Source organism: Centropristis striata, chromosome 17 (assembly GCF_030273125.1).
Source record: "Centropristis striata isolate RG_2023a ecotype Rhode Island chromosome 17, C.striata_1.0, whole genome shotgun sequence".
Taxonomy (NCBI): domain Eukaryota; kingdom Metazoa; phylum Chordata; class Actinopteri; order Perciformes; family Serranidae; genus Centropristis; species Centropristis striata.
In genome coordinates, this window is record NC_081533.1 from 19,066,806 (window position 1) to 19,313,241 (window position 246,436).

General features: G+C 38.5%; 3 protein-coding genes and 1 non-coding gene across 4 annotated transcripts in view; 3 read left to right on the plus strand and 1 right to left on the minus strand.

Moving 5' to 3' along the window:
- Positions 1-723, minus strand: part of LOC131990217 (fatty acid-binding protein, intestinal-like) — a 4,786-nt gene extending 4,063 nt beyond the window's left edge. The window contains exons 1-2 of the mRNA XM_059355624.1: positions 552-723; positions 6-178 (exon numbers count right to left, since the gene is read on the minus strand). Of these exons, the coding sequence (XP_059211607.1) occupies positions 6-178; positions 552-618 (240 nt within the window). The 5' untranslated portion in view covers positions 619-723. The remainder of the gene's footprint in view (positions 1-5; positions 179-551) is intronic.
- Positions 724-39,319: 38,596 nt separating this feature from the next.
- Positions 39,320-41,033, plus strand: LOC131989679 (doublesex- and mab-3-related transcription factor A1-like). The gene is made up of 2 exons (XM_059354982.1): positions 39,320-39,871; positions 40,084-41,033. The coding sequence occupies exons 1-2, from the start codon at positions 39,394-39,396 to the stop codon at positions 40,857-40,859; spliced, it is 1,254 nt and encodes a 417-aa protein (XP_059210965.1). The 5' UTR covers positions 39,320-39,393; the 3' UTR covers positions 40,860-41,033.
- A 2,518-nt stretch (positions 41,034-43,551) lies between these two features.
- LOC131989755 (glucosidase 2 subunit beta-like) lies at positions 43,552-220,105 on the plus strand. Its single transcript, XM_059355074.1, has 15 exons — positions 43,552-43,738; positions 44,145-44,261; positions 49,300-49,395; positions 53,506-53,563; positions 54,538-54,655; positions 64,314-64,443; positions 75,907-75,973; positions 82,808-82,886; positions 105,681-105,764; positions 122,446-122,515; positions 166,671-166,740; positions 169,944-170,033; positions 193,428-193,499; positions 213,662-213,761; positions 218,369-220,105. The coding sequence occupies exons 1-15, from the start codon at positions 43,657-43,659 to the stop codon at positions 218,504-218,506; spliced, it is 1,371 nt and encodes a 456-aa protein (XP_059211057.1). The 5' UTR covers positions 43,552-43,656; the 3' UTR covers positions 218,507-220,105.
- On the plus strand, positions 131,314-131,432 carry LOC131990225 (5S ribosomal RNA). Its single transcript, XR_009396032.1, has one exon. It is a non-coding gene; the product is annotated as a 5S ribosomal RNA (ribosomal RNA).
- Positions 220,106-246,436: the final 26,331 nt, after the last annotated feature.

Here is a 246,436-nt window from a genome sequence, read left to right on the forward strand (position 1 = left end):
CTCACTGTAACTTCGGTGCCGTCGGCCAGGCTGTAGTCGAACGGGACGCCCAGCGTGAAGTCGATGTCTTTCGTGCGGAAGGTGCTGGACTCTTTGATGTGAAACTTGTCTCCGCTCTGCTCGATGGTAACCTGCAGGTTGTCGTGCTCTGCCAGCTTTCTCTTCACGATATTAACACCTTAAACCAAAAAAAAAAAAAAAGGTTTGTTTCCATTATGGCATGAAAGGAGATTATTTATTGAAAGTCAGTTTCTGAGTGACAACTTGTACTTGCACTCAGACTTTGCCTCTCTTACACTGTGTCCCATCTTTATTTAGCTCCTGCTATTATTATTATGAGCAGCTCCATAAACACCTGCAGCTTATCAACACCTCACTGCACTGAACTCACACAGCAATGTCTCACTATATGGAAACACATGACACTGTTGCATACATTCCTCTCATAAACGACCATCAGAAGGCCAGACACAGCAGAAAAATGACTTCAGTAAGCCATTCAGTGTGACCTACACACACACACACACACACACACACACACACACACTCACCCATTTCCGTCATGAACTTGTCATAGTTATCGTTGCGGTCGACCTTCCAGGTTCCGTTGAACGTCATGGCTGCAGGCTCGCTGTGGGTTGAAGGCAGCTGGTGATGAAGCACTTAGAGACCGTGGGATTGTGAATGCCCACTGGCCTTCATTTATATACCCGCCCTCCCTCGTCCCTATCAGCCCCATCCCCTCCCTGAGCTGGCATGGAAGACGCTCTTCTTTATCTCACTGATTATCTGTCTGCTGATGTGGCCATTTAAAGACTGTGTCAAATGTAGGGTGATTGCTGCACGACCTCGAGGACACGCTAATAAATAACTGGAGGGCAGCTTCTCTCACTGAGTCTGGCACAGTTAAACACTGTCGCTCTGTTCTGCAGGACAGGAAAAAAAAAAAAAAGTGGGCTGTTTGTATGGCTGCCCATGGCAGTCACTCAACTGAGCCCCTTTCTGTTCCTCAGTCTTTTCTCTCTCGCCCTGTTTGTGCCTGGCATGAAAATGAGGCGTAAAGGACTTTCTATTTGACAGTGACAACTTGAGTTGCCATGGTTACTAAGAGTAGCAGCCCAGCAGAAAGAAATACCAAGACTGGAAACTTTATATTTGTCCAGAATAGAAAGTTGGACCATACCATAACAACACTTTAACCCATAAGAACCCAGACCTATTTATCCTTGAAGGAAATTATGGGGGATATACTGTATCACAGACCTAGTGGACCACATAGAACACATTTATGATGTTTTAAAAAAATACTACCTCTAAATGTCAAAGATCTGTGATGTGACATATACGTTACAATGGGCTTTTATGGTATTTGTTTATAATATTTCTTATTTTAAAATAAAAAATCTAAACACAGTTTCTGCTTACAGAAACAGAAATTTACATTTTTCTTTGCATCTCATTTATCATTTATTAAACATTTATCGAAATTGTGACATTAATAGTGCTATTTAACAACAAATAATTTTCAGATTTGTTTTAAAGTAACAAAATAAGAATAAATCAATAATAAATAAAAACAAATCACCATTTGTCTTTTTGTTTGCATCTCCATAACATATATCAAAATTGTGACTTTCATTCGTCCAAGTTAAATGCAAATTCAGGAGAAACTATTAACGGATTAGAATTGTTAAATGGGTTCAAACTTAGCCTCGTAACAAAAAACATACTTTTTCACATTTCTCACATCCATATTTTGGAGAAGGCACTTCTTGTCACAGTCACATGACCACCACACCAGGATGTTGAGTATACGTCGCTTAGGGATTTAATGAGTTAACGTGAAGCATAAAGCTGAATATGGGAGATTATAGAAGATTTAAAGTGTTTGTTACACGGGTGTCACCATGGGTTCTTATGGGTTAACGGGGACATCTAATGCTTAACTTATGCTTCATACTTAAACATGTGTAATATATGTAACATTTGTATATTTTTTAGAAGTGTTATGTTCCAAAAACACTCTATATTTACATTCTGTCTTTCTGAATACCTGTATTCACCCTCTGTCTGAAATGCTCTGTTTTAGTGCCTGTCTCTTTAAGCCCCCCTCAAAAATCCCAGTCTGCTCTGATTGGTCAGTGTTTCCTGATTGGTCAGATTGGTCTCAATGGAGTGAAACAGCGCTTTCAACCAATATATATTGTGCATTTGTGACATCACAAACTTACAGAAGTCCTGCCAGTTAATTAGTCACAGTTTCAGTGTTTTGACACTTGCACTAGTGCTGTACAAGTATCAAGTGTTCTGGGTTGTATAATTACAGCTTTTGAAAATGATTGGGTCTGTATGGTTATGAAAATCAATGATCAGACTTTTATCCCTTTACATCCTCAATCTTGCATTGTTTTTTGTTAATGTTAACTTATTGTTGCATGGTAATCTAGTAAAAGCACAAGTAGATTGTAAAAGACGGCCTTATTTTGAAGAAAACCATCCCCAAGTAAGGTCAGCAACTGAATAAGTGGATTTCCCAAAATGTAAAATGGTCCTTCACATGTCTGAATTTGTCTATTGACAATTTAGATTTGAAATCTGGATCAAGTAAATAAAAAAGTGCAGACACTGGCTCCAGTTTGGCTATTCAAAAATGTTTGTGTGCAGGATTGTTCATGTTGCTCAAGAGATGATTCTAGTGACAAAAACCTCGACCAATCAGTTTTCTTAAGTTTTTAAACTCCGTCTTCCAGTATCAGCTCAGCTCGTTTGGAACCTTGGCCGTAGTTGTACCAGAAAGGTATGAGGTACTAAACCAAGCTAAACCAGAACTGTTTCAAGTGAGGTGAGTCGAGCCGTGTTGTACTATACAATGGAAAAAGAATGGAAGAAAGGGTAAAACGGCTCGTCTCTTTACAAGAATGTCAATAACTCCCTTTAAGCATAATACTACTAATACCAAGTTCAAGCCGAACCTTTACTGTACAACGTAAATGGAATAAAACAGATGATTGGATACAGTAACGTTGGTTGCAATTTGTAATTAACCATTTATCAGGCAAAGAACTATATTTGGTAACTTCAGGTAATATTTCAAGAAAAAAGTTGCAAATTTACTAGATTAAAGTGGCAAACCTACGTGAAAAAAAGTTGCAGATTTAAGAGATTTAAAGTGGAAAATCTGTGCGATAAAAAAGCGCAGATTTAAGAGATTTAAAGTGGTGAATCTGCGCGAAAAAAAGTTGCAGATTTACAAGAAAAAAGTGGGGGAAAAGCAACCTTTTTTTCTCCCAGATTCAGCACTTTAAATCTCATGAATCTGCGCATTTTTTTCTCGTAGATTTGCCACTTTAATCTCGTCAATTTTCTTCTCAAAATATTATTTTTTTTACACATTTTGGCTGTATGTAATATCCTCCAATATTCTCTAGGGTTGAAATTTGGAATTTGCAAGTATTTCAATGAGTGCCCTATTAAGGGTTAAAGTGGTGAATCTGGGAGAAAAAGTTGCTTTTTTTCCCACTTTTTTCTCATAAATATGCGACTTTTTTCGTGCAGATTTGCCACTTTAATCTAGTAAATTTGCAACTTTTTTCTCAAAATATTACCTGAAGTTACCAAATATAGTTCTTTGCCTGATAAAGGGTTAAATGATAAATAAAAAACAACAACACTGGCATTGTTTAAAGTAGTTGTCATTCAGCTTGTGTCTGTGGACAATGGAGCACTATAGCTGCATTCTTGAGAGAAAGCTGGACTGTTGGATTGTAGGACACTGAGACAATACTGAATACGTTGTTATCATCTCAAGAAGTCCTCAGTCACCACAAGACTGTTTAATGTAACAACTTCAGCGGAGGAATGAGGCTTTTGGCTAATATTCTATCAAAATTTCACATTAACTACTAATATAAATGAGCATGTTATGTTTCCAATTAATTAAGTGGTGTGAAACTAGAGTCTAACTTCTTATCTTTCAAACCGTGTTTAGTTTTAACCATGTATGTTAGCTTTGTGTTTACCGGAGTCTGAAAAAGGATGCTAATGCTAGTAAATTAGCTGTGTGCATGGATCAGTCACTTCCATCTCCTCGCTGTGAAACACTAGCCGCTGCATTTTTGGGGGGGAAATTGGATGTTTCTGGGTAAGCTTTTATGTTGTTTAGACACGGCTGAATTCACTTAAAGTATCCAAAGCGCACAATTCTCCATTGTACTCCATTCAGTTGTTAAAACACTGAGTGCCCCCAACATGGCTGCGCATCCGGGTTACCGTCCAGAACGCCACGTTGGTGAAATAGTTATTAACACACCCGGACCGTACTTCCGTTAGACTTTCTTATTGCAATTAGAGATGTAAATATAGAGTTGTTGTTACTTATATCTTTAAGTTGGGGTTCACAACAAGGGATAATAGTTCTGCTAACTCTTATTTCATTGTTGTGAAATTCGGTGATTAGTGAAAGGTAGCGGCTAATTAATGCTAGCGGCTAACTGATGCTAGCGGCTAACTGATGCTAGCGGCACTGCTTGTTACAGCTACAAGAGTAGCCATTAGCGTATCAATGCTAACTCAAAATTGTGGTCGCAACATTAGCTGACATTTCATAGCGGTGTTACAATCGTGCCAATTCAGCACATTGCAGAAGTTAGCAGAAGTAAGGATTAAAATTAAAATTAAAATTAAAATTACAATGTTAAATTATAAGTTAGTACTTAGTTATAAGTTTGACAAAAATCTGAATTCAGAGTTGAGCGAACTCAAAAACAAAACTTAAAATATTTAGTTTAATTGTCCAACTTAAAATTTTATCGAAGTTTGTTGCATTGAAATTTTGAGTTCACCCAACTTTTCTTTTTTTGCAGTGCACATGCTGCATTGTTAAGAAAATATTTAGCACTAAAGCTATGATTCAATGAAAGAGAGTAGTTTGTCTCATATAGCATGATGGATGATGTTTATAATAGGTGGTTGGAGGATAAATCAACTAAATTCCATTTATCTCAGTAATGAGCTTTCAGTGTAGGCTGAAAAAAAAATTGCTGTGAAATGTTGGATGTTGCTACATTATGAATTTGTAAGCATTGAAATAGTCGAGTTCGGTTGTCCTAAAGAGACTTGCAATTTGGCAACATGACAACAATTACGTAATATGAATGGGATGTGATGCAATATATCTCAAAGTGTTTAAGTCATTAAAATATATTTATAGTCTGATTATAGCTCTGTCTCCAAACCTAATCCATTTTACTGCTGTCAATAAAGACAGCCTGTACTTTAACTCTTGATTGAGCTCACCTGATCCACTCACCTGATACAATCTGAACTATAGCTGTGATGCTGAGATTGCTCCAATTGGATCTCCAACCTAAACAACAAAATAGACGTCAACACCACCATGATGACACATATGAGCATTTCATGGCTCGCAGAGTGTTATAAAAATAGCATATTGAATATACATAAATATAATATAAAATATAAGATTGCAGTTGTAAAAAGGCTGCAGTTTCGGTGAATTTAGGCTACAAAACCACTGACCTAGGTTTAGGGCAAAAAAACTCCTGGATAGGTGTTATAATAGACCATTGAAGTGAAGTGGAGTAGTTACGTGAGGTGTAAGGGTATGTAAGGTGACGTAAGCCACGGAAGTTACGTAAAAAAAATGTTACTTATGTTAAAAAGTAACTATTATTTCGCACCGGACACAAACCCTGTTCTCCTGGGTAGAAGTCCACTGTTTGTAGGACACCATAATGAGATTAAGACAGATGTAATTATATCTCTGCCTTTAACAGAGAAACCACACCCTGCCTGCCCATTACCCACCACCTCCTTTATGTTGTTTATGATGCTGCAGCCTGCAGAGATTTCTCTCTCTCTGGACTGATGTTACACTTTTATGTCACACACTGATGAGACTGATGAAATCTCATTAATACTGTTAGATATATAATAACTGCAATGATCCTTTTCCCATATTGCTGTGCCCTAGTGGTCTCCATTACTCTTATTAACCCTTTATCAGGCAAAGAACTATATTTGGTAACTTCAGGTAATATTTTAAGAAAAAAGTTGCAAATTTACTAGATTAAAGTGGCAAATCTACAAGAAAAAATGTTGCAGATTTTAGAGATTTAAAGTAGCAAATCTATGTGAAAAAAGTCGCAGATTTACGAGAAAAAACTGTGAAAGAAGCAATTTTTTTTCTCCCAGATTCACCTCTTTAAATCTCATAAATCTGCAAATTTTTTTCTTGTAGATTTGCCACTTTTATCTCGTAAACTTTTTTCTCAAAATATTATTTTCATATGTTTTTTTTTCACATTATGGCAGTACGTAATACCCTCCAATATTCTCTAGGGTTAAAAATTTGGAATTTGCAAGAATTTCAATGAGTGCCCTATTAAGGGTTTAAGTGGTGAATCTGGGAGAAAAAAGTTGCCTTTTCTCCACTTTTTTCTCGTAAATCTGTGACTTTTTTCGCACAGATTTGCCACTTTAAATCTCTTAAATCTGCAATTTTTTTCTGGTAGATTTGCCACTTTAATCTAGTAAATTTGCAACTTTTTTCTCAAAATATTACCTGAAGTTACCAAATATAGTTCTTTGCCTGATAAAAGGGTTAATGTTATCACCGTGCTGGCACGCCTCGAGTCCAGTGTATGTTAGGGTACACTGGATACACATATATAGCACATGACAACAGTCTAATTACATTTATAATTATCATACTTCTTTGCAGATCCTTCTTGATGCATGCAGCACTGTTTAGGTGGACAAACAAATAAACTGTATTAAATGCAGGTGATAAAAGTGAATGTTGATATTTCATAACAATAAAAGCTCAGAGCTGCAGACAGTGGTGGAATCAGATTATTTACTTAAGTATAAGTGTAGAAATACTGAAGAAATATTACAAAAGTGTCAATGTCAAAATATACTGAATTGTGCCCATTTATTTATACTTTTTTAATTGTATTAATAATGTAACAAAAATGAAAGTACTCAATATGCATAATGCCCCATTTCAGAATAATGTACATTATATTTATGGATAATAATCATTGAAGGATTAATGTAAATTGCAGCTTGTAAAGGTGCATGGGGCAACTATGAATTATTTTATATGGTGAGGATTAGCTGTGTCAATATTAATATCTCATATTTTATTTGTTAGTATTTTTGTGTTACTGATCTGACTTCTTCATGGATACATTTTACAAATAAATGTAGTTAAGAGTAAATAAAATGCCTCAAATTTGTACTTAAAGACAGCTGGAACAATGAATCCAAATAATTACTTTTTATTTTAAAGTCTGAAAACTTGAATTCATGCCTCTATAAGATTGAATATTCATACTGAATAAGTTATTCTTCAGTGAGTAATCTTTTCAGAGCCTTTAAGTCATTTTTCAAGCAACAACCCAAAACATTTGATGATTTGAGCTTCAATGTACAAAACAAAAGACAAAACATTTTTTTGAATTATTTTGAATTACAATGAAACTATAATATTGTCAATTATAAGTAATTTGCAGATTAATCAATAATGAAACAATAATGAACAATGGTTAGCTGCAGTGTGAACTGATGTTTCCAAAACACCAATGTGTTACTGCAGGTTAAATATAACATATTAATTCCCATGATTTTCACAATAGAATCATAAAAATATGTGTATATAAATGCTAAATTATGCACAAAAAAATCTCACTGAATTAAAGTAAAAATAAAAAAAAGTAAAAGAGATAAGAGAAAAGGGATATGAACAAAATGATTGTAATTCATCCACCCATACATTACTTTATTGGAGTTCTTGTAAATATTATTACATATTATTGCTGTGGCTGTGTTCCAGAAAAGGAAGCAATCTGAGTTTGTTTGTCTTGCATAATCAAACCTTTAGTGATGTGCTGTCAACAGAAACACTCTTTAGTGATGTAGTACTCCATCTAGTGGACAAATGATGCAGCTGCTGTATCTACTTCACTTTGTTTGCAAACTGACTGGGACGTTAATGTTCATACTCATGGATGGATTACTGAATACGCCCACCAGGCACGGGCCCAGGGGCCCAAAGTGTCTATAAAACATCACTTAAAGAGACAAATACCAACCAGGAAGAGACCAAAATAACCAAATATATATATAAAACAACTACAGAGAGACAATACAAGACTACAAAGAGACCGAAACAACTACAAAGAGATGTGAAACAACCACAGACAAAAATAACCACATAACAGTCACAAAGGGACACAAAATAACCACATAACAGTCACAAAGGGACACAAAATAACCACATAACAGTCACAAAGGGACACAAAATAACCACATAACAGTTACAAAGGGACACAAAATAACCACATAACAGTCACAAAGGGACACAAAATAACCACATAGCAGTCACAAAGGGACACAAAATAACCACATAACAGTCACAAAGGGACACAAAATAACCACATAACAGTCACAAAGGGACACAAAATAACCACATAACAGTTACAAAGGGACACAAAATAACCACATAACAGTTACAAAGGGACACAAAATAACCACATAACAGTCACAAAGGGACACAAAATAACCACATAGCAGTCACAAAGGGACACAAAATAACCACATAACAGTCACAAAGGGACACAAAATAACCACATAACAGTCACAAAGGGACACAAAATAACCACATAAAAGTTACAAAGGGACACAAAATAACCACATAACAGTCACAAAGGGACACAAAATAACCACATGACAGTCACAAAGGGACACAAAATAACAACAAAGTCTCAAAAAAGACTACAAAAAAGTATAAATGATCACAATGAGACACAAAACAACTACAAAGTCAACAATGAAATAAAAACTACAACAAAAGACAAAACAATCACAAAGTGACACAAAACAACAACGAAAAGAGACTAAATAACCATAAAGTCTGTGTGTTTAGTCTCTGTGTAAGAGAGGCTGTCTATGCCCTTTATCTTATAATTTACTGGTATAATTTAATTTTGTTGAGTCATTATGTTGAGCAAAGTTTGTCCTGATCTATTCAGGCGTTTTTTCTTAAGTATAACATGATTGCAAATTAAAAAGTGGTCTCAGTAACACAAAGATATTTTTTTATTTACAATAACTTAACATTTTCTATCAGATTTGGCTTGATTTTGATTGTGATTTCCAAATCTCAGCATTGCCTCCAGCATCTGATTGCAGTCTTGAAAATCCCCAGATGCATACATACTGTAAGAAAAAACACAATCCTGTCCTAAATATATCCCTAGTGCCTCTGGAGAGCCAGTGAAAGTCAATATTATTGAGGCTCAGCGATGAGGCAATATTTGAATTTCAAATGAGCCTCAGACAGCAGAGAAAGCCAACATTCAGTCACCCTGACACGAGTGTACACGAATAGTGAAGAGGGCGAGCGCATGACACGGCGTTGACAAATAGCCGGTGCATTATGCTGAATGAGAAACACTGTTTCACAGAGGGGAAATGGGATAATTGATCCAAATTAGGAAAGAGTGACCTAAAGCACTGTGTGAGTGCCAGTGTAAGGCAGAATGTGAGTGGTGTTAATACATCTTCTCATTTGGAGAAGGAACTTAATTTCCTGAGTGTATAAATGTTATGATTTATGTAGCCAAATGAAGGATTCTAGTGTAGTTCCATTAATAGAAAGAGTGAATTTAAATTCAGCAGGAGACACTTTTTTGAAAGGCCTTGTAGTTCGTCTGCTCTACATACACTGTAAAAAAAGATAAACAATAGCTACTCAATAAAATTGAGGCAACAGATTGCACGCAATATTATTAATTAAATCTAACTATGTTGCAAGTTGAGTTAATAACAACTTAACAGGAAGTGTCAATTAAAAACGGACTAATTCTATTGTGTTGGATTCATTCAAAATTCTCTTGATTTAGAATTACATACACATAAAGATTATATTTAATGTGGTCAGAATAAATAGGTTCTATCTCAAACATTTCTATATTAATGTTACTTAAACAACTGCCTCAAAATCGAGGATGCATTTATATTTAATACATTTTATCAAATATATTAAGTAAAATGAAATGACTACAGAATAATTTATTACAGTGTAGTTTGATGGTTTGAATGTTTTACAGCATTCCATAATAAAACATTTCTATTTTTTGAATCCCTGAAATATAAAAACAAATCTCAATTGTTGGCTCTCTTCTTGGTAATAGCTACTCCCCTATCTCCCTCATTCACCCTTCCATATTTATTTTCCTGCATCGTCGATGCGTTCCAGCTCCGAGAGAGGGATTACGCATCTTTCTTGGTCTACATCCTACAGCCTGTGCTGGGACTGGTGCTGCCACCCACCACAGGACCTCAGCTGCTCCAGGCCTACCAGCATGGCTCGGATGTGGGTTTATAAATGATCCGGGACCAGGCGCCATGCGGTGCCACCCCCTGAGCCACAATCGCTCGCCCCTGTCTGAAATACTCCTGAAGCATCAGCTAATTATTACAGTATAGGTTCACTGAGGAGCACAGTTTCAGAGCAACAAAATGAGAGATAAGATTGCTATTTTCCAGCATCAGCAGATAAATACAGCAAATACCAGTGGTTATTAGGTCTCACAGTTGGAGGAGACCAACTGACCTTATCATAGAAGATGCAGTGGTTAGTTTTGTAATTATCTCCAGTAATGAAGCTGAGAGAATCAATGGGTCTAAGTATGGAAGCACCAGTGTGTCTATTAATGAAGACCATGCAGAACTGAAAGGAAAACTACTGCAACAGTCTGCAGCTGTTTCTGTACAAGATGCCCAGGCTTTGTTGCAGGTAAACAGCAAGTGCTGTCAATAAGATATATAAATTAATAAATGTGTTCATTTGTGATTGTAATATAAATTGTACTTGGAATATAATCTTGAAACACAGCGATAACATTGCAAACATGGGACACACGTGTCATACTGTTTGGTAAAAACCCAAAGATGTCTCCTTTTCTGTTTCCGAATCTGCAGATGAATCCAGATCTGCACGCAAACTGAAGATCCCATATTGTAAAAAGTGAGATTTCATGTCTTTTTTTAATGATAAAGCCATTTTGGGTGCTGTATAAATACTGTGAGAGTATCAAAACACTCTATCCAAGAAGAGACCGTATTCAGAAACTGTCTTTGAACAAGCTGTCAGGACTTCACAATTGTACTATATATATGAAGAAAGTGTTCGAAACTTAGAAAGTTACGTATAGTGTGTGACACGGTAATGTGTATAAGTTAAAGTAACTCACACTGCAAAAAAAGAAAAGTTGGGTGAACTCAAAATTTCACGGCAACAAATTTCGATAAAATTTGAAGTTGGACAATTAAACTAAATATTTTAAGTTTTGTTTTTGAGTTTGCTCAACTCTGAATTCAGATTTTTATCAACTCAACTGTGAATTGTACTAACTTATAATTTAACATTGTAATAACTTTTAATCCTTACTTCTGCTAACTTCTGCAATGTGCTGAATTGGCACGATTGTAACGCTGCTATGAAATGTCAGCTAATGTTGCGACCACAATTTTGAGTTAGCATTGATGCGCTAATGGCTACTTTTGTAGCTGTAACAAGCAGCGCCGCTAGCATCAGTTAGCCGCTAGCATCAGTTAGCCGCTAGCATCAGTTAGCCGCTAGCTTTCGCTAATGACCGAATTTCACAACAAAGAAATAAGAGTTAGCAGAACTATTGTCCCTTGTTGTAAACCCCAACTTAAAGATATAAGTAACAACAACTCACAAACTTGTTTTTGAGCAGACAACTGGCTTCCTTTGTTGTGCTAACTTACATTATTGCCCTAAATGTCAATAATTTATATTTCCAAGTTTTACCAACTTAAATCACTGTTTTAGGCCAAAAAATACAAGTTGGCTTTTTTGCAGTGCAGTGTTGACTTTTGGTTTCACATGGTACATGAACAGCAGTCTCCTGGGTCTACTAAGTTCTGTGTCCGACCCATCTATCCACTTTGAACTCCTCCCTACGTGGACTTTGTTGCTCTTTATACTATGTCACCTGACTTCCTCCTATGCTCCCGTAAAAAATTTCTACAGCCACTTGCAGTCGCTAATGACAAAAGTAATTACAGCTTGTAATAAGCTGCTTACACAGACAAGCTAAATTAGTATGTTTTGATTGAAGATGGCCTAGTATTAATATGAATGAAAGATAATCTTGTTTGCCCTGACAAACTCATTCTAATTTAAAAAGTCTGCACAAAGCTGCTGAGCTTTTTCCAAAGGGCCATACAAGTGTCTGTATCTTTGTATTTAAATGTCCCTTTAAGATGACAGAAGTCATATTGTACCACCTAAGAAGGTCCCTGGAGTTCAGCAATAAATGTAAAACATGAATCTATAATTCCAACACTCCAGCTTGATTGAAGAGATGTTAATTACAATCATCTCATCTCCCTTGGCTGATTCTAATTTGCACTCAGTGCATTTGACCCAATTTTGTTTTAATGAAGTTGGCATTTTCAGCAAAGTTCAGGTGACTGAAATGTTTCTGCAGAGGCAACTTTCTGTTTTACACTGTGAGGCTGCTTCTGTATCAGCCATTTGAATGTATATTAAATGGATTCTTTCAGTGCAGCTGACAGGCGTCATTGTTTTCTGCTTCTCATGACAACTTAACACCTTCTTTTCCTCAGCAGATGTCCACGTATTAATGACTCAACCCAACATATGGGCAAACAAACAGAGGCTTGTTCATAATGTGTGTGACCACGCCACAAACTCCAACCCAGGTCGTTAAAGTGCTTAATTGTCATCAATAGCCACTAGTTATCAAATCCTCCACAATTACTTTTCCAAAGGGTGTAAGGTGACTGTCCTCCAGCATCCTGTAAGTAATATTCTGTGACTTCATTCTCACATCTTTTTTTTAATACCCTCGTAGCACTTCCCACCTAATCTTGACGTTTCCTCTTCTTCACTTGGTCGCGGAGGGTTTTGTGCTGAGAGGACGAACTCTAAGCTCTTAATTGCAGGTGGTGTGTGTGTACGCTTTTCCCAATCCTAACCCCTTTTGTTCGCGGCGCTGTGAGAGAAACAAAGGTTCCTTTTTCTTGACTCTCAGAAGCAGTGTGGGGACGAATAAAGGATTAAGTCAACATTTCTCATGACCTCTGAGGCCTGGGGTTGGAGGGAAGCTTGCATGGTGCTCACAATAGAGCAACCTGGCAGAGGTGTGTGTGTTTGTGTGAGTGTGATCACGTACCCTAAATGGGGGACAATCTGCATCACAATGACAAAATACATATCTGAAAATACTTTGCATTCCGTCTCCTTTTCTCATTCTCAGTTTATGAGTGTGCCAAATATTCAGACATTCCCACAAAACCGTAATCAAGTGCTAATATAATTCTGAACGGTGCTGCTCCAAAAATCTGTCCCGCTGAGACTGAATGAGTCATAAAGCATGGAGCGGGCTGCTACAGTTAGCTGTTGTTGTTCATTTGTTTCCCATTACAGAAGCTCCATTTTGGCTAATTAGTCTTGACAGTAACTTCTCCCTGCGGTGTTGATTAGATCTAATTAATGACTGCAGGCAAGATGGAGGACTGGTGCCCTGAAGGAGCCATTTTCATACATCCCTGGGTAATTGAAGCTGTCCTTTTTTCTTTGCCACAAATACAAAACTATTCTACTGTATTTGTGGGTTTTGCTCTTACTGTTTTTTAATCAATACTCTAGCAATTACCTACAAGTGCTGGCATCATTTTAAGCATTTTAGAGATTCTTCTTTCCCCAAAAACGACAATATAGCTTGTTTGTACAAGAAGTTTACTCTAACCCACAGTGTAATGCCAAGCCAGGTAATGCCATGGTGATTATGACGAGAGCAAAGTCTTTAAGGGGTGGAGGTTGTGGTGGATGGAGAGGTCAAACAAACACAGGACTTTGACCCCGTAGACTTCATAGACTTTGGAGACATCGTATTCTATGTCTCCTCCCTGTACATTTTGAAGAAACTCCTCAAGCACCATCAATTCACGAAGGCTTTTGGACTCGGTTGACCCCCTCAACCCGTCATCAGTGCCCAATTTTTAAGTCATGTCTATCGTATTGTATTGTATTGTAAAGGGTCCTTGGGTTTCTTTAAAGGGCCCTACCTAAATTCAAGTTATTATTATTGTTTAATTATATAGTTATATACGACAGTGAAATATGCATAATTGCCGAACTCATTTGTAATCTACTGTTACAATATCAATACAAAATACCAATGTGCTTGCTAAAATGTTTTTTTTCTTGTTTTCACAAAACGTTGAAATATGACTATAGGAATATGATAGGAAACTATACTATTAGGCTAACGATGTAACAAATGTGCTAACCCAAATCAGGGGCGTAAATTTAGACAGTGTGGTTGCATTGGGCCCCATAAGGAGAACTGGCCCTCCAACAATATGTTGGGCAGAAAAACTGACCCATGCAAGTTCTTGTACAGTTCTGCCTAACAGCCACTCCCTTCACATTTTTATCATCATTTTGAATTTTGTTCCTTTGTGCTATTGCGCTGTAAAACAGTATTGTTTTTTTTCCTGTATCTCACAATGACTTGAATGAATGGCCCATCAACACAGAAGGAGTCACTTGACAAAAATGATGCCAGTTGATCTATGCCCTCGATAAGGCATAATAATTTTGTATTTACTTTTTGTCAATGTATTTTTGTCATATACAGATACGCAGTGATGATTGCTGATAATAGGTATGCTGATGTTGTCCAGTGTCAGATCTCTATTAAAAAATGACAAGATGATAAGATATACAGTAGCTAGTTTAGGTGCAAAATCTGTAGGAACTAGCAGATCCTAACTGCCTTAGAAACCACCACAACCATGATCTTTTCCTAAACCTAACCACGTAGTTTTGGTGCTTAAACTCAACCAAACTACAATAGTTTCACAATATTAACTAAGAGTTTAAGACTGTGACCATTATGTTAAGGTATAAGGATGTGTTGATCTCCTCCTGGTATAGGGGCATTAATTTAGAAATGTTCCTGTGGGTCGTATTCAAGAGTAGGAACAAATGAACTGTGTGATTATATGATTTGAAGGACATATTGGCATTTTACGAACAGAGCTCCATTGATTTAACTCGATGTGATGTTATGAAATGTCCTTGTAGTTGAGTTTTGTCTTAAAGAAGATAACTGATTACCTAACTTCACTTAAATGCATGAATATGAAGCAGGCTGCACTGGGGAGAAACAGCAAACACAAGCAAACATTCTCAGGGTTAATCAAGTTTAAATGGAAATCGGAACTACAAGGTTATACTGTTGTGATATGACTTTGTAAAAACAATGGGGAAGTTTTTCTGGACGTTTTGCCAGTAAGCTCCCTTGGCCTTTCTCCAACATTGCATCATACAATCATAATCTTTCCGTAGAAACTCCTCCACAGCTGCCTGCCACCTCCCATCAGTCCTGTGGAGTGGAGAGCTTAACGGGATTAGATCTGAGGTGGATGTCTCATAAGAAAACACCATGCCGAACTATGCATGTTGCAGGGGAGCAGATCGTCAGGACAATCTGATTAACAGTGTGAAAAAGTTCCTTATCTGTGATGACTTGAAACCTCCATACAAAGGCAGCAACAGCCACAGAGAGAGAGAGAGGAGATGGGATGATTAAGGTGGAGATGGATTTGCCACGTACGTACAACATCTGCCAACATCTGCCAACAAGTCAAAGCAACACTTCTTCAGAGATTGTGGCCAAACTCATCACAAACTGATTTTGGAAAATTTTGATATTAACATTGGATTAAATAATTTGTGAGAGGGTCAATTATAGTGACAAACTCACAAAGAACTCCTTGGTTCTGCTCTGCAAAAAAAGAAAAGTTGGGTGAACTCAAAATTTCAAGGCAACAAACTTCGATAAAATTTTAAGTTGGACAATTAAACTAAATATTTTAAGTTTTGTTTTTGTAATAACAAATTATAATTTTACATTGTAATAACTTTTAATCCTGCTAACTTCTGCAATGTGCTGAATTGGCACGATTGTAACGCCGCTATGAAATGTCAGCTAATGTTGCGACCACAATTTTGAGTTAGCATTGATACGCTAATGGCTACTCTTGTAGCTGTAACAAGCAGCGCCACTAGCATCAGCTAGCTTTCGCTGATGACCGAATTTCCCCGTTTTCCCACATTTCATAACAAAGAAATAAGAGTTAGCAGAACTATTGTCCCTTGTTGTGAACCCCAACTTAAAGATATAAGTAACAACAACTCACAAACTTGTTTTTGAGCAGACAACTGGCTTCCTTTGTTGTGCTAACTTACATTATTGCCCTAAATGTCAGTAGTTTATATTTCCAAGTTTTACCAACTTAAATCACTGTTTTAGGCCAAAAAATACAAGTTGGCTTTTTTGCAGTGCTCTGAGCTCTGTGGAGCATTTTACCAGCATTAACCAAATAGTTTTTGTTTTCTAGTAATGTGAAGTACCGACAACTGAGCTTGACCCAAACCCGACAAGTGTTTTGTGTTTTTAATGTCCAAACCGACCTGAACCCAATGCAAACCATTCATTGATTTCCCTGCATGGTTTTCAGTAATTTTAAACTTTCTCTCTTACAAATTGTGTCTGAAGAGAGCTCTGTGGAGCAGTTTTGCTTAGTTCATCAGATAGTTTTCGTTTCCGATTAACATGGAACATAACAAAGATTTATTTGTCCTAAGGTTAAAAAAAATCCACCTACCAGTATCTACAACCCTCACTAACTAGCAAGTTGTCTCAGCAAATTAAACTTAAAGTGTAAATGCAAACAGAACAGAGTGTGGCTCAGATTTCTGTTCAAACCCAGCCCTAATTTCAGTGTATTAACCAAGCTTGATCCGAGGTTTTCTGTTTTTTTTAAATCTCCAAAGTAGTAAAATAGTCCACTGCAGTTAATGTAAACTGAAGCACTAAGCACCCTTGATTACCCTACATGGTTTTAAATAGTTTTAAATGTTACATTCAGCTCTTACAATGTACAAAAAACAACAACTGTGGCCCCACTTGAGTCTAAGTTAAAGAAGCTACCCGACTACATCTGGACAAGCATCAAAAATAAATATATACTAATAGCCAATGTTGCCCGTGATGGTCTTGTCTGGATATGTAGGTCATATAGAGACATTTATATGAATATAAGTGTTCAATAACCAGTGTAAACTTTCTTGTAGTTCCTTAAAATACATCTGTGTCTTTCAGTTCTGAACCCAATTCTTCTGAAATGAGTCTGCCTATAAAAGCTTTACTTTTCCTTCCATCAATTCTGTTGGTCCCATTCGACAGCAACCAATTTATTCCTATGCTGGTACAAACCATAACCCAGAGCAGAGTACAGTATTTTCCCCAGCCCCTTGGCCTATATAGCTATCCACGACATGCAAAGTGTAATGACATGGTTGGGGGGAGATATGGGGGCTCCCGGTGAGTGTAGCAGGGGCTGGTGTCGGTGTGTCTCACAGCCACTGATGTTTATCTGGAGATATTCTGCAGTCTCATCACGGACTCTCCTGCTTCCATCACCACCTGCTCGCAGAAATCCAAATAATTACATGCGTGATAATGTGGGTGGTGGTCCTTATCTGCAGCCAATCGCAATGAAGCATGAAGGAAGCGCTGCCATTGCTCATGGCGTTGCTCATTTCCTCCAAGACGAAAAGGGGATGGGAGCTCATTAAGGAGACAGATTCATTTGGATGGGCTGCTCTAACTAACTGAAGCTGTCTTGAATATTCTTTATTTGTAGTAGATCATACTTCAGGGTGCTGAGTGGTAGGCAGCCTGTTGCAGCAGCTCTCTTACTTGTTGCTTCCATTGTTGTTATTCAACTTTACACTTTTGTGAGACAGTACTTCACTAAACGTTAGCCAAAAAAAAAGTGCTCATGGGTGATGTATATAAACTGCTTCCCCTGTGAATGGCTTATCTTATCCCAATTTCATGATAAATTCTGCACGGATGAATGTGAAATCATCATTTTACTACTTTCTATTGCATTGAATGCCAACAAGAAAGAGAGATGGTGCAGACTTCACATGTTGACCAGTCACTGATCTCAAAGATTAACTAAGATACTCATTGCCTGAGACAAATCTGATGGTTTTATTTGGAAGTGTAGCATTCATCCGTCACTATAGGCTTGTTGTAGTGATGAGTAATGGTCTATAAATGTCTGTCTGATTCACTTTGACTGGCAAGTGCTGATTTGAAGAGATCGTTTGTGTTGGGTGTTCATGTATTGTGTTTGACAGCATGGCTTATGGGTGGCAGTGGTGGAAAGTAACTAAGTACATTTACTCAAGAAATGTGCTTAAGTACAATTTTGAGGTACTATTACTTTACTTGAGTATTTCCATTTTATGTAACTTTATACTTCTACTCCAGTGATTCCCAACAGGGGGGGCCCGACCCCCCCAGGGGGGCGCCAAAGATCCACGGGGGGTCGCGAAGCCCTCTTGATTTTAAGGGGTGTAATACATCTAATGTGTTAAATATAGATGAGTCGGCATTTAATTAATTAGTGGGACAAAAACAACTAAATAAGGGCTACATTAAACATTTTTTCATTTATTTAAATAGAAAAATCACTATAGAAAAGTTTAAAAATAAAGGCTATATTGCGATAATAAGGACATGTGTAACATCCCTCCTGCAGAATACACAGGTAACCTCACCTCGCGGTAACCTCACCTACCAACAGTAACGCAGAGCTAATGGAAAAATGTTGAAGCGTCAGGGAGACGAAAATGCTGAATATCTCAAAAAGAAAAAGAGAGGGTACCATGAAAGTCACACTGAGTTCGGCTTCATAGAAGCAATGGACAATAGGGGGGGATTTGGAGCTCAATCAATCACCAACACTACTTAATATCTGTGAATCTTAAAAATATACATTTTGTGGACAAAATATGCACGTGGATTGCCCCCTACAGGTTGAAACTGAGCTTTACCGTTACATTCCTAATCTTAGTGTAATTCTCTATATTTGGTATCTGACGAAATGACTTATGATGCAGCATAGCTTCTTTTAAATGCATGAAAATGTGTTACACTTTACTTAACGCCAACAATGAAACATCATGATTAGCTATACTGCACTATAGTTGCGTCTATATGAACCTCACTTTACTTAAAGCATACATTGATCATTTATTTATACTAATGGCATCCTATGAGTCCTTATAACAATTGATTGTTGAGGTGTGTGTATAGAGGGGTATGAGTAGTTGTAATGTATTATAAGCCTCATCAGTCAGCCTGTAGTTTATAACCAGTCAAGAGCACTCATAAGACACTTGGATTTATAAGTCATTATAAGCTATATTTATAACTGTTGATATAGTGCATCATGAAGCTTTATATGTGTTTATGAGTGCAGTCATAATGCATTATGATTGATTATAATGAGCATTATAATTCACTATGAATGCGCTCATAATGCACTATAGATGTAGTCTTCATAGAAAGTGTTACAGAATTTTTTTTAAATTAATCTTACTTAACAGTATATTAAGTAATTAAATGAGCCCTGTCTTTTAAAAATTAAAACTCTGCTTACATCAAAGCATCAACACAAATAATGTAATAATATATTTAGAATTTATAAAACAATCTGAGTTGGTCCATTCTGCATAACAAGAACTTTAACTTTTGATACTTTAAGAACATTTTGATGCTGATACTTTTGTACTTTTACTTCAGTAAGTTTTGGATGCAGGACTTTGACTTGTAGTGGAGTAATTATACAGTGTGGTATTAATACTTTTACTTAAGTAAGGGATCTGAATACTTCTTCCACCCCTGATGGGTGCTAATGTTGGTTTGACAGTTCTGCTTTCTGCTGGTCCACCACTTTGGTCCATCAATATATCTGATGGATAACCATGTAATGTAGTGCAGACATTCAAGGTTCCCAGTGTATGGATCCCACTAACTTTGGTGACCCTTTGACCTTTCTTCTACTACCACCATGATGTTGAAATATGTGGTTTTTACTGTTGGATAGACATTTGGTACAGACATCCAAGTGCCCCTGAAGGCCGAATTGTAATGACTTTGGTAATCCCTTAATTGTTTCCCAAGTGCCACCATGAGGTCAATATTTTAAAAGGTCGAAGACTTTGGTTTATGACTAAATGAAGAGTTTCTTTGCCAAAACAGATAAAAGCCATTCTTAAAATAAAATGAAATGGCACCATTTCGACTTATTTTCCTTGATTGCACAATAGAAATACATGATTTAGGAAAGTTAAAAAGTTTATCTTATGGAAACAACCCAACAGCAGTGTGTGCCGTGGAGTTTGCCAAAAAACATAATGATGCAAACAGAAGTATCTATATTGAGACCAGTGGTGGTTCTAGACCAGTTCTACTGTGGGGGCCAAGCAGGGGCCAGTGTTTAATCAGAGGGGCACATAAAAAAACAGCAAAGATGATAATTAGGCATTCAAAACCTTTATTTTAGCTCATTTAAAAATCTCATTTAAGTATATTTGGAAGATACAAATATACTGATTGAAACAATGAGACTTACCAACAATAATTATTTTTGCACAACAGTGACATTTCTCATTTTTGTGCACAATTACTTTTTCTTTATTTTGAAAGTGTAGTATAGTGAGAATGATCTTTTTTTATATACACAAGCTTTTATTGCACAATTAAACTATTGTACAATGGACACATTCTGGGTTCCTTTTGTGCACAATGAGATATTGTTTGAACAAAAAATAGGTAAGAATTGTTCCATCGTCCATCGTTATAAATTGATGAATTAAATATTTATTTGACACAGGGGCCACAGCAGGGGCCAAGGGCTTCTTCATAGGGGCGGTGGCCCCTGTAGGCCCCTGTGTAGAACCGCCACTGTTTGAGACTCAGTTTAAATGTAAACTACCTCAAAGATTCCTTTAATTATGATATAATTAATGGGTATTTTGATTGTGTGAGCAAACGTGTGAAAGCTCAGAAGGAACTATGTGCTCTTGGTTTGAAAGGCTGACATGAGAGGAGTGACAGGCCGGCTTAGCTTTGGCGGATCTGGTCCATCCTGCTCCTGAGGTATCTCTCCACCTGTTGAAATCCTGCCCCTCCCTCCACTCTTAACACCCAGCATGACACACATACAACACGACAGGACTCCTGGGGTTTCAACAATGGAGACCCTCCCTCAAACACAGAGGAAACATTTGGGGATTACGACGCAAGTTTTTCAGAGTCAATCACCTAGAAAATAGAGCCCCTGAATGGATGCCACGACCAATATATGGTCATTTAGGCACAGAGGGCTGAGCAAAGAGCACAGTCAGGTGGAAGCAATACAGGCATGCTGGGAGTTGAGAGTGTGAATTAAAACTCGCCCACGGATATGAAAAAAAACAACAACATGGAACAAACTTTCTCACGTTTCCAGATCTGCTCACAATTGCTGTCAAACTGGCATGAGTCAATTTATTGCTCGGATATACAGGAGGGAAAAAAAGTGGGAGTGAGTGATTTGCTTGTTATTATTCTCATTGTGCAGCAGCATCATTTTGCCACATTTGGATGCAAAAAAAGGATGAAATTTACTCTACACACACACACACACACACACACACTCCTAATGCTGATGAGCCTTCTTGCGCAATTACTCACACAAAGTTTTATCTGCCATCATTATTCTCACAGCTGTGAATTATTCATGAGATTGGAATCTCTTGAGCATGTGTCGCCTGCAAACTCAAAATCGCATTTTCACATTTGTAAACTTACTGCCAAGTCATGACATCGCACATATTGAGATGGATGGCAATTACTGTTCATCAGTGTTGAGCAGAATTTATTCAGAGGATGATGGAGGGCACTGAGGACATGCATCCTTCAATATTATATTGGACTACATAGAATATTTAATATGGGGCAGCAGTTTGAGCAGTAATCATGACTGTAATGTTTGAGTGCATGTGGATTTCTGTGAGATTAGCATTGTTTTATTGTTGTTATCACTCCACTGACACTCCTATACACTACTTAAACTGGGGAATGTGCTGCATTCTGACTCGCACACCTCACTGCAGCCCATTTAATAAACATTCATGTGCATGGCAAAATCTGATTACACGAGGCAGTTTACTCCTAAACCCTTTGGAATTTCACAATGAGATCATGAACACGGCTTGTTTGAGTTCTTCTCTTTGTATAACAACACATTTATAAGATAAAAACCACACATATCTGTGCTAAGAATGCATTTGGAATGATACCTCAAAAAACTTTTCATTTATATTTTCCAACTGTCTGTCTTTCTGTCCAAACTGAGAGTGAATAACATCTTGTTTTGGGATTAAAGTAATAATGGATTTAATACAATAAATTGCAAAATGACTCTGTATGTTGTTGTATGCTGGAAACTCCTATTTACCTTCTATATACAGTATGTTCTGGAATATCTCATATGATAAAAAACGAGTGCATTTCTTTGTTGAAATGTCTAAGTTGCTCACCTGAAACATAGCAACATGTCATGGTAAACACAGCTGAACGTAGGAATAGTTTGCACTTGTACAACAATATGTTTTATTATACTGAAATGCAATTGCAACCTTTTTCATCATGTTAATGTTCAGACATCCTCCTGAAATGATTTGCATTACTAAACAACTAAGCAATTTTAATAAGATATATACAGTAGAGATTTTTTACATTATCTTTATTGGTTTTTAACACTAAAGGGCATACAGTCATGACCTCCCTCTTCTCACCCCAAACACCAAATAGTCAGGAGGAAAAAAGTAATTATAATAAAATAAAATAAAATAAAATAAAATAAAATAAAATAAAATAAAAAATAAAGTAAAATAAAAAGCATAATTTTAAAATAATAATAATAAAAACATTTTTTATTGGTGTCTATTAATTTATTTGCCAATTTCACACATTAATTTCAGCCTGATTGCTTTTCAGGAATTGCACAAAAGCATCCCATATTTCCCAGAATTCATGTGATTTCTCGCTAGCCACATAGCCAAATTTCTCAGAAACAAAGCAGAGCACCATTTCCCATAACCACATCGCAGGTGTAGGATATACTTTACACACCTACGCAATCCCTCTTCTCCCCTGAAGCAGTAATATATTAATCAACGGCTCTTCCTTGCAGCTATAGGATATATAATATATGTATATATATTTATGCACTTATTGTTATTTGATTGATCTTGGATTTTTGGAATTGCTGTGTACTCAAAGTACCACAAAAGGTCGTTGTTTAAAGTATTTCACACCTTATTAACCTCGGCTTGTTCCTTGTAGTTTTGCTGGATCAAAGCGATCATATTGCACACTCAGCTAAATCCACCTGTGGACGGAGAACAAAAACCTCATGCTTCGCAACACATTTGAGGCTTTTACACATTAGCTTGTTTTTCAGATGTCAAAATGAAGCAGAACCTCATCAGTTAAACACTGCATGTAAATGTATGGTGCAAAATAAAGTGCATCATACAAAACAGTTTACTCTGTACACTGTAATAAATGATTCTGTAGTCATTTCATTTTACTTAATATATTTGATAAATTTGATTTGAGGCAGTTGTTTAGGTAACTTTAATATAAAAATGTTTGAGATAGAATCTACTTATTTCACTTTATTCACCACTTTAAATCTCATAAATCTGCACTTTTTTTTTCTTCTCGTAGATTTACCACTTTAATCTTGTCAACTTTTTTACCACTTATTTGAGATTTTTTGGTCACAAATTTGAGATTTTTTTCTCACAAATTTGTAACTTTTTATACCGTTAATTTGAGATTTTTTTTCTCATAAATTTAAAAATATTAAATATTCACTGTAATAAATTATTCTGTAGTCATTTCATTTTACTTAATATATTTGATAAACTGTATTAAATATAAAGTACATTTTAAGTAACTTTAATATAAAAATGAGATTTGAGTTAGAATCTACTTATTTTGACCACATTAAATATAATCTTTTAATTGACAGGCACTTCCTGTTAAGTTGTTATTAACTCAACTTGTAACGTAGTTAGATTTAATTAATAATATTGCGTTCAATCTGTTGCCTCAATTTTATTGAGTAGCTATAGTTTATCTTTTTTTACAGTGTAATCTTGTTTTTTTGGTTCCATTCAGTGACATTTCAATCCTTCAATATAAATACTAATGTATGTATTTATTTTTAAATGTATAGTGTGTAAATATAGGCTATATATACTCTAGGCTATATACTATAAGTATATACTTTATTTCATCTAATGAACCAATTCCAGAATTTTCTTTTGGACATTTAAATTTCATTAAAAGAAAAATTATATTTAAGTTAACCAGAATTTTGAGATCTAATCTAAAAGTGAAAACAGGTATAAATGTTCAAAAACAGTGTAAGAGGTGAAAGTTTGTTTTACACAGTAATGAAAGGTATCACAGTATGGAAAAGTGAGAAACACAAACAAAGTGTAGCGCTTAACAGCAATATGCTATTACCTGAAAATTCACCTGCGTTTTTCTCAGTGGGCCCCCTCTAACAAATAGGTTTTTTCCCCTGACAAAATCACACTTTGATGTTTTTCCCTGTTGTGTTTTGGCTTTTGTTGCGGGTGGACAACCCATCTTTATTCCGTGCTAGCAGGGTAGCGAGGCTTCAGAAGCTTTTTTCGAACCACTATTTTCATGGTTTAAAGCTTTCATCTCATTTGCTGGTCGAGGAAGTGTCATGCTGTTGTGGAGTGGTGTGTTGTTTTGTTGTAAGGGCCAGCCTCAGCTTGCCTTCCTCACCGGGGGGTTCAAGCACCCTGCTTGGTATAGGAAACCAAGTCCGGCCTTAATAAGACAAAGTCCAGGCATTGATTTGACAAAATAGTATTTGGAATTAGATGTTGCAGCACAAGCAAATCACAGCTGGGGTAAAAACAATTCTCCCATCAGGGGGCGGTCATCCCTTAGGGGACTCCTGAACCCCCCGCCGACCTGAAAGGATCAAAGCCATGTCTTAAAGGAAAGGGAGACAGATTGTCAAATTTCAGGACTAAAGACTAAAAGCTCTTATCCAGCAGGAAAAGAGGAAACATTCATTAGATTATTAGCTTAACAGGTTAAAGACAGATTTATCTAATAACCAATCATTTGAGATAAATTGGTATTTTGTCATTTAAAGTTAAATTGTGTATAATGAGAGTGCTATGTAAAATGACAAAAAAAAAAAAAAAAAAAAATCAAGGTACCCTTACTGCTTTTTTTGTTTAGCAGAACTTTCAGCCATATCTGACAATCTTCATCACCAGATGCTCTCCAAGTTGTTGTTTTTTAAAGATCCTAACTGATAAATGTCCATCTACTGATAAAGGCTTTAAGAGCTGAAAAGACGGGAATAAAAGCTAGTAAGTGGACCTTGAGTTTAGATTTTTTTTTCTTTGTCAAACTATTATTTCAAAGTATGAACCAACTAGAATGATGCAATCAATTTTTCCTTGAAATCATTTTCATCTAAGCTCACCCTCTCGAAAAATCTACTTAAAAGGTAAAGAACTCAGGCAGGCCTGCCATTAAAACAAACACTTGTAAAGAAACAAAAAAATAAAAGCCACTATGAAGTTAATCACTTGTCAAAGGGCTCATTATTATAGGAGAGGGACAGGCCTGACGACAATCAGACAAAAGCAACACAGCGGAGGCACTTTAGTTTCAATGAGCCACTCTGCTGGTGCTGGGGTGACATCAGAGGTCCTCTAAGCTGTCCTTTGTATCCTTTACTTGTACGCCTCGTCTCTGGAGCCGTCCCCCTTGTTCTCACCAGCAGGTTGTTTTCTCGTCCTCTCATTAAGCCCTGATCCCAAAATTAGAAGTCCTCCATAAAAACCACCACATCTGACCGTGCTGTGACCCTGGGTGACATGTTGAGGATAAGACATGGCTATGTTTTGGTGGCAGGTACACAACCTTTGTCTCCTAAAAAATGTTTTAAATAGAAATGGATTGTCAAATTTTGGAGGAAATGTTATGCTGTATGATATGTTCATTGGGGGAGTTAGGAATAGGTTGGACTTTTCATTTAATCCTTTATCAGGCAAAGAACTATATTTGGTAACTTCAGGTAATATTTCGAGAAAAAACTTGCAAATTTACTAGATTAAAGTGGCAAATCTACAAGAAAAAAAAGTCGCAGATTTAAGAGATTTAAAGTCGCAAATCTGTGCGAAAAAAGTTACAGATTTATGAGAAAAAAGTGTGAAAAAAGCAACTTTTTTCTCACAGATTCACCACTTAAAATCTCATAAATCTGCACATTTTTTTCTCGTAAATTTGCCACTTTGATCTCGTAAACTTTTTTCCCAAAATATTATTTTAAATATTAAATATGGTTTTTTTTTTTTTTACACATTCTGGCAGTATGTAATATCCTCCAATATTCTCTAGGGTTGAAATTTGGAAATGCAAGTATTTCAATGAGTGCCCTATTAAAGGTTAATAATGAAAAAATAAACTACATTTTTTATATTGAACCCACTGGTGGTGGCATTTTATGTAACTGAATAATTGAATTTCATTTTCATAAGTGACACTGAATAAAATAGGAAAAAAGATTCTCTATTGGCATTGGCATCACTTTTTAGGGTACTGGTACTGGTATTGTAATGTTTTTAAGGAAACCCAGCCCTACTGCAGCCTTACATTTCTCTGAATACCTATCATTATTTAGTAGAATATAAATAAAAGTTACAGGACTGAACTAACTATAGTCAAATAAATCCCCCTAATTAGATAAGTAACAACAAATATATGGTTTACGGTCCAAATGTTCCACTGTTTGCAGATGACGCTTCTTTGTAGGTTACTGTTAATACAAGAAAATTAATTAAATTGAATTGCACATACCCACCTCTTACCATTCATAAATTAATTCCCGCCACTCACATGATCCTGAATTGTCAAGTCAACAACAAACTGCCTAAAGGGGAATCAATTGTCAGCCTAAATAATGATGTAACCTCTTTTTTGTTGGAACAAAAAGCCATGATAAAAAACACTTTTAAAAGGAAACACTTGGGACTGTTAAATACCTAATGGCTTAATCCTTCCTTTAGACACTGAAGATTCTCGCCAACTTTGTGCCAAGAGTACTCAGTAATCAGGTTTCCAACCAAATGTAACCAATTTTTTTTTTTAAATTAGCAAAATAAATTTTTTGGGTTGGTAAATCGAGATGAACAGCAATTCTCAAGTCAGAAATCCATTATACCCTTGCAGATTAAAAGAGTGCCAGTCCAACCTCCAACTGTGAAAAACAATGTAGAAACTCAATGGAAACCTGACAATTCGAGATTGTTCTTTGCAGAGCCAAAGCTTCAGTAGACATTGATGTCATAGACTTCATTAGCTAAATCTGTTTCATTTGATCTTGATTTAATCAATATATAGATATTGTTGTTATAGGTAACAACTTTTCCCCCTCTTGTTTGTGGTATTTTACAAACTATTTATTCACTGAGCAGTTTGCATGAAAATGAAAACAGGTGGATGGAAATTCACCTAGTGATTGCTCATTTGTGTTACTGCTGTTTATGATTGAATTTTGTCAACACTAATACCTTACACCTTGATTGATTAACACAGATTAATACAGATAATACAATGTACTAAGTGCTGAGTTTGGCCATAGCAATCCAGAATCAACTTCAGAGAAATTATGATCTAATAAAAGTGCCTTTTATCAAAGTTTTTAAAGTTTGTAAACAGTTATTTAACTTCAAATAATGTGAAGTACTTTCTCACACTCTCAGGATCTTAACCAAAATGTGAACGATGGCAACGATAAGCTGTGTTTGCAATTCAGGGCGTCATGATCAGATAAATTCTTTAGAGCTTGTGAACTTAAGGTTGCAGTTGTTAGAATCTAAAGCCCGCATTGATGTTGGGACTTCAGTTGTACAATTATAAACTGATAAAAGATCCCATTTATCTTGGGTTTTTGTAGATGCGAAGGAGTAAGATCTTCAAAAAGTTCCCCGAAGATCCACAAAGTCCCCCATTTGTAAATGTTTTTGAAAATGGTGCTTTGTTCACACCTGTGGTCAGCACTTTATTTTGTATTTCTTTTCTTTATCTGAGTTTGATCTGCATGCAGCCAGCATTTTGCAGTCTATAGTTGTGAATAGACTGTAGTGTGTATTGTTATCTGTTCCTCTGTCTCTGTACCTGACTGGCTGTGGTTCCGCAGTGACTTTGAACCATGTCCAGGTGTCAGTCCATGTAGATGCATGTTGCTATGGTTGGTGCCAACAGTACTACATGTGAAGGAAATCCAGATCTTCCCTTTACTTGATGCCATGCCTTATACACAAATGCAAAATTCAGTTTGAATTGTGACAAGTAATGATGCATTGTTATCAATTGTTTAAAGCTTTTAAGTATGAATTAGTTGTCAGTTTTGCATAATTATTAACATTTTTATATAGTAAAATACCAAAAGTATTCATTTTCCATTGATCCTCTGCTTGACCCTAAACACCAACTTATCAGAATGCATTAAAAAAAATGCTGCCACTTTCTTTGAACAATTCCAATAAAGAAATGTGATTCAAGCATGAAAGTCTAAATGCTGCTTGAAAGTTTTCCCTAATACCCCGTTCAACCAACGCGCAGCAAGTATAGTAACAAAAACGGCAGAGCATCGTTACTTCACAAATGTTTCACGTGGCTTTGAGAGCCTACATCAGCAACCAAACATGACTGGTACTTCACATTTGTTCTGCTCGTCTTGAAGGCTGGGATTATGTTGTTATTAACACTGAACGTAAGATGTTAACCCTGTGGAGTCTCCAAAAGCGCCAAAGCACGACTTCTTCATCACATCCAGACTAGAAAACAAAGCAGCGTGGAGCCCTACTGTAAATTTACCTCTAAAGTTCTGGCTGTAAACTCCATGAGGCCAGTTTCAGTTTGATGATGATATACCAAGTAAAACTGGAGACAAGCTCAAATAGATTTTGTATAAAATTATAGAACTGGATGTAACTCTCTTATATGTTATTTTTGCAACCTGTGCAACATTTAAATTCTAAAGGACTAAAAAAGACAAAAAATGGCAAAAAAAAGACACAAAATGACTAAAAAAAGACACAAAAAGACACCAAATGACTAAAAAAAGACACAAAATGACTTACAAAGACACAAATGACTAAAAGAATTGTTACGCTAAACACACAAGACAATAAAATAGAGTCCCACTAGAATAAAAACCAGAGTTGATGACAGGATCACACACAGTCACAAGATCACATTTATTTTGGTTTTTCTTTGTTTCTTTTTGGTTCAAAATGTTGATCCAGTAAGTTAGAATAAAAAATCAATTATTATCAGGTCATATAGGTGAGGTTGTGCTGAAAAAACCCCCACCAACATGGCATTTAAACATTTTTAAGTGGTGTATACAGACAGGATGAAAAGGATTCAAAAAAGGACAAAATAGCCCAAGACTCCATAGAGTTAATGTTAAATTTTAACATTAGCCCACTAGCACTAGCCCACTAATGCTAACCTGTATCAATCACATTGCAGTTAAACAAATAAAATAAAATAAAATAAAATAAAATGAATGATACATGTTTTAGTTGGCCCTGACATAAGTGGTTCATGGTTCAAGACCAGGCGACAATCTCCATGTCTGAGCATGGAGGCCAACCAGGAAGTGCCTTAAGCCTGCAATCCACCGAAAATTCCAGCAGGGGGTGCTAAGTTTGGCTGCAAAAAAAATCTTCCCATTCATTTCAGTGCAAAATTTGAAAACTTCTGACTTGGCAACGTGTCAATAAAGTTATATAAAACGTTATATAGATATAAAAGAGGACGTTTACCGATTTGGTCTCATAACTTTGACCCTTTCACTGTATTTTCACTTAATGACAGTTTATTTGAACGTTTTGTTCAGTAAAAATGTCTTGTTCAGCGTTTGGTTGGACTAACAGACACTCCAAGGAGTCGCTGCTCTGTTTTCTGAGGTAAGAAAGATACATTTTGTTTTTGCTAGCCAAAACTAACATCCCAGTTAATGCTCCAGTTAATGCTAACATGAATTAGCAGCAGCTTCTCTCATGTTCAAGACCAGCAAAGAGTTGGTGCCGCTCTGGAACCAAAGAACTGGTTCAAGGTTAGGCACCGGCTCCGAACCAGCCCTGGAACTGCCTTAGTCGTAAAGGGGTATAATTGCCAGAAATAGCCCATCATTTTTATTTTTTTATTTTTTAGCTCGAGAATTTTACCAGTTGAAACTCTGAGAAGTAAAATGTTGTAAATAAGGTGAGTATGAACAACGTCTTGGCTCTTTTGAAACCTTAAACACTAGTTACACTCCCTTCCAAAAGCTAAGGTACACGGTAATTCTTGCAGTTGAAACCCTTCAGATCCTCACAAACTGGGGCGCATGACGAAAAAACAACGTGAAAATTTGAAATACCTGAAAATATTTTGCAGCAAAACTATTCATAGTAATGTAAAGCAATGTAAACTGTTGCACCACTACTTCCACATGAGTTTCCTTTGATTGATCTTTTGAATCCCTGCATACGTGCTTCTCTGCACCTACGTACATTTGACTGAATACTAAGTAAGGTCATATGCTGTGGCAACAACAAGGAACAACAAATAAAGAGATAAAAACAATGAAAGTATTGTGGTCATTCTGTTCAACTGTAACAGATTTATCTTGTCTCAGTGATTTCCTTTGTGAGAAACCAACTGTGTTGATGTGAAGCTTGAAGTTACAGGTATGCTAGGGGCAAAGGCAGCAGGGCAGGCTAGGTCAGTATTTCAAGTGTAGTAGGTATGCTACAAAACTTTTTTTAAAAGTCTGGTTCTGCAGCCGCTTGGAAATTATATCCCAAATGGTTGATTTTGTGTACAATATTCCAATCAGAATGTCACATTTACTGTTTGATTTAAACCAATAAAACTCATAATGATTAAACATATCTACCGGGACAAAAAAAAAAAAACATGCACACAAACTGTAAATGCTTCCCTGATGGTTTCATGTTTCCTCTAATCTCTGTAGCAACTCACATCTGATCTGTTTGCAGATGCCAGTTGCTATCAGAGACAATGTTTAACAATTTCTAAGCTGTTATTGTCTGTAACTGAAAGCCTAGAATATTTTCCCATAACACCCCGGCAGAGATGTACAGCACTGATGTCTCTCCCTGAGCCCTGCGTTCATCTGATAGCACACTTACCTCGTTCTTTATGCTTCACCTCCTCCTTTCCTTGTTTATCATTTTGTTCTCAACGGTCTCCTGCATTCATAATACGCTTATTGCAATCTGGACATGTTTAAGATTGTGTCACTGTGACCTTGTATTGCAACAGTTAAACAGTAAACTATTAAAGATATGTGTGGAGGACTTCAACAACAACACTTTTGTACATTTTAAGGTTGTATATAAAATATATCTCCTTAAGGCTTCTCTAATAGCCTTTTTTCTATGAACAATTAATACAATTACTACCTAAAATGTGAAAATGTTGCTCACGGGCAATTATAACCCAATTCCACATCTCTTCCAGCTCATTGTTTGGGTTTTGCAGGCTGTAACGTAACTATTATGTTTCAAGAAAGTATTACAATGAACTTTCATGAAGTGAAAAGACACTATAGTCCTAAAACAATAAAAAACACATCCTCTATTTTACTCAAAATGGATACATAAATTACAAAGAAAAAAATCAAGCTTCATTACTCTATATATACATGGTTGCCCATAAAGTTGGTATAATTTTGTTTTCAGATCCTTTTCAATTCTCTGTTGATTGAGGTGATATGTTTGAAAGAGATTTATTCATAAAGTTTTGAGAAGATATACACATAAATCGTATTGTCACAATCATTTCATGGAAAGAGGTAAAAAAAAATATTGTTATCCAACTTTATGGGCAACTGTGTATGTTAGTGAAGACTTGAAACTAGAGACTGAGCCCATAAACACATTAAGAAAATTGTTTTCTGAGATAGTAAATGAAATGAAAAGTAGCCTAATTTTCTCATAGATTTCTATACAATCAGACTTCTTTTTGCAACCAGTGGAGTTGCCCCCTGCTGGCCATCGAGCAGAATGCAGGTTTGAGGCACAAATTGGTTTTCAGGCCGAGAGCGGCTTGGTAGAGACCAAAACAAAGCTACAAGAAAAGTTAATAAGTGTCTTAAAATTAATTCTAATGGTAGTCTGAATCAGCTGGATGTGTAATGAGCTAATACACTTACTCTATGGTATTGATATATCAGTTGTGCTTCTGTTGCCGTCCAAGTGGGGACATGAAGAAATAAATATTGTTGAACCTCTTACTCGCTGCTATTCTCTAATTCTCTAAAAATCTAACATGAGATTTAATGGACTGAGAAGCCTCTTCTTCTAAACCTTAAGATCATCACAGCTGGGGGAAATCTTTTCAGCAAACAGAAATTAACCAGAGTCCTTTGCCATTAGGATGCTGACAGATCCTTTCACTTGAGGCCCTGTAAACAACGCTTTGGAGGTCTGATTGTTTGCTTGTTTGTTTATGAGAATGAGAAAACAGAGAATCTCCCTTTCATTAGTGTTTAGCTCAGTGACAAGCCATAGTATTGCACTTGATCTGAAATAACCTCTTTTTCCTTCTTTTTAAACCTATCTAGATGTAAAAATGAACTATACAAAAACTCATATTTGTCCAAATATTTCATCCCTCAATCACCTGTGACACAAGCCCCAGTGTAAAGTGCACATTCATATTTGCGAAGTACCAACAGGGAGTACTTTCCCACGCTGTGTCTATCATTAACACATCCATTTCCTTGTCAAAGTCTGTCAAGTGGCACCTTTTTATAAAAAAAAACACACACACTTAGAAACTTGATTCTTCAAATCCTTCACAGAGGGTTGTGCTCATCTGCCACTGAGTTATGCATTGTTGAGTTGCAAAAATCTCCTCTCCGCAAGTGTATCGTTAAATAAAGAAGCGTCTTTGACAGGAAACAAATAGAGAGTGTAGCTAGAGTGAGTGCAGAACGAGGAACTGTCGGGGTTAAATCTCAGCCTGTTTAGACAGTGAAGGTTGCATTCATTGGCACCTGACCAGAACCTTTCACCATACTAATGTTCCCTTCCTACACGCACACGAAATTAGCTCTTAAAGCACTTAAATGTCTGCACACACACACACACACACACACACACACACACACACACACACACACATAGAGTGAGCCAGTATGTAAAAGTGAACCTGCATCTCCTTATAGATGCACCATGTTGATGCAGATGTAGTATGCATGAATAAAACAGGTACACATGGGTGCACACACAACCCACCCACCTATATTAACCCCACGCCCACACACACATCCATACCCAGTGCTCATGAGCAAACTTGGCTGTTTTTGGCCCACCATTGTTCACTGGCACTGAGGCATTGCTGGGCTAAGTGAGGGGCCCTGATGGATACCTACCAGACTCAGACCACCAGTAAAGAGGAGGAGAAAGAAGGTAAATGCAGGAATATTGAATAGGGGAGAAGAAGATGGCAGAAGATAGCAGAATATAGATAGGCACGGAATAGGAGTAAAAATCTATTGTCCCATGTATTCAAATGCACAGGTGTGTGTATGAGCGTAATAAAGATGCTTCCCTTCTTTCTGCATGGGTTGAAATAATAATATGTTTGTTATCTTTATGGAATTATTCCCATCTACCATTATTTCAAAAAGAACAGGACAGCATTGCGAAATTTAGAAATATCACAATGTGAAAATACTCCATTACAAGTAAAAGCATTAAAAATTTTACTTTACAAGTTATGTAATTTTTCAGCATCAAATATGTACAAACGACAAGACCATTACTACTACTAGATGTTATATATTTGTGTGTAATTATCCTCAAATAATTTTCCAACCCTGAGAAATTCTGAATTTAATCAAGGTAACATTTTGTCTCCTGTCCACAGTCGTGGAAGAAGATCTCTTACTTAAGTAAAAGTACTAATACCACACTGTAAAGTCAAATATATTATGGGATGATTATTATTGATGCACTTATGTAAGAAGCTAACTGCTTAATATACTGTTATGAGGTTTAATTTAAAAAAAAAAAAAGTCTAATCACTTTAAATTGATGTTTTATACGTTAAATCTCGACCTGTTAGCTAAATGTTGTTGAGTAAAAAGTCCAACATTTGCCTCAAAATATAGTGGAGTAGAAAGTTAAATAAAATGGAAATACTCAAGTAATGTAGAAGTACCTCAAAATTGAACTTAAGTACAGTACTTAGTGTACTTAATGTACTTAGTTACATCCCACCACTGCCTGTCAATGGTGTCATAGCCCATTCATAAAATGACTTTCTATCGTGTTTTAAGAAACTTTTTTGATACATTTTTATCTAGATATTTTAATAGGAGAGTGCCCTCGTGGCAGAAAATGACATACTGTGCTCTTAAATGTGCTCTTATGACTATGTATAATGTGAAAGGGGTCACTAGCAATGTGAAACCCAGTGAACAATATCTCCAGAGCATATTTCCACTCAGCTCTTCAAGACATTTTAACATCTCTAAGCTCATTACTTTGGTTTTATAGCCAACAACTTTTCATGCAGTGCCATGTTATGGTTTCTATATATTTATATGATTTGCATCTAAAAATACAACCAGTGACATGACTAGAAACTATAGCTGCCAAATTAATAATAAAATGAGAAGTCCAAAATCGAGTGGTGTAGAAGAATTACCTTGCACAAAATAGAAATACTCATGTAAAGTACAAATACCTCCAAATAAATCTTTGTTAACATGATTATCTATATAATCACCTTCACCTCCTGACTAACATTATTTTTCCTACTTTGGTATTATCAATGATGTTTAAAGACTGTCACTTTTCTGTCAAATGTCAAAGCCTTTATTTTTGGAACAAAACTCTACACCCATATATGTCAATGTGAATTTCGACACCTCAAAGCGAGCTATTGGTTTGAACAGAGAAAGATGTGTGAGAATATTTCCGTTGGAAGCAGGCGCAGGCGTAACTTCTGCTCCAGGCGCCATAAACGGTGACAACAAGTCCGACAGCACGGCAGTGATCTTGAAGGCTAAACTAAAAGCGAAGTTGCTTGTTGAACTCCGCTGAGGCCGAACATGTCACATGGAGCACAAATCAGCTTACTCTGTGTGTGTGTTTTCTGTGTTTTTTCTCCACAAAGCTTTAATACAACAAAGTGTCAATGACAGACTTACATCCATATAAAGGGAAATCAAAATGACTGAATCTGCACTGCAAAAAAAGAAAAGATGGGTGAACTCAAAATTTCAAGGCAACAAATTTTGATACAATTTTAAGTTGGACAATTAAACTAAATATTTCAAGTTTTGTTTTTGAGTTTGCTCAACTCTGAATTCAGATTTTTATCAACTCAACTGTAAGTTGTACTAACTTATAATTTTACATTCTAATAACTTTTAATCCTTACTTCTGCTAACTTCTGCAATGTGCTGAATTGGCACGATTGTAATGTCGCTATGAAATGTCAATTTTGAGTTAGCATTGATGCGCTAATGGCTACTCATGAAGCTGTAACAAGCAGCGCCGCTAGCATCAGTTAGCCACTAGCATCAGTTAGCCGCTTTCGCTAATGAATTTCACTGCTTTCCCACATTTCACAACAAAGAAATAAGAGTTAGCAGAACTATTGTCCCTTGTTGTGAACCCCAACTTAAAGATATAAGTAACAACTACTCACAAACTTGTTTTTGAGCAGACAACTGGCTTCCTTTGTTGTGCTAACTTACATTATTGCCCTAAATGTCAGTAATTTATATTTCCAAGTTTTACCAACTTAAATCACTGTTTTAGGCCAAAAAATGCAAGTTGGCTTTTTTGCAGTGTGTAGATCACAGCAGCAACCCTGACGACCTGATGGCCAGCATTGGTGTCCGTTCACCCGGCGTCAGCAGTGAAGTGGAGGCTACTGTGTGGCACTTAAATGACAAGGGTGTGAAGTGACAGATGAGAAAGCAAACACACAGAGGTCAAGACCTTTTGCACACTGAAAGAGAGGGGAATTTGTTGTAACTTGAGCGCCGTATTTTCAGAAACAATGATGACACTTAAGGCGCTAGAAATGTTTCCATGTGAAAGTCGTGTCACATGATGATTTCTTTGGCGTCTGTGATTCAGAGTTGGCAACAATAACATGATCTGATCTTTGTGAAGACTTGTAGCTGCAGGTAAATAATCTAGGCTATCGACCTATTTAGATCAACAGCGTGGCAGTATTAAATGAAGTCTGAATGCACATCACTTTATAGGACACTAGAAAAGATATAAGCACTGATTTACTGTTCAATGATGGGCTTCTCTTCCTCCACCCTACCTCCTTACTCCCCCTTTCTCTCCATCTCTGTGACAGTGGGGGACATAATCAGGTTTTGTGAGATTTGTGAGTAGATTAGCAGCCACCTTGCTTCAGATAAGAAGCTGCACTGATAAAGCCCTGTCCTGTGAGGCACATTGCTGTGATGAAACACCATATCTGACATGAGCAGATCTGTTAAGAACACAATTAAGACACTGTCTGCCCATATCTACTCTAACTGCACCTAGTCCTGCTAATCCCTTCGTTCTGTGCTTGGGGTGCGAGGTTGAAAAATTGGAGGTAAAAACGTGTTTGTGGAGCTGGAGGTAAGGTTGTTTTTATAAGAGTATACTAGCTCTGATTATTAGATTATCATCAAATGGTAGAATGATACAAGCTAGTTGAAAAATGACCTTCTCTCAAACTAATTGGATTTGAAGGCACTTTAAACAACCATCCTGGCTTGGCACTGAAGTAATCCTATGATCCAGACACAAACAGAAGAGGCAGTAAATGAGTAAATATAACACTACAGCTTTTATCCATAATCCAATTTATAGAGGCTTTTCCAAAAAAGCTGTTTTTGTCACATTCTCCTCCTCAGGGTAATTAGAAATAAAACAGAAACAGAACCTTTCCAAGAATTCAATATAAAGTGACACACGCATTTACACGGGCTTTTCAACACCATGCTGCTTCCAGCTACCCTTTCTGCAAGAAAAAGCTGTAACTGGTCCATATAAACCGCCTAAGTGGTGTGTATAAAACGCCAGGTGAGAGCAGCTTAATGTGCCTGGGTAAACTTGCCAGCCACAAATCCAAACCTCAAATTCCACTTCACAGTGGATGAAATGATAAAAGCTGCATGTGCGTCCACAGAGCATCTGCATCACTGGCATTTATTTATGTTTTTAGCATTCCGTGTTGATGGATGCTTTTCAGATTATCTTCATGTCCTGCACAGCTGAAGTGAGTCCGTACCAAACCTTATCCCTCGAGGCCCATAACATGTGGAGCATCGTTCTGCAAATAGCAGACTCGCTCTTTAAAACCGCTTTATTATCGGGACGCTTTTGTTACGACAAACACCTGTAGACTTGAGACTGTCCTCCTCCCAAAAAGGACACCATATGTTGTTTGTACAAGCTTAATATGACCCATATTTACATTTACCATTGGTAGCGACCTGTAGGGGCTGTAGTAATTAGGACAGGAACAAAGGAGTAGGTCAGCTGATGTAGTATAAAGATTGACAAAGTCTGCGTGGACAGATTAAACAAAAACAGGACTTTGACCCAGAAGACTGCTGTTCTTGTCCTAGGTAAAGCTTAAAGTCAACATTGAGTTATTTTAACTCAATTAGAGTAACTTTGTAACAAAAAATGACAAAAAAAAACACAAAATGACCAAAAAAAGACACAAAATGACCCAAAAAAAAAAGACATTAAATGACCAAAAAGACTAAAACACTTTAATACAGTGGAGACAGAGCTGACTTCCAAAATGATTTGCCGTCCCCAGAAATCATCTCGCGACCCCAATTGGGGTCGGGACCCCAAGGTTGAGAATAGCTGGGTTAGAGGACTTATTGGTAAACCCACAGGAAAGATTTTGTGCTTTTTGTTTGCTCTTTGTATCACAGTAAATGGCTGATAGAGTTGCCATCCATGTGAAAAAGAGGTAATAAGAAGTACCATCTGTCACTCAAAAGTTTTGGTCTTAAAAACAGTAATCTTCTATCAAACTGAAGCACCTACCGGTCTGTGCGTGCAGTAAGTAGTAATATTAATCACTAATATTAGCTATGTCTGCATCAAATCATTGTGTATTATACCGTAAGCAATTTTCCTGGCCTCTGCTGTAGCAGACCTTCCTCAGAGATGCCCTTCAGGGAATCATTATCTCGGTAAAACGCCACAAGGGGGTTGAGTGCTTCCATCCACTGCCTCTTTAACCTGCATCCATTATTCAGAGACAGTCTAGTGGAGTCAGAACTACAGGGAGACCAAAAGAAGCCACTGATGTCTCACTCTTGCATATACAGATGATTAGGAGCTGCGTAATAGCTGAAGATACAACCATTATTAATATTTTACTGTGTTTGCACACGCACACAATTGCAGTGAATATAAAAAAAGTTGAGTATGCATGTGTGCAACTGCATGGCGAACAGTGTTATGCGTTCCCTTGGTGACTGCAGCGTGTTTGTCACATTATGCTCAAGTTGTTTTCCATGTTATAACGGTAAGGCAATCTGCCACATGTAACTGGATCCCATTTGAATGGAGAGAAATGAATGAAACATGTGACAAGGTGTGATTAGTGATCCACCAATCTTACTGGGTGTTTGTTGACAGATGGGTCTTTTGTCAAGGTAATTTGTTGAACAGAATAACCAGGTAGATAATTACCTGTTGCTTTTGTGGCGATTAGAGCCATTGTTGTGTTTAAAACATCCTAATAAAGAATATTCATTGCTCAGTAGGGCAACCAAGGGGGCTCATTGTATCTAGCTGACCTGAGGCAACATGTTTTTTTTTTTTAGTTTAAAAAAAATAGTTAATTCCTTATTCAACACTTTGAATGGTGGTGCATGTTAAATATAGCAACTCTTAAAACAACCAAATACAAATTTGGATGTAATTCCCTGCAGTTTCACCTAAATGTGCAAATACAAATCTGGCCTCATTTTTGTTAAATTACAGCTGCATATAGGCTCAGTTGCATCAGATTAGACCACTAGTCATCCGGGATGCAAATAAACATGATAGGGTATTAAGGGGCTGGAGCGGAAAGGGGAGTGACGAGGGTGTTGTATTTCATGTCAAACCACCTGGAGAGGAGACACTTAAGGCGCGCTGGTTCAGGGTGCCAGCAGCAGAAGAAGAGAGTCACTCAGAGAAGGCCACGCCACTTGACTGACTTGATTAACTTTATTGGACTTAAAGACTTTGAAGCAATGGACAGCAGGATCAGACCGCTTGGCCTGGCCGGGCACACCGCCAACCCTCTCGGTGGCTTGCAGGTGCCCCATTCCCTCCTGCGCCCTCCGCCTCTCTTCCTCCGGGCTTGTAACCCCGCGCTGGAGAGGGGTTACCCCCGCACCCCGAAGTGCGCCAGATGCAGAAACCACGGTGTGGTGTCCGCGCTGAAAGGCCACAAACGCTTCTGCCGCTGGAGAGACTGCGTGTGCGCAAAGTGCACTCTGATCGCGGAGAGGCAGCGGGTGATGGCCGCGCAGGTGGCACTGAGGAGGCAGCAGGCTCAGGAGGAGAGCGAGGCCCGGGATCTCCGGCTCATGTACACCAGCTCAGGGATCGGTGGGGAAACAGGGATCCCCCAGGCGTCACCCGTGGGCCCCGGGGTGCCAGCAGCTACCAGCAACACTGCAACAGCTCCAACTTTTGATGTTTTCGGAGCAGAGAATCAAAAAGATGGTAAATTAGAAATAACAAGTTTTACTTTGGAGATAATTTCATTTGTTATTATTGCTTATTAATAGCAAGTATAGTCTGATTACATTATATTAGGTTTATTTGCAGTTTGTGTTACATTCTAGTAATCCCAAAATATGTAATTTACTTTCACGCACACAGAACTTTACGCACGTGATTTTAAACCACTTGTTTTTCTTTTGTCCATATTTCAGATGACAAACTGAGCAAGTACAACTTTTATAACGGATTCATGGGTCGACCCCTCTTTGCACCCCACACCGCACGGCTGCCCTCTCCGGTGGACAAAAATGATCTGTCCCCAAACAAGGACAACGCCACTTCCTTCAACGATGGCAGCGCGAGTCCATCCCCGGTGTTCGACCAGCGCTCAGACCACTTAGAGAGTCCGCAGAGGTCTCTTTCCTCCTCGGATCCGGAGTCCGGCAGCGAGTCGGAGAAACCGAATAACTACCGGAGTCTGGACCGAGACCCCACTGATATCATGGCCAAGATTTTCCCCCATCAGAAGCGGGACACCCTGGAGACTATGGTGAGAACGTGCAAAGGCGACATAGTCAGATCCATTGAACTGGTGTTGAGCTCCAAAGAGAACAAAATCGACTCTGATAGCTTGTCACTGTCTAGTCACACACACGCTCCCAGGCCTTCTGTTGGACTGCCTGGAGCGCTCGGTGCTCTGGGGAACAAGTCTGCCTTCTCCCCGCTCCACATGCCACCGACGGCCGCAGGGGGAGACGGTCTGTACGGGCTCAGCCCCCGCCTCGGGGTCAGCCCCTTACGGCTGGCCTATTCCTCTGCAAACGGTGGCATGGCAGGTTTTATGTCACCATACGTGACGTCCGGACTGATGCCAGTGTTTCCACTGCGTCCACCCTTGGACTCATACTCCTTCCCCGGCATGATCCGAGACCTCTCTTACCTTCAGAGCAAAGAGTCACTTTACACAAGACTTAACAGTGAAAAATGACAAATGAAAATCTGAAAAATTATATTCTTTAGTTATTGTACATTGGTTTTCAGGTTTACGTTTAAGCCACTATTAGATAAGGGCCTCAAAGCCAGTTAAAGTGCTGATGTTGTTTTTGTATATGTTGTAAAGATTGTTTATTATTAATAAAACTATCAGAAGGTGCCCTTGGTTTATGTTTTCATTTATTTTAAAAGGCCTACAGCCATGGAAAAATTATTAGACCACTCTATTTCTTCAATTTCTTGTTACTTTTAATGCCTGGCCAATCTAGCCATTTCCCATGGTTTTCTTGATAATGATTTTGGTTATTTTCAAGAAAACCATGGAAAATGGCTAGACATCAGCTCTTAAATTAAACTCTTATGAGCTATATTTGTTGTTATCATTATATTTGTCCAAACAAATGTACCTTTAGTTGTACGAGGCATTAAAATGAACAATAAACTGAAGAAAAATATCTATCTATCTATCTATCTATCTATCTATCTATCTATCTATCTATCTATCTATCTATCTATCTATCTATCTATTTTTTCATTAAATGTGATAAATAAATCAACCAAATTCATATGTTCATCATATGAAAGTAAACAGGCTGAAGGTAATTATACCATTCTACACGAGTGCATTGACTATTTAGTCAGTTTGTTTGCCATGGTAATGACTGCAACCACTTGCTTTTTGACAAGATGTCACAGTAGGAAAAGCGCAGGTGTAAATAATAAAGTGAACGATGGCTGAATTCCACTTGGCTGCTATGATTTGAGGGCCCTTTTACTGTGCATTTTGGCTCGATGGATGTATGGCTCTCTGTCATCTTCACTGGCACACTTTAATTAGTGTTATTAGTAACACCTGCTCTTCTGGAACTATGACATGTCAAAATATTTACTGTGGAAATGGTATAATGGGAGTATTTGATAGAATATCCTGACTACCTGTTGTTTAAATGCTGGTTATGGGTGGTCACAATATGCATCACCTTACCTGACATGCACTCAGAAACTAGAAAATTTGAAAGGTGTTTATTTGGAAATAAAGAGAAATTCAATTCACCAAAAAAAAAAAACCTCACAAACCGCCTTACATTTTGAAAAATATCAATACAATCTAAAATATGTGTGTATATTTTGACAAAAGGATAATATACAAGCATTCAGGTAAAGAATAACAGCACATGCAGAAACACACACTAGTGATAAAATAATTTAAAAAGAAATAAAAACAAAATCTAAAAGATAATAACAAAATAAATGAGCAAACAACAACTGTGGTAAACAGGTGTACTATATTAAGTACACAGATTGAGTCAGTAATAACTTTTTCAAATGTGAAATGTGTATGACTTTTTTGTTGTTTAATAAACGTATGAATTTAAGTAGATATCTCGCTGAAAGAAATAAAGTCTCAAATACATTTTTCTCAGTCGCTTTGGTGCATTACTCACATCACTATTAACACTTGCACAACAGTTAGTCCAACCTCCACAACAATTAGTCATTTGTGCACATTATAGTAGCAGTTTCTCATTCATTCCAACAAATTACAAATGCTTTTGGACATGCATCAATTTCTTTCATACAACTCTCTGCTGTTTTATAACATTATCATTTGCTTATGTCATGTCAGTCAAAATTAACTATACTTATGAATGCTGGATAGCCATTCCATATAAAACTTACAGTCCTCATTTCATTGCTTGAGTCATTACATACAAAATGTTGAACTACTTGTCAAAATGTATCAAGCTAATTTTATACATTTTTTTCCTAAATCTTTCTTTTTCCCTGAAAATGTCTCATGAATTGAGCAATTTCTCTCAGGTGAACCTCAGCTTTCACTGCAGAGGGTGGAGATACTTTCCTCGCTGCATTGCCAGAGATAATATTGGCTGTGATGTAGATGGAACTATGTGGCCAGACAGAGAGGAACGCCTGGATGTGCATGAATGATTTACAGTACTATGTATGTTCAGTTCTGTTATATACTGCAATATTGTTTACTGTTTTGCACAGCTCTACCCAAAGGGAGTTTATGTTTGTTGTAAATGGGTAAAGGTTTATTTTTTCTCTTGCACAATGCTGTGAACATATTAGAATTGAAAATAGCATATGCAATAAAAATGTGAAACATACATATTTAGCTCACTATATACAGTAATGTGTAACTTTACTGTAGTTTTCAAATGGCTGTGCAAATAGTAAATGGTGCTGTCTGGAGCATGTTCAGGAAGCATCACCAAGATCTGACTTTTTTGCACTGGAAAACATTTACAGAGTAAACTGTCATAATGAAAACATTACAAAGCATTTTGACTATCTTGTTCATAAACAATGATGTCAGGACTTTTCATCTTGATGACACTGACACTTTCATTGACACGAATACTTGCTTTTGAGGAATGAGCTATCCATTTAGAGCAAGTGACACATTTTTGCAGGTTATCAACTATTTTTTGCAGTTTGTACTAATTGTTTTGAGAAATTAATTAACTGTTGTGCAAATGTGAATAGTGACGTGAGAAATGCACCAAAGCAACTGAGAAAAACTGTAAGAATTTGAACAATTGCATTTCGGAGGCAAAAGCCATTCTCACTCCTGATTGGTCAACGGAATCACATGCGGCTCAATAGAAACCCAATAGAAAGTCTCAGAAGCGTCACATGACCGCGTGTTTCAGGAAGTCAGAACATGGCCAGTTTAAATGTTTGAAGCAGATATCATGAGTTTGAAACCGCTTTGAGCGGGTTTTTGCGAGGCAGGAGCGAGACAGTCTACAGTTGTGCCATCTGACATGCGTTTCCACATTATTGTCGCCGCTGTCTTTTGGTGTGGTTTCGTAGACTCGCGGAAAATAAGAGGAATATCTTCGTCCTGTAAGTTCACTGTCCCCTTCGAGCTAGCATGAGGCTAAGTAGCTGTCATCATATCTGCAAATAACACTGCATGGTGCAATGTGCTGAGACTGAAATAGCTCTTTAGCTTCAACACAGACAACATGTTGCAAGTTCCTATGAAGTTGTCATCCTTCCAGATAGATTGTAACAACTCTACACAGTGGTTAAATCGTCCTCAGGCTGGTAGCAATGACACCAGACAAATGCATACACATTTTTAATAGTTCCAACAGCATGTCTTTACATACTCTGGGCTTCAGCATCAAGCTTTTATCCTGAAATAAATGCTATCGAAACCAGAGTCCACTTATTTAGTTTGGTTACATTTCAAGCTGCATTTCAAGGTCAAAATGCATCAGTCTGTACTGTTTTTATTCTGTAACAGACAAGCGGTTCTACAGGGAGAGAAAGTCATTTCTGTGCATTGATGGATCGAAGATGATCCCCTTTGAACAGGTCAATGATGACTACTGCGACTGTGAAGATGGCTCTGATGAACCAGGTAATGTTGAGCTCCGTGGGAGAGTGGGTGTCTGTTTACCAGTGTTAACAAACTGTGATTCACCACTGTGACCTGTGCACTGTTATCAATTACTGCACACTGAATGTCTGTTTGTGGAAAATAACATTTGACTTCACATTTTGGAGAGGTTTTTTTTCCAAATGGAATTTAAGTCATCGATATTTTTGAGAATTTCAGTCGCAGCAGACATATTAGTTCCCCAATCTCACTTGTTCACCAATCTGGAGATAATAATGGGTTGCACTTTCTATCAAATAAAGTCATATTTGCACACAAACGAGCCTTATGCTATACAGACTATATTAAAGCCAGACAGACAAAAATAGGATATATTTTCCAATGTTTAACGAACAACCTTAACACATTGCTGGTACACAATAAGCTACTGAACATATACACCCTCAGACCGTTTATAACAAAAAAAAAACCCATTATAGATCTGTTTTTTCAATAGTTTCAGTAGTTTTGATGCTATTAAACTGAAATTGTATCATTTTAAATATATGGTATCCATAAACTATCAATACTTTGATGAGCTTAAGCCAGCCATTTTCTGCTCACATGACACCTGTCCATTAATTAATATTTTCCATTTATTTATTTTAAGTATCATGTCACATCTTCGTACCCTCTCCCTCACAGGATTGTAAAATTTATAAAGCCTTTTACAAAACATCATCATCATAAATCATTAACGTCATCCTATTCATCACCAAGTCATTAATCATTCAAGGATCTCTTTATAAATATCACCATGTAAATATGTTCCTAGGGGAACCAGCATGGAGTATGACATAAGCATAATAGGCTTTCCTACAGACTATTTAGTTATTGAATTGCAAGAAAACCTGAAATGTTGTCATATATATTGATCTTGAGATATATATCATGACAAGATTTTGGCCATATCGCCCAGACTTAATCTGCCCCTTTCTGCTGTTAAACTGTCCCATACTACTGGCTTCAGTCCAACCCCTGATATTATCAGCAACAAAAGTATAAGCAGCCAAACAAACTGCTTTACTCATTACAGACTAATTGGGCAGAAAAAAAACATTGCCTGCTAAATATGTAACTTCCTGCAACCAGGAGGTAACCAGTAGGAGGTACAGTTGAAACCAGAAGTTTACATACACTATATAAAAAGACACACATGCTTTTTTTCCTCTTTTTTTGTTCTTGAGTTGATATGCACATTTTGGACCAAAGCACGGTATGATGGCTGGACATTCCCATGTTGTTTATACTTTGGTATAATTATTTGAACAGATGAATGTGGCACCTTCAGGCATCTGGAAATTGCACCCAAGGATGAACCAGACTAGTGCAAGTCCACAATTCTCTTTCTGATGTCTTGGTTGATTTCTTTTGACTTTCCCATGATGTTACACAAAGAAGCAGTGTGTTTCAGGTGTGCCTTCAAATACATCCACAGGTGTGTCTCCAATTAACTCTAATGTTGTCAATCAACCTATCAGAAGCTTCCAAAGACATGACAGCATCATCTGGGCTTTCCCAAATTGTTTCAAGGCATAATAATGTTAGCGTATGTGAGTTTCTGACTTTGAAGAAAGTAATAAAAAATTGTCTAAAAAAACCCTTCCCTCATTATTCTGGCATTTAGCAAATAGAAATCATTTTGGTAATCCTAACGGACCTAAAACAGGAAAAGTGATGATTTCATGTCAGACAGTGAGTAAAAAAGCACATGTCTTTTTATATAGTGTATGTAAACTTCTGGTTTCAACTGTAATGGTTCCATATTCTAATTACCACCACTATGTTTTTACTCGTATTACTTGTATTTATATTATATACTTTAATTTACATATCTTATTATTTATTTTATTTCTTTATTTAATGTTTTTATTCCCTTTACTTTTGTGTAAATGTCCCCCTCATTGTATTTCATTATTGTAACTAGTGCAGTGCCCGTAGGAAGTATGTATTCGTATAGTTGGAGATTAAGTAGATTTTTCAGTTATGGCCAAATGAGGTTGTGTATGAAAGTGGGATGTACAATGAGGTGTAATACTCTTGTGTAGTGTTAATAAACAAAGTGTATATTGGGTAATACATGGATGTACATTGAGATATAAAGAGACACAGAAATAGTTATTTTAAGAAAAATAAACTTAATCACTCAACATGGATAGACATATATACAGACACAGATATAGGAGGGAATAAGTTTACATGCAGCACAAACAGATGGATGTGAATAATGTGACTAAGGGTTATTAGGTGTGTTGTGGAATGTGTAGATTGATTTAACTATTGTGTTTCATATATTATGGCTATGCAGACCACTCCAATGTCTGCAACTCCATAAAACACTTATTTTTCATAAGGTACCACACCATCCAGCACATACACATTGAACATTGATATTTGCTGGAAACTACTCGAATATTATTGGAAAAATCGAACATTGTAGAGCACTTTAAAACTCCTAAAGATAGGTAGGCTAAATAGACTTACAGATGAGATGAGTCAGGGTGGAAATGCAGAGCGTATTGTGTTACTGACCAGGTGTAGGCCTATCACACAATGGGGCGGAGCTCCCCTTAACCCTTAATAGGGACTCATTGAAATACTTGCAAATTCCAAATTTCAACCCTAGAGAATATTGGAGGATGTTACATATTGCCTGAATATTTTGAGAAAAAAGTTTACAAGATTAAGGTGTCAAATCTATGAGAAAAATGTGCAGATTTATGAGATTTAAAGTGGTGAATCTGTGCGAAAAAAGTAGTTTTTATCCCCACTTTTGTCTCATAAATCTGCAACTTTTTTCGAGCAGATTTGCCACTTTAAATCTCTTAAATCTGCACATATTTTTCTTGTAGATTTGGCACTTTAATCTAGTAAATTTGCAACCCCCTCCCCCCGGTTTGTATTTTTATTCATACTTGGCCTTAATATGCCGTCATAGTCAAGTTCTCCTCGTACAAGTCCATATGGTTCTATGACCAAACAGAGAGACATGGGGAACCCATTTTGATATCCACTGAAATTACCAAATATAGTTCTTCGCCCAATAAAGGGTTAAAGCCGTCCGATCGGAAACAGTGCAATGCCGCAACACGTCGTTGTAAATAATGATATTTTGAAAAATGAATTAAAAAATCTTCAAAATCGAGGATGCACACCTTCATGCCATGCGCAAACCACGTACGAAATATGAGGTCAGACACACACACACACACACACACACACACACACATACGCACATACGCTTCTTGCATTCATAGATAGATTGTTGTACAGAGGAAAACAATCCCATACATCAAGTTATGGATCCAATTTCAAAGTATGTACAAGTGGAACATTGACACTACAACAAAATGCAAAGTAGTAAACCCAGGTATTGCAAAACAGCGGCCCTTTTAAACTCTTCTTCTTTACATATCCAAAATATGATTAAAATGTTGTCATAGTTTGCAGTTAAGCCAAACTGTAGATCACTTCCACAACAAGATGCTTGTTGTCTCCTAGTGCAAACAACTTTATAAAGCACACTGCTGTCACTTCTAATCATGCGTTTGAGGCACTCTTCATTTCACTTTTAAAGGAATACGTCACCTGCAAAATGATCATGTGTTTATCAATTACTCACCTGTTATGTTGAATTGTTGAAGAGAAGAAAACTTTTCTTCTACATGCCTCCATGAAGAATCCAAAAAACAGAGTAAATCCTTGACAAATTTAAGTAAATAGGGGCCTTGTTTACCTACAGCAAAACTATATAAAAACATCCATTCACAAGCTCTTCCACAACCCACGCAGTATAATCAAAGTCTCACTTATTCAGTCAGAGGCTCACTATTTCCCAAACATTTAGTTAAGGGCCGAAATACATTTCTGATCTTCTGCTTAGCTACAAACCATCCAGAACTCTCAGATCATCAGGGACTGGTCTGCTCTGTTCCCAGAGTCAGAACTAAACATGGAGAGGCAGCGTTCAGTTTTTATTCACCACATATTCACATATCTGGAACAAACTCCTAGAAAACTGCAGGTCTGCTGCAATTCTCGGCTCTTTTAAATCAAGACTGAAGACTTTTCTGTTTGTCACTGCCTTTACGGCAACTTTTACTCCTTTGATATTTGATATATATATATATATATATATATATATATATATATATATAATCAGCTCACTACAGCTACTTTTTTTTTTTTCCTAAATATTTTATCTGCTCATTTTCCATCTTAAATTTTTGTATTTCAATGTCATTTTACATATGTCTCTTTTAAACGATTTTAATGTTTTGTGTAAAGCACTTTGGGTTGCCCTGTTGTTGAGAGGTACTAGACAAATAAACTTGCCTTTCCTTGCGTTGCCTTTTGCTCAAACCTTAATATTTAAAACCCTTACACTGTGTCTTGGTTGAGCAGAAATAAAGCTTGTGCACGATTCATCCATGCACATCCAGATGAGTAGTGTTTTAGGAAGCATTTTAAATCTGTTTTTTTTTTGGGGGGGGGGGGGGGGGGGGGGGGGGGGGGATTCATCTTTTTGGGGATTTAGTGTGCATACAAGTGGATAAATGATACTTGGATTATACTGCACTGGATGTGTGAGGCTTTGTAAACAGATGTTGTTATATAGCGTTAAACACAGCCTCTATTTACTTAAATTTATCAAGACATTTCTCAGTTTTTGTATTCTCAGTTTATAGTGGAGTAATGTGAGGAAAACAACATTTTCTTCAAGAAATGAAAAGGTAACACATGTGGGTAATTGATACGGTAATAGGTAATTTTGCAGGTGAAGTATTCCTTTAAACAGGTGGAAACACAGGCTTTAAAAAAAAAGAATCATTAAAAAACTAAAATTAAACACCAGCATCATCTGGGCTTAAAGTGCCTGTTTACTACATTAAAAGCTGACTACTATATATAACTGTTATCAGCCACTGTGCATGTATTATAAATAGTTTTTATTAGAGTCATTTCTTTGTGGAAGTAAGTTTATCATGCAGTGCTAACCTCTGCTCCTGCCCCCATGTAGGCACCTCCGCCTGTCCCCGTGGCCGATTCTACTGCACCAATCTGGGTTTCCGCCCACACTACATCCCATCATCGCGTGTCAATGATGGCATCTGTGGTAAGGCATTTTATATATATCGCATTATATTGGATGAAATAACGCTCCCCCGAGAGGTGACTTTCATAAACTTTACAGAAGCTCGAGTGAGGCAACGGATTAACAATGTTTTCTGCTTCAGCGTTTTTCAAGGACAACAAGGGCAGCTCTCCGAGCGCTGGAGTGATGAACACATTTACTCTTGCAGAAAATGAATCGCTGTCTGATTTGTTCAAAATAGCTGCTGGATTGGTTTGATGCCAAATGTGCCGTGCATGTCTTGCAACTTTTGTCATTTGAGAGGTTTTAATCAAAGTAAGTTCACATCCATTTTTGTTAGCTAGGAAGTTGTTGTGTTTGCTTTTTATATGGACAAATATGGACAGGAATTCATATTTTACATGATGTCAAGAAGCTGACATGTTGGTGTACAAACTGTCACTCCTTCTGTAGTACAAACAAACAGATGAAGTAGACACAGCAAACAAAACATGGCTCTCTAACACGCGCATAGCAACGTGCGCACGCTCACTCTCCTCACAGTTTTCCTTGAAAAACATCCTGTCCTTTTCCTCAAAGCTTGTCTCCATTCTTTCCTGTAAAATCTGCCACGCTCTATGCCTAATCAGATAGTTTTCAGCCACCCCTTCTCACTTTTGTTCTCCAGTAGCGCCCCATTTTGGATAAAATCAATACATTTCGTCGCCGACATCTCCTCTCTGTCACCAGCGCTTTCAGCAGCGTTCGACAGCCAACGTGGGTAAAAGATTGAAGCCATGAAAGAGCATGAGTAGAATAATTCTCAAAGCCCCCTTCTCCTTTTCCTCCCTCCTTTTATTCTCCTCACACCTGTCTTCTCATACCTTCCCTGCCTTGAGCGCAGCCGTTTAATAGCTAACACGTTGTCGCTTTTCCTCATCCACTGGTTGTTGAGAGATTTTCATGGGCTTCCCTTTTCTGAGCTGTTAAGCTCTCGTTCCACCGGTCACCAATGTTGTCTGGATAATTGGGAAATATCACACTGTGCCCACTCTCTGGGGTGAAACATCTGAGGAGAAAGCCAGATCTGAGCACTTACAAAACACCATGCAGCTGATCTTTATGAGTGGCTCATCTCAAGAGACACGCTCTGATCTAGAGAGAGAGAGAGATTTAGTGCAGATGCAAAGATCTGTGCTGCGTGCCAAATCGCATCATTTTTTCTTTTTGCTTTTAGTACGTACCACAGCTGCCCTTACTTAGTATATTGGGACTTTGTCGCAGCATTGCAGCTTGAACTATGACCCTCTTGCTTATATATGCTGTGCAGGGATTGAGGGTCAGATAGCCAGAAAAGTATGCAGGCTTGCAAGCTGCAAAATGCAAAGAGATGCAGTAGGACATCCTGGTACTTTTGGCATACTGCATTTGACTTCTATGTCCACTTTGATCATACTTGACTAGATCTTTGGCAGGAACTTAACAGCGTTTTATGATTATATACCAGTAGAGAGTTGACATTATGAGCAACAAGTGACACAAGCAGCAAGGACACACACAGCATTTGCAGTGACGGATGACAAGCCACTCACACCGGTGCCATACGTCAAAACGAACATGGATCACTAAATCGTATGGTAGTATGAGTATTGGAATGCACCAAAATCTTCACTGAGGTTAAAGATAAGCTCTGTGAGATATAAGGCTACAGCACAAATACTGAAAAAAGGGGAAAGCCATGGATGGATAAAGAGAACTCGATACAATGTTGGAGGCGGGGCCCTGTTCATTCCTATGAAAGCTGCTCAGTGGTGAATGAAGCCAAAAAAAGTTTGACCTTCTCTGGGAGGTCTCAGCCCCATTTACATGAATAAACGAAAATCTGGTTTTGGCTAACTTTTAGGGTATAATTATTTAAATAAGGGCTATTCAAGCGTCCACACTGGGGAGTTGATGCACCTAAAATAATAATAATAATAATGTGCTGATTTACGGACATCTTTTACAGTTTCTATGCAAAAAAGTATTTTTGGGCTCCAATGCATAAGGTGACAGACATGGAAGATTTAATCACATGGTCTAGTCACAATGGAAGGGAAGAAAGATGTTTCCCAAATTGTCTAATTGTTTCTTGAACCTATGATAATTTGTCTATGAACAGACGGAAAACATAGAAAAATATCCATTATAATTATCTAATAATATCAGTTAACTACCATGTTTGATTAAAAAAAAAAAATGCACATTTGAACAACTGAAACCGAGTATTTGGCATTTTCTCTTGAACTTACTGAAAAGATGAATCAGTTGTCTGGTTGGGCTGGCGTAAACATTTTTTTAAACCGGTTTGACATTAAGCCAAACACTGGGCTGCATGTGTGTCCCAAAATTTACCACTAGGTGTTGCACTCGACTCTTAAAATCAAAAGTCTAATCGAATCAAGCATTTGGAGAATTGCGACACACCTGATAACCCAACTGGACAAAAAAAACTGGTGATCCATCCAACTATAAAAGTTGCTGATCAATTTTCTGTTGATTTGATGAATCAATTTATTTACTAGTTGTTCCCACCCTAATCTAATTACACCATGTCTGTTTTTTTAAAGAATTAATTATGTGTAGGGTCGCAAAGGGGTGGAAAATGTCTGGTAAATTTCCTGAAACTTTCAAAGTCAAGCTGGGAAATTTTGGAATATTCAAAATAAAAAAAACATGACATTTCAACATAATATAGAATTTCATCGAGTTTTAATTATTTGATTGAACAATCAGTTATTTCATTGAACAACGAACACATGAATGTTGAGTTTTACTCATCCCCCCGACCCCACCCATTCAAATATTAAGTAAATGACCCCCCCCCCCCCCCCCCCCCAAACATCCCAAAAAAGTCACATTCAAAATGTTAAATGAAAAGAGCACCTCTCCCTTCTAAAAGGCCCCATTCAACATGTAAATGAATTGAACATGTGATGGAGGAATGCACAGTGCATGTAGGGGGTGTGGCCTATGTAGGGATGTGGCCTATATAGGGGCGTGGCCTCTGTAGGGGGCGTGGCCTCAGTATCCCTGAAGTGAGCAGTGTGCATGTGACTGAGAAATAGCAAAGATGTTCAAGTGTACTTGCATGAAATTTGGTTGTTTTAGTCAAGATTATGCTAAAATGTATTTCCCCACTACATTTAGGTTTCCTGTTAAGGGCCAACCTTCAATTCAGTAAATTCCTGGTTTATTCCAGTTAATTCCCATACCTTCCAGTTAATTCCCATGGAAAGTTTCCAACTTTGAAAGTACCCAGTATTTTGCAACCCTATTACTGGTATCCGTGGCGTCCATTGGATCGATCCCAATGTCTTTAGCTGATGCCCTCACTTTTCATAAAGTACCAAATGCTGGTCAAAGTTTTCATGAATCCAGTGAAATATCTCAATATGTAATATGTAAATTGCCACAACATTTTGTTCAGACATTTGTGGTTCCTGGGGAATACGTGTAATAAATCTAATCATAATGACTTCTACTCCTTAATACATACTCCTTCTTTAGACGCTTTATTTTTTATTGTATTTTTATTGTATTTTTATATTTTATTGCTTGAAGTATGCCTAGGTTGTTCTTTTTATTTAATTGTGTTATTGTCTCTGTGTGTAATGCTGCTGCTACTCTGTAATTTCCCAGCTTGGGATAAATAAAGTCTATCCATCTATCCATCCATCCATCCATCCATCCATCCATCCATCCATCCATCCATCCATCCATCCATCCATCCATCCTGTTTATTCCCGAAAATTCTCATGGAAAGTTTCCAACTTTGAAAATTTACAGAATTTTGCAACCATAATTCTGCGTATGTCAATTGGTAATGACAATCATGTGCTGTACGTTAAAAAGCTAAAGGTTGGAGTGGCCAAATGTTCCCTTTGTGGGTGCAAAAAGTGAGTGAAACTAATACCGGAAAAGGATTATTTCATAGTTATAATAATGTATTTTAGTTGAGTTTTAACTTTATCCTTTGTTCCTTTCTATTGTCAATTGATGAATCATGTAGCGTAAAGACATGTTTTCTCTTCTCTCCTTGCTAATATCCAATGCTCTTCTCCTGTTCTCTTCTATGTGCATTGGACTGGTTTCTCCGGTGTCTGGTGCCAGATTGCTGCGATGCTTCAGATGAATACAACAGCCACGCTCGCTGCCAGAACACTTGCTGGTCAGTTGAATCAAAACTGAGATTCAATATTTGTAAAATAACACATGCAGATTTTGACTCAAAATATGGCATTGGAGGCCCACGCGTTGCTGAAGAAATAAATATTCAACCAGTCTTTTCTATTTGGGAAATGTATCAAACAGTGCATTTTGGGCAAAACAAAAAATCAGATTTTCTTAAATCCCAGTTGTCTTTAACATCAGGGTGTTTCTCAGTGTGATAGACTTGCTGCTCTTGTGTGATAGTGACTCATTCACTGTGCCACCAGGGGGCATGGTGTCACTGTGATTGAAAAACTTGTTGTACTTCAGACCTGCTTTTGTAATGTATATGCATCACAATTTTTTTTGAAGAGTTCATCCATGATCAAGACAGATCTGACTCCCCAGCTCATTACACTTTTTCTTTTCACACTCTAAATTGTACTCTCTATAAATAACACCATGCAGAGGTGTTTCTCATGCAGATAATTTAGTTTCTATTGGACATAAATAACACACTGCATCGATGGTAGCTCTGCAAATACATATATATTTTCAGCAGTGCCGGCCCCTGCCAGCTCATATTTATCTTCTTCTCTGAGCTGCAGAGATTGACCATACTATGATGCTGAAATCTAGCCCGCTGTGTAAATGTAACTTCTAATATCGTAACCCACTTCTTTTGTTGACAGTCCTCTGTTTTTTTTCATTCACTGCCATTCGCCTAAAAGCCACATACAAGCAGAGTATATCTCATTATGTTTTCACAAGGTCCACACTCATATTGTGTTTGCCAGACTTCAAAAACAATTTAGTTCAGCCACAGAGCATCAGCCCCCGTCTTATTTACTCTTCTATTTTCCCATTTGGATTCCTGCTGCATTGTGGGGCCCTTAAAAATTGGATTGCGCCATCTCAATGGCCATAGCAGGGGTGGCTGATGTTTTCTCAGTAATGACGGGACTGTGCATCCTCCCTCTCGCTCTCTTCCAGGAATCTGGGACAGAGAGAGAGAGCATATGTGGAGGGCCAGATGAGGACCTTGGACGAGGGTTTGCAACTCAAGCAGCAACTGATTGAGGAGGGAGTGCTGCTCTGGAGGGAGAAACAGGTACACTGAATTCTGCTGAAGTAACTACTACGGCATGATGTGTCGTAGTAACAGGATATAGTCATCAGGGTTTTCTCTAAAAAGCTTTATCTTGTTTCTGTTGTGACAAAACCAGTGACTTTCACTTGTGTTTCTCGCTGCTTTTCACTTGACCTGCACAGAATATACACAAGGTTCATTAAGTGCTCTATATATAGTGTATGGTGGCCTATATATTTTAACTTAATCCCTAGATCAGTAGAAAGCAGGTGACCTTACGTTGTTGAGAAACAGAAACGCCCTGAACAGACTTCAAGTAAAAAAAAAAAACCCAAACTGCAGCAAAAAACACATGTTTTATTTGATCATAATTCTAAAAGGTTCTTTAGTTTCTGTTTTCTTCCACAGTCGTGAAATGATATGGAGCTGATTATCAAACAAGCCAAAATATTCATATGTCGACTGTATCTGTTGGGAAATATTGTGGTGTAGCTCAACTTATTGATTAAATAACAAATCGACTGTGAGATAATTAATATATACCCAATCCTCATATTGAGTCAGCGGTAACTGGAACACAATTTGTTCCAATTGAGAGAATTGTTGGCAAGTGATCAGGTCTAAACAAATACCTACACTGCATTCTGTAGTCATTTCATTTTACTTAATATATTTGATGAAATGTATTAAATATAAATGTGTCCTTTATTTTGAGGCAGTTGTTTAAATAACTTTAAGATAAAAATGTTTGAGATGGAATCTACTTATTTTGATCACATTAAATTTAAACTTTATGTGTATGTAATTCTAAATCAAGAGAATTTTGAATGAATCCAACACAATAGATTTAGTCCGTTTTTAATTGAGAGGCACTTCCCGCTGCAATAGTTTGAATAGGTTGGAATAGCTAAATGTCTAGCTTCTGTAAATGCAAACTGGACCAAACCCAAACATTAACAGTTTATTTGTATGAAAAAATCACAATCACAGTCTGTTGCCAGAGACCATTGCCATCAACATGCGACATTTGCTACAGATTCATATATTTTTTAAACGAATTTCTGGCTGCTCCTCCTTCAGTGAATTCAGTTCAGTGATGCACAATTAGGGTGCAAAATTCCAGAATTTTCAACATTTTAAACTTTACGTGGGAATTTGCTAGGAATTCATGGGAATAAACCATGGATTTACAAAATTGAAGTTTGGCCCTTAACGGGGAACTTAAATATAGAAAATATATTTTAGCACAATCTTGACTACAACAACCAGATTTCATGCAAGTACACTTTTTTCATTTTTTTCATTTAACATATTGAATGGGATTTTTGGGGAATTTTTGGAGGGAGTCATTTTACTTAATTTCTGGAATGGGTCTGGTCATTCATGTTTTTGTTGTCCAATGAAAGAATTGATTGTTCAATAAAATAATTAAAGCTTGATAAAGTTCTACTTAAATATACATCTGTTGAAATGTCATGTTTTTATTGCATGTATGCCTGCTTATGACAAAACAAAATGTTTATATTTATGTTTCCAGTTCCCATAAATTTCCATAATTCCCATGGAAAGTTTCCAATTTGGAATATTTTCCAAATTTCCTCAGTCAGACAATTTACCGGGAATCTTTCACCCCTTTTGATTTCTTTCAGACAGTAAAATAATCCATAATTCTTTGCTTTTTATAGCAAATTCTGATAAAATAATCTGGTAATTGTACATTGTATTTAAAATAGAAGTTTTAAAGATACATTGCTTAATACCTTAACACATTTAACCAACTCCTTGCAGATTCAGTATTGTATTTTATCGAAAAGTGTTGTCTTTTAATATTGAAAAAAGACCTCAACGGCGACATTTATGGCTCTCTAGTCAGCGTGCTGTGCTCGGTTTTCTTTTCTTATTCTGTGTTTATAGGTGAATTGCAAACCAACCAATTTTAAAGGTGCTAATTTGGCTTTGTATTATCAGCTCTATTTATATGCGATAATTTAATACTTGAAATCTTACACAATAATATAAATGTCCCATTATCAGCCAATATTGATCTAATCTGTCATATTTGGTTGCAATTTTTCATCCAAAAAAAAACAAGTTTTGCCTATCTATGCTTCTACAAAAGTATGACAGAATACACCTACAATGATCCTAAAATCTACCAGTGAGTTCAACTACAATGTACGGATTTAGTTTCTGTTATTCTCAATAGATTTAATAAGTTTTCATCTTGGGTACTCGCACCGCCACTCAGTAGCTGCAGTGTTTATACCTGGCGTGCTCGCTAATACGCTTGATTGATGGGGACACTGAGGTTAATTTGCTTTTATAGTATATGTTGCGCTCTGAGTATTCCTGCTTTAAATGAGCAGCTTGTGCCTTATGATATTGTTTTGACCATACATGCTAATGACATCTGCTGCTACAGGCGTCTGCTGTGCAGTTTCCAACACCAACCTTGGCCTGCTGTGAAGTTAGTTTTCATCATGTGTCTGTTCTCCAGCTCAGAACAAACAAAGCATTTCTACAGCCGCTAATTCACTTGCATCATTGTGTTTTAGTTCATGAATTTATGCCTTTTCTTAGTGAGTGTCCTCCAATTTTAGTATAACAAGCATGTCAGTAGGGCTAGACCAGCGATCATCAACTGGCACACAGTTATTTCAGGCCCGGCAGGATTTCACAAACACATATTTTTCCGCTGAAACTTGAACACACCATGTAAAATCAACCGATGAAGAGCTTCATTTATGCTCCATGCCTAGATAAACCTGAAATTAAATTGACTGATATCACCGCCAGCTAGCCAAACACTGTAATAAACTGCAAAACAAACCCCAATCAAATTCATGAACAACTAAACCAAGTTCTCATGTGTTTCATTTATTTGCAAATATACTTGTCTACAAATCCACTGTGGAATTTTAGATAATTTAACTGTACAATTCTTGGGGGCCCGAATAATAGCCTAATAAATTCAGAAAATGCAGGGAGGAAAAAAAATGTGGTATTCATCATATTTACAATGACGTTTCACAGTTTTTAACCATCACTCCTCAGTGAACTGCCTCCTTGGTCGAAGTTTGAGGCATTTTCTAGTGAAATATCTAGTTATTATTCTGGATTTTTCATGTTTGTTAGGAGTCTGTTGACACTGATAGGTACATAAAAATAGTATGAATTTAGTACGAAAGTGAAAATATTGAACAATGATAGGCTAACTTACGAAGACTGTATTAGGGCCAAGTATGAAAAATAAATAAATACGGATCCAGTGACGAAGACAAAACACTATTTTTCCAACATTTTTTCTCATAAATCTGCAACTTTTTCCTCATAGATTTGCCACTTTACTCTCGTAAATTTGCAAGTTTTTTCCTCAAAATATTAACTCCCTCCCCCGGATCCGTATTTTTTATTTTCATACTTGGCCATAATACACTGTTGTACTGACTAGGCATAAGTACACTATATTTTTTTTTATTTGAATGTTCGGCCCCCACTGTGTCTGGCCCCTAGCCCAGACTTCAGGCTCATTCCATACTAACTCATGTAAACCTCACAGTTCATGGCATGGATTTTGTGGAAAAAAACAGTGTGACACTTTTGTTAAATTTTTGGGACTGTGCAAAATCCTACACCTCTGCTCAAAATACCTTTTCAGTTATGAATTGTTGAAGTTTGGCTCTCAGTTATCATTTATTAAATGATTTGTATTAGGGCTGGGCGATATGGCCCTAAAAGAATATCACGATATTTCAGGCTATTTTTGCGATAACGATTATTCTTCACGATATTACAAAATACTTAAAAAGATATAGAAAATATGTTTTTATTAGTCTGTATAAATAAATAAAAATCTAAAATGTAGTGTGAAGTGCAAATCTCAACAGTTGCCAAATACAAAAATGTTTTCTCAAGACTCTTGAGTATGAACAAATAATAAAAAATAACCATTTAGGGGTTCCGGGGGCATATTTTAATGACATTTTGTAAAGGAGAATAAAGGTTCTTCTATGTTTTATTTAAGGCATCTTATTTTGACAGTCTTCTTGTAAGTTCTGTGGTGGATTCTATTAACACACCTAGCTCTTATTTTGAAAGCTGCATGTGTTTAGCGACAGAGAGTAAGTCGCTTTTTGTGATTAAAACAACTTTAATTGTTAGCCTTACGCCACTACATCAAGAAGTAGGAATGTTGCCAATATCATGATATGCATTTTTTTAACCGTAAAAAAATATACCGATATTATCGTGAACGATACGATATGGCACACCCCTAATTTGTATGTGTACTCTAAGCCTTGTGAATTGCTTATTTTTTGCGGAATAATGTAACATCTTTACACTTCGAGTTAAGTGATAAGGGTGAGTTTGAGTATGGAATAATCCAAACTATTCTAATTTCTAGTCATCTGTAACCCATAAACATCATTATATTCTTCTGCTGGAAACTTTGCATTTACTGTATCTTTAAAGGATTTCAGCTGTAACTCTGCTTCACTTACAATCACTCTTAAACAGTAAGGAGTCAGTGGTTGGATCTGCTCAAGTAAACAAGTACCTGAGTATATCAAGCCCATTTTGAATCAACATGCTCCTTTTAGAGAGCTTCAAGAAACTACTTCAGTTTCCTCTGCTCTCCATTTGCACATTCAACAAGCACTAGGCCAAATTAGAAACCTGGAGCCCTGGAGTTCGGTGCAAATTAAATCGGTAAATTTGGCAGCTGAGGATCTCTTTAGATGTTTGTTAGTTATATTTACTGGTTCAGTGGTCTCATTACTTAATGCATTATATTAATTTAGGAAATACAAGCTGCCCCCCTGCACTGTTTAATGAGAACCTACTGCACTTCTAAAACATAATTTTCCTTTTTTTAGTGCATTAGGATAATAACCATGATAATTAGAAGACCCCAGCATTGCTCCATAGATGTTACGGTCATTTTAAAATTAAAATAAATATATATTTAGGATTCTAAAGGACTGGTAGCTGAAGTGTTGCCGAAGCACATTCACTTTTCTGTCCTTGATCCTTGAGTTATTTTGTGTTTTGATTCTGTGAGAAATTGCTTTATTTCAAGATATCTTGAAGCACTTTACAGCACCATTTGTATTAAAAAAAATGCATTTCAAGAATGTCAGGTTTGCTTAAAACATGTATTGCTTGTAAAGGAAGATACAGTTAAAAAAATACCATTTGTTTGGCTACAGAATTTTTTGACTGAAGGCCACTTTTTATCACACACACACACATGTCTGATTTTTTCAGCTGATGGTCTCTGAGTGCACACCCTGCACTCTCCTCTGTTCCAGGCTTTTTTTGTTCCATGTTCTTTCTGTGGCGGCTGATTGGCAGATCGAGGCTGAAGTGTCACCCAGCCCTCGGAGCCCAGCTGCACGTTGTGATCCTCTCCTCTCAGCGTGTCTTTGTTGATACAGCAGGGTTACCTCAGGGGCCTTATCTCAGAGGCCTTACACAATACCTCAGAAATGAACTCTTCCTGTGGTTCAAGGGTTAAAGCTGAATCTACTGCTCAAGGAACAGGATGTTGGAAAACTTTTTAATCAAATTAGAAGCATTTACACAGTGAAGGTTGAATGTAGCATGTCAGCAGTACATGCCCGTGAACAAGCAGAAATACTAATTCTACTGTTAATTAAATACAAATAGGAATTCAATAAAATCCTCTTTCAGCAGGGTTGTGATTATCTTTCTGGTGACTGGGCCTCTCGAAGGGTACACTTTAAAGCAGGGAATTATATGCAGCTTTTTTCATACGGAAGAGGATTGGGGCCAGGTAGGAGAAAAAAATAGGAAGTTTTATTTTCTATAATGTAGTTTGAGAATAAAGTTAACTTTTTGTGTCTGGCAAAGTTGGACAATTTTTATTTTATTTATTTATTTATTTTTTTTTACAGATTTGTAGTTTCTGTGTCAATAAGTCATCAGAGGAACATTGTTTTCTATCCGAACAGTTAGGTAGACTGCTAGCTACAACCTGATTTTCTTCAGTGTCATAAAATTAGCAATAACCACCGTACAGTGCAAAAAAGCCAACTTGTATTTTTTGGCCTAAAACAGTGATTTAAGTTGGTAAAACTTGGAAATATAAATTATTGACACTTACGGCCATAATGTAAGTTAGCACAACAAAGGAAGCCAGTTGTCTGCTCAAAAACAAGTTTGTGAGTTGTTGTTACTTATATCTTTAAGTTGGAGTTCAAAACAAGGGACAATAGTTCTGCTAACTCTCATTTCTTTGTTGTGAAATGCTGGAAAGCGGTGATATTCGGTCATTAGCGAAAGCTAGTGGCTAACTGATGCTAGCGGCTAACTGATGTTAGCGGCTCACTGACTCTAGCGGCGCTGCTTGTTACAGCTACAAGAGTAGCCATTAGTGTATCAATGCTAACTCAAAATTGTGGTCGCAACATTAGCTGAAATTTCATAGCGGCGTTACAATCGTGTTGAGTTGACAAAAATCTGAATTCAGAGTTGAGCAAACTCAAAAACAAAACGTTAAATATTTAGTTTAATTGTCCAACTTGAAATTTTATTGACGTTTGTTGCCTTGAAATTTTGACTTCACCCAACTTTTTTGCAGTGTATTAAAGGGTGTAGTAGAACTGAAATCCCCCTACACATAAATGAGATATTCTTGGTAGTAGCCTACTATGACTATTGTTTTGGGAAAATCTGCTTTTATGTAATTTATGTGAATTTATAGACACTAGTGCAGTGCCTGTAGGAAGTATGCATTCGTATAGTGGGAGATTAAGTAGATTTTTCAATTATGGCCAAATGAGGTTGTGTGTGTAAGTGGGATGTGTACACACACACACACACACACACACACACACAGACACTTCTTGCTTTTATAGATAGATATTTTAGCCGTATTGAGGAAAATCAGGTTGTATCTTGCCGTCTACCAAACTCAAGAAGTTGATTTTATTCTCGTCATTTTGACACTCAAAGCGCATAATTAATTTTTCCTCATTATTTGTATTCTCCTACCTGGCCCTAATCTACTCTGTATTTTGTAGTCCTCAATCCTTAAAAAAAAAAAAAAAAAGATTAAATTCTCTTCTTAATATAGCCTCTGTCTGAGTTTTGCCAGGATTTGAGAGGAACGTACGGTGCTTTTTCTGTCCAAACTGTACTGCAGCTCTCCAAGAGTTAACACAGCAGGGAAAAAGTCTCAAACACTGTGTTCTGAATCAACACTCCTTAATCTTTAAAAACATAAAACTCAATCATTTTTACTAATTCCAACAGGAATATTTCTTATTTTTCATATTAATCCTAAAAAGATCTGTCTCTGCTTTTTCAATGCAGTTTATTTAAAAACTTGAGTTTACGAAAACACCATGTAGTTGTTTGTTACAAGACTGTGGAGTAACCTTTTACATGTTACGGGTATTATTCACAAGTAAATATGTTTTTGTACACTGGAAATGGAGCCCATAAATCACTACAGCAAACTTAAGGTAGCGACGCAAGCAGCATGGCCTAGAAAGGTAGTCATCCCTATCGGAACCAAGCAGAATCCATCACTGCATTATGAGAGTCTCTGAGGAGAGATCGGAAGGTGCTATTGACACACACACACACACACACACACACACACACACACACACACACACACACACACACACACACACATTCTTGTACTTCTATCTTTGTGAGGACCCTCATTGGAACAGTGAATTCCCTATCAAGATTATAATAGTTTTGGATTTTTCATTAATTTTATTTTTACTTTCGTTGTCATTATTTTGTTTTTAATTTCAGTTAGTTTTAATGAGTTTTTAGAGTGAGTTTGCTCGTTTTATTTTTTTTATTTTTTATTTTTGGAAAATGCTTAGTTTTAGTTTAGTTTTTATTAGATGTAGTTTTTTGTAATGGGGTATTTGTTGGGTGGGAGATTAAAAGAGGTCACAGTAAATTTTGCCTTTATTTTCTTTGTCTGATCCATCTTCATTATGTATGAAAAAAGTTGACAAAGACGAAAACGAAGGACATTTCACTCTAATTTTAGTTAGTTTTGTAACCACAAAATACAGTTTCAGTTAGTTATTGTTTTTTTAAAAAACGTAAAAACATTTTTATTTTTATTTCAGTTTCCGTTATTTTGTTACGTTTTCATTAACTATAATAACCTTGTTCCCTAACCCTAATACATGGTTACCTTTACATAAACCTATTGTAACCTGAACCTTAAAACAAAGTCGGAACTCTCAAAAAAAAGCCGAAATGTCCTCACTTCTCAAAAATGTCCTCACTATGTTGGTTTAAAATGTGTTCCGGTCCTCACAATGTAGGAGGTACAAGAACACACACACACACACACACACACACACACACACACATACACGTAAACAAGGAGCTGCTGCTCTTTCATATTAATTGGTCCATTACAGAGAGTGATGATAGGTTATGCTTGGTTGTCAGAAGCTGTCATATTTGGTGTGACAGCAACACCTCCTGACTGAGTGATTTAAATAGTCCATTGTGCAGGCCCGACTGCTGTCGCACAAGCTTTTGTAAATGCATGAGCTGGTTGTGAACTGGAGGTAAAGATCCTGATACACAAGTAAAGATAAGGTTAGAGGAGGAGTTAAGAACAGATCAGGCACCACTTTTTATTAATATTTGTGAGGCTATAAGTCAATTACCCTGTAAACACTTTAATATTATTATTTTAACACCTATTCCCTGAGTAATTTAATCAAGACTATGAGTGACGAAAAGGTTTTCCATGAACTGAAAACACAGATTTAAAAAGTGAAAAAAAGCAACTTTTTTCTCGCAGATTCACCACTTTAACCCTTAATAGGGCACTCATTGAAATACTTGCAAATTCCAAATTTCAGCCCTAGAGAATATTGGAGGGTATTACATACTGCCAGAATGTGTAAAAAAAAAACATACGAAAATAATAGTTTGAGAAAAATATTTACGAGATTAAAGTGGCAAATCTACAAGAAAAAAATGCGCAGATTTATGAGATTTAAAGTGGTGAATCTGTGAGAAAAAAGTTTCTTTTTTTCCCATTTTTTTTCTCGTAAATCTGCAACTTTTTTTCGCGCAGATTTGCCACTTTAAATCTCTTAAATCTGTGACTTTTTTTCTTGTAGATTTGCCACTTTAATCTAGTAAATTTGCAACTTTTTTCTCGAAATATTACCTGAAGTTACCAAATATTGCTAACAATGCTAACTCAATTTTGAGTTAGCATTGATACGCTAATGGTTACTCTTGTAGCTGTAACAAACAGCGCCGCTAGCATCAGTTAGCCGCTAGCGTCAGTTAGCTGCTAGCATCAGTTAGCATCAGTTAGCCGCTAGCTTTCGCTAATGACCAAATTTCACAACAAAGAAATAAGAGTTAGCAGAACTATTGTCCCTTGTTGTGAACCCCAACTTAAAGATATAAGTAACAACAACTCACAAACTTGTTTTTGAGCAGACAACTGGCTTCCTTTGTTGTGCTAACTTACATTATTGCCCTAAATGTCAGTAATTTATATTTCCAAGTTTTACCAAATTAAATCACTGTTTTAGGCCAAAAAATACAAGTTGGCTTTTTTGCAGTGTACTAGAAGTGTAAATCAATGGTTTAGAAAGTGTCCATCATGATGCTGATCGTTCTGTTTGTTTCTATCGTCTCTCTTCAGGCTCAGCTCAGAGAGCTTCAGCAGGTCGCCGAGGACCTACAGATCAAATTAGAAGAACACAGAAGGAAGAAACACGAGGCCGACCGACTCAAAGAGCAAACACTGAAGGCACTGGAAGCAGGGGACAGCAGTAAGTGTCCTGCCACCTTTAACCTGCCATGATTTAGTTTGAGACGATTCAAAGCAATTTGCTCAATCCACAGAATTGCTTCAGTTTGTAGATATAGTTAGGACATTGTTGCAGCTACCACAGGGCAGCTTCCGTTTTATTTCACCTCGGCCTTACACTGAACAAAAGTAAATTGACCCCAGCCCCTCAGGCCACATAGTCAGGATGACAAATGGTAGAACATCAGGAACAGCTGGAAGGGTTAAATACTGATGCCTGTGCCATTGAAATAAATGGACTCTTAGAGGAGTGCTGAGCAGCAGCATATTGCAGTCCCACAGCTCTCCTTTCACGTTGCTCAAACCTTCAGAGAGAGAAGTTGCTTATGACTCACAGGAAAATTCCCTTATCGCTCCGAGCACCGGCTGGCTCGGCATTTTAGTGACGTTCAGACTTGCATACGTGAATGTACAGAAAGTTGTGTGGCTGGTTAGGAAATGGGGCTCAGTCATTTTTTTTGCACTGAAGTCCATAAGGATTTAGAGTTATTATATGTGTGTGTGTGTGTGTGTGTGTGTGTGTGTTGGGAAGGCAGGGGATAGAGGTTAGTGGAGGTAAATTAGCTCAAAGTGTTCGATTTAGAGCCACAAAAACACACCTCCCCCCAATCTGTGTCATTTTTTATCTAAAAGGGTAATATTATTTGTCTTTTTTAATGTCAATATACCAAATAGGGCTGGTATTCAGCCTAAATATATTGGGAAATGACTTTTGGTCCATATCGCTATGGACCAAAAGTCATTTCCCAATATATTTAGGCTGAATATCGATTTATACAATATATAGTCGTGGAAAATAATATTAGACCACCCTTGTTTTCTACTTGCTTTATTGTTCATTTTGATGCCTGGTACAACTAAAGGTACATATGTTTGGACAAATATAGTGATAACAACAAAAATAGCTCATAAGAGTTTAATTTAAGAGCTGATATCTAGACATTTAACATGGTTTTCTTGATAAGGATTTTGGTTAATATCAAGAAAACCATGGAGAATGTCTAGATATCAACTCATAAACAATGGTCTGGCATTTTTTTCACGACTGTATATCCCGATATTTGTATCGCAAAGTGAGAGCAAATGTTCAGTCAAAGTCAAAGCCAAATATGACATGTCACAAGTAGTTTTATTGAAACCGTTTGTTTAAGTGAGCAACATTTATATATAAAATATATATTTTTTTAACTATATTGATATATGCGATATGGTCTAATTCCATATCACATTTAAAAATATATCAATATATTTTTTATATCCATATATACATTGTAAACAATTGTCTTGTAAATTAACAGTAAAATACTGGCAGCAGGGTTTCCAGCATTCTACTGTTAATTTTACAGTTCCTCTACTGTTATCTACTTTACAGTATATAAAACCACATAGTGAATTACAGTAAAATCCTGCATTTCATTGATGTTTACAGTAGACTAAAACACAGTATAGTACTGAAGCTAGTTGCAATATTGTTGCTGTATACAATGCAGTCATTTTTTGTAAATAGAGCATATTACTGTCTGAAAGCCAATTACTACGAATTAAGCGCTGTCTTCACTGTAACCTCAGTCATTTTAATAAACCATATACTGAATGAGTTATTTAAGTAAAATACAGCCATTAAAAATGTGTACAAGAAGAGACTTAGCAAATATCATAGATATATATATCATATATTTTATGGGAAACGGCAAGCTACCTACAAATATTGCCCAGAATGCATTGTTTTCTACAGTATAATAACTTTTTAATGGAAAAAAGTATGTTACTGTCACAATTTGTTTTCTCACAGCAATCTGTTACAGTGTATATTGCCCGGCCCTAACACCAAAAAAACAACACATTCAGAATACTGTCATTTGTCTACTTTTTTTAGTATTTGCTGTCATGTTTTTCCACATTCTTCTCTGATGCCGTGAATTCTGGTAATTTATTGACTGTCTAGTGTCAAACTGGCCCTCAAGTAAAAGTTTTGATTGCAATAAAGGTCATTTGACTTTGCTGGTTCCTTTGAGTATGCATCCATCATGCTTCCCGCTGTGCGTTCTGACCTTTGCTGGACGTAACTGGCACCCCATGTTCCTGAGCCTGTCATCCCTCGCTTCCATTAGTGCTCATCTTCAGGGCGTAATACCCATCAATTTTCATTTCCGTGGTCGTGGTGGCATGTCTCGCCTGTGTTGGCTATCCATCTATGCTTTTATTATGCTGCTCTAATGACGCTTTGTGTGGTGTGTGTGTGTGTGTGTGTGTGTGTGTGTGTGTGTTGGGGGGGGGGGCGTCTGTGTGCTGAAGTTGAAGGGAAGTTCCAGTGACCTTAAGGCAACTTATCTAGCATTTTTCCTGCCTGCAACCTATGACATTCGTGCTGATTTAATACTTGAATTTTAGTGAATAAGCACCATTAATCTGCCAGCGATATAACTCAGCAAATACTTTATGGCTCCCCGCCTGGCCTTAATGTTATTATTTTGGGGTGGCGAGTTAATACTGCTTTCATGCACATTTTGAGTTCATTTGTGAAGTTAAAAATGCTTACACTAAAGCTGAAGTTGTAGTGGAGTTTAGTTATTGTCAAGGCAGTATTGTTTTTAGTGTTGTGTTAATATTCATAATTATTATTGCAACTTTCAGTTTGCAAACTGTAGCTTTATCCAACTTAATTCTCAGCTCATTGGCTTATTCACATACGGCTGCAGAACTGAACGCTCGGCCGTGTTTCAGTTCAGTGAGTAGTGATATGCAGTCATAGATTAAATTAAAATAAAAAAATACACAGATTGATTAAAAATTCCACGTGATCGACTTAATCGTTAACGACCATTAATCAATCATCCATTCATTATCCCCATCCCTACTCCAAGAGGAACAGGATCAGGTTTCGACTAGGGGTGTGCCTTATCGTATCGTTCACGATAATATCGGTATTTTTTTTACGCTTAAAAAAAAATGCATATCATGATATTGGCAACGTTCCTACTTCTTGATGTAGTGGCGTAAGGCTAACAATTAAAGTTGTTTTAATCACAAAAAGCTACTTACTCTCTGTCGCTAAACACATGCAGCTTTCAAAATAAGAGCATGGTGTGTTATCAGAATCCACCACAGAACTTACAAGAAGACTGTCAAAATAAGATGCCTTAAATAAAACATACAAGAACCTTTATTCTCTTATTCTCCTTATTCTATTTACAAAATTCATTAAAATATGCCCCCAGAACCCCTAAATGGTTATTTTTATTATTTGCACATACTCAAGAATCAAGTGTAATTTTTTTTTATTTGGCAACTGTTGAGATTTGCACTTCAAACTACATGTAAGATTTTTATTTATTTATACAGACTAAAAAAAATCATATTTTCTATATCTTTTTAAGTATTTCCTTATATCGTCAAGAATATCGTCATCGCAAAAATAGCCTGAAATATCGTGATATTCTTTCAGGGCCATATCGCCCAGCCCTAGTTTCAACCTGTCTTTTCAAAAGTTCTCCTTTTTCTGTCTTGCTGTGATAGTAACTTCACCTTTGAAGGCTTCTTTATCAGAAGGAGCTCCATTTCTTGCACTTCAATTAACACGATCAAACAAAAAACCCTGCAGTATTCAAATACTAATTTGAACGTCTATTACCATGGCAGGGTCAAAGCTTCAAAGCAGCCCTACATTTACATTCTGTGCAGTCAGACCACACCAGTCAATGTCAAGATGTCAATCTATTGACCCACTACTACACAGTCATATTGTTTGAATGAGTGCTTCCATGTAATTTATCGAACATAAAAAAAAAATTAAAAATCCTTAAACTACAGTGCACCCATGAGGACAAATATTGAGTTATCTCAATTAAATATAGGAGCATCACAACAAAGAAATCCAGTTATTTTCATGAGCGTCTTGTCTCTCCCTTTATGACCTGTCAATAGCCTGTGTCAAAATAGGAATGAAAAGCCAGAAGAACAAGCAGCTGAGCCTGCAAAGTAGAACTTAACAGTCTTTCCCTTTACTGCTGCTGTCGCTCAAACAAGTCTCCAGGGCTTGGTGCACAGTTATTGAGAAGTTTTAAAGGACCTGGGTTATTTGTACCCTCAAAGGAAATTGCAGTTTCTCATGGCGCAGTGCTTTTGGTACAATGAAACAATAATTGCAGGAGCATCGGAGATATTGAATATTGTTATTACAGGACAAGTTGCCCCATTTTATTCAACAAAGGAAAGTTTATTTTGTGCACATGGTTTTACTGGACTGTGAGCAGGTGCCATATTTGGAATAAATCCAACAAATAAGGCAAAATGTGATTATGAAGTTCTCCTTCTACAAGATTATCACAGATTAATAGGACCACGTTATTGAGCTGTATCCTGTCATTCCATTAATCACCTCAGTGTTTACGATTTGTTGCAAAGCATGCTGGGAAATCTGGTTAAATCCTCATTGAATAACAAAGACTTTGCGGTGCCTGGCTTGTCAGAAAGGGCACTGAACATGTTTGCTTGTTTTCTTTTTGGAGAAAAAAAATCCTTTTAAATGCCAACCTGGGTAAGCTTTGGGTTCACGTAGAGGTCTCTTTCTTCTCTGATGATGTTTATTTGATATGATCCCCTCATATAGAAGCACATTGTATTTTACGTCCGTTACTCTCTTTAATGGTACGTCCCAATATGCAAAGCTACACTGTCTCGGAGTTCACACACAGTTTGAAGGGATTTCCTCAGGTTCATCTGTAATCCATTGGTTGACCTGATTTCTCGAGCAAACCGTCTTCAAACCACCGCCCTGCTACTCATCTTTCCAAAGGTACACGAGTGCTGTTAGACACAATATAGCATAACTATTATTTGTATACATGCATATTTTATTTTGTGCGGGCAGTACATTCTACATTTTATTTTATTTATTTTTATCCCATTTTTAATTTATTTTATCTTATTGCATCTTACTGTTCTATTGTTTACTACATCTCATTGTATTGTGTTATCTATTTATTGTTTGTGCAGCACTTTGGAAACCTTGTGTTTGCTAAAATTGTGCTATATAAATAAAGTGGATTGGATTGGATTGGAACTAACTGAACTGAGATGGCAAACCATCCATTTTTTTCCTGAAGACCTTTTCAATTGAAATTGTTTTTGTTTCTTAGTTTTTGAAGACATGCCTTTATAATTTGCACAAACTAGGGATCAGTGTTCGATTAATGGTCGTTAAGAATTTGGACAACCACGTGGAATTTTTAATCAATCTTTGTATTTTTTTATTTTAATTTTATCTATGACTGCGTATCAGTACTCACTGAAGTGAACTAACTGCAATATCAATTCTAAAACACACAGAAATACAAGAGTAGTAATTTGCATAGTGGAGTATGTATAAAACAAAGTGATTAATCAATTGATTGATCGTTAACGTTATAGATACTCAAGTTGGCATGTTTCTTTCAAATGCTCATCCCTAGCACAAACAAAATCAAATCAGTCATTTCACAGTTGTGTCAAAAATGGACATAATTTATGGTCCTTCAAATTACATCCATATTTAGTTGTTTTTTTCCAACCATACAGTCATGCATAATGATTAGACTGAGTCATATTTATTCAGACATTTCCCCAGCAGTGGTAGACCCGTAGCAGAGTGTAAATGTTAGTTATTACCTAGTCCGATATGCCATTTTTATTCATGCAGGTGATCATAAAATTTTCATACGTGTATAAGTAAACCACATGGGCATTTGGTATAAGATGGTTCGACACAGAAAATCCTCACAGGATAACAACAGCTTCTCTATTCCCCACCGTACCTTAGCCTGTGGGAGATCATTACTGTTTGTAAGGGAAGATGATTATTGATTTTGCCATATACATAGTCATTTTACTAATTATTACAGGATGCCCAGAGGCAAAGAGGTATTTCACAGAAACGTGCGATCTGTACCTGGATCCTGAAAATCTGAATTTAAAGCTGCTTTTTGTTGCCTCGATTCTTCCGTCATTGTGATCAAATCTCAATATGCAGATGAGGCGGTTGGCGCTGATGGATGTTTTTGAATGTGGTTATCCTCCGCCTTATTGTAAGACACCTTCAGATGTTTTACTTTATTCTGGCGCCGGAGAGAGCTCATTTCACACCTGTTTGCCAGCTGTTTGCTGATGTCTTTATAAATTGGGTAAATTTGTAGCCTGTTTCTCAGTTTTGCTTTTGTCCTTCTGCAGTGCTATTAAACAACACATTTCCTCCAGATGTGTTCCCACTGATCCAGTAGCAATTCAGGTTCAGGTGGTACACTGCAAAAAAAGAAAAGTTGGGTGAACTCAAAATTTCAAGGCAACAAACTTCGATAAAATTTTAAGTTGGACAATTAAACTAAATATTTTACGTTTTGTTTTTGCGTTTGCTTAAGTCTCAATTCAGATTTTTGTCAACTCAACTGTAAGTTGTACTAACTTATAATTTTACATTATAAGTTATAATAACTTTTAATCCTTACTTCTGCTAACTTCTGCAATGTGCTGAGTTGGCACGATTGTAACGCCGCTATGAAATGTCAGCTAATGTTGTGGCCACAATTTTGAGTTAGCTTTGATACGCTAATGGCTACTCTTGTAGCTGTAACAAGCAGCGCCGCTAGCATCAGTTAGCCACTAGCATCAGTTAGCCGCTAGCTTTCGCTAATGACCGAATTTCACCGCTTTCCCGCATTTCACAACAAAGAAATAAGAGTTAGCAGAACTATTGTCCCTTGTTGTGAACCCCAACTTAAAGATATAAGTAACAACAACTCACAAACTTGTTTTTGAGCAGACAACTGGCTTCCTTTGTTGTGCTAACTTACATTATTGCTCTAAATGTCAATAATTTATATTTCCAAGTTTTACCAACTTAAATCACTGTTTTAGGCCTAAAAATACAAGTTGGCTTTTTTGCAGTGTACATTAGAACCACTGGTTTAATCTTTAGTCAAATGACAGTCTTCCCTCCGCCCATCAAGTCACGCTAACTTCTTAACCTCTGAGTTTCATGGGTGACTCATACTTTTTTGTCAGATAGCTTTGCACTATGACTACTTCTTCTCTTAAAATACAGACCTTTGCTGCTTTTACTTTTGCTTCTCCTGACACCTTTAAGAAATAATACATTCAGCTTGCACCTAGGCAGTCACTAGCAGGCTTAAACATTAGACTTACTCATATTTCTTCTTAAAAAGCCCCTGTCTAGTGTCTACAGATACTCTCAACATCTTTATATGTGTCTTTTTTGGCGTGTAACCCTATATATGTGGGATTTATTTTACAGAAGGCTGTATGGATATTAAGAAACATGCAATGAAAGACAGTATATTTGTCTTCCAGAATTCGGGATTTCAATAGAACTTTGCCTGAGGTAACCCAGATGCAGTAGATCCAGTGCCAAACATTTCATGTTCCCACTGCTTTGATACACTCCTATTTCTTCCTACAGTGAGAAATAGAATGGGGAACCCTCAACTGCTCATAAATGTACAGATGGATGACAAATTAAAGGAAAATCTAACATGACATGAGTAGTATAGAGCCAGGCCACCATAGACCTCCAGACCTGCTTTAGTGCTCCTTTGAGGGATGAACACAATTCCCCCACAAGATATTTCCTCATTCATTTATATTTATATATATATATATATATATATATATATATATACATACATACACAATCTTTATTTAATCAGGGAATCTCACTGAGTACAGCACATACAAAGGAAAAGCAAACAAAAACCAGAAATATAAAAATGGCATCAAAGACAATTACAGACTTACAGACTTTAACAATCTAAATATCTAAACAATGTCAGATTTTCAGTACATTTTTGAATAAAAAAAAGACCATATCTATGTGGATGGTGCACCAATATGAATATGCAAAGGAAATCATCTTTCTTTAAGATTATATACATATTTACATGTTATCATGAGTATTAGAAATAATAACTGAGACAAAAATATAATACTTAATTAAATAAACACCAGTACCATATTGAGTATGAGTCTGTTGCTGACTATTTGAATAAAGACAAAAGAAAAAAAAAGAAAATAGCTAACGCCATATCTAAATTTGCCCCGAGCATTGCTTTCTTCATTTTATATTGTGTAAAAATCGTTTCATATCAGCTCAAATTGTGCAACATGTACGCTGATTTTGATAGATAGTAGATCAGCTGGGTTGAGATTTGGTGACTGTAAAGGCTGTGTCATTTATTTCATTTTCATACTCAACAAACCATTCCCTGTGTGGGAACACCTGCATTTGATTTGTTGCTCCACTCTTTATTCCCATATTTGCTCTAATTTGGCCCTTGCCTATCTTTCTTTAATCATTTTTCTATAAACAGCCTTTTTTTGGTTTTTGGTGGGCACACATTTTTGGTTCATATTAATACTTCTCTTATATTGCTTAGAAACAGAAAAACGTTGTGTATATATAACGCTGTGCATAATCTCTGTGTATATTGCCTATCCTTTTACCTTTTTAAATATGTTTTTTATTAATATTTCTGGTGTTGTAAGTTCATATTGAAAAGCAGAGTTTGACACATGACTCAACACAGTCGTGTCATGACGTGTGTTTTGTCCAGAATAGTAGCAGAAGGCAGAAAGATGGAATAAGCAAAGGCAAATATGTGAACTGTATGATGTAAATTTGGCACATTAATTTGTCTCATCAGAATCAGAAATACTTTATTGATCCCCTGGGAGGAAATTTGCTTTGTTACAGTTGCTGCTGTATGAGAATAAAATAGAAAGTAAATCTGTAAATAATATAAAGATAAAAAGGTAAAAAAGCACACTACACCAAATATACAACAATATAAATACAAATGGAAGTCTTAGGTTAATAAAGATATGAATAGAAGAATAGAAGTATGAAATATCAAATAAATATGAAGTAAATAGAGATGTGTAATAAAATAAAATGGAAATATAGAAATAAAAATATAGATATGGACAAATTGAACTACTGCCCATGGTTACTAGAGAAATTCCGTATTGCACAGATAAATATTACAAATAAAGTTATTAATATAATATATTTTATGGTAACGCTTTATAATAAGGTCCTTAATAACCATTAATTAACAAGTAATAAGGCATTGTTCTCGCTTTAGATCCGGTAGTTGCAAAAAGCATAGTTAACTTGTAGTTAACTTATAATAGATGAGCAATAAAGTATATTTTAATATCAATAAGCAAACAAAATAAGATTAATAAAGGCATGGCAAAGACATAATGGGTGGGTCATGGGTGTTTGTAATGCCATTATTAACACTTGTATAAGCTTATAAACACACAATAATGTTAATAAGCATCTTGTAAGGACTTACAAGGGCCTTATTACTTGTTAATTAATGGTTATTACAAGGACCTTAATATAAAGCGTTACCTATTTTATTACTAATAGTTATTTGTGATACTTGTCTAGGCTGTTAAAAATGTCCAGTATTAACATGGTACACCTTTAGAGAGAATAAGGCAATGAGCTTATCACTAACCTGATGAATTTATGAACAAATTTAAATAAGCAAGCCATTGATTTTTATTTTACACTCCAATATTCTTCTCATGCTGCTGAATGTGACGCAGTATCTGAATCACTGATGCTGTAAGCCGCCACCATCTGATGCACCATTAAGGTTAAAGCACTTAAGTGCAGATTCTATGTTTATCCTTATAGTATGTGCTCTTCTAAAGGTTCACTGCAACATCTGTAGCCTTTTGATCCATTTCCATCTCAAAGGAAAGGTGTAATTTCCTGCCTGAAAATATTGCTTATAGTGTATAAAAGAAAGCAAAATGTGTGTTTTGTTAGCCTTGGAGTGCAGAGCTTACAATAACAAAGAAAGCTCTGCGTGGATACCACGGTCTGAAGCCGAGGCATAGATCTGCAGTCTCCTGCTGATATGTTCCATTTTCTCTCTTCTCTTTGTGCCTCTCTTATTTTACGAGTGTGCTGCGCTATCGCCAGGGCAACATGGGTGGATGAGTGATGGTGTCCATTAGTAAACATAGCCCCCTATATGTGCCATCGGCCTAAAGAGCCAATGTCTTGAACCTCCTTTCTTTCTTTTTTCTGCCCTCCTACTCTCTCTTCACTTATTTTCCACATTCTTCCCCACTCTTCCTCTTACCTTTTACCACATCGCCCCCCCCGCCCCCACTCCATCTTTTTCTTCCTCTCCTCCCTTCTCCATCTATCCTCCTTATGGTTGTTTTTCACAGCCACAGCTCTGCAGTAGAGGGAGGGATGAGACCATTTCTCTTCCTCCTTTGTGCACTCATTTTTTGCGAGACAGAGCGACTAGAGGATGGGTTGAGAATGTCGAGCATTAGGTTGGGAATAGAGCGCTGTTCAAACAAAAAGAATAGACCGCTAATATGACAGATGCTGTGTGTATTGCAGAAGAATATTAGCAAATCTAAGTTTTCCCCTTGGCTGAGTAGAGTCAACAACGAGGGTGAGGAATCTGGCTCCTCCAAAGACTGCTGCTGCTGCTTCCAGTCATGACGTGGGTGATGAGATGTTGTGTACAATCTTGCATCTCTTTAAACTTAAATCCCCCCCAAAAAACGGCGCGGCTTTATAAATATGGATTCAAGGTTCATTTTGGCAAGGCTGCATTTATGAACTGGGGGTTTAGTTTTTAGTTGCACCCCTACAGCACACACTCAACACAGGCGCTCTACTGTACGCTGGGAAAAAAAATGCTAATTTCACAATTAGCTTTTCTGTAATTAGTACGGAAAGGTAATTGCGGCGGATGTGCAATTAGCATTATGTAAAGTGCTTTTCCCCAGACTTAGGGGCCAATCAGTTTGCCCCTTTACATTCTCTGTTCTGCTGATGATGTGGGAGATGCTTAGTGCCGAACATAAGAGAACTTCCTCTCCCTCCCACTTCCAATGAATGCGATTCACAAAATGAATCAGTTGGGGTCACATGCTCGCTAGAAAGGGGGTTGGGGGAAGTTTTTGCGTCTCCTTTTCATCTGCCTGTGACTGTGAATGGGGAAGAGGGAAATCACTGTCATACCAGCCGTTACAGCACAAAGCCTCCTGATTGCATTCTGGACTCTGACATGGTTTTTTTTCCTACAGGGAAACCAAATGTTCTTGCACAGCGTGAACGACTCATTGCCTGATTGCCCAACAACCTCCATCCTCTCCCCCCTCCGCTCCCCACGTTTTTAAATCCAACTCCAGCTCAGTCCTTTTCTCCATCCCTGCCTCTCAGTTTGCATTCAGATGGATTAGTGTTTGTAGCAGCGATTGGCGATTAAAGAGCAAATCCAACATAGCTTTGTCATGACTCATTGTGCATATAACACGGTCAGCTAGAATGTTGTGTTTTAATCAGGTGATTTCACTTTAACCCAGATATAATTTTCCTTTTTTGTTTCTCCAGGTTTCAGACGTCACAACAGCACAGTAACCAGCACTTTCAACTTACTGGACAGCAATAAAGATGGCAGGTAACCAACATACTAGACAGCTGAAAAGCTTGTGGCTGCTGTTTTAATGCTAACCCGTTTTAATGATTCTGGAAACTGACACCCCTCCAAAGCCCACACATGTGTGATGTGTCAGCCTTCAAATGGTAATAAAAACAAAAACATTTGGTATTATAAATAGTGTTGGCAAGTTTCTTTGTAAAATCTACAGGATCCACGGATTTGTTTTTGTTTTTGATTTTCTTTGTAAGATCTACAGGATCCACGGATTTGTTTTTGTTTTTGAAGGCCACCACTGATATTTTTATGCTGAAACAGTTCTCCCTTAGGATTTTCCTCTTGCCAGGGTGAAAAGGCTTCCGTCACAGTATTTAGATTGCTATGAAATCCAATACTAAAGAAATTCTCAAAGCATATTTGCTTTCAGTTTGGGTTTTTCTCCTCCTACTGTGCCGTTTTAAAAAATGTACCAGAAAGAGCTTGAAGGCTGGGGAGTGTGAAAAAAAGGGGAACAAGGCTGAAGATTTCAAATCTTGCTTTATATTTCTACCAAATGATCTACTGTCCTTGAACATTGTGCTTCTCCAACAGAGCTGCACATTTTAACCACTGGATACTAAAATGAGCAAGGTTTAGTGAAAGAATATATCTGTGACACATTTCTGACATTTTTCATCTTTTTATGACACTTTAGTGTTAATACAACTCTGATTCCAAAAAAGCTGGGTTCCTGTGAAAAATGTAATAAAAACCGAAAGCAATGATTTACAAGCGACCTGCTTTCAATTGAATACAGCATAATGACAAGATATCTAATGCTCAAACAGTGAAACTTATGTAAATATATAAACTCATTCTGTATTTGGTGCATTAAATACAGCGACTGTTTTTTTTAATTCATGTTTTACACAGTGTCCCAACTTTTTTGCAATCAGGGTTATAAGTTTTGTTTGTGCACACAACCTAAAGTGATGTTTATGTTAACTTATGAAAAACAGAAAAAGAGCAGCATAGGTCCATTTTCAATGGGGCGTATACAAATCCAGTATTTTGAATGTATATATTAGTTCGTCCATAACATTTTAAGCTCATAGGTGATGTTTCCATATAGTGGCGGCATAGCTAACCTATTGCTCATTTTGTGATAAAAGCACCAAATTTGGTACATGTATAGCTTAATATATTTAGAAGAAGACTGGATATTGGGCCCTTGCATATTGGCTTTCTGATGACCATGCTTTTACTGGTAGAGAGCACCTGGGCCCCCTCTAAGCTGCTGTTCACATGTTTTCAACACCACAAATATTAATTACATAAAAGTTCAAGTGAAAATGTGATTGATTACAGTGTGTATTTACAACAATAACAAATCAAAGAAAATGCAACAAAATGGTAGATTGCCTCTACATGTTCTCGTATTTAATGGAACCCCTTGGTCCAATGTTCCGTCCGCGGTACATATAGTGCAATAGTATAAATATGTCTTTTTCTATCCATTGTTCTGATAGTACAACATAGTAATCCCAATTTCTTTGGAATCGGGATTATATATTTATATTTGTATATAGAAAATTATTCTGTCCAGAGAATCGGGTCATAGAGGATTCTTTAATCCCAGATCGGTGAGGTTTCAAAAGTGAATGTGTGGTTCTGAAATTTCAAGAAACGAAAAGCTTTCAAATCTATACATTTATATAAACTTAAACAACCTGGTGATACAGGTTTCCATTGATAAGAATACCGAATGTTACAAACACAAACTCGAAACTACAGAAAGATATGGCAATGGAAACAAACTCTAGAACTGGAGAAAGTAGAAAAGAAAAAGGCATTAACTGTCTACTTACCATAACAGGACCGTCATCTAGAGGCACATAAAGGACAGAACCACTGGTTTAAATCTATCACCAAAGCTCAACAGTCTCACTTATCTTTCTAATTTGTACTGTTAAATTACATCAAACCAAATATTCAGTGTGTAACCACTTGAATATTGTAAAGCCTTTGTCGTTTAAAACTTGTTCTAAGACCCGACTTTGAAATATAATTCTTAATATTAATGGTAAGTGTAGTTCTTTCAAAAGCACATTTTTGTGATTAATTTAACAGCCACCAACTAATTAACTAATTGAATTAAAAGCCAACTAATTGTGTAAATTGTGCAACAAACAAAAACTCCTTTTGGGAAGGTGTTTAGTTTCATTCATAGGCTGTGTGTTGAAACAAAGGGAGCTTTATGTACAGAGTAAAACATGTAATTTCTGTCAGTGTGGATGAGGGGAAATATTACCATGTCGCACGGGGCAACAAATTCACAGAGCTCATGTTCAATCTCTTGTAGTTGTTGTCCTCAAGAGAAATCTTGCTAATGCAGTAAAGTGAAACACAAACATCATAAAAGATGAGTAAGAAGAAGCAGATCCATAACACCTCTGGATTAAAATAAGGGCTCATATTTCTGCTCTCATGTTTATCGTATATTTTATTGCTCATGCTATAAGATAAATGAGTGTTCCTTGAGTACCTAATTCACATCAATATGTATATATACTACACTCATTAGTTCCACCTTACCTTCTGATGCAGTGAAGTCTCATCAGTCTGAGCTGAGTGCACACATCTCATTCCCTGAAACTCCTACACCTATTTGTTCTTCAGCAAACTTCAAAAAAGTAATTCATTGCCTTATTTGCATTGTTTAATTTTAAAGTCCCAATAGACCCACTTGTCGCCCCCTTACCCGATCTCCCAGCTCCCCCCTCAGCCACCCGAGCTGACTCACATGCTGTCGTGAGCAGTGTTTAACCTCTGCCAGCTCTAAAGAGAATGACATCCATTTTGCTTTCAAGCGAGATACTTAAATTTGCTGGTGGCTTGCAGAAAAACAGAGCGCGTCATATCCAATGAGCCTGTCCCCTTTGTGCTCTTTCTCTGCTGCTATCCCCACCCTCACGATCCCCACCTACCCACACCACGCCTGGAAAAAAAAAAATCAATACTGCTTAAGCTAACTGGGCATATTCTCCCGGAAAGGAAGCAGGGCTGGGCATAGTAAACTGAAAGCGCTATAAAACATATGGCTGCATCGAGGATGAAGTGCTTGTGCAGCGATTTTCCAGGGAGCGCTATGTGCCCACTTATGCATTCCTGCGCCTGGATGTGTACCATTATTCAGCCCTTCTGCCCCCCCAATCCCTCCCCAGCTCTGCCTCCATCCATCCACCGTGTCTCTCCGCAGGCTGCGCTTAAACAAACACATTACTAAGCTGAAATATCTGCAAGTGCCGCTCATTTCTATACAGCCATTGTTTCAGTCCGTCAGTCAATGGGATTCGGTGAGCTGGCCATCTTGAGGCAGGACATGTATTGATGCCCATTTGAATAAAGCAGGAGCTGGAGGATTTGTATATGTATGCAACATCACCATTTTTTCTTGTAAGGCTCTGCAGCTCACACGCCAAAGTGTCAAGCTTGATTTAGTTTCCGTTTAGATAAATGCAAAGTCCAAAGTCACTGGTATACCTGATGCTTGCAGATTGCCTGGCAATTTGCTGACTTTGAACCGGATTAGCATGCACATTGCAGACTCTTTATCTTGTACAAAAAAGCTCTTGGCTTTGTCCCTAATGACACTTAGCAAAACACTACCCCGTTCTTAATCCACTCGATTGGAATTGCTAATTATCTTTAATGCAGATTCACAGATAATTGTTCTCTCATTTATACTGTGAACTAATCTCATTTTTGTGTCTATTTAGCCACCAATAATTGCTTCACAACAAAAATGGCAACTCGTTTTTTTTCAGGAAGTTTTGAATCCACTCTGATTTGCATAAAGAAATATGTCGGAAGCCAACGTGCTGCTTACTAACGTCGTAATTGTCTTTTAAAACAATTCTGAATAAGGGTTTCCATGAGCCTGGAAAACCTGGAACCTGAACAACTGCTGACAGATTTTCCTCTGAAATGCCTGGAAAATTACTTGACTCCTGTTACCTGAAAACAGGCACATTTGTGCGTGGATTGTGAAAGTATTATTAAATCAGTGGCAATAAATGGTCTTATATTATTATTAATTGCAATTACTTTTCGGAAAAAATATATCATCCAATAAAATATAGTAATTGTTACAGGCCTAGTCGATCCACAAATACAGATTTAACACTTTAAATGCAAAACTGCAGGTTTTTCAAATGACAGTCCATGAAAAATGCACAAACAAAGTTTTTTTTTTTTTACAAATAGACATCTATTTTTACAAATATTGCACATTTATTTAAATGCCAACTTCCAAGTCAAAAGGAATTTTGTGTTTGTGGATAGCAAAACACATTTGTAAAGCATGGAATATGTGCATATACCAATCATTTCTAGACCTTTTTCTGTGCTTAATATTCTATAACGAACCTATGCATGGTAAATGATCAATTTGACTGGCTCAGTTCAGTGAAGCTACTGCCGTATTACCTGGATTAGTTTTGTCGTTGAAGGTTAATACCTATTATCATTAATTTATCAGAAATTGCTAACTGATCTGGATAGAACCATCTGCCATCAGGTGATGCCTGAACCGGATCATTGCTGGAAAGTAATCTCTAAGAAAAAAATAGGAGCACTAGAAGTGTTCCTGTGATTTGTAGGTTAGCGTGTTCAGACATCAGGTCACATCGAGAACATGTAGTTGGTTCAGTCTGAAAGTTTCTTCCCATTAGTTTGTACTTTGGGATACAAAATCTCCCCACACATTGGTCATTAAGGTAGCTTGTGGACTTCCTCACCATTATTTCATCCCAAACCTTCCCAAGCATTACACACAAGTGCAACCCACTGTGCCAGCTGGCAGGCAGTTGGCAGCCCAGTGCAGGATTAACTGGTACCAGTATGCTGGCCTATAAATAGAGTCGACCAACTGCTTCAGGAAATGAACCATGATGGAGCCTCCCAAAGGCCCACAAACAGGTTGTGCTTTTTATCCCCTCCTCTCTGTCAGGATTATAACTATGCGTGTGTGAGAGTGAGTTCCCTAATGTTTATTACTGTCTCTTTCAGTCAAGCCCACTGTAGGTCTGCATTGCAAAGCACCTGCTTTTATGATGCCATATATATATATATATATATGTGTATAAATACCCTTTGTGATTGGGGCCAAAGCCAGTTTTCTTCATGCAAGATTTTCAGAGCGGCCACTCTGCAGCCTCTGTGCCGCCTCACAATGGAGAGAGCTATTGTTTTTCTCCAGCACTTACCCCAAGCATTGATCCTCTGTAGTGGAACAAGCTATTCGCTTTGTATGTTTGCCTGCACTTCCGCTTTTGATGGACTCCCAGGATTGATCCTGGCTATGCAGTCATTATCTCAGCTCAGTAATGTTAGTTTAGGTGGAACCTCAGGAAGAAAGACACCAGCAGGGAAGAGTGGCTTAAGAAAAGATCTAAGTGTTCCCGGATAAGAGGTGGTGTGTGTGATTTTTGATTGTGCCACTCAGAGCGAGATAAATGGAACGAGAATCCGAGTCGATGCAGTGTTGACTAAGCCCAAACTGACCTTAAGAATGAGCTCACCCAAAAAGGACAATGTTCACCTTATCCCCATATCAGTTGAAACACCAGTAACATTTGTTTTCAATTCAATATACAGCGAGTTAGCTGCTGCTGCTTTATCCGGTCATCTGGAGAGGAAAACAGAAGTACAGACTGCTTCATTGATAACTGCAAACAACTTGTGCACTGTAATCCATGTTCTGTGAAGCCAAAAGATCGAGCTTGGAGAGGGTTTTTTTCCAGTTTTGCTAGAAAACTTAACTTTTGTTGGTGCCAGTTGCAGTGAAGGCTTCAAGATGTTCATAGAAAAAAATATTTTTCCTAAAGTATGCTTAGATAAAATAAAAAATTACTACAATTACTATCTGTCACAGAATGCGGCTGTTTGAGTCTATGACCCATGAAATAAACCGTTCATTTGCTTTATAATGAACTGGGTCTATGGTGACACTCTTTGGGTAAAAATCTTACGCAGCGCACAGTTGGTGACCATTTTCCATCACACAGCAGTGATCGGTCTTTTAGAGAGGGTCGTCAGAGCTAACACTCGCTCTTCAACTCATTTTTGCAAGCGTTTCCAGTCAACGGTCGCTAAAGCGGAACAAATGAGGAAAAGAAAAAATTCAAAGACAAGTGAAAGTGAGATCCAAAACACATTCAATTACCACTTGTCGCCATAGGTCCTGCCAAAGAAAATGAAACAATAATCTTTGTAATTGTAATTAAATTGAAACTATGAGGCATGCTAATATAGTGTTGTAATAATAGTGTGATTTTGATATGAGGCACATTTTGAAATAAACTTAATTTCATTTAGCTCATCTCAAGACTGAGAAGAATGTATATGTTATTAGATATGTTTCATATTTTTAAGTTGACTTGAATTAATGAATGTAGTATTTTGGCTCTTTTATTAATTTGTAGGACGCTGTGTAATTGTGTAGAACAGGGGTAGGCAACCTGCAGCTCCAGAGTCACTTGTGGTGTCTAGTTAGGCCAGCTTTCAACTTTCCAAACTCCTGAGATACTCCTCTCACCTGCACTAGGGTCCTAAAATCATATTAATATATGCTCTCTAAGTCCTATTAGCAATGTTGGAAGGCTAACTAAGACTCAGTAGGCTGTTTATCTTCATTGTAAGGCTCAAAATTCTGTTTTCAGCTCCATTTTTCTCTTTTTTCGGGCCAACAATGGCTCTTTTGTTGGTAAAGGTTGCCGACCCCTGGTCATTTCCAGTTGTTGTACCAAAATACTCCAAAAGAACTAAGACTAATACACTGCTGTTACCTGTGTCTGTTTTTTCCAAACTCAACAGTATAACCGTGGATGAAGTCCAGGCTAAAGTGGCACTGGTCCACGATGAAGAGAGAGTTCTTTCTGAAGATGAAGCAGTAGTGAGTAGTCTTTTATTCTTACTGTTAATACAACAATGCTGCTAGCTATAGTGAGATGTGTTGGCCACAACAATTGCAATGGCCTAATGCCTGCAACAAGGTTGTATTAGATGTGGATGAATATGCTATCTGACCTTGAAGCACTTGGTTTCTCTGAAAAACAACAAAAGAGCGTGTAGCAACGTATATCTCATATACTGTAAGTCAGGGATTCCCAAAGTGTGGTGCGTGGACCCCCAGGAGTGCACGGGCTGCTGCTAGGGGGTGCGCGAGATGGAAAATGTAATGGCGGTCTGATAATTACACAATTGCATTTTTTCCCCCCACACGAAGACAAAGACGTGTAAATAAACATTTCCTTTGTAAAATGTAAAATCAAAAACAGTAATATTAATTAATTAATAAATGCAGGCTATTCAAAATGCACTTCATCTTAAAATGAAGCATAGAAGAAGTTATCTTCCATTTTTCCAACCTGTGTTATGATGACTGGGTTGTGTTTTAGCTCCACGCTCATTTAAACTTGCTGCAATTTTTGTTCAACGCGGCTCAAAATATTATAACATTTTCCCCAGTTTATCTGCTTTCTGCCTCTGATCCTGAGCCTGTCATCATCCTCTTTGCTCTTAAAAGTGGAAGCTTGAGCATAACTTTGTTGCATTATATTGAAACTGTGTTACAGATGAATTCAAATGCGAGAGCGCATTGTTGTGATGGTGATTATTTTACTATATGTGTGTTCTGGTCATTTGAGCATGATTAAACATGCCGCCTTTAATATGGCTATAAAAAAGCTTATTGCATTTTGTTTTTTTTTGAAGGTGTGGGGGATTGGGGGTGCGTCAACCCGGTTGGGACATAGAAGGGGGTGTGCGGCTAAAAACATTTGGGAACCGCTGCTGTAAATAATCTAAATACATACTTTTTTTCTGAGGCAAGACATTACATGCAAAAACATTTTGCTTCTATTACATGTCTACAATCAGACAAGTGGAAAGAAAACATCCCAAATACACATTTAGGTTTTTATTTTACTATCTTTGAATCCGTAGATTTCTTGTAAATTCACCAAAGTTAGCATTTGACAATGCCTCATTTGCATATATAAACATACAATTTTAGACCACCTTGTTTTCTCTAATATCTTGTTCATTTTAAAAGTAATCTATCTATCTATCTATCTATCTATCTATCTATCTATCTATCTATCTATCTATCTATCTATCTATCTATCTATCTATCTATCTATCTATCTATCTATCTATCTATCTATCTATCTATCTATCTATCTATCTATCTATCTATCTATCTATCTATCTAAATGCCTGGTACATCTGTTTGGACAAATATAATGACAACAAAAACAGCGTTTAATTTAAGAGCTGATATCGAGCCATTTTCCATGGTTTTCTTGATAATGATTTTGGTTATTATCAACAAATATTGATATTGGTTAAACATTTTACCCCATTCACCTGTAGTGAATCTTGCAATACATTTCTCACAATTAGTTTTGTTTCTTAAACTTAGACTTTGAACTTTGAAGTAATTTCCTCCAACAACTGGTTCACTGTAGATCTTAGCAAACAGGAGTAAATTTGTTGGGAGCTATTTGTTGATTAATTTAAAGTATTTACAGCATTGGTGGTTGTGAAATTGAATCAAAGTACAAGCTCACTATTGCACGCCATCATCCATACACACTGCAAAAAAAGAAAAGTTGGGTGAACTCAAAATTTCAAGGCAACAAACTTCAATAAAATTTTAAGTTGGACAATTAAACTTAATATTTTAAGTTTTGTTTTTGAGTTTGCTCAACTCTGAATTCAGATTTTTGTCAACTCAACTGTAAGTTGTACTAACTTATAATTTTACATTGTAATAACTATTAATCTTTACTTCTGCTAACTTCTGCAATGGCTACTCTTGGTGCTGTAACAAGCAGCGCCGCTAGCATCCGTTAGCCGCTAGCGTCCGTTAGCCGCTAGCTTTCGCTAATGAATTTCACCGCTTTCCCGCTTTTCACAACAAAGAAATAAGAGTTAGCAGAACTATTGTCCCTTGTTGTGAACCCCAACTTAAAGATATAAGTAACAACAACTCACAAACTTGTTTTTGAGCAGACAACTGGCTTCCTTTGTTGTGCTAACTTACATCATTGCCCTAAATGTCAATAATTTATATTTCCAAGTTTTACCAACTTAAATCACTGTTTTAGGCCAAAAAATACAAGTTGGCTTTTTTGCAGTGCATGCACCGTATCCGATTATATCCAGTTCACATCCACTATTAGTCATAGAGTCAGGTCCTGTTGTTGATCATTTTTCAACCATCTGATCTTCATCTTCATCCACCTTGCCCTCCCTGTGCTTTTTCTATCCTGCTCGGGTTGACTGACTGTCTGCCGAGGTTCACTGTTTTCTCCACTCGTACAACAGGGTCCCTTCCAAATTCATTTGAATTCTGAACAGGATGAGCACAGTTTCCCAACAGTGATTCTTCCCTCGAGCTGCAATGTGTGAGAATGCGGCTGTCGGTTTCACTTTAAACTTGTTGAGCCTCCCTCTTACCAGGCAGCACATATCAAAATCTCTGGCTGTAAACAAAATGGCTAGAGCTCAATTTTTCCTCTACTTCTCCCTCTTCCTTTTTCTACTTTAAATGGCAATTGGTATGCACAATCATACACTCCAGCACTGTAAAAAAAAAAAGAAAAAAAAAAAGCGTCTGCTGGGTTCTCCTACTGCAGGGCAGGAAAAGTTCAGCTTGTGAGTAGGTTGTCACATTGCTGAAAATGTGTTTACAGAGATGCTCAAATTTTTCACAAATTAAGTTTGCGGTGTTTATGGTTAGAGGTAGAAATGTCCTCTACACTGTTTTGGGGTGACAATGTGTATCTCGCACTGGCTTGCTAATTTTAGCTGCTGTAAAATGTCTAACTAGAGGAATTGTTCGGATGTTGTGGTGTTAGTCTATAACAGGGATAAAAAAAGCAAAAAGCGAAGCAGCACCAAAGCCTTCACCAACATGAAAGAGTGCCGGATGGGAAAAATCAGTGCTCATTTGTTATTTCTGCTGGCTAACGGGGAGGCTTTCCTAATGAATTCAACTGCATCTGAAGAGGATGAATCAGTATGAATATGCATGAATATGAAAATGTGTGCTTAACTGCAACCAAAACAAGCGGTGATCAAGCCGGGCAAATTAAACGGGGCGCCATTGACAGTAGTTAACAGGCAATTTACATTAGAAGTGACAAGCGGCCCCGTGTTAGCACCTGAGGTCCAAGGGCAGCAACAGTTGTACCATACAAGAAGTTAATTCTGTGCACTGGGAGGGATTTAGAGAAGCCATTTTACTCCATAACCAACTATTAATTCTTTGCTTATTGCCTAGTTGGCATTTCTATCACAGAAATACATTTTCTGGCGACTTTAACACTGCAATTATGTCGCCGTACAGCCAGTGCATACCCCGAATATGTGTAAATCCTTTCAGCTTGATGAAAAAATAACACAGTTGTTGAGAGAACATAATAACACTGAGTTTTCATGCTGTTTTCTTCTATACAGTATGTGAACAGGAAAGGGGGAAAAAAAAGTTATTTCCTCATTGGTGCTCAGTCGTAATGTTTGCAGACCTTGATTACTTTCCTCCTGTCACACTCCGAGATAGGGCCATATATTGTTTTTGCACGCTTATTCAATTTGTGTCATTTTCACACCTTTTTATTAGTTTCCCCCCCTTCTTTTCCCCTTTCTCTTAAGAAGCTTTGGTCTCCAAAGAAAATTTAGTTTCCACTTCAGCGGCCCAGATAATTCAAGAACAGAGAGGATTTTCAGGAGAACAATTTGATGATCAAAGGAGGCACTACTCGGGAGGGAAGAGGGATATTCTGGCGTGGCGCTTCCTCAGTATTCTATCATTATGTTATTGCCCTCTATTCCTGTCGAAACTACTGCGAATGTAGATTCAAGTTCACTCGCTTTTAGAAGGTAATCATAGGTATCCAGGAAGAATGCCTTGTCATTGTCATTGCCATTCTCGTCAAGTTGCCTCCTTTAAACGCGGCACAGAGACCTGAGCAGATTTCATTTCAATACTCAAACTGAAACATTTGCACTAAATCAGCTCTTAGTAAAATCTTGCAGAGAGAGAGAAGACTGTCCTCTCTTCTGGCTATAACCATAGGACAATACATTCTCAGAGGCACTGATGTGTGACCAAGCTCGGACTGTATGTGCTGGGGAACAGAGCTGGAGGAAATTGCCTTCTCTCAAAGAAATGGGCATTTGTGCAGAGGTGAAATTCACTTATCCATCTACCCACCCACCTCCCTTCAAAGCCCCTTACCCAGTCTACCAGAAACTCAAGAGACCCAATATAGGATATGTTTTGCTTTCTCTTTTGAACAGGAGAACGAAATAAATCACCAGATTAAAAGAAAAAAAGTCACCACTTGGTGATGAGAAGAGAGCAAAGATGCAAGAATTTCACTTCTTTTGCAAGTGAAACATTGCTGTAGGTGCAATAAAGGTTGGGAATTCCCCATAACAGCGGGCTACTGGGTGTAGAATTGGCGCTTGCTTCACAGTTTAATAATATAAGCTATACTCCAGGGGTTCCTATATACAGAAGAAGGGCTGTCGTTAGTTGGTAACAAGGCAGGAATGAAGACAGTATAGTTAGGAGGTAGTGGTGCATGGACAGAGGGAAAAACAGAAACTTAAAGATCTCATTATAATGAACTCTGTGGCATCTATAACTAGCTTTAAGAAAGATCTGGTATGGTATAGCACCAGTAGACTAAATGTTTCCTTTTTCTTTTGTTCTTCATCGAACAGGAAGCTGCTTTCAAGTTGTATTCTATTCTCATTCAACGTCTACATACTAGAACTCTTCTAGTAAGTTAAGGTTGTCAATAGTATCCATACTTTTACTATACTATACAAAATGATTCATCTAGTTAACTATACATTTGATAAAATTGAAAGTACAAATCCTGAGCACTTAAAGAAGATATAAATTGATCAAGAATCAAATTGGACACCCAGTATTATTGTACTTTGAACAAAAATGCTCTCAAAATTGTGTCAGAAATACTGATACAACACAGTCATTAGTTGTGATTGTTTGTTGTCAGAAATGTATAATATTTGATGCTAATCAATTCACTTATGAGTATTTTTTTTCTTGGATTATATAAAATAAGCAAAAATAAGCCATGTGCTTCAGCCTATTCCTATTTTTCAGTTTTAATTATGATAATAAATTGTGTGAAATTTGTTTTTTACAGTATATAACCAAAAATAAAGATAATTCATTAATTTAAAACAAAAAGCAGAAATGCTAAATATTTTATGGTTTTCACTTCCTTGATCACAGATTTGTCACTTTTATTAATTTTGATTGTTTATAGCGCAATAACATATGATTAAAGCGATGGAGATGTGAATTAACCCTTTATCAGGCAAAGAACTATATTTGGTAACTTCAGGTAATATTTTGGGAAAAAAGTTGCAAATTGACTAGATTAAAGTGGCAAATCTACAAGGAAAAAGCTCGCAGATTTTAGAGATTTAAAGTGGCAAATCTGTGTGAAAAAAGTTGCAGATTTACGAGAAACAAGTGGGAAAAAAACAACTTTTTTCTCCCAGATTCACCACTTTAAATCTCATAAATCTGTAAATTTTTTTCTTGTAGATTTGCCACTTTAATCTCGTCAACTGTTTTCTCAAAATATTATTTTCATATGTTTTTTTTTTACACATTCTGGCTGTATGTAATACCCTCCAATATTCTCTAGGGTTAAAATTTGGAATTTGCAAGTATTTCAATGAGTGCCTTATTAAGGGTTAATCAGTATACTGGATATGCTGTACGTACTGTATATAAATATGTAATTTCTACAGCAGAAACCTTCCCTATACCTTTTTACCCATCTGACATTTTTCAGTCATGGTGACAGACTGACAGCATCCCACAGAGGCAGAAAGCACCTGCAAAGCAAGCCGGCCTGACGTGACTTCACCTTTCTATCTTGGCAACAACACTGAGCTCTCTTGATGTTCACAACATCCACTGATACACAGAAAACAAACACCCGGCGCCTCGCGCTGCCCTCCCACCCCACCGTCGCAAGCAACCAAGGTCAGCCGCTCGCCCGGCTCTTCACACCATCTGTTTGGGCTGGTTGACATTTGGCCTCAGCCAACAGTGAAATCTCACTTCAGAGGGGGCCCGGCATTAGCATTCTGTTTTTGTATTGTAAATCAAGAGGCCAGATTCAGCTATTTTTTTATCTTAAAGGCACCAATTAAGATCCTGACTGAATGTGCGAGATATTAGTAAATAGAAATACTTAGTGATGCATATTGAATCAGCGTGTAGGCTTTTAAAATGTTGCACTGAATACAGTAGAATGGCTTTTGACTTCTCATACAATGCCGCACATAAACTGCTCATTATATCTCGAGTCAAGCTGTAACCCTGACTGTAATTGTTGCACATTTAATCAACCCAAAAGACTGTGAGGTTAGAGCCACGTGAATGGGAAGGCAGGCTTTACAGTACATCTCTGCTTGATGGTGTCTCTCCAGCCTCCAGAAGGGGGCAGCAGGCCTCTAAGCTGAGTGCGAGCTAATGGAAAAAATGGAAAGTCACATTCACAGGTCATTTAATCTCTTTGTTTTGTCATGGGCTGGGCCCCTGGTGCTGTTTTCTCTGCCTCGCTCTCTCAAAGAAAGAGAGAGATCCCTCCTGTCCGGAAATGAACAATTCTCATCTGCCTCCAAGAATTTCCTTTTTCATGCATTTGTGGGGAGGTTTCGTAAGCTCGCAGTGATTCAAGGGGTTTAATGTGTGTGTTCTGAGGAGAGTTTTGGGTCTGGATGCAACTACAAGAGCAGTTTTTTTTCTTACCGTCTGTATTTAACTTTCTGAAATGCCTTTATTTGGAGCAATGTAGGCTCTTACGTCACTGAGAGTAACCTAGAAGTTTAATATCTGCAGACCTAAGCTGTACTTAGGATTCCAGTCTTACTGAACCGACTGTATGGATGTAGGCCATGCTGTTGCTTTACAGTGTATGCACAGGCTTGCTGTGCCATGCTGTGATTGCTTGTGGATTACACGGCAGTAGAGGTAAAGCATACACAGATTAGACCGTGTGATCTGGGTAATGTAGACGGTAGAATGTAGGTGGTTGTAAACAGAGGCAGCCATATATGAGCTTTGCATATCTGTTTTTTTTCTATTCCAACAAGTCTTCTTGTTAAAAGCCTTCTGGGTATATGAGGCTGGCTGGGCTGAGGGTGGGGGGGGAGGAGGGGGTTATCTACGCCTCTCCCCCCTCAGTACCATTCATCACCTCCCATCACACGAGTCATGTTTTTGCTCCCCAGCTGGAGTGCTTTCAAGCTATATAATGCGAAATGACAGGCTGAAACCAGAGGTGGAGTGATATGCGGTTTGTAGAGCCGAGGTACAGAAAACTGACCTGCTAAAAAACGCTGTAATGTGTCATGTTCTTTTGAGATAGGAGGACAGTGAGGGGAGGCGGAGGAGGGGGTTACCACGAATGATTTCGGTGGTAACTGTGAAAGACTTTTTTTTTTATTTGTTTCATGCTGCACACCTGACACTCCTCAATCTCTCGCCCTGCCCTCCGTCTCCTCTGCACCTCTAATCTTCCCCGCGCTCGTTTTTTGTTATGTAACGGCCGTGATTGGATGCGCTCGAGGTCGCGCAGGTGGAACAGGTAATGGAACCGGTGGGAGGTCAAAGGCAAGAGCGGGAAGGAGCAAAGTGAAGAGGTATCGCTTTATGCTGCTCCAACAAGTCATGAAAGAGGTCTTGTATCAAGAGGTGTCATAGGTAGCTTTCTATATGTCTAAATATCTCTTTACTATCTGTGCATCTGCCACTTTTTTCTGCATTTGCGTTAGATTTAAAGACGCAGTGTTGTTGTTTTTACAGAATTATGAGAAATAATCGGAGAAAAAGTGATTTGTATACCAAAATACAACCCTGTCAGACTTAAGAAAGTTGAATCACACAGCCGTGTTTGTACCGCTTTGACTCCATCGCTGAAAATTCTGTCTTACAAGCTGTACTGACAAACCAGCCTTAAAGCAAGCTCAAGGCAATCGTTTGTATTCTTATCAGCTTTAACCACTTGACAAATACTATTGATGTTGCACCCGTGTAACTGCAGCTCTCAAGAACAGGGTACACACTGTGCAATGAGCAACGTCCAGGGAGAATAGACATCGGTTTCCTCTGGGACAATCTATGCTGGTGCTTCCCCAGGTGAACGCATTGATCGGTGATCTTGTACTGTATCACAAGAACAGAAAGGATGTTTGAGCAGTGGAAGCAGTCTCTAAATATTCCCCCGAACATCTCTGGAACATTTTAGAGGGATTATTTTTAAGTTATGCTAATGGCAGGAAGTGGATAATCGGCTTATTTTATATACATGCGTTCCATTTTTTACAGTATAGTTGGGGTGGGTTGGTTAGAGTCAGTATCACAGTGCTAAAGTTGCAACCCTGATGATTTCAGGCCTCGTTAATTTGGCGACACCTATGGTTCTGTTGTGGTAACAACACAGCTACTTTTACAGAAATTAAACTGAAATAGTAGAAATATATTTTGTGCATTTGCAGTAAAGAAGGCCCCATATTTTAAAAGGGATTTCCATGTTGTTGTTTTTTATTAAATATGAAGCCGGTCGAGGATCTCTATAAATACTGTGAAAGTATCTAAATCCTCAATCCAAGCAGGAATGCACACAGCTCATATTAAGAAACTGTCCCTTTAAATGAGCCATGAGAACTTCTGTAAGGCTGAAATGTCACAACTATGCTGTTGGTGACTGTTGGTATAATGTGATGCAATAGGGCGCCACAGAAATGAGTTCTTAAACCAGGAAAATAGTTCGCATTTTAGCGCCATGGGGTCTAACCTCTCACCAGCTAAAAGAGCTGTTCGTGTTTTGCTGTACGACATAAAATACGTTAGCAAATACCCCCACTTGGGAATTTGGGAGTTTTTACGTGTTCTTTAAATAGGTGGTTGCTAACAAGTAGCTAAATGAGACTACAGTAGTTCTCTTGGATATTACACGTCATCACACTGGACATGGATGGGAACTCGCTCACTGGTCCGCCCTACAGCCTCTATTCTTGTTTCTCAGTGCTCTTGCAAACCCTTGTAGTTTGTAAATTATGTAAATAAACAATTCATTAGCCTACCGTTTCGCTAGCTTGTCAGCTTCTTACATCTGTCGGCTGCATTAACGCTTTAAACATAATAAAACTGGTGTTCATTTGTGAAGATTATCCTACCGAACAAAACATGTAAGCATCAGAAATGTGTGTTTGCCACAGTGCTTATTTTCTGCAATGAATCCAAAATCCAATGCAAAAATCCCATCGGCAAATTCTCAACAGATCCCATGGTGATGCTACTTCCGGGTCGACCTACAAAAATACGTCATTGTGTTTGCTCTCTATAGTGACATTACAGTCATTCCCCGGCTGCAATGATGGGGCTGAGAGCATGGATGCGGAAGACAATGAAATGTTGAACAATCAGAGCATACTGGGCTTTTTCAGGAGGGTCGTTTAAAGAGACGGAGGGTAAATACAAGTATATTCAGACAGACAGTATGAAAATCATAATGTGTGTTTTTTTTAAATAGCTTTGATACAGCTGTAGAACATAAACACTAAGGATGACTTAAAGTTACAACACGCTGCATAGTTTCCTGTGAATCCCTCATGTGTGTAAAGGCAATTTCAATCCAGTACAGGAATGTTAATTAATTAAGAACATCATTTTTTTAAAGAGGATATAACAGAATGTAAACACATTGAATGTCTATTGCTGAAAAATGTTGTCCATGAATGCTATCAAAAAAGGGACATTTCTTTTTAGATATATAACTTTAAAGGAAAATGTTGGTATTTTTCAACCAAGGTTTTATCCTCTTCAATGTGGCTGTTCTGTTTACAGGTCATACTAACTTTGCACTCATCAGTTGTACAGATTGGAACCAATGTATTATGATGGAGGTAGCCAGAGATATCCAAATGTACCTACATTTTGCCTTAATAATTTGAAATACTTAGCTTCGAGTCTAAACAAAAGGGAAAACTAAAGCAGTGGAAGTACATTTACTCAAGTACTATACTTAAGTACAATTTTGCGGAAAATGTACTTTTTACTCCACTACATTTAGGCAACAGCTGTAGTTACTTTTAGGGTCAAGATTTAACATAGAAAATATGATAAATTCAAGTGATGCAACATTTTCTAAAATTAAACTTCATAACAGTATATTAAAGTAGTTAAACTGAGAAAATGAGAAAATTAAAATGCTGCTTCCTAATTTATTTAGAATCTATATCAAAATATAACTATATAACAATCTGCGTGGGTCCATTCTGCATAACAAGCACTTTTACTTTTGATACTTTAAGATCACTTTTACAGTTTGATGCTGATACTTTTGTACTTTTACTTCAGTACGTTTTGAATGCAGGACCTTTACTGTAGTGGAGTAATTTCACAGTGTGGTATTAGTACTTTTATTTAAGAAAAGTTATCTGAATACTTTTTCCACCACTGCACAAAAGATATTTCCCTTGATTAGCTATTGTGGCTAACTGTACATAGATATACGAATAACACAATGTCAGATCAGCCATGATTATGATAAAAGACCCAGTTTTGAAAATACCAGAATAATTTATTTAACAAAAGAACTTATTAACATAACATATTATTAATAATCACAGTAACATGCTAAGAAATTATATAAAAAATAATCACCTGCTTATTATTCTTCAGTCTGAAGCATCACACATCCAGCTGAACTGCATTTATTTGGAGATGAATTGCAGAAATCTGCATTTTTTTCTTAACATCAGGTCACATCTAATGTCCTTCTGACCCCAGACGGACCACTGGCTTTTGGAAGAACATCTTGTTGAGGAACCTCGTATCCGTCTGTGGTGAAACGGTTGAAGTGTTTTGTGTTTCCATGGTGACCCTGACACGCAGCACATAAGACAATCATGAAAGCTCTCAAAGGCCGCAGGGGCACCAGAATAGTGCACCTCCTCGACGTTTCAGCTATTGTGGCACTTGGAGGAGTTACACAACCTGACGTTCACCCTGAGAATGTTTCCTTCCCCCATCATCTCAGGGCTTTTGAGACCGGCAAAGATTGGGCTTGCTAGCAAAGGGATGACACACGGAATGACAAAACTCCTGTGTCTGTCTGTCAGGCTTGGTCTTTATCCGACTGACATTTGCTGGCTCAGGCTCATCCAGGCTCTGGAGAAGCCAGGGATAAGAGTCAGACACAGATGGCTTTTTCCCTTGCAATTCTGTCTCGCGCAAGATTCAGAGGGGAAAAAATGTTTCCAAATCTTCATCCTGTTTTTACAGACTCTCTGAAATATAATTGCCTCTACAAAAGTATAAGAACACAGTGAGTCTTCACATACTGCAACACTGTGCTTTTTTGTACAATGTATTCTTTCAGTGCTTTATTCTTGTTGTCTGTGCTGACCCAACCTATTGGTGAGTAAGGCTTGATAGGGCTGTTACTTCAGCAGAGACATTTCTTGTCCTCTGAGTAAGTCAAAAGAACAATGCAAGAAAGCCTTGTGCCATTTAAAACTGATGAGCCAAAGCCAGCATGAAGGAGGAGAGGGGAGGTGTAGGTGTTAAATTGATTGGCGAGAGAAAAAAGCATCTGCTTTGCAATAGCTTAACAGAGTTGCCTCAGAAGCACGCCTGCTATTGTTTCCAAATAAGGATACCCACTTCTGTGTGCCTAGCAGTGTCGCCTTCAGAAGACATGTGTAAGAGGGATAGAAATTGTTGCATAAGAAACATTTAGAGACATCTTTTTTTGCAGCTTTCCAGGACCTTGATCTATTTTCTTTTTTCATAGCTGCCTCAACTACTTTTCTGTTCTCCAGGCAGCTCAGAGTTAATACGTGGGCAGAGAACAAAAGACAGGGGATATAGGGCTGGAGTCAGCAGCTGATCCAATGACAGAAATGGCACTGAGGCGAGAGGGTCCCAGGTGTAGTCATGACTCAAGTAGCACTCCAAGATAGGGGGTTGTGATTGAGGGGGGCAAGGAGCGAGAAAGTAGCATGGGGGCATCATGGAAACTTGCTTCCTGTGTGACAAGCTGCCTGTTGTGTGCATACTCCTTGACAGCAGGAAAAGCAAAGAGACAGGACACCTGACCTCTCTGACCTCCACCAAAGTAAGACGGGACTCAGACTTCTGTTACTGAACAGCAGTGGCATGAGTGTGCACCGCTCTTGTCTCTGCATTTGTGGGAGTAAACTAGAGTCCAGTAGTTTGACGTCACTGGTTCAGATGCAAGAAATGTTTAAGAAGATATTTTTCGTATGCAAATTTGTTTCTTGCGACATCCAAGGAGCATGTTGTGTTTTGTTAGATGAGGTGCGTCACAACTAGGGTTGGGTACCGAACTCTGTACATTTAATTGTACAGACCAAATAACGTTGGTACCACCAAGTACCAAGTTACGTTAAATCAATCGGTACCTGATTTCGGTACCTGCGAGGGCATCTGATTGAGAGAGTACTTACAGCATGTTAGCCAATTGACTGGAAACAAAAACTATGAGGAAAGTGCTCTACCATGTTTAAGATTTAAGTTTCATTTGAGATTTCAGTCTGTATATTACGGTGGCCCTGAAGTGCAAATCACAACGACAAATCAAAAAACACAACGACAAATCAGAAACGACAACAACATTAACCAAACCGCAAAAGGTAGGTACCCTCGGGCGATATGAGTCGTCACTGATTGGACTGGTGACTACGGACCACCGTCCAATCAGTCACGATTTGTCGTTTTGTTTTCTGATTTGCCGTTGTGATTTGCACTTCAGGGCCACCGTAGTATATAACCCATCCTTTACACACCAGTGAACACACCATGCGAGGAGCAGTATGCAGCAGATTTCTGCACCCGGTGAGCAGTGGGTGTGGTTGGGTGCCTTGCTCAAGGGCACTTCAGTTCTTGACCTGTCAGTCCTGGGATTTGAACTGGCGACCCTCTGCTTACAAGCCCTATTCCTAACCTCAGGTTTATTATCATTTATGGTCGTGCTTGCGTCTCTTTCCTGGCGAGCTGAAAGTGGTTGGTTGAGGTTGAAATTATGTTTTTGTTCTTACAGAGAGAGTAGAGTACGAAAAAAAGAACCCAAAGGTACCGGTGCCAAATTCCAGGTCCTGGTATCAGAATGGGTTCAAATGTGAACGGTACCCAACCCTACTCACAACTGTCAAAAAGTTAATCAATCAGAAACCTGAAACCTCCTGCACACTGGGGATGTTTCAGTAAAAAGAAAGAAAATACACGGTAACAATATAACTGATATTATTGTATTGTATTACCCCATTGTCTGCAGACTGCAAGCTGTTCTGCGGCTGGCTTGCACTGCTCTTTCATCGGTCAACCTAGCACGCAAACTACAGCGTTGGTGGGCACGGCGTGAGGCCAGATCAAGAGTTTCTCAGTAAGGGGAAAAGTAGATATGCTTCCACCTCTTTCTCAAAGTATTTTTTTTGTTGGCAAACCATGTTAATAAAAAATAATTATAGCAGAGTATGTTTAAGATGTGTCTGGAGGGAGAAGACAGGACATGGCCATGGCTGAGATCTGCACTTTCTGAGTGCCCTTCTAGTTTAAATACAGTCTTTTGTTGATCTGCATTGGCCTCTTACACACATAAAAACATGTTTATCAGTTCCTTCTGCAGTGATGACACACAATATATTGTTTGGGACTGTAGATCGGTCACATTGATTGCTGGCTATCAGCCATGCTAGTGCTAGTCACTGGACAGGTATGGGTATGAGCAGAGCATTGCATTCATTATCTTCATTCAACAACAAAAGGCTTTATTTGCCTTGAAGAAAGACTATATAGGTATATAGGGAAGGTCAGTATGTGTTGTACATTTGGGGAAAATCCTCTATGTGCCAGGGCAAATGACCACGATCTTGTATCAGTAGTTGTTTACCAAACCCAATTGGTTTTGATGCCTGGCTGAAACGAGCTATGCACACAGATATCGTTTGCCTTTGTCACTTGGAATTGCTTTTTATGTGGAAAAATCCAGCCAAATGACAAACCACACGTGTAATATTCCACGTACGGCTGACCGCTATTCTTTCACCATTCTTTAAAGTCGAACCAGCTAATTAATGAAGCTGTCAATCACACATGTTTGAAAGGCGACACAGAGCGAAGAACAGAATTCCATAATTGAAAACTTTCCTCTATTTTCTCCCAAGAATGACTCTCCAATGAAACTATTTCAACCCTGACAGCTAGAAATTATGTTGATATAATACTAATTTGTTTTTCCAATTATGTTGTGGTGAGAATTTTTTCTGCTGCCAAATATATCTTTCTTTGGAACACGTTGTCTCCCATAGGAAGTGCTAAGGTTTAGAGTTAGGAATACGAATACAAATACTTTATTTTTGGATAGGGACAGTACACATTAATGAACATCGATAAACATCTTTGTAAATATGCCGGATTATTGCAAGGCTGCTAGTTTGCATCCGTAGTCCCTAAAAAAAATAAAAATAAATACAAATATAAAAGACAGCAATTACATAGGTAAGATACAAATAGAGGAGACAACACACACACAACACAACACACACACACAGACCCAGACAGGATATAACAGCAATAAAAAGTAATGTTCAAGTTGTCTCAAATCCAGTTAGTGGTCACACTTTTGATGTGATTTCAGATTTCCTTTAAAAGAAGAGAAAGTGGGACATACGATAAGTAGGCAACATAACATTTTGGTAGAATAAGGGAAAGATGGTGGTTTTGTTTAAATGTTAATACAGTAAACATGGTTTGACCCAAGTCATCGTGTACAAATGCCTCCAAAAAGCTAAAAATAAGATACATTTCTCTCCTCAGTGTTCAAACTCCAAAGTATACCGACTCCAAAACACACTGGATGGTCACTGACCTCCAGCTTAATGTTGGTGTTCATGTCAACCAGCAACAGTGAATACAACAGCAGTGCACAAAGACTTTCCAAAATTTCTGGTGGCTCTGTATTCTCCAAGCGCCATGCACAGTTGATCATTCACAGGTAAAACACAATCTTCACTGATGAACATGTGTAATATGAACCAGTGTGTTACTGCTGCTCTTGATGAACACGTCTGGTTGGGTGTTTCCAGTGAAACAGGTTGGGTGATTTGAGTTTCACTTGTCTATTTAAAGCTGGGTCTGTAATTGATTTGCCACTAAACTGTGTCACTGTGAACCAACCATGCTGATTCTGTTGGTGGTCAAAGCGCACATGTGCTCGCAGGTGGTACATCTGTGCACCGAAGTGTACACAGTCATTATTCTGTGTTTATGTGTTCTGTGTTTTATTGAACATCCAACATGAAGCTACTTAAATATTTTTTACTCCCCTCAAAAACAACCCCATAGGTCGTTTGTACAGGTAGCAAAATATGACCCATATTTACGTTTTTGACCCATATTTACGTTTTTGCCTGCCCTCTTCTGTCCTTTGGTGGCCGCAATAATAAATGATGGCGATGAAGAGTTTCATTTGGGCTTGTGGAGGGTGGGAAGGGGTGCGGATGGGTCGACCAAACGACTTGTGTACCATGTAAAAACAAAAATAAATGATGAGATTTAAACAACAGAACTTCCGTGCCTTGTTTTGTGCATCACATTTTCCTTGTAACTACTTCACTTCCGGCATTTCCATGCATTTATATATATTGTTAATCTTTTATAATGCCTTACCAGGAATGCCTTTTTTTTGCCCCTAAACCTAGCTCTGTGGTTTTGTAGCCATATTCACAGAAACGGCAGCCTTTTTTTATTAACAACCTCGGTGCTATTTTTAGAATGCTCCGCTGTACCATGAACCGCAAATCGATCATACAGTCATGGAAAAAATTATTAGACCATTGTTTTCTTCAATTTCTTGTTAATTTTAATGCCTGGTACAACTAAATGTATTGATAATAACCAAAATTATTATCAAGAAAACCATGAAAGATGGCTAGATATCAGCTCTTAAATTAAACTCTTATGAGCTTATTTTTGTTGTTATCATTATATTTGTCCAAATAAATGTGTCCTTTAGTTGTACCAGGCATTAAAATTAATAATAAATTGAAGAAATCCAGGGTGGTCTAATAATTTTTTCCATGACTGTATAGGTCTTTATGGGATCTTTATGACAAACAACCTATTCTGTCGTTTAGGTTGGAGATCTTGTTGGACTATTCGTGTTTTATGTTAATGTGCTGATGGCTGTTCTGTACCTTAAATAGAAAGGATAAAATAAAACCCTTTTTTAGGGTTCCAAAGATTTAACACACTTTTGCTATATACTAAATGAGCAAATTATTTCCTGATGTGAAACTATGATTATTTCAACATATAATCATATTCGTTCCTATATCTCTATATTGGTTTAAATGAGGGTTGAACTAAGAAGCTTTTTATAGTCATGCTCTCTTGCTTGTATAATCTCTGTCTAGAGTGCATTTCTACGTGTACCGTTTGTGTGTCTGTGCACTTAAGTCTGGATCAGTATTGTTGTCACTCTGGCTCCCTCCCTTCCTGCTTCTCTCTCTCTTTTCTCACACACTCCCCTCACTCCCTCTACAGAGTGACATTTATTAATTAAATATGTGTACTGCCGCAGGATGTGCTTCCCTTTCCACTATCTCCAGACACTAATAATTACATTGGCATTTAGCTCCGTGATAAGCCGACCCTATGGCCTTTATGAAATGTTCCCTGGGCCCGGATACTGAGCAAAATATAGACTGATGCGATGCTATATATCGATCCATCTGCCTGTTTTCTTGCTTTTATCTTAAGAAGAGAGGCCCTGTTCATTAGCATGGTTAAAGAATCTGACAACAACACCTGAGTTTTACATCATTAAAGGCTGAAATTGAACTTTGCTGGAAAGATGCAATAGGCGGGGGCTTTAATTGAAGGTAGAGCTGATGATGACAAGTTATTACAGGTAAATAAATGTCAAAGGGACCACTGTCATTTATGAAACATACTCTTCTGTGGCCTTTAAGTTTAAAGGTTTCCAGTGTAGACTGCAGGGCTCCATTAAACATGTCCTGATTAATATGGTCCAAACCAAATCTCTTTGAAGTCTAAAAATACCTATTTTTATTGTGACTCTGACTAACATTAAGAAATGTAAAAGCAAGGAATGATGGATAAGCTAAAGCTCAACTGCATCAATGTTTCCCGTTAAGATTATGCCTCTGCAGATCTAAGTGAAGTTAGCCAAAAAGCTTTAGAGTATTAAGTTTGATTCTCCTTTACCTAATTGCTTTGCCTCAGGTGGCCTAATCATGCTTGTGCATAGCAAGATTATTATGTGGCTTATCAGCTTCAGGGATGTTTCAATTGATGCTTAAGTCACAATTACTGTAATCATGCATTCAGTTTATATAAAGCTCACTTGTACCAGTTACATTTTAATAAACTGTCAGCAAATAGCCTGTCTTCTCTTCCCTAAACTGTCACTGGCAGCTTACATTTATCTTTCACATGACTAAGGTTATACCTGATGGGTTTCAAATATTAGGGTTGGGGCTACAGTTAGTACTCACAGCAACAGGATCCCTGTTTGACTCCTCTTCTGTGGAGTTTACATGTTCTCCCAAATTCGGATAATCGTTTAAGGATAATAGATGGGATGGATGACTAAGGTTATACCTAATAGGTTTCAAATATTAGTCAGTTAAATAATAGTATCTATGAAGTCTGTCCCCATAATGTATTTTAAACAAACTTATAATGCAATGTAATCAACATATAGTACGGTGTAATTATAGTTACAAGCACTTATAATGTAATACTATAATACATTATAACAATAATTAAAGCATTTTATAATGACTTATAAGGTCAACTATTATTCTTTATAATTGTTGGTCATGTTTTTGCCATGATGTGTCTATAATGCATTAAAAACAAGCCTATGAAGCCGTATAAGTTTAGCATCCATCCATCCATCCATCCACCCATCCACCCATCCATCCACACATCCATCCATTTCAGTGAGAACCATCTGGGCTTCAAATTGGACCTCTGGACTCGGAGAGATTGTATGTAACATTCGGTATCAGCTGAGATGACCAGTGTTCTTCCTACCTTGGGAAATCTGCCTCTGACTTCTATTATTTTGGTCGATGTGTCCAACAGTCTTCTCTTCCCTAAACTGTCACTGGCAGCTTACATTTATCTTTCACATGACTAAGGTTATACCTGATGGGTTTCAAATATTAGGGTTGGGGCTACAGTTAGTACTCACAGCAACAGGATCCCTGTGTGACTCCTCTTCTGTGGAGTTTACATGTTCTCCCAAATCCGGATAATCGTTTAAGGATAATAGATGGGATGGATGACTAAGGTTATACCTAATAGGTTTCAAATATTAGTCAAATAATAGCATCTATGAAGTCTGTCCCCAAAATGTATTACAAGCAAACTTATAATGCAATATAATCAACATATAGTACGGTGTAATTATAGTTATAAGGACTTATAATGTAATATAATACATTATAACAATAATTACAGCATTTTATAATGACTTATAAGGTCAACTATTATTCTTTATAATTGTTGGTCACGTTTTTGCCATGGTGTGTCTATAATGCATTAAAAACAAGCTTATGAAGCCATATAAGTTTAGGATCCATCCATCCATCCATCCATCCATCCATCCATCCATCCATCCATCCATCCATCCATCCATCCATCCATCCATCCATCCATCCATCCATCCATCCATCCATCCATCCATCCATCCATCCATCCATCCATCCATCCATCCATCCATCCATCCATCCATCCATCCATCCATCCATCCATCCATCCATCCATCCATCCATCCATCCATCCATCCATCCATCCATCCATCCATCCATCCATCCATCCATCCATCCATCCATCCATCCATCCATCCATCCATCCATCCATCCATCCATCCATCCATCCATCCATCCATCCATCCATCCATCCATCCATCCATCCATCCATCCATCCATCCATCCATCCATCCATCCATCCATCCATCCATCCATCCATCCATCCATCCATCCATCCATCCATCCATCCATCCATCCATCCATCCATCCATCCATCCATCCATCCATCCATCCATCCATCCATCCATCCATCCATCCATCCATCCATCCATCCATCCATCCATCCATCCATCCATCCATCCATCCATCCATCCATCCATCCATCCATCCATCCATCCATCCATCCATCCATCCATCCATCCATCCATCCATCCATCCATCCATCCATCCAAATCATAATGCACTGACAGTGATTTTAATCAATCATTTCAGTTACAATCAATGAGAAATATAATACATTAGAAATACAAAATAAAAGTAATTAATCTTAATAATTATACATTATGATCCTTGCAAAAACAAAACAAAGTGATCAGCAATTATTAAAGTAATTCAAACATGATTGATAATGTTTTACGGTTTATGTGAAGCGTTATGGATATTTATGAATAGTTACGATACAGTCTACATTTCTAAGTATTTTTATCATGCATTATAGACATGGGAGTCATAGAAAGTGTTACCTGGTTTTCCCCTGCTGGGGTTGTAGAATACATTAGTTCCACAGAGCAGCATGGAGCAATCACTCCAGGTTTGCTTGAATAATCTCTAATCACCAAATTAAACTGGAGATTTGAGCCACTTGTTCCAAAAAAGGTCCAAGCTGAAATTACCAGGGAAGGTTTCAGTGAGAACCATCTGGGCTTCAAATTGGACCTCTGGACTCGGAGGGATTGTATGTAACATTCGGTATCAGCTGAGATGACCAGTGTTCTTGCTACCTTGGGAAATCTGCCTCTGACTTCTATTATTTTGGTCGATGTGTCCAACAGTCTGTCAAAGGGGACGAAAGCGAATCACTAGCGGTGACTATTCGCTGCTGCTGTATTTGTCAGAGTACTCGACTGAGGATAAAAGCCCAGAATTGAGATGCTAAGATGAGACAATCTGACAGAAGTAGCTGGCAGCTTTATTACATATGTGACTTTCCGCTCATATATGTGTACATTCACTATGCACACACTAGCTATATGCTTTAATACTGTGTGGGAGTGGTAATATTTTCAGTTGTGTGGGCTCATGGTAATAGATGTCTCATCTTTTTGTTTGTGCTGTTTCCACATATTTGCAAGGTGATGCATTTCATAACTAGAAACCCAATATTCTCTTGCCAGGTGGATATAAGTGGTATTTGTAGAACTGTGCTTCTGGGACTAGCTGAATCTATCAAATAACATAACACAGTATGTAGCAATGTTATTTGATCTTTCCTCTCTCCTCCCTCTCTCTCTATAAGGCAATATCTCTGCATACTGTTATATCAGCCCTCGTGTTAGTTTGACTAAATCAACTGTAGAGCTTATTTGTCGGAATGGTTGGTGAATTTTCACATAACAGGATTCAAATCTACCAGAAATTGCAGTTTAGATACAGTTTACAGACTAACTGTGCTGCTACATAAAAGTGATGGATGCTTAATGTGCAATTTTCCCCACAAGACAACATTCATATAACATTTCTTAAAGTTACAGTTTTGTTGAAGATTTGACAATTTAGAAGGGCTTTTTTTTTATTACTTTCTTTTCTTCACCCACAGTTGTAGCATTTCGGTCTGCAAACAACACCTTGCTCCCTTGTTGTTAGCTGGAGTTTGTTTTGTTTTTATATTTCAATAAATTAACTTGGGCAAGGTTGAAGCTCATTACAGCTGTACACCGTGGGAGTGGAGAAGGTTCACATTAGTTCCCCAATCGTTCTCATGTTTTTGAACTGTTGGCCATACAAGCAGATATGTTTATTTTGATAAGTGTAAAACAGTTGGGAGAAAAATGAGGATTGCTGCTACTGAGAGTCTAACAAACAGCAGTACAATCATTTTCAAGCCCATGCTGTGTCTCAATTTCCACACTTTTGTACTTACACTTTTTATAGCAAGTATTTATGTTATATTATAATTATAAAATGCATTTTAAGTGGGACTATAATATAATAAATGAACATCATGCTGAATTGAAGAAGAATTTAAAGTTGAGATTGAGACCATAAACTTTTTTTTAGCAACCAGTGGAGTCGCCCCCTAGTGGCCATTAGAAGGCATGCAGGTGTAAGGCTCTTTCTTTTTTCTTTCTTTCTTTTCTTTTCACATTGACTCCCTGTTTTCTTCGGCCAAGTGTACAAAAAAGGCCAATAATAAGGACTTTTTTCATAGGTCATTGATTTGACTATTGCTCCAGTTAAATCTCATCACAAGCTCTGAAAAAACACTGAACACAAACCAACAGTCCAAAACTCAACTATTAACAATTTGAAATAATCTAACATTGAGAAAAACTGCAAATCCTTACCAATCAGAAGCTGGAGCCAGCAAATATTTGACATTTTTCCTTGTTAATTCACTTAAATTGATGAATCCACCGATTGTTTCACTTCTGCTACAGCTTACTATCCAGCCAAACCTTTGCTTATAGTCTAACAAAGGTCAATCTCAAGATGCAAAGAGTGTGTCACCAATAACAAAGGATAAAGACTGCATACTGCAAAACAAACCGTGAACTTCAGCTGCATTCAGCTCATTTCCTCTCAGTGCACACAGCGTATTTTGTATGCGCTTCAAACAAACACATTTCAATTTGGCTCCGCAAAGAATACCTAAGCACAAAAGAACTTTTCTCCTCTCACGTCCAAGGTGATTCACAGCACCTGCCTTCTAGTCCAAATGTCCAGATCCACAGTCGTGTTTATTAGCTTAGCTTAATTGTGCATAGTATCTAAAGGTCACTGCCTGCTGTGATACATTGCTGCCAAAATGGCTTCCAGGGGACACTGTTTCAGATGAATAAACACTGAAAGCTGCACCACCTTCCACCCCTCCGTCCCCATCCTTTACCTCCCAATGTGCAGCAGCATCACATTCAGCTTTTTCAGGCCTTGCACAAGGTCCTGTGACTGATGGGCATCCACTGGTACGCACCGCCTCACTGACTTCCATTTCAGCTGGCAAAAGGCAGCAGATTAATTCGCTTGTCAATCCCCCCCAGCCCCTTTTTTTTCCTGCAGGAGTTTATTCAGATAGGAGGTACGATGTGTTTGTCCTCTAGTGAATTAAAACATGCAGTATATCTGTATAACTACAGCCTACCCGGTGATTTATGGTATTTGACTTCTATAAGCAGTAAACTTCTTCCGTTTGGCTGTAAAAGCTGATTTAATGAGAGAGTGACTTGAATAGATAAGCAGATATAGCAGCGGGGATTATTGGGAGGTGGGCTGAATGGGAGATGGATGATATGCAGTTTATTATCAGTTATGTAATGCACTTTTTATAAGCCCATACCTGTGGGGCCAGCAGGCACTCTGCAATAGATGCGAGATTGCGAGCTTAGCTTGTGCGCATCTCAAGATGTGTGTCAGAAAGTATATGTGCTTTTGAGAAGATGTGTACACATGTATAAGGTTCTATTAAGAATTTACAAGAGAAAGAGAAAGCCATACATGTTGAGTGCCTGTAAAGATACGGAGGCTCCATGTTTGATTAATATACTGTGCTGCTGTCTGGCTTCGTTAAAAATAATACTTTTACCTCTTACATCCCCAGGCTTTATTGGGAGGCCATCAGATGGATCTCACCAAGTTCCAACACACACTCTGGGACATCCTGACAAAAGAGGACAGTGTCAAGGTGAGCTTCATCATATTTCTAACACCCACTAAAGATAACTGCATTATTAATTTACTCCCTGATTCCTTTATTCCATCGATTAGTTCCCAGTTGCACCAGAAAATTCATTGACGTATGTTTTTTCGTACCACTCTGACATCCCAGCGGGGTATACGCTATATAAGGTATATTTGTTTTAGTTGACTTTATAAATGCTATGTAACCAAACCATTATCTACCATTGATCCCTTTCCTTCCGCCACCTATTGTAGATTTAAACTATATCTCTCTTAAAACCTTCCTTACAATGGCTGGGTAGGTGTACATAGGAAAATAAAACACTGGTATCTTCACTCAGAATCACACAGAAACAATGTAGAGACAAGAGAAAAGCTGAGGCGATAAGCACAAAATGAGGAAAATTTGTTTTCCCTTAACCGAAATGTGCAAAAGCTTGATTACTCCTTGAGGTATAAATGTAGCCGCTGGTGATTTGACAAAGTGATGTTCTTCTAGTTACCACAGCGTGATTAGATTTATCTCACGCTTCTATCCTACCTTGACAGCCACAACACAAATAACCTCATAATACCTTCCGTTCTCCAGTCTGTGTTAATTTAGAGTCTCTAAACTGCCGACATATTTCATTCCGAGCACAGGTTTATAAACCACGTTTTCGTCTGACAGCCAAGGCCTAAAAGAAAATGTCCGTGCCGCTCTCCATCTCCTGAACTGAGGACGTGGAGAGTACGAGATACCATCCTTTCATTTCCGCTCCTCCAGATAAAAAGATGAGAGAGGGAGAGGACGAAAGTGAGGCCTATCGCTGGGCAGCAGTGATTGAGTCCCGTCGCTAAGCCACAGCGAGGATCTGCTCAAATAACCCTCTCTGCCGATAAGAAGCTAGTCATTTCCATAGACAAAAAACATTGGGGTTCAGATTAGATTTCACCATCCGCCTGACTTATCTCAGTGTTGCTCCATCATAGAATGTGAATTATAAGGCAAACTCCTGTCGCCCATCTTTTTATGAAAACACTACTGAAATACATATATATATATATTTGAAATGGAATGATTTTATTTGCACTCTTATTGTTACCAGTGGCAGCACTGCTCTCAATTCAGTGCCCACATTAGAAATATAACCAAAACTGACATTGTTAAGAAATCTTATTTCTTGAGTAATTCAATTTACCGGTAGATGCTTCCATTAACAGAATGCAATGATTTCCTTTGCTACCTATATTTAATTAATACAGCACAAATGTGGGATATCTAATGCTAAAACTGCTGGAAACTTTAGTTTTTTTGCAAATATATACACACAATTTTTTTATGTTTGACACAGCATCCCATTTTTTTTGTACTCATGGTTTCAGCAAGATCTATTACTGTAACGCTCCTGTTCTGATCTCGCCAAGAAAGTCTTTAAAACAAAATGGCAAATCATGAAAAATGATGATTTATAACGCTTCGAAAAGTCTTGTTTCAGTTAAATAACAATAAAAACTAGATTTTTACTTGGAGAGTGCAGACTCGCCAATACAAGGCCAATGGTGCATTTACACGCTCCTTTCCTGATTTGGAAATTCCTCGTTCTAACTTTGGTGTGTTTATGGGGTTTAAGGTGTACACTATGCAGAAGATGTCTTGTGTTTTATTCCTTAGTTTAAACTTTTTTTAAACAACACATCTATAGCTGTTTTGAGTATTTGTGTGACAATGAAGAGCAAATGATGTGACAATATTTTAGTCGACTTTCCACCTCGTAGTTCCGACTTAAAGGGGCGTTCAAGTGAATATCCTTTCAGATCCTTTCATATCAGTTCAAATGGAACCAATGAACCGATGGGTTCTTCCTTGCCCCATACTACACCCTTCCACCAAGTTTCGTAAAAATTGTGCCAGATGTTTTTCTTTAATCCTACTGATTGATATTCTGTATTGCCTTGGTTCTTGCTCAACCAACATGTTCAGCATGTTAGCTTAATTATTGTTAGTTATGCTGACATTTCAGGGATATAACTGTGGTATGGCTGGTGAGTGGTTGGGGATTTCAGCTATTATTGTTGACCATACAAGTTGATAACGCAGACCACATACATCACAATCTATATGACATGTTTATCGTGTATGGACAATGTTTGACTGTTTACATGTTCCAAGAATAACTGGCACCATGCCACATGAGTATTTAAGAACTCTTGCTCCTGTACTTGTATTCATTTCTGAATGCATGTCAGAACTGAATCCCTTTGCCGTTGTGTGCATTAAATACGTGTATTGATCTCCACTCTGACTCCTCATCGATTCTTCAATCTCCCACAAAAAATGAAAAAAACAAAATGAGCCAGAAAACTAACCTTCCAGGTGTAAGCAAAAAACAACAATTTCAAACCATGTTGTATTATTAAACAAGAAAAGTCAAAACAAGTCAAACAAATATAACAAAAAAAAAAGTGAAATAACTCTACACTCAGGCTACTGTTACGCCGATGATACCCAGCTATTTTTGTCTGGACTCAAACTGAACCCATGGCACTTACTCATGTGTCGTCTTTTGACTTCATCTTTGCTTTTGTTGTATTAACTCTCAAATGTACTTCGCTTTGGATAAAAGCATTGTAGAACTGTAGGTTTCTTTTTCCTCTAATACACCTTGACTTATCTTTTCATTCAAACCAATCTTGGCCTTTAACTTTATAATCCAGCCACGTTTCAAGCTATGATTATTGAAAGTCCAAGTTGACAGAGGTGTCCTAGCATGACCCTCGAGGCAGATGTTCTTTTCAAAGATGACACGTGTTGGACTGAACAGAAAGGGGCTGTAAAGACGCTCAGTTTTAGTATTTTATGTATTTATGGTCATCTAGCAAGTCGGCACTGAAAGGTGAGGAAAAAATTGGTTGTTGAAATAAACTGTACTGTACCTTTAAATATAATCTTCTGTGGAAGTTCCTTATGTTTAAGATGGGGACAGGATGGTTGTTGATCAATGCTACTTAAATTTTCCTCTGTTGCCATTTTATCCTCTGGTTCGTTGGAGTTGATATATTCATCATTGTATGCAAAACAACTACAAACCAGCTTGTGAAAAGTGTTGATAAGCACTTTGCCTCCATTCTCAAGGAGACGTCTAAGCTGCTGTATGGCACTTAAACATCAGTATGACACTTAATTCTCGAGGGGTGGTGAACCACTCGTAAGCATTCCATACACCTTGGTTTCTCGCTCTTCACTGCCTGATCAAACAGCCCTGTCACATCCATTATGTTTCCGCCATATGTTCGGTTCACTTATATGTGACATCATTGTTTGATTTTCTTGAAATCTAAATTAAATAAATGCATCAGGAAAGGAGTGTATAATAGAATGTGCGGCATTAAGACTGGTGACCTTTTTGCACACCTACAAAGGACCGGGTCTAATTGCGTCGTGTTACAAAGTAGCTGCGGCGACTAATGGCGTTTTTTCATTCCGCACTTTCATACCACATTTCATCCCGGCAACAGAGGCTGTCGCCAATGCAATAGCCATGAGAGAACTTTCTATTTCGAAAGCAAACATTGCTAATGAATCACAGCAACTCTCATGCAGCCCAATTAGAAGCTAATTATTCAGGTCTTTTTAAAAATTTTCTGATTTTAACCAACCTTCCATTGTCTTGTCAAAGGGTTGCCAGATAACAAATGGCCTTAGTTACAGTAAATAATGTGAGGGATTTGTGCAGCCCACCCACAACCTGTAACTCATAGCCTTTGTGGGTTTTGAATTATGCAAGAATTTTCCCAATTTCCTATCAGAACAAAACAATTGCAGATTGTTACACTCACGCCTTGTTCAAAGTTAGCATAGGGTGGTATTTGCAAATAGATATTGTTGGTTAGAATGGCAATACATATACAGTAGTTCAGATTCAAATGTCAAAGCACATCCTGGTTGAAAACAATAGTTTCACTGTAATTTATCCACAATAACAGCACCACAGTTGCTGCAGGGGTGGTGGTAACATGCTACATTCACCTCAAGCATCAATAATATAAATGAAGAATTGCCTTTTTGCAATAACTCAGCTAGTTGATTACATGTTGTTACCCTCTAAGGCTGTCCTTTGGGGGGGAAAAAAAATCTTAGTCCACTAACACAATTTTGTCAACTAATCAACGGCTGTGGCTCAGTTGGTAGAGCGATCGCCCACTGATCTGAAGGTTGGTGGTTCAACCCCTGACCGTGGCAGCCTACATGTCGAAGTATCCTTGGGCAAGATACTGACCCCCAAATGGCTCCCGATGCTGCGTTCAGAGCTGTATGAATGAATCCAATGGTGGCATGTGCTACCAGTGTGCCCTGGTAGCCTCAGCCACCAACATGAATGTGTGTGTGAACGGCTGAATGAGTGCAGTCTGTAGTGTAAAGCGATTTGGATAAAAGCGATATATAAGTTGTCGTGGCAATTTTGACAACTGCACTAAGTTAATGGGTGAGCTGGCCAAACACAAAGGACTCAATACTCTGTTCAACAAGTTTTATTAGCACATTCGTATTCCATACACCGCACGATTCCGAATGGCTCTTTTACAGTACAACAAAGCCCCGCACACCGTTCGACTTGTGACTGTTGCACTTTTCAGCATTGGCTCTTCAGCAAGACTCAATGCGGCCCTATCTTCCTCCCCTAAACAACACATCAGGACAGAGCCCCCTGATCTACATGTTCCCCTCAATCATGGTGCTATCAGAGTTCAGGCCCTAGTGAGTTCCCATAAGGCCTTGTGTCTTGACTATCAAGTAGGTCGCCGCCCACTTCTTGTACCACCAAGACAGGAAGTACCAAATTTCCTTCACAAAGTGTAGGCCATTTACCATTTAATTGATTAGTTAATGTCATTGACAGATCTGTAAGATTGAGTTTCTTCACAAAAACCCAAAGACCACTGGTACAACACATTTGTGCTGCTTGTCTTGAATGCTTGGGCGGCAATTACGTTCCTATTAACACTGAACGTAAGATGTTAATGTAACCCTGTGTTGTAGGCTAACACTAGTCCACTAACACTAGCCTGTATCTATCACATTGCAGATAAACAACTCAAATAAAGTGAATGATACATGTTTTAGTTGGTCTTGTTGATCATGATAATCCTGCCCCCAGCCCCTGATGTAAGTGGTTCAAGACCAGCAAAGAGTTGGTGCCGCTCTGGAAGCAACTTCCTCGGCCGATAGCTGGTTCTTTGGCTGTCAAAACACAAGGAACTGGTTTCAAAATTAGGCACTGGGCCTAGAACTGCCTTGTTTAAAAAAGGGGTAAAAGAGTCATGGAGAAGCACCACTTTAAATCTTGTGTTTACCAAAGGTGTGCACATAGGTTTCTTGTAAATGTCATTCACCATGAAAAAGGATTAAAAGCCACCAACTAATTGACTAAAGAAATCTTTGCTACCTAAAACCAAAACCACCAATTAGTCAACCAAGAGGCTGGACTACCCTCAGTTTTGGCACCATAAATACTAGTCTGTAAAACTTAATTGTTCTTATTTTATTACTTTACACCTTTATATTACTTATTGACACAATTAGCACTGAAATGTCTTCTGAGTGAAATGTTGCTTAACAAGAAAAAGTAACTGTCAGCAAATTATGTTATTAATCAGGCATGTTTCCAATTAATGCAATTTTACTTTTGTTAAATGAGTTGTTGGTGTGTTTTTCAAAATAAAATGCTGTGTTCATAATGCACTGCCATACATTTCATCCACTATATTTTAGGTTGTTTAACCTTATAGATTACATTGTGCTAAATCTTTAGAGTTTTTTTACTCTTGGACTAGTCGACCAGTCTCTAGTTTAAATGTCCTTTAACCCTTTATCGGGGGAAGAACTATATTTGGTAACTTCACGTAATACTTCGAGAAAAAAGTTGCAAATTTACTAGATTAAAGTGGCAAATCTACAAGAAAAAAAGTCGCAGATTTAAGAGATTTAAAGTGGCAAATCTGCGTAAAAACAGTCGCAGATTTACAAGAAAAAAGTGGAATAAAGCAACTTTTTTCTCCCAGATTCACCACTTTAAATCTCATAAATCTGCACATTTTTTCTTGTAGATTTGCCACTTTAATCTTGTTTTTTTTTTTCTCAAAATATTATTTTTGTATGTTTTTTTTACACATTCTGGCAGTATGTAATATCCTCCAATATTCTCTAAGGCTGAAATTTGGAATTTGCAAGTATTTCAATGAGTGCCCTATTCAGGGTTAAACCAATCTAACTTTCCACTTAAAAATCTTTTGGCAAAGAAAGCATCAGCTGTGTCAGCAGTTAAGAGCATGCTTTAGAGTGTTAGAGTACAGTAGAATTAGCAGAGTATTTTGGGGATTGGGGGCTGTTGCTGTGAAGGCTGATGCGCTCTTAGGGGTACATTTGTGTGAACATTTAATGGACCCCCTGCTGGTCTCCCCGTTGTAAAGAGACCTAAGCAAACCTGACATCAAGAGCATTTGGGGGACTCTCCGTCTATCTGTCCAGCCCAGTGCATTTTTTTTCGGTCACCCCTCGCTCTCCCCTCCTTTTTAAGCAAAGACAACTTTGGTGAATATTTCATGGGGTACATTGCCTCAGTTTCACTGTGTCGAGCAGGGAGAGTGGCACGCGATGACGACTGACAGGCCCACACACCGCCGTCCGCTAGGAGACAGCCTTTCTTTTTGGTCTGTCCCTGACACTCCTACTCCTTTTTCCCTCCTGTTTTCCTTCTGTCACAGACAACAGCTCTTTCTGGCGAGAGTCTGGCCGCTGATCATTTAGCTGTTTCTTTAAATTTTAGTATGACTACAGAACTTCTGCCGATCCATCTGATACTGTTGCAAAATGCCAACATATGGGTCCAAATCTGTTTAAGCACAGACTGCAACAATTATAGCACTTAATGATTCGATTACATGCTTTTAAGATCATATAGAAACTTAATTGTGCTTCTTTTGCCAACTTTGATGTTTACACTGAGACTGAAAGAATTGCGACTAAAGAACTGTCATTTTTTTCAAGTGCCTTTTGAAAAGCACTCCCTTTTTCATGATATAGAATATTCCCATCTGCCTTTAGCTTTAAAGCTGACCTCAGCCTTCCACTTCAGTCAGCTGGAGTTGTAGAAAAATGCTGCATCAACCATAAAATAATACCACTAAATGATCACTTTTGTTGTTTCTTTCATCGCTACTCAAACTCCAGCGGCAACCTCTCAATATTGTATTTCTCAAGCGCAAGCTCCAGTGATTGCCTTTACTGTTATTTGAAGGCACACTTCATTTCCCTCCACAACATTCAATTTCATGGAGGGATGAGAAAATGCTGCCTTTCCATGCTACTTATGAAGGTTTGACAACACTACAGTATGCTCACTTTGCTGTCGCCGCCGCCGCTGCATCGCCGCTCTCTCCCTTCCTCCCCTGCTCGCTTATTTAATAAACAGTGTGCTTGCTTGACTTACAGTAGGTTTCTGCCTCGCCTTGCTCAGTGTGACGAGCAGCTGAATGGTGTCACAGTTAACAGGGGCGGCTCTGTTGCTCTGTTGTGACAATATTCGTTTGATGTAGCAGTGGTAGTCCTCGGCTGCCATGTTTTCCCCTTCTGCTCTTTTACTTTCTTGTTCCTGCTGTCTGGATCTCACCGCTGTCACACGTCGGCGAAGCCAACTGGCATGACCTGAAAGTGCGACCGCGACACGCAAGCTGCCATTTTTCTCCCCGTTGATAGCCATCCAATATGCATACATACATACACAGAACCGCAGTGATTTTTTTCCCGAGATTAAACAACTTTAATTGGCTCTCACTCTTGTCTGAACTGGCGTCCCAGGATGCAGCAGAGGGTGCCAGTGATGTATAAAAGATGCTGTGTGTTTGTGTGTGTCCCCCATTTTCATAAAATAGTGTTTTCATCAAATTTAGTCGCACATAAATCTGCCATATGTCCATGAATTTACCGCTGACTGGAATTTTCAAAGTATGGTGCTTAAGCAACCAGGATCCTGTTCATCTCTCTCTCCCTTAAACACACATAAACACAAACACACACACTCAAACAAATGCCCACAGACTTTGAAAGATGCAGCATTCATCACAGGTAGCCTTTTGACCGTATCAGCACCGCTTTAAAGTCTAAATACAGTTTTCCAGAAATGACTCATACAGTAAAAGGTGCAGATACCATTGTGATCTTTCTCAGTATCAAACATAATCTCAGCTGGCGCCAAAGTAAAACATGATAACATGTAATAACAGACAGGAAGATATTCTCCGAGTGGAAGAACATTTTGTTAGGAAGTGCCATTAAAATTAATCAAAAGATTCACTTGTTAAAACCACCATGACTCACTCCGTCACTCCTCTCGCTGCGAGCTGGAGATACAGAAGAGGAAAGTGCCAGCAGCCATGTATGGGATCGGAAAAAGGAAAACCACTCAGGGCGTCTTTGTCCTCTGTTTAAACAGCGCCACAGAGGGGGGGGAGGAAGAGTGGGAGGAGGAAGAGGGGATAAGAGAGAAGAAGTTTCTCACAGCTGCCCAGCCTGAGGCCCAAAATATGTGGCGCTCTGCTCGTCGTCGCGTCACCAGCCATCCGTCCTCGCTTGTCATTATTTTACCTCTCACTGAGCACACACGCCGTCTCTCAGGCACACATATGCACACGTACGCCACCACACGCTGCATGTGCTGTCTTGATCTACTCTTAAATGTTGCCAGTATCAGATCTCACACATGGCCAACTTGAACGGGGAAAAAAACAGACAAATGCAAATTTTAAATGTTGTTGAAGAAATGCAATTAAATGGCATTAAATTGTTAAAATACTGCATGATTTTTGGTAAATTATAAAAGAAGTACGACATGTATTACAATGGAAAAGTTGGTATTTATAACTAAATGCTCTTAATGTATATTTATTACTGACAAACCCAAGAATGGGACTTGAAATAATGGGCTCTACTTTTGATTTTTATTGCCTCTTTATAGTACCCAAACAAAGCATTTTGTAACATTCACTTGAGGGTTCTTTGGTGTATCCATGCTAACAGCATTGAACTTCATTCAAATGACCTCTTGTGGTGCTTATAAATAATGTTAACCCTTTATCGGGCGAAGAACCGTATTTGGTAACTTCAGCGGATATCCAAAAAAATATATATATATTTCGAGAAAAAAGTTGCAAATATACTCGATTAAAGTGGCAAATCTACAAGAAAAAAAGTCGCAGATTTAAGAGCTTTGAAGTGGCAAATCTGCATGGAAAAAAGTCACAGATTTACGAGAAAAAAGTGGGATCTGCGCATTTTTTCTCGTAGATTTGCCACTTTAATCTTGTAAATTTATTTCTCAAAATATTATCCCCCTCCCCCGGGTACGTATGTTTTTTACACATTCTGGCTGTATGTAATATCCTCCAATATTCTCGAAATTTGGAATTTGCAAGTATTTCAATGAGTGCCCTATTAAGGGTTAATACCCAACTTCTATCCAAATCAAGTGTGGGACCAAGTCTCTTTGCACTCAAGTCCCAAGTCTTAAATTTTTATTTTCAAGTCCTAAACAAGTCATAATGCCCTCTTCACCAAATCCAATGGCTAACAAGTTCCCCAACATAAATGGCAGAAGAGGTCGTGTGTCAATACCACAAATTACAGGACGTAGGAATGTATCGCTGCTCGTTTCATGGCACATATGTACATATCAAGGCACGTTGTAAAAATAGCACATACGTACGGTGCGCGGTTGTAAAAAAGACTGCAGTTTTTGTGGATTTATGTTGTAAAACCACTGACCTGAGGTTTAGGGCAAAAAATATCTGGTAAGGCGTTAAAAGAGGACAGTTTAAACAGTAAGTAAATGTACGTAAATGCCAGAAAGTGTAGTAGTTACAAGGGGTGGCTGTGGCTCAGTTGGTAGTGCAGTGGCCTTCAACTCTCATTGTGAAGAAATAAAAGGATTAAAGTAAGATGAATAGACTGAAAATTTTCACTTATTTGACAAAACAATTTTTGATTGAATTTAATTTTGTGGACGCAAAGTGCAGTTAACCCTTTATCAGGCAAAGAACTATATTTGGTAACTTCAGGTAATATTTCGAGAAAAAAGTTGCATATTTACTAGATTAAAGTGGCAAATCTACAAGAAAAACAAGTTGCAGAGTTAAGAGATTTAAAGTGCCAAATCTGCGTGAAAAAAGTTGCAGATTTACGAGAAAAGTGGGGAAAAAAGCAATTTTTTTCTCACAGATTCACCACTTTAACCCTTAATCGGGCACTCATTGAAATACTTGCAAATTCCAAATTTCAACCCTAGAGAATATTGGAGGATATTACATACTGCCAGATTGTGTAAAAAAAAACATACGAAAATAATAATTTTGAGAAAAAAGTTTACGAGATTAAAGTGGCAAATCTACGAGAAAAAAATGTGTAGATTTATGAGATTTAAAGTGGTGAATCTGGGAGAAAAAAAATCGCTTTTTTTCCCCACCTTTTTTTGTAAATCTGAGACTTTTTTTCGAGTAGATTTGCCACTTTAAATCTCTTAACTCTGCAACTTGTTTTTCTTGTAGATTTGCCACTGTAATCTAGTAAATTTGCAACTTTTTTCTCGAAATATTACCTGAAGTTACCAAATATAGTAACTATAACTATATATATATATATATATATATATATATATATATATACATATACTCACCATATTGCAAAATGCTTAAAATGACAATAATATCATATCATGACACCCTCTAGTGTTAAAGTCCAAGTTAAGCTGCATGTCAATACATTTCTTTTGAGTCATTCTTGTCCTGGTCATATTGTAACTGACAAACAACCCAACTTACTGACAAGGTATGACAACTTGTTGTGAGTGTGAGCTCTGTAAATGGTCTTGCACAGAGTCGACATCGACCCTCCACTTGGTGCTCGTGTCCAAAAGTTAAATTCTACGGAGGCCTCCACAAATGTCACAGTCAAGTTCAGTTTGTATTAGCAGCAGTGTCACGAGGCAGAGGAGGCTCTGCAAACATCGTGCTGCTGTCACATTTACCATTAAACTCCGTGCCTCTGCTGAGATCCCCATCTCGCCTTGAATACGGCAGTCTCCGCAAAAAAAAAACAACAACTGAATTTTACTTTGTTGAAACCTGAGCGCTAAGTTGCTGTAGCAACTTCTGTTTAGACAAACAGAGGATCTGCTGGACTTTTATACGCTGAGAGATATGGCTTCAGAGTCTGTGCAATCTGTTGTCTCGGGCTCTGTGGCAGTAACATATCCATCAAAAACTTTGGCTGATGGGAAACTTTATGATTCATCCATCTTCATGTTTCACCTTAGCGAGACATAACCGACCAGCTATAAAAGAGCCAAGATGCTGGCTGTTAATATCAGCCACTGCTACATTTTCTGAGCAAAAAAGGAAAGAATCTGGTAAATATGTAGGAAGTCATGTATGACACATAGATGTACACAGATGCAGAGAACACACATGTTAAGTGCCTTCAAAGAGACAAAAAGCATGTGACACATTAAATATTTAAAAATATTCTGTAAAATGTGACACGCTCACCAACTGAGCATGCTGCTGAGGGAATTGAACATAACACACACATAGAAGGAGGCCGTGTCTCTCCTACTTGGCTGTCATGAATGTAGGTCTGCCAAACTAAGCAGCAGAAAAAAAAAAAAACACAGAAAGTATTACATAAGTTAGGATTCTCTGCGATTTGAACCTTAAGTCTGTGCACAGGCGGCTATTTAAATTGCATCAGTTCCTCTGATGTAAATGTGTATAGCCTTCAACTCCCTTAGAGCTTTTAGTCATTTATTTTGATTAGGGCTGTATTTATAAGATAAGTCTCTTAAGTAAGTCGCCTGGGAAGATGGGTTGGCAAGGATGGTGGTGGGGGAACAAAATGAAGTCTGTTTGATGATTATAAACTCAGAAATATCTGCTTGTCAATTAATTAGGCGCTTCCTGGGTATGTGCGCCCCTCTTTTCATTTACTGGGCCTGACTCCCTGGACAAATACCCGCGGTGCAGCTATTGTATGTCTAAGTCGTTCCACACATCTCCTGCAGCTGGGGAATGGAGAATAAAGATCCTTCAAAGGCAGACATTTTTCAAGAGCGAGCCTCTGTTTTCGTGTGCCGGCAGATTTCTTGGAGCAGCGTACGTATGTAGCTGCTTGAAGGCTTTACTCTGCTGGTGTCTCCTCCTCAGACACAAACAAGAACTGGGGGAATGATGTGGACATGAAAAGATAGGTAGACTGAGAGGACTGAGCTTGAAGTGATGCCTCCATTATTTCTGCCTCTCACAGTCCAACAATACGTGCAGCAGACTTATCTTTTTGAGGCGAGCATCGACTATTGTCAGAAGGATGCTTTTACCTTCATAGTGGACTAAAACCAGTGTTAACCAAAAATGGACAGTGTATTTCATATAAAAAATAGATATTTTTCAGCTTTTCACGTTCTAATTTATGTTGTTGGTGTGTGTCCATGTCCAAAAGATAGACATCGCTTCGTAATTCCACTGCATGAATCATTGTTGGGTAAGCAAGCGTGCATAAAGGCCCAGTCCCAACAGATTTCATGATGGCAAAAATCCGGAGTAAAATCACAATCAGAGGATCTGCTTTCAGAGGTGAAATGAACACACTGTTCTGAGAAAGAGCCATGGTTTGCAGTTGGTTTGGAGTCACTGGTACCAATATGTCGATATAAATACAAGCGCCAGTCCTGGCCACCAGTAGCCACGACACAACCAAGCTTCTAGTCATACTTATTTTGTGTGGATGAGACAGTCGTGCTTCCATCAACAAATTTCTATGCACATTTTGGAAGATTTGAATGAGAAAAGCTTGATGGAAACACCAAAATTCAATATAACTTTTCGAAAAATGCGTTATTACTATTATTACTATAATAAGGACTTATTACGCCCTCTTGAGGCGTTTTTTTGTGTTGTCTTTTTTGAAACACTTCTTCCTATTAAGTTATGACATAGCGAACATTTCACTTACATCACGAATCAGCTGTTAGCAGTCTGTCGGGAAACCAAGAAGAAGAACGATTAACAACCTCTTTTTTTCTGGTGTTTTTTTGTCTTGAGCACAATTTCTACTTCTCATGTTTACTGACATATTAGCATTTAACAATACATTACACTGCCATCTTCTGACAAATGTACGACTACGCAGCTTTGTTTATTTGCTCTTATAGTTGATGGAAACATCCCTAATTCGCATTTTCTTTAATGTGACTTTTCAAAATTTTGCTTTGATTTTAATGGAAATGGTGAGACCACTGCTTAAAGCGACTTGGGTAACTTTCACTTTGTGTTGATTTTGGCGCCCCCTGTGGACAAAAACGGTAGTGTTTCCAAGTGCCAAGTGTCATAAAGATCTTTATCTGGCTAGAGTCTGCATTTGTTTTGGCAAATCATATCAATATCATTTATAACCACAAAATATTATTTCAAAAATACAATTTTCTAAAGCTTAATTTTCCTAAAAAAAGGAACATAATGTGTCATCTTTAATTCTTGAGCTTTAGAGGTGCTGGTAAAAGCAACCCAAAGTTTAGTCCATTTTAATCAAACTCTGGTGCCATTAAATCCTTGTTATGGTTCGTTTGGTTTGTTGTGAACGCTCCAATGCTACTCTGGTGGAGACCAAAACAACCAGTCTGAGACCACTTACTGTGGAGGGTCCGTTTCCAAACGTACCCTAATGTGGTTCGATTGTACTGTGAATGTAATCCGACCAGAATCCAACCCAATTAAGGGTGCTTTCACACCAACAGCAGTTGGTGCGCACTAAACAGTCCATTCGAACCAAAAGCCCTTAGTTCGGTTCGTTTTCGTCGGTGTGAAAGCATCAATCGCACTCGGGTGCGCACTAAATCAAGTGGACGGAGTCCTCCAAAAAGAGGTGGTCTCGGTCCGCTTGATTCAAGCGGACCGAGACCACCTCTATACCGCACCAGAGCCAACCTCTGGTGCGGTCCCTCTGGTGAGAACGCAAACCTGGACCAACTCAGGTCTAAACTAACTATTCGAAATGAACCAATGCTTAATTTGCTTGCTGCCTGTATATTCTCCTACATTCATTCATGTCATGACCTACCAACACAAGGCTAATTTGAATATTCAAATTAGCCATGTGTTGCGCAGCTGCTGAAAGAATGTTGGGGAAACACTGGTATGAAATGAATTTAATCTGTAATATAAATGTTTCATTCGATCCAACCCCATACATTTCAAAATACTTCTCAGAGTATGCATACTGATAACAATATCATCCACATCAGCAGGACAGCATTGGTGAAAATAGCGCGTCTCCTCTGCCTGAAATGACGTGATATGTGCCTTTGCCGGATCCATTATTTCCGATGATTGTTCTCCAGCTGCAGCCGCGACTCATTCTAGAACTGGATATTTTGCCAGAAATGGGTAATGTTGATGATATAAAAAGCAAGGGCCAGCGCACGAAACAGTGTGTGAACGTGTCGCTCCATTGTGAAAGTTGAAATTGGCGTTATTTCCACCGGAAGATGACGAAACATCATTCAGACCAATGTGGTTCGTTTGCATGTGTGAACGCGGACCACACGTAGTCTGTATGCTACAATGTAACAATTTTACTGCCTGGTGTGGACCAAATAATCGAACTAGCGGTGTGAAAGCACCCTAAAAGAAATGAACCAAAACGCAGTGGATTGAGGGCTACCTGCGCGGTGAGATGTACACAGATATTAGACGAAATTCATGTCCTTCAGTTTCACTCCGTAGGCTACCACTGAGCTAAAGGTAATTTGTCATTGCAGAATTATCAACATATCACTCAAAATAAACTTACATTTTTACCTTTGTGGCAGAAGATGTGTCTGATCGCAGCACATCATCTATGGAAATAACGGATTAACACATTATTGATGACTCGGAGCCTCAACAGGCGCTTGTTCTGAGCGTTTCTCTCCAAATTTGTCTGGTCGGAACACCAGAGCAGATTATGTCTGGTATAATTAAAGCTACTTGGTTTGTGCTTGGTTCCACATTGCTTTGTTTACTTTTTTCACCTCCAATTTTTCAACCAATAAGAAATACTTGTGCCAGCCCTCCACCTCCGTACACGCCCCTCTTCAAATCTTTTTTTTTTAATTTGGTCCACTTACATTTCTGTTCTGTTAAAGCAAACCAGACTAAATACAAAACAAACCAAATGTATCAATTTCACTCAGATTTGAACCAACCAAACGGACTTGGGTTGTGATACCTTGTTATTCATGTTGGATAAGTCTACTCTTAACATTGAACAGTGTTTACCAGCATTAGGAAAAGGGATGAAGGACCGGTGGGTGAATGGGTCGGAGCTACTCTTAAAATGTTAAAATGTAGCCTTTTCCACTTTTTGCTTTTTTGCTTTTGTATTTAATAAAAAAGAAAATCAACAGCCGTCTCAGTGCTTTCCTTGCAAGACAGACCAAATGACTTCAACCTGGATGTTACAGGGAAAAACAACACAGAGCTAGGATCAGCAGACCGATTTTAGAATCAATAGAAATTCCCTTCCAGATGTCTAACCAGAGCTGATGAAGCTTCATGGGAATAACATTTGTGGATTATTATTTCAAAAGACTTTTTTTCTATCAGAGTAACTCAGTGACATGTTTTCTTAAGGCTTTTTTTGGCATGGCAATTTTCACATTTGTATTCAATCTGTCAAAATATTCTGAACCTCAAATGCTGCATGCAATGTCAGAGTGATCTTAAGCAGGTTTTTGTTCTCAGAGGTGGTGAGTCACATTGCATTCGGCGACGCCTCTCACTTGCACAGTTGAGTTTACAGTCTGGTTTCCAGTGAAGGAAAAAATGACAGCGTGCAGCATGCGACAAGTCATCAAATCAGACCCACATTTCCTCTGCCCCATATGTGGGACTCTTGTCATGTTTAGTCCTCCACAGCACACTGGAAAAGATGTTTTGCACAGTATTTTTATTGTTTAATTTTAAAAATGCCTACAAGCGTCAACAACAGAATATAGCACATCTGTAAAAAACACACATTTTTCTAACCTCAGGTAGATTCCCAGCTTGAGATGCATGTCAATATTTTGATATTGAGTATATCAATATTTTGCCGCCACAGCTTAGCAATCAACAATATTTACTCTAGCAAGGATTTAGTGATTATCTCCCTAAAACCTTCCACAAGGTGAGAATCTGAAATGCAACTTGGATCTTTTTAAATGAATGCGGCATCTTAAAAGGAAAATTAAAAGACCTAAAATTGTTTTGGCTCTGCCTGTTTTTCCCCTGCGACCTAAAACAGAACGCTAGCATCCAGGCATGTTGTCTTTCATCATTAAACTGTCTTTCAAAGGCTCCTGGGAGCCTCCTAGAGCACAGAAAGGAACCTTGTATTTTGCAACATCAAGCGCACAGTGTCTTCAATGTCTGCTGGGAGGTGCATATTAGAGTCATGGACTTGAGCTGAAATGATCTTTTAAAATCACTCTCTCCGTCTCTCTCTCTCTCTCTCTCGCACACACACACAAATGCTTTTGTTGTTGCTTTATACATTAATACAGGTGATACCCAAGGTCTTACCTGTGTATAGATCTTTGACCTTGTTTTTTCTCTCTCTCTCTGCTTCCATTACGTGCTTGTAGATCAAAGACGCACATGGTGCACCAGGCAGTCCTGTGGATGAAGATCCTCACCTAAAGGCAGCTGACAGAGGTAAGTTATTAAACCCTCTCTACTCCTCTATCTTTTTATTGTGTCACAGATTTTTTAAACAGCCCAAAGTTCACTAATGCTCTTAAACTTCAAGAGCTCAGAAGTTTGTGTGGTTATTTTCCTGATGCTGGTTGCAGATGCTTTTTTTATCAACAATCGATCAACAAGATTCTATGTGTAATTGCGCCGTTTAGATAATTTGCAATGCTTCCTTCAAAATAAAAGCTGAGGATGGAACACCAATGGCTGCCCATTAAAAACACATCTTGCCTATGGGAGAGTATAGTCCTGTTGTGCTGTTTGGGTGGTATGAAATATAGAGAACCATAAACATGCTAATCTCTGTCACAGGTATCTGTATACAAATGCAGAATCTGATGTAAAATTGTTGGAAGGTGGTGTAATGTGGTCTTTGTTATATCACCACTGTTGGATGGCTAATTAAAATATGAACAAATCCTTAATTGTGGCTTTAACTAATTATTAATTACTTAATGCACAAAGTACAAGACACTATGAATGCTATGAATGATCGAAAATGTATATTGATATACATACACTTTTAGCCCTGTTCAACCAAGGCAGTTCCAGGGCCTGTTCAGGGGCGGGGCCTAATCTCAAACCAGTTCCTCGCTTTTAAAGATAAGAACCTGCTCTCGTCCAGCAAAACTGGTTCCAGAGTGGCACCAACTCTTTGCTGGTCTTGAACATAGACTGTATATAAATAATGGACGTAGTCACCGTGACGTCACCCATTGGTTTGTGGCCCGTTGGAAGCCTCGAGTTCAGCATTACACTCGTCGCCATCTTGTTTCCGATTCGGGGAGCAGACCATATCTGGACTGTGGAGGAGGAGAGGGATCTGATCACTGACTACAGCCTCTCTACACCTCAACCTGACTGAGAGAAGCTGCTGCTAATTCATGTCAGCATTAACTGGAGCATTAATTGGGATGTTAGCTTTGGCTAGCAAAAAAACAAAATCAAAATGTATTTTTCTTACCTCAGAAAACTGAGCAGCGACTCCTTGGAGTGTCTGTTAGTCCAACCAAACACTCAACAAGACATTTTTACTGAACAAAACGTTCAAATAAACTGTCATTAAGTGAAAATACAGTGAAAGGGTCAAAGTTATGAGACCAAATCGGTAAACGTCCTTTTTTCTATCTATATAACGTTGCCGTGGATACGCATTGCTCTGCTTCTCTCCTGGTGACAGCTCGCCTTGTTAGTGACCTGTCAATCAAAGGTAGCCACGCCCCAAATCATACGATTCTTTATCTCTATTTTCTTCTAAATGGGGCCATTATTAGAACTATTAACATCAAATGTCTTGAAGATGATTTTTTAGTGAGAAGTTTTAAAATTTTGCACTGAAATGAATGGGCAGATTTTTTTTGCAGCCAAACGTAGCACCCCCTGCTGGAATTTTCGGTAGATTGCAGGCTTAAGGCACTTCCTGGTTGGCCTCCATGCTCAGACACGATTGACCACAGACCACGAAACGCTTACGTCAGGGGTTGGGGGCGGGGTTAAAGTGACCAACAAGACCAACTAAAACATGTATCATTCTTTTTAATTGATTTGTTCAACTGCAATGTGATTGATAGCAATAGCTTACAACAAAGTCTTTTATTACTGTCTTACCTTCAGTGTTAATAAGAACGTCACTGTCATCCATAGCATTCAAAACCAGCAGAACAAATGTGTGGTATCAGCCATGTTTGGATGCTAATGTAGGCTCGCAAAGCCTGGATCAACATTTGTAAAGAAACGATGTGGAAAAGCAAACAGGGTCTGAGATGGTCTGCAAGTTGAACCAACTCAGAACCAGCACCAGCACAGCAAAAGACCTAGGTTGGTCGAAAAGGGATATTTGTTAGATTTTAAGTTATCTTCTGTTGTCTGGTGGATTTTGGAAATACAGTGCACAAAACATGTTCGTTATGAGCAGGCTGATGGTTTTCAAGAAGCTCTTTCAAACAACTTTGCACTTGACACTGCTCTTTCTTTGGTCCTGTGTTATACCCCTGCTATGATATAGTTGCTTTCCCCCTAGCGATGCTAGAGTCTCGGCATTATTAGCTTACAGCTAGCTATTGTGGACCTGGCTATTTACAGATAAATAGTGTTCGTTACGGAAATGGTAAATGTATGTTATTCCGACATGTGAGTGCACACAAATGCTCTTCATGCCACCCTTGAATAAATCAGTGACCACCCCAGTTCAAAAGCCTGGACACGCCACTGAGACGATGCTACAGTTGATTTATGATTGTTATACATGAGTTTTGGGACATTTGGTATCCCCTGTAGTCATTTTTACAGAACATACAGCCTGAAATGTCCAGGGACAGGAGTTGAAAGAAAATTCTCTAGCAAAAGTAGCTATCCAAAATTTTCAATATAATGTGTTGTTGAGGTGTTGTGGCACACCTAGAAGCTTGGCTATTGTCTGAGAATAACAAACAGATTACCCATGCATGAGAGAGCTTTGTTTACCATACATCTATTCCTTTGGCCATAGTTCCAAACAAATCTAAGTGAGAACGCACTTAGTGTAGATATGTGGCTGATGCAGAAGGCTGTTTGTGTGTCTCATGTTTTGTTTTCAAGGTGATGCAGCTAGTTTATTCCCCCTTCACACCACGAGCATATTATCCCGCTCCAGCTGCTGCGAGGAGACAGGCCCAGGTATTTATGGCTAGCATAAAAAGCGTGTGCATACGCTGTCACCCTACAGCTTGAGATTTACAGCGCATTTGACAAACACACTGAATTAAAAAAAGGAGTGTTCAATTTGTATAGGAGTTTAGAGGCTGTCTGTTGTGCATGCTCCCAACGGATTCTGCTGTTAGTACATGTGTGTGCGCATGTGTCTCGCTGTCTATGTACGCCTCCCGCTGTGTGAGAATGTGTCGATCTGTCTGCCCGTGTGCGTCTGTGTGCCTGTGTGTGTTTTTGTGTGCGCGAGCGAGTGTGTGCACACGGAGCCCGCCTGCTCTGAAACACCAGCAACAGATAACAGATGGTCCCCCTGCATTAGAAGTGTTTTATTTCCCTGCGGAAGCCAGATATGTCAAAAATAAGCATGTGCAACATTAGTCATTTGGAATATTCATGCCCCTGCCGTCCGATGGTTTCCTTTTCACAGCCAAAATACCACCAGCCCAATTCTCCTAAGGAAGTGAGGGGAAAGCGGGGGGAGAGGAAAAAAAGCAGTCATCAGCTGAACTGATGGGGGAAAAGGCTCAGGCCTACATGCGGCTTTAATGGAGAATTTTTTTTCCCTCTCCTGGTCGCTTCTTTAGCATGCCAGGGCTGTAATTAAACAGGGGCTACAGTCTGTAGATGTGCACATATTAAGAACCATATCCCCCAGCCCCATTAGACATACTGATGTGAATATGCACACATGTCCATATGCCTGCCTGGCTGCGTACATGCACACACAAAATAGTAATTTGCACCCACATTAGATAACCTCATCCACTTCTTTTGCATTCCTTCATAGACTCATCTCAGAGTCCTCCTCCTCCTCTCCTCCCCTCCTCCGCTACTTATCTTCCTATTTCTCCTCTCCACCTCCATCTCTTTAACTATCTTGACTCTCTGTAGCTTCAGTCTCTTTAATCTCCACCTCCTCTCCTCCCAGGCTTTCTACTCCCCCCATCTCCCACCATCGAGCATTGCTGCCATCCTTGTCCTTGGTGGCGGACATGGGCATGCATCATTATCAGGCCTGATTAACCATCCACGTAGTTGGCAGTCGGGGCCCCACCAGGGGCCAATGGCACGGTTTTCCTACCGCCGAAAAAACATGAATTTTGAGCAGCACTTTCTCACTCTCCGTGGTCCCTCATGATCAGGGTTAATTCGTGGCAGCAGGCGTGAATGTTGTAGAAAGAAGAGAGGAGGAAGAAAAGGAGGAGGAAAAGCTACCAAACAGTAGAGCACTGCTTATCGCAGAAATGCAATATGATTTATTCAGGAATATGCAAATCCAACAATCACTCTGCCTTGTTTACCGAAGGGACCTGCTGATTCAGAGTCTGAAAAAGAGAGAGAGAGAGAGAGAGAGAAACAATCCCAACCATAGACGCCAACATACAGTGAATGCACCAAGGCAGCCACCAGCAGCTGGTTTTCCTAAGAATCAGGAAATGAAGGGTGTCGGACAATTTCTTGGTTGTTTCACAGCTTTAAAAACCTAAAAGTTTATTCAGGGGAGGTTATATTGATGATGTAAAGTGCAAAAGGTTGTAATCAATACATGCATTATATGTAAATGCACTAGTGTTTTTAAAAAAAATACCATTATACTTCATGTTATAGCCTGCAATGAGTGAAAATAAGGATTACAGCAGGAATGGGCATGGTACTGATCATGGATTTGGTGGCAAAATATAGTGGAGTATGGAACTTAAAATCCTATTGTGTTATCATCCAAAATATGTTGATAACAGCGAGTATAAAAGTCCTTAACGCTGGGAGCAAATGTCTGATAAAATTTGCAATATTGTTTACTTATTCTTCAATCGGATAGTTCCTAATTAATATTTTCTCGTTATTACACTGTGTTTTATCTGTAGGGAAAGTCCTTATACAGTTACTTGTGTTAAGACATTTATTATTTTAAAAGTCTGGCTCATTTTGTTAATTGAAATTGTTTATATTTCCTAAAGAAAGATGCTAAAAAAAGAAATCCTAGTTATGGGTTGATGGGCTCCACGCAGCAAGCAATATATAAATACCTATTCATCTCTTGGATTTACAAATATTGTCTTATTTTTGCTGATTGTACCGGTCTTAATCAGTAAGTTTGTTTGTTTTAAGAGAACACTAAAGGGATTTTAACCAGAAAACACTGACTGCAATGACTGTTGTTTTGATTAAGGGGCTTGTATTGGCAAAATTAACATAATGTGCCAAAATTACAGAAAAAGTGGCCCCCATTTAAAAAACCTTTAGTACAAATGGTGCCAAGGAACACCTTCAGTATAACAGAATGTAAATACACCCAAACCATGACTTTGATCTCCATTTTTTCCATAAGGAGTAAATGTAGTTGCCATTTAGACTTTTGACAGCCTACTTAATAATCATGTTACCTTTTGCCATGCTCCATTTGCATTATCATGTTCTCAGCCATCCCCGTCCGCACCCACCAATGAAAAGTAGTTAATAAATCTATTTAATTTTATCAGCTTGAAGGGATTTACTCTTTTTGTCATTGTTTTGTAAGACATTTGAGTTACATTAACCTGTGGATACTTGTCTCGCTTGGTGTGCAAAAAAACCCAAGGTGTTATACGCTGATAAGAGTTTCTACCGTGCTGTAAAGGGCTACAGGGAAAGCTAATGATTGTTTGACGGCCATGTAGGAATCCGTATCTTTGAAGCGGTTTTCACCACTAGTAGATAAGCAACTGTGTTACTATGGTGTTTGCCTAAAGTAAAAGAGTAACGATTTTCTCTGACCAAACGAGATATTCAGCGAACTGTAGCAAAATGTACCGTGTGGTTAAAAAGATTAAAAAGACAACTATGTGCTGTGAATGAACTTTAATATATCATGTGAAACTGTGCAGTGTGGAATATAGGTTAGACAGTCTTGCCTTTTTTCATGGGTAACTAAAAGGTGCACAGTCTTGCATGTCACATTCAATTTTCGCTCTTCATCTTCTTTGGGTTGTAGAAATGGGTATGAGTTGCAGCCATTTCCCGACTCTCTGCTGAGAGCCCAATTAGCGCTGTTGTATTGATTTCTCTGCGCTGTATTGCATGTACTTTTCCAGGTGAGTCCCTACAGCGAGCGCGAGTGTATGGAAGACAACAATTATCCCTTCTAACAGAATCTCTGAGGCCACACAAAAGAGAGCAGAGCTCAGAAAATTGATCTCCTCAGGCTTGTGACTCCTCGTGTGCATGAGCAGACAAAGGCACCAACAACTTTGTGATGTCTTAAAGCTACAATATGCAACTTTTTTGATGTCAAAACCCTGTAATTACTTTCTCAAACTAGTTAGAAGTCTCAATGTAACATTGAGTGATGAAAACTAGCCTGTGCAGTGTTTCCTACATGATTTTTTTCAGCAGCCGGGGTTAAGGGTTATTTGTCCCCTAGAAGGTGCGTGCATGTAAATAGCAATTTAGAAAGTATGAAAAGCGCCACTGGACTGCAAAATAAGCTTTAGAACCAGTGTTTCCTACATAGACTATAGCCCCTTTCATATTGCCGTTTCATGCTCGGACATTTACGGCTCTGTAACGTCTTGCCTCCACTATGAAAGCGGATGCAGGGATCAAATGATCCCTCATCAAATGATGAGGTAGTCACAGAGGCGGAAAATTGCTTGGTGGTTCTGTTGGAAGCGGGACCACTATGAAAGGGGCGTCGGGGCGAATCGGGATATTTGACGCCGTGCATGACGTCTTACACACACCTCCTACTTGGTCCGGCAGACATCAAATCACTGTTCAGCTGCACAACAACTACCTGCCATCACTAACTGTGCACAGCATCTGCCGCTTATTGTAAACAAACTGGCTTCGCTAACTGTGCACAGAGTTAACACACTAAGGTAACACATCCTGCTGCAGCACATACATACTGTACTGCTACAGAGCTAACTGTGTAACCTATTAGCACTGCTACTGCTCTGTCGCACGCCACTATCGTCTCCTCCCACTATCGTCTCCTCCCACTATCGTCTCCTCCCACTATCGTCTCCTCCCCCTATCGTCTCCTCCCACTATCGTGTCCTCCCGATATCGTCTCCTCCCGCTATCGTCTCCTCCCACTATCTCCTCCCACTGTCGTCTCCTCCCACTATCGTCTCCTCCCACTATCGTCTCCTCCCCCTATTGTCTCCTCCCACTATTGCCTCCTCCCACTGTCGTCTCCTCCCACTATCGTCTCCTCCCACTATTGTCTCCTCCCACTATTGCCTCCTCCCACTATCGTCTCCTCCCACTATCGTCTCCTCCCCCTATCGTCTCCTCCCACTATCGCCTCCTCCCACTAGGAGCACATTTTATTCATTCTGTGGTGGATTCTGTTAACAGACATGCTCTTATTTTGAAAGCTACATGTGTTTAGCGACAGGAAGTAAGTCATGGTTAGTCATTAATAACAGTGTAGAGCTCTTTGGGATTAAAGCAACTTTTTATTGATACTAAGGAGGTGTACTCACTTTGAAGTCACATTGGTCTTGTAAATGTAGTCCTTATTAAAGTCTGTCCAGGCTGCTCACATTTGAAATACTAAAATCTCGACCATCAAGGAGCTTCAGCTTTTTCCTTTTCTTCAGTTTTACTTGTTTATGCATTTCTTTTTAGATATAAAATAGAATAGCCTTTATGTGCTTCCATTCATGTATTCACAAGTGAATTTTCTGATTGGGAAAATGCAGTAAAATAAAGTTTACCGGAACATTGCTTTTGAAGGCAGGTCTTACACATTCTTACAGTAATGGGTAGTAAATATCTGCCCCGGGAAAACAAGTGGAGGCTAGCTTGGCCGCAGTGTGCTTTAATCTCTTCCAGTAAGGTTAGCTAGCCATTCACTCTATAAGGCAGTCTAACCTCCTCAAACACTCAAGTAATGGTGAAAGAGTCCTCGCGCTGTTGTGGTTGTCATGACATCTCAAGTGTTTGACGTCCTGGCAATGTTCCATTCACTCGTCCCTACGAAGCCTCCGGATGTGGTCACTGCTACAGAGTTAAAAAAATAAATAGAACAATCCCCCATTCTGAAGTAGGGGCGGGCATGATTTAGCTGTTTTATGCTATGAATAAAACATAAAAACAGCTGAATAATACCATTACCACAGCATCACATCAATCTGGTCTTTGTGACCGTGTGCATATTATATAAAATTGCTTGAAAATGGGCAATGGGTGCTTTATTTTTAGGTTCATAGCTTTTTCAGTAACCACAGCCATTAGCAAGGTTGCAGCTTTCAAGCATAGGAAGTCATAGCAACAACAATAATGTAAAAAATAAAGCAGTAAGGAATGAGAAAACTATAAAGCTAGTTAAAACAGATGAAAATTGTTTTTTTAGTTTTCTTCAACATGTGTTTCGGCTTTATGGATGTTTGTTAAGATAGCCTCACCTGTTTTAGGTATACACCACACATGAACTGGACTATTTGAAGCAAAGAAAATTGAGCTAGAGTTGTATTGCTATCCAAATGTTATAGTTTTAAGTTTATAGCTTTAAATTGAGATATTAACAGTGTTGTGCCACATAGCCTAATGCTAAGTACAGCTCTAGACCATTCGACTGTATAACAGAAGTGAAAGTAGCCACCATGATGGCACTCATTGGTTTGTGGATTATCGTTTTGTAGTCTTGAGTTGGGCATTTTGGCCACCACAACTTGGTTTTTAGGGCCACAAGTGACCATATTTGGGTGAGAGGGTGGCACTTAGTTATGAAATAGTGCTGGCTCACTAGCTGGATTCGCAAAAATGAAAAGCCAAGCCTTGAGTGTCTTTTAGTACAATGAAAGAGTGTCTTTTAGTACAATGAAATGGTGAACAAGACATTTTTGAAGTTCTAAAATGGAAACACAGACAGCAGCCAAACTGGACAACGCCTTGGTAGTGACTTGTCAATTACAGCGTAGCCCTTCCCTAAAGCATACCTTGTTTATCATCAATTTTACTCCAAGTGGGACCATAAGTTACAAAATTAACATCACGGCAACTTCAAATTCCTACAGTATTAGACATCATTGACCAAATCTTCAGTTTTTATCAAAAGTTTCATTGCCAAAATAGTTGTAATTGCTGACCGCCATACCACCCTGAACACGCCCAATCTCGTCTGATCTCGGAAGCTAAGCAGGGTCGGGCCTGGTCAGTACTTGGATGGGAGACCGCCTGGAAATACCAGGTGCTGTAAGCTTTGGGCGGCTGTGGCTCAGTTGGTAGAGCGGGTTGCCCACCGATCAGAGGGTTGGTGGTTCGATCCCCGACCATGGCAGCCTACATGTGGAAGTATCCTTGAGCAAGATACTGAACCCCGAATTGCTCCCGTTGCTGCGTTCATCGGTGTGAGAATGAATTCCCAATGGTGGCAGGTGGGAACGTTTAGGGTAGCCTCTGCCACCAGTGTGAATGTGTGTGTGAACGGGTGAATGAGTCAGTCTGTAGTGTAAAGTGCTTTGAGTGGTAGAAAAGCGCTATATAAGTGCAGGTCCATTTACCATTTACCATTTATACTCATTGCACACAAAAAACCAGGGCAGTAGTTAAGACAAACTTAATTGAGTCAAAATATATTCCATGACCAGGTTCAGTCAAGGCCGAGTCCAGAGCAAATCTAGTCCTATTCAAGATCATAAAATAGTCTTTCCATTATTTCCATATAGTGATTCAGTGGTTAGGATGAACATAAATAAAGACAAGATTGATCTACTTCTCTTCTAACATCAAACTAATTTAATGCAGCATTTTGGTAGAATCCATGTATTGTACAATTGATCCCGAATCAGACAGAAACAACTTAGTCTTGCATAGCCAGACCTCTCTCCACAGCAGTGCATCATATTATCGTTCAGGGATAATACCCGGTGCTATACTATCGTCTTGGGCGGTGCTAAGCCCCGGATGAGGTGATGGTGCCAGAGGAAGATCAATAGGGAAGACAGTGGGAAATATAGATCTGTCGTATCCTAGTAGTCTACATCCTGTGAGTCAATCTAGGACCAACTTGACCAACAATTCTGAATACAAGCCCAAGACAAGTGCAAGACTTCAAAAAAGTGGCTTTGAGACCAGACTCAAGTTCTACAGCCCTGCAAACAACCCTTGACAGGTATATTCAAGTGGTGAACAGAGGACCTCCAGTCATTTAGAGCTTCCAGCCGTAATCTACAATGAGCAGAATGTTTCGTTCTCTTCTCTCTAAGTAGTTTGGAAAATACTGAGTGAGCTGTCCCTCTGTGTATTTTTCTGAGAGATTTAGTTTCATACAATTTTTAAATGCTCAGTAGGAAACCACAGACATACTTTATTTCTATTTACTTATTGATTTTAACCAAGAAATGCTGTCCGGGTATTTCTGAGATCATTCCCGGTCTTTAAAAGCAGCACTTTGAATCGTAAACAGACAGTGATCCTTATTACTTATGAAACTGAGAATCACATTTACTGATTTATAACCCTAGATTTCTTACATATGCAATATTTTCAAGTTCTTGCATTCGTTTGTCCTGTGAATAGCCCGAGTCGCTCTATTTTCCTGTCTTCATCCTGCAACTAGAATTGCTCGAAGATTTTTTCCCGTGAATCTATGTCATATCAACACTGTGATGCTAATCTGCAGGAGTCATACACCCTCCGCCATGCTATTTTTGCCACACATGTTGCCCGAGAGGTCAGCTGCATAGCAGGGTTCTTACTAGGTTGAATTGCTTAGAGGCAGAAGTTAATTTCCAACTCAACAGAGATAAATGACTTTGCTTTGACCTCCCTCTCTCGCTGCCACAACAAAGACTTTGTGCTTTTCTAGGAGACAGGCTCCGTAAATATCTGTTGTTATTACTTGCAGTATGAAAAGATTTGATTCAGTAACAACGATTAGCCCAAATTATCTGTGATTTTGTATAAAACTATATTTTTTGTTTGCAGATATTTGACTTCTTTGTTTTGCACCAACTCATCTCTATACAAACAGATTGGCACTGAAGAACAAAGAGAGCAGATTTTACTATTACAAGTTCATTCACATACACACTAACACTTTACTCTGATCTGACTCCAGCTATTGAGATGTTATGTGAATTTTTTTTATCTTAACTAGAGTAAGATCTTAATTCTAGTGAGCATATACAGATTAACACTCATTGGTTTTGAGTTTTCAAAGAATACTGTAGTGGAAGTGACATAAGTGTTGAAATCATAACTGAATTGACTGTTCAGGAAGCCCCGCCCCCTTAGTTACTGTGGTTAATCCTGTTTAACTTCGTTATGTCCTTACCACAGCGGCCTGAGTTCGAATCCAACATGTGGCGATGTCGTCCCTTCTGTCCCCATTACAACCTATCACAATAAATTCACAAACCCCAAAAATAAAATCTTTTAGAAGATAAAGAATATAGTGTTAGATTAATCAAGTATTATGTAGGTTTGGTAGATACATTTACAACCTATACTACAAAATGTATTATCTTTAGATGGCTAGCTAACTGTTTGTATTGTTCAATACAGGCAATTTAAGATTGAATATTAAAACATTTGGATTTTTTTAGTAGCATAGTAACTCAGAAGGTTGCCAAATGAAAAATTAAGATGCAATCTAGAGCACAAATTATAGACTGAATTCCATTTCCTTCCAGTCTTATTACATATATACTCAGTATATCCATTCCGACAGTCAAGTCTGGCTTTGCTTTGGCATTGAAAGGTTTCAGTTCAAAGATTCCTTGTCCTTAGTATGAAAAAGAGATCACTTACAAAAGTTGAATGCAATTCTGATGCAATATTTTTTAGCTGAATTGCAGGGATTTCTTTTTTTAATCTTTGTGATGTAGAAGCACTTTTTAGTCCTCACAAACTACAACATTAACAAAGATTCCCATAGCCTGACTAACCTGAAAGTGGGCCCCAATTGAACCCCCTGGTCCCCCCTTACCCCCCATTCTCATACATTGTATATGCACCCTGGCAGACATTCAGACAAAGCACACAGCAGAGACATAGCGACTTCATTATATTTAGCCGAAAACCAACCAATTCTCACACAGATGAATAGCACATTACCCCAGGTGTAGATGTCAATTCCTACACTTTTGTTAATGTGAGTAAAGAACATTTTATGCAGCGATGTGCACTATATAAGTACTGTATCATTGAAAATGTTCAAGTTCTTAAAACTACAGTAGCTACAGTAGCAAATTTGGACACAAAGCAACTTTCTAGATTAGGTAATAATGCAGCACCTGTCTTAATGCCCTAAAGATTTCAGCTGATATTTTGCTTTAGCTTTGCATATTCCCAAACAAATATACAATATGCAATGAATCAAATTACCCCAAGCCAAATGACATGCAGTAAACCTGAGGCTTTTTGGGCCCCTCGGGGTCCGGGTGCAAACATAAACACAAGCTTCTATTTCTGTTGGAAATAACATCTAAACCAGTTAATGTAAGATGGTAATCCAGCAAGAATTTCCCGTCTCCACACCCTCAGTGGTATTACCTCTTTTAAACATAACCCTCATGGAGTATATTTTCAAAGCCTGTTATCTGATATACTGCTTGCAGTAGAGTCCAGGCTGTTTCTGGCTATATTTAACACAGAGGGTGTACATGCTGTAAGTGACCATTATGCTCTCAATTATCAATTATCCTGTATTATCCCCCACTGCCCACCATGCTACTTTAGCACTTATTAGGGGCATACTTGAGGCTCGCCCACACGGTTCACCTTCAGCCCACTTTCGGCAGGTAATGAGCTTGACGGAGGAGACAGCAACAGACACATTTCCTGCAACAGATCATTGAGGGGTGACCCTGGTGGTTTGTATTGATTTGAGACCCTTTAAATGGCAACAATGGTCAAAAGAACGACATTGTGTAATCACTAATTGACCTTATTTCCTTTGTGCTCTCTAAGATCTGACTATACTGTACAAGCCTGATTCCCTCCAAAATTGGGACCATACATTAAACGTAAATAAAACCGTGTCATAACCTTGTACCTTCCTGCTTCAGCAAGATAATGCCCCATTCTGTCCATGTTGCAAAGCTTCAAGCATAAGAGGGCTGGTACCTGGCGTGTCAGTAGTCCAGAGCGGTCTCCCATTTAAAATGTGTTGCATTATGAAGCAAAAATACCACAGAGACCCTAGAGTTTTTAGCAACTCAGGTTGTATTTCAAGCAAGTTTTGTGAAGTATTTTGCTTTTAAAAATTCAACAATTAGTTATTTTCTCTTCTTCTTCTTCTTCTTCTTCTTCTTCTTCTTCTTCTTCTTCTTCTTCTTCTTCTTCTTCTTCTTCTTCTTCTTCTTCTTCTTCTTCTTCTTCTTCTTCTTCTTCTTCTTCTTCTTCTTCTTCTTCTTCTTCTTCTTCTTCTTCTTCTTCTTCTTCTTCTTCTTCTTCTTCTTCTTCTTCTTCTTCTTCTTCTTCTTCTTCTTCTTCTTCTTCTTCTTCTGTTTTCAACAATTTGTGTCCTCACTTCTTGAACCAGCAACATCTCCAACCTAAACGACTTAAGTAGGTTTAGGGCAAAAAACTTCCCAGCAACGCATTATAAAAGACAGTTTAAATGGTAAATAAATGTGCATACATGCCGGAAGTTAAATAGTTACATAAAAAACGTAAGTTACATAAAAAAAAGTGATTAACAATCCACAAGCCTCGTAAGTTACGTAATAAACGTAAGTTACATAAAAAGTATTTTTCTTTTGTTTTCACATGGGACACAAACCCCTGTTAAGTGTGATATCCACCATTTAAACTGTAATAGAGTGGTAAACATGCCCCCGTCTCAACTTTTTAAAATCTTACAAGCATAATATTTACAAAAACAATGGATTTTAGTAGTTTGAACAGTAAACATATTATTTTTGTACAGTTTTCAATTGTATATACATGGCAAAAAGATTCAACTCTGTTTTATTTATATTTTAGAAAGTGTCCCAACTTGTTGGAAGAAGTGTTGTATGTGTGTATGTTTTCTTTTTCTTTTCTTTTACTGAGCACAGATAGAAAAGCTTTACAATCTAAAAAAATAAATTAAGGCACCTACGTACCGTGCAATAGCAGCAATCTTTTAAGTTCATTGCATGTCACATTGTGAGATAGAGCTATTAAAATCTCCGTCCCAATCCGTGTCAAACTGCGATTTTCTACCACAGTGATATTCAGCTTGACCATCCAGGCCTTTCAAGTTCTGCTACAATCTCTCCTGGCAGCAGTCGACTGTAAAGCAGTTCAAGAAACTGCAATTCTGCTAAAGTCCCATGTTGCTTTGAAAAACTGGGCTATTGGCAGATATGCTTATCATTAGATGTGCCTGTCAGATTTTATTGGAACAAAAACTCATGGTTACTGAAGAATTAAAGAATTCAAGCATAGCACATCATGGAGACAGGTGGTTGCCAGCCTTGTAATGATACATAAAAAACATAAGTTGTCTCCCACATTGGATTGGTGTTAATTGCAGGGTACATTTGGAGCTGATGCTTTGCTAAAGGCTTGGCTATGGATGCATTGAGGAGATGCTGACCATAGTGAGACAATGCACTCTCCTTTCCGTCTTTGCTCAGCCTGTGTTTGCTCAGATTATGTTCTCAGTTGTTTAAGTTGGATTCTATATTTTGCAAGAGCTGCAGTCTCTCTCGGTCTCAAGAGATGTGGCGGTCGTTCGTACACAGAAAGACTTTCACAAGGAAGCGTGAGAGCAGCAGAAATACTCAGCCATGGGATTTACCTGTCAACTGCACTTAAGCACGTGGGATGACATACGCTAGACGCTGTGATGGTAAAATAAAGGCTGACATGCCTTTCCTGTGATCTTTGGTCACTGGCGGTTTCATGTATGTCAGCGCCTCAGAGCGAAAGTAGAAAATAAACTTGCATTAATAGATGGTTGGATGGATGTCTGTGTTTTAAAGGCCATAGTGTCTCTGAAATCATTTATATCTGCTTATCAGACGAATATTTGATATGTAAGCCAGAGTTTTATGAAATGCTCATTTCCCTTCTTGCTTCTTTCCTCGGCTTCATAGTTTGATGGATTACTTTACAGTATTGTAGGAGAGAAAATACATTATCATGTCTCATCAAATTGCAGAGCTATAGTTGACCTTTTCATCAAGCTGTCAATAGTCATTTTCCATCAACAAATATTGATGCAAATATTTAAGATTTACACGAGAAAAGCTTGATAGAAACATCAAAATTTGAAAAAAAGATTTTACGCTTGCTTGAGGTGGTTTTTGTCTTTTTTTTAAATAATAGTTGCACTCAATCGGAAATGGAAACGCTTTTTGAAAATAAATTCTGACATAGCAAACATTTAACTCGCATGACTGATCAGCTGTTTCCGCTCTGACATGAAAGAACAAGTTGCACACATGAATCCAATTCCTGAAGACATATTTTCTCTCATGAGTGGCCAAAGTTGTTTGATTAGAAACCTATTTTTAAAAAAATATTTTTTTCTCTCTTGCTCAATCTCTTCTTCTTCTTCTTCTTCTTCTTCTTCGTCTTCTTCTTCTTCTTCTTCTTCTTCTTCTTCTTCTTCTGTGTTCCTAATTCTCATTTTCTTTAATGCAACATTTCAAAACTTTCCTTCAGAATTTGATTAGACTTTAATGGAAGCATGGCTAATAAATGTTGTAGTGTCTCTTTAAAGGACACTTTTCCCCTACTGCACGATTCATCAAGATGTTTGCTAAAACCACCAAAAGTAACAGAATACTTTACCTTTAATTGAAACGTTGACTGTTGTGGAAGCTCCTCTAATTCCTCTCCATAGTTTAAAGCAAAGTGAAAAATTAACAAACTCATCTAACCTAAAAAGTAACAAAATGTAGTTCCATATTAACGTTTGAAATCTGCAGCTTCTAGCTCAGTTTCAGACTGCTGTGTCTAAAAGTACAGAGCAGAGTTTGGGGATTTAACTAAGCACAAGAACTCGGCTCAATTCCCAAAGCATCCGCCAACCACCCAACTGCACAGCACTTTTGGAAAATAGACACACAGGTAACTGATTTCTCCACTGACAATGCAACAGAAGAAAAGCTGGCTCTATCATTCCAACCATCTGGAAGTCTGGCTCAGACTTGAGGCTGATGTGTAACTTTTAATTGGTGAGACAGTGGTGGGAGGCAGAAGAGTAGGAAGCAATGATCCCAGTGGATAGACAGGCAGTGCCTGCTGCCAGATGGACAACCTGAGTTTGCTGGAGTGCACACCAATTCATTCTCGGGCCAATGTGGTGTGTGTTCTATTTTACAGAGAGCTTGTTGGGGAGTCATAGTTTGGCCCAGGATTTCTCAGATGCTACAAAATGCTGCTATCACCACAGGAGAGAATTAGACTAGGAAATGCTTAGATTTTCTTTCAGTGGGTTTGACGGCAGACATTTTCCTTTTCAAGAGATAACACAAGACGGCATAAAGTGGATCCCAGTTTTGACAGTTAACTCTCAGTTGAATGTAATTGTCAGCGTTGACCATCATGAAACACTAAACCCTCTTCTACCCCTTATATCAATATTAAAGCTTGTTGACCCAGCTTCGATTGCTACAGTACATTTATGTTTATATTGTTGTTTTTGTGATTCAGAGACTTCATTTAGTTATTTGCCAACATCAAAACAGTTATTGCAGGTTTGAAATAGTCTCAAAACAAAAAATGGCAGGTGGCACCATTTAGGGTAGCCTCGGCCACAAGTATGAATGTGTGTGTGAATGAATGAAAGAGCGCTGTCTGTAGTGTTAAAGCGATTTGAGTAGGGATGGGTACCTTTCACATTTGAACCGATACGGTACCGATACCCGGTACCTGGGAATCGGTACTCAACGGTACCAATTTTCGGTACTTTTGCGTTTGTTTATGTGGTAATAATAATAATCAAAGTGTTTTTATTGATTTTCATATTCAAACATCAAATTCAATACAAAATAGTAGGATTCAAAACTACAGATAAAACAGTAACAAGACAGATCCTACTAATACCAGACATCAGACATACCCACCACCCGCGTGGTCCAGGCACTCTCGGGTTAAAATAAATAGATAAATGAAAAATAACAAAAATGACATCAACAACAATAATAATATTCATTAATTCCAAAATAATAATAATAATAATAATAATAATAATAATAATAATAATAATAAATAGTAAAATAATAATAGTTAAAATAAAGAAATAAAAAAACTAAAAATAAAAATAATAAAAATAAAAAATACAGGAGGGGGGGGGGGGGTCAAAAGCTGCCAATTATGTTGGAGCCGATGAAAACTCACGTTCAAAATAAAAAATAAAAGGCTGCCAGACCTTAGAGTATCTCTTAGTGTTGCCCTGTAAAGTAAATCTAAGATGTTCTAATTTAAGGTGTGCCATCACCTCCTCTACCCATCGTTTGTGAGTTGGCGGTGCTGCCTTTATCCAGTTAAGTAAGATCAATCTCCTGGCCAACAATGAAGAGAATGCTATTGCTTTTCTTTGAGCAATCGTTAATTGCGTTTCCTCCGGTGCCACACCAAAAATGGCTGCCAGAGGACCAGGCTCTATATTTTTGTTATAGATGGATGAGAAGGTTTTGAAAATGTTGGTCCAAAACTCTTTTAGCCTGGGACAAGACCAGAACATGTGACATATGTTGGCTGGTACCTGTTTACATCTAGGGCAAGTCGGGTCTGCTCCCTGGTAAATTCTTGCCAGTTTCTCCCTTGTGAAATGAGTTTATGTGGTAATAAATGTTAATTTGTTTAATAATAAAATCAAATTTTTTCAATTCAACATATTTATTTCTCAAAATATAAACTTTAAAAAATATATCAAAACAATATAAAATCCAGGATGAGTAGTGCTTTATTGTTGAGTGAACGTGCATTTTGTTCTGTTCGTCTCTGCGCCGGGGTGGAAGAGGACAGCAGCTAGTGGCCGCGGTGAGCAGACAGGACCAGACGAAGAGGAAAATAAAAAAAATAGTGCGATCGTCAGCACGCTTGTTAATCAAAGACGTCAAATGAAAACAAGTTGAAATCAATGATCAGTTTAAAGCCGTTTAGGTACCGAAACATGGTACCGTTTGGTTTTACATGAATCGGTACTCGAATTCGGTACCCATAAAAGTACCGAATTCGGTACCCATCCCTAGATTTGAGTGGTCACTAAGACTATGAAAGTAATATGCAACTGCAGTACACACTAAGGCCACGGACAGGGGAGTGGTTTCAATGCTTAAATCTCACTTGCAGAAAGAAAGCAAATAATAAGATTAAACAAGCTGTTCCTTTTTAAATGTTTTCAGGTGGGCTCGGATGTGCTGTCAGGCAGTGTCAGAGGTGTGTGATTTGTTTTATGTTTGTTAGTCATGCATTGTTTGCTCATCCTGCTGCTCTCCATAGGGAATAAATAAACTTGTATAATGCCATTTGGGCCTGTTTCCAGTTTCACCAGTGTGATTTGTTGCGAGAGCTTGCAGTGAATATTTCTCTATACTGCCAGCTTTTGACTGTGTAAGATGATCTGACAAAAATAAAGGGAAGCCAATTTCTATCTCAGCCAGCTACAAAGATTGATATATTATTGTTTTGTGTCAAAGGTTCCCAAATGTTGCACTGCAATTTGTTTATAAGAGACTGAGAGAGGTATACTGTAGGTTTGTTGATGCACAGCACTGGGTAGTAGATTTCTCCTCATTGTGAAACTGAATATAAACAAGTGGCTGTGCAGCAGTGGCTGTCTTTGCTTTTATTCACTTCGAATGCAAAATCTGTGCCGTGTGTGAGCTCCTACAAAAGCTCAAATGTTGAACTGACAAATCCTGCGCCGGGCCACTGTGTTCTGCAGGGTTGTATTGTATCTACTTTCCCAGCAGTCTCGTCCCCCTAGTATTTCAAGAACAGTAGCACCGGGCAGAATTAGATCTTCAGAGATGGCGTGTGGTTTCTGTGCGGGCCATCTGATACGAGGCTATAAAGGACCCCTTCAGGGCCAGCTCAGGAATACTCGCTTTTTGCTTCAATACAGTTTACTGTCTGTTTAGCTTGTCTCACCTTTCTCTTTGCGGTAGTGAAGCCATACTTCATTGAGGAAAACTGAGATTTGTGAATGTTAGTGCTGACCTTTTGTGTGTGTTTTGCAGCCAAGTCATAAACATTTATTTATTTATTCATTTATTTCCAACTGTTCTCTCTCTCTCTCTCTCTCTGCTCTCTCTCACACACCAGGTGCTAAATATTGCTCAAGGACACAACTCATTCTGTAAATGTGCGGTCATGTCTGAATAAAGCCATAAGGAATGTTAATGTAAAAGTCACACATGGCTTTTGTCTGAAAACAAAACAGTGTTATTCACTAGAGATACAGTTTAAATATATGGTATAGCCACGTGACTGTAGGTATACAGTATTTCATTACACTGTAATGTTTGTATTTCATTAACACTTTCCAGGATGCCATGTCTACACTGCAAAAAAAGAAAAGTTGGGTGAACTCAAAATTTCAAGGCAACAAATTTCGATAAAATTTCAAGTTGGACAATTAAACTAAATATTTTAAGTTTTGTTTTTGAGTTTGCTCAACTAATTCAGATTTTTGTCAACTCAACATGATTGTAACGCCGCTATGAAATGTCAGCAAATGTTGCGACCACAATTTTGAGTTAGCACTGATAAGCTAATGGCTACTAGCTGTAACAAGCAGCGCCGCTAGCATCAGTTAGCCGCTAGCTTCAGCTGGCCGCTAGCTTCAGTTAGCCGTTAGCTTCAGTTAGCTGCTAGCTTCAGTTAGCCGCTAGCTTTCGCTAATGACCGATTTCATCGCTTTCCCACATTTCACAACAAAGACATAAGAGTTAGCAGAACTATTGTCCCTTGTTGTGAACCCCAACTAAAAGATATAAGTAACAACAACTCACAAACTTGTTTTTGAGCAGACAACTGGCGTTGTTGTACTAACTTACATTATTGCCCTTAATGTCAATAATTTATATTTCCAAGTTTTATCAACTTAAATCACTGTTTTAGGCCAAAAAATACAAGTTGGCTTTTTTGCAGTGTATAATGCAGCATAAACATACATGTAATACATTACAATCTGTCTACATCACTGCATACTTCTAGATATACAGACTCACATAAATACGTATGTCTTATAACAATACTTGTAACACTTTATAAAGCATTTTACAATGACTTAAAAGGTCAAGTGTTATGTTTATTTCATGCTTTAAGTGAGGCAAGCTGGTTTCAAGTCACTACAAGTTGTTGTTTTCTTTAAATAAAATGAAAAACTGAATGAGACACATTTACATTTCACTCATGTAATACCCCAAAGAATTACATAAATTAATAAATGAATGAATTTATTGTTCTTGCATTGATTTAATACTTTTCACTTCACAATGACCACCGCTAGTAACTTAAAAACACAAATTTTATTTTTTGTATAACAGTGATTATAATGCATTATAAAACGATTGTAATGTATTACAACTATAAGAATTAAATTACACATTTATTCTTGCAAAAAAAATGAACAAGTGACCAGCAATTATAAAGTATTATGATGATACCAGACCTTATAAATTATAAAAATGTATTGTGTATGCAATGTATAAAATGTACTTTGTATTGTGTCATGATTATTGTTATATAAAGCATTATTAATATTTATGCATTATGAGTATGTTTGCAATAGGTTAGCGATATAGGCGTCAGAGGAAGTTTTACCTTTATTTTGGACTTATTGTCACATTTGTGCAAACTGGTGTCTAACTGCTCTTCAGTCATGATTGTTGTCTCACTAAAGCTCCAGAATGGAAAGAAAATCCAAGGGCTGTGTAGGTGGGATGATATGTGACAGATGAATGATAAGCAGTGCGTTGTGGTTTAGGCAGAACCTGGTTCAAGAGATTGGGAAAGGAGGGTCCAAGTTGAAATCTGAAGTGTGTAAACTGATGCCTTCTTTGGGATTCAGCCGCCTCCTTAGGCCCCTCCCTCCTTTTTTCCATTCGCCAGCCTCTTCAGGCATGTGTATGTTTTTCTCCATTTCACACCTCTCTCACACTGCATTTTCATTTATCACTACTATTGCCTTTGTGGTACCCCCCCACCTATCCGCCCAACCTCAAACCCCTTGACGTGGGAATTCAATTTGTACTGTATGTTTCATTTCTACTCAGATTTAGATTTATTTCATGTTGGCTGCTTTTAATTAACTCTCTGGATATGTGACGTGAGAAGGAGAGAGGGAGAGAGTGAGAGAGACAGAGAGATAGATAAAAACTCCTCACATCCACCAATGAGTTACACCGGCAATCATTTACCACTTAGACAGTAGTGCAGAAGCCCCCCGTTCGTTGCCCTGGCAACCGGTGCCTTGGTGATTGATTCCTTGCCAGTGTGGCATCGCTGCGGGGAATAGAGCGCGTGAGCTTAGCGTGCTTGCTACATCTTTCTAATTAAAATGGGATTACAGAGTCATCGCCGTTGTATGTTCAAACAAATGCAAGGCTGTGAAGGAAATCAATTTTTGTAAATGTCAGGGCTGTTAAATACAACTATGGATAAACAAATGTAAGCGAGCTCAATGTACTGATATGCACACTATACATGTGCCTCCGTGCCATTTGCATGTCGGGGTTGTAGCTGCTGACAGCGGCGCGTCCCTCCATCCAGGAGTCGAGCTTGATTGACAGTGCATGAATCATGTTATGCAGCACAAATCACCAGACACAACAATTAGTCTGTTTGTTGCTGTCTGCTAATCAGAAAATATTCTTCAAATTGGAGCTTAATGTACATCTTAAATGAACAACGGTTTCTTAATGTAATTGGATTAGGCAAGTCAATCATATCTTTGCAGTTTAGGCTGTTGTCTTAGTGTGTATTGAGGGGCTCAATATTCTCCCATGCACAGGGCTCAGACTTGATTACTTCACATTTTACAGTAGCTGCTTACACTTGCACCATGGGGATACTGTAGCACACCGACGTTATATTTCAAAACATGATGTTACATACATATGAATTAGAAATTATTGCAGGATGCACTAGATAGTGCAGAGGGGATGGGGGAATAAGAGGTAATGTAACACAGTGTAGTAGTATTTTACAAATGGTAATGCAGACCCAATGGGTCTATTTTAAGCTCTTCCACTCCACTCAGCCCGACTTCAGACTTTGGTTCCAAAGGGGTGAAAAATGTCTGGTAAATTTCTTGAAACGTTCCATGGACAATGAAGCTCGGGATTTTTAGAAATTTATGGGAATTATCTGAAAATTTGGGGTAATTTAAACAAACTGTACCATATCCAAACATAAATATATACTTTTTTTTTTCATAGGCAGACAACAATGCAAAATAATACAATTAAAAAACATGACATTTCAATTTTGATTTATTTGTAAACTTGAATTATTTTATTGAACAATCAATTCTTCCATTGAACAACAATAACACCCGAAACCACCCATTCAAAAATGAAGTAACATGACATGAAATCTAAAATTGCACGAAATGGTTGTTTTGGTCAAGATTAAGCTAAAATATATTTTCCAAAACTATATTTAAGTTCCCTGTTAAAAGCCAACCTTCAATTTAGTAAATTCACGGTTTATTCCCATAAATTCACGTTATTTCCCATAAATTCCTGTTATTCCCATAAATCCCTGTTGATTCCCATGAATTTACGTTTATTCCAATAAATCCCTATTAATTTCCATAAATTTAGTCACAACCCCCAATTTAACATGCATGTTGTCTGCGACCCCCGCTCACTGAACACAGTCTCACACGCACAGTTCAGATCACCCAAAAAAGAAACAAAATCACTAAAAAAAGACACAAAATCACCAAAAAAAGACACAAATTGACCAAAAAAGACACAAAATGACAAAAAAAGACACAAAATGACAAAAAAAGACACAAAATTGCCAAAAAAAGAAACAAAATTACCAAAAAGACACACAATCACTAAAAAAAGACACACAATCACTAAAAAAAGACACAAAGTCATCAAAAGAGACACAAAATGACCAAAAAAAGACACAAATTACCAAAAAAGACACAAAATGACAAAAAAAGACACAAAAGGACCAACAAATTGCTTAAAAATGACTAAAAATGACCAAAAAAGGCACAAATTGACCACAAAATGATAAAATAAAGACACAAATTACAAAATAAAGACACAAATTACCAAATAAAGACACAAAATTACCAAAAAAGACACAAAATGATAAAAAAAAGACACAAAATGACAAAAAAGACACAAATTGACCACAAAATGACAAAAAAAAGACACAAAATGACCAAAAAGACGAAAACACATTAACACAGTTGAGACAGAGCTGACTTCCAAAATGATTTGGCGACCCCCAGAAATCATCTCGCGACCCCAACTGGGGTCCCGACCCCAAGGTTGAGAATAGCTGCTCTATCACATAGTGATAGAAGATTGCCTCACGTTAGGAGCTACAAAACATCATATAAAACATACACCTATAAAAGATTCACATAAAATTACATTACAACACAAACAACAACAGTTCCATGAATAAATAATAACGTGCAAAACTGCTTCGAGAGGTAGTGAGTCTATTTTGCCTTATTTAAATTGTATTAATTTGAGATGCAGCTCAACACTGTGTCGAGTTTTTCTATTCATAAATCTGTAATAAGCATTGTGTTTTGGTTGGAGTGTAAAGCTATAAGGGCTGAGAACACGATGTGTGAAGTACATGTTGGCCATTGCCAAGCTCAGTTATGTCTCATAAGTTGTTTCAGCAGTTCTTTGGTTGCAACAATTTGTGGTTCTAAATTAAACCAGTATACCAAAACCTTGAGGAACACCTTAGAACATCCATGTTGTGATTTGGTTTCAAATCGTTTTAGACATTTCTGCACAAATCTTGTGGCAGGAAAAAAATGATCTGGAAACTGCCGACAAACTCCATTACTGCAGTATGTCAAGTGTCAAAGTCTGTTGACGTTTTCTTTTGATGAAGCAGTCTTTAAACACTGCAATAGCCCACACAATGTTCTGTTTACTGTTTACTTCATGTCTGTCTGCTTCAGTTTTGTCTATGCAGCTGTCTTCCAGCTGTGTGTTTTTAATCTCTTTTGATTCTTCTGCACTGTTTTCTTGTTCGGGGAAAGTTGAGCCATTTTTGAATTGGAAGTTTTGTGCTGTCCAAATAAATTAAAATGAATAGTAGAAAAAAATCTTCGATAACGGAGTAATGGAAAGCAAATGTATTTTGGTACAGCTGGCGGAAATCTTTTGCATATTTCCTTCTGCGGATTAATACGTTTGGCACTTCATCCACATCAGCTGTCCGTTGTATACATAAAAAGTCCATTTTACATAAAAGTATTCTATTAAACATCTTCAGAAATAATGACTATGAAGAAAATGAATGAAGATTGACTTTGTCCCAATCAAGGTTATAATAGTTTTTGATTTTTCATTAGTTTTGATTTTGTTGTGAATTTTTGTTTTCAAGTTCAGTTAGTTTTAATTAGTTTTTAGAGTGAGTTTGCTAGTTTTAATTAGTTTTTATTTTTTGGAAAATTATTATTTTTAGTTTAGTTTTTATTAGTTTTAGTGTTAGTTATGTAATTGTAATTGGGTATTTGTTGGGTGCGAGATTAAAAAAAGTCACAATAAATGTTTCCTTTGTCTGATCCATCTCAGCCCCAAAAAGTTTATTAAGTCATAAAACCAGATAGATGAAATAGATTTCATGTCAACCAAAAAGGTTTACAAATGAAAAAAGTTGACAAAGACGAAAACGAAGCACATTTTCACTTTAATTTTAGTTAGTTTTGTAACCACACAATACAGTTTCTGTTAGTTACCTTTTTTTTTTTAAAACTCTCATTTTTATTTTTATTTCAGTTAAAAAAAAATGTTTTTTTCAATTCTAGTTTCTTCTTTCTAGTTATTTCGTTAGTTTTCGTTAACTATAATAACCTTGGTCCCAATACATAGTTAGTCAGATGCAGTGTGGCAAAATACCAGGATGTCCTTCTACATCCATTCACAGTCCTCCACATAGCACATTATGATTGAGAGGGTCAAAGTTCAAGGTGCCATCCCAATTGACATCCCAAACCACTATGTACTTTGTAAGGGTAGGTGCTGTATACGCTAAAAGTAAAAATAGATAGTATTCGACAAAGCTGTGTAATAATTTGAAATAATAATTAAATGATCTTCCTTTCCTTTATAACCATCAGGATTTACTGCATGCAGTGTATATCTATTGGTCTGCTAATACGCTATTGTTCAAGGCCAATGAAAGTACAACTTTTCAAAGTGCTGTTCTTCAAGATAATTGTCTGCTTGAGTCATATTTTGAAGTCTGTAATTCAAGGTGTCTAGTGGGCTCTTAAGACCAACGACGTAGAATGCCTAAGATAAAAATAGCAGAAAAAAAAGAAGGAATGCAAGTGACCGAATGAGCAAAACTGGAAAGATATGTGACGCTCAGAGCAGAAGAGATATGAGTTCTAGCACTCGGTTTTCAGATTTCAATCACTACAATGCAGTTAGCCAGGTGTAACATAGGGCCTTGCGCCTTTTCCCAAGCGGAGCTCTTTGGCACTGGCTGTGTGGGATGTGTCATTACAGCAAGGGTAATAATAGACCAGGGAATTTATAATGTGACGCTTTTTACGTGCTTATAAAAGAGTGCCTGAGAGCCAGCCAATGCTGGGAAAAAAAGGGGAAAAATTCACGTTCGGTTGTAAACAATGGGAAGCCTATTATTGGCTGAAACATATATTAAACCTCTCATGAAGGACCTCTGAAATGGAACATGCTTCATTTTCATCCATATAGAAATGTGAACACGGTTCTAGCTTCAGACCAGGGGTGCACAACGAGTCCCACGTACCTCTACTATATCATCTGGTGATGCAGAGGTTTTTAAAGGGCTCTCTGTAGGTAACAAACTACTCTCTGAAATGAAAGTGCAGTTACAGCCTTATGAAACTGAGTGCCCAGATTAGGCATAAATCACTTTCAGGCTTGTTTTGCCCTCTCAATCTTTACTCAGTATGGATGCCAGGCTTTTGTGTACTCAGCAAGCATGATAACATGCTTTTTTCTTTGTGCTGTGAAAGGAATATGACAACATGAAGCACTGTGATTTTTTTTCCATTGCCCTTTGAATTGTGTAGATTGAAATCATGTCTGTTTGTGTGAATACCATTTAGCATGCCATCGGCTTGAATCAGTGGAGTTGCTGCATGCACATAGCTCTGATTAACATACCATTCAGACTTTTATGCTAATGCAAATCAGCAGGAATAAATGAAAGCGTAACCTTAGTTGCGGTTATCAATGCCGTGTGTCAGGCAAAGGTCTTTATACTGTCAAAAGTAGCAAAAAAGGTAATAGGTAGTAGTCTGTGAATAACTTTGCTGCACTCCTAGATACATTTCAGTAAAATGTAGTACTGGTTAGGGTTAGTCTGGCTAACAGCAGACTAATCACAAATGAGATTAGTCTGGAAACCAGCCGTTCATTTCTCCGTAGAGGAGGCGTGGTTTACGATCCTACGGAGCCGTTTATTGGACGCTTAGAATGTCTATCAAAAGCGTCTGTAGGTAGCTCTTAGCCAATCAGATCAGTTATTGACAGAAATTGATGTTTGTTGTGTGTCTGTCTGTGAGAGTGTTGCTTGCTGCTTTGCTTCTCCAGTTCTCGCTTTCTGCAAAATTATTTATTTTCACGCCTTATTCCGCTTATTATTCCGCTAGTATCGGCGCTAGTAGCGGGGCTAGTTGGTAGATTAGTAGATTAGACTTTTGCCAAATCCTGTCGGAAGCAAGGCTAAAACATCCTTTTTGGTGGTGAAACAGGAGTGTAAAGTCAAACGTTGTTCTTCTTTTAAAATCAACTTTTGCTCTAAACTATTTAAAACACCATCTACAGCTAAAGAGAGTTTCGCGTCTGCTGCAGCCATGTTGGATCCGTAAGAAAACTACAAAACTACAAGCTTCCATCTGTCGAGAAGTACGCGTCATCCTCTTGCCGTCCCTCCCCGTTCTGTGATTGGATCCTAAAACAGGGATTAGAAACGGCCCTGGTTGCAAGACTGGATGGAGGTTCGAAATGAAATGCGAGCGCGCAAGGCAGTATGGGTATACCCAGGCTAGGTTAGGAAAATTTCCAATATATTCCCAGAAACAAAGTTTTCACAAATCCAGTAAAATATCTCAAAATGTAATATATGAATTGTCACAACATTTTGTTCAGACATTTGTGGTTCCCGGGTAATGCATGTAATGAATCTAATGAATCTAATCGTAACCAGAGCAACACATTTTTATAGATTGCCATAACATTTCGTATAGACATTAATTCCCCTCATGATTGATTGTAATTACCATAGACTGTATGAAACAAGTGGATGTAGCCATCGTGATGTCACCTATTGGTTTGTGGACTATGTTTTTAAATATTTTGAACTTTTAAAACATGTCCTGCTTTATCATCTATTTTACTATCTATGGGACCAGAACTTACAATATGACCATCATGCCGCATTGAAGAAGAAACTTGTGATTGAGACCAGGGAAAATGTTTACTAAGGTAATAAAGCAAGTGAGAAGTATGGTTATTTTCTCTATATTAAATTGGGCTTCTTTGTGCAACCAGGGGAGTCGCCCCCTGCTGGCCATTACAAAGAATGCAGGTTCAATGCACTTCTGCATTGGCTTTACTTTTTTAAAACCTGGAGGCTGCCACTTGGTAATAACTTTTATGATCCCATAGCTTTTCTTCTAGTGTTATAATGAAGTCAATATTTTTTTGAAGCTTTGTCAAATACTTCTAGCATGTTAGAATTGTCATTGTGAACATGTTGGGATGTTGATGTTAGTTTTTAGTACAGTCTGACAGAGCTGTTAACATGCTATACCTGGGATTCCTGCCCATCAAAAGACATTATAACATACTGTAAAGCACTATTCTGTGCACAATTATATTGCACCAGATTGCATCTGAATTGTTGTTTTGCATTCAACCCCACCACCTTTACTCCATAAAGGTTAAAAGAAAGGACATTTTTGCACGTGTTATGTAGCAATGTTTGGTGTTTACATAATTCAGAATAACAGATAGCACAGCGAGCCTGATTCTTCCATGTGGCTCAGTTGGGTAAAGGAGGATGACAGTGTAGCGTTTTTTTTTTTCCCTTTTCGTTTTGGGGTGTGTGTTAAAAATCACACATACGTGTGCGCGAATGGCGTCGGGTTCGCTCTCCTCTTGAGCAGAGAAGAAAACCATCTGGGATTGTGTTTGTGTTAAGCAAAGTGCAACGGTTTTCCCACTCTCTCATTCACACAGGCGCCTGGCATCATGTAGGGACTAATGTGGAATCTAAATCTGGACCTTGTTGATAGAAAATGGCAGGTCACACTGTTTGGCATGTGACTCTCACAAACCCCAGTGCAGGCAATGGTGCTAATAGATAATTGCTAGCTTAATAGGAGATGACATGTTGTATGATGTTGCACTCAGAGCCAGTGAGTCTCTCCCTAAATAGTTATCTTTATTATACACACAACCTCCATATCTTTCTATTTAGGATTTATAAAAAAAAATCCTTCACTTTTCTGCACATCTAATAAAATGTCGCTTTTGTGTGTGTGTAATTTTAAAATGACCTATGATAATGTAAATTGATTTTATCATACTACATAAAAGTAGACCTGCCACTGGCGGCAACAACATGTTTTCATTTGCATTACAGTCCAAGGATAGAAAAACAAGTCATGACATGAAAAGCAAGCTTTCTTGCCTCCTCTCGTGAACTTTTGTTCATGGATTGCAACGATTTGCGTGCAGAGCTTTCTGTTTTTCGCTCACACACACACACACACACACACACACACACACACACACACAGACACACACACACACACACACGCACACACACACACTAGTCCTCTCATAGACACACACACACTCATCATAACCGTTCACTGTGGAATCACACCCTTCCCCCCTCGCCTCCCACTCATCCTACTGATTGGAGTTGTCAGGAGTCAGAGGGTCACAGTAGACGATGTCAATAGGCCTCATTCACAAACACACACACACGCACACACACACACACACACACACACACACACACGGTAAAGCAATAAAGTAGAGAAGCAGACAAAATGACAGACAGACAGTAATACAGTCATATCTTAAGTGTGTATAAACACACCCTACAATCACACCAACACGTCAACAGCTGTGCATCAGCTCGCTCTCCCGCTCACCGCTGCCACGATCGGCGACGCCACTGAAGAGCATTCAATTTATATTCATTATTCACCAGTCAACCGCCTTGATTTCAGTGATTGGATATACCCTCCACCACCTACTGGCTCCTCCTCACTTTCCACAGTCCCATGGGAAGGCTCAATGTCTCCACTCAGCTCCCGGAGTGGATGGCTGTGTGAGTGTGAGTGTGTCTTTTATGTATGTTAAATGGTGCTGGGTGTGTGGCAGTAATAAGGCTTTTGGGATGTGAGTGGAGAGCAGTTGGGTTTTATCAGGACTTATGGTGAAAGGAAAAAGAAACGAGGCAGGAAAAAGAGCCTACAGAGAGGTTCAAAGTCTAGCACTTATACACAAATTAGTGGAATTTTTCTTTATTTTGGCCTCCTTTGTTAATCTACAGTTGTACTTTATTATTTAGTGCAGGGCTGTTGCAGTGTCAGTCAAATGCCACTTTCTACACCATTTTGATATGGACATAGACAGAAATATAATCTGCAACTGTTAAATAAATTACCATTTTGAGTTTATCCAGTCTTTCAAACTGTTGGTTTGTTTACAACCCACAGAGCTGAACTGCTGTGGCTGTATATGTCCAGAGAATGCTCCTAAAGCTCAGTTATCAGCATGTCCACGTGTCCTTAATTACAATACTGCATTAGGAATAAAGGCTAATACATACTCCGCAAAAACAGAGAAATTAGTTCTCTCTTCCAGGGCTGCAAGAAGAGAATTACGTCATTCTGTTCTTGAAACATCATCTGGGCAGAACTTTTTCTTGTGTGGTGTCTGACAACTATTGTGTGATTGGTCAGGAATTTGAATTTGACGTGTGCTGCAGTGGGAGGGCACTATGAGGACTTCCCGGGAGTTCACTTGAGTTTCTTGTGAAGTATGAAATGTCCTGGCCTGAACTAACTTTGTTCTTGTTCTTGCCACCTCGAGAAAAAAAAAGAAGAAATTCTCTGTTCTTGCAGAGTATGTATTATCCTTTAGGCTTAATTTGGAATATCCGAACAAAATATGTCATGACCTGTGTCATATCCGGAATATTGCCATGTTTGGAATAAAAGTGGAACATTAGTCTGCATATACATCCTCACTTTTCCAAACAAAAAAGTACCAAGGCTACAAATCAATACATGCATACATTTAAAAAAAAAAGAGCAAAAGTTCTTTAAATGTAGTCTGAAAAACCAAACATTAAATACTCCCTCCAGGCATGTTTTGAGACACTGTTTCCACTACGTAAGGACCCCAGATAGATGATTACACAAGATTTTGTAAAAATATTGATGAAAAACTCATAAGAAATGTAAAGTCTTTCCACTTCTCCTACCTCCTTCTTACCTCTCAGGTCTATTACAAACAGCTTCAGGTAACCGGTGAAACCACCAACACGCAGCATCTCAGTAACAACACACTAATCAGAAACAATCAAGTGCAGCCGAGCCCAGCTGAGAAGTAAAAGAGACGTTTGTTTGACGAGACATTGGCTCTGCTATCTTTATCTCTAACCATAAGCAGAGACAACCACACGCAGAAGCTCACAGGCAGTTTGCGCTCAAATTGTTCTGGGCACCTGTCATCCTCTATTATAATTAGCAAGTGGACGTCTAAATAATTGCCATCAGGCCGCGGCCGCTGTATCAGTGTTGGTAGCCAGAGCCCCGTCCCTTGCCTTTAGTTCGAGTAATATTTAAAGGGCCGGCACGCCTTCACAAAGCAGTGCCCTCAGCAAAGTCTTAAGCTGTGTATTCAGACAGCGACAGCATCTGGAGCGCTGAAAATAATTAACTGACACAAGAGGGTTTGGTGTTGGCTTCACCATTTGTTTTGTCCACACTTGTCCCTGACACACACAAACGCACATATGCGCGCACATACAGGCAGCTTTTGATCATAATTGTGACACTGCCAGGAGAGAGGGAGGTAACACACTTATCCCAGTAGGGATTGGGGATGGTTGTAAAAGTAAATGAGGCAGATGGGTCTGTCTTGAAGTGTAGTGTGAAAAAAAGAGAAAAGTCTCCTCTGAGGAATGAAGATGGAATAGTTAAGTTGAAGGACTGCACTGGCATGACTACAGTAGGAATATTATAGAATAAAAGTGTAGCATATAAATCTACAGAAATGGTTTTCACAAAAAGGTCCATAAATCAGTAATATCTGGCTGAAAGTTCTACACCATTGATGTGGAAACTGATGGAAACTTGATAAGTAATGCAATTTATAGCAGCTTGCGCGTCACGCAAAACGGACAGCTCTGCTCCGACTGTATGGAGAATTGTCTGTTGGTTCAAATGCAGGTGCAGTGCCATCATCCTCTCATTGTGGGTGTGTTTGTGTATGTGTGTTTGTGTGTCTCAGGGCCGAGCCTGCTGCTATAAAGAGCTACGCTCCAGGGCCGGTGGGAGCCGTCCCGGAGTGTATCGCCAGCCGTAGCGTGACGACTTGACTCACACTTGTCGTTCTTTCTCTCCCTCTTTCCCCCCGATTAGACTGATGCAGTGTGGAGATGTATGTCAGGACCACACACACGAACAGACACACACACATATATATATAGCATATTCACAGAGAGCCTGTGGGAAGACCATAGGTCGCAGGCTTGTCTCCACCAACCCCCTCCTTCAGGGGCATTATAGCTGGTTAAGGTCACTGCTGCTCAGCAGCGCCCTCGCTGTGCTGATAGCTGCGCTGCTTAGATTAGCCAGTCAGTGACGTTTAGATTAATCCAGCAACAGCTGACATTAACAATAACACACACACTCTCCCTTCCCCCTCCTCCATATCACCCTTCCCCCTTTACTCTCTGTTGTTCTACAGCTACCTCTCTCACACTCGTAGTCTTTGTTGTTATCTCAGTTGTATGTGTCAGCATGTCTGTGTGCATGCACACGTGCACGTTTGTCTCCCTCTCTCGCCTTCTAATTCTCTAATTTGTCTGACATGTCCTGAAAAGCCCCCATTTGGAGAGACATTAGCATAGCACCACATAGAGTGCAGAGGTGTCTGCAGGAAATCACTTCCTGTACTGAAACGGACAGAATGGAGTTCTGTCGGTGTCCCCTGAAATGTCATGCTAAACATCCAGTGTCACTTATTCTAACCACCTATTAAGATCCAGGCACAGATGTTCAGGCACTCTGGTCAGTTAAAAGTGTAAAAAGACAGTGTGAAAAGAAAAAAAACTACATTAAGAGTCTTGAATGTCTATACAGGCTTGTTGTGTGACGGTAGTTGCAGCTCAGCGAGTTCCTGGCCCAGCCTTTTCTGTGTGGTCTATTTTCCTTGGTGCCTGCTCAGCAAGAGCTCTCCGTGGTGCTGACTTAGTCGGGGCAAACTGGTGCTGTCCATGGTGCTATCATCACTGGTCCTATTTCAGTTGGTCCTTGCTGAGCTACAGCTGACTGTGTTAGCTTTTGTCGGCTCTGTCCTTTGTGCTACCTCATCTGTTTCTCGCAGAGCGCGTGCCATCCGCAGTGCTAACGCTGCTGGTTTGGGCCGTGATGCAGTGTGAGCTGCCCAGTAACCACTAACTGCAAGCAGAGCCCATGTCTGCCACAGATTATAAGCTGCTAACTGCCACTCTGGATCCATTTTCTGAATCCTCGGGAGCAACCTTTTTTATACCCAGCTCATATCCTGCCAGTTAAATGCATATCAGGAAGCAGATTTGTCATTGCTCTAGTTTATGGGTTCTATCTTCATGCAGGCAGCGAGTGGCATTTTCCTGAGATGCAGTGAGGATTTTTTCCCTGTGACTCACTGTCCGCTGCAGTAGGGGGGAGTGTCACTGGCAGTATAGTGGCGCCTGCAATTTTTGTTGACCACATTTTGCGCCATGTGATACATGGCAGGTCTGGAAAGAATGCTGCACCCATATCTGTGCTTTTTCTTTACATTAATTGGTTGAGGTTCAGGTTTAAGACCTCTTTATTCATGATCTTTCTTTCATTATCCATATTTCACCATGTGACAACTCCATTTGCACATTGCACATTTTTACAATAATGTCAGGAAGCAGGAGTTAAGATTAATATCTGATTCTTCTGTTGTCATTAGTAAACATAGTCTTCAGTGTTTCTCACAAACATCAATTTGGCTTATGATATTAAAGTATGTACAGGGTTTTACATAGGAAACTGTAATGCAAAAGTCAAAGTACGGTGCGACTTTGATACAGTTGAGGAAAAATCAAATGCATAGAATATATTTCTTTCACTTATTTTAAACGGACAGTAGCGCATGTGTCAAAGACAGAAAAAAATCTTCTTGCAGACTGAGGTACCAAGTTTCAACTTGTAGTTACAAGCTATAGCGGAGCTATAGCCTACTGTGTTGCTACTGTTGTAGGTGTTAAATTGTGTAAAACATGTTCTGGGCTTCAGCTAACATTTGGAAAGTCAGTTTGGAAGAACAGCCGCCAAATTTAGTTACTACCCCCATTCAAGTTAGCATAGGTAAACCAGAAGTCCTTGTGGTTGGTTAAGAACAGTTGAATCCCCCTTTCCCATCGAAATATATAAGAATGGCGGCAATTTTGGACCAAACATGGAAACAGATCGTCATGCGTTGACAGTTCCAACTGCAAGCATTCCCACACAATTACATGACTGAAATGGTGCATCCATGGGGCAAGCATACTTAACAGTCCAGTTTTATTTTTGTCGTGCTTCTTGTTTAGATGTTGCTGCTTATGGTAGCATAACCAAATTAGCTCTGTACATATGGGTTGTGTGAAGTTGGGTTCACTTTGATGTAATGAAAAGAGGTTGCAGCTAAAGATATGAAGGCATATCTAAGAATAGTAAACATATAAGGGATGAATAGTCATGTAAGAGCAAGAGAGAGAAGATATAAGATTAGATATTCTCATGTGTGCATCAAATCAAACATTAATAATATTTAGGTGTAATGCTTTCTAACAGTATGCTAAATTTAAATTGCACTCCCACAGCCCTGTCTCCCACATACACTGGGGTTGACCAGGGAGCTTTTCTAAGACAATGCATCTCAGCACTCAACAAATGAATTGGCATGTGAGGCAGCGGAGCTTCACTGTGTTAGGAGAGCGCGGGGATTGGCCCTCCAGCAGGTTACAAACCTTGGCAAGGGCTGATGTTAATTAAAGGCTCTGTTCAGCACTTTCCAAATTAGATGTTAAATGTTAAGCAGGAGGGGTTTGCCATTAACGTGGTTCCTCTGCGAGACCTCTGACCCCGGCTGAGGGCGACGCGTCCTTGAGACATAATTGTGCTCACCTCGAGTGCTAGTTCAACAGAAGGAAAAAAGGAAGAGTCAAGAGAGGAGAAGCTTCCTTTTGCTATAGAATAAGCTACCAGTACATTTTCCCTCTTCTTCCATTAAGCTGTCGAGAGGTTGAAACGATTTGCCTCTCACCCTCTTTCACCCTTGTTTGTGTGTTTTGATAGCCACAGGAGGATTGTATTGGATTGCAACCATTTGAGGGATACGCCAAATTAGCCTGTTTTCACTTATCAAATGTTGGAAGTCTGATTTGAGCGGCTGCCAGCATTCTGTCTCTTATGTAGTCTGAAATAGATTTTTCCTTTCCCAGCTCCTGAAGCTAACAGTGTTTGGCACCGTACCAAGATGATCCCAGATAAAGATATTTTATGAGATGGTGCAGACGAATACTCTCCAGTGTGCAGCCCCAGTTATGTCGAGAGCTCTCTTTTGTCTGCGTGTACTTGTCCATCACACATTTACACCATTTCCCTGCATCTACTTTTATTATTCATGTCACATGACTACTCGAGTACACATTCAATCATTTGTTGTTTATTTTTAAACACGACTCCCTCAGAGCCGGTACAAATCGATGTTTTTGATGCTAACATCTACATTTAGGCAAGAGGAACTGATAAACTCGTCACATCTCACGTGCAGCGGATGAATAACCTGTCATTACCACAGCCCGACTGTTCACACAGCTGCGCAACCACCTATTGAGCCCACTCCCTCAGCAGACGCTTATCATCACTTGCAAAACCATCAAAAGGGAACATGTTGATTTGTACATGAGAGTCGCATCCTTCCTGCTATTACAGTATGTTGCAAGATGACAGAGTTACCCCGGAAGGGGACCAAGTCATGAGCAGAGGAGACGCAGAAGTAGGTCAGCTCCTAGGCGTTTGTTACATCATACATATTCATAAACAGCACCCAGTTGTTGCAGAGTGAACTCACTCCGCACAGACTGTTTATTCTGTTCATTGGGCCCCCATCTCCGTTAAAATGTTAAATAGTGATTACGCATCACAAAGATAATGTGAGCAATTGACTCTGACTGCTACATTTACATGCATTTTACTGCTATTATGTGAATAGTATACAGTTGTTGTCCCATATTAGCACCGCTTCATCTCAGTAAGTCACGCATTAAAAGATCAGCAATCTCTCATTTACATAGAAGACTTAGGATGATACTTTATTTAAAGGACTAGTGTGACATTTTGAGACATATGAGAGTTAAATGAGAAGATTGATATTGCTCTTCTAGCTATCTGTTAAGTATTAAGCTACAGCAGCTAGTTAGCTGAGCCTGGCACCAAGACTGGAAGCTGGGGTAAAAAGCAAGGCTGGCTCCGTACAAAGGTATGGGGGGAGGGGGGGAGTTATGTGCCAGACTATACATTGGCCGAGAGCTGTGACTCTGCTGGTTTCTTGGCAAGTTCATGATAGCGACAAGACTCCAGGAAGTCACCGCTCCCAGCCAAGAAATCTTCTGACACATGATACCCTGTACATGTCAATTTTACACCCAAGAAAGCATTTTTCCAAAAATGCAAAACTGTGACTATCTATACTGTTATACTATCCGTCTTTTTTTTAGTCTGTAAGATGCAAGAAAGAAGAAAATAGAATCACAGTTTCCCATAACCCTAATCTTTGGACCCATCAGATATCGGTCTGGTATTGATTTAGCCTCTGGGGGAAAGGACTGATGTGTCTAGGGTTCTGGTGTAGCTAACAGATATCTGGATAATGATTATCTGGGCCAAGATCTCTTCTCCTGGCCAGTCATTGCTTAAAGTCTGAGTAGCACCATGAGATGCAAACAATAGAGTTGAGAGACGATGTCTACAACCAGATTGTTTTTCTGCATATGAATACAGATTCATTTTAAAAAAACAGTTGATAGCCAATAGGGATGGGTGTTTGGAAGTTACCTGCCAACTCGATTATCTATAACGTTAACAATCAATTAATCGATTAATGGCCATGTTTTACACATACTCCAGTATGTATAAAAACATGTATACATGGGCAAAATAATAATATATATTAGGGCTGGGACTTTAACGCGTTAATTAAGATTAATTAATTACACAAAAATTAACGCGTTTAAAAAAATTTACGCATTTTAATCACACTTATTTTTGCACGGCGGAACGTTTGTCACTGGATGAGTTTCAGGCGAACCGATTATACTGGAGCACCAACTAGCGTTGATGAGTTCAGACAACAACAAACCACAGTGAACATGAAGGAAGAAGCTGATGAGACGCTTTGGTTGGCCCCGTGGATGATGGGACATTTAGTTACTAAAAACCAACGGATGGAAGCGTCGATGAGAGTATGGTTGTGTTGCTATGCAACAAGGAATTCACATATCACCGCAGCACATCCAGCCTCAAGTATCACCTCAATGCTAAACATATAGCAGCTAGCGGCTAGTGTGGTAGCTAGCGTGGATTGTGTTTTACTTAAAAAAAACTAAGTATTATAGTTTACAGAAGGTCTACCTACCTATAGGCTACCTGAATTTATGAAATGTACTATATTTCTAAATATGCTATTGCTACAGTTAATGGCAAAAATTGCACTGGTCTGTTGGACTTGAACAAAAATAAACAACATTTTTGTTGCTTAAGCTTATGTATTCAGTCATTATTCAATGGTATACTAAAAATCCATGTGAAAAAAATTACTTCTCACTGTTCTCGGGTCAAATATTTATATGCGATTAAAATGCGATTAATTTCGATTAATTAATTACAAAGCCTCTAATTAATTAGATCATTTTTTTAAATCCAGTCCCGGCCCTATATATATATATATATATATATATATATATATATGTATCATATATACAGTACTATGCAAAAGCTTGTTTTGCTAACAGACGTTTTTATTTTGAAAGGACAAAAAGAGACTTGATCCTGTCAATTGTAAAATTAACTCAACTGAGATTAAACTGTAAAGATAACGTCAAGAAGTTAAATGCTTTATGTTTTATCCCCCGAAGAGGGATGAGGTTAGTTTTCACAGTTTTCACAGTCAATCTTGCATATTTATGTGTTTTGTGTTATAATAAGTTTTGGATTAAAGTCAGTATTCATGCTGGCAGGGTTTGATATAGTAAGCTAGTTTTGCTCAAATTAATACTCTTGTATTTCTGTGTTTTTTATAATTGTTATTGCAAACTGTAGCTTTATCCAACTTAATTCTCAGCTCATTGACTTATTCATGTACAGCTGCAATTTGAAAATACACAGATTGCTTAAAAATTCCATGCGATCGATCAAATTCTTAACCAACATTAATCGATCGTCGATTAATTATTCCCATCTCTAATAGCCAATGGGTTCTGAAATTGCATTTGGGCAAAAGCATTTTGCCTCTGGTGCGCTCTACACGGACTGTAACTTGCAATGAACCAAATGTGATTGGTCAATATAACTCTTACTACAAACAGAAACCAGAACGCTTCAATTACCGAGTTCTGTATTCATAAACAGATCTGTTTACAGAGATTACCCTGAAGCCACGATATTATATTATTATTATTATGATATATCTTCAGTTACTTGTTTTGTTCTATAAAATGTTCAGTTTTCAGTGTTATAAAATACAGGAAAGTATCAAACTCAACTCAACTCAACTTTATTTGTAAAGCACTTTAAAACAACCACAGCCGCCACAAAGTGCTGTACATAAACAAACAGAACAGGATACAATAAAATAAATAAAACAGGAAATAAACATTAAAATAAATAGATTCATTGCTTTTTAAAAGACAATTTAAAAAACAATAAATAAAAGCAAACCATAAAACACTACAAACAAGAGCAGAGTCTCATGCGTGGTTAAAAGCCAGGGAATAAAATAAATCCAAACTTTGCTGTATTTTAAACCGTGTCAGTATGAGTTCACACAAAACAACATGCACACACACACACACACACACACACACACACACACACACACACACATATATATACACACACACATGCTCGTCATTCTCCGCATCGGTTTATATAATTTGATATGATGGCAGTTGTGCCGTGAATGGACCCATTCTTAATTTCAGCGCGTCCTATCTGTGGTGCTGCACTTGTCCTTCAGCCACTGTGGATAAAAAAGCGAGTTGCAGGAGAGTGTGGGAGACTGAATACAAACTGAGTCAGTCACAAGGCTATGAATTGCACTGATAGTTCAAAACATGATGCTATTTCTGCCAGCTACTGTTATTCACTCAACCCTAATATAATCAGACACTCCAACACAACGATTATGCAGGGGGCGAGATTGACCTCTCCTCAACTCCCAGCAGCCTGTGCTACAGTTTCAGAATCATTTGTGAGATTTGGGTGGAAAAAGAGAGAAATAAAAAGCATTTCTCTGTTTTTCAGCTGTTTAATTTGTATTCTTTCTGTTTGAATACATTCTATTTAAGGTTTCAAACATTTATTATTTTTTCTATAATATAACACCTCTTTATTACCTTTTGTTGGATAAATTATTGAAGAAAAAAAGGGTAATTAGCACCTCTGGGCGGTCGTGTTTGATTCTACCAGGTGGCTATTAATGCAACTGCCAGCCCTGTTGACAGTATCTGAAAGGCCTCTTGTTCGTTGTTACCACCTGCCATAAACATTTCATTACAGCAGTCCTCAACCTATATTTTAGCCCTCCCCACTCCCCACTCTGCAGTCAGCGCAAGTTCGCCAGTCAAGGAGAGAAAGTGAAGGAAACGGAGAAAATGGAGCTGAAGAGAGGGACGTGAGGGTGACAGGGGGACTCTGAGGAGCTCATGCCGAAAATATTGAAGGAGAGGAGAATGTTGAAGTCAGAACGAAGAGAAAAAGCGGGTTGATGGATGGGGGTGAATAAAAGAGGTTGTGAAGGAAAGTGTAACGCGTACTGCCAGCTTTTATTTTAAAGAGCAGCTTTTACAGACAACAAAGCAAACTCCTACATGTGCCTTTTAGTCGACGCAATCTCGCTAAAGGTGTCTGTTGCTTGAGTTGAGTGTGAAGTTCAAGGGTGGCCTCGCTGCATTGCCCTTGTTTCTGTTAAGCATCACCGCGGCGCGTATCGCACCGGGCTTCTTTTCTTAGCGCTGCAGAGAAATCGCCTCGCTTATTGATCCATTCGCATGTAAACAGAGCATCTCCGGTCTCCGGCTGAAGGTATGTATGCACAGGAGATTTCCGGCAGAAGATGGCATATTCTATACAGCGTGTTTCGTCCTCTTCTATTTTTACACGTGGCCTCTGTGATTTAAAAAATCCCTCTTGATACGTACAGTGCTAAAAGCGAAGTGCAGTACATTTGTGGTAGTGGAAAAGTGTCATCCACTGGTCAATTTAGCTTCCATTTGTCTGACATGAATATCCCCTAAATGTAGAGAAAGAAGACTTTTCAGTATAACAAAGCATTTATTCCTATGCATGACAATAAATAATTAGGTTCAAGCAGATAATTAAAGCTTTCTGTGATTGCATGACATCCATTGACCGTATGTATGTTAATCTAATCCTCGCAGTCATTAGACCTTAAGCATGTTTTTGTTTTTTTTGTTTTACTGTACATGGGCCTCAGGTTATGTCGGCCTGACTGGTGCAGAGACCATTCCAGAGGCTTTCCTCGCCCTGTGTTCCCTGCTCTGGGTACTTCTGTACGCCTGGCTGCTCTCTCAGTCTTTCTTCTCCCTCCCTCGGCTCCCCCCCTTTACCGTCACCACTCTCTCCATATACGACCGGGCTGCTGCAAGGGGTCAAATGTCACCCACTTGGGATTCTGCGTCTCTCTTTGTCATTGCTGAGCCTGATGATTGGTGTGTCTCTGAGAAACAGAGAGAGAGAAATAGGGCAAAAGAGGGAATCTGAGTATGCAGGAAAGAACATCCCAGTGTGTGACTGTGATTTTCAGTTTAAGGGGATCGAGGGTGGGTTAGGGACGGATCTCCCTTCTCGGTTCTATAAAAATAGCTGTTACAGCATGGGAATTCACAGCTCGCCTCTTGGACGCATCACATCTGTATACTGTTCGGCAAGAAAAAGGTGCTGGGGGAATTGTGTAGGGGGGTATCTTTATGGGCAACCAGTTGAGACCACATGCAAGAAACATGCTAATTGGTATTGAGACCAAGGCGGCGACAGCTTCCCACACAGTCCTTACCACATACACTTTCTTTTCTGTTGCCACGGCGCCGAGCCCAGCGAGAGTTTCCTCAACAATAGAGATGAACCTGTCCACTTCCAGAAACCCAAGTAAATCCCCAGGTCCATCAGCGCTAGACAATTAAACTGCTGTCGTCACTTCTATTTTGTGCCATCTCCTCTCTTCTCAAGTAAAGACACTGTGGTCGACAGGGTTCACCTATGAAGTCATTCTGTTTATTGTTGTTAGCCTCTCTTGATAAATTGATCCCCTTGATTTAATGACAATGTTGTTTTTTTACTTAACCAGTTCAGTGGTTAAGTGGGTTTAGAAAGCTACTTGTCAATTTTTACCTTCACCTACACCAGGGGTTGGCAACCTTGATGAACAGAAAAGCCAAAAAAACACAAACAATGTCTGTATGAAGCTGCAAACATTATTTTGAGCCTTGCAATAAAGATAAAACAGCCTACTTAATCAAAATTAGCTTACCAACATTACTAATAATACATAATGAGCATATCTTAATATGAACTTGTCACAATGCAGCGATGACCCAAGTGCAAATTCCAACAGGGGATGCCAACAGCGGTTACAAAAGAACTCCGGTCCTATCTATCTCAATACAAAATGAGACAACTTCTTACTTTATTACTGTTAAAGTGTATTTATTACATCCGAAAAAAATCTTGTTCTTGCAGCATTCTGCAAGAAGAAAATAAATGATAAAGAAGCTTATGATTCTTCACCTTACCTTTGGCTAACATGGCGAGCTGTCAGGATAAAAGCAAAACAATGCGTATCACAGCACTGTGTTCATCTAAACAGCGTGAACTTGTTTGCTGTGTTTTCGTCTCAGAACTTTGACCCTTTCTCCGTGTTTCACATTTTGTTCATTTAAAAATGTCTTGTCCAGCGTTCGGTTGTACTAAAAGACACTCCAAGCAGTCGACTGTTCAGTTTTTCCGGTATGTAATGTACATTTTTCTCCCAGTTTAAAAAAAAAAAGATGTTAAAGGACGTAAAGCAAGATGGCAACAGCTATAACGCTGAACTGGATAATTCAAACGGGCAGCCCACAAACCAATGGGTGACGTCACTGTGCCTACATCCATTATTCATATACAGTCTATGGCTGGACACCAAAGAAATATCTCAGGAGATTTGGAATCACAGCTAGCCTAGCTAGGGAAACACAAAAAATTTAGAAAATTTTTAAAACGCAAAATTTAGAGGTTAAGGTGCCGGGCCGTAGACTTTAATGCCATTAATAAGGTTGCATCTTTTACAATTGGATACAAATTGTGTTTGGCTGAAACCAATAACAAATGGAAATTAAAATGTAAAGGAAAAACTGTTTTATTTTGTAGGATTTTCTTGCCACAGCCACAGGGAGCCACCACAGATGGCCTGAAGAGCCATATGTTGCTCTGGGGCCGCAGGTTCCCTCCCACTGTCCTATACAAATTGTTTTCTTTATTAGCATTAACAACTAGCCTGGCTAACACCAGACTAATCACAAATGAGATTAGTCTGGAAACCAGCCGTTCATTTCTCCGTAGAGGAGGCGTGGTTTACGATCCTCCAGAGCCGTTTATTGGGCGCTTAGAATGTCTATCAAAAGCGTCTGTAGGTAGCTCTTAGCCAATCAGATCAGTTATACCAGATGACGTATGTAGAGCAACAGAAATTGATGTTTACATCTGTGGTTTACATAGCCAGACTAGCCCATCTCTACTTTGAGGCTAAAATGCTCAATTCTGCTTCTGCAACATTTTTCTGCAGCATGTTCACATTCAGCCACACACATCCACTGATTTTATGGGCAATAAACAAGCTGCTGCGGCTCTCTCGCCGGCTCCGCTGTCCCCCGGCTCGTAGCGAGATCACCGGCGTTACGGTAGCGGGGCTAGTAGCGGGGCTAGTAGCGGGACTAGTAGCGGCGCTAGTTGGTAGATTAGTAGATAAGACTTTTCCCAAATCCTGTCGGAAGCAAGGCTAAAACATCCTTTTTTGTGGTGAAACTGGAGTCTGCTGCAGCCATGTTGGATCCGTAAGAAAACTACAAAACTACAAGCTTCCATCTGCCGAGTAGTACGCGTCATCGTCTTGCCGTCCCTCCCCGTTCTGTGATTGGATCCCTAAAACAGGGCTAAGAAACGGCCCTGGTTTCCAGACTGGATGGAGGTTCGAAATGAAATTCGAGCGCGCAAGGCAGTATGGGTATACCCAGGATAATTAACAACTGGGCAGCCATGCAATCCAGATGCTGTTGACTCTTGATTATGCACTCCAGCATCTTTTTTTTGGATGTGCCTTTGTGCAACCCTGTTTTGTCCACCTTGCTCTCAAAGTTGCAACAAACTGCGCAATATGTGGAATGAAGAATGGTTAAAAGGGACAGAGAATTATTTATTACTTTTATTTATTATATTTCGTCATATGCATGAGAAAAATAAGATGGAGCAGAAGATGAGGCAAAATAAAATCCCTTTAATAAAACCAACAGACACTTGAGTTGCTGGGGTCATTTGAATTGTAATACAGTACTTCTAACATTGCATTAATGCACTGCTACAGCCTTAGATCAATAAATGGTAAAGAGACAATGTCGTGCATGAATGTGTGTGTGTGTGTGTGTGTGTGTGTGTGTGTGTGTATGCTCTATTATTATGGAGTCTAGTTAGAGCCCGAGGGGTCATTTCACATGCCCCGGGCAGTCAGGCAATCCTTATTGTTGAGCCCTGCATAACACATTACCAGTGACTGAATCCAATGTCATTTAAAGAGGCATAGCTAGACACACACCACATGTGGGTGCAAGTGTGTGTTTAATTTAGATGGTAAAGGAGCAAATTTTTAAAAGCAAAGAGGCAAAACATTTGCTTGTTCCATCCTCTTTAATTTGAGTTTAAGTTCCCCTGTACTATTTTTTTAATTTCATTAGATTAAATTTTACAAACACATAGAGAATTATGGCTCGGCTTTACAGTTCTCATCAGCTTTGCAAAGTGTTTTAACGTCTTTCATCTCATTGTTTGGTTTTATGGCCTAAAAAAACTCTTTGCTCTTTCAACCCTGTTTCCAGCAGGATCAGAAGGCAGTTTTCAAGTTACAAAGCTCTGAAAAAACTGACACTACACATTACATTACCTGCCAACACTCAGTGGCAGAAAGAAGAAGTAGAAGTTGAAGATTGGGGAGCATTTAGCTGCAAAAGAGCCGGAGATTTCCCTCAGGGGTTGTTGAAAGCTAAAATGGAGCAAAAAAGGAGAGGGAATTATGTAAAGTGGACAGAAAAATATGTGAACACAGGGTTGTTCATATAATGTTTTACTTACAGTTTCATTATCTTTTACCTGTCACAGTCACTTAGAAGGAGTTTGAAAATCTCTAGCTTTCCACTAGAGTCTGACATCTTGTCATACCAGGAACATACGAACGTGACAAAGAGAGACTAACATCTCATCGCTGTGGCCACCTCTGCTGCTCCACACTCCCTCTGACTTCTTTTCTCTCTCAGTTTCAGTTAACACAATTGTCAGTGTAAAAAGACTAATAAGCCTGCGGGCCTTTCGGCAGTTACCACACCTGGAAATAGCATTTTTCTGTTTATATGCAGCCTTGCTCCTCTCCCAGTCCTAGATATAACAGCCTATATTAAGTGCCCACTGTTTGGCAACACGCAGCTGTTGAGATGCAACAGCTCCGTATTGTTAATTTGTGTGACCTTTTGTTTTGTCTAGCTGCAGAGTGGGAGGCTACAAATCTGAAGAAGGTAGAAGAAGCCTATGAGACAGTCAACATGGAAATAAGGTAAGGGAGGAATAACAAAGAAATAAAAGCAGAGGTTAGCTTCAAATGGCACATATTTGTGGCTGAATCCTCAACATTTTGCACTCTGTGTGGACGGTGAATTTAATTCTCACATTGCTATCGTAAGCAGGGCGGCATGGTATGTAACTGGGCCTTAAAATAGACTATCCGTCTGTGCTAAAGTAGTGAGGAAAGCTGCTCAGTAATGAATTTGCACTGTGTGATACCTAAGGCTAATTTTAATGAAGATAAACAAATGCTATTGGTTGCCTACTGTGCTCTGGTGGGTATGCCTGTTCCAACTTACTTTGAGCAGAGGATTGTCATCCCGGGTACGAATTATCTAAACTTCTTTGTGGCATTTTTTTAAAAGACAGACAAGGCACAAATTAGTGCAGCAAACGCTGTAATTATTTTGTATTATTGAAAAAAAGACCTCCTGTCACAACAAATTAGCTAGGCACTTTCACTTTCCATCTGGAAAATCTGTCAGCATCAAAATGCTGCATTATTTTTTATATTTTTTTTATATTAAAGGGATAGTTATATATCAATGTGGGAAACAACCCACTTACCACCCCGCTTTAAAAAATCTGAACAATGCCTTTACATGAATTGAGTCTGCAGTGTTATTTTTAGGCAACATTATTGTATACAGTCACACTTCAACATGCTTGAGAAGAAAGAAAAAAACCTGAGCAGGTTTCGGGCGATAATTCCTTTGACATGCTTTCGTTCCCTCTCAGATCTTTTCACAGAGCTCTGAGCCAGCCAGCAATAGCTGCTAAGTAGCTAGTGTGGCCCCTAGGCCAACAAACTGTTCATTACAGTAGGCATAGAGGAGAGCCAACCACAGAGATGGCCGTTACCGAAAGGTCAAGATTTTTTTCCCCCCTAAACAAACGGCCGCATGAGGGGAAAGGAGCTGGCATGCGTCAGTTGCTCTATTTCTTCATTGTTCACCTTGCTTCAATTGCTCCTGGTCAAATTACTCACCATCATTTATGTGTGTTGGAGTTTCCCCCATGTTCTCTGCAGGCCATGTCCTTTGTGCAAATGGTAAATGGACTACACTTATATAGCATTTTTCTAGTCTTTGCAACCATTCAAAGCGCAGCATCAGGAACAATTTGGGGTTCAGTATCTTGCCCGAGAATACTTCAACATGTAGGCTGCCACAGTGAGGGATCGAACCGCCAACCTGCCGATCAGCGGGCGTCTAATCTAATAGTCTAATAGTCTAATATTAACATCCTACGTTCAGTGTTAATGGAATGTAATCTCCATCCACAGCATTCAAGATGAGCCAAACTAATGTGTTGTACACAAAGACTGTATATAAATAATGGACATAGTCACCGTGACGTCACCCATTGGTTTGTGGCCCGTTGGAAGCCTCGAGTTCAGCGTTATACTCTTCGACACCAACCCGACTGAGCGAAGCCGCTGCTAATTCATGTTAGCATTAACTGTGATGTTATTTTTGGCTAGCAAAAAACAAAAACAAAATGTATCTTTCTTACCTCAGAAAACTGAGCAGCGACTCCTTGGAGTGTCTGTTTGTCCAACCAAACACTGAACAAGACATTTTTACTGAACAAAAACGTTCAAATAAACTGTCATTAAGTGAAAATACAGTGAAAGGGTCAAAGTTATGAGACCAAATCGGTAAACGTCCTCTTTTCTATCTATATAACGTTATATATAACTTTATTGACACGTTGCCGTGGATACGCATTGTTCTGCTTCTCTCCTGATGACGGCTCGCCTTGTTAGTGACCTGTCAATCAAAGGTAGCCCCGCCCCAAATCATACGATTCTTTATCTTCTATTTTCTTCTAAATGGGGCCATTATTAGAACTATTGACATCAAATTGTCTTGAAGATGATTTTTTACTAGTGATTGAGACCATAGTGTTGTCCTAAAAACAATTTCTAAGGTAATAAATCAAGTGAGAAGTTTTCTCATTTTGCACTGAAATGAATGGGCAGATTTTTTTTGCAGCCAAACTTAGCTTCCCCTGCTGGAATTTTCGGTAGAATGCAGCTTAAGGCACTTCCTGGTTTGCCTCCGAGCTCAGACACGGAGACTGCCGCCTGGTTGTTCATGTCGTGTTTGGATGCCAGTGTAAGCTCGCAAAGCCACAAGAAACAATGTAGGGAGACGATGTAGTCCACCATAGTTATTATTATAGTTAAGGAGAGCAGAGACTTTTCCAGACATATACAGTGACGTAATGACATGACTCTTGAGCCTGTGGAAAAGCAAACAGGTTATGAGACAAGTTCAACCAACTGTGAACCAGCACCAGCACCTAGCAAAAGTACTAGGCTTGTGTTGGTCTAAAAGGGCTCCAACTGAGCCACAGCACTGGTGCATTTGGGTCGTCATGCCTTTTAAAAGTAGAATGAAATTAAAGTGTTTTCCTTATTAGTCCGCACCTTTTATTCTTTTAGTGCACTGTAAAGGGTAATTTCCACAAAAAAATGACTCTGTGCATGAATGTTACGACCCCTGCCCTGCAGAGAATCACGAGCACACACAGTTGCACAACTTGCATTGCTTCTCTGACCCTGAATCCCTCCGTGCCGCCCGCCCTTATCAACCTCAAGCGAAACAATCACCCTCTCTAAACATTTGTTAACCCCATTAGCAATTCTGGGTTATGAATATGGAAATAAGGGCCTGCGCACCGTTAGAGATAGGGCTCAGTTCCCTTATTTGCGATTAGTGAAGAAAAGCAGCCCTCGCCAGCTCAGATAATTGGAGACACTGCATAGAAATGGGCTTTAAGGGGGCCACCTCATCAACACACTATTCAAGAAGTCAGTCACTTAAAGCAGCGAGGAATATAAAGCTACATTGTCAGCACAGTTAGGAGTCATCTAAAAGTTATTAAAGCAGCTTGTCAGGGACTTAAAACAAAAGGCCTACATCCAGAATGCTCCATAACAATTATTGAAAGGAACTTTTGTGCTATGTTTGCTGCAGATTTTGGTATAAAAATCATTACATAACTTCTGTTGAGGCATATTTTAAAACCTTTCCTTTATGATAGCTGAAATTATTTGCTGAAAACTGTACCTCTAGTGTAATTAACATGTGCCATGGTGTCAGATATCAGCAATAACTCAATTCCATAACTCAGAAATCCAGCTGGAAGTGTTCTCATTGTCTAATACATTCATTTTGGCTTTCTCAGTGATCTCCGGAAGAAGCTGGCCATAGACTATGGACCAGATTGGGAGTTTCTGTTTTTGAACAGCCAGTGTTACAAGCTGAATGTTTACGAGTAAGTACTGGTGGATTTTTTTATTACTTTTTTCATTTATATGCTTATTTTTTGTCTGACATTAATATGGAAACTAGTTCTAAAATGTGTGGTTGCGTGCAAAAAATACAGTGTCATCATAATAACATTTTACGAAAACAAACACTGACAGGAAAATACATTTTCATGGTTTTGACAAAAGATTCTCATGAATTGTTAAAGCTTTTAATAGTAATGCCTGCTCTCAATAATGGAAATCACAGAAAGCAATTACTTGTGCAATACCTGTTCTTTGCGGGAAGCCATAAAAACCACTGGGTAAAAAAGTAAAACAGCGTCAAAGAACCATCACAAAATCAATATGTTAATCAGAGGCTGGATCTTATTTTGAACAACTGTACTAAAACAAATTCTATCTGTAGCAAATGTGAACAATCTCAGCAAAGATCCACCATTTAAAGTTGATAATTTGTGAGCTCCAAGTCACCCTGGAGAAAGCCAAGCAGCTAAATCAACTAAATTTAATCAACAGAATGAGCTTCTTTTACTCTCTCCCGCTGCATCCCTATGGCCCCTGCTGGGGTAGAATCTGTTCTCCTCAGGATTGCTTGCCAGCTGGAGCTTTAGAAGCCTGTGGGTGGTTGCAGTTTTGAAAGAAAATTATCTGAGATCTGCACTGAGATCTGCACTGCAAATACATTTTTCAGACATCTTTGGAATCTGTGGTTTTCCCATGCCCTTATACACCAGTGTGATTTGTTTGCTTAGTTTGCCATTTAGGAGGCAAACTCTGAAAAAGGAAAGTTGCAGTTCTTGTACACGAGCCAGAGAAATCAATCTGAGGCGTTTACTGTAGACGGTGTTAGATAACAATATTACACATTGGTTTGTGAGATGCTTTAATGTCATGATGTAGGGATGGAGAGCTGGCTCCTGTGATATTGATCGTACTTTACTCCTGGAAATGCTAAAGACTTGGACAGATTCACATGGTGAAGAAACAACAGTGGAGGAGAGCTATGAAGGATTATAACAAAGACAATGGATGATTGGCTCATCAGCAGATGTATGTAAGCATATACAATCAAGCCTGTCAACAAACAGTGATTGGCCAATCATACCAGTTACTGCAGACCTGTTACACCTGGATTTTTGGGGACTTTTTTTTCAGTCTTGTGTTGGCAATTTGTGTTTTCAGGTCATATTTATGGATCCATCCACTATGTAGCATTCTGTCACTGTGTTGTAGCTTGACCTGAGCAAAATGTATGCTAACATTAGCAGCACTGTGTTATGCCCCAGTCTAGGGGGCCTAGAGCACAACATGAAAAGGCCCCATCTTCCCCATCTCCCAAGTAGCCACAAACAAAGATAAGTTTGAAGAATGGGTAAATATTTATTTACAAAGAGAACTTAGGTAAATACAAATATTCTTCAACTTAGGGGTGGACTAAAAATGATTAAAAATAAGAAATGTCCCTGAGAAACCAAAAGATACAAAGCCTTACCTCCCTACCTACTTAAACAGGAGAAAACGAGAAACAAAACCTGGCAACCCACCCTTACTGCTCAAAACAAGGGAATTAAGTCCAAAACCACAAGTTAACGCAAACAAAAGGTGTTAACCGGTTGGGAGACGAGGAGGATGAGGAAAATGCCTGCTGCCCCTGACGGCCGCCATCTTGGCTCCATTTAAACCAGGTGGTTCCGGCTGCAGACAATCCCGGTCCAGGCGTGCAACCTCTCCACCAATTGCACCACGGCTATGGCACACTCCAATCTGCATGTAAAAAAGGAAACCAAAACAAAGGGCACACATACAAATGCAGTTTGCTAAACAATAACTATAATATGACCACAGTCATAACAACTATCATGCTATTTATATTTTATTTTGGAACATTAATACTCAAGCAACTCTTAACCCTTTATCAGGCAAATAACCATACTTGGCAACTTGAGCAGACATCTATAACAGGTCTCCTCTCTCTCTATGAGCTCATAGAACCATATTTCTACATCACAGATAGTGACACTGTGGCATCTGACCAATCAGTAAATCACACAAGATTCAAGCTTTCCTTTATTGTCATTGTATTGAAATAGTATACAACTAAATTCACGTGTGCTTCTCATATATAAGGTGCTTTAAAAAAGACATTCAGACATTACACATATGTAATAAGAAGTCTAAAAAGATAATAAAAAGTAAAGATAATAAATAATAAAGTGGTGATGGATGCAAATTATGTATTATTGTCTTTTTTGGGTTGCTGTGGGAAAGAGACTATAATAAATATAATAATAATAATAATTTGTATAACAACAGCAGGAGTACCTTTTTTTTTCAATCAAAGCTCCATAAAAAATAGCCTATGAAATAAAATAGGCCAATCTTTTTCTGAAATAAATATTTTTTTATGAGAAAAGAATAACAAACATTACAAAGGAACTAAATATGACAAACCCTAGTAAGGACAGCATTTATATATAAAGAAAGAAAAAACAACAACTATACCGATATATGTGATATGGTCTAATTCCATATTACATTTAAACATATATTGATATATCTTTTATATCTGTTATGATTTTGCTCACAAGTGCTGTTATTTTTTTTTTATCATTAGTTGAACCTTCAATTTTGGTACTGTTTTTTTCTCTTCTCTTCCATTAGAAATCAATCAGTTTCAGGAAATTATAAATTATAAAGACAGTTTGCAGAATCAAACCACTAAATTATAGCCATTTGGATTAAATGTTTAGGAATAATTGGTCAACACTTCTGCCATGTGAGAATGGAAGGCTTGACAGGCATTTCAACATTACTAAGGGAATAATATTAATTACAGTATGTAGCCTTACAGACACCTTTCCCTGACCAAACCAAAACACTTATAAATAACAGGTTATGATAGTAAACAAGTTCATAAAAGCTGTATCACATTTACCTATTTCTTACACCATTTGCACAGAAACCCAAAGTGCACTCTGTTACCTTTCTCTCCCTGCCCTATTGGTATCATACACTTCATGTTATTTTTCATCCTTCAAATGACTGAAGAGCACAATATCCACCAGCGTCAACTCAGTCGAAGGTCCTTTGACCTACCAGCACCCTCTCAGCAATGTACCAGTTCCCCTCCCTGCCCCCCTTTATCCTTGCTGTTCGCCTTGAACCGTGATCCTGAAAAGACGTGACATTGACAGACACATAAACCAACGGCTTTCTATAACACTCCCTCCCATGCCCTGGAGTAGCGAACCAGCAGAGCTACAGTTCCTCTCCAATAATGGAACAGAATTGCACACTTCTCTCTCCAGCTTCTTGATCATCGGTTGAAACCGCCTTACGCTCGCCCTCCCTTATGTTTAGATCTCTCACTTTTGATTACATTGCTCCCTTTTTTTTCCAGCCAATATCGAAGAAAAGTGCCCGCAGCCATAAAAGTTTGCCGAGCTGAGAAGCTGCCTGTCTTTAATATAAATAATAGCTGTGCATGTTTAAATGGATGAAATGCAACTGATGCTGGCGTGGGGTGTGGCGAGACAAAAGCCTTCAAACTCTACCTGGATTATTTGATGACAGTGACACGTGTGGAGCAAGTTAATGCATTAGACAGCCCTAATGGAGCAAGGAAATAGAAAGAGCTGATTGCTTTGTAGACGATTCACAGAAACTGGATTTGCTCCTGTTTACTTTCATACTGCAGGCCAAACTTGTTAACGTTGAAAGTGTGTTTCATTTCCATCTGAAGTGTCAGCTGAGATTTCTCCCTTTGTCTGTCCTTTTCCCTGCACCTCTTTTGTTGAGTTATTCCTTCAGTCTTGCTGTTGCCTTGCCTCATGATGGTGTGAATCACTTCTGCAAACTGGGACTTGAAGCCTTCTCATGTTTGTCCAGGGAAAAATATAATTACTTTGATATCAAAGGGGGGGGGGGGGGACTGCCTTTTGTTGTTGAACACTTTCAAGCGGAATGATTAACGGCAAGATTAGAAGCTAAATGCTGTGTAGTAGCACACTCCACGTTCCCCTCTCATCAGTTTCTCTAAAGACCATAAACAACATGGATAACAGCTTAGAGAGGGACCTTGTTCTTGGTGCATTATCATTTAAAGACATTTATTCATATACTTCCATTTAACCCTCTCCGTCTCACAGTTACCTTGTTACTTACATTGCATCATATTCGACAAAAAAACGAAAAAATCAACCATTAGAAATCCATGTATTTCCCCTGAAATGGTCTTTAAGGTGCTGGAGTGGCCTTATCATGAGTCGGGAATTTAAAACGCAGGCTTCTGCCAGTGAATCAGAAATAAGCTTGGCAATTCAGTCAACACAGCCTGGCACAGCATGAAGGAAGACACCCCATAATGAGTTCTCAGAGGCGGAGTCCCTACCTACAGCAGAGTCTAATATTCCTCCTGTGGATTTGTTGACACTCCTCAAAGCAACTTAAATCGAAGGGCCGTGATTTATGCAAGACTGTCAGGTCAGATTGACTCAGCCTCCGCTCTCGTGTCATTAGAAAGTACAGCACTTCAGTGAGTCATGCCCGCCACTGTGGTTCAGCTTTGACAGAGAAGAGAGAAGGATAACGCAGCACAAGTGACACTTCCAACTGTCTGTAGAACATCACATGGCCTGAACAGTGCACTGGGTTCTTCAAGGGAAGAAAGAGACTCCATCCGGATAGCCTAGAGGGAGCTCTTTCAAATTGGATATAAACCACAGCGAGGCGGGTGGTGCAGAGTCCTAGATGTGTCTGTTGACTGTCGAGAGTGCAACATAGAAATGAAGAGCCATATATGTGGTAGATTTCATCATAACAGCTGTGCCATGGATGCTGTCTTGTTGCATATGGGGGATTGGCAGGATCATTTGGCTCTTCAGGCAGTAAATTATTTGCTGTCTGCCTGTGGATTTCAAGTATTTGCCAGAAATGGAAAATATTCAGTAAACTTCATTCCTGGTAATAATATTCTTAAGAGCATCTGCCATGTCAGTTTTCATGGAAATTAGAACAAATGATGAAAAGCAGAAATTAGCTTTCAATGTTAATGTAATTTAACAGTCATTTGCCATGCCTAGCTCTAACATGAAGGCTTTTTTTTCTATTAGAAATTGATGTAATGCCAGAAAGCAAACCAGACTACAGCTAACAACAGACAAATGCATGCATGTGCACAAATGAAATGAAAACCTTGTATGCCCCGGTTTATCGAGGGGACAGAAAGGCAGAGGGCCTGGTTAGCCGTAATTGGAATGTTGTTGGCATAAGTGGTTGTGCTGCTGTAGCTGTTTATGCAAGTCCATGCCTTAGAGCATGAGCACTTTGTCACACTCAGTAGCTTTCAAATTATGATAGATGTGGCACAGACACTGTTGTTAAATTAAAGCATGAAATTTAGCATTACTCTTAATGAGCTGCTCATGCAATTAATTAACTTCAAAAGGTCACGTTTGGCCGTTTGCAAGTAACAGATTGCATTCACCTGCTGTAGGTGCCCAGGAAAATGTGGTTGAAGATGTTGTTTGAAGATGAGGCTGGTGTTTTTCTGCATTTATGTAATTGTCAGCTGATGGCAATGTGCTAGTTTGCCTCTGAGTACTCCTTTAACCTATTTTTAGGCAGTCAGCCCCAAGCCCGGTGGTTTCTACTGAGTGACACATGCAAGTTGGGGAGTTGCTTGGTCTACTATCAAGCAGGAAAAACCTCTGGGCCACTAACTTTCTCAAATTACAGAAAAATAATCCACTAAACATGTCACTGAAAACATTTCTGGTAATAAACTAGCAACGTAGCAACAGAGACTTGATTCATATTTGATCAGAGCTGCCTAGACTGTTTGATATGAGTTCGATGTCAGTCAACCTATCAAACGTAGAAATCCCACCATATATGAGCTGAATGGTTGGGAGTGGTATTGTTTGGAGATCTGTCTGAATGGGAGCGTGATCAGATGCTTCTGCCAGAGCAAATAAAACATGAGCTCAGCTGTATTCCACTGGGGCATTTGGCTACAACGCGGCCACTGAAACTGATCTCGGTCACTCAACAAGCTTGTGATTCCAACAGATGAGGCGTAGCGCGGCGTATCGTGTTTCAGAAGCAGCTCTCTGATAAAAAAAAAATCAAAATGCTGCCAAAAGAATCACCTGGACTTTGTATGCTAGCGAATTATTTACAACTGGAAGTAAACATGACATTAACCCTTTATCAGGCGAAGAACCGTATTTGGTAACTTCAGCGGATATAAAAAATAAAAATATTTTTAGAAAAAAGTTGCAAATTTACTAGATTAAAGTGGCAGATCTACAAGAAAAAAAGTTGCAGATTTAAGAGATTTAAAGTAGCAAATCTGCGTGGAAAAAAGTCACAGATTTGTGAGAAAGAAGTGGGAAAAAAGTAACTTTTCTCGCAGATTCACCACTTTAAATCTCATAAATCTGCAACTTTTCTTCTTGTAGATTTGCCACTTTAATCTAGTAAATTTGCAACTTTTTTCTCGACCCCATTTTGATATCCACTGAAGTTACCAAATATAGTTCTTCGCCTGATAAAGGGTTAATGGCACAGTGGGAGCTACATATATGTGTTTGCATGCTTTCTAATAAGTTTGAAAAGACTTGCTTCTCCTTATTTTCCCTAGACACCATGTTGAAGAGCACAGTCAGTTTATCTTCCTGTTGAATCATTGCCTCCCTCACCCATTTGTGATTCAACAAAGCCTTTGGCTGTCAAGATGCTGGTCCCTTCCTGTAAGCAACCGAAAACACGTGGAGATTCTGCCCAGTCCACAGCAGGGGTGGCCATCTGAAGTAGCAGGAGTTTTCCGTTGGTTCAGTAGACCTGTGGGCTGGCAGTGAGTGCGTGTGTGTCTGGTGGGGTCATAAAATCATCACATCTCATCAGTCTTTGTTATGCTGCCAACCAAAGAAGTGGGCAGTGAGCAGAGTATCTGTGGGCTGGCTGTGTGGAAACAGTCTGGGTCAACCTGTCAGAGATTTTTTTGTTTATCCCAGCTTGTCACTGCACACCAGGACTTCCTGTTTCTAATTCAGATTGAGATGATTTTAAGCCAAGTTAATCATTTTTACTGTTATTGGGACATTATTGTTATTATCATCATTGTACTGTACCAGCTAAAGTTAGATTTCTGTTGTTTGTTGTTGCGAAGGCTCTTTAGTCAGAAAGGACTCTGAAACACCAAACCTTTACCAAAATAAGAGCTGCAATTATGCTTAATTTCCTCTGCATGGAGGAAACCACGAACCAGCAGTGAAGCCTGCCTGTGTTAATGTGTGCTTGGGCCAACTTGGACATAAGGTTTTCATATTTAGGCTTTTTGTTTGGATGCAGTAGAGAGGACTTGCCTGATGACTACACAGAGCAGCATTTTCATTTGAATTTCATGCAGGCACTGACAAAATATCTAATAAGTATCCTACTGTCACCATGTGTGGCCTTCCTGTGGATATTCAGCTGTCAGTGTGCAAATTATGGACGCTTATGACAGCTGTGTCGAACTGGAAAACATTCCCCATCGTCTTTTTTAATTTGGACAACTGTAGACGACTAATGGTATACTGATGGGATACTAAAAATTGACGATTTTTTTTTTCAGTGCAAGAGAAAGTTTCACTTACATTTAGTATATCATGAGAAATATCATGTGATCTGAGAAAGCGCCACCATGAATTTGGTATTATCGCAGACAAGTATGAAAATTTCAAAGCACAGAGAAATGCAAACTGCCCATAATAAAAAAAACTGTGCAATTAAAAGAGACGTCATGACTTCTGTAAGGATTTTATGTCAGAATTCAACTATTTATACACTGCAAAAAAAGAAAAGTTGGGTGAACTCAAAATTTCAAGGCAACAAACTTTGATAAAATTTTAAGTTGGACAATTAAACTAAATATTTTAAGTTTTCTTTTTGAGTTTGCTCAACTCTGAATTCAGATTTTTGTCAACTCAACTGTAAGTTGTACTAACTTATAATTTTACATTGTAATAACTTTTAATCCTTACTTCTGCTAACTTCTGCAATGTGCTGAATTGGCACGATTGTAACGCTGCTATGAAATGTTAGCTAATGTTTCAAACACAATGTTGAGTTAGCATTGATACGCTAATGGCTACTCTTGTAGCTGTAACGAGCAGCGCTGCTAGCATCAGTTAGCCGCTAGCATCAGTTAGCCGCTAGCTTTCGCTAATGACCGAATTTCACCGTTTTCCCGCATTTCACAGCAAAGAAATAAGAGTTAGCAGAACTATTGTCCCTTGTTTTGAACCCTAACTTAAAGATATAAGTAACAACAACTCACAAACTTGTTTTTGAGCAGACAACTGGCTTCCTTTGTTGTGCTAACTTACATTATTGCCCTAAATGTCAATAATTTATATTTCCAGGTTTTACCAACTTAAATCACTGTTTTAGGCCAAAAAATACAAGTTGACTTTTTTGCAGTGTAGGTAGAAAGTGCTACAGTTCTATTACAGTTATTCCCAGGCTGCAGTGATGGTGCAGAGGTGGCTACGATACAGATGTACGACCCATCAGAGCAGACTGGGCTTTTTCATGAGGGGCATTTAAAGAGACAGGCACTAAAACAGAGCGTGAATACAGGTATATTCAGACAGACAGTAACAGCTTATTATGCTAAAACGTACAATGAAGTCATGCCTAGGTTTAACAGAGAGACCCAGTAGAGAATTAAACCTATAGTTAAAAATCAATTAAACCCCCAACAGAGACAGCAAAGCGTCTCAGTGTAAAAAAAATTACAATCCCCGTGTTAAACAGTGTTTATATGATACTCCTTTTCCAGCTGCGTCTCATTTGCAATTCCTGCTGTGACAACCTGAACTTCCCAGTGAGATTAACAGAGTTTATCTTCTCTGATCAAATCTAATATGCATGTGATGATGAAAAGTGTAATTACTATCTGTTACATACAAATATTTGTCATATAATGAGTAGTTTCTACTATTTCTGCTATTTTTATAATGTTGTTTATAACCTAAGGAGACAGACAACATTTTGAGTCAAATCTTTCAGTTTCTTGGAAGGCCTGGTTTTGTTTTTAATAGTTACACACAACTGAATTGTCAATAATAATAATAATAATAATAATTATATAATAGGTCAAAGCGTCTTCTGCACCCTGTGAGACATCCAGGTCTGTATTTACTGAAGAGTTTGTTTTGCATTAGCATAGCTATGATGGTTCTGATCTACTAACCTGTTACCCCAAGCATTTTCTGCCTGGAAATGGGGCCGAGACTTTTCGTGCGTTTGACCCATTTAATATGTATTTGGAGAGTGGCAACGGTATGTTGTAAATTGGAGCAAATTATTGAAATGGATCACTCCCATCAATTCGCTGTACCAAAACACCTAAAATTGAGAATGATGTTTAACAGCCAGAGGAAGCACGCCTTCACTTTTCACATTGAGAATACAAAATTTTAACATGCAGGGGAAAAAAATGATACACAAATGTTCCATTTCCCTATTTCAAATGTCAGATGTTGAGATGAAGCAGAGTATAAAAGTAGTCATCATAATCATAATCTTATCATGGCAAGAACAGAAGAGATGACGTATGTATGAATTGATCAGACCAGTTTAAAGCCTTCATCTCTTGCTGTGTGTCAGCTGCAGAGCTAATTCATTGTCTTCTGTCACATCTACCCAATGTTAACCCTTAATAGGGCACTCATTGAAATACTTGCAAATTCCAAATTTCAACCCGAGAGAATATTGGAGGATATTACATACCTCCAGAATTTTGATGTTTCCATCAAGCTTTTCTCAGGCAAATCTTCAAAATGCGCATCGACATGTGTTGAGGAAACACGGCTTTGTTGACACATGTTACTCGATCACTACATCTTAAAGTCTTGGCTCAGTTGTCATCATGCAACCTCAGTATATCCAATCACTTATCCCCATGACAACTGAAAAAACTCAGTCAGTTGATGAAGATGTGGATATCCAAATCACAACAGGCATATGCTGATGTTGAACATCTCATTCCAAAACTATAGAGATTACTATGCAGCTATAACAACCTCCACTCTCCTGGGAAGGCTCTCGAGGAGATTATAAAACCTGGCTGCAGGCATTTCCTCCCATTCAGCTCCAAGAGCAGGTGAGGTGAGGATGTTGGGCGATAAGGCCTGGTTCTTGGTTTGTATTCCAATTCATCCCAAAGCTGAGGAATGGGGATGAGGCCAGGTTCTTTTGGTCAGAAAAACCCAAAATTGGTCGTCCGTGGCCCCTATTCTATCATATACACTGATCTTAATTAATGCATATTTAGGGACCAAGCACTGAAGGTGCGAGGACCCTATTGTAATTGGTCCGTTTATTATTATTCCGGAATTAAAATCGCCTTTTTGGGGGCTTTATCATATTCAAAAACTCACCATATTTGGAATATACATAAATCTCCGCTGAAATTTACATATTCTAGTGGTCCCGGGAATGGGTGTGGCAAAATGACTCAACAGCGCCCCCTTGAATGTCAAGAAAATTAAGCCCCTTGCACAGGAATGTCGTAGAGACACGAAATTTTCGACTTACATGTATCATGGCAAGACGCACCATAATGTAGCAAGAACCTATAACCTAAAACGTACAGGAAGCCGGCCATCTTGCCTGTCACACTATGTGGGCATGGCATGGCGGCAAATTATGGCGTCTCGCCATAAAACACGAGACTGTATAACTTGACCATACATTGTCCAATCTGTCCCAAATTTCACACACGTGATGAGGGTCCAGCCCTGAACACACCCACGCGTCTATATTGACACACAGTCATATCGCCCCCTGCTGGCAACAGCAAGTAACATGTTTTACACCTACCCCAAGCACCGTGGTAGGAGACACGCCATTTGGTACACATAGGGACTGAGCCCACAGCGCCGCGCCCGACGTGGCCTCCCCCGACGGCTCCACTCTGCTCGGTCCTGTTCAGTCCTGCTTGCAGGCATATTTTCCTACCTAATTGTAAACATTTATAGAATCATTATAAAAGAGAATTATGCTTTTTGTGCATTTTAGCCCACACAGTCTGTAAGTAGGTATTAATATTTTAAACCATGCCTATACTGACTGATCAGAGCTTTTGTCGTCAAGAATCATTGGACCTTATTTATTATTTGTTATTTATTTATTTACTGAGAGCTTAAATGTCTCTCTCCTTGGCAGGACACAGCTGAACGTGCACGCATGGAGGCCATTGGTCGTAAAAATCTAAAAATCATATAATTATATTATAAAGTATCCGGCTGGATTTAAACAAGTAGTTTGTGTGTGTGTGTGGCTTGCAGCGGGTGCATATGGAAATCTTTTTGTCCATGTCATTAGGGTTTCAAAATTCCAGGAATTTTCAAAGTTGGAAACTTTCTGGGGAATTAATGTGAATTTATGGGAAATAACAGGAATTAATGGGAATAAACCGTGAATTTACAAAATTGAAGGTTGGCCCTAAACAGGGAAATTATTTAACTCAACATTCATGTTTTTGTTGTTCAATGAAATCATTTATTGTTCAATAAAATATTTAAACTTGTATACTTTCAAACAAATCTGCATAAATGTTGTGTTTTTTAATTGTATTATTTGGCATGGATGACTGCTTATGACAAAACAAAATGTTTATATTTATGTTTGGATATGATACAGATCGTTTAAATTACTCCCAATTTCCAGTTAATTCCCATTAATTCCCATAAATGTCCACATTTCCCCAAGTTTAACTTCCCATGGAAAGTTTCTTGAAATTTATCAGAATATTTCCAACCCGTTTGAAGCCCTACACATCATTTCATGAAATGACCCCCAACAGTTCCATAAAGTTTAGATTTTATTTAGATGTTGAATTGTACAAAAAAGTACACGATTGCAGCGTTCAGTATTTGCTGAAACCCTGGCTTTCAGTATCAGAATTGGCAAGAGGTGGAAAAAGTGGGATTTGGGCATCCTCATTATGCTGTAACTACTTTTGCATTTAAAGTAAATAAATAAACCCGGTGAGTGGTGATAGCTAAGCTAAGTTTTGCGTCTTGCGTGTGTCTTAAATCAGCCTCAAAGTGTGAAAGGGAAACTTTTAAAGTGAGCTGGAGTATCTTAAGAACAGATGTTTCACAGTCACTCTTCAAGTTTCAAAGCCTCTAATTGTTGGCTTACTTCTTGTTCACTTTTAATGTGGGAGCTCTAATTATCACCTTCAGCTGAAGTAGATTTCCTAACACATTTTAGTGTAAGGAGGCATTTTTTTCACCTTTGAGGAGGATAAGTGTAAAATATTATTTTGAGCTAACTTCCTCCACACCTACATGAGATCATTTATATTCTATACTGTATATAAGATATTCTAACTATGGGAAAGGTCCCTTTTGGCATGTGGTAGAAGATAGAAATCTGATAGAAATCTGTTTTATGTAGGATTAATTGGGAGATAGCCGTATTAATATATTTATATATATATATATGGAGAGAGAGAGGGAGGATCTAGCTTCATCATATCATATCTTCCACAACCTTCACCTATTCTGAGATGAAATTGCAGCAATAACAATGCTACATCTTGAGAAATGGCAGTGAGAATGCAGCTTTAAATGATCTGCCAGAGGCTATTTCCCTCATTGCCCTTAGTGATGGCTCTAAAAACTAAATTGGCTTCAAGTTTGGCTTGTTTTGTTTCCCATTTTTCGCATATAAATTGAGGCATCTTTTGAGAGGCTCTTTCGCTCTGCATTACTATTATCTTTTTCTTGGGTAATTTATGTGGGAAAGAGGTCTCTGCTGTGCATTCACCTTCCCTCTTCAAGTTGTTTCACAGAAGTGAAGCGTAATAATAATAAAATATATATATATATATATATATATTTCTTATACAGTGACTCTCAGCTCTGCATGCAGAATTTCAAGGCCAGAATATGATAAGCTGTCAGGAAAGTGAACTTCAATCAGACTCGTAGTAAAAATACTGTACAGCATTTCATTCAAACTTGCATTTGTGGTTCTCCATGTGGAAAATGAAGGTAAACTGAAAAATGGCCTACTTTGAGTATGTCTTCTTTTAAACTGGCTCTTGAGCCAGCATTGGGTCTTTCGATTACCAAGTGAAAGGAATTGCACTGACTCATTCCCACAGTGGTCATATTTTTTTTCAAACTCCTGGAATATTCTTCCTAAAATTATTTCTATTATATATATTTTACTTTATACTTGTACTCGAGGCTTGATGAGCCGACATGTCCTAAAAGTAAAGGTCTCATCACGGCTGCACTTTTATACTTCTACTGTAGGAGAGAGATCCAAACACTGCAGAATATTTTCTACCACCAAGACATAAATCAAAGTGCCACCTCCCACCTTCATCTCCTACAGAAGAAGCTCTTATATTAGATGCACTCCTGGGGAAAAAAAATCAACTATAGTAAGACAAAGCAATTGTCCCTTAAATAAGAATTGGGCTCTCCTTATTACTTAATAAAAGCACAGTAACTATAGTTAAAACCTCACAGTGTTTGCACGTAGTAAAAGTTGCACCAAAATGTGATTTAATGTCTGGCTGTAACATAACAAATAAAGCTTGCTATGCTTGCAGTGCTGAATACAACATTACATCTTTAACAAAGGTTGACTGAATGCATTTAAAATCCATCACCACTGAGTCATCCATAATACAAAAAAACCCACATATATTGTAAGCACACACACAAATGGTCTTTCTGATGTCGTATTGATTCCCCGTAAAGTAAAAGAAAATCATTGCAAGCCCACATTAAACTAGTGAAACGGCAGCAAAATCAGAAAAACAAACTGACACAAACAAGACAATAAAATATGTTGTAGCTATACCAGCTCTGCATTTTTCTAAGTTGGACCGAAACAGGAAAAAAACACACCACATCAGCACTTATCCGAGTTTAGTCAGGGAATGCCCTTTTCCAGGTGCCGTTTTTATTCTTATCCAGCCTGTTAAGGTACACAGTGTGCATTGCAGGTTTTTGCATTGAGGCCTGTACTCTTTGTTTTCTATTTGTTAGACAGATAAGACGGAGCATCACAGTTACCTACATCACCTACATCAAGGGTGCATTTGCAGCTGTAAAGCCGCATTAAAGACACTTCAGCTAGGTGTAGACTTGTTGACACGGTGGGTTGAAAGCTGGGTCTGCTGATTAAAGGAGACACAGGCGCCAGACAACCCTGCTGCCTTTACAAGCAGGTCAGATGATTCACTATTGATTCAGGTTGGGGAAAAACAACAACTACCAGGTGTCTCCACCTAATAAAATGTGTGATTCTGTCTAAACTAGGGGTGCAACCATACACAAAAGCCGTGGTTCGGTTCATACCTTGGTTTCGGAGTCACAGTTAAGCGTGAGTTTGAGGTAACAGGGAAAAAAAGTAAAACAAATGCATGAAAATACTCTTCTGTGTTGCACTGAAAACACTTTTCCTAAAGGCAACAGGTCCCAATAGGCTTTACAACTGAAAAAAAACCAAACATTTCTAAGCTATGGATGTAAAAGAAAATAGAAATATAACAATAAAACTTGTGCATTAGGAGGAGTTTGACTTTGCACCCAAGCATTTATCATCACAGTTATCCGCACATCTGGATGATGCTGTCGAATGCACGTTAACATGCATGTTGTTTCATTCATATCTCCTAAAAATGGACCATGTCTTATACAGGCACTCCCTTCTGTTCATACACTGTGCTTCCCACTGGAATGCCAATATCATAGAATAACAGAGGCAAGAGAATAAATGGGACAAACTTTTAATATGTACACAAAGTAACACAATTTTTCAAATTATGCAGATGATATTTGTACATTTGCTGCAGTATAAATGTGAGTTTTATTAGCTTTTTTTATTGTTTAAACAGCTTGTGCATTAAAGAAAATGGGTGCGAAAGCAATTTTTTAAAACTCTTTTTAATCTCGCTATTAGGATACTCATAACTCAACAAAAAAATCACCCTTTTAATGTATTTTTTAAATTTTATTTAGCACCATCTTGAATGTCTTTTTATATACAATATTACAACTGTTTATTGTCTGACCAATTCCAACGCAGCAACATTGAAATTACATACAGTATTAATGAATGCATGCAGTAAAAATGTAGGATAAGTATTTCCTATTTAAAATAGAAAAAAACATGATAAAGAATGACTTAATAAATAAATAAAGCTGGCTAGAGAATAACCTGTTATGTAATGTTGACACTATCATTATTAACACATTATACTTATATGACCCATGGTTGCCTTATGCTATCAAGATGGAATGTGTTGGTTTTCCTTAAAGTTGGCGACTAAACAATTAACCACGTCACTTTATATTGCCGAATCACCTTCGACCTCTGGCATGCCAGCCGAGTGTACACAATGTTACCTGTAAACCAATTAGCTAGTGTTGACGTTGCTGCAGTTTGCAGTGTCACCCTCAGTGAACTCCACCCACGCCGTCACACAGCAGTCTAGTGGGAGAAAGGCTTAATTGCTGTCTCTCTTTCTCTCTCGACTGGATCTCAGTGGACTGAGGAATAAATATGCTTATCTTTTCCCCCCTATATAACCCTAGTGAGTACCAAAGGGGTGACTGCCTCAGATCTGTAATTAACAATGGACCGTTAACTAATAAATATAGTTTTAACACGCTGGTTTTTATTTTGGAGGGTTTTGGTCTTCATTGCTGACTGTCATTGTAACTTTGTACACAGCGAGAACAATGCTGAGATCTTTAACCCTTTATCAGACGAAGAACTATATTTGGTAACTGCAGTGGATATCAAAATGGGGTTGAGAAAAAATTATTTACTAGATTTAAAGTGGCAAATCTACAAGAAAAAAAGTGGCAGATTTAAGAGATTTAAAGTGGGGAAAAAAGCAACTTTTTTCTTGTAGATTCACCACTTTAAATCTCATAAATCTGCAAAAAAATTTCTCGTAGACTTGCCACTTTAATCTCGAAACCTTTTTTCTCAAAATATTATTTTCGTATGTTGTTTTTTACACATTCTGGCAGTATGTAATATCCTCCAATATTCTCTAGGGTTGAAAATTGGAATTTGCAAGTATTTCAATGAGTGCCTTATTAAGGGTTAAAGTGGTGAATCTGGGAGAAAAAAAGTTGTTTTTTCCCACTTTTTTCCCGTTAATCTGCTACTTTTTTCGTGCAGATTTGCCACTTTAAATCTCTTAAATCTGCGACTTTTTTTTTTGTAGATTTGCAACTTTAATCTAGTAAATTTGCAACTTCTTTCTCGAAATATTACCTGAAGCTACCAAATATAGTTCTTTGCCTGATAAAGGGTTTATATCAAAAATCAAATTGAATGGTGCATTTGGAGAATCATGACGTGTCCTTGTACAGTAGAAAACACAAAGATTTCTATGCTGGCTTGTCTGACTCCATTAGCCTCAATTGAAATTTGATTCAGAACTATTTGCTCCAGAAATGAGTGAACTGAACCTGCGGTCTGATCCAGTGAAGCATGAAATACTGCCTGAGGGGCTAAGTGGTTGCATCCAAAGTATTTATTCTGTAACTGTGTACCATCAGAACACCTGCCACAGGATTGACACAGTGCTACCGACTTATTATGGCGAGCGTCAGAGCTGCATTGTCAGACGGTGACAGATTGAACGTTGGGGAACATTGTGGAGTTCAGGACCCGAATGGGAGGATCACTGTTGTCATTTTATGCTCTGCTGCTCATCATAGCCTTCTAATTATTGTCAAAGGTTTGATCGATGACCCACCAAGTTTTTGTTTCGTCTTTCTGTATCCTCCGCCCAGCGTCGCCGCCGCCGCCCGTCATCATCTGTCATATTTGCGGCCTGTTGGCTCGGTGATTCATATGCACGGCGTCACCACCAGCACACTCTGATTCCCTCCTACTCTCTTTTGCACACTTTTATTCCTTGTTATACATTTTCCTTCCTGTTTGCTCTCTTTGTCTTTGTTCTCCGTGCTGTGTCTTAGCCTTATATTTCCATCGCTGTCAGTCTCGTCTCCTCAAAGCCTTTGTCACCGCCCGTCCATCTCAGCCGATATTTCCTCCTTTGTGTCACACTGTGCTCATTTGCTAAGGATAGCCGGGGACAGTTTGTATAAATGTGTCTGTTTGACCTTTCTGCTGTGTCCCATTTATGTAACGCAGACGGCAGAGTGTGAAGTGTCTGTCTCGGAGACAGACAGCTAATCAACCTGCACCTCCGTCCGCATGTTGGCCTCGGCATTTCTAATCTCTCCTAACTTTTTTTTTTTTTTACCCGGCGACACGTTTTCTGTGTTGCCTTGCCTGCTTTTGTTTTCTCTCAAGCTGCCACATGGAGGCGAGCATCCAAGGTCAAATCCCAGTGCCCTCACTCATAAATAGCCTAGCATTTTTATGTGTGTGTGTGTGTGTGTACAGTGCTGGCGTGTCAGCAAAAGTGGGCAGGGATGGATGGCGTTGCCTTGAGGCTAAGAGAGACGGTGATAGAGAGGGGGAGTCCCTTTTGGGACTCATTTGATTGCTTTTTCACTGCGTTACCCCTTTTCCTCCCCCTCCCTCTGCTCACTAATACTTCTGTCTATCAGGTGCCATATGTTTCTGGGCTCAGATGAGGATGTTTGTTGTTGCAGAAATACCAAACTTAATGAATCTAGTGGCTATAAAGCCAGTGTCAAGAGGGAATTAAGATTTTTATATTTTAATGTGAGCTTATCTAGTATGGCAGGCTATTTAACAAATATCCCATCATTCTATTTGGAATTTGATTCCATTTTTAACCCTTTCTCAGGCGAAGAACTATATTTGGTAACTTCAGGTAATATTTCGAGAAAAAAGCTGCAGATTTACTAGATTAAAGTGGAAAATCTACAAGAAAAAAAGTCGCAGATTTATGAGAAAAGTGGGGAAAAAGCAACTTTTTTTCTCACAGATTCACCACTTTAAATCTCATAAATCTAAGCATTTTTCTCTCATGGATTTGCCCCTTTAATCTCGTAAACCTTTTTCTCAAAATATTATTTTCGTATTTTTTTTTTTTACACATTCTGGCTGTATGTAATATCCTCCAATATTCTCTAGGGTTAAAATTTGGAATTTGCAAGTATTTCAATGAGTGCCCTATTAAGGGTTAAAGGTTTTAGTTGAGAAATAGTTTTACACCTCGTGGGGTAAAGTTGCAACTGGGATTGATGAGTACAGTGGCGGTTCTACACAGGGGCCTCCAGGGGCCACCGCCCCTGTGAAGAAGCCCTCGGCCCCTGCTGTGGCCCCTGTGTCAAATCAATAATAAAATGATCAATTTAAAACGATGAATGACGGAACAATTCTTACCTATTTTTTCTTCAAACAATATTGCACTGTACACAAAAGGAACCCAAAATGTGTACATTGTCTAGTTAAATAAAAGCAATAAAAGCTTGTGTATATTTTAAAAAAAGATCTTCTCACTGTACTGCACTTTCAAAAAAAAAAGAAAAAGTAATTGTGCACAAAGATGAGAAATATCATTGTCGTACAAAAATAACTGTTCTTGTTGGTAAGTCTCATCAATGTATTTGTATCTTCCAAATAAACTTAAATGAGATTTTTAAATAAGGTAAAATAAAGGTTTTGAATGCTTAAATATCATCTTTGCAGTTTTTAAATATGCCCCTCTGATTAAACACTGGCCCCTCCTTGGCCCCCACAGTAAAACTGGTCTAGAACCGCCACTGGATGAGTATGTTGATAGTTTTAAGTTCTTTTTAGTTTTTTGGTTTTTTTTTTTTGATGAGGGCAGAGGGTCACTGTTAGGGTTGCAAAATTCCGGGAATTTTTTGGAAACTTTCCATGGGAGTTAACGGAAATGTATTGGAATAAACGGGAATAAACTGAGATATAGAACTTAGATATAGTTATAATCTTTTAGCATAATCTTGACTTAAACTACCAGATTTCATTAAACTACACTTGAATATCTGCTATTCCTCCAACACATACACATAGCACACTGCTCACTGCAGGGCTGCTGAGGCCACGCCCCCTACTGAGGCCACGCCCCCTACATGCATTCCTCAATTATTTTCAGGTTCACATTTTACTTAATATTTCAATGGTGTAGAGGGATGGATGAGTAATATTAAATTCAACATTCATGTTGTTTCATGTTGTTTTTCAATGAAAGAATTGATTGTTATTGATTGATACAATTGATAAAATAATTAAATTGATAAATTAATAAAATAATTAAAATTTCAAATCGTTCTACTTACAAATATATCTCCAGAAATGTTTTTTAATTGTATTATTTTACATGGATGTCTGCTTATGACAAATCAAATATAATACAGTTTGTTTTGACGTACCCCCAATTTCCAGTTAATTCCCGTTAATTCCCATAAATTTCCATAATTCCCATGGAAAGTTTCAGATTGGGAATATTTCCCAAATTCCCCAGCGGAACTTCCTTCTGGAGATTTCTGGAAATTTACCGGAAATTGTCCGCCCTTTTACCACCCTAGTCACCATAAATATCACAATTAATTCTAAGTGGACAATACATTTCTTTATCTATTTTCATCCATGCATCAAATAATCCACATATATTTTACTGGATAAGTTAAAAACTTATGGAAAAGGCTCACCAGAGTCAGTAGGATTTATCCTAGTTTTTCAAATGTTTTAGTCATTGGTTGACCAACCAACCGGCCGACTGACATTGCTGCTAGCGTGTCTGTTTGAGAATAAACTAATAGAATACAAATAAATAAGAAAACAACCCAGGAGGAACCTTGCTGCACAGTGTCAAATTTCTTGGAGGGGCAATGGATCCTCAACAGGCTTAGTCATGGTGAAACACATTTAATTCTACTCCGAGCTGTGCTGCTTACTCTGCAGTCAAAAAAGATGCTTCTGTTATTTTTTTCCTTGCCCTTATATTTGCGCGGATGGGGGGAGGGCCATCCCTGTCGAAACATACAGTAGACATGAAAGGATAAATGCCTACAGTAAATGAAAGTCTCTGAGATGAGAAGCATTTAATAGAATTCGCAAACACGCGCATGAGCAAAAGAAGTCGGCAGCCAATCACTTACCTCTCTCCCACTATCCCACTTTCTCTGATGTTCATCATTTTCTTTTCTTTCATCTTGCTTTTCCCTCATACAGCTTTTGATCCCCCCCGCACTTCCCGGCCCACGTCTACTTTACACTGCAGCCATTTTTCCCCTCCACCCTCCACTTTCCTCACTCTATCTCTTCCTCTCTCGTTGTGGTTGTCTGGGCATCCTGTGCTCTTTTATAACAGTCTGCGTAATGGTTCAAATGTCAAGGAAAAAAGCCCGGCTGCCTTTCCCCTTGTCGGTTTCACCATCAAGGTCTTTGATCAGTTTGTTACTGGAGCTAGTGATTGTGCTTCTCCTCTCCAGCACTATCCCCAGCAAGTACATTAGTGGTGGTGTTGACTAATTGCTAACTCCTTTAGACTCCTATTTTCCTGGTAGAAGAGCTGTAACTGGTAGCTCCTTGTCAATCTTCTCTCCCAGTAGGTAGCCTACTAAGCCTCGACAGAGTCTCAGTGTTCAATAATTCTGCTTAGTAAAGCTCTGCTTCGGTACTTGACTTGTCTTCACCATAGTTCGCTCGTCTGCAGTGCAAGTTTTGGTTTTCATCTGACTGACACTGAAAGGCTAAAGCTTTATTAACCCTTTATCAGGCGAAGAACCGTATTTGGTAACTTCAGCGGATATCCAAAATAAAAAATAAAAATATTTCTAGAAAAAAGTTGCAAATTTACTAGATTAAAGTGGCAAATCTACAAGAAAAAAAGGCGCAGATTTAAGAGATTTAAAGTGGCAAATCTGCGTTGAACTTTTTTCTTGCAGATTCACCACCTTAAATCTCATAAATCTGCACATTTTTTTCTCGTAGATTTGCCACATTAATCTCGTAAATGTATTTCTCAAAATATTACCCCCCTCCCCCGGGTCCGTGCTTTTTTTTTTTTACACATTCTGGCAGTATGTAATATCCTCCAATATTCTCTAGGGTTGAAATTTGGAATTTGCAAGTATTTCAGTGAGTGCCCTATTAAGGGTTAATGTTTTGGCCAATTGGATCAGTGGAAACACAAGTTAGAGTTGATGTTGTTGATCATTTGGATGTGTTCTTTTCTAGCAAATGTATATCAAATATAAACTGTATTGCTGTTTTGTCTTCCACCAACCCCATCAATATCTTCTGCTGCTAAATGCTCCACTATATTAACCAGCTAGTCTCTGTTGTTTGGTGCTGAGCAATTGCAATCAGGTTTTCACAAAGAAGAAAAAAAACCACTTCCTGCTGCAGCTTAGAATTACCTTGATGAGAGCTAGACATGTAAATATTTAATGAAAAACATTTTATTGGGCAGATGATGCTCATCTTCTACTAGATCATGTTTTCCAATATAAGTATATTCACCCTCTGTCTGAAACACTCAGTTTTAGTGCGCTAATGGCTTGTTGGATCACATGTATTCTGATCTCAACAGCCCACAAAAAAACAGGCCAGGTTGTATTATTTCACAGTTTGTGGGTCAGATATCCATACGTGTAGCACCAGCACTGAAAACTGAAAAAGTTAGTTTTTTTATAATATGCCCGCCCAGGCAGTAAAACCAAAAGAAATAGCTAAAAGCTGCTCAAGAGCTCTTTATATTATTTGTGGGTGATGTATTTTTTGCATGTTTTGATCTATTGTTATTATAGAAGGATGATTAGGGAGAGCAACATTTATAGAAATATATAGTTAATATAATATATAGATTGCTTACATTTAGCTATTAAAGAATTAGGACCACATGTGGCATTTCACACACGAAAAAATTAACCTGATAGTGTTCCCAAGTGGACAATATGGAAGAGGATCAGGGCCAAAAAATAATGAGAGGAAGAAAAAAAATTAATTAAGCATTTTGAGGAAAAAGTTGAACTGTCGCTAATAAAGTCAGTAAAGTAGACTGCAAAAAGTGTAATATATGTCTAAAAAATTCACATAAATTACATATAAGCAGATTTTCCCAAAATAATAGCTATATAGCCGACTACCGAGAATATCTCAATAATTTGTCAGGGGATTTTAGTTCTATTACACCATTAAATATTGTGCTTATTGCTCATTTTATGACATTGATGAAAATCAGGTTGTAGCTTGCAGTCTACCTGACTGTTTGATGGACACCGTTTCCCCAAAACATTGGGCCTCATTCACCAATATCTTCTTAAGAATCTTCTTAGATTCTTTCTTAAGTCCTTCTTAAGAAGATTTCTAAGAAGACCCTACGCCAGATTCATCAACGTGTTCTTAAGCCACTGAATTGTTCGCAGCCGTGTTCTGAAATTGTTGAATGCCATCTCCTCGTAAATTTGAGCGGGCGTGCCAGGTGAGTCTAATTAGCATAGGATTAGCATAGGTAACCGCCCATAAAAGGGCCCATCAAAAGAGGAAACAGCAACAGAATGCCTAAAGCAAAGCGTAAATCCGTTGGAGCACAGGTAAAAAGTTCAGAACTAGAAGTTCTGCTGCAGGAAATCACTCGGAGGAAGAAAATTATATTTAGCAGCCTTAGTGCAGGTTGCAACAACACAAACAATTTACTTTCTGGAATAATACCTAAAGTGTTGGCAAATTTAATTTAATTAACCTTTTAAAAAAAAAATTAATTAATAAATAAATACACAAATATGACGGAAATTTCACTGTAATGTATTATATTAAACTTAACAAAAGAAGACAACACAACCATGCCAACATGTCAGCACTGAAATGTGCTTAAGACTCCTGAGTGTTCGTAGGATTTGTTCTTACCTAAGAAAAATCCTGGATAAGAAAAGAATTCATGAATGCCACAATCTTCGTAAAATCTTCGTAAGAAGGACTTAAGAACGGTTCGTGAATGAGGCCCAATGTTCCTCTGATGACTTATTGACACGGTAACAACCAATCTGTGAATATTTCCAACTTCACTGAAGTCAAAAAGTTCACTTTAATCTCGTCACTTTCACCTATTTCTCAAAATCATATTTCAACTTTATTCGCGTCATTTTCAACTTTTTTCTTGAACTGCATAATGAAAAAACAAAATTCCTCCTCATCATTTTTTCCCTCCTACCTGGCCCCAGTCCTCTTCCGCAGGGCAAACTATATAATGGCGACAGTGTTTCTGAATGACCTTGGTACTTTGCAACAGACATATCCACCCAAAACAACACTAATTAAAGCCAGGGTAAAAGAGCAGGAAGAAAGCCTGAAAAGAACTGTCAGGGGGAAAGTAAAACCACCATGTATTGAACTTTGTGTGCCAGTTTTCTCAATGTGGACCTTCTGTTTTCTTTTCCCCTCTGCAGGTATACTTATACCCTGTGCCCATTCAATCAAGTCACACAAAAGAGCACTGCAGGAACAGAGGTCTCATTAGGGTAAGTACCTCAATCACCTGCAGTTAAAATCCCAAACAATGGCCATCAAAGACGCTGGAGATATTATATTAGTTATACTTAATACACGTAATGCTTTTTTTCAAAGAGCTGTACAACATTGTGAGAACATTGTGAGCTGTGACATTTAAAGTCTATATCATGAAGAGAAATAAAGGTTACGGCTCTAGGAATCCAACATGCATTGGTCCAAGTCCTCGGCCTTTCATCACGCAGTCATTTTCACTTTTTCTTATTTGTATTAATTAGATAAATTCACATGACATCGTTTTTTCATTTCATGAATGGACCTGAAACAAATCCCACCGCTGCTCTCTTATGAAAGCTCTTTAATCATTGTTGCTGCGCTCATATGAAGTTACTCTAAGACCAATATTTGCGCTATTGATTTTTTAAAATTGTTATTCAATCTCTGTTAGGCTTCATATGACCTTTAATCAATCGCTAACAGATCTCTATTATAGTTTTAATACCTTTTGATCAATGACAAACAGGGGGCGAGTTTCATATAGTGCTGGGGTTGTGTTTCCTCAGCCTCCAAGGGTTTCAATTTCATCTAAAGGATTACGCTCTGGCCTTTTTACCGTCCCCTTGGGAATGGCTGTGTCGACTGCTGGACATTGGTGTGTATCAAAAAGCCTGCGTGCTATGAGAGATGCCACTCAGTCCCCATAGAAACAGACCTTCAGATGTCACAAGACATGTTCACTTCTGTTCATCCTTTGTTCCCCAGGAGTGTTAGTATGCTGATTGGAAGTGAAGATGCTCTAAACACCACCTATAGAATAACTTTCTTGGTCAAATATGTGATTTAAATAATTTTCCACCCACTGAGTGTCAAAAGCGGCTGTCATTTGGCTTCTATTGTCATTTCTTGCCACCTTTTCCCACCTTCTCATCATTCTAACATCTATGTCAAACCGATCAAAAAAAACGTATACATCATGCTGATGTTTGCCTTGTTTTCTTTTACTTTTTCTATTCTTTGAATTTTAGATTTGAGGTGATAATTACGGGATGTCGCCTCGCTGTCCTTTTCCACTCTCTCATTAGCCTTAACTGTCAGTGATGCGACACTTTTATAGGGTGCAATTATAGAAACCATTCCATCGACATTGAAACCTCTGGGGAGAAAAGCTTTTATGATTCGCCGCGACTCCTCCCCAAAACGGGACGACTCAATTGCGATGCCATTTCGGTCGTGCGGGCACATAGGCTAACGACTTGTTTTGCGAACAGACAATGTAAAGGCATAAATGTCCGCGGGAAATTAGCGACAAAGTGTCACAACATTTTGTCTGCTTTGAGATGTGATGCCATTAGGCTTTACTTGTCTTCTTTTGGCAGCCGAAGTGAGACGTTAAAGATAATTCATTAGCAATTATCCCTTGCTGCACATGTAGCTTTGCTTTCAGATGGCAAATTAATTGGATTCTCGTGTTGTTTTTTTTGCACCGCCACCTCCCACACTACCCACTCACTTTTGGAGCGGAAAGTGCAATGCTTCACCATGTTTTTTAGCGCAGGAAAGAGAAAGAACAGAATGCTAACTGTGAGTAATGTGACCCCAGCGCTTCTGCCTGCCTGTCACTCATGATGGTATGGAAGGGCAGAAGGACCAAACGGAGCCAGTGGTCAATCACGTTTCCCACTCGTGAGTTGGTCACTCTCTTTGGAACAAAATCGCTGCCAAACAGAAATCGATGGAATGAATTCAAATCTGTAAAATGTATGTATTTCCCACATGAGATGTTTAGATAGGACTGAATATATGTTCTTTCCTCAGAGAGGCTACAAGGACGTTCAATTTTTAATTTACCCTAACGCTTTAATGGAAAAACAGTGCTAGTTTGTGTTTGATCATATGCAAACATTGGTATTTTCTTGGTGTAGGCATGTTTTGCTGCACTATAAGATGTACTATACTGTTTGCTGTGTAGTGAAGGTATATGTGGAATGGTTTTGGGGAAGGGGGGGGAGGGGAGGTACATGAATCATAGCTCGCACGCTGGGAATAAAGTTCATTTTTTATCCAGACAGACCATCAGTCAGACTTGCAGGATATGGCTGGGCCTCCTGATATCAATCTGCATGGAGGCATCCTCCCTCTCCCCAGAGGGGATGAAGGGGGAGAGGGGAGTGCTTTGATTTAAACGGCAGCATTTATCACACCTGCTCCAGCATCCTAAAGGACAAGCATGTGAGAAAGCGTGGAGGGGAGAGAGGAGGAGAAACAACATTAACATGTGTGGCCTGTCAATGAAAGTGTGAAGCTGGAACTGTGACTATTGAGGCGATGACATTGCTAATACTTGCTTGTACCATTCCGGCTAATTTGGATTAGTTATGTTGCGTTTCTGCAGTATTAAATAGATGGTGTTGCTGCTGAATTTTGATTAGGACTCATGGCCAGCGCTCAGTTTGTGAAGTGTGTCAAGGCTCATAAAAGTTAAAATTGTTCCCTTAGCCCTAACCTTCCTTCATGCTTGGTTTTGCAGCATAGTTGGTGTTAGACCATTAACTTTACAAATGTTCTTAAGGAACAATAAATCAGCCTGGGAACACTTCCTTTTGTAACTGCTTGCTCTTATATTGTGGCCACACACATCGCCATAAAGATTTCATAAGGCACAGCAGTCATACTGTATGCTCCCAATTATCTGTAAATGTAGATATTATACAACTCATATTCACCTCCTGAATCCCAATGTCTCCATTTTCCATTTAGCTTTTCTGCCTTTCGGTCTCAGCAGCTCAACCGCTTCCTGAAATGGCCATTGTAACAATAACATCAGCCATGATAATGATAATAGAGTAGAAGAAAATGCTTGCATTGCGACAAACACCATCCCACTGTGACAGCGTCATCCGTCTTCATAATGTCCCCTCTACCCACTCCCACCCAGGGCATACATGGTGGGTACAATGACAGGACAGCAAACACACGCTTTACTAAATGCAGCCCGCCTGAAAACACAAACGAATACACAAATATGTAAATCAGCGATGTGCAGAAGCATATAGGGCGTGTGCTCTTTGTTTCCATCTTGTGCTTATATATGAGCTTACATAACACGAAAGCATAGACTTCACACTTGGTTTGAGGAGGAAACAACACATACGCACACATACTGTACATGCAAACAGACTATTGATCTCCCTTTGTCACTAGCCTGTCACATTAATTTCCCACATGCCTACATAGTATTGATATGTTTCCCTGCAATATCCCAGCCGGAGTGTGTGTAGTAAATAGCGATGTGTCGACACTCATCATGTTTGTTCATTGTCACAGCTTTCAATTTAACTGGGTGGACATTTCTGGTGTGGTATTGAATCGGGGCGCAGCGATTGGTCGATGTTGTCGACAAAAAACAACAAAATTAGTTGCAGACGCATTTAATTAGTCGGTTGCGCCATCATGCATGTTTTTCATGACGCCATTTTCCGGAGATGAGTTTCTGAGGGGTGAGCCATCTTTAACATAGACTGTATAAAAATAATGGACATTGACTATGAGTATAGGTTTGTGTCCGTTTGTACCATCGAGTTCAGCGTTAACCCTTTATCAGGCAAAGAACTATATTTGGTAACTTCAGGTAATATTTTGAGAAAAAAGTTGCAAATTTACTAGATTAAAGTGGCAAATCTACAAGAAAAAAAGTTGCAGATTTACGAGAAAAAAGTGGAAAAAAAGCAACTTTTTTCTCGCAGATTCACCACTTTAAATCTCATAAATCTATGCATTTTTTTTCTTGTAGATTTGCCACTTTAATCTCGTAAACTTTTTTCTCAAAATATTTTTGTATGTTTTTTTTTTTTACACATTCTGGCTGTATGTAATATCCTCCAATATTCTCTAGGGTTGAAATTTGGAATTTGCAAGTATTTCAATGAATGCCCTATTAAGGGTTAAAGTGGTGAATCTGGGAGAAAAAAAGTTGCTTTTTTCCCAATTTTTTCTCGTAAATCTGCGACTTTTTTCGCACAGATTTGCCACTTTAAATCTCTTAAATCTGCGACTTTTTTTCTTGTAGATTTGCCACTTTAATCTAGTAAATTTGCATTTGCACATATTACCTGAAGTTACCAAATATAGTTCTTTGCCTCATAAAGGGTTAAGGCCGTCGACATCTTTATTTTTTGAAACCGGAAGAAACCTTATTTGGACTGGGGAGGCGCCTTCGTATCTAAAAATAAACTCTTAAAGCTAAACCAAAATGTATGTTACTAGGTGTATGTTACAATGTAAAAAATAAAAGAAGAGCTGACTCCTTGGAGGGTCTTTTAGGAAAACTGAACAAAACATTTTGTTCAAAATGGTCAAATAAACTTACATGAAATTAAAAAACTTACTCACAGTTCTGAGAAGAAAACACAACAAACAAGTTATTAACAAGTTGCTAAATCAGCAGCAGTTTATTAAAATACATATTTTTGAATGAAGAACTCATATAAATTGTCTTTATCGTTAGTTGCTTAAAAGAACATCCAACTAAATTAAAAAGCTTGATAGCTAAATAAGTAATTGTGCTATTAAATATATGATTAGTCGACTAACCCAAAATATTCTTTAAATGTCCTCTTAAGACCATATTATTATTGTTTTCCTTTTTTCATAATTACACAATGTTGTAATTTACGACTAAGTCATTTGCAGTCCACACAGTAATTCCTCTGCACATATTTATGTTTCCTTGAGAAAACTAAAATGAATATATTATTTGGGTAAATAGAGTTATTCACTTTCGTGATTAAAGTGGAAAATAGTATTTAAATACCGCTGTCATGCATGTGTGTGCTCTTAGCCAGAACCATGTGGTTAGCTTAGCTTAGCATTGAAGGGGACATTGTTATTATAATCATTTTTAAGTTCATTCATTCATTCATTTTTAAGTATTTTGTGTTTCTACTAGAACATGCTCAGCTTCTGTAATGTTAAAAAAAAAACTTTTTTTCATACTATCTGTCTGAATATCTATCTTAACCCATTAAAGCCTGGAAAGCGGATACGTCATTTTGTAGTATTTGTAGTTTTTTCCACCTATTTTCAGTCTCTTGGCCAATGAAATGCATCAGAATACATGTGGGAGTGTCGCAATGCAGCATGGGACTTTTCCAGAACTGAAATCATCACCAAAAAAAGATACAAAATGACCAAAAAGGACACAGAATTACCAAAAAAAAGACACAAAATTATTTAAAAAACACACAGAATTACCCCAAAAAGACACAAAATTACCCAAAAAAAGACAGAATTACCCCAAAAAGACACAAAATTACCAAAAAAAGACACAGAATTACCCCAAAAAGACACAAAATTATTTAAAAAAAAGACACAAAATTACCCCAAAAGACACAAAATTATTAAAAAAGATACAGAATTACCAAAAAATGACATAAAAATTACTTCAAAAAAACGTCAGGTTTTAGGGGGTTAATGCTTCACCATAAAATCCACAGCTGGTGGTTTTGGTTAATGAGGGTCAGAGGTCAGGGCCAAAAGACTTTAATACAACAAGGAACCAAAGCAGCATACTGCAACTACAGAGGAGCCAATGGAACAGGCTTTTCTTGTGCTTCAAAATTAAAGAGGGCAGTAACAAAATAATAAGCAACAGGAAAGTAATTGAAAGCAGAAACATTATGAAACTGTTATGAAAATTATGAAAAAGCACAGAAAGAATGAAATGTAGTTTCAAATGTTAATTGGCAGAAACACAGTGTGAAGAAACAGGTTGATACACAAGGAACCAGCAGCAGTTGTTTTTTCTGTTTGCAGTGAGCACCAAATATATATAACCTTGTTTTAATTCCTTTCAAATGACTCTAATGGCTTAAATACATGCAGCACCACAGCTCACCATCAGTCTGATCCATTTAAGTTTTTAAAAACACAAGTCCCCAGGAAGTACATTGTCAACATCCAGTAATTAGCTTAGCGTTCAAGCCATTTCCTGCTAACAACCACAACAACTATAAAAAACAACTCCTTAAAGTGTGCCCCCACAACAGCGCTTGGCCATAATAACCTTTCACCATGAGCAGAAGTGCATTTGAAATATTTATGTGGCCCCTTTCAGAGTTAGCTTAGGATAAACACATGGAAATAGCTCCAGCTGCAATGATATGGAACATCCTTAGAAAAGAACAAGGACTTCAAACTGTATATTAAGAGAAATATGTAACATAAATATTTTTAATATATGCCTTTTTAGGCAAATAGAGAGGCGTGGGAGAGATGTGAGAAAATGTGGATAAATTAAGCATCAAACATGAATCTGTGGACCTTATTAATGTGTGGCCAGACGAAACAAAAATATAAAAGATGCAACACAGTATGAATAATAGCATCTCTATGCTAAAGTGAAGCATATTTTCTCTGGAGACGGAGGAGGGCGGGTTGATTTAGCTTGCAGACGAGGAAGGGATCAGTTGAAGGGTCACCCAATGAGTTTTTGTTTTGGGACTCAAGGGAAATCAGGTGGCCACGCAGTTGGGGTCGGGGGTCGGGGTGCACTATGCCCTGCATAGTTCAAGGAGCGGGGCCGGCTATTGTGCCGGGGTCAAACTGCTCTGCACTCGTCATCATGGAGAGTGCATGGGGAGAGGGAGGAAAAGCCAGTGCTGAAATTGTGTTTGACAGAAAATAACCGAATACAGAATATTTACAACTTCGATTGTTTTATTCAGGGGAGAAAAAAAGGAAAAATGCATCCAAGAAAAGTTCCAAATATTCTGTATAAATATTGCTGCTAAAGCAGATGCATGGGCTGTAGAGGTAGGCACGGTGATACTGTGTTACCGAGTCAAGGGAGAAGAGAAAAACGGTATTGTGAAACCAAAAAAAAAGGCTATTAGTGTTGTCAGTTACTCCTGCAGGTTCATATCACTCAGTATTCAAACCCACAGGTCTCCCTTGAACTGCTTTATTGAACAGTAGATTTTCAAACAGAAAAACAGTGGAGAAGTGAGGTAGCCTAGCAACATTGAAACCACAGTGAATGACTGTGTATGCCCACTGCGAAGGAGCCAGGCAGTTGAAATGACAGCACAGAGCAACCCCAGAGAGAGTGGGATGTGCTGGCCACCGTGGAAAATACAAATAGGTTGGCTGTTTGTAGCAGTGCACTGTAGACATACGCATGCAGTTTAGAGATCTGCTTTTTTTTTTCCAGCTACGTACAGACACAGCCTACCAACGTTTCCTCACACCTGCTGCCAGGCTCACTTTTAAAAACCAGCGCTCGTGACCTTATATTGTTCTGCAACCATGCGGTTCTTGTAACCGTCTAAATAAAATATCTCTAGAATGTAACGGAGAATGAAATCCCCAGGTGGAGAGGAAGAAATGCCTCCGGGCTGTCAGCGTCCTTTGAGGGGCCTTAGCCTAAATGATCCAGCTGAGCAAATCTACTGGCGCACGCCCAAGAAAGGAGACGGTAATATGGAAATATGCTCATTTGATCAATAAGAGTCAATGTCTCACGAGGGCAGCTGGAAAGAGCAACGTCTTTTTAAAAATATAAAAGGAGTAAAGTTCTGATGGAGAATATAGCACGTCCCTTCTCCTTTTGAGATTAATTACTGTTCACTTGCAGTTTTCATGTATAAATAGGAGAAAAGCACTGTGGCTAATTATCTCGATAGGTGGCCATTTTAATTCATGGCAATCGCGAGGGAGCTGTAACATTATTACTGTAAAACTACTCGAACACAAGCAGGTTACAAATGAGCACAATGACACTGAGCATCAGCCTAAGATTGAATCAGAAACTGACACACTTCAACACCTCTTGGCAGAATAGCCTCACTTAGGAGTGGCAGTTATAGGCTCAAAATACAATCAGAATCCTCCCTAGCATTTGGACAATATTTTTCAGTTTTCACTTGCTCTGTTTAGCAGAGTTGGATGAACAGTAAGAACAGGAACACAGGAGGCATAGATGGTAATCCATGCTATTTAAATGCGTACAATGTTAATTGTCAGGATCAGATAACTTGATATAATGCTTTTTTCAGAAGGTAGAGATGACACATTTTTACATTTGAATTAGCCTTTATTTACTTAGTATTGAACATCAATCAATCAATCAGACTTTATTTGTATAGCACTTGTCATCAACCTGGTCTCACCAATCACTCAAATTTCCGTGAAACTGACATGGATTTCGCTACAATGCAAGTTAATGACAGTCATATCCCGTGGCTATTCCAACATACAAAGTGATTATGTACATTCACTGAGTGAATATTTAGAAAATAAAACATATTTTTCTCGCTAGAAATGTGATCAAATCCATTTTTATGCAGAAACTAAGTCAAAATATTGATTTTTTTTTTTTCACTAAAAATGAGAGAACTGTCCGCCATGTTTTTTGTTCAGACCGCCGGGACCTTGAAAGTCACGTGACTTGGAACAAACCAATAGCCACATTTGGGATATGACTGTCATTAACTTGCATTGTAGCGAAATCCGTGTCAGTTTCACGGAAATTTGAGTGATTCCGTGGCTATTCCACGGATTTTGAGTTAAGCGAATCCGTGGCTATAGACCAGGTTGCTTGTCATACAAGAGAAATGTAACACAAAGTGCTTCAAGTAAAAAAGGGAAAAAAACAATAAAACATAAAAACACCCACAGCCCAATTCTCCACCTCAGTACCCTCCATCCACCCATCCCATTATAAACAAAGCACAAACTGAGGAAGCGCCATCTCAACGTCGAGCAGTGAGGAAACACTGGAGGCAGGTTAGAAATAAAATAAAGTAAGGTAAGATCAAATAAAAACAAAAGTAAAGAATAATAATAACAATAAAAATTAATAAAGTTAGATAAAGAAATATGAAAATAATAATAAATAAGCGGATAAGATGGATGGATGGATGGATGGATAGATGGATAGATGGATAGATAGATAGATAGATAGATAGATAGATAGATAGATAGATAGATAGATAGATAGATAGATAGATATTAGCAAATAAATAAAATAGAAGATGTTGTAACACTGTGATGCATGAGCAGAATTCTTTTTAATGGTCCAAGTAAAAACCAAATTAAAAATATAAGTCTTAAATTTGCCCTTAAAAATATGAACATCTTAATTTCTAAACTGGTTAGATATAGCCATATATAGAGCCGAAGTCACTTGCATCCATATTCTAACACCTAAAACAGTTGATATCAGTTGAAAGCCTTCATGGCCTTTAGAAAGTTAAACGTATTTGCTATATAAAGCTTAAAGCGCTTCTTGGTTCTGCTATTCTTTCAGACATCCACTTTTACCCATTTTGTATGCTCTTAATGTCTAACTCACAACGGCTAAAAGCAAAAAAATTTAAGCCATTTCCTGCTAAAACTGCCTTTTCAGAATTGGAGCACACAGCAGGAGATGCATTCTCACCTACTGGAAAGACGCAGATTGGTCATAAACAAGCCTTCTTTGTCTGAAGAGTTCGGCCCTTCCTGACTGAAGTTCCCACAGATAGATGTTTGTATTATTTTGGGTTTTGCACAACTCGCAATAGATAGAAACATCTTCAACACGCCCACTGCTTTCTCCGGATAGTGATCTCCTCTATTCAAACGTGGGCTCAATCAAACATTACAGACTGTACTACAGTATACACTAAGGAACTGGCAGCAAAAATGCTACAGCTTCTCCAAGTAAAGTGTAGATAAGTTTTTGGTTGCAGAGGGGCTTTAAATAAACATCTACATTACATAGTTTTTTACCCTTTTATTACCAGCCCTAGGAATAAGTTCGAGGGCTTTATTTTCAGTAGTTTTTAATTTTACAAATGTCAATGCAATTTAGAACTTCTGGAAAACCAGGAAGTGAAGGTTCCTCTCTTTCAGCCAAATGTCACGAAAATCTAAATTTCAGTTGTATATTCCAGTAGTACTCAACCTTTTTGAGTCGCGACCCCCAATTTAACATGCATGTTGTCCGAGACCCCCGCTCACTGAACACAATCTCACGCACAGTTCAGATCACCCAAAAAAAGAAACAAAATGACCAGAAAAAGGAAACAAAATGACCAAAAAAGACACAAAATGACTAAAAAAGACACAAAATTACCAAAAAAAGACACAAAATGACCAAAAAAGACAAAAAATGACCAAAAAAAGACACAAAATTACCCAAAAAAGAAAAGAAATTACAAAAAAAAGGAAACAAAATTACCAAAAAAGACAAAAAATTGACCACAAAATGATCAAAAAAAGAAACAAAATGACAACACATGAACACTTTAACACAGTGGAGACAGAGCTGACTTCCAAAATGATTTGTTGACCACCAGAAATCATCCCGCGACCCCAATTGGGGTCCCGACCCAAGGTTGAGAATAGCTGGTATATTCTCCCCTGCATTGTAGGATTTATCTTGAAAATGATTCTAATGACTGAAAACAACAACAAAATCTTTTTGTCAAATTTGTCAAAATGAGTGTTTTGGAGATGGCGGTACATCGGATCATTCTCAAAATAGCACACACGTCATTATACATACACATCCAGTTTACGGTGTAAGACAGGCTGCAGTTTCAGTGAAGTAAGGCTACAAAACCACTGACCTAGGACTAGGGCTAAGAAGTCCTGGTGAAGCGTTTATAAAAGACAGTTTAGAAAATACATAAATGTACGTATATGCCGGAAATAAAGTAGTTATGAGGAGAGCCACGAAAGTTAGGTAAACAATGGAAATTAAAAGTCAATTCCTTTTTTTAATTCCTGTTCTCCTGGGTGAAAGTCCACCATTTATTCGACCCTCCCACTCCGAGTGTGACACCTGCCAGTTAAACTCCATATCACCGTCAGTCAGCTGGATGGAGGAAGACAGTCTTAAACATCCTATAATGACGTTTTTGAGGGGAGACCAATCTCGAAAAGAAAAATGTCTATGTAATTGACAGTGGCGGTTCTAGACCAGTTTTACTGTGGGGGCCAAGGAGGGGCCAGTGTTTAATCAGAGGGCACATTAGCACATTAAAAGAAATGGCAAAGATGATTTTTAAGCATTGAAAATCTTTATTTGAGCTTATTTAAACATCTCATTTAAGCTTATTTGGAAGATACAAATACATTGATTTAAATAATGAGACTCAACAACAATAACAGGTTTTTTTTGTATGACAATGACATTTCTCATTTTTGTGCACAATCACTTTTTTTATTTTGAAAGTGCAGTAAAAACAAAGCAGACCAAAAAAAGACACAAAAAGACACAAAATGACTTAAAAAAAAGACAAAATGACTTAAAAAAAAAAGACAAAATGACCAAAAAAGACACAAAATAACTGAAAAAGACACAACAACAGACACCAATGACAAAAAAAGACACAAAATGACAAAAAAAAGATACAAAATAACCAAAAAAGATACAACAACAGACACAAAATGACAAAAAAAGACACAAAAAAGACACAAAAAGACACAAATGACCAAAAAAGACACAAAATGACTTACAAAGACACGTAAAGACATGAAAAGGATTCAAAAATGGACAAAATAGCCCTTTAAGACTCCATAGAGTTAAACTATTATACAATGTTCACATTCTGGGTTCCTTTTGTGTACAATGAGATATTGTTTGAACAAAAAAAAAGGTTAGAATTGTTCCATTGTTCATCGTTATAAATTGATCATTTAATTATTAATTTGACACAGGGGCCACAGAAGGGGCCAAAGGCTTCATGGAGGCAAAGGCTTCATGGGGGCAGTGGCCCCTGGAGGCCCCTGTGTAGAACCGCCACTGGTTATTGAAACACATTTTTCGAAGTGGTCCATGAAAGTTTAACATATTGCTTGTATTCTTAATACATTATATACATTATCTTGCTATTCTGGTTTAATTTTTAATCAAACTGTCAAAACAAGCACATCACATTTCCATGCATATTCCTTTTTAGTAAAAGGACTAATGGCTGTTTGTTGCCCTACTCTCCACTGCTCTGCTTTTTTTAAGCGTACCCACTTAATAAGTGGAGCGTCGCTGCCTTTCATGTGTTCATATCAAAGCCTGTCTCGGCCCTTAATTGTTTTGATAGGCATGTGCAAAAAAAAAACCCCAACAGGATTTATTTATCCTTTTTGTTTTTTATCTTATCGAAGCTACAATGATTTAACCTACAGAGTAGTGACAGTTCAACTGGAACAAGTGCATAATTATACATTTAAGTGTTCTACTTAATGTGCTCATTTTCAAGCTGTCAAGGTCATTCGCTGGAGTACCATTAGTGAAGAGAGGGGCCCTCTCTACCTGGGAACATGGCAGCCGCTTAATGCCCAAGAGGAACATGCTACAGTGTACCAGTGCAGCCACTAACAGCCAGGCAGATAAATTAATATTACACGTTCCATAATATGGTAAGTTTAACGCCTATATTTGTGTTCCTGAGGTGTTGATGCTATGTGGCCCCTGAACCTAACAGCCCACACTTTATCTGAGGGGTAATGACTCTTGTGTGTCTGAGGAGAGGGTTAAAGTGGTATGGAGTGGAGGGTGGAGGGGGGGAGGCTGACACTGTGAACCCCTGATGGCCTTTCTGCTGGGTCGCCATGGCAACATCTAGCCCAGTCGTTAATGAGGCACAAGTGAGGTGTTAACAGAATACTGATTTCGGTTTGACATCAGCCCTGATTCATATCTGTCAGAAAAGTGTTGATGAAATATGCACCCTGAGTTTGTTTTATAACCGCACATAAAATGGCCTCGGTGTTCTGTTTATCTAGCGAATGCAAAACAAAATGTGCCACGGATGTTACTCACTGATTTAGAGACATTATGTGGGTCAGTGCGCTATACATAAGAAAACCGGCCAAAAAAAAAAAAAAAAATCATCCAGTCTGCAATTTAAATAATTAACCTGTTAAAGATTTATTCATGCCTCCACATAAACTGTTATAATATATTTTAGTCCTGTTATGTGCCTCACAATTGACAAAAATAATTAATTAGGGCTGTCTTTGTATATCAGCCGTATGAAATGAAATGAAGTGAAAGCCCCGACTGAGCACGTGCCCTTCACATGTTCCTATGCGTATGAATTATTTATGGAGGTGCTGGGCACAATCGGTGGTAGGAGGGTGAGAGGAGCATCAGTGACTGGCACAGTAATGACAGTTTCTGGGCTCATCTCAAAACGCCGCTCTCTGATTGGTGACCTTACATGAGTGGCAGAGGTTAGCGATGCCTGGCACTGCTTGGCTATGAGAGCGCCGCTTCACCGCATCCAAATTAACCAGCGGCTCCCAAATTGCTCTCTCTACCTGCCTGTGCGGCGCGGCGTCTCACGCTGTAAATGATTAGCGCATTAACGGCATAGTGAGGGGACTAACTTGCTGCTCCAGACCCCTTGTTAAAGCAGTGAAAAGCGTAGCTGTGAGGTATAATTCATTGCGGTGGCAGCTAATGAGTGGATGCTACAGTGGGAAGGTGACGGTAATAAGCACAGACTTAACACCATCTTAACACAGGTTGGGATTCAGCACGAGGAGCTGGTTGTTAGAGAAGTATTTACAAGTAATCTGATGCTGAGTTGGCACATCCGATGGCTGACAGTTGCTGCTAATGAATGGTGTGTATACTTGAAGGACCCGGCTTGATGTTGACGTTCTCTAATAACAGAAACTGACTGCTAGAGCTGCTAAATGTCTCAATACCTTTATTTTTTTTGTTGACATTGAGAAATATTCACAGGATGTTTTCGTTTTTCCCTTCATTCACTTTAATTTAAGTTTCCATTTCGCACTAAATAGTATAATTGCAAGATAAAGTTGTCTGCAACATGTTCCTTAGCTGCCATTTAGGCTAATCCAGTTAATTCAGAATGTGTTTACACCATTTTAGCTTCAGGATCCAAACACATTTTGCATCAAAAATGCCTGGATGTGGAACAGTTTCCAAAGGACTGAAAATACTTGGAATACAAAATAAAATAGGTTGTTGCCCATATGAGCATTTTGCACCAGATCGATTGCCGCAGTTTCGGTGAATTTAGGCTACAAAACCACTGACCTAGGTTTAGGGCAAAAACCTCCTGGTAAGGCGTTATTAAAGCAAATAAATGTATGAAAATTACGGAAGTGAAGTAGTTACAATAGTGACATGACTACTGGAAGTGACATAGTTAAGCAAAAATGTGATATAAATGTGTTAAATGTGTTCACCGCCAAGCCTTACTACTGCGTTCGCTAGACGTTGGTGGAGGACAGTCTAAAACGTAAATATAGGTCGTATCATGCTGCCTATATAGTTGTTTTTAAGGGGGGGAGGAGTCTGTAAGCTAGGCTAATAAGGAACCAATAGAGAGCGTTAATGCAAGTGACAAAATTAAGAAGTTAAGAAGCTAACGTTAGCTATATTGGTCCCATTATGCTTCAAAAGCTCTCCGACAAGCTAACCGTCAGATTTGAAAAGCTAGCGAAACCACAGCCTAATAAATTGTTAATTAACATAATCTACAGTCTACAAGAGATGGCAAGAGCACTGAAAAAACAGGACAAGAGGCTGTGAGATGGACTAATGAGAGAGTTCCCGTCTGTGTCCAGCGTGATGACGTTTAATGTCCCTGACAACTACTGTAGTCTCATTTAGCCACTTGCTAAGCAACAGTCTTTTTTAGGCCTTGTAAAACCTAAAAATTCCTAATTATTTGATGTCGTACAACAAAAACGCAAAAATCTCTGCAGCTTGTGTTAACCACAGACCTTATTTCAGGCTTCTAATCAAAAACCCATTCAACATCCTCATTGAGTTTAGGGCGCTAAAATGCTAACTTACTTCCGGGTTTAAGATCTCATCCCTGTGGTGCCCTATTGAAATGCATTTACTTTATAAAGCACAACATTTGCTTAACACGAATCTACGACTGAGTCTGGATTGCCTCCATATTGCTCTTGTTCTTATTCCTATTTTCTTTTTTTTTATCAGACCATTAACCCACTATATGTTTACATATCAAACCTCTTTTACTGCTATATTAATGTTCTAAATGTTGTGTACAGCATCTTTAAATGCCGAGCCCTAGGAGTTAAGCTGGTAAATGTAAATATAATTCCTTTAAATGCAGTGCAGATGTGTCATACATGAATATATGCAGGAAGCTTGCTCTTGTGCATGAGAAGCACAACACTCAGTGGAGTTTACGTCAGCTTTCTACTATCTACACACATACAAATAAAAAATACTAAAGGCAAATGAGCAAATTTATATTCCGTTTTCTTGAGGAAACCACAGGCATACCAAAACGGGGCCACCATTGTGTTCTTTTTTCTCTGTGGTTTTGTTCATCCAGTGAAGGCCCAGGGTCTCAAAAACACACAAACACACATCAAGACATGCACAAATACACCTTTGGCCCAGATTTTTCTCCCCCATCAGTATCTGCGGGGTGTTTAAACACCAGAGTAGAGTTGTCTAAATGATAATTGCTTCTGAAAGGTTGATTTGTGGCTATATCAGAGGGGGTAACACTCCTCTCAGTGTTGAGCGAGATTATCCGTCGGTCTTCGGGATTTATCACTCGAGGCATACGGATTAATGCCGCGATGAAGTTTAGAACAGAATCAGTCGCGACCGCATCGTTTTAAAGAAGTAAGAGGAGCTTAAATCAGCTCAAACTATTATCAGAAGAAGAAAAGGAGGCTAATCATCTTTTTTTAACGCTAATTATTCCTAATGAGGATTAGATTATAAGAAATCAGTAAAACAATACTGGACTTTTTTTTTACAAGTTACAAAGAGTATTTTACATGTTCTTGAAATTGGACATATATAATAACATTATATGTATTCTTCAGCACTTTATTTAGTGTTGCAGTAGACTTCAAGGAGGTAAAAACTGCTATTTTAATGGTATTTTCGTGGGCACTAGATGTAATTGAATCACAACTCCATCTGCTATTCTGTTTGTCAATAGAAATCACACCTTAGTGATTCAGAGAGAAAATTAAATGCGATTGACTCCCTAATGTGTGCAGTTAGAGGCGTGTCTGGGTTCTCTGAGGCCCACTATCTCACCCACAATGCAAAGCAAATGTATGGATAATAGGTTTAGCCGGCTGGATATGCTGCTATTAGAGGTTTATCTGTGATGGAAGGTGCATTTTATGGCATTACAGGAGGGCCAGACAGAGATTGAATTATAAGACCAGATATCTGTAAATAAGATTCTCCACGTTTTAAGCCTTAAAAGGAGCATGTGTTCAATATCATCCGTCATTAATCATTAAAAGGAAGTCTGCATTTGTGGCCTCTCCCTTGTCTCCATGTGGTCGGAAATGGGTTTTCTACAAAAGCAAAGATGCAATTTACTCTCTGCTGCCATTGTTAATCTATTTACATACTTTAATTATGTTCATTCATGCTATTTTAATGGCCTAAATACAGAAATGTGTCTGTTTTCCTCGTTGCACTCCTGAGAATTTGAGCTCTGTCTGAATAGTTTCATGTAAACCATTTTGTCGAGCAAGCAAACAGCATTTTCCAGCTCGGCTGCAGAAAACAGGTGCAGCAGATAAGCCGGCATGTTTCGAAGGAAGAATATACATACAGTAACCCAGATAATTTAAAGAGACTGGACCTGCTGCTACAAGTGCAAGTGAGCATCATGTGTATCACGGCTGCAGCTTAAAGCCAAACTGTGATAAATTGGATGAGAAAATGAAGTTGTCATTGAGCCAGGGGGGTGCATTTTGCACATTTGGCTTGTGCTATATTGTCAGTCACAGGGTCATACTAACATATAGTAATGTTTATGCACCCTGGTGCTATGAAATTAAGCAATAAGGCCTGATGTGATGTTTTTTAGAGGTGTAAATAACAAGCTGTGCACTGTTCTGGCGATAACTGTAGACCACCAATAATATAAGGGCTTGAAGACCTCCGTAAATCCATAATGATTGTATGCTGTTCCACTTCAACAATCCGACTCTTGTCGTCCATGTCCCCGACCCTCTGAGACCCTTTGATTGATTGATTGATTGATTGATTGATTGATTGATTGATTAATTGCTGATCTGGTGCCAAGACGTGGGCGGCTGTGGCTCAGTTGGTAGAGTTGGTTGGCCCCCAACCAAAGGGTTGGTGGTTCGATCCCCGACCATGGCAGCCTACATGTCAAAGTATCCTTGAGCAAGATACTGAACCCCAAGTTGCTCCCGATGCTGCGTTCATCGGTGTGTGAATGAATTCCCAATGGTGGCAGGTGGCACCATTTAGGGTAGCCTCTGCCACCAGCATGAATGTGTGTGTGAACGGGTGAATGAGTCAGTCTGTAGTGTAAAGCGCTTTGAGTGGTCGCAAAGCGACTAGAAAAGCGCTATATAAGTGCAGGTCCATTTACCATTTACGTAATGTTGATGTGAAGTTGTTTTAGGCTGCATTGTAGTATTGTTTTATTTTGAAAGGAGCAACATTTCTGACAGGATTCTGTATTTTTATCTCGTTAACAAGAATGTCAGTTTTACAGTTATTTTACAGTATTCCCCCACCCCACCCCCCGGCATAAAAAAAATTCAGGCACAAGATTTTTTTCTGCTTCAAGCCCTGTAATAACTGCATGTAGGTATTATTACAGGGAATGATTTGTCAATAAGGTTTCACCTTGTGACTCCTGTGCATCCAAATGACTGGAGTGGTCTGGCCACATCTCAGTGATAACTTAAGCCTAATTGACAGGACCTACGCTGCCTCCTGGGGCAAAGCAGGGCTGACAGAGTGAGAATGGAGATTAAGGAAGGGAGTGAACAAAGGTGAGACTAGGGAATGAGGTGTGTGTGTGTGTGTGTGTGTGTGTGTGTGTGTCTGTGTCTGTGTGTGTGTGTGTGTGTGTGTGTGTGTGTTAGGGGGGATGAGGGGACCAGGAGGCATGAAGGCGATGCGCGAGGGATCGGCGGTCAACGAGCAGCGAGAGCCGGAGCACTGTCACTTTCCCCGCTCGCCATGTCCGCTGGCCCTGACAGCAATCCATTTGAGGGCCTCCTGGTACTAACAGAGTGCTAAAACCCAATCAAACAGGCTGGAAGGAAAAGGCGAGACGCTCTGGCCCAGCCGGCTTCCACTTGTGTGAGCAATTCACCTCTGACTGACCCGTTCAGGCATCTTAAATAAGCCATGCACATCATGGACGGCAGAAAAGCCACACTCTGGGACCTGGAGACAGCCATGTGTCCGGAAAGAGCTGGAGAGTGCTTTTTGAAAAATCAAATAGGAGTCCCATGTTTGCCCTCATCAAGGTCAAATGAGAATGAAACGGCATTTAAAGAAATGTGCAAAGAAATTTCATGTTTTCGGAGACGGCCCTAATACAGCCAACTGGAGGAAGTTGTGGGTTTTCTACTACATCCATAGTTTTTCAGTCTCTTTAAGTCTTGTGCCTGTCTTGTAATATATACAGTTACATTATTGTTGTCGTGGAAAAATAGCAATAATATTAATATTAATAGTATTTACCCATTCATTTGTTGCTGAAAAATACATGGCTACAAAAAAATAATTTTTCATTGAGATCAGTTACAAAAAACGTTTTAAATATAGTAATAAGTCATAAAATATAGCAGATTAGGTTCCATTAGTAGGAGTGTGCCATATCGTATCATTCACAATAACATTGGGTGTATTTTTTTATGGTTGAAAAAAATGCATATCATGATATTGGCAACCTTCCTACTTCTTGATGTAGTGGTTAAAGTTGTTTTAATCACAAAAAGCTACTTACTTCCTGTCGCTAAACACATGCAGCTTTCAAAATAAGAGCACGGTGTGTTAACAGAATCCACCACAGAATTTACAAGAAGTCTGTCAAAATAAGATGCCTTAAATAAAACATTTATTCTCCTTTACAAAATGTCATTAAAATATGCCCCCGAAACCCCTAAATGGTTATTTTTTATTATTTGCTCATACTCAAGAGTCAAGAGTAAACGTTTTTGTATTTGGCAACTGTTGAGATTTGCACTTTAAACTACATTTTAGATTTTTAATTATTCATACAGACTAAAAAAATCATATCTTTTTAAGTATTTCCTAATACCGGCAAGAATATCGTTATCGTAAAATTAGCCTGCAATACCGTGATATTTTTTTAGGGCCATATCGCCCAGCCCTATCCATAATATAAAAAAAATGGAGCAGGTCTTGCTCCTTTAATCCCCTTTGGAAAGGTCAGTGAAGGCACATTGATCAAGTGTGTGCACTTGTGACAAGGTTGGCACTGGTGGGAAAAGCACTTAGGCAGATTAAAGAACAATACATTGAATTTATAGCTTTTTGTAGCTCTTGATCCAGAATGATTAACAGAATGCCTTGGACAAAAAAGCCTTGCAGACCATCAGGCTTTATTTCTTGGTGTACTTGTTCTCTGTTCTATTTAGCATCGCAGGCAGAAAATAGTTGCTAGCCTATGTAGGGCAAGATCAGAGCAACACACATGTCAGTGAAATCTTCAATCGACCATGCACCAAATGCAGAAAGATTTTCCTCCCTAAAAGGATTACAATGTTGTACAAAAATCAATACTCACCAGCAGCGTGACTGCAGTTGACGCCACCTCAAAGAAACTGCTCAAGTTCAAGAAAAGATCAGAAGAAGTTAGCTGGTGAAAGCGTAATCAAATGGCATCTGTCGGTGCTGTGAGCTGTGTTGGACAGTGGCCACTGCTTTGGTTTTCCTAACTCCCCTTGAAATGTTTGGTGAGAATATAATTAGCTAGCACTGGGCAGGCACAGCCTCATTTGAGATGGGCTTCACTGGCGTCGTGTTTTTCTCTTCTCCTTCCCTTGTGTGGTATTGCACACAGAATTAACTCTGACAAAATGGTAATTAATATTTCCCCTCCATTGTTGAAGAGGAGAGGGGACGCAAGAGCACCAGTGCCAGGATCCGAAGGAGGGCACTGCCAGACTGGCCATCTTGCCAGGTTTTTATGTTTGCTGGGAGGAAGTGTTTTTCAATAAGCCAACCTAGTGGTGTTTAAAACAAATTCTATGTTTCTGTGCTCAATTTGTCCCAACTGTTTATAAAAGAGTAGGAAATTACTGATTTTTGTTTGGCTTGACTAATAGGAAAAAACTTTTTTTTCCCACATGCTCTTTATGAAAAGTGACCATTTCTTTTTTTTCTTTTTTTTAATCTCAGGATGTGGGGGATGTGGGCAGGAACACCAAAGAACCAGTACAGTCAGATGGTGTATGAGAATGGAGAACCCTGCTGGCAAGGAGGTTCACGCTGTACTACAGTAAGTACTGCATGTGTTTCACACAAAACACACACACAGTGATGGGAGCATAAAGAGGCACACATGAATAAACTAATAGACAGACAGATGAGCAAACAGTGTGTACACACTGACAGACGACGCAGGAAAGAACGAGGAAACAGAAAGAAGTCGTTTTCAAAACTCATTAGAGTTCCAACCTAAATAAAAGATGTGATACAGAACGCATTTAGATTTTCATTCATTATAACAAATGTTGACATTTAGATGTCAAACGTAAATAAGAACATTTGTAATTCAAGTATCGGGCTACAATTTCAGACTACACAAATGTGAGGCAATGATTTAAATTTATTTAATTTAATTTAATTCATAGAACAATGTGGTAAAAGCATATTTTGAAAATAATCTCCTTTCATAGAACATGTCACCTGTGTTGTGCAGTGTCAGATAATATTAAAACAATGTTCTGTAAACTCTTAAGTAGGGGTTGAGGATTTTATTTCATTTTTTATTTTATTTTCAGTTTTATAGCTTAATTGAGACCTTTTGCCATTTGGGAAAGTGTTTGTTTAGTGTATAGTGAAATACAGCAGAGTTTAAAAAAACATTCCTTTTTTTTTAATTTATTTTTTAATATCTTTATTGGCATTTGTTATTAAACAAATAACAGGTTACAGATTCTGTAAATGTACACAATAACTCCCCCCTTCCCCCCACCCATCCCACCCCATTGTCCCATATCCTCTACGAAAAAAGGAGAATACAACAGAGAAAGTAGTGCAATAAGGAAAACAGGAAGAAAAAAAAAGTAACAGCTGAATCGACTGCTAAAATAAAATAATAATAATAATAATAAAAAAGTAAATATATATATATATATATATACATACACATACACACACACATACATACGAAACATTCCTTATTTTTATAATGAAAACAGTTCCTCAAGGTTTCCAGTGGGCTAAATGAACCCTGACCTGGCTTTTGTTTCCTGTTCAACTCTACCTGTATCTAATATCTCTGCTATGTGAGAATGAATGGCAGTTTGAAACTGTTGGTCTAGATAAACCAGTCTTCACATTCTTTGGTTTTAAATTATATTAAACCATCTTGTTATATAAGCCCAAAAAGATTATTTCGCTACATACTTTAGTAGACACTCTGGTAACGCTTTATATTAAGGTCCTTGTAATAACCATTAATTAACAAGTAATAAGGCCCTTGTAAGTCCTTACAAGATGCTTATTAACATTATTGTGTGTTTATAAGCTTATATAAGTGTTAATAATGTCATTACAAACAGCCATAACCCACCCATTATGTCTTTGCCATGCCTTTATTAATCTTATTTTGTTTGCTTATTGATATTAAAATATACTTTATTGCTCATCTATTATAAGTTAACTATAAGTTAACTATGCTTTTTGCAACTACCGGATCTAAAGCGAAAACAATGCCTTATTACTTGTTAATTAATGGTTATTAAGGACCTTATTATAAAGCGTTAGTGACACTCCTCCCACCACAGAAACCCAAAGATGCTTTAAGTAAACTTCTACAGTCCACCTTACTAATAAACACAGCTAAAGTTAAGTGTGGACTGCTTATTTCCAGAGGGAAAGCTAAAGGAAACAGCCAAACGAAGCTCCTCTCACCACATTCATCAGGGACGATTTGAAGCCTTCTTGCCCAGTCGGCTCTCTGCATGCGTCACTCTGCGCATGTGTATTCCAACAATGGAGAGTTAGTCAGTCAATCAGTAAAAGACTTACAGTCCTCATGGCCCACTCAGCAGCCTGGCAAAAAGATGTTTTGTTCAAAGCCAAATGATGGAAGCTGACTTGTCTGTCAGTCTACATTGGGTTTATGGTTAATGTTGCTCCGGTTGCATTCTCCTGCAGCTTTTTCTCCTTCTACTCCTCTCTCCGTTTCCCCAGCATTGCCTCCTCTTTCAGCCTCTTTTATGAGATCCATTTACATTTTTGTGTCAGAATTTGCTCAATTGAAAACGTAGCACATTTAATCATCTTATTTTCTTTGCCTGGCCCCCGCTTCAAATCAGAGTCCAATAAATGTCGTTTGCAAATGTATGTACTCATGCCATCCAGGGGCCCCCTTTGAAAAGACTAAATTGAATTCCTTTGATACGACCCCCCTAACCGGGCGCAGTCTGCATAAATGAAGTCTCGTCAGAAGTCGACGCTCATTATATTTGAAATGCTGAACCTCGTCTTTGGGCTGTGCTCTCTCTTTCAGCGGTGAAACACTCTTCTCTTTTTATATACTTGAGTAGCGGGACTAGTGATGTATTGTTTCACTGGTGGATATTGAGGTAATCCAAATTCAAGCAGCGTGCAGTGTATCTTAAGAGTCTGTAGGGAAGGGTGAACTCAACTTTCAGTTATTAATTAAATTCAAAGTACTGGACTGTGACTGTTAAATGTAGCAGTGAGTAGCTACAGATCTAAATCAGCTGCTGCCATTGTTTAAAGGATTGTTCCAGTCTGTTACAATGTAGGTTAGAGAGTCAAACCAAAATTAGCCCAAATTTGCAGACAAAACAAAGGCGACCAGTGCAGTTATCACCCAAACTGTCCTTTGCAAACATTAATTACCATTTACAGAGTGACTTGACCTACTGTAGTTGCTGTAGCAGTTCTCTTGTAGCAAAATGTCCAGATTTTAGCAATTGCTTTTGGTAAATACAGTAAGATCCATGTTTCAATTCACAAGATTTTTCTTGTGATTTTATTATTTTCCCAACAATTCAATTTAAATGTGAGGATTCAGGATGCTAACATTAAAAAGTAATTTGTTTTGTTTATAAGCTGTTTTCTGGGCAAAACTCCAGAAATCTTACTTTCTCTCACTTACATACATGTGTTTCAAACATTTCGCTTGTGATTTTGTTACATAGGGTTAACTCCTTGCAGACTTGTCAGCCTGTAAAGTCCTTTGAGACGACATACTGCAATTCATCCAGCTTGCTACCAAAAAATGAACTTAAAAAAGCTGCCAAATACAAACATTTTGTCTCCATTTATTGCGTCTTTTTGGCGGGTTGCTGATGTTGGAATAGCAACTTTTTCTACAGGATGTTCCACCATTTACTCAGGCTTCACATCTGCATTTGTAGAATAGCCAATAAGAGCGCTCAACCCTTTTTACAAGTCTTGTTTTGTCTCGGACCACTTTAATTACTATACTATTATGGAATCTTTGCCTTTGACTGAAAAAAACTAAACAACATATCCATCATTTTCATGTCTTAGGAAAGCACCTCCATAAGAGATTGGACAAAATGTATGCAGCAGAAGCCAAGATACTCACTCAAAATCCCTTGATACTATATTTTCCATGATCCATCTTCCATTAGATCCCCCTTTAACCCTTTATCGGGCGAAGAACTATATTTGGTATCTTCAGTGGATATCAAAATGGGGTCCCCATGTCTCTCTGTTTTTGTCATAGAACCACATGGATTTGTAATATTTAGAGAAAAAAGTTGCAAATTTACTAGATTAAAGTGGCAAATCTACAAGAAAAAAGTCGCAGATTTACGAGCAAAATGTGGGAAAAAAACAACTTTTTTCTCCCAGATTCACCACTTTAAATCTCATAAATCTGCAAAAAAAATTTCTCGTAGATTTGCCACTTTAATCTCGTAAAGAATTTTCTCAAAATATTACCCCCCCCTCCCCCGGGTCCCTTTGTTGTTTTACACATTCTGGCTGTATGTAATATCCTCCAATATTCTCTAGGGTTGAAATTTGGAATTTGCAGTATTTCAACGAGTCCCTATTAAGGGCTAAGTTCATCTAGGTCAGTTGATACTGGGTAGATATCACAACTGACCCTTATGTCAAATGCATCTTTACTTTACATACCTGTAACCACTCAAAAAACATTTACAGGTCTAAAGTCTTTGACCTGCAAGTCAAAACTGAATTACCAACAAACATGCACATAAGGAAACACTTTGTTTCACCGAGCAGCATACACCCACTTTATGTCTCAGTGCAACAAGATACTAAGTGACATAAAAAAAGACTATTTTAATCCAAGACAAAACCAAATCATCTGCCCGTACCTGCCCGAAACTTCTGCACAATTATACCTGTCAAGTTCCCACCTCGCTCCCTCTCCAGGTGCTTTTGTTCGCAAAAGGGATTGTCTGCTCGGGGTGCAATATGATGTGAGGGGTTGCTATGGAAACCCCCTAGAAGCAGAATAAGTTGCTTTTCCCTTCCACTCTCTCGCACCTATTAAAGCCATGACAGCGGTAATCAGCGTTCACACGTGGGGACGACAGCGGTGGCGTCCCATAATGGCACAGAGTCCTACAGTCACAGCACACCAGACCCAGTTCTATTTGAATAATCAACTTCACAAGTACTTCTTTTCCTTTATTTTTTTTGTAATTCTATCATTTTACTGAATCTCATTTCTTCACAAAAGTTTGAAATTGCTTTAAAAAAAAAAAAATCTAAAACAAGAGGTAGGACAGGGTCTTCAATCAGCCTCCATTGGGAGATAAAACTGGCATGGCTCTTGACTCAGGCTAACAACGACTCCGCTCCCCGCCGCACCACCTCAACTTTTCTTTCTTTGTGCTTTTCTAGGTCACACTGACATGCGGAACGGAGACAGCCTTGCGATCGGTGAAGGAGCCCAGCAAATGCCAGTACATCATGGACTTTCAGACTCCTGTGGCCTGTCAGCCGGTGCTGAAGCAGCGGGGCATACACAGTGAACTGTGACCCCTTCCCTTACTGGCCTAGCCTAGATTAACTTAGCCCCCGTTGGCTAGCCCGCGGTGACAGGCCGGGGTCCTGAGGGTCCCCTCTGACATCTGTGTTGTCAGAACATATATACTTCCAAGCAAGTCTTGCTGAGGTCACAATGTGATTTTCTGTTACACTGCTCAGAGACCACTTTAGTTTTCATTAATTGGTTTTATGGTTTTATTTTATTTGCACAGTTAGAATTACACTAAATGACAAATATAACATATAATGTAAAGTGCAGGGAGAGGCAGAAAACCAAGATGGGCTTATTTAAAGCCTCCACCTAAAATTTCATTAGAAAGTAATAAACTGATAATAGAAAAAACAAATGTATGACATCAACAAGTTATAATGACAATAACAAAAACAACATGTTAAAGTGTATTTGTGTTTGAACTAGAATTTAAAAACAGCAGTTAAATGAGCTTTCAGACATCTTTTGAAGCATTTTACAGAGATGCAGTCCTTTGCCAGATGGTAAAAGGTATTCCACAATTTGGTCCCTAAATTGAACAATAAATTGACCTCTGCATGTCAGAAATCTTGGAGGATGAAGATCTAAAAATTGTTACAGTGTTGCTTTATATTTCCATGTGTTCATATTTGAATAGTATTTACTGAATGACTTGGTGTACATTTATTCTTCACAATGCAGTAATTTTACACTTAAGGCCCTACAAGAGAACTTTGTAAATAATTGAATAACTACAGTGGATCTAGATCAATGGCAGGGCCTAATGACATTTCCAGTCATGTAACTGCTGTATTAAATAACTGCCCATTCATGAGCAAAAATAAAAGGATGTGTCCTTCTACTTCATCATCTTGGATACCTTACTTAACTCTTCAAGGTTAAATACATTACTGGTGACATTTAATAACTTTCTTTTTTTTCAATAAACTCCATGAAAAGATCAAAGCAACAATGAGTTGATCCTGTGTAGCCAAAGTGAAATATAGCTTAGCACAAGGCTCCACTGTAATCCACCAACTATTATTACACATCAGTGAGCCACACTGTAACACTGTGGCTTCATTATAAGCAATGCTTTTAAATCCACCATCCATACACCACCTTTCTGCTGTAAATATTCACTCAATCACCAAATGTGTATTAGTCCACAGCTGAAAGTAGTCCCCAGCAATTGCACTATTTATTCCTATTTGAGGAACATTTGCTAAAAACTACATTGCCCAGCTGGCATATGGAATTATTTAGCCTATTTTCAAAGTCACTATATATATATATATATATATATATATATATATATATATATATCATCGCTACGGACAGAGTAGGGAAGTAAAAAATATCATCGACAGAAGAAGTTACACATTGTTGGCTTTGGTCTTTTCAAGATTTCCAAAGTGTTTTCTTGTCTTGTTGACAATGGGGCTGCAACTCACGATTATTTTTATTAGCGATTAATCTGACGATTATTTTCTAAATTAATCAATGAATTGTTAGGTCTATAAAATGTCCAAGGTCAAGTCTTTAAATGTCCTTTTTACCCAAAGAAAGCAGCATTTTCTGTGAAAATTACCTAATTCGGCGATCAAAATAATTGCAGATTTTTTTTTTCAATTGACTAATCGTTGCCGCTCTAATTGACAACAAGAAAAAGCAGAGTGACATTGCTACCACTGTAACTGCTGTGTCCAACAACTGCACAAATAAAACTACTTCATACTTTATTATAAACCTCCTTAGGCTTGTGTGTTTTTTCAAGTGTTTTTAGTATTATAGTATAGACCTACAGATTTATACACACTAATGTATAGTCTCACAACACTTTCACAATATTTACACACTCAACAATTATTAGTGATCCATTGTGTACTGAATATAACTTGATTTCACCAGATTCTGCCAGCGTTAGCAGTCTGCTTCTTCCTGTGCATGCTATTTATGATGTTATGTAACAGATTGTGAGGTTTGTGCAGCAGGGCCCTGTGCTCATTAAGGGGGAGCTAAATCAGCTGTCAGGTATCCAATAGGCTGCCTGATATATTCCTATCCTGCTGGGGCAGCTGGGTGGCTGTTTGCCTGCTAGCAATGCAATAGCCTCGGGCCTTGGAGCCCAGGGACTGCTGTTTTTTATTTATCTGGCTTCAGCTCCGATACATATTCTGTATTTGATGGTGAATCTAACTATTCGCTCTTACCTTCGATGTTCAGAACAATGGTCAACAGTTTAACCCTTTATCGGGCGAATAACTATATTTGGTAGCTTCAGTGGATATCAAAATGTCTCTCTGTTTGGTCATAGAACCACATGGAGTTCTTCCAGCTAATCAGCAAAGATCAGTAAAAATCATGTAAAAATGAAGATCATGTAAAAATGAAAAATGTAGAAAAAAAATGCAAGAAACAGTCGTACAGAGTTATTCTTCAATGACTTGTACAAGGAGAACTTGACTGTGACGGCATATTAGGGCCAAATATGAATTAAAATAATAATACAAATCCAAAAAAGTTGCAAATTTACTAGATTAAAGTGGCAAATGCACAAGGAAAAAAGTTGCTGATTTAAGAGATTTAAAGTGGCAAATCTGCGCGAAAAAGTCGCAGATTTATGAGAAAAAAGTGGGGGAAAAAGCTTTTTTTCTCCAAGATTCACCACTTTAAATCTCATAAATCTGCACATTTTTTTTCTCGTAGATTTGTCACTTTAATCTCGTAAACTTTTTTCTCAAAATATTACCCCCCCTTCCCCGGGTCCGTATATTTTTTTTTACACATTCTGGCAGTATGTAATATCCTCCAGTAATCTCTGGTGGTTGAAGTGGTGAATTTGGGAGAAAAAAGTTGCTTTTTTTCCCCCCACTTTTTTCTCGTAAATCTGCGACTTTTTTCGTGCAGATTTGCCACTTTAATCTAGTAAATTTGTCCTATTACTACTTAGAGTGTCCTATTAAGGGTTAAGGCGTCAGACAAAAGACATTCCTGTTAAAAAAAAAAACATTTCAAAACTGAACTTGCATTTTTCACTGTTATTCTAAAGTGATTTTACTTCAAATTCTGAGTGGAACAAGATGTGTTAATTATCAATTAACGTGTTTATCTTGCAGCTGTAAAGGCAACAAAATAATATCTGTGTATTTTAATCTCTCCCTCACTCAACATTTCAGATACGCAACAGCTGCCAAAGCTGATGTCAGCATAAAAAACACTGAGCCTTCAGAGGCCCCTAACTCTACCAACAGCTGGAAATACTGCCAATCACACAGACAGTGTCAAGAGCAGCACTCTGCCTAATATCGCAGAAGGCATCACTGGCATCTGGAAAAAACTTTATATTGCATCACTGCCATATGGTGTGATGTGATGGTGTCTCGTAAAGAACTTTTCTTGGATAAAACCTGCTCTCACAAAGGAACAGATTCAATAATCAGCAGGGTATCAACAGCTCCTCACTTTGCTGAATGATCATCATGTGTTAAATTACTTGCGTGCTTCACCCCACACAGCGTAGGTGGGAACTACATTGGAAGATTACAGTTTAAATGGGCAGTTATTTGGACAGAAAAAAGAAAAATCTAGCACTGTGAGGTTTGTGAACTGACTGGCCATTGATGTGTTGCTGCAGATCAGAAAAGGGAAGGAGGGAGTTGTAGGAAGGATTCAGTGGGGAAGCTGAGCACACACAGACGCACACACTAGCACATACTTACACACCTCCATTCAGCACATTTGCACATGAAGGGGCAGGGATGGAAAGTCTTTCCAGTTGAGCGTGGGCGTATTTGTGTGTTGACTCCAAATTGCTAAAAGGGCCCAGAGGCTTTATATTGCATTAAATCTCCGACTCAGCTTTGTAGAAACTAGTTCAGGGTACCTGTTTCTGGAGTGGGAGACAGCGGGGCCTTCGCCTGACTGACTGACTGACTGACTGACTCGTGAGTGACTGACTGGTTGACTGACGCCCACCGCAACCCAGCACCGCTTTCACTCTTTTTGGAGATTGTTCTTAAGCTGCCTCCTTTGAAGGGAGGCCAGTTATACCCTCAGGGCTGAGAGGGAAAAAGGGTGCTGGCGTTGAGTCGGCGTGCGACAGTCACATCCACACTTACTCCACTACATTCAGTCACGATACTGACGCTTCACACTCTAGCCTACATATTTTTTTTTGCAAACAACACCATTTGAAGGTGTTAGATTTGTGAGAATACAGTACATACAGTATATACAATTTCAGGCCTACATTGCGGATACAGAAAAAAACAGTGCCATTTCTGTTTTTAACCCATAAGAACCCATGGTGACACCCGCGTAACAAACACTTTGTTTCAACCCATTTATGCAGCCCAAAGTGCTAAAAACAGCCCTATTTTAGTCTGTTGAGACAAATTATAGTATAATCTGTACAGCCCCATCAAACCATACACCTTTATTTTTGGCACAGATGATTTTTGTCATACTCAAATATAGGTTCATTAACACAACCCACCTATATGACAATATGCCCTGTATGTTAAGGTTATTCTGTGAAATGTACGGGACATTTTTCGGTAACGCTTTATATTAAGGTCCTTGTAATAATTATATCCTAAGTAATAAGGCACTTGTAAGTCCTTACAAGATGCTTATTAACATTATTGTGTGTTTATAAGCTTATATAAGTGTTAATAATGGCATTACAAACACCCATGACCCACCCATTATGTCTTTTAAATTGTCTTTTCACTGACCAACTGGTTCACTATGTCCCTGATTCTGATCAGTTTCGAGCCTTTCTTTCCAAAGAGAATGTTTTATTTTATATTAAGTGCTGTATTTATTCCTGTTATGTTATTCTTGTGAATTTATTTTTACCTTTATTAATCTTATTTTGTTTGCTTATTGATATTAAAATATACTTTATTGCTCATCTATTATAAGTTAACTATGCTTTTTGCAACTACCGGATCTAAAGCGAGAACAATGCCTTATTACTTGTTAATCAATGGTTATTAAGGACCTTATTATAAAGCGTTACCGTATATTTTAATATCAATAAGCAAACAAAATAAGATTAATAATGGCATGGCAAAGACATAATGGGTGGGTCATGGGTGTTTGTAATGCCATTATTAACACTTATATAAGCTTATAAACACACAATAATGTTAATAAGCATCTTGTAAGGCCTTATTACTTGTTAATTAATGGTTATTACAAGAATCTTAATATAAAGTGTTACCTTAAAATATACTTTATTGCTCATCTATTATAAGTTAACTATGCTTTTTGCAACTACCGGATCTAAAGGGAGAACAATGCCTTATTACTTGTTAATTAATGGTTATTAAGGACCTTATTATAAAGCATTACCCATTTTCCAAATGTCAATGTATGACTTGGCTTCCAGGCCATGAACCTCCTCTCCAACAGCCTCCTGACTGTAAGTGGGAGCAGCCGACTGCAGGAGGCCCCTGGTAACCACATGCTATCACAGCTCGGCCTCCCAGCCTCCAACCGCGACACGCTTACACTCATCCACTCCACAGGGGAAGTGTTGAGCCTCGCTCGGCGATGTGAGAGCACAAACACAGAAACATTTACCCTCCACTAGATAGGCAGCGCTGCCTATACCCTCCCTCCCCCTTGCTTTCGGTTTCACATTTCTCTCTCTCTCTCTCTCTGCTGTTTTCCACTCACTAAGTTTGTTTCTCTCCTCCTCTCAAAGCACACTTTTCCCTCAAGCTTTGTCCCAGGCTCTGTCATTAGGGCCACGGGCCAATCGCACCGAGCACTGGTCCCATACAGCAATACAGCAACAACTTGAAGAGTTGCAGGACAAATTATATATCAAAATGTGCGGTTTGATCAGGATCAGTGTGCTATTACTTTTCTCTACAGAATACAAATTTTTCGATGTAAGTCGCGAAAAACTGCCCAAAATTTTGCATTGAAATGAATGGGATGGCCGGGAAAAAATGCGCGAAAAAGAACAATAATTGGAGATTTTCAAACGTCTACTTCTCCGGCATAATTTCACCTAGAGACTCCATTTAAACTTTAAACAGTAGACACAAGTCTTGTGTATCGGTGTATTAATCCACGTTTCGATAGGTCATATAGTTTTTTATCAATCCCTGTTCAATGACCATGATCATTTTTGGAGAAATTCTGAGATTATAATGGGTGTGTATTGCACGGAATGTTCGTGTCACAGTGTGTGACGTCATCGCCAGAGTGTAGAGGGAGAGAAAAAATTGTCAAAAAATTAATTTGAAAACTGTGCTCCAGGCCGCAAATTCCACTCTACAGAAATAATTATACATAGAAACGTAGGAAAGTTTGTCTTCTCACTCACAATCCTCTGGTAAAGCTGTCAGAGTTATAGTTTGGGCGTAGGACGCAGAGATGATCCACCAACACGCACCAACAGCCTCATTGGCTCCCATATTAAAAACGCAGGAAGATTTCTGAAGAAGGGAGATGTAACAAAATGTTTTCTGTTCGAGGCCAGAAATTCCAGTCCACCTCTGGCTGCTGTCACTCTTCCAGGACATTGGCAGGTGTCAGTTAATCCTGTTGATTGCCTTTGATCTCTGATGTGATTACAGTTACAGATACACACACACAGGTAACTTTATGTGATTTTAATTACACACACACTTTTTGAGGTTAAAGGGCATAGTTCTCTGAAGAATCTCATCATAGTGTACACACACCGGCAGTAGCCCCCGTGGCCCTTTCAGAAATGTTCTAGTTTCTGTTGCTGTTTGTTTGTCTATCTGTGTATCTTCCTCTTCCTCCTGCTCCTCTTTTCCATCCTCCTGTCAATATTAGCCTCTGTTCATCTGCATCTGTAATTCTCTCACTCCTCTTCATTCTTACATGGTGTCATTTTGCTCTCTTACTGAGTGTGATGCCGAAGCTCTTTCTCTTCTAAAGGATATCTACCAGTGTTTTGACTTGGTGTAGATTTTGATTTAAAACCTAATACTGTTTCAGACTTTGTTTGCCATTAATAAAGCAGTAATATTCATATTGTTTCATTGTTGTTTCTGAACTATTGCAGACTAAATATAGAGCTGGCAACCATGCTTAATTCAGTAAAATTAAGGGTTTTGGCTTTACTTGGTCTAATATAACCACTGATCTAATTTCACTAATGTGAATTGTTCCTCTGGTGCATACAATAGAAAAGTTTTCTGGCTTCTGGGTTTACTTCCACGTTGTGCAAAATATTGAATATGTGCAGTGAGGCATCCAAGAGCTTGACACATAGACTTTACGATGTGATGATGACATGTTTAAAACCTGAATATATTAAATATTTAGAACAGAAAAAGTCATAGTTGACCTTGTTTGCAATTTGAGTTGTCCTGTCAACAGTTTTACAGTATAGTAAATAATAACAAGCCATAAAAATGTCTTAGTATACAATGCCTACACTGTTCCATGAAAAGATCAAAATAAAGTATGATTTAAAAATGTCATAGCATGGTATGAACACCTAAAGTGATAACAATTGCATAGTATGATGTTATTGTGTTAAATGATAAAGTACATTATGTCTACTGTAACTAATGAAAAAATAAACGAGATTGGAGTCAATTATTAGATTCACCTTTATGCACAGAGTAGTATATTGAGACAATTATATGAGTAATTATAGTAAACTGTCCCAAAGTGACAAAAAAATGATAGGATGTCCAAAAAAGAGAGAAAAAAATAATAATGTTGAAAAATGTAAAATAAAAAAATGTTTTCAAATGCCCCAAAGTGCTAAAAACAGCCCTATTTTAGTCTGTTGAGACAAATTATAGTATAATCTGTCCAAAAAATGACTTATTGTAGGATGTCCAAACTTTCAGTTGTCTCATTGGTCCTTTGTGTTGTGTCGTCTCTCCACCTGGTTTGATACAGCATCTTGTGTATCTTGGCGTCCTATTGAGGAAAGTATTGTTCAGCCCCACCGGTTACAAGATTTCATTTACTCTGTTACTATTTCTATTAAACAGTCTAAACTGAAATTTGGGTCTATCATCACCGAGCTAATTTCCACCTGGAGCGCTATTTAAAAATGTTGTAAAGTGAAACCCATAAGAACCCAGAGCCAGTTATCCTTAAAGGACGTGTTCTATAAGTGGACCACATAGAACACATTTCTGATGTTTAAAAAAAAACAAAAAAAAACCTAAATGTCAAAGATCTGTGATGTGACATAAACGTTGCATTGGGCGTTTATGGTATTTATATTTATGATATTTCTTATTTTAAAATAAAATAAAAACTAGACACATTTTCTGCTTACAGAGACACAAATTTGCCTTTTTCTTTTGCATTTCCGTAACATATATCAAAATTGTGACTTTAATTTGTTCAGGAAATATGGTCAGAACAAGTTAAATGCAATAAAGGACAAACTGTTAACGGATTAGAATTGTTAAATGGGTTTAAATGTAGCCTAGTAACAAAAAAATAAGCTTTTTAAAATTAGCTACTTTTTCACATTTCTGTTTCCAGTCACAGCCACATTTTGGAGAACACAGTCTCTTGTCACAGTCACATGACCACCACACCAGGGTGTTGAGTATACATCGCTCAGGGATTTAATGAGTTAATGTGAAGCATAAAGCTGAATATGGGAGATTATAGATGATTTAAAGTGTTTGTTACCATAGGTTCTTATGGGTTAACTCTCGTCTCCAGCTGGGAGGGCGTCCCGTATAATTTCCCATTTGGGCAAATCATGGTGTATTTACATTATCTGATATTTTTAGGGCTGAAGGTCTCCGCTCATTCTCAGACATTCAAAAACTCTTTAACTTACCTGGTTCCTTCTTGGGATGGCACACTAGGGCTACTCCCTCTTCATAAGGCTCTGACTGGGAGTAAGGGTTTGGTTTCTATACTGTTCATGCCATCCTGATGCAGGCATCAAACAAACCACTCTCTCCTGACGGAGTTTGGAAGCAGGATCTTCCATCTGTTGACAATAATCTGGACTGGCACTTGATCTGGCAAAACTTGTCTTTTTCTTCCAGAAACCTCAACCACCGAATAATCCATTACAATGTCATACACAGGTCATACTTCACTCCACGCAGTTTGTTCAAATTTAAAGCTTTGCCCTCTCCTAATTGCACTCTGTGTTCACAAAAGAGCTTAGGCACCTTTTTCTACATGCACTGTAATAAATGATTCTGTAGTCATTTCATTTTACTTAATATATTTGATAAAAATGTATTAAATATAAATGTGTCGTTGATTTTGAGGCAGTTGTTTAAGTAGCATTAATAGAAAAATGTTTGAGGTAGAATCTACTTATTTTGACCACAATAAATATAATATTTTATTTGACAATCACTTCCTGTTAAGTTATTAACTCACCTTTATATTTAATTAATAATATTGCGTGCAATCTGTTGCCTCAATTTTATTGAGTAGCTATTGTTTATCTTTTTTTTACAGTGTAGCAATTGGTCGTTGGGATCAGCTCATTTGTTGATCAAAAATATCCAGATTTTTTATTTTTTTAAGGGAGATGATTGGTAGAAACCAATTTTCATTCATTTAATCTCCACATGCACCCAAAAGGTGTTGGCTTTCCTGCTCCAGTTCACCAGTTTACTGCTGAGAAATGGTTCCGGTAAAAAATAATAAACAGTCACAATCATTATGCAGAAGTGCTGCTGATTATGCCAGAGAATGTTAACTGTTTGTTCAGTAAATTGCATTTTCAAAGTCAGATTTTTTATAGGCCTATTGTCCAATTTTCACTTGTTTTCTTTGCAAATAAACACAGATAAGTAAACTAGCCTAACGCTCTGCCTTTTTTTTATTATAAAAACCTAAAATAATGAGCTTGGTTTTTTGACACCAAGGACAGATAAGGGCTGAGAGTTGGCTACTAATAATGTGATTATTTCACCTGGTGCTTCTCTTTTTTATAGCTTAATGTCAAAATATCTATTTTTACTTCTTTTTTTCTTTCTGCGCATTTATTGTTGTTCATATTTTGCCATATGGCCATCATTTGTCTTTCCACAGATTTGATTAACACAAGCATGAATGTCATATAGTTGTTTGCGTCCTGTGCCACCAGCTTCATGTCAAGACTGGAACTGTTGCAATCCAAACACTTTCCTTGCCCCTCTGTGGCTGTTTCCCCCTCTACAAATTGTTGTTTTTTCCTTCTTGTAGCCCCCATTAGGATGATAGATGAGAAGAGATGCAGAGGGGATGGTTAATCTTTCAGGGAGAGGAAGAGCAGAGAGAGGAGGGAGGTGGAGAGCAGCATGCTATGTACATAAATAAACAGGATGTTGGGATTTAGCAGGAAAATGTGTGGAGAGGAAGAAAGATTACGCCGATCACCACTCACAGATAGAGAGAAAGAAAGAGCAGGGGACAATAAAGAGAGGGCCTGAGATGGAAAGTGATTGAAACAGAACAACATGGGTAACAGATGGAATGAAAAGCAGAGCGGGATGGAGGAAGAGAAGACAGAAAGTGGGATATATAACGAGAGGGAGACGGAGAGCAGCGGGATTCTGGTGGGCGAGGGGAGGGGATTCTGGAGGGCTATATCGAGCTCAGTTTCTCCACAGGAGCTGCTTAATGAGCACAGAGTTTGTAAGTAATTATTGGTTATCAACCTGATAATAGTCATTGCTCCATTTTGTGTAGCAGTTTCCACATACTTATACAATTATGGCAATTATTAACGAAGCGCCGTCTCTGTGTCGCTGGTTTGCATTTCAAACATATATTGTGGCCAGACTGGGCCTTTTAGTTATGTGTTGCATAATGCAATTCCCAGGGAGGGGCGAGAAAAGTAAGTGCTGCAGTCTTCTGAGCAACAATGAGGAGCCAATTTAGTTCTCAAAACAAGTATTATTTCGGAAAGTTGGAAGACAGACTGTGGGCCTTGCTAGCTTTAGCAGCTGCTAAATTTGCTCATGCAGCCATTGCGGGATGCGCCAAATTTAGATCAAACCAGTGGAAAATGGTCGGAATAGAGTGTTCGCATGCTGCAGGGAGAGTTAGAGAAGAAAGAGAGGAGGAAGAGGAAGAGTGATAGGGGAGCTGAGTGTGCACGGCAGCCTCCACTGTGCAGGGAAGTCATCCATTTTAAGGGCTGCAGCAGAGTACCTGCTAGCTTTTCATTAGCAGGTGAGACACAGCGATAGGATCTGAGGATGGACGGATGGCTGGCCAGACAGACAGATGGCTCTCCGCTCCATTACCCAGGGACACAGAGCTGCAGTGGACACATCATACTCTCCACTCCACACACACACTGGATTGTAGGCAGACAAAAGGAAAGAGCACTTGACTCTTTTAAGAGAATAAAAGAGGCAGAAAAGCATGTAGAGGATGCATCGGGGTGATCTACAAATCTGCAAAGAGCTGAACAAGAGATGTGAACACACTGACAGTGTAGCCTCGGGATTTATCGCCTGAACAATGCCCTGAGTTTTTCTGAATGAAATCTGTCTCTTTAAATGATAAAGCTTGCCTTTTCCCCTCTCTTTTGGAAGTATTGGATTTAAATTTGAGATGAGTGCTGAGAGGGAAAAGAGACACGATCGCTGTTCAGCTGAAAAAGCAAAGAAGTCAGCGGTTACTTTTCCACACTGTGTTTGATTCAGTCATCAATTACAGCAGCAGCAGTCGTGATAAATAAAAGTCAACAACTGACTAACTGCAAAGCCCCGTCATTGGCACTCACCCAGCACAGACTGCAACATATTGAGTTATAAAACCTACAGTATCTGCCTGTCTGTATACACACATCATTGATCTCTATAAGTTCTTCTTCAAAGTCTACACATTTGATCAAAGGTAGCGGAGGGAGGGGGGGTAGAGGGGGGTGGCATTTTTCGAAAGTGAAAAGACCAGCGATACACCTGAGGAAGAATAGAGGGGGAGGGGGCCTCTTCTGCCGCGACAGATCTGGATCAAAAGTACCTATTGCAGAATCAAAGTCAGTGCCATCAATATTTCATCATAGGAGAACCTGCTGGTCCTCCTGCAACCTTTCCTTTTTATATCTTTTCCTTGGCTACTATTTTTGTGGTCTACGGGCCTCCAAAAGAACAATTGCATTATCATACAATGTATGTCAATGACATACAAAGAGCATAAGTCATAAGATCCTGGTGACTTACAGCATTGCCAAATCATGTTGATATTTAAACCGCTTACGTTTACACTCTAGTCCTGATTTTGAGCCTTGGTCGGACATTTTGATGAAGTCCTCCATGTAAATACAAAGAGACAGCATCAAATTCAGATAATTCAAAGTGTATATTTACAAAAGGTTTGCCAGTTTGAGCATTAATATACAGTCTTTGTACAGTTTTCTATTGAATATATATCGAAAATGTTCCCCAAAATATTGCATTTGGTTTTTTTGCCCCAACTTTTTTGGAGTCGGGTTTATAGAAAGAATCATAATTGACCTTATTTGCAGGTCAAGGCTTTCTATCGATTTTACAATGGTGGCCTTTGGGAAAATGCTTTTAGGGTCGTGATGAGGATTTTTTGCAGCAATACCGCATGTGGCCACTGTGCAAAAATGGCACCAGTTATATAATACATCTTAGTTTAGCATGGTAGCATGTTAACTTTTGTTGAACAGTTCCTAAGCACAGGGCACAGCATTGTATTGTATTATTTATAGTACTGGACAAATTAAACTATACTATGACGATGACCACAAATGTCAATGTCATGCTGGTGCTGCAGAAAGAGTCAGAGGAAGCATGGCTGTCTGCACCAAATGTCAGGACACTCCATCCAATAGTTCAGACTTTTCAGTCCACACCAAAGGCACAGCCTTAGGACAGATGAAATGGTTAACAAAGGAGCAGCAGAGGTTGAGATATCCCATGTCCTTTGTATTGATCTGACATTTCCCATAATGCAAGTTGATACAGCAGCATCTGTCATCAGATCATCCCTGCCTGCTCCACATCCCCAGTTTGTAACTCAGTCTTTCTGTGCAAAACTAAATTGAAGCAAAAAGGAAAATGCCTCTTTGCCATGACTCCATTATGAAGACATGCTGTTTTTTATGTTGCAAAATAATTGTAAAGAAAAGCCAACATGAGGTTAGCAAATGATGACCTATCTGTGTACGCTCAATTCAACTTCATTATAGCAATAACTATAAAAAGGGCAAACCCACCTTTACTTGAACTGTTTGAGAAAAAACATGCAGCCATTCGTTGGCCTAAAAAGTGGCCTATACTTTAATAACCAAACCTCCATCATAAAGCCCATTAAATTGGCAGCAGTCTCCAGGTTCAGTCTAATTAGGGCCAAACGATACTGACAGATCTAGCTGTTCAGCATGGGAAGCTCTGTCTGTGCACAGAATAAATTAAATTTTTTGTCGGCATACACAAAAGATTAAAACTTATGAGAAATCTATGCAAATAAAACTCCAACAAGTTAAAAGAACTTTTGCGAGACAGTATGTCATATTCATGAATACAACCCCAATGTGTCAGAATTTGGATCCCACTCCAATCCCAAAACAGGGAGGCAGTAACATTCATGCTGTGCAGAAACTAGGCTACACTGTGCTTAACATGGCACCACACCGACTAATACAGGAAGAGGTTAAGTTAATGCTCGGGAGAGAGAGAGAAAGTGGGGGAGAGTTTCCCCCCACGCATGCAGCATTAAGGGAGGGGAGGGAAATGAAACTTTGCATTATTTTTAGAAGGAAATTATGTCTGTGCATCTCAGTAATTATAAAGCAATTCAGAACTGACTGATAGGCCTCCGGTGGACTTTTTTCCCCCCTCCCTACTCTCGCAGCCTTATCTTTTCCCACCACAACTGCACAGACTCCTACATGCATTTTAATATGGTAATTATCGAGTGAATTCTAAACATTAACCAAAAAGGAAAAGCTGGCGAAAGCATTTAAAATGGGATTCAGCCACCAGTTCCCTATATCAACAGAACTCGTGCTTCTCCCGCTTTCTGATTAGGAGGATTTATTCAGGATATTTATAGCCCCTCTCGCTTTTGTGTCTGCTGGCAGGCGTGCTATTTACAGTATTTTGCTGCCGTCATTTGGCTGATTTGCAAACGTGATAAACTTAGTCAATGAATGAGGGAGCTTATTGTTAAAAAATATGATATCATTGTTTATTATAGGAGAGCAGCGGCCAGTCCCAGCTATTCTTTAAGACGTATTCACTCCATAGACTACATACATTGTTATACATTACAAGGAAGAATACTCTTGGAAAGCTGAGTTTGCAGATTGTTATTTGCTTTTTAGACTGCACCTCAGCCGGGGGAAAGGAAAAAAAAGTCTTGTTTGACAACCTTGGTCCCACAGTTGTTTTTTGCCAGCTAAAATAAATGGATACAGCAGGAGAAAGAAAGAGTGAGAGGGGGAGGCGAGGACCTCCCCACGGACTCCTCTATCTCCAGGCAAGTTATTCTCTTGTTTGATGGAGCTCAACAGACGAGAGTTTTCTCACTAAGGCAAAGTTAAGGGGAAGCTGCAACTGTGGTGCCATGGCTGAAAAACATCTTAGCTCACAACCACAAATCGGTTGCAGGGGAAGGCAAACCAAAGTTTCTCCTTCTCTGCTTTGTTTAAGAGGTCACGGAGGCCAATAGATCCATTTCTTTCAAGTTTATGTTGGAGTGGGCTGGACCTAGGTACTCTTTAGTTTTTAAAAAGCGATCTCTCACTGGAGCACACGTCTGCTGTCAGTCTCCCTCTCACTCTGCTCTCACTGATGGTATCCAGTTATTCCAGTAGGAGAAAGCTAGAGTGTGATTGTAGCAGATGCATTTTTAATAGAGTCTGACATATTCTACAATCTGTAGCTTGTAGTTTGGGTGAGTACATGTCAGGACCATCCTGTATCACATTCTGAATTCAATTTAGTGTTGAGGCTTCTGACATGTGATCTCTTGTCCTCTGTTTGCTACATTTCTGGTATCATGACATCCCTAGATTTATACCTCAGTAAAAAAAGAAACAAAACAATAAATCTAACTTTATTTTTCCTCACTACCAGTTTGACTTACTTAGATTACAATAAACGTGGTCATCCAGAATTCATAGACCCATAGCTACATCCATAGCAGAGTTCATTACTTTCAAGGTATTTCATGTCATCTCTGGTGGATCTCAGGAAGAATTCATAGAAACGTTAAATAGGCTTGTGTAACACCAGCAATTGAAACAGCAGCAAAGCCTGAACCACAAGTTACTCCTCTTAACATTACGGCATCATATAAACACTTCTTTTTCCCCTCCATGTAATATATGTAACTCTCATTTTGCCGTCAGTTTCTCTTTGACGTCTCAGTGTCTCTTCGTGGAGGATTTTACACACCAAGCATGGAGAAAGGTGAAAGGAAAGAAAGGTAAAATGACAATCAGCTGCATGCTAACCCATTGCTCTTGCTCCCCACACTAGCTGCTCTGTTAGACTAAGAAACCTTGCATGCAGGCTGCAATCCAACTGTGGTATTCCGTTGGGATTAAATTTAGTTTGTCTCTCTCCGTGCTGCTGCACGTGGAGCTTGTGTCACCCAGCGGACTTTTAAGGCTGGGTGACACAAGCACTGGGCATCCCCGCTTCCCTGCAGTAGTGTAGAAAAACAAGTACCATCACATTTTCAGAATTTAGGAATCAACACAGGAACTTGGATCTTGCGACATCTCTAGAGAAAACACAGTGAGGCGTCTCTCAACCGAAGGAACAGAAACATTGAATCCATGCCTCAAATCATTGGGCCTCATTCAGCAATATCTTCTAAAGAATCTTCTTAGATTCTTTCTTAAGTCCTTCTTAAGAAGATTTCTAAGGAGACCCTACGTCAGATTCATCAACGTGTTCTTAAGCCGCTGAATTGTTCGCAGCCGTGTTCTTAACTTGATGAATGCCATCTCCTCGTAAATAGAGGCCCAATGTCGTATCTGGTCTACCGCCTGCTGTTACCTCATGTGATCAGAGCTCACTATGTAATGGCTGGACTCAACGGACTTTTGGTGTGACTACAGCTTCTTTTTATTCTGTGTAGGGTCTTAGAAGATCATCAACGTAGCATCTAATTCTGGGCTTACACCAAAAGATTTCCCCAGTCTCAGACTACAAACTGAAAGTCTTTAGTAAATCTAAGAGTTTTTCTGGAGTCACGGCGCTCCTGTCATCTTGCTCGTTAAGTTTCAGGTAGTAATCTGCTCTGTTTCATACCAGTCTTTCCCTAGTCTTGGGTTTGGATCATATCAAACATGTTTAATATTATTGCAAGTCGCTGTGACGTAAAACAATCACCAACCAATAGATGAGCGGTGGAAAGGTCCCCGGTTCAGACTGGCCAGTAAAACTACTTTGACAGGACAAAGTAACATCACAATAAAGTTAGTAAGCTCAGTCCTCAATAAAAATATAGAGATGTATATTTATGGCCACAAGCGGGATTTTGGGGGCGCTGTTTCTTAGTAAAGAGAACAGTAAGGAGACCCAGTTACAATGTATAAATAAATGTATACATAAGTAATAAATAATTGATGATTAATGTATGATTAACTAAATGAAAGTTGATAGAGCTGATAAGTATAAGTATTCAATTAAACACATTGTAATTCAATAGGACATAAATGTATATCATGAATTCATTTTAAATTTTCCTTTCCTTTATTCTTCCTTATATCTATTTTTACTGTGAAATAGTCAACTTTTCATGTCAGAAAAACAGAAACCCTTTTTCAGCTTTGTGAGGGGCATTTTGTGGCGTCTTCTCCTCTTCGTTTTGTTGTTGTTGTTGTTTTTTTCAACACAAACCACTGCACACACTAGAGCAGCTGTATCCAAAAGCTGCTTCACCTCCATTTTGTACGTTTTTACTAAGAGCATGATGGAGAAAAATCACATGGTGGGAAAAACATGCTAAAAGAATCTAGTTATATAGTCTTGTAAATAGTTACCCTGCTAGATTGACAGTCTAAAATCTAAAATCTCAGTCTGAGACTAAAAACTCTAAACTTGTCTTTAGATGTGAGCAGGTGTGAGCCGATAGCTTTCCAGGAGTCTTTTCCAAATCCTTTCAAAGTCTTCTGATGTATAGGATATATAGGTAGCATTAGTCAATCCTTACTGATCACCTATGTACAATTATGAAAGCCATGATTGGTCAGGGTAAAATGTCTGCTATGTCTCTTTGCCGATTCACAACAAGGATTCATAACGATTAAATATGACCTTTAACCCATAAGAACCCAGGCCCATTTATCCTTAAAGGAAAATTATGGGGGATATACCACAGACCACATAGAACACATTTATGATGTTTAAAAAAAAATATATATATATATATATATACATACTACCCCTAAATGTCAAATATCTGTGATGTGACATATATGTCACATTGGGCATTCATGGTATTTCTTATTTTAAAATAAAAAAAACTTGACGTCACAGTGATATTTTTGTAACTTCTTTCATATTAATTTGTTCAGGAAATATGGTCAGAACAGGTTAAATGCAATAAAGGACATTAACAGATTAGAATTGTTAAATGGGTTTAAACTTAGCCGAGTAACAAAAAAAAGCTTTTTAAAATTAGATACTTTTTTAGATTTCTGTTTTCAATCACACCCGCATTTTGTTTTTCACATTTTTCAGTCGCATGTGTCGCTTAGGGATTTAATGAGTTAAGGTGAAGCATAAAGCTGAATATGGGAGATTATAGAAGATTTAACCACCATGGGTTCTTATGGGTTAAGATCATGTATGATCTTGTAAGACTAAAATATCAAAAAGTCTGGTCCCAGCATTACAATTTGATGGAGATAGCGAGTATAGCCTTATAAGTACATCATAGCTTTGTGATTTCATTATGTTTTGCTGCTGAGCAGGTGCTGTGGCCTTACTCTTCACTGTTTTATTCCGCCTGTGTATATATCTATGATTCCCACGCATGATTTGTCCTTTCTTCTGTCCCCTTTCTCTGTCTCCTCTCTCTATCTCTTCCTCCCTCCTGGGTTAGCTTTGCAGCCTAGCCTGTGGGCCCAGGGATGTTGTATTAATTAACTCGCCTCACTGCACTCTCATCAAGCTGCCGGTAAATGGCCCCGCTCCAAGTTTCCCTCCCGGAGCGCACCAAGATGGCAGCATCCGTAAACAACTTCAAATTTACGGTACTGCAGTCACAGCGGCGAGGCCCTTGCTACTCCTTACACTGAGGGAAAGGCAGGCTGGAGCGTGCAATTCAAACAGAGCCTCGCTCTGCACGCTGCTGTGTGGTTTAATATGTAAATGCATTTCCGTTAGACTCAAACTGGCATCGCAGTCATCTATTTTTCCTCTACCTCTCTGACGTCTGTGATTTGCAATTGCTGCTCGGAACAAAGTGCAATCTTTTTTAATGTGCACTGCAGTACGCAACGTGCCTATTGCTCAGCGGCGGAGCAGTCATAAACAACTTTGTATACCTTTTACGTGGCATGATTAAAATGGGTGCAAATCTTTGTCAATATTAACATGATTTGACAAGCAGCCATGCAAATGACTCTGCTCCTGGGAGAGTGTGCAGACTGTAATGAGGTAAATTCTACAGTGTGTTTCTGTAGCATTGAAGCTGAGGAAACTCAAGGTGGGGAAATAAAACCCACAACCCCAGAGGATTCCCAAGCCCTACTTTAGCTTTGAATGGCCAGTACACATAATACATTTTAATCACACATAATACATTTTAATGGACATTTTAACAATTTTGGTTTGTTAAAAAAGCTAACTTGATAAATCTATTCCTTTTTCTTCATATTTACCTCAGTATACATGACTGTGTATACTTAGGTACCGAGATGATGTTTAATAAAGTTAATCTATGTCTGTAAATCAATCATAAATATTTAATACAGACTAAAGAGCTTCACAAAAACAGCTGATTATTGACATCCAGGTGCCCCTGGGCAGAGAAATTCTCTTTAACTCCATAAACTGAACCAAGAGCAGCCCCTGAGAGTTCTGCTTTACCTGAGAGACGCAAAAGAGACGCAACACAAAGGACTACAAAAAACTGAAAAATGATCACAGACAGCCAAACACTATAAAAAGAGTACCAGATGACGCAAAATGACCACAGTGACAAAAAAAAGAGAAACCAAAACACCTAGGAGATGATGCAGCAACTAGAAAAGAGACTTTGATCAACTAATTATAACGTAAAATGCATAGAGACAAAAAAAAGATGCAAAATGGCTGTAACGAGACAAAATGCAAAACGACTACATAGAGATGCAACATGACTGTAAAACTGATGCAAAACAACCGCAAACAGAAAAAAAGAGACAAAAGATGTTTACAAAGAGACAAAAAATAATTACAAGGAGATGCTGTTGTCTACAGAGACATAAAATGGACATAAAATGCCGAGAGATGCTAAATTACTACAAAGAAACAGTTGAAGCCAACATGAAGAAATTGATAATTGAAAAAAATATGCAGAACAACTAAAAAGAAACACACACAAACAAGAAAAACCCACACAAAGACATGGGTGTGTCTGTGGTCCTTGCTCCTATCTGCTCTATGAGAGCTGTGTCCTTGCTTAAGTTGCTGTCGGAACAACTGCCTTTCAAGGTTAAGGATCTTAAATGCAGCATCCTCACACTGAATACAGCCCGACTTGGTCAGGAGCTTCTAAGTGAAATGCAATAAGCTAAGAAAACGAGTGTGAGTCATGCTACCAACAGTGCAACACAGCAGCTTCTCATTCTGAAGGCCAAGCACAGAAATACACCACCCTAGCATCATCCATAAACAATGATCTGAGGGTTTTTTTTTCTCCTGTGGACATAGCTTCTGTCTGTTTTCTTTCTCGGTGGCAGCAGTGGGCGAAAATAGCCCTCACAGAGACACACCCAGAAGAGAGTCAAATCAAACATCATTATTCCCTGGGTAAATATTGTGAAGAGATCTCATCTCCACTGGCTGCAGAGGAAATGAGGGACGAGGCACTATTCCTGGTGTGCTCTGGTCAGCCTTAAATCAGGCCTTATTACAGTAGAACAGACGCTGCTGAAGCAGGCAGCCGCTACTTCACCCTCTGCCGAGCACACATGAAAACATGGTGATGCAAAAATCACATCACATAAATGTATGGACGCATCATAAACATGCAAAATGCATCCAGATGTGCTAAACATGGAAACTGAAGAGTGGGGCAAACAGACTCATGCTGAGCTTTCATCACAGCCTCATGCATTTATCAATGCACACAGTGGGGTGTTGCAATCTGTCATGAGTGTCCAAAAAGTCTCAGTCCTCATACATGCTATTGTTTTGTGGCAAGAATTGCATTTTAGAGAGGCACAGGACACGATGGAAGGACATTAGCTAAGGTCGAGATAAAATTCCACTACAGTAGTAACCTTACATTAGCGTGCAACATAAGGTGCTCCACATTGCCCACCATTGTCATTGTCAGTTGTTGTGTACGAGTAATAGAAAATGGCCAGAATTGCAGCAGCTCATCAGCCTGTCTCACTGCCATAAAAGAACCTGACATTCATGTTAAATCCAGCTACAGCTGCTGCACAACACCAGTATGTTTCTCCATACCCAAGAGCATTTCTCAGGGATTTTAGTTGAGTTCAGTGACAGGTTTCATAAACATTATAACAGAGAAGAAAACCACAACAATGCTGAAACTGATTTTTTTTTCTCCACCCAATGATATGCTATTCACTATTGTTTTCTGTTCCATATTGGAAAGTCATGTCCCTGATGATAAAAACGGGAGTCCATATGTTTATATAGTAAATAACAACATGAGTCAATTTAAAACAACCACAAGGTGGTAAAGTATAAGATTTAAATCCACCTGCTGACTTGGCCTTTTTGGATTCATGTCTTCTCCGATACATTCATTCTTTTAAAAGGTTTGTACTGATTAACTGTCTGATGATATGCAGCTGTAACATGGCTTAAATAAGTGTTTGTACAAAGGAGTTACTCAAGGATCTGTATTAGGTCCTTTTCCTTTTGACTGCGGCTTGATTTTAGTAGTATCAAAAGGAGCATTTTCAAAGCAACATCTTGTTTGACATGTAGCCAAGAATTTATTATCTTAATATTTAAACTGGTGTTCTTTATTAAATGTGCATTCCTGCATACTGTTCAAAGAAACTTGCCTGTAAACACATTACCTGACAAATTGGAGGTGAAGCTAAACTTATAGAAATTAGGACCTTTTCCCCAGATGCTAAAGTTGTAATTAGGTCCAAGGCACCTGACTTTCAATCAACTATGAAAGTACATAAAGGGATTCCGGGATTGCAAACTGGAAACATATGTAAAAAGGGCCCTGGCTACTGCATAAGTATTTTCAAAATGAACTCAAATTTGAATTTGAACATATTTCACATCAACCCATCCCTTTCATATAGTATCTTAAGAAAAGTTTGGCACCATTTTTCCACGTGTCCATCAACATTAGTGATCACTGAGCCTGCACAAGACCTTGCAGTGCAGACCTGTTTCTGCAACAAAACTTTTGTGGTTCTGATTAAATTAAGTATGTTACATAACACGTCAGTTTAGTACCTAACATACCTACATCACACAAGACAGAAACAGCTCATATAAGGAAATGAACAGCAGCCTTCTGGGCCCATCAAACCACCCTGACCTCCCCCTGCATGGACTTTGTCACTCTTTATATCACCCAACTTCCTCTATTTAGGTAGCCCTACAGGGCCTGGCCTACATCTCATGATTACATATAGAGAAATTATAGTGCACTACTTTTGATTTAAAAAGAAAGACAGTGATTGCTGTATCTGATCTTGAATTGTATTTTTAGTATGTGCAAATACTGCTACAAGTCACAATTATATTTACAGGCAAAGTTATCTTAAATTCAACAATGTGCCAGTGAAAAATAGTGTTTTTCTTCTATCAGAAGTTTTATAAAGCTTAATTGAACCAACTGTTGCTCTATTATTGCACCATTTTCCCCCCAAATCTTTAATAAACCAGTCTGCTGTATACATTCTTTTGACCAGCAGGGGTCCCGAGTGATCACTCCCAGCCTGGAGAAACAAACCCATTCTCAAAAACTATTGGTTGAAAAGCCTCGTTGCTTGGAGAAAGCCTCATTTGCCCGTCACTAAAGAACAAGACTTGTCAATAGCAATCAGTGGCAGAAGAGCCTCTGTCCCTGAGACAGGGACTGGAGCCCTCAGTAGTTCCCTTCAAGCTGAAACTCATCTTTGATTTCCAAAGTCAACAGTCAGAGGCATAGATTTCCTCTCTCTCCTCAGACTATTGGCGGGAGCTGAAAAAAGGAGAGAGAGACAGGGGAAGAAGCTATGTTTTGTTGATTTGCCGTCTTGTGCCGGCGGCTTGCCACAACCGCTATTCTAGGGGCTTGTTTTGCGTGGGGGTTGAGAGAGAGATTTTTCCACGGCACTGCAAAATGAGAAATGACACGGTTTCCCCAAACATGGCGCCTCATCGGCCTGTTATGGATTAGTTAAGGCTGTTATTCTAATCTGCACCCCTTTTCTTCACTGCCTCATTATGGAACGGAGGTGCCAAGGCCTCATAGGGAGAATAACATGGAGCCCTGTTAAGAGTCGTTAAGGAAGATAGATGAAGCCTTGTTGATGGAAGTCAGTGCTGATCTGACAGGGCTGCAAGAAAGCCAAGCTCCAACCATTTGTGATGTAAGAACTTAAATCCAATCACTGAACATGTTTGACCGTGGACTGCAAGAAATAGGGAGACAGCAGAACAAGGTCGTATACTGAGCAGAATGTCTTTGATGTCTGAAAAATGGAAATACGATGCAAAAGAGAAGCATTCAACATTGTATACCACAGTATGTAAGCCGCGCGGCATTTCTGTCAGTGGCGGTGGGAATAGAGGGACATTTCTGTGTGTGGTGAATTTTTAAAAAAGGGTCTTATTTCTTTGACCTTCATTTAATTAATTTCAAGCCGGTCACAAATACTACTTTAACTCCATTTTCCTGTTTTCAACTGACTCATTTGAATTTGTGCACAATCAACAAGGGCCACTGATCACCACTTATCCTCTTAAATAGACAGGTGCAACATGTCTAACCCGTCATAACCGCTTGTTAAAAAGAATATATCAGGGAGTGCTTAATGGAAGAACCTCACACAAAGAGAAGGTACTTGTGAATTTATCCATGACACTGGGCCATTAAAGGGATCATATACAAGTCACATGAAAGGACCACTATTCACCCACTCCACCCCAATCAGCTTAAAGGCCTTTCATTTAAAATGTTCAAGAGTGTTTCATCTGTGGATAACACACAATGATCGACAGAGGACAAATACTCAGTGAACAACACTGTAAATCAGAGGAGAATGAGATGAATACATTTTAACCTGGTGGGTCAAACTGTGGGCTCTGTGTGCTTGTAAAGGAGAACACAAACAAGCCCCTTGGAAACAGGAAGTTGAACTAGTTGGTGGTGATTGGTTTACTGGAAAATGAGTCTGACTCACCCGATAAAGACAGTTGGGATAAGCTTGGTGGTCTCTCTTAGATGGAACCAGGCGGCAATCTCCATGTCTGAGCATGGAGGCCAACCAGGAAGTGCCTTAAGCCTGCAATCTACCGAAAATTCCAGCAGGGGGTGCTAAGTTTGGCTGCAAAAAAAATCTGCCCAACCATTTCAGTGCAAAATTTGAAAACTTCTCACTTGATTTATTACCTCAGAATTCTTTTTCAGGACAACACTACTGTCTCAATCGCTAGTAAAAAAATCATCTTCGGGGTGGTCTGTAGCGTAGTGGGTTACACAGGCGCCCCATGTGCAGAGGCTACAGTCCTCGCTGCGGCGGAGCCGGGTTCGAATCCGGCCTGAGTTCCCTTTGCTGCATGTCCTCCCCTCTGTCACCCCCTTTCACTCTGTCTCACTATCAATAAAGCCTTGAAAAATGGCCAAAGAAATATCTTAAAAAAAAAAAATCATCTTCAAGACAATTTGATGTCAATAGTTCTAATAATGGCCCCATTTAGAAGAAAATAGAAGATAATGAATCGTATGGTTTGGGGCGTGGCTACCTTTGATTGACAGGTCACTAACAAGGCGAGCCGTCATCAGGAGAGAAGCAGAACAATGCGTATCCACAGCAACATGTCAATAAAGTTATATATAACGTTATATAGATAGACAAGAGGACGTTTACCGATTTGGTCTCATAACTTTGACCCTTTCACTGTATTTTCACTAAATGACAGTTTATTTGAACGTTTTGTTCAGTAAAAATGTCTTGTTCAGCATTTTGTTGGACTAACAGACACTCCAAGGAGTCGCTGCTCAGTTTTCTGAGGTAAGAAAGATACATTTTGTTTTTGTTTTTTTAGCTAGCCAAAACTAACATCCCAGTTAATGCTCCAGTTACATGAATTAGCAGCAGCTTCTCTCAGTCAGGTTGAGGTGTAGAGAGGCTGTAGTCAGTGATCAGATCCCTCTCCTCCTCCACAGTCCAGATATGGTCTGCTCCCTGTATCAGAAACAAGATGGTGACGCAAGATGGCGACGAGTATAACGCTGAACTCGAGGCTTCCAACGGGCCACAAACCAATGGGTGACGTCACGGTGACTACGTCCATTATTTATATACAGTCTATGGATGGAACCCTCCTTACCTTCCACTATCTATTTTGCAGGGGCACCATAGCTGCATATGTTTAAAGAAATATAAAAAAAGCTGCAGCATTTCCCCACCGTATCTCGGAAGCGCTATAGGAGGTCTGGCAAGGCAAGACTTTTGGCAACTAGCACCTTTTGCCACAAAGACGTGGAAGGTGAAAAAGCTTTCCAATAAAATAAAGCAATAGAGTTGAAAATCACTTACAGCTATGCAGGTGTGAAAGTAAAGAAAGAATCTATAGCAAGTTTATCTATAATATATATTTCTGTACTGTTCTAGTTCAAAGGAGGCTTGGGAAATACTTCTATCTCAGGTTGAGTTGAAACAGATGTTAAAGGTATATAAAAACAGGCAAGATCAATAGTCTAGGCCTTAGGGGTGTGACCATACTCTCAGCTCACGAGACGAGACACGATATTGGGTTCACGAGAACGAGACGAGATTTTAAGAAAACTACAGTGACACAGTGTATGACTGGACCAACAGACTTTTATTTAACCGAGTTGCACATGCATTTTGAAATGTTTTATTATAACTCTTTACATGCATGATGTAGGCATGTGCTTTTAATACACTTCCACAAATTGAAACTAAAACAAAAATTTATAAAAGTTAAAATCAAATAAATAAAATAAAATATTTCGCTCTTTTTTCAAGTGGAAACAATATCAGCCGTGTTTCATTTAAGTGTGGCCACTGGGAAAGTCTCGCTTAGTGATAGTTTCGACCGTGATCACATAAGCAATGGATTAAACAAGGGATTAGAAACTGTGGCCGCCCTCGCTAACTGGGCACAACAAAGCAACTGATCATAAACAAAGCAGCATGGCTAATTATGCACAGCATTTCCGCTGATCATAAACATAGCGATCTTATATCGCTAACTGTGCACAGAGTGTCCGGTGCTTGTTGTAAACAAACAGAGATCGCTAAGTGAACACCTCCTGCAGCAGCAGCACATACACACTGTACTGCTACAGAGCTAACTGTTAGCCTGTTAGCACATACACACTGTACTGCTACAGAGCTAACTGTTAGCCTATTTGCACATACACACTGTACTGCTACAGAGCTAACTGTTAGCCTATTTGCACATACACACTGTACTGCTACAGAGCTAACTGTTAGCCTATTTGCACATACACACTGTACTGCTACAGAGCTAACTGTTAGCCTGTTAGCACATACACACTGTACTGCTGCAGAGCTAACTGTTAGCCTATTAGCACATACACGCTGTACTGCTGCAGAGCTAACTGTTAGCCTATTTGCACATACACACTGTACTGCTACAGAGCTAACTGTTAGCCTGTTAGCACATACACACTGTACTGCTGCAGAGCTAACTGTTAGCCTATTTGCACATACACACTGTACTGCTACAGAGCTAACTATTAGCCTGTTAGCACATACACACTGTACTGCTGCAGAGCTAACTGTTAGCCTATTAGCACATACACACTGTACTGCTACAGAGCTAACTCTTAGCCTATTAGCACATACACGCTGTACTGCTACAGAGCTAACTCTTAGCCTATTAGCACATACACACTGTACTGCTAAAGAGCTAACTGTTAGCCTATTAGCACATACACACTGTACTGCTACAGAGCTAACTCTTAGCCTATTAGCACATACACGCTGTACTGCTACAGAGCTAACTGTTAGCACATACACACTGTACTGCTACAGAGCTAACTGTTAGCCTGTTAGCACATACACACTTTACTACTACAGAGCTAACTGTTAGCCTGTTAGCACATACACACTGTACTGCTACAGAGCTAACTGTTAGCCTATTAGCAATTCGCAGACTGGACGCTAAGGGGTTAACATCCCCTCCGGCTCTGCAGCTGGGAGAGACTGCTGCAGGAGGACTGTGCTGCTTCGACTCGTTCTTACTCTTAACGAGCCTCAGCAACGTCATTCTGGCTGCTTGCTGCTTCCCCTCCTCCTCCTTTTGTTCTTTTCCTTTTTACTGCCCTCACAGGTCACAAATAGAAGTTTGGATAGCTCACAAATTGAGACAGATTTTTAACGCAACGAGAAATATTGTTGAGTTTAATCTTGTGAGATCTTGTGACCCTTGTAATAAGGTCTTCGTGCCATGCGCAAGCCACATACGAAATCTTAGGTCAGTCTGACTAACGGTTAGCGAGATGTGCCCAAGACAGACACATACACACACACAGCTTCTTGCTTTTATAGATAGATTGATTATAATTACTTCACTTTAAACTCTACAGCATTTTGTGCATATTTCATTGTGTTTTGCAGACATTTTCCACCACGCTAGCTAAAAATAGGACATTGGGTAAGTTAAAATACCCACAAATATAATTAATTATGTCTGCTAGATGACAGTATCCAAGAACCGAAACGCATCGTTAACATTTCTATGATGCAACAAGGTAGACTCTTTTCTCTATTCTGTCTCCACAAGTTTGATTTGCATGCAAATTTCCTCACTCTGTGTTTGAGAGTTGCTTATATCAAGCACACTGCGAGCATATTTAAACCTACATTCTTTTAATTTAATCCAACTTTTAGCCCAGAAATTAATATCACACAGAAGCTACATTTTAGCTTCTGTGTGATACAATATCTGCAACTAGGGAAATTATGCATCTCACTATGTTTAATTGTTTAAAAATCACCGTGGTGGAGTGGAGATTCACTCCTAAAAGAATAAATCTGCATATTTTTAAAATACATATGTTACAGAATGAGGGTGAGATGTTCTGTGGAAAAGTTTGTTGTCAACCAGGCAAATAATTACATAAATTATTTCAGATCAATTTTATGGGGAAATAAACTATTTCAAGTCTGTGTTCTCAGAGCAGCTCTTAAAATGAACAAGTAAACAATTAAATTAGGATTTTCAATCTACCAAAGTGGATACACAATAGTGCTAAATGACCATGTGAGCAGAGAAAATGCAGGTTTATATTTAGTAGTGGAGTACAGGAAAGAAAAAAAACAAAAATAAAATATCAATTGATAGCAAATAAATCTGAACACTACTATCCAATTTGTTATTACTTCAATATTTAAGCCCACAATAGTCATGCTTGACCTAGAAAAGAGCATCTCACATTCAACTAAGTTTTTATTAAGCCTTCAACACATACCAGTTTCATAGTGGTTAACCCTGGGAAGGAATTTGTGGCACTTAAACTGATCCAACGTCTGCAGATGTGTTGCTTTTGTGTTCTAAAGTACAAACATCTTGTCATTAACAAACTCTTATTACCTCATTTATCCGTGCATG

Excerpts from the sequence above, each read along its gene's own strand:
- LOC131989755 (XM_059355074.1), top strand. The coding sequence starts at position 43,657 with ATGCGTTTCCACATTATTGTCGCCGCTGTCTTTTGGTGTGGTTTCGTA. Across the intron at positions 53,564-54,537 it reads CGCTGCCAGAACACTTGCTG|GAATCTGGGACAGAGAGAGA; the intron begins GTCAGTTGAATC and ends GCTCTCTTCCAG. Across the intron at positions 64,444-75,906 it reads ACTGGAAGCAGGGGACAGCA|GTTTCAGACGTCACAACAGC; the intron begins GTAAGTGTCCTG and ends TTGTTTCTCCAG.
- LOC131989679 (XM_059354982.1), top strand. The coding sequence starts at position 39,394 with ATGGACAGCAGGATCAGACCGCTTGGCCTGGCCGGGCACACCGCCAAC. Across the intron at positions 39,872-40,083 it reads AGCAGAGAATCAAAAAGATG|ATGACAAACTGAGCAAGTAC; the intron begins GTAAATTAGAAA and ends TCCATATTTCAG.